General features: G+C 31.8%; 2 protein-coding genes and 1 non-coding gene across 5 annotated transcripts; 1 reads left to right on the plus strand and 2 right to left on the minus strand.

Annotated features, from left to right (window-relative positions):
* The first annotated feature begins 766 nt into the window (after positions 1-766).
* On the plus strand, positions 767-141,850 carry LOC142332822 (inter-alpha-trypsin inhibitor heavy chain H4-like). 3 transcript variants are annotated; one of them, XM_075379437.1, is made up of 18 exons: positions 767-832; positions 85,903-86,085; positions 88,204-88,388; positions 90,250-90,360; positions 95,461-95,599; positions 98,304-98,418; positions 102,049-102,221; positions 104,243-104,443; positions 105,370-105,589; positions 110,337-110,920; positions 112,592-112,741; positions 117,354-117,668; positions 121,390-121,477; positions 121,986-122,051; positions 128,693-128,764; positions 134,948-135,105; positions 138,852-139,000; positions 141,396-141,850. In XM_075379437.1, exons 1-18 carry the CDS (start codon positions 815-817, stop codon positions 141,592-141,594), a joined length of 3,126 nt encoding a protein of 1,041 aa, XP_075235552.1. In that variant the 5' UTR covers positions 767-814; the 3' UTR covers positions 141,595-141,850. The 3 variants fall into 3 exon arrangements, with proteins under 3 accessions (XP_075235552.1, XP_075235554.1, XP_075235553.1); XM_075379439.1 differs by lacking the exon at positions 767-832 and adding an exon at positions 72,257-72,413; XM_075379438.1 differs by lacking the exon at positions 767-832 and adding an exon at positions 78,092-78,109.
* A 4,968-nt stretch (positions 141,851-146,818) lies between these two features.
* LOC142333158 (ribosome biogenesis protein BRX1 homolog) lies at positions 146,819-157,006 on the minus strand. The gene is made up of 7 exons (XM_075380103.1): positions 156,798-157,006; positions 155,775-155,930; positions 153,243-153,363; positions 151,281-151,402; positions 149,951-150,086; positions 147,585-147,679; positions 146,819-147,354 (listed from the first exon to the last, which is right to left on the minus strand). Exons 1-7 carry the CDS (start codon positions 156,927-156,929, stop codon positions 146,986-146,988), a joined length of 1,131 nt encoding a protein of 376 aa, XP_075236218.1. The 5' UTR covers positions 156,930-157,006; the 3' UTR covers positions 146,819-146,985.
* A 38,069-nt stretch (positions 157,007-195,075) lies between these two features.
* On the minus strand, positions 195,076-195,147 carry TRNAE-UUC (transfer RNA glutamic acid (anticodon UUC)). Its single transcript has one exon. It is a non-coding gene; the product is annotated as a tRNA-Glu (tRNA).
* Positions 195,148-235,600: the final 40,453 nt, after the last annotated feature.

Raw genomic sequence — 235,600 nt, forward strand, 5'->3', positions numbered from 1 at the left:
CGACTAGTACTAGATAGGGAATCTTGGAGAGCTGCATCAAACCAGTCAAATGACTGAAGAGAAAAAAAAAAAAAATGTCACTCTTCCGACTTTTGTAACTTGTAGTTTTATTAATTATATAACATATTTTTCAACAAATTTGAAAAAGATTAAGGCTTAGGACGTTCAGGCTCACAATTACCTATAAAATAGTTTTTTTTTTAATTTTATTCTTGAATGTTATTTAAGAAAATTATAATAATAAACATTTATTTAAAATAAGCAATCGAAATTTAATATATTATTTAACTATTTTATGTTTTAATTACTAATTATTAACTTTATTTGATAATAATCTAAGTTCCTTCCAGCAGTTTTATAGCAATCTTATTCAGTATACAATCATTAACGCAGGTTGATGATGTAATTGATAAATAAAATGATTGCAGTAATTAAAAAATAAATGATTGCAGTAATTAAAAAATAAAATATCCTCAGCGATAAGGAAATAATTTTATAAAATAGCTAACAAAATTGTATTATGAACTAACTATAACTATATATAATTAATGCCATTATCAAATAACAACATTGTTGACAATATGTGAGTTTACGTGCGTGCGTGCGTGCATTAAACGGTTGTTAAAAAGCAGTCGCTTGTTACGGTATTTTCGTTCTTTTAAAGCCATCTATGAACGCTGTCTTTTTCTCGTGTTTACTTCGGCAATCTTCGGCTTGGCAGAGAGTAACTCGTCTAGTATTACGTTCATTTTAATTTCAACTCTTGATGAGTGTAGTTCGTTTTTATTAATGTGTTTCTCTTTTATATAAATGTATGTATTCTGGATGTATTGTACGTATCTACTTATTTGGTATTTATTAAAGGAAATTAATTTATTTATTGATACTAGGTTAAATTTACATTGTTATTTATAATCATAAATTTCCGTTTAATTAAAATATATAGAAAAAAGGCAACTAGCTTATTAGATTACTAGCTGCAGAGTTATGCCTTAGGACTCTCTCTCTCTCTCTCTCTCTCTCTCTCTCTCTCTCTCTCTCTCTCTCTCTCTCTCTCTCTCTCTCTCTCTCTCTCTCTCTCTCTCTCTCTCTCACTCTCTCTCTCTCATATATATATATATATATATATGTATATAACCTAAAAAAGGCATTTCTCAATTATTGATACTGGTAGTAATGAAAATATGTTTCTCTACGACGCATATAATGATTAAAACAATGATTAAGCCATCAAAATCATGTTATTAAAAATAAAAAAGGTTGGAGTACAAATTATTAAAAACAGGTAAACGAGTAGGTCAACTAAAATCATCACAAAAAAATATTTATACCAAGAATAGGTTTAAAGATATATTAAAATTTTTTCTTTGTCTTCTCATTTATAATAAATATCCCGATCTTTATTACTTTCCTGTCTAGATAAAACTATAGCTATAAAAGGGAAAGTATTGTAATCGGTCAATTCGGGAACATGCGCATTTTTACCGGATTTTGACGTTTTGACACCTAAGGAACTCAAAAAAACTAAAAAAACCGGATGTAGATTTTTCCGGATTCATATATGTGTTTGTGTGTGTGTGTTTGTGTTTGGTGTTGACCTCTAAATAACCTTACATCTCCAAAACTACTGAACCTATTTTAACCAGACTTGGTCAGATTACTTCTATATATGGGACCATTGATGCCGTTAAATTTTCAACTTAAAATGTGAAGAGGTTCAGGCTGTAGAGCGAGGTAACCCGCAGTATCTCGAGATTTCACCTGTCATATTTTCTTATGCACATTTGTTAACGATTAAAAAATAACTATATTTCAAAAAAAAATATTTTGCAAAACAGCACCTCCATCCCAAAAAATTATTTAATGTACTGTTATGTTGTAACGTTACAGGTGAGCGGTAGAATTAAATAAATGAATAATATTTAAAGTGTAAAAAAGTAATTCGGTCTGGCCGAGTTTTGAATTATCGATCGCCCGGTTGATTCGGTACCTGGTGCGTTTAACCTCACGGCTACACCGGTCTGCCGACCGTACAAGCGAAATTTATTGTATATAGTTGTGAAATTACGTTAGTGCCTAACGTCGCCGCTAGTAACGCCAGACCCGTGCGAATTAAATACGGTATACGCGCGCGCTTTAGTTAGATTCATGGAATTAAATAAACAAAAAAATATTATGTTTAAATAAAATGATAAATATTTCTAATTAAGTTGTGTGTGTATGTAAGCCGTCCATCAGAATCAACTCAAAGTTGTAGGACTTACCCGAAACGGTACTTTAGCCGCGTGACGGTAAGATCCTATAATTATGAGGCCACCTTTTTTTTATATATCATTTTTTACATCTGATTAGTCTTGAGGTTCAAATCCTAATAAAAAATCGTTGCTTTTATACGGATTTGAATACTAGACGGTGGACACCGGTGTACTTTAATGGTAGGGGTTACACACGTCTCAGGAATGGTCGGCCTCTGTATAAGAAAAGAAATGGATTGAACATTTTTTTTTTTTTTTTTTAAATAGAACTAATAAAAATTATATAATATATATTATATTTTACTAATATATTTTATAATATTGCGTAGTTCACTTAAAATTTACAGTTAATTTAAAAATAATCTTAGGCTAAGATCAAGCGGTCTATAAATTGATAAAATTATGAAAAAATTACCACTTACAGTAGGGGTTTTCAATAAATATTCGAAAGATACACATGAGTACGTATTTTTAGGAATAAATTAAAGTTTGTCTTTATAGAACATAATTAAACCCCCACCCGATCTATTTTCCCTTAGTTTGTAATTAGGTTCTCCCCGGTCGTGCCTACCGCACACCCTCTGGGCGGTTGCCCTGGCGGGCAGCGTCCACCCACAGGTGTCCAAAATTATTAGGATTATTTAGGTGTCCAAAATTGATTATCTCATGTGTAAAAATTTTTTTTTTTTTTGAATGATAAAAATTGATATAACGAAAGTTAAATTAGAAATTTAACCCTAGTAATTAATTGATACTAATGAGTCGGGATTTTACGCTAGTGATTGGTACTTTTTGGTTATAGTTCATTACTTTATGAAGAAACACGATCACATAAATAGAAAAATATGATGTGGACACTATATGATTTCCTTGTGCTCCAATTAAATTACATATACACATTTTTTGCTGCACTTCATTTAAACTTATTTCATTTGAAAGTGAGATACGATCCTCCAATTCGTTTATAAGGATTTTTTTTGTTATTTTTAAATTATTATTTATTATACATTTTGTTTTACTGTCACAGTTTAATAATTATTAATAAATTAATATATTTAAATTAAAAAAAAAAGGAAATTAAGTCGGATTCGAACCGATGTGCCTTCCCTTTATAAGTTCCAAATATTTCATTAATTAAAATTTTATTTGGCTATAAATCTGGAACCAATGAAAATAAGTACCGCTTATTATATATCACTGAAAACCTATCAATGAGGGTTTATTACTGCAGTTAAGGAAAAGTCCAAAATCCAAAATTTCAACATTCTATCGTAATAGTTTTTTAGTTATGCGAGATATATACGTACGTACGTACAGACATAACGCCTAATCTAGTCAAAATGGATTTAGGGATGATCAAAATGGATATTTCTGTTGAAATCTGAAAACCGAGATTTTTCGCGATCGCAGTACTTCCTTTATTTTGTACAAGGAAGGAAAAAAGTGTCCTATGCCAGGCTTACTTGTTAAAATAAAATAAGTGAAGTGGTTTCCTCAGTACTTTTTTCACAGATTTGTATATACAATTATATCATCATACCTAAGACACCTTCACTATAAAATTATATATTTTACATGTACACTGCTGAATTATGAAATTATTTGATAAGGGTACTATGTAAATTATGAGGGACATAACTCGGTTGGAATGAGTTTTCGACGAATTATTTTAATTGTAATGAATAACTTAAGTCCTAATTAAGGTATATTCCAAATTTCATCAAAATCAGAGGTGAGTCCATAATTATACATAACTAGCTGTACCCGCCACGCTTCGCTGTGGCACATTGTGGTTGCATGGATGAGAAATAAGAAACAAAACAAAGCATACGTTTCATAGAAGTTTAATTTTGCAATACTTGTGGATATACAATATTTTTTGTTTTTCCACTGTCTGCGTAGATATAAAGGCTATCTGGTTTGCCGACTCGGGAACACGCAACATACAGTTGCCCATGTGAGAAGCAATCCGCATCTAAATCTAAACCACACAATTCTAAAGATTGACCTTGAGCTTTATCGATCGTGATTGCAAATGCCAATCGAATTGGGAATTGCAATCTTTTAAATTGAAATGGTGTATCGGTCGGGATCATGGGTATTAGAGGAATGAGGACATCTTCACCTTTGAAAGGCCCCGTTAAAATCGTCGCTTCCACTATGTTATTCATCAATTTCTTAACTGCAAGTCGCGTGCCGTTGCAGAGTTTTGGCTGATTAATATTCCGCAACAGGATAATTGGCACACCTATTTTCAATTTTAATATGTGTGGTGGCATCCCTGGCAGATCAAGTGAGTTTAAAAATTCCGTTGGATAATTAACTACTTCATCTGCTTCCACAACGGTGTCTATCGACTTATATGTAATTTTCTCACTTTGAATACTGGATTGAATAACATTATTAAGTCGATAGACATCTTTATTCTTTGCGGCAAGGATAGCTCGTTCACCGAGCCGATCGTGATTTCTATGATTAATTTGAATATCAGGAAATACTTTTTCGATCGGTTCTTCTTTCGATGTTACTAAATTACAAAAATGATCAGGAAATGATATTCGTCTAGACGTCTCATCGATTGGCAGCTATCCGTTTCCAATGTCCAGTAACTGTCGTGAGAATACCTCAGCTGATGGATCATTCTGCAACTGGACATGCATATTCGTAGTCAACTGCAATGTACGTACGTGTCGCCACAGTGTTGAATATTTCAGGCAAGCATTTATTTCGTCTGCTGGTGTCGATCGAGAAATTACAGGCAATGTTTGCCTAAAATCTCCTGCGAGCAATGTCAAAGCATTCCCGAACGGTTGAACGTTTCCACTCAAATCTCGTAACGATCGATCAAGAGCTTTAAGCGATTTTTTATGTGCCATCGTGCATTCATCCCAAACAATGAGTTTACATTTTTGTAATACTTTTCCCATATAGGATGCTTTGGAAATATTGCACGTGGGAGTCTCGATGATTTGCATGTTTAATGGCAACTTCAGAGCTGAATGCGCAGTCCTTCCACCTGGTAACAATATCGCAGCTATTCCAGACGAAGCAAGAGCTAAGGGTATGTCATTTTTTAATCGAACCGTTGCTAGAATCAATCTAATGAGGAATGTTTTCCCGGTTCCTCCTGGCGCATCCAAGAAGAAGGTCCCCCCCAACTCCGTCATTTATCATTTGCATTATGCGATCGTAAATGCCTTTCTGTTCACGCGTTAATTTGGGAATGTTTGATCGGACAAATGACTGAAGATCACCAATGTTGTAACTCTGTTCACGGCGTAAATCCACATCAAATGAAGCAATCGCAGCTCGGGTGGGTGCTGGCATTCCCAATTGACTAAGAACTTTATTTGCATTAGCTAAGCACTTGTCTTCAATATTTATCAATGCTTCGTTGTAAATGCCTTCTGTAAATTCAGACAAAAGTGAATATTTAACCTAACAAAGGATTTTTTGGTAATTATGTAGGGATATTATTTTCTGTGTATTTGGTTATTTCGACTTTTTTTGTTTGCATAGTCTTAAGTCTATCTGGGCTATAAGAAAGTTAGGTGTTTTAATTTGTTTACTGTAAGTCATCCTTCTTGGTGGCTTTTCTTTTTGTTTTGGTGTTTTTTGTTGTGTTTTTTTTTTTTAATAAAATACAGATGTTTTAGCTGTTAAATATAATTCAAAGAAATTTGTTACTTAATCAGTTGTGATTTTGTTTACATTGGTAACGGCCATACGGGCTCTTTGTGATTGGTCGTTGTGTTTGACAGCGGCCATCTTGCATTGATCTGATTGGTTTTCCTTTGCTTACATTTCCATTTGATTTATTAGCCTCTTATTTATTAAAAAAACTGTTCAAATTAAAAATAGATAGATAGATTTATTAAAAATAGATGAAAACAATTTTTGATGCGGGTTATATACCGTGCTAAAATTTGAGCTCAATCGGTGCAGAACATTTTGAGTTTTTGAAGCGTACACAAACGAACTAAACATTTTTATATATATAGATTGAACGATGATAAATTATACTCAAAAATAAATGTTTATAACCGGCGATAATCGTAAAAGTCTCCAACGAGGTCGCTTTCAACCATTAAATTATCGCGCGAATGAAACATCAGAAATTCATTATCTGATGATAATAATAGATATATTTACAATCATAAATTTACGCGTGAATCTAATCTCATAAAAACATTGTAAGAAAAATCAATCATTCATATCGAGTCAATGATTTCTAACTTTTACTGGATATTTTTATGTATACATTATTATTTCAAATAAATAAATGAATCTATATTCTGATTTATGAAATTATCTTATATTTGCGCGCGCGTGTTTTAAATAAAGGTAGAAATGATTCCCACCCTTCAGCTTCTTGATAGAAGTAACTTTCATTTTTTTAAATAATAAAATATTTTGTTTGAATAACCCAAAATATTGTCAGTTAAATCCGTTATTTAAGCAACATCAAGATTTCCATGATAAAATATTTTTGATCATAATCTGCAAAACCAATTTTTTTTTTATGAGAATAATTAAATTTTTACTGTTTTAACTAATCATTATTATTTTATATTTTTAAATTGGAGTACAAAATTTCTCCAAAATAAGTTTTATAAAAACTTTTACTTAAAATATAAAACTAAATTACCCATTTCGATTTGGATATCAATGGATGTATCCGTAAGCACTAAAAAAATATATGAATAAATAAGTGAAACAAACGTAATAATATATTAATTGTCGACCTCCTTTTTTTTTCTTTTTTTCGTTTAGCCTCCAGAATCATCGTAAGGTATTACATAAGAAGATTTTTTTGGTTTGCTTGGCATTTCTCCCGCCACTACCCAATTCGGTCGCCCTAAAGCATAAGACCGAATATCTGTGCCACAAACGGCTACTGAGCCTCGAAAAATTTTAGCGACCAGTGTCCTAATTAGCTCCTAGCTAACCTAAAAGCGTGAGCGGAATAAGCGTGGTACCATACACCACTCGCTTCCATGTCCCACCGCCCGCTTGTCATATATCACTAAAATGGGTAGGTGCACCCCGTCAACTACAAAAACATATATGACTATCAATAATTAAATTTATCTCGTCAAAGACAGCAATTCGCTGCCACGCCTAGGCCACTGAATGCCAGCAATTACTTGTCCACCATTAAAGCGCTTGGAGCCTTAATCTGGCCGGTAGCCAGCCATATCTCTCGGTTAGCGTCCTACAGCAACGTGGTAGGAATCTTTTCCCTAAGGTAAACTACTGATGTCGGTTGAACAAAGCAACCGCATCAAGGAACTCCCACACGATCCGACAAAGCGGCTCACGCCACATTGACTCGCCGCTTGTGAATGGCTAATTTTCCGTTTGACCTCTAAGTTTCAGGGTGGCCTGAGTTCTGGCTCCTCCCAAGAGCTGGGCAGTCGAACATCATGAGTTCGTTCGACTGGACCTCCCCGCAGACACACAGCTCATCAGCTGCCAGGCGGAACCGATACAAATATCGGTTTAAATTTACATGGTTGATGAGCAATCGGGCTCCCGTTGCCCTTTAAAACGAAGTAGAGGCATACCATCCCCCCAGATACTGTATAAATCTATACCCTTGTATTCCTTTAGTCGTGGCCTGCCATTCTTGTTGTCATGCTTCCATCGTGAGGCTTAAAACTTCCCCCGCAAGTGCAGATGAGCAACTGTTCGAAATTTAGAACCGGTTCATCGAGATCACCGTTCTGCTCCGGTACAGGCCCGGCTCGAAACCGCATCCCAAATACCTCGGGCTCCCTTCCTCTTCACAATTCAGATGGCCGCCCGAACTTTCATCACTTAATCGATTGGGAGAGCCTTTCTCAATACAGTGGTTGCCTCGAAGGAGATTGTTTTAAAGAACCGATGCGTACAATTAAGGCTGAAGGAGTGCGCTGTTCACTCCTTAAATTCTGAATAAATGCTCAGTTTCTTTCCAACCTATGCGCTCAAACGGATGCCGTGTAAGAGGTCATAGTTTCGAAGACACCTTGGTACAACATGTACTTCAGAGGATGTTATGCATGAATGTAAATGAAGTGTAGCCTTCTACAATCTCAGGTCGACCGTTTTTGAGATGTGTGGTTAATTGAAACCCGACCACCGAAGAACACCGGTATCCACCACGATCTAGTATTCAAATCCGTATAAAAATAACTGCCATTACTAGGATTTCAACCTTAGAACTGTCGACTTAGTAATCAGTGTCTACCTCCGTGGCTAATTTGGTGGTAGCATCTCGGCAATTCGTGCGGAGGTCCGTCCCGGGTTCGAATCCCGGAGAGGCATGTCAAATTTTCATGCGCCGCCAATTTCCACCGAGCTCATGATCATAGCATGTTGATACCGGCTCTTTCATTACAAATATATATATTAATAGATAAATAAATAGTATTCAAGTATTATAATAATAAGTAACAGTAATGTTATAACAAGTACTGCTTTATTTATCAAAAATTGTATATTTCTTATTTTTACATTTTCTTTCTTATTTACTTAATTTTTTATTATCTTCTCCCTCAGTGAAGATGTCGACTGTTTAATAATTGAAATTAAAATCTAGGTTTAGATTTCAAGATTAAAAGTTTTTTTAGAATAATCTTGTTACCTAATTTATACAATAACCACTAAACATAAATTTTACATTCCTGGCTACAGAGATAATATGTTGCTATAACGGAAAAGTATATAGATAGGTAAAAAAAAAAATCTTAAAGAATTGTGTGTTTTTAAGTTTTGAGACGTATAAAAGATTCAATAAAAATAAATAAATTTTAAATAATTGTGAAAAAAATTTATTAACGGAATATCGACATAGGTATCCTGGTCGTGGTGTACAAAATCGTAAAGTATTTATTAGAATTTTTAATAAATAATCTTCGTGAGAACACTTCCCGACGCTCATATTTCATCTGAACGACATGCAAATCATGCTGATGAAGGTGAAAACATTCAGCAGATGGTTCAACGTAGTCCGGCAACGAGCACACGATTAATTGCAACACGGCTCGATATTTCACAAAGTAGAGTATGGAGGACATTAAATAATAATTGATCGCATCCTTTTCATATTCAGAAAGTGTAACATCTCCGGGCTGGTGACTACGCCAGCCGGCTGCAGTTTTGTCGGTGGGTTAATAGGAATCAAAAAAATTTAATTCCATTTATACTATTTTCGGATGAAGCTACTTTCACTCGTAATGGAATAAACAACACACGGAATGCGCATCGGTGGTGTGAAGAAAACCCACGTGCTACAGTGGAAAAAAATTTCTAGCAACGATTTTCAGTGAATGTTTGGTGTGGTATCATAGACGACCAATTAATTTGGTCCTTTCATACTACAACTTCGTGTCACAGGGAGAAATTATATGGATTTTTACGTAATTAATTTATTATATTGCTGGAAAATATCCCCTTAGCAAAACGAATTGAAATGTATTACCAACTTGATGGAGCTCCTACACATTTCACATTTCTTATTTTGTAACATTTTCTTCTAAGTTTTCATCGGTTTTGTTGTTAATAAAAGTCGACATGTTTAAAATTTTATTTCTTTTTTGTTGAAATTATTTACATCAATCTTCTTATAATTAAATTCTCTACAATTTATGTTTAACAAATGTATGATTTATTGCCAATTTAACAACGTTATTGTACGTCAAACGTAAAAAAATGTGTTTTTTGACCCAATTTTTGGCGTTTTACATGGGATATCTTAGAAACTAAATTACTGAATGGTAATTTCCGGAGGTTAAACAGGAAAAAGTAAAAGAAAGGGATGTAGGATGTAGGGGGGAGTATACCGAAATAAAACGACTAGTACTAGATAGAGAATCTTAGAGCGCTGCATCAAACCAGTCAAATTACTGAAGATAAAAAAATATGTTCTTGAATTTAGATATTATTATAATTTTATTATTTTTAAGATCTTAACTGATTAAAATACGGTATATTTCTTGAAATACAAAATTTAACAAAAAAGGATTTCTATACTTAATTTCAGAAGATATTTCTCTGAATATAAACCCGATCACGAGAAAAAGTTATATGATAATACTGCAATTATTATGGAAAAGGAAAAATTTGTATTTAAAATTTTATACAAGGTATAGAGATGACTATTAAAATAAGTAGAGTTAATAAAGAAAGGTTTTCTTGTTAAGAAAACGACAAAACATCATTTCTCAACGATAGAGACGAATTTATTTTTAATTGAATAATATTAGGTAGACAACTCGAGACTTGTATTACTATAGATTGATAGATGTGGAAGGAGGAAGGGATAAGATTGTAAGGTAACGTGAAGAGGGCATCTCACGGAACAGCAAAGAGAACTCTTCTCTCTTGTGTGTATTCGTTTTAAACTAACAACGCTACACGTGGGAGAGACAGCGATTCCCACGCCGTTGTTGATATGCGGGACCCAACATTAACCTACCTGCGTCTCACAGTCAACTTGGATGGACTGAAGCGGGTTTCTGAGTAACGTTCACAGTGTTCACACACTCACCGACGAGACGCAACGGCTCCACCGACAATTGTTGTTATTATTATTGTTCTTCTTCTTCTTCTTCTTCTACTTCTACTGTTTATTGAGAATAATATTTTTTTTTAATTTAAAATAAATTATCACAAATAAAGTCACAAAATTAAAAAAATCATGAGATTTAATGAATTCCTTTTTATAATTAAAAAATAAACTATGCACTTTTTATCGTTAATTTTTATAAAATAAAAATAATAATAATAATAAATGACTAAAATAGTAATAAAAAGACTGATTTAAAGATATTATCAGTAAAATAAAATTATATGGATTTATTTTAAGTTTGTATCAAATTAAAAATGTGAATATGTAATTTACATATATGTAATAGATTTGGTGAAACATGTGATTTTTTTTTTGTCTTCAGTCATTTGACTGATTTGATGCAGCTCTCCAAGATTTTCTACCTAGTGCTAGTCGTTTCATTTCAGTATATCCCCTACATACTACATCCCTAACAATTTGTTTTACATATTCCAAACGTTGCCTGCCTACACAATTTTTTCCTTCTACCTGTCCTTCCAATATTAAAGCGACTATTCCAGGATGCCTTAGTTTGTGGCCTATAAATCTGTCTCTTCTTTTAACTATATTTTTCCAAATGCTTCTTTCTTCATCTATTTGTCGCAATACCTCTTCATCTGTCACTTTATCCACCCATCTGATTTTTAACATTCTCCTATAGCACCGCATTTCAAACGCTTCTAATTTTTTCTTCTCAGATACTCCGATTGTCCAAATTTCATCCATGAACTTCATCTGGATGAACTTTGGATGAACTTCATCCATGCCGTTCATTGTTCCTTCTAAATCCTTTTTATTCTCGGCTAGAATTACTATATCATCAGCAAATCGTAGCATCTTTCACCTTGTACTGTTACTTTGAATCTAAATTGTTCTTTATCATTAACTGCTAGTTCCATGTAAAGATTAAAAAGTAACGGAGATAGGGAACATCCTTGTCGGACTCCATTTCTTATTACGGCTTCTTTCTTATGTTCTTCAATTATTACTGTTCTTGTTTGGTTCCTGTAAATGTTAGCAATTGTTCTTCTGTCTCTGTTACTATATTTTTATAGTTCATCTCATACTCTTAATTAGAAATTTTGATTTCGAAGATCCTTTTTTTAATTTATTTAAAAATAAAGTTCTTTCAGTGTTTTGATAAAATTTTCTTAATAAATAGAAAGTTTTCTTAAACGAAAAATTGCGTTATTATTTAATATTGATTTGAAGGTAGCAATGTAATAATGAATATACTTATTCTATCTGTATTTTGAAAATTAATTAGAAAGCTTAGAGAGAAAAACGTTCATATTATGAAGGAGTTCACGCTTTGTAATTGCTTCATTGCGATGTTTGTTATTGTATTTCTCTCATTATTTTTATCAAAACGCAAATTTCTCATCTTTTTTTTTGTAAACTGATTTCTTTATACGGGTAGAATTTTTTTTCGTTGACTTATCAGTAATTTAAATAAATTTAAATTATTATTTTTTACTATTTAGTAGTTTTCAATATTTTTTAACTATTTTTTTTTTTTTTTAATTTAAAATGATGTATTGTTTCTCCACCGCTAAGTCCTACGTTTCATATCAGAAAAATCTGAAAATATTTCCAATCATAGTTTGAATATAAATTTGTATTATATACATTTATATAATATTTAAATCTTCAAGGTTAACTAAGGAAAAATAAATAATTATAATTCATTGATTTAATTAAATCAAAAGAAAAAAGTACGCGTATATTGTACAACATTTGTTCGTAGAATCACCTGAATTGCAGATTTCTTATTTGATGTCCTTGCCGATTTATAAAAATATGATCATTATCTTTTGTCATGGAATAAGAAATAATTTTTATTTTTTTATTTTTTAATAAAATATCTTTGTATTAAAAATATTAGTTATAACTTTAAAGAAGAAAGAAATACAGAGAAAAAATATATTAAAAAGAAAACAGAAATAAAAATAAATAAACCAGGGTTCCCATGAATGCGTTAAACTTAAACTTCGTCTTGTTATACATTATTTAACTTGATGTGAATACAGAGTAACATCACGATCGTGTTCTTGGAACTGTTTTAGACTCCGAATCGTTCCCAATTTTTAATTTTCAAGGTCACGTCAAATATTTCCTACGTTATTTGTAACTTTTTCCTTTTTTTACTACTATTATTATTCTTTTTTTTAAAAGATCCGTGAGAAAATCCAGTTTTAACATCACGTAAGAACGTAAGATTATTTGTAAAAGATAAATAATACTGGCGTACTTATATATATATATATATATATATATATATATATATATATATATATATATATATATATATTGTTTTGTTTTCATTACGTAATAACTTCTAACCGTAAATCGCACGCGTACATCATCATCTGAATAATTATAATATACAGCAATACAGAATGTCCCACGCAGTGGTTTATTGTTGATTAGTATACGAATTTTATTATCAGCCAATTTAATTTAAATTTGCCATGAATACCGAAACATAAATCGTATAAACCTCTTCAAAGACATTTAAAAATAAAATTCCAAATTTTCAAACACCTAAAAAAATTTGATTTTTTTGCGTGCAAAGACCTTTAAAAATAAAATTCCAATTTCATACATCTAAAATAATCTATACATCTAAAATAACCTATTTTTATTATTTACAAAGACCTTTACAACTTCAATTTTCAAACACCTAAAACAATTTGATTTTTTTTTTGCATGCAAAGACCTTTAAAAATAAAATTCCAATTTCATACATCTAAAATAATCTATACATCTAAAATAACCTATTTTTATTATTTACAAAGACCTTTACAACTTCAATTTTCAAACACCTAAAACAATTTGATTTTTTTTTGCATGCAAAGACCTTTAAAAATAAAATTCCAATATTCATGCATCTGAAATAATCTATTTTTATTGTTTACAAAGACCTTTAAAACTTCAATTTTCATATGCCTAAAACAATTTAATTTTTTTTAAGCATGCGAATACCTTTAAAAATAAAACTTCATACTTTCAAAATAATCATACGTCTATAATAAAATTTAAAATAATACTTTACAAATTTTCATAGGTTTAAATTAATCTATTTTTATTTAATACAAAGACCTTTAATACTCCAATTTTTAAACACCTAAAACAATCTGATTTTTATTTCATGAAAGTCGTTTAAAAATAAAACAACCTTAAATAATCTGATTTTTATTGTTATGTCATTTGATCATTTTTGATCTATATTATTTAATTTGTCTTGTTTTGTGTGTGTGTGTGTGTGTGTGTGTGTGTGTGTGTGTGTGTGTGTGTGTTTAAAGCAATTATTCTATTTAAAAAATAAGGAGCACGAAAAAATGTAGAAAAGGTTATTCAATCAATATTTTTTTAATGTCTCGCAAAAAATCTGAAAAGAATTTTTGGCTTCTGTTTTTTAAATCCCTACTACTGTTTAGCCAAACTGGAAGAAAATAATATCGGTAGAATTTTACGGTACGCATTTTATTCACTATTTTTAGTCTTAAAAGAAGCCAAATAGAAGACTATACCCTATATATTTTCTCCAGATATGTAAAAAAAAACTGAACAGTTAATTATTTTATGAATACATCCAATTTTTCTCTGTTTTATATTTTTATCATTGGTCTTTCTTTTCCCTGTTTAGCCTCCGGTAACTACCGTTTAGATAATTCTTCAGAGGATGATATGTATGAGTGTAAATGAAGTGTAGTCTTGTACATTCTCAGTTCGACCGTTCCTGAGATGTGTGGTTAATTGAAACCCAACCACCAAAGGACACCACGATCGTATCCACGATCGTATCACGCATCCACAACGTATCCACGATCTAGTATTCAAATCCGTGTAAAAATATCTGGCTTTACTAGGACTTGAACGCTGTAATTCTCGACTTCCAAATCAGCTGATTTGGGAAGACGCGTTAACCACTAGACCAACCCGGTGGGTTTTTATCATTGGTCTAAATCAGCGATTCTCAACTTTTTTAGCGCCACGATCCCAAAAAAATTAAAAAAATTATATAATGAATATTCCGTGACCCCCCCCCCAAACCACAACCCAGTGAAACCTAATTAAAAATTATTTAGCTACGGCTGTTTGCTAAACTATGCAATGAAATGAGCGAAAAGAAAAATTTTTTTTCTTTTCCATATAGAAGTCAGATGGTTATCGCGGGGGAAAAGTGTTATAACCCGATTATTAGAATTTTTAAATTAATTAATAATATTTTTCCAGGAAAAACAACTAATCTCAATATTTTTACAGAATAATGAATATATGTTGCTGTTGGCTTACTTAGCTTATGAATTTTTGCACTTAAACGACTGATATGTGAATTTACAAGGACGTGATAAAAACATATTATTAATGATAGACGAAGTTCGTGCTTTCATTAAGAAGCTTGATATATGGATATGCAAAAATTAATGTTTCCACTTAGTTCCGATTACACTGAATAATATTTGGATGAAGATGACATTACTATTCACCAGAGTTTGGAATGAAGATGCATTTTCGTGAACTAAAAATTCAGTCGGCGGAGTATTTTTGGAAGAAAAAAAAATTATTTCTCAAAGTAAGAGTATTGAATTGAATTATTAAAAACGTAGTTGCCGGTGATAAGTTACCACTGGAGATTTACGATCAACTCTTCCAAATGTCTAACGATAAAACGTTATAACAATAATTTTGATTTGAAGATTTAGATACGTTTTGGCTTGCCTGTCGAAGTGAATATGGAAATTTAGTCGCAGAAATAATGAAAATATTAATACCTTTCGCTACACGTCTTACCTCTGTGAAAAGGGTTTTTCGTCTATGGTTGCACTAAAAACTAAATATAGGAATCGTCTTTTATCACTTCAAAACGATTTGTTTTTTTTGTGTTTCTAATAAAGATCCGCATATGGAGGAACTTATAAATCAAAATCTCAGTTTTGTTTTTGTTTAATCTCAGAGTCCACCATTAAAGTATTGCTTCAGAGGATAAGATGAATGATTTGTACCGTGTGTGAAAATGCCATGCCTGACCGGAATTCGAACCCGGGACCTCCGGATGAAAGGCCGAGACGTTACCACTCACTCCATAGAGGCCGGACCATCTCATACTGTATTTTCTTTACATACTTATAAATGTTAATATTAAATGATTTTTACTTTCCCATCTAGAGTTTTAGCAGAGCTATATCTGTTGAAGGGAAAGTGATGTAATCGGTCCAATTTGGGTATATGCGGTTTTTAATGGATCTTAACGTTTTTACACCTAACGAACCCAGAAACCGTTTGAAATTTTTCAGATGTTCGTATTTACGTGTGTGTGTTCGGTATCGAACATAATCTAATTTTATTCATTCTAAATAAATGGGAATAAAATGCAATTCGTAGTTTTCTTATAGTGACTGACAATTTTTAAATTTTAGTTTAAAATTTGTTGTTTGCAATTAATTTTACCTGATTAGTTTAAAATTTGGGACTTAAAATACTTCTTATAATTTTTCTTTCTTTTTTTATAGGTTTTCTGGTCGATTTTTGTTACATAGTCTTAGCGTTTCTGCTAAATGGAGTGCTATTCCGGCTTTATCACAGTTTTATAGTGTTGAAATTCTGAGTTCTATTATACAGACTAATGTATAATGTGTAATGTATAATGTGTGTCTAATGTAATATATGTTTTTCGTTAGTCGGAAAACTATTTGCACTTTATTTTTTTTTTTTTTATCCCTACATCCCTGGGCCGGACATCCAATTAAGTATACTCGGCCCAGAGACGTGTCCTTCCGACTCTAAGGAGGTCTTCCCATCCACCGGCTTAACATCCGGCACAACAGGTCAACCCCCCCGTTTCTGGATCTTTTGTGCCTGCCTCTAATCCCCGGTGGAGGAAACAGGGCCCGGCTATGCCGTGCCCCCCCTCCAGGAACCGGGTCTCGGTCATTATGCCTTGCCTCAAACCAAAGGTGCCAGCACCCCCAGAAAACAAAATACCCTCAGCCGAGTCTCGGTCTTAACTTAACCCCTCGCGAATGCTTTTCTATGGAGTCCCCGTCCTCTCACAGGAAGCCGTACACCTAAGTATACGGGTCCTCCGAGACGGAGCTGTCCATCCTTCCATACACTTAACACTCTAGTAACCCCGGCGTCGATATTCCTCCACCTTCGTACGGAGAACTGTTCTCGCGAAGTTTGCGAACCGTTTCCAGTTATTTTCAGAGGCCAACATCCACTCCACAAGATTTCCCGTCACAATGCGTTCATCTACTAATCGTTGGCGGCATTGCGCCCATCTATGGCACTCGAACAGCGTATGTTCGGCGTCATCTACGCCCTGACAATATTCACAAACAGGCGACTCTTTCTTACCAATTCTATTCAGGTAGGTGCTGAAACAGCCATGGCCAGACATTAATCGGGTAATGTGGTAATCCATATCACCGTAACGCCGGTCCAGCCAGTTATCTAATTCATGTATTAGTCGCCTGGTCCACTCTGCTACTGATGACTCGGTCCAGACCGTCTTCCACTCATTCCTGACCAGCTCTTCTGCTTCAATATTATTATGACCAGCCGCCCTTAGCCTCCTACCTTTGACTTGTAGGTCGATTGGCGGAACCGATGCCAAAACGCATAACGCGCTGTACGACATTGTACGGTAACCTGCCACTACACCTAATAGCGTCGCCCGATGCATACTTGTCAGTTTTTGTCTGTTTCTTTGTATATTTACGGCATCAGCCCATATTGATGCCGCGTATAGTACAGTCGACAACATCGCAGACGTGATGAGCCTCCTTTTTGACGTTTTAGGTACTGTGTGTCCAGCAAACAGCCCCCTGATCGCTTTCACTGTCGACGTAGCCCTCTTGCATACCATTTCTATATGCCTGCCAAACTTTAGATTCTTATCTAGCACAACCCCCAGATATTTTGTGCTTCTAACTTCAGTAATATCCTCTTCACGGATCGCAATATTCACACCGCGAAGTCTCCGTCTACCCGTGAAGAGGATACACCTACTTTTGGTAGGAGACACCTCCATACTATTTGCATTTTATTAGCTCTAACTACCTTAACGCTTTTTTATGTAAATAATCCCAACTGATCCAGAAATTTGAAATTATCCACTTTCTCTAATTTTTATTTATTTTTTTTTTTTTACTGAGGAAATTCGGGCAGTTTTTATCATTAGTATAAATTTTCATTTTCTCAAACGGTATTTTTACAGTTTTAGCAACTTGATTTTCTATTTTTCAGCTTTTTCCAGTTTTTAGCTAATAATGTCGTACCATTAGCAAAAGCTAAACAGTTAATCTTTAGTTTTTTTAGTTCTCAGTCTTATTACATTATTTTTATATAAATGTTTGTTCTATTCTCTAATTACCTTTTCAAGAAAACACTTAGAAAATAGTGAAGAAAGTCCATCTCCTTGTCTTATGCCGGTTTTGATGGGAAAAGAATCAGATATTCCTCCCAAAATTTTTATTTTAGAGTATGCATTAATTATTGTTGCTTCTTTCTTTTTCTTGTTTAGCCTCCGGTAATTACCGTTCAGCTAATACCTCAGAGGATGATTATATATGAATATAAATGAAGTGTAGTCTTGTACATTCTCAGTCGACCATTCCTGAGATGTGTGGTTAATTGAAACCCAACCACCAAAGAACACCGGTATCCACGATCTAGTATTCAAATCCGTAGAAAAATAATTCACTTTACTAGGATTTGAACGCTGGAACTCTCCACTTTCAAATCAGGTGATTTGGGAAGACGCGTTCACCACTTGACCAGCCCTGTGGATTTAATTATTATTGTTCGGTGTAAGTTTACCGTTTTGATATCTAAACTTGTTAATGTTGAAAAAATTATGTTCCAACTATCGTATCGTATGCTTTTTGAAAATCAATAAAAGTTATAATATATGTTCTTTTTTGGTATTTTTATTGAAAGTTAATTTAATTTAATAAAATATCTAATTTACAAAGAAACACCGTCTTTTCATTTTCTGTCAGAAACGGTTTTTTTTCTCTTTTTTTCTATAATATACGTTTGAAATGAATTTGTTTAATGTTCGTTTACTGATAAAAACAGCCGAAAAAATATTTTCCAAACAAAATTACTTACGAAAATATTTTATAAGTTTTTTTTTTTGTTCAAAATTCAAAACAAAATATCCAACCCTTTCGGCTGGAAATAGTTTTTGTAATTTATTTTCCAAAGAATCGTAACATAAATTTTTATAAAAAAAAATAAAAAAAGGAATTTTTCAGAAATATTTTTCTGGAATTTTAACTGAGATTATAATATATATATATATATATATATATCTTTCTTTTAATAGATAAAAACTGGGATCCGGGACACGAGTAATCTGGAAGTACTTTTTAAATTAAATAAAATAATTCATCAGGAAAATAATTTTAAATATAGGATTAATAATAATAAAAACTGAAGAATTAGATTATAGAGGAAATGTAACCGAGCAGTAAAAATGCAAATCCAAACAGGTATAAATGGTGTTGTTCAGCAGTTAGTGTTTTGGTATTTTGCCAGTTGAAATAACTGGTCCTTGTTGACACTTGCCGTAAAGGGATAATATTATTCGAACTGAAATAACAATGTGTGTGCGTGTGTGCGCGTGTGAGTAATTTTACTTTAATTGTTGACGATATTAAGCCGCTACTTGAATGAAAAAAATTTGTTATTTATAGCTAACCAAAGGAATCCTGACTAACGACTATTTGCTAAATGCGATCGGCAAATTTTTGACCTTAAAGAAAACACTGTATGCAGTAGTGTCAATAAACAGCTATTTTATTTATTTATTTTTTTTTTTTTATAACTTTAATAAGTATTTTGGTAGATCTTGCGTCCACAATATTAAGTATTTTTTTATTGAAATATAGCTAAATGTCTTTTTTTTTACTTTTTAAAATAAAATGTTAATTCTAAAAAATAATCATTTAATTTTATATATACTTAAGGATTACATATTGTACAAATATAAAAAAAGAATTATAGAAAAAAGGACTCATTGTATTAAATATTACCGATAATATCAAGTGAAAATAGGGGGTGCTGCAGTTTCACAGTGCCTGTAACCGAGCCGCCACTGTTGAATTTATAAAACGGTAACTTAAAAATTAATCATTTAATTTTGTATATAAATTTAAAAATTAAATTACCGGCTAAAAAAGAAGAACAATTTGTTCTGTTATTACTTTTTTAACTAATATATATATATATATATATATATATATATATATATATATATAAAACGTTTAGTGGCGACTCGTAACTAAAATTAATGGGGGTGCTGCTGCAGAAAATTTTTTTCTGGCACTTTTCAAGGCCATGGTTAATGTTTTCTGTAAGATAAAAGAATCGAAAAAAAGAAAGGAATAAAATAGAATACCTGGAAGCAGGATAATAATCTAATTATACACTTTATCACATTCAAGAATATGGTACACGGTTTTTAAGCACATTGTGCTTAAAAACTGTATTCCGTTTAACCGAATAAATAATAAAATATTAATACCGATAAAATTTTTTTAGGATTATTCGAGTTTTTTTTTAGATATTCGAACCCGGAACCTCCAGCCTTTCATCCGGAGGTTCGAATCCCGGTCAGGCATTGCATTTTTACACGCTATAAAAATTGTCATTCATCTCATCCTCTGAAGCAATACCTATCGGTGGTCCCGGAGGTTAAAAAAAAAAAATAGTATATAATAAGTTAATAAAATCTCTATTTAAAAACACTACAGTCCATCGGTGCTTAATTTAAATTTCTGGAATATGGTAAAAATGAAAATGGGATTAGGGTGAAAATGGGAAAAGGGAAAGGTTAAATTGTGTGAAATTCCGTAATTTTCATTTTATTAATGTTTAATCATTTAATCTATATATATATATATATATATATATATATATATATATATATATATATATATATATATATATATATATATATATAGATTAAATAATAATATATATATATATATATATTATTTATATATATATATATATATTATATATATTATTTATATATATATATATATTATTATATATTATTATTTAATCTATATATATATATATATATTATTATTATTATTATTATGCTTTTACGGCCAACATGGGACCACTTAAGTCAATTTTAGTTGGATCTTTTCTGAGAAAGCGTGTTATTTTACTCTTTCGAGCTGCCCAGTATTTCTTCATCCGTTCAGATCTTGCTTTCTTTTCTTCATCCGTAAACACCCTCTTCGTTGTATTTTGTCGTTTGTCTGTCTTTTGTTTAAGTCTAATGCTTTTATCTTTTAGCTTTGTAATTTTTCCCGTTTTATTCTGTAGGTCAGTCAGGGAAATTCCCAATTCTTTCATATCTTCTCTAATTTCTTTGATCCATCCTACTTCTAGCTTTTGGAACCAGAGCTTTTCAATGATATTTCTTGACAGTCTTGTTTGCGGTGTCCTTATGAGATGACCGAAGAAAGAGATTCTTTTTTTCCGCATAGTATCAGTAACAGGCTCTATTTCTCGATACACCACCTCATTTGGCACAATCCACCATCGGCCTTTTTTTTGGTGTTTTTTATTGATACACGTTCTGACAATTCTCCTCTCTATTATCAGAATTTTTTCAATTCGGTTTTTCTGAGTGATTTTGAAAAGGGTCTCGCTTCCGTAGGTGACTTCTGGCTGTACTACAGTTTTATAATGTTTAAGTTTTGTTTTAGCAGAAAGGCATTTTTTGTTATCTGTTGACCGAGTTAATTTTTGGGATTTAATCATTTTATTTGTCCTGTTTTGCCATGTCACTTTTTCATTTAAATTATAAGTTATTATTTCCCCTAGATATTTAAATTGTTTTACTATTTTAATTTTCCGATTGTTTACCGTAATGTGCTCTATTACCAGAGGATCTATGGCCATTAGTTCAGTTTTTTCTAAAGAGATATGAAGCCCTATCTTTTGTGCTAGGTTTTGAAGGCTCATGATTTGTGTTTTGGCTTCTTGAATATTATTTGCTAAAAGAGCGAGGTCATCTGCAAATCCTAGGCAATTTAGTGTGATGGAGTTTTTCTTAGTACCCATTTTTATATTTTTGGGATTTATTTCATACCATTTTCTCATGACAAATTCAAGGGCGCAGTTAAAAAGGAGTGGTGAGAGGCTGTCTCCTTGCCTCAATCCAGTTTTTATGTAGAAGGGTTGAGAGAGTTCACCTCTGAATTTCACTCTGGACTGGGTATTGGTTAAAGTTAATTTTATCATGTTTACGAGTTTAGGGTGAAGGCCCAGGTTTCTCAGAATATTCAGCATGGATGGTCGGTGTATACAATCATAGGCCCTTTTAAAGTCGACAAAGGTGATTATTAGTTGTTTTTCCGTCTTTTATATAAGTCCATCATAAGTTTTAGGGATATTATTTGCTCCGGGCAACCTCTCCATGGCCTAAATCCCCCTTGGTATTCCCCAAGTTCCAGTTCAAGTTGGTCTTTGCATCGGTTGTATATGATTCTCGACAGGATTTTGTATGTGCAATCCAGGAGAGATATGCCTCTGTAGTTTTCAGGATTAGTTTTATCCCCTTTTTTATGTAATGGATGGATGAGGGCTGTGGTCCAGTGTTCTGGAAGTTTTTCTTCGTTCCATATTTTCACGAGGCATAGATGTAGGGAAGTTTTGACTGAATAAACTGATGAGTGTTTCCAGAGTTCTGCGAAAAGCTGGTCTTCTCCGCTTGCTTTGTACTTTATATATATATATATATATATATATATACATATATATATACTCACATCTAGCAATATCGAAGCATTGCCGGGTCTGCTAGTATTTAATCTATTTTTACAGTACTTGTTCAAATGGAGTTCCCTGCGCAGAGATTCACTTTTGTACTCGATTGATAGACAATATTGAGAGTCACCCCTGACGCAATACGTTGCTATCAATGGCGTCGAGATCAAGTTCGCCTTCATTGAAGGCGAACGCAGATAGTGTGGGGATTCGATTGATAAATTTAATCTTTCAAATAGCCCAAAAGGAAAAAAATGCACTTATATAAGTCTGGGGAACGCGGAGGCCATCGCCCGTTGATGACAGTTTGTTCTTCTGTAAAACCCACATGAACGAGTGCTAATGGATCTCATTTGATATGTGAGAAGTTACTCCGTATTGTTGGAAGAAGCCGTACTCTTTTCCACGATCTGTTAACTGAGAGTAGAATTCTCCGAAAATTGTATGATACCCATTTTATATTGACAGTTTGGTGAGAATATGTTGTTCTTACTATACTATTACCAGAAACAGTTCATCAGACACCGATTTTTACTTCGTGAAGTGGATGTTCAAATATTTTGTGCTGATTTTCAGTCATGCGATACCTGGTTTATTTGCGAATTAACACACCCAGACAAATGAAATCATCCAAAGACATGAATACATGAAGACAAATCATGAGACATGGAATAGAGCATCGGGTCTATCTATCCATCGTGAATTTTTTGAGAACAAGTTGGATTACGATAAAGTATCAAATTTATATATTTTTTTTGTCTTCAGTCATTTGACTGGTTTGATGCAGCTCTCCAAGATTCCCTATCTACTACTAGTCGTTTCATTTCAGTATACCCTCTACTTCCTACATCCCTAACAATTTGTTTTACATATTCCAAACGTGGCCTGCCTACACAATTTTTTCCTTCTACTTGTCCTTCTAATATTAAAGCGACTATTCCAGGATGCCTTAATATGTGGCCTATAAGTCTGTCTCTTCTTTTAACTATATTTTTCCAAATGCTTCTTTCTTCATCTATTTGCCGCAATACCTTTTTATATGTCACTTTATCCAACATCTGATTTTTAACATTCTCCTATAGCACCACATTTCAAAAGGTTCTAATCTTTTCTTCTCAGATACTCCGATCGTCCAAGTTTCACTTCCATATAAAGGGACACTCCAAACATACACTTTCAAAAATCTTTTCCTGACATTTAAATTAATTTTTGATGTAAACAAATTATATTTCTTACTGAAGGTTCGTTTAGCTTGTTCTATTCGGCATTTTATATCGCTCCTGCTTCGTCCATCTTTAGTAATTCTACTTCCCAAATAACAAAATTCTTCTACCTCCATAAGCTTTTCTCTTCCTATTTTCACATTCAGTGGTCCATCTTTGTTATTTCTACTACATTTGATTACTTTTGTTTTCTTCTTGTTTATTTTCACGCGATAGTTCTTGCGTAGGACTTCATCTATGCCGTTCATTGTTTCTTCTAAATCCTTTTTACTCTCGGCTAGAATTACTATATCATCAGCAAATCGTAGCATCTTTATCTTTTCACCTTGTACTGTTACTCCGAATCTAAGTTGTTCTTTAACATCATTAACTGCTAGTTCCATGTAAAGATTAAAAAGTAACGGAGATAGGGAACATCCTTGTCGGACTCCCTTCCTTATTACGGCTTCTTTCTTATGTTCTTCAATTGTTACTGTTGCTGTGTGGTTCCTGTACATGTTAGCAATTGTTCTTCTATCTCTGCACTTGAACCCTAATTTTTTTAAAATGCTGAACATTTTATTCCAGTCTACGTTATCGAATGCCTTTTCTATGTCTATAAACGCCAAGTATGTCGGTTTGTTTTACTTTAATCTTCCTTCTACTATTAATCTGAGGCCTAAAATTGCTTCCCTTGTCCCTATACTTTTCCTGAAACCAAATTGGTCTTCTCCTAACACTTCCTCCACTCTCCTCTTAATTCTTCTGTATAGAATTCTAGTTAAGATTTTAGATGCACGACTAGTTAAACTAATTGTTCTGTATTCTTCACATTTATCTGCCCCTGCTTTCTTTGGTATCATTACTATAACACTTTTTTTGAAGTCTGACGGAAATTCCCCTTTTTCATAAATATTACACACCAGTTTGTATAATCTATCAATCGCTTCCTCACCTGCACTGCGCAGTAATTCTACAGGTATTCCGTCTATTCCAGGAGCCTTTCTGCCATTTAAATCTTTTAATGCTCTCTTAAATTCAGATCTCAGTATTGTTTCTCCCATTTCATCTTCCTCAACTTCCTCTTCTTCCTCTATAACACCATTTTCTAATTCATTTCCTCCGTATAACTCTTCAATATATTCCACCCATCTATCGACTTTACCTTTCGTATTATATATTGGTGTATCATGTTTGTTTATCAAATTTAAATCATGAAAAATTTTACGCTAACGAATATATTTTACACCACTTTGTTGTAATAATTTTCGTATAGATTTTGTGAACCCCCTGAAGGTTTTTTTTGAATATATTTTATAACCTTGGAATCCTAACGAAAGGTTACTCTTTTTCATTTTGTTTGAAACCGGGTCTGTTGTATGCCTTTTATTAACCAAATTGTTTATGATATTTTTTGTTAAAATTTTCGCTAGGATTATCATAATTAATTTTGAGTGTTATTTTCTGCCCTTCCTAGCATTTTTACTATAACATTCGTAGTTGACGCGTTTTGGAGTACTTCAATTCTCAAAACTACTTTTAGGTATTTGGGATCAAAAAATACTAGGCACTTTAGAAACCTAGTGCTAAAAGTAGTTTTGAGAATGGAACTACTCCGAAACGCCTCAACTATGAATGTTGTAATGGCATATTGCCAGTATGAATATTTACTGGAATATTGGCATTCACAAAAATTTTCCGCGTATATTTGATACGTTTTTACTTGAAAGAAAACTCATATAATTTCTACTATAACATCCCTTTCTTCTGTCGTGAGGAAGAACTCGGTAATTGGTTTCGGTCTGATGAGGCACGGTTCATTTTTGATGGATGCGTGAATGCACAAAATTCACGCGTTTAGTGTACGGAAAATTCACATCAGATGCACGAAAAAAGTGGGTTTTAGTGTACAATTTTACATAAGCAAATCTTCATTAAGTCGCTGCAATTCTTCAACAAAGGTTACATGTGTTTAAGATTATGTGAATCGCATAACGGAGGCTACTTTCAACAATTATTGTAACTTATTTTCCCATAAGGTTTTTTTTTGTTCTCTACTCCCTGGGCCGGTCCAACTGTTTGGTATTACGCCACCCGGAGAAGTGTCTGTTTACTCTAACGAGCCTCCCCACCTACCGGATGGAAATCCGGCATGGCAGGTCGGCTCGCCGGTCAGCTCTTTTGAGTTATTTTTTGGTTGCCCTTTTAACACCACGCCCGAACATTTCCGTCGAGACGCGATGTCGGGTCTTTTCTCATTTTTCTTTTAGTGTCCTATCATCCCTGGAGTCTCCAGCGGATCTTTGAAGCCTAAACACCAAGGCAAATCGGCCTTCACCACTGAGGCTATCCGCCCTACAACTCAAAATCCCCTTCGCCGCTCCTCTACGTCCTTTTGCTTGATCACTTGTCTTACATAATCATCCACCCGTTTTCACTGCAATTCATTGCCGAGCATGTAAGTTATCAATACTAACGGCCTTTTCCTTGCGATTCCAGCTTCATATCTCAAGGTATTCCATTTACCGCAATCGAAAAAGGTGTCATCCTCGTTGCAGTACACGTATTTCAGTTCTGATCTTCTTCTGATCCTATAAGGTAATCATTGAAGTTACCATGGCTAGTAAACAGCTGCGACGTATAGTAATTGATCTTGCCAAACCCTCTGCTATGCCAAGCTAGTAAGTCCGATATTAGCACCTTAGTTCATCTAGCAACCCCCTCTTCTCTTTCATTCTATAAGATTGCGTCACTTTTTGAACACTCTACATAAATCCTATTAGAAATACTTCTGTTTTTCTACTTTGTAAATTTTTTTTTTATTAATATCTAAATCTATTTCTTCTTATTTTGTAGACGAATTAATTCATAAAGAAGTTCGTACGTGGGAATATGGAAATGGAAATTTGTAGCGTATAAAAATTCGCATCCCGGTCAGGTATGGTAACCTGACCGGGATGCGAAGCCGGTACCTCCGGATGGTTTTATATATTTTTTATATTTTACTTCAATAGTATTTATTAGTGATAATTGATTAACAATCAAAATGATATTAGATTTTAAGTAAAATGTTTAATATATAAAATAGTTTCGAGGTTTTTCTTGTTTTACTACTGTAAAACAAGAAAAACCTCAATAAACTATATATATTAGTTTTAAATCTGAACTATTTTATATATTATAATTTTATCATAATTAATTAATGTTATCGTAATAAACATCAAATTACGGATTTGTTATGCAGAATAAAAAGAAATATAATTTCTTGAGATCATTTTACTTAAACGTCTATTAGAATTAATCTGATCACTTATTTTGATTATGCTACAAAATCATTTAATTACATTATTATTATTACTTCATGGTTTCGTATTACGTAATATTTTATGTTATAATTATACTGTATAATCTGAATAATAAAAGCCTAGCCCGATGCGAAAGCTGAAAAAACAGTTTCATTTCTTTATAATTCTACAATTGAACTTACTAAAAACAGTATGTATGGTTTTTAAATATAATTTTTTTACGTTTTTACTGTACGGAGTAATTTTTACAAAATTATTGAAAAATGAATTCAATGTTTTTTTTTTTCAAATCGTACAGAAGTCAAAAAAATTTAACAAATGTTCTATTAATTTTTATCGATTATAACATAACATTTTTATCGATTAATTTATTATTTAAACTTAAAACTTCTTAATTTGTTTTTTTCTTCTCCCTCGGGCCGGATCCTGCAGTTAAGTATTACACAGCCCAGGGGAGTGTCCTTCACTCTAACGGGCCTTCAGGTCTCGGTCCGCCGGTCGGATCTCACTTTGCGTCTGCCTCAAACCCCCACAATAGGATCCACCAGCCCGGCTATGCCGTCCCTGGTCCCCACTCCGGGAGCCGGGTCCCGGTCTTTATGCCGATGCCTCTAACCGGGACACTCCGGTAGGGCATCCCCGCCGGGACTCGGTCTTTTTCGCTCGGAATTGCGAGAGTCTCCGTGCCTCATCGTTACCACCCGCTCGTCCAAGCACGTGCGAACGGCAGCTCCGCAGAGCCCCCCGATCCTTCTCCTGAAGAACCCTCGCCACGAACCCTCCAATGGTATCAAAGCTCTTTGGGCTCCCCGACATGATGGCGATGATGTTCTCCACGCTGAGCGGTCCGGTTATCGCCGAGCAAGCTAGACGGTAATCATCCCACTGCGTACACCAGAACGTCACTTGTTCTGTGGTATCCGGGACGCCGCAGTAAGGGCAATAGGAGGTCATCCTCCCTCCTCGTACCGCACAGGTAGGCGCAGAAGACCCCATGACCGGTCAGGAATTGCGTGAGCCAGTAATTCAGCTTACCAAACCTCCGACTGGCCCACGGCTTTATATCTGCGATAAGGCGGTGCGTCCACTTGCCCTTGGTAGACGCATCCCCCACCTCGCTTGCCAATCTCGGAACAGGGCCGCATGTATGCCCCCTTAGGAACTTCCCGATGGCCCAACACTCGGGCCTCCGCCAGCTGCTGAAGAGGTGGTTGCCCCGTGATCACCAGCACCGCCTCTGTCGACACCGAGGCATATGCTGATGCCACCTTGAGGGCCATGCGACGCTGTAACCCCTCTAAGATTCTCCTGTTGTGCCCCACGGCCATGGTCCTCTTCCACGCCGGAACTTCTTTATGTGTTACAACGATGTATCTCAATCTAAGGATTGGCCTCAAACTTTACGTTTAGACAATAATAAAACCATTTTATGAGAAAAGAACATCTATTATTAACATTTCACTTACATTTATAAGTACACTTGTAAAGAAAATAAATTAATGACATGGTTGCGTTTGTTTTCATTTAAAAGTTTCTCCATATGTGGATCTACGTTACAAACAACCGAAAATGAATCGTTTTCAAGTTATAAAAGACGATTCCTGTATTTATTTTTAGAGAAACCGTATACGAAAAAGCCTTTTTACAAAGGTAAGACGTGGCAAAAGGGTCTATTTATACAAAGGGTCTATATATTTCTAATACTTCTGTGACTACATTTCGGTATTAACTTCGACAAGTAAGCCAAAATCTTCAGATGTGAACCCATCGGGTTGGTCTAGTGGTGAACGCGCCTTCCCAAATCAGCTGATTTGGAAGTCGAGAGTTCCAGCGTTCAAGTCCTAGTAAAGTCAGTTATTTTAACTCGGATTTCATTACTCAAGGTATTGCGGCAAATAGATGAAGAAAGAAGCATTTAGAAAAATATAGTTAAAAGAAGAGACAGACTTATAGGCCACATACTAAGGCATCCTCGAATAGTCGCTTTAATATTGGAAGGACAGGTAGAAGGAAAAAATTGTGTAGGCAGGCCACGTTTGGAATATGTAAAACAAATTGTTAGGGATGTAGGATGTAGAGGGTATACTGAAATGAAACGACTAGCACTAGATAGGGAATCTTGGAGAGCTGCAGCAAACCAGTCAAATGAATAAAGACAAAAAAAAAAAAAATCTTTTGTTACAAACATATAACCTCCCGGTTTTGTGAAACTGGAGGGGAGAGGAAGTTCAAAAATGTTATATGTATAGCCTGTTTATAAGCAAAAATTTTTGTTAAACCTAACTTCGATAATTTGATCTGTTTAGTTATATAAAAATTACATTTACTTTTTCAACTAATGTAGTCATCCAACGTTCCCGCTTTTTTTATTTTTTTTATCTTTCTAACTGTTCGCTAAGTTCATTATTATTTCGTAAGCTTGAATGTAATTAACATAACAGATTATTGTATATATTATGTAAATAAAAGATAATTTCAATTTGTAAGCGTTTGTATATGTTTAAATTTGTTAATTTTGTAAAAATAATTCCATATTAATTAACGTATAAATCGATAATTGAAGTTTACGAATTTTAAAATAATACTATTAACTAATAACATGTTTTTATAAACTCACAATTACTATCTAGTTTCTTAGAATATATTAATCAATTTTCTCACGATCTAAGATGGAAAACGATGACTGTTAATATCGATATGTTGTAATTAAAGAACCCATTATCGACTGAAATTTTCTGTTGACTTTTTTTTACGATTAATTTACATAATCTCGATTCTTTCGCGTGGGAATATGTTGTAACATTTTAAAGAGTATATAAAATATTAAGCTTGATTGGGATTCGAACCCGATACCTTTCACAAAAAGCTGAGTGAGATGTTTCCTCTTTGTCATGGAACTCGCAGTATAGATTGTACAATACGTAATTCTTTTCAACGAATATTTATAATTTAAAAACCGACACTTATTTGTTGAAGATGTAATTTAAAAATTAAAGATACCTCAGTAATTTAAATTTGTAGTTCGAAAAATTATTATAATATTCGTCAGAAAGAAAAATCTTACCTTTGACCTCTCTCTCTCTCTCTCTCTCTCTCTCTCATTGTCTCTCTCTCTCTCTCTCTCTCTCTCATTGTCTCTCTCTCTCTCTCTCCCTCACCCCCCTTTCACACTCCCACTCCCCCCTCTCTCCTCTCCCCCACACTCTCTCTCTCTCTCATTCTCTCTCTCTCTCTCTCTCTCTCTCTCTCTCTCTCTCTCTCTCTCTCTCTCTCTCTCTCTCTCTCTCTCTCTCTCATTCTCTCTCTCTCTCTGTCTCTCTCTCTCTCTGTTTGTCCGATGACAGTTTCAGAGGCTCATGACCGAACCTAAGATCACAATTTCCACTTTAAAACCGATCAAACTGCTTTCTTATTGTCAAAATCTAATCCGTCAAGGCAAATAAACCGGTTTAAGGCAGTTTCAGACGTAACTGGCAATCGCATATCAATTTGGAGAAAAAAATGGCTTGTCCCAGTTAATTTTCACGGCGTAATAGATGTAAGTTTTACGTTAAAATATAATAATTTGAAATCGATAAACGTTTGTATCAAAACTATTCTAATTATAAGAACGTATCTTTTGTCGTTTAGAAGAATTATCTCATCCGAATCCACGCGGTGCTAACGCGCAATGCAACGTAGTGAATGGAACGCCGACCCGTACTTGTCTACTGGGATATTTCGGTTCTCCATCGCAAGGGTGCCGGCACGAATCCGAATCGGATTACGATCGCGGCGCATCGCAATTCTGCCAGAATCATCATAGCACCTCCGTTTGTTCTACGGGAGGTTGTGCGACTACAGCCGATTTTGAAGCACGAATTCACCGTGCCGTCTGCACACGCCCTCCTGCGAGTCGATAAATATTATCGAAATTATTTCATAAAGGATTCTAAATACGTCAGCGTCTTATACTAACACCATAGTGTCGGAGACGTAATCATCCCTATTAAAAATACGTATAAAAATTAAAACTCTATGGTTTAATCGTATTAAAGAACTCTTTAAATTTTACATAACCGCATTTAAATGTTTCTTATCGATATAAGACTGGTGAGGACTTTTAATTTTTAAATACCTGCTATTTCTACAACGTCATAATCCATTTATAAATTAAATCTCTGAAAATCGAATTTTTCGATTAATCGAATTAAAGAGCTCTTTAAATTTTAAATAACCGCGTTTAAATGTTTTCTCATCTATATAAGATTGGTGAGGACATTTAATTTTTAAATACCTGCTATTTCTACAACGTCATAATTCATTTAAAAATTAAATCTCTCTCAAAGTTGATTAAATATTTAAATACCGCGTAACTATGTTTTCTTCTTTATTTGAATACCTTCTTTCTTTTTTAATTAATTTTTTTTAGTTGATTTCTTTTAAAAAGATATTTTAATTTGTTTTCCTGTCGTGTTTTTTTAATTTTTACAATTGTTTTTATTATTACAAACATTTATTCTTTATATTATTATAAACTTAATTTATATTATTATATATATATATATATATCGAAATTTGGGAAAAATTTAGTACTTTTTAACAGGATCCGAATTTTTGGAAGAAAATCGCAAATATCTCGAAAACGGTCGGCCCTAGCGCTCTGAAAAATTTTCGCAACCCCATCCGCTCCCAGTGGTTTCCGTCAGATGATAATATTTTCAAGCGCCCCCGGGGCGCCGTTCGGAAATTGGGAGGGGGTGCGACAAGGTGCCACCGTAATATCTCGGCAATCGCTTGTCCGATTTTTACGATTCAAACGGCGTAAGTATCGGTAGGTCGAGCGCTAACCGTTTAACTCATCGGATACGCTCTTGATCGACCGGATCTCGGTCATCCGTAAATTAATTCATTTAGCCCTGCGTTTTGATTACACTAACCCGACATAATACGTACAGATCCGATCTTTCGCTAAACACACTCAAATCTGTGCGCTAGCGATTACCGGTCCACAGGGCCTAGCTGCGGAGGGCGTGCCACAGGCACGCCTCTGCAGCTAGTATATTCGCTAAATTGGGGCGACGGAAGCGAAGAAGAAATATAATGGCCGAAAAAAAAAATCCTTCGTAAAAAAAAAAAAAAACGTGTAAATATATTATAATTCGAAAAAAGCGTGTACGGGCACAAAAAGAAATGGGGTTCACCAAAGTTAAAAAAATCTGCATTACGGTGGTTTTTTAATTTTTTCCGCCATATTAAATCAAACTTAATTTTTTAAATAGGAAGGTTGACGTATGTTACGTGATTTCGGTTAAAAGTTTACCAGAAAAACAACGTTGAACGCCGTTTTTCTGATAAGGCCTTAAGTTTGTAAATTTTAAGCGTGCAAAATTGGAACGATGGAAAAATCGTGTCAGTAATAAAACACTATGCACGATCAGTTTTATTGCATTTTCCATTCATAATGCAGACTATAGCGGTAATAATAAAATAACTAATAATTAACAATGAAACAACAAATTATATCCACTTATATCATTTTCTAAATAAAAATTAAGTTCTACGGCCAATATCGGCTGATACTTGTAAAATGAAACAAATCGGCTGGAAATAATTAAAAAATCTGATGTGGACACCGCATGACTTCCTTGTACGCCTATTAAATTACATATACAATTTTTTTTTTAAATGAAAAGTATATCAAATTTTATTTTATTAATTTTTTTTTTTTGAAGTCTGTTTCGAACCTAGGTGCCTTCCCCTTGTAAGATCCAAATATTTCATTAATTAAAATTTTATTTGGCTATAACTCTGGAATCGATCAAAAATAAGTATTTTTGACTTTTTCTTAATCGCAGTAAGCCCTCGTTGAGAGCTTTTCAACGATATATCATAACCGGTACTTATTTTCATCGGTTCCAGAGTTATAGCTAAATAAAATTTTAATTAATGAAATATTTGGATCTTACAAGAGGAAGGCATATCGGTTCGAATCAGACTTAATCTCCTTTTTTTCAATTTAAATATATTAATTAATACTCTGATTGTAAAAAAATAGTAAAAATAAATAATAATAATTCAATAACAATAATAAAATAAATAAAAAAAACAATGAATAAATAATGAAACAAAATAATATGTAATTTTAAGAATATAAATATGTAATTTAATAGGAAATCCCAGTGGGAAATTCCCTATTCCCTTAGCAGGAGTTTGAAATTCCGCAGGGGCGTCAACTTGGTTATTATTTTCGTTTTAAATATTATTTATAATAATTAACTCAAAGGTTGGTACCGCTGATGAGCAGCTGTTGGTTTGAATTAAATAAAGAAATATTTTTAAAAAAAAATAAAGGTTCAGTAAGATTCGATCTGGATTACGATGAAACGCGGCTGACGGACGCCTTAGACCAATCGGCTACAGCAGCTACATGCCAGAGTTGGTGAAAAATGTTGTATATAAGTTGCGCGAGAGAAAATGAAATATATAAGTATACTTCAACCATCATAACACTGTGCGTGCATATGTGTGTGAATTAAATTTTTTTCTTTAATTATTATAGTCCCACTGTTAGTATGTGAATCCGTGTGATTATTTTTTTGGATATTTTTAAAGGAAAAGATTTTCCTTAAACATCCTCGTACAGAGATGGAACTGATTATCGAGGCTTGCAACAAGATACATCTAGTTATTAAAAACATAGGAGAACGAGTTGAAGCTAGACGTGACGGTGGTTATATTGAACATGAGATAAGCAGAACATAAGGTCATTTTTCGTTTGATATATAATACTATTAAAGAAATGATTTATCTCTTTAATTTTTAAATAGCAAATGTAATAATATCCAGAACACTCGTTGAAAATTCTATTTTGTAATATGTCGACATTAGAATAAAAACAACAAAATATATATGTATATATATGTAACCTTTTACTTCAGGGTTATCTTTTTTCTGTTTAGCCTCCGGAATTACCGTAAGGTACTACTTCACAGGATAAATGAGAATGATATGTAAATGAAGTGTATTCTTGTGCAGTCTCAGGTCGACCGTTGCTTAAATGTGTGGTTAATTGAATCCCAACCACCAAAGAACACCGGTATCCGCTATCTAGTATTGAAATCCGTAAAAAGGTTATTCTTGTCTTTGCTAGGATTTGAACCTTAGAACTCTCGAATTCGATATCAACTGATTTGCGATGTCGAGTTAACCGTTAGCCCAACCCGGTGGGTTTACCGATTAAGCCTGCTACACTTCAAGATATGCGAAATCGAATTGTTACAGCAGTGAATTCAATAACCAGGGACTAGTTACCGATTAAAATAATTAACTGTTATTTATAAATCTCGATTTTTACATCCCGGTACGAAGTATTGTGATCACAAAAAATTTCGGTTTTCAGATTTCAACGGAACTTTCCATTTGACCATCCCCGAATTCATTTTGACAATTTTTTGGCGTGACGTCTGTACTTACGTATGTGCGTATGTATCTCGCATAACTAAAAACCGATTAGGCGTAGAACGATGAAATTTTTGATATAGGACTGTTGTAACATCTAATTGTGCACATCCCCTTTTGATCGCAATCGATTTGACCAAAAGTGTTAAAAAAGCCCAAAACGCAAAACAATTTGCTTTAGGAGATTTTCTTAGCTGCAACAATAAGCCCTCATTGAAAGCTTCTCGACGATATACCATAAGCGGTACTTATTTTCATCGGTTCCAGAGTTACACCAGATAAAATTTTAATTAATGAAATATTTTTCTGTAACAAGAGGAAGGTACATCGGTTCGAATCCTACTTCATTTCCTTTTTTTTTTGTGAAAATTACTTAAAATTTTATTACACTAATAACTTCTGATTATTTTTCATATATTTTTTTAATCGATATAATTTATCGTAAATAAATAATATTCAAAAAAATAATATATTATATAATATAATATATATATATATTATATAATATATTATTTAATATAAATATTATATTATATATAAATAATATATTAGTTTATTTTTACGTTTTTTACGATCAGAGGTTAATAACTATTAATAAATCAACGTAATTAAATTAAAAACAAAAGTTGGAAAAAAAGATTTCACCGGTACTAAGGAAGGAATAAAAACAATTTCCACCTTAATGTTAAGAGGAACTTCAAATTACTACAACGGTTGCGTGTGACAATATTTCTAATGTTTAGCGTACGGCAATTCCCCATCTTACAATTCCAGCAACATTTTGGTCATTCCTTGCCGTAAGATTTGGTTATATCAAATATTGTTTCAGATAAAAGTTTTAGGTTTAGAGGACTAACGACCACTTTAAACCGATTCAATACTGTGCCTATTAAGATAGGTATGTTTTTTTATCTTCAAAACCCTGTTTTTTCCATCCCCTTAGTCCAGTGGTCGGTGATATCAAAAAACTTTACTTACATAAGATTTACACTCCTATCAAAAAAAAACAAAAAAACACAGGAACTTTAAACGAATTCGATATATTACTTAATAAAAAAGTTATAACGATATTTTTTTTCCAAAAAACAACCCCATTTCCACCCCCATTATCCGATTTTGGTCGCTAACGAACTCGACCGACATTTTGGTCGAGTTTTTTTTTGGGGAACAATTTGAAAGTGATTGGTGCAAAATTACGGCAGTTATCGTGTCCACAAGAAAGTGAATATATATATATATATATATATATATATATCAACTTTTGAGTTGATGCTGGTTTTGTGGAGCGGGAGATGTGAAACGCGAAGATATGTTGTAATTTTCGAGAAGTCGAATCACAGTACCCGTTACAATAGGTAGCTTTTTTATGCGATCAACTTAAAACTATTAAGATTTATTTTCAGTATAAAATGATTATGACGTAATAATAACACGCCTAATTTACGTATGCTATGTGTTTTTTTCGTATTTGTGAAAATAAATAATATTAATATCATTATTATACAGGGTTATCATAAAAGAATGGTGCGGTTTCAGTAATTCATAGGAAGATTGTAGGGAAATTTCTAGATGTTATATTAGTATCCCTCAAAAAGCCTCTATCCCAAAAGTTTGTTTAGCAGCAGTTGTAACCACAACGTCAGTTCTTGTATTGCTCTTGCGGTGAGTTTAGCGAGTCACTATGTTCTCGGATAAAGACAAAGAAAAGTGTGTTTTATTGATGGCCGAATTAAAATCCGTAATTTTAGTTAAACGTGCGTTTCGACGTGAATTCGGAAGAGATCCGCCACACAAAAATAACATAACACGTCGGTTTAAACGATTCGAAGAAACCGGATCGGTTAAGAAACAGAAATCAACCGGCAAACCAAGTGTACTAGACGAAACGGTTGAACTAATTAGACAATCAGCAATTAAAAGTCCATCCCCCGTCGAAGCGTCGAAATAGGTACTCCAAAATCAACAGTTCACAAAGTTTTACGTAAAAAAACTGAAATTGCACGCTTATAAAATCAAGATACTGCAGGAATTGAAACCCAATGATGGTGTAATTTTTTTTTTTTATTCTTCAGTCATTTGACTGGTTTGATGCAGCTCTCCAAGATTCCCTATCTAGTGCTAGTCATTTCATTTCAGTATACCCTCTACATCCTACATCCCTAACAATTTGTTTTACATATTCCAAACGTGGCCTGCCTACACAATTTTTTCCTTCTACCTGTCCTTCCAATATTAAAGCGATTATTCCAGGATGCCTTAGTATGTGGCCTATAAGTCTGTCTCTTCTTTTAACTATATTTTTCCAAATGCTTCCTTCTTCATCTATTTCCCGCAATACCTCTTCATTTGTCACTTTATCCACCCGTCTGATTTTTAACATTCTCCTATAGCACCGCATTTCAAAAGCTTCTAATCTTTTCTTCTCAGATACTCCGATCGTCCAAGTTTCACTTCCATATAAAGCGACACTCCAAACATACACTTTCAAAAATCTTTTCCTGACATTTAAATTAATTTTTGATGTAAACAAATTATATTTCTTACTGAAGGCTCGTTTAGCTTGTGCTATTCGGCATTTTATATCGCTCCTGCTTCGTCCATCTTTAGTAATTTTACTTCCCAAATAACAAAATTCTTCTACCTCCGTAATCTTTTCTCCTCCTATTTTCACATTCAGTGGTCCATCTTTGTTATTGCTACTACATTTCATTACTTTTGTTTTGTTCTTGTTTATTTTCACGCGATAGTTCTTGCGTAGGACTTGATCTATGCCGTTCATTGTTTCTTCTAAATCCTTTTTACTCTCGGCTAGAATTACTATATCATCAGCAAATCGTAGCATCTTTAACTTTTCTCCATGTACTTATACTCCGAATCTAAATTGTTCTTAAACATCATTAACTGCTAGTTCCATGTAAATATTAAAAAGTAACGGAGATAGGGAACATCCTTGTCGGACTCCCTTTCTTATTACGGCTTCTATCTTATGTTCTTCAATTGTTACTGTTGCCAGTTATAATTGTTATAACTGTTATAATAATAATTGTTATAATTGTTACTGCCAGTTATAAGTAAATTATAAAATTTAAATTGATTACCTACGTTTTGGGTTATAAGGTTTTTATTTAATATATATATAAATTCCTTTTAAAGTTTGTATAGTATATTTTTTTACGACTGCCCAAAAAAGGATTGTAATATATTTAGAGCGTATGGTCGGACGAACATATGTTTGTTTCACCGTATAGCTCAACGGTCGAATCAATTTAGATTGCATTTTTGACTATATTCGTTTGCTTGGCATTTCTCCGTCACCATCCCAATCGGCCGCCCTGAATCATAAAACCGTATGTCTGCGTCACAAACGGCTACTGAGCCTCGAAACAGTTTAAAGACCAGTGTCCTAAATAGCTTCTAGAAGTTACCTAACAGCGCAAGCGGACTAAGCGCGGTGCCATACACCACCGGCTTACGTGTCCCAACCGCTCACTTGTCATATATTTACTAAAATGGGTAGGCGCACCCCGTCAACTACTAAAAATATATATGACATCCATAAATTAAAATTTACTTTGTCTAGACAGCAATTTGCTATCACTATTGTCGCTGAATGCCAAAAAGTACCTTTCCACCATATTAAACCGCTTGGAGCCCTAATTGGCTGGTGGTCAGCCATATATCTCAAGGTTAGGTTCCCATAGCAGTTCCTTAGGAGTCTTTCCCTTAAGTAAACTACTGCTTTCGGTTGAACATAGCAACCGCATCAAGGAACTTCCACATGGTCCGACAATGCGGCTCTCGCCACTTTGACTCGCCGGTTGTGAGTGACCAATTTTCCCCTTGACCTCTAAGTTTCAGAGTGGCCCGGTCTCTGCCACCCCCCTCCCCTCAAGAGCAGGGCAGTCAAACATCAGATGTTCATTTGACTGGACCTCCCCGCAGATGCACAGTTCATCAGTTGCCAGGCGGAACTGTGAAACAGATATTGGTTCAAATTAACATGGTTGATGAGACCTGGGCACCCGTTGCCCTTAAAAACGAACTCGAGGCATACCATCCCCCCCCCAGATCACGTATAAACTTGTACAGGGATTTTCCCTTAGTCGTGTTGTCCCATTCCAGCTGCCATGCTTCCACCACGAGGCTCTGCAGCCTCTTCAGCAGGCGGGAGATGGGCAACTGAACGAAATTTAGATCCGGTCATTGTGACCACCGTTCCGTTCCGGTACTGATCCGGCCCGAAACCTCATCCCAAACACCTCGGCCTCCCGGCAACTTTGCAATCTCCACATTGCTGCCCGAATTTTCACCACTAAATCGATTGGGAGAGCCTTTCCCAATACTGTGGTAGCCTCGTAGGAGGTTGTTTTAAAAACACCAGTTCATACAATTAAGGCTCTGCTCTGGGCACTCCTTACATTTTGAACTAGTTCTCTATTCATATCTAACCTATGCGCCAAGCGGGCGCCGCGTTAATAGTCATACTTTCAAAGACATCTCGGTACCTCATGTACACTTGACGGCCAGACAACCCACAGCCATTCTGAGCAATCCTCCTAAGTTTGTGCATCACTGAGACGGAGTAAACATCTTAGTAAACATCAAGTAGTATTTAATTAAATAAAATAATGGGTGACCAATCGACTTTCAGATAGTTTTAAATTGTTTAAATATATTTTTCATGTTTTAGAAATAGCAGTACTTAACATTGTATAATGATTAAACTCTCGCCAGGTCTTACATCGATAAGAAAATTTTATGCAACGAAAATATATAAATGCAGTCGGGAGGTCTGAATTATAATTGTCCTACATTAAAGAGACCTGATTAGTAATTATCCTTTATTAAACAAAACATTTTTTGTTTTTAATTTTATACAGGCTACTTTAACACTACTTGAAAATTTTTCATAAACTAATGACTCTTACGGTGGAAGGAAGTGTAAAAATAACATGTCTGATTTTTAGGGAAGGATTCCTCATTCAAAATTGAAAGTTTTTTAATTGTTATTTTCCTTAATTATTATATTTTTTCTAATATGTACGTTGCAATCTGTTCAATTAGTAAACAATAAGCAAACCCACCGGGTTGATCTAGTGGTGAACGCGTCTTTCCAAATCAGCTGATTTGGAAGTTGAGAGTTCCAGCGTTTAAGTCCTAATAAAATCAGTTATTTTTATACGGATTTGAATACTAGATCGTGGATACCGGTGTTCTTTGGTGGTTGGGTTTCAATTAATCACATCTCAGGAATGGTCGAACTGAGACTGTACAAGACTAGACTTCATTTACATTCATACATATCATCCACATTCATGAACGGTCCCGGAGGCTAAACTAGAAAATGAAAATAAAAGTGAACAATAAGCAACCCCCCTCCACATGAACCAATCAGATGAGGATGACATGTAAATGAAGTTAGTCTTGTACAGATTCAGGCTGACCAATCCTAACAGGTGTAGTTAATTGAACCCTAACCACCAACGACTGATTTCAGACAACGAATTAAATTCTAGACGAGCCCGGTTGGGTAATTATTATACCTTGAAATTATTTTCGAGATGTAAATTTTGAACCATTAAACCATAAAAAATAAAAAAATTTGGTTAGGAAAGAAATAGTGACCTTGAAATTTTCAAATATATTTATTGTAATTTTTTTTCAATTTCATTTTATTTAATATTGTTCCTTATTAAAAGTTCCAACATAAAAAACTTCCAAAGATACTGTTCAAATTTTATGAGGCTTACGTTCCTTGAATGTGCATTCAAGGAATGTATCTTGCATAACTCAAAAACGATTACCCGTAGGATGTTGAAATTTTGGATTTAGAACTGTTGTAACATCTAGTTGAGCACCTCCACATTTGATTGCAATTGACTGAACCAAAAGTATCCAAAAAAACCAGAACGAAGGTACAAAACGTCTGTGCGGTTTCTCTCCTACAGTGGAATAAAGAATACGATTTGGTGATTTTTGTCTAATTTATGTATTTTATTTTATATTTATTGTTGTCACTTGTCTACATTTATTACTTATTGTTCCTGTTTATTTTTGTTGTTTTACGTAATACTACATGATAGTGCTATTGTAGTCGCTAATGACTATAATTGTTGAAGCGACTGTAAATAAAAACATTAAACAAAAAGTATCCAAAAAAAGCCCAAAATCAAAAAAAAAAAAAACAGGATTTTGGGATTTTTCTTAACTGTAGTAATAAGCCCTCATTGAGAGCTTTTCAACGATATATCATAAGTGGTACTTATTTTCATTAATTCCACAGTTATAGTCTAATGAAATATTTGGATGTTAGAAGCGGAAGAAGGCATATCGGTTTGAATTAGATTTCATCTCCTTTTTTTTAACTTTTTTTTTAATTTAAATATGTTGATTTATTAATAATTATTAACCTCTGATTCATCTGGAGGTCTCGGGTTCGAACCCCGGCCAGGCATGGCATTTTCACACACTCAACAAATCATTTATCTCATCCTCTGAAGAATGAAAAATCTCTGATCGTAAAAAAAATTACGATAAACAATAATTCAATAATAAAAAAAAATATGAAAAAATATCAGAAGTAATTAATGAAAAAAAATGTTATGTTCTTTTCATTTAAAAAACAAATGTGTATATGGAATATAATAGGTGTACAAGGAAGTCATATGGTGACCACATCAGACTTTTTTATATTATGCATTATAATTTAGTATCGATAAATCAATGTGGTATATATTATTGATGCAATAAAAGGAATCGACTTATAAGTAAATCAAAGCACGATGTATTCGTACAAACCTATTTCAATTTGTCAACTGTAGTTGAGTAACTAACTGTTTTTTGTCTGTTAATATTTTATGTACGTATTATAAAACACCTTTCATGGATTACGTAAGCGATATTTTGGTCTGTTATGCTGTTCCTTTTTACTGCTATGTAACTTACTATAGTAGTTGTCACGAAAGAAAAACATTCTTAGAAAGAGGTATGACGTACGGTGTATAACAGACTATGGAGGGGGGTCAAGATCATCATCTGCAAAAATTCCGACATATAAATTCTGATTCTGTTAGCATACGTTCACGTATAATAATAATATCGTATAACTATATAGGCGAGGAAATAAAAATAAATACTTTCCCAAATCTCAATAAAAAGGCTAAACAAAAAAGAACAGTTACAAAGTAATACCTTTAAACGTATTTATTTTATAAATTTCCTTTATATGCCCAACAAAGATCGAAAAAAATAAGGTTACTTTAGAATATAATAACGGGAAAAATAATATTTTTTATTCTTATTCTTTTGTTTTCTGTTTATTATTCTTTATAATTACATAAAGTGTTCAAAAAATGACATTTATGAAATGATATTTCTTTCTTTTGATACTGGTTTAATAGAGGAAAAATGGGTTACAAATTGCAGAAAAGAATATTCATTGTCTCCTAATGTGTGCCAGTTATGCCCAAACCCAGACAAAATGCCTTTACAGAAAATTATGGTATGGATACACCAAACAAGTCCTCCATCAAACGGCTGTACAAGTTCCAAGAGTCAGGGAATGTGGAAGATACAGCCAAAAGTGGTCGACCGAAAATGCTAACACCAGAAAAGTTGATCGACGTGCAAGTTGTATATTCTGATAGTCCTAAGAAGTCTATACGATGCCTATCTAGCCAGTCAGATTTCTCCGTGCTGTTCACGAGTTATTACTTGCAGACACTGGAAAACGTGTAGCTTTCTATCAGTGTTTCATGTCATCTGTAACGCCAGACGGGGAAGAACTCGATGACTGTTTTTGGTCTGACCAGGCACGGTTCCACCTTGAGAGATACGTTAATGTACAGAACTCACGCATTTGTGTACGGAAAATCCACATCAGTTGTACGGAAAAAAAGTGGGTGTTTGGTGTGTAATATCACATAGGCGAATCTACGTGAATCAACGTCCCGCCTAGTGACGTTCCATTCGCCACCCCCCTCCACCGTTCCTTCCCCTGTTTGGGCTTTAATGGGAGTCGTCTATCGCCCTCTGACTTTTTACATTTCATAGTAATAAGTCAGGACTCGTTGGGATGCCACCGATGCAAATGCCTCGGTAGACATTTGCATCGGTGATTTAATAACTCAGTTTATTGCCTTCGCTGTAGGCCTCTTCTGTAGAGCGCTACATATAGATGGTGCAACAATTTGTAAACACAATACCTGCAAACCGGCTTGAGTAAACGTAGTTTCAGCAGGATAATGCTATAGCTCATACGACCACAACACTATGACTTTCTTGAATCAGTATTTTCATGAAAAGTGATTTCGAATGGGTTGCGGCCCCCTCGGTTTCCTCATTTATCCCCTTTTGATTTTTTCTTGTGGGGATATCTTAAGGATATTGCTTATAAAACTTATTCTCACACCATTCCTGATTGCAGAGCAAAATTGAACGATGTGTCGCTATAGTTCATCAACAAACGTTATAAAATGTGTTTAGCAGCATGCAACGCCGTATTTAATTATGTAAATCGCATAATGGACGCCATTTCAACAACTTACTCAATTTCCCGTAAGGTTGCGTCACTTTTTGAAAACTCGTATTTACTTCTACAGATAATTGATTTATAATAATAATTGAAATGCGCTGTAATATCTGAATACACAAATTAAATTAATTTAATACAATTTTCTAATTCTTCTTTTAATATTGCATTCATTTCTTTATTCCCTATTCCTTGTATAAATTATTATTTTCTTTAGATCTTCGTGGCAGTATGATAGTATCTTTGCCTTTTATCCAGTAGGTTATGAGTTTGAATTCTAGTAAGGTTTGAGATTTTTCAACATTAAAACATTTATCTCTCATCAACGGTTGTAATTAGAGAATGTAACATAGTTAACGTGATCATACATTTATCCAAGATGATAAATGCTCGTGAATCCACAAACACCCAAGATCAACGAAATCGTTACAAAAATCCGCAATGTCATATTAAATGATCGCTTACAGAAAGTACACGAGCTTGCTGATTTTGCAAAGATTTCTATAGATGGTGTCTATTACATTTTATTCGATGTCTTTGGTATAAAAAAGATTTTCGCTCGATGGGTGCCGCATTTGTAAACAGCGACCAAAATTGCATTCGACTGAACACTTCTCAAGGGAATTTGAGTTATTTAACCGCGATTCCGTTGAACTTCTTTGACGTTTTAAAAGTTAATGAAACATGAACTCACCATTACATGCCAGAGTCCAAATAATGGATGGGAACAAGTGAAAGTGCGCCAAAAAAAGCGAAAATGGTTCCGTTTGCAGAAAAATGTCATGGCTACAGGTTTTTTGGAATTCTTGTGTTGCGATGATCATAGACTGAAGGAAAAATCCAGGACCATCACCGGGTTGATGTTTTACACATCACTAATGTTTGCCCATCTTCTGCCTGCGGAAGAAACATTCAGAGCCTCGCGATGGATGCATGGCGGCTGGAATGGCACAGCACGACTAAGGGATAAATTTATACAGGAACTGAGGGATGGTATGCCTCGAGCTTGTCTTTAAGGGCCGGGTGCTCTGGTGCTCACCAACCATGATAATTTAAACCAATATCTGTTTCGGTTCCGCCTGGCAGCTGATGAGCTGTGCGTCTGCGTGGAGGTCCAGTTAAATAAACACCTGATTTTTGACTGCCCTGCCCTTGGGGGAGCCAGAGACCGGGCCACCCTGGAACTTAGAGTTCAAGGGGGAAAATGGCCACTCACAAGCGGTGAGTCAATGTGGCCAAAGCCGCATTGTCGGACCGTGTGGGAGTTCCTTGATGCGGTTGTTTTGTTTAACCGACTCCTACCTTACTGCTGTAGGAAACTAACATGAGATATATGGCTGACCAACAGCCAATTAAGGCTCCAAGCGCTTTAATATGGTGGACAGGCACTTTTTAGCATTCAGCAACCTAGGCGTGGCAGCGAATTGCTGTCTTTTTTTTTTTTTTGTCTTCAGTCATTTGACTGGTTTGATGCAGCTCTCCAAGATTCCCTATCTAGTGCTAGTCGTTTCATTTCAGTATACCCTCTACATCCTACATCCCCCAACAATTTGTTTTACATACTCCAAACGTGGCCTGCCTACACAATTTTTCCCTTCTACCTGTCCTTCCAATATTAAAGCGACTATTCCAGGGTGCCTTAGTATGTGGCCTATAAGTCTGTCTCTTCTTTTAACTATATTTTTCCAAATGCTTCTTTCTTCATCTATTTGCCGCAATACCTCTTCATTTGTCACTTTATCCACCCATCTGATTTTTAACATTCTCCTATAGCACCGCATTTCAAAAGCTTCTAATCTTTTCTTCTCAGATACTCCGATTGTCCAAGTTTCACTTCCATATAAAGCGACACTCCAAACATACACTTTCAAAAATCTTTTCCTGAGATTTAAATTAATTTTTGATGTAAACAAATTATATTTCTTACTGAAGGCTCGTTTAGCTTGTGCTATTGGGCATTTTATATCGCTCCTGCTTCGTCCATCTTTAGTAATTCTACTTCCCAAATAACAAAATTCTTCTACCTCCATAATCTTTTCTCCTCCTATTTTCACATTCAGTGGTCCATCTTTGTTATTTCTACTACATTTCATTACTTTTGTTTTGTTCTTGTTTATTTACAATGCTGTCTAGACAAAGTAAATTTTAATTTATGGATGTCATATATATTTTTAGTAGTTGACGGGGTGCGCCTACCAATTTTAGCAAATATATGACAAGTGAACGGTTTGGACACGTAAGCCGGTGGTGTATGGTATCGCGCTTAGTCCGCTCACGCTGTTAGATAAGCTCTAGGAACTATTTAGGATACTGTTCGAGGCTCAGTAGCCGTTTGTGGCACAGACATTTAATCGAATGCTTTAGAGTGACCAAATGGAGTGGTGGCGGCAGAAATGCCAGGCAAACCAATCAGTAATGTTTTACATATCACTAATAGACCGATTGAAGGGTGCTGTTTACCCGTCAATTGGTCCAAATCTTATCAAAAAAACCACGATAATACACAGTGCATACACTTCTTGGGTTGTTGCTGCAAAACTCCATGCTTTGATATACTTTCATACGAGTTGTATTTTGCTTCTAACGATTATTCTTCACAAACCTGAAGAAATAGCTTGCTGAACGAAAATTCACTTCAAATGATGAGATCAAAGCTGAGATAACCGCTTTCTTTGGAAAGATAATATCGTCATATAATGAAAATATTTAAAAGTCGGAAAGTTGTTTCCAACTTTTAATGTAATTACATTTAGTTTACTGTATAAAATTGTAAGATAAAAGGTAAAAAGAAATTTATTTTAATCCTGTGTTTTCTTTTCCAGGGCAAGAACTTTCCTAACGACCCTCGTATACTGTATATTACACTGATTCATGTATATACTGTATAGTAAAGCGAAAAAGATTCTCATTGAGCGTACTTGATTATTTAGCACCCCATTCTTAATATTTCTGGATCTCAATTTTTTTTAATTTTTTTTTTCAAATATTTAAGGGAGTATTCGTTAAAAATACTGAAAAAAATCTTCATCAAAAGATTTCTTTATTTTTGCTGTACTTTTACTTTCCCATCTAGACAGCGCTGTAGCAGATCTATAGCTCAGAAGGGAAAATATTGTAATCGGTAAAAATTTCGCACATACGGTTTACACCGGATCTTGATGTTTGACACCAAAGCAACCCAAAAAACCGAATTGAAATTTTCTGAATGTTCATATGTACGTGTATGTGTTCGGTATCGGCCTCTAAATCACCTTATATCTCCAGAACTACTGAACAGATTTTAATCAAACTTGGCCAGATTACATCTATATATGGAGCATTGATGACATTAAATTTTCAACTTTAAAAGTCAAGGGGGTGAGACTACAGAGCAAAGCCATCCACAGTATCTCGATATTTTGCCTAATTCAGGTTATATTTTTCTTAACACACATTTGTTAACAATTAAGAAATAACAATATTTACAAAAAAAAATCCCTTTCGGCACGCCGGTAGGGAGAGGTAGATTTCACCGCTGCTAAGTAGGGGATAAAAATATTTTCATCTCAAAATTAAGAAAAACTTCAAATTTACTCAATACGACAATGGTTGCATGTGAAAAACGTTTCACATGTTTAGCACACGACAAGCCCCATCTTCTTACAATTTCACCAACATTTTGGTTATCCCTTGCCGTAAGGGTTGGTTAAATCAAAAATTGTTTAAGATAAAAGTTTTAGATAATTTTTAGATGACTAACGACCAGTTTAAAACGATTCCATACTGTACCCATTAAGGAAGGTATGATTTTTTTGTCTACGAAACTCCATTTTTTCCACCCCCTGGGCCAATGGTTGGTGATATCAAAGAACTTTACTTATATAAATTTTAGGCCCTTATCTAAAGAATAGTAGGAACTTTAAACGAATTCGATATTTTACTTAATAAGAAGGTTATAGCGATATTTTGTTTTTTCTAAAAAGTCCCTCCATTTCCATCCCCATGGTCCGATTTTTCCCATTAACGAACTCAATCGAGATTTTGGGTCGTTATATTTTATGTATCAATTTGAAAGTAATTAGCTCAAAATAACGGTAATTATCGTGTCCACAAAGAAGTGAAATATATATATATAAACTTTTCAAGTGTCTGTGGTTTTGAGGTCTGCGGGATGTGAAACGCGAAGATGTGTCGAAATTTTCCGGAAGTCGAATCATGGTACCCATTACAATAGGTAGCTTTCTTATGAAATCTAGCTTAAAGAGATTTTTGGTAAATCGCACCCTCTCCCCAAAAAATACTGTTGTAGTCGTCTGACATATGTGACGTCATAGGTGAGCGGTAGAATTAAATAAATGAATAATTTTAAAGTGTAAAAAATTAACTCGGTCTGGGTGACTGGGTCTCAACTCGATCACCCTGTTGACTCGGTACCTGTTGCGTTAAGCCTCGTGGCTACATCAGTCTGCCGACCGTATAAGCGAAATTTGTTCTTTGTAAGTTGTGAAATTACATTAATTTAGTTAGTGCCGATCGTGGCCGCTAGTGACGCCACACCTGCGCGAATTAAATACGGTATGCGCGCGCGCGCTTTAGTTAGAATCATTTATTTAAATAAACGAAAAAATTATTATATTTAAATAAAATGATAAATATTTTTAATTAAGTGTATATGTGTGTGTGTGTAAGTCGTGCATCAGGAATAACCCAGAATTGTAGAACTTGTCTGGAATGCGGATTTAGCTGCGTGACTCCGCATATTAATCATAAGTGTTGTAAAAACTTATTATAAAAAATTGTAATAGTTCTAATAATTCAAATAAAAAATATTTTTAAAATACCACTCTTCAATTAAACGCAATAAAAGGTAAAAATATAATTGAGTGAATGGCCACTTTTTAAGCCATTCATCACTCATATGAAAAAATTGGCAAAAACATCAAATTTTTAATTTGAAGATATGATTTTCACATAATCTTACACATCACCATCAAAGCTAGTTTTCAAATCCATTCCGAGATACCGTCCTAAAATCGTTTACCTTTTAGTGCGTTTAATTTAAGAATGGTGTTTTAATTTTTTTTTTACATATTTTTTATTTATTTTTTACTTTTTAGAGCATTTAATATAAGAGTGTTTTTAAAAGGTTTTTTATATATATATATTTTTTTGTCTTCAGTCATTTGACTGGTTTGATGCAGCTCTCCAAGATTCCCTATCTAGTACTAGTCGTTTCATTTCAGTATACCCTCTACATCCTACATCCCTAACAATTTGTTTTACATATTCCAAACGTGGCCTGCCTACACAATTTTTTCCTTCTAACTGTCCTTCCAATATTAAAGCGACTATTCCAGGATACCTTAGTATGTGGCCTATAAGTCTGTCTCTTCTTTTAACTATATTTTTCCAAATCCTTCTTTCTTCATCTATTTGCCGGAATACCTCTTCATTTGTCACTTTATCTACCCATCTGATTTTTAACATTCTCCTATAGCACCGCATTTCAAAAGCTACTAATCTTTTCTTCTCAGATACTCCGATCGTCCAAGTTTCACTTCCATATAAAGCGACACTCCAAAGATATACTTTCAAAAATCTTTTCCTGACATTTAAATTAATTTTTGATGTAAACAAATTATATTTCTTACTGAAGGCTCGTTTCGCTTGTGCTATTCGGCATTTTATATCGCTCCTGTTGCGTCCATCTTTAGTAATTCTACTTCCCAAATAACAAAATTCTTCTACCTCCATAATCTTTTCTCCTCCTATTTTCACATTCAGTGGTCTTTTTATATATTTTGTTTTATTTTCTACTTTTTAGTGTTCATAATTTTATACTTTACAGCTACGCTAGCGCAAAGATTTGAGCGATCTTTCGAAGTTTTCATATCTCCAATTTCCAACACCGGAGACAAGAGTATAGGCAGCTTTAAAAGTTCATACATCTTAAAATATTACTGTATATATTCATATACAATTCAAAAAGCAAAAATCTTAGGTCTTTAGTCACACATATTAAAATTTCTCACGCATTCATGCACTGAACCAGTCAGTAATGTCAATCCATACACCAAAGGAAATTCCGGATTTCCAAACTCCAGCCATAATTTAATAAAAGTTGCGGAAAATGTTTTTTCACCGTGCGGGCGATCCCGTGTTCAAGTCCTGTCGGCAGCAAAATTACTTTTTTGAACCTTTTGATGTATTTTTTTTTTTCAATTTTAAGGTGATTTTGATCTTAGTTTGTAATCTACGCAGGGAAAATGCGTATTTCTCACTTATGATCGAAGAGGAGTAATGACTTTTATTTACAAGTTCATAAGTATCAACCCACCGGGTTGATCTAGTGGTGAACGCGTCTTCCCAAATCAGCTGATTTGGAAGTCAAGAGTTCCAGCATTCAAGTCCTAAGGTAAAGTCAGTTATTTTTACACGGATTTGAATACTAGATCGTGGATACCGGTGTTCTTTGGTCGTTGGGTTTCAATTAACCACATATCTCAGGAATGGTCAACTGAGACTGTACAAGACTACACTTCATTTAGACTCATACATATCATCCTCTGAAGTATTATCTGAAAGGTAATTACCGGAGGCTAAACAGGAAAAAGAAAAATTCATAAGTATCGTGAATCATCAGACGTAAATGCTGAATGTATCTTTTTTCTTTCTTTTTTTTATTTGAATGTAACTAATTCTGTGAGTAAGAAAATATGCATGAAACGAGGTAGCATAAGATCAAGGGACATTTTATTTTTCACTAATTAACGCATCTTTCGCTAAGATATGAACTTTAAAAATATTAATGTTTAAAAAAGTGAACTTTAAAAGTATTTAGTGACTTTATATGTTACTAAAACCTGTTATCATAAGGAGCAAATCTATATACAAAATTTCAGAGCGAATGGATAAGCGTAAGTGCTTCAAAATTCGAATAAAATGTTCCGTACCATGAATCTTACATATTCGTGCATAGTCTAAGAGCGAGTAATATAAGACGTAATAAAAGTAGCTTTTAACGTAATAAATCCCATTTCCTTTATACACTCACTATTATAAAAATTTTCTATTATTTTAAGTCAAACTCTTTATTTGCTTTATATAAAAAAATATATACAACATCCGTCAAGGATGTTCCCTATCTCCGTTACTTTTTAATCTTTAAATGGAACTAGCAGTTAATGATGTTAAAGAACAATTTAGATTCGGAGTAACAGTACAAGGTGAAAAGATAAAGATGCTACGATTTGCTGATGATATAATAATTCTAGCCGAGAGTAAAAAGAATTTAGAAGAAACAATGAACGGCATAGATGAAGTCCTACGCAAGAACTATCGCATGAAAATAAACAAGAACAAAACAAAAGTAATGAAATGTAGTAGGAATAACAAAGATGGACCGCTGAATGTGAAAATAGGAGGAGAAAAGATTATGGAGGTAAAAGAATTTTGTTATTTGGGAAGTAGAATTACTAAAGATGGACGAAGATGGAGCGATATAAAAGGCCGAATAGCACAAGCTAAACGAGCTTTCAGTAAGAAATATAATTTGTTTACATCAAAAATTAATTTAAATGTCAGGAAAAGATTTTTGAAAGTGTATGTTTGGAGTGTTGCTTTATACGGAAGTGAAACTTGGACGATCGGAGTATCTGAGAAGAAAAGATTAGAAGCTTTTGAAATGCGGTGATATAGGAGAATGTTAAAAATCAGATGGGTGGATAAAGTGACAAATGAAGAGGTATTGCGGCAAATAGATGAAGAAAGAAGCATTTGGAAAAATATAGTTAAAAGAAGAGACAGACTTATAGGCCACATACTAAGGCATCCTGGAATAGTCGCTTTAATATTGGAAGGACAGGTAGAAGGGAAAAATTGTGTAGGCAGGCCACGTTTGGAATATGTAAAACAAATTGTTAGGGATGTAGGATGTAGAGGGTATACTGAAATGAAACGACTAGCACGAGATAGGGAATCTTGGAGAGCTGCATCAAACCAGTCAAATGACTGAAGACAAAAAAAAAATACAACACAATATAGAAATTAGAAATATAAAAATTCGTAGCTTATGTTATTTCGTTTTTTTTTATTCAAAATCTTAAAAGTTAAGTAATATAAAAAAAAATTTTGAAATAATTTTTTATCGAAGGCAATGTTTTTATATACGTTGTTATATTATATTTAAGTGGCCTATTGCGAGAAGACGATTTAAGATGTAGTGAAATATTAACACTATATTACTACTTTACTACTTGTACTACAACTAAAAACGGTTCCCCTGTTCATCATTATTAATGATTAGTTCCTTAAATTTGTTTGCATACCTTTATGCGTGTATGCGTTTGAGGATTATATATATATATATATATATATATATATATATATATATATATATATATATATATATATAAACATAAAGGTAATAGTGTTTAATATCTGGTATAGGAGCTGTTATTTACACATCCGATTTGCCAGCGATGTGGGATTCTTTGCTGTATGTTTTCCCACGGTCCGACCTTGCGGTGACGTCACAAGTCACGTGAACTTCTTGACCCCAGATAATCACCTGAGCTTGCCTCCTGTTTAATTATTATTTTAGATAAAATAATAATGACAATTAACAAATACAGAAAATATATATATATATATTTTTTTTAGTATATTAGTTTTATTATCATCTTTGGAATAATATTTATTTATTATTTTATTTATTATTATTATTATTGAAATATTTGTATTAAAAAGTATAACATATTTTATCGGGTTAGTTTTAACAATTTTTTCAACATTTATGATAGATTTTTTTCAAAACAATTATAACTGAAAAGTAAAACTTATAAATTTGAAACAGATTTTTTTCTTTTTAAACTCAGTTGATTCGATTTTTTCTCACGATATATATATATGATGATGAAAAGAAAAGATTAGACTCGTAAAAATATTTTTTTAAATCTTCAAAATACTCGTAAAATCTTCCTTTTCTATCTACCTGCATTTTTTTTTTATTAATTCGTTTCTTTTGTAAATGTGACTAAATAAAATAATACTAATAATCATTATTCCACAAAATATACAGATTAAAAATGAAAATAAAATTATTTACAGTTATAAATTCGTAATACATAAGCTGTAGTAGACATACAACCAAACAATATAAAATAATAAATGTAAACAATTATTACATAATCTTGTGGAACAAGGTATCCCCTGTAGTAATAACTGTATTGGAGTTTACCATCCATTATTTTTCAACGAGCAAAATAATAAACTAACCATTTATTGAATAATGATCAAGCATGGATTTCAAAGTGGATATAAAAAATAATTACAGGATACAAGTCTTGCAGTACTAAAATTTCAACTTCTCTTTTTTTTCCTGTTTAGCCTCCGGTAATTACATTTCAAATAATACTTCAGAGGATGAAATGTATGGGTGTAGTAAATGAAGTGTAGTCTAGTACAGTCTCAGGTCGACCATTCCTGTGATATGTAGTTAATTGAAACCCAACGACCAAAGAACACCGCGCTATCCACGATCTAATATTCAAATCCGTGTAAAAATAACTGACTTTACTAGGACTTGAACGCTGGAACTCTCGACTTCCAAATCAGCTGATTTAGGAAGACGCGTTAACCACTAGACCTACCCGGTAGGTTGACTAAAATTTCAGCTTGTGACAAGATTATATATACATACATACAGATTAAATAAATCAGAACCATAAATACAATACAAGAATACAGTGACAAAATTGAAAATTAAATTAATCCAAAATAAAAAATTGAAAGAAAAATAATGATAAAAATATAATTATGAAAATTTTAATCATCGATTCCACCCACAATCACAGGGCAATCAATTTAAAAAAAACTGTCTACATCTTCGATTGATAACAACAAATCGTAAATTGATAGCGAAAATCTTTTAGAGTCTTCTATGGATTTAAATTGCATTGGTGTATGATTAAATATTTTTGGACTTTTTTTTTGTCATGACTGGTTTGATGCAGCTCTCCAAGATTCCCTATTTAGTGCTAGTCGTTTCATTTCAGTATACCCTCTACATCTTACATCTTTTTCTGTTTAGCCTCCGGAACCACCGTAAGAGGATGATATGTAAATGAAATGTAGTTTTGTGCAGTAATAGGTCGACTGTTCCTGAAATGTGTGGTTAATTGAAACTCAACCATCAAAGAACACCGGTATCCTTGATCTAGTATTCAAATCCGTATTTGATTAGCTGGCATCTCTCCCGCCACCACCCCATTCGGTCGCCCTAGAGCATAGACCAAATGTTCCGTGCCAAATAACGGCTACTGTGCCACAAAAACAGATTTGCGACCTCGTTATTCCTAATGCTCCTAGTGAGCTCCTATCTTGCGTGAGCGGTTAAGCTGGGTGCCGTACAGCACCCGCTTTATGTGTCCCTTCCGCTCACTTGTCACATTAAAACTAGATCGGGGAGGCGCACCCCTTGTTACAATTTAAAACTGAAAAAGTTATAAGTTAAAAAGACGGCAATTTAAGCCGCCACGCCTCGGTCGCTGTTTGCTAGCTAGTGCCTGTCCACCATTTAAAGCGCTTGGAGCTTATTACTGGCTGATGGCAGCCATTATTTCAAGGAAGACTTCCCACAGCCACGCTACAGGAATTAATAAATCCCATTTAAATTAAACAATCTAACGATGACGGTTGAACATCGCAACCTCATCGAGGAACTCCCACACGGTCCGACAATGCGGCTCACGCCACATTGACTCGCCGTTTATGGGCGGCCAGTTTTCCCCCTGACCTCTAAGTTCCAGGTTGGCCCGGATTCTGGCCCCCCAAGAGCAGGGCAGTCGAACATTAGATGTTCGTTCGACTGGACCTCCCCGCAGACACACAACTCATCAGCCGCTAGACGAAACCTGAACAGATATTGCATCAAATTCACATGGTTGGTGAGCGCTTGGGCACCCGCCACCCTTAAAATTGAACTCGAGGCATACCATCCCCCCAGATCCTGTATAAATCTATACAGAGATCTTCCCTTAGTCGTGGTGTGCTATTCGTATAAAAGTAATTGCTTTTTAGTAGGATTTGAACCTTAGAATTCTCGATTTCGAAATCAGCTGATTTGTGATGACGTGTTTGCTACTAGCCCAACCCGGTGGGTTATAGTTTTATATATTAATAAAAATATAAACCTCTTTAATACCAGCGATTCATCATATAATTCGAGCCCATCTAGTGTCTCACCTTTATAATACCCCGAAACATCCTATCGGTCTGCAGAAGACATTTCATGCATATTTCTGCTAAACTAATAAATCTTATTCCTGCTAAATTTATGCATAACAGAATGAACTAAAAACGCCTTAAAGAAATAGATCAGTGGGTAATGACAAATAATCTGTACGAATAACTTTTCTAAATATGTTTTTTCCGTTCTGTCTAAATGATACATAATTAGTTAATTTTCTAATCCGATCTTTGTAACTTTTTTTTTTTTTTTTTATAAAATCCTACAACGGAGCTAATCCAAAGGCAAATTATTAAGGGTAAATTTATAATTATAGTCATAATATTAATAATAAAATTGTTTTGTATTATTTTATGTTATTTCCAAATAGTGTTTACGACGTAACAGATATAAGAATATTCATTTTAGTCTAATTTATACAATGTACTAAGCATAAAAGTGTACAATATAAATATTATTTATATCATCTTATATTCATACATCTTCTTGATATTACTAAATTTAGAATGTTGAATTTTAATGCGTGGGTGAGCGTAATCATTTGTTTTAGTATTATTGTGTTACAGCGTTTAAGTTCTAGAGTAAAGGCAGTTACTTTTATACGGATTTGAATACTAGATCGTGGATACCGGTGTTTTTTGGTGGTTGGGTTTCAATTAACCACACATCTCAGAAATGGTCGACCTGAGACTGTACAAGACTAACCACTTCACTTAACACTCTTATACATTCATCCTCTGAAGTAATACCTGACGGTAATTCCCGGAGGCTAAACAGGAAAAAGGAAGCAAAGTATTATTATGTTCATTTTTTTATTTTTTATTCTTTGGTTGTTTTTCTAAGATAATAATTTTAAACGGTCTCAATCTTTAATAATTAAATGTCTTTTTTGTTATTACTTTTATTTATTTATGTAAGATTTTAATTTAAAAAAAAAATAGTTTTAATTTTTAAATACCTGTTTTAAAAATACTATAAAAGTAGCTCATACCTGCACACAGATTATCCTTTGCAGGTATTATGTTTGCTAATTATATATTTAGATATCTAGAACAATTTAGATTCGGAGTAACAGTACAAGGTGAAAAGATAAAGATGCTACGATTTGCTGATGATATAGTAATTCTAGCCGAGAGTAAAAAGGATTTAGAAGAAACAATGAACGGCATAGATGAAGTCCTACGCAAGAACTATCGCATGAAAATAAACAAGAACAAATCAAAAGTAATGAAATGTAGTAGAAATAACAAAGATGGACTACTGAATGTGAAAATAGGAGGAGAAAAGATTATGGAGGTAGAAGAATTTTGTTATTTGGGAAGTAAAATTACTAAAGATGGACGAAGCAGGAACGATATAAAATGCCGAATAGCACAAGCTAAACGAGCCTTCAGTAAGAAATATAATTTGTTTGCATCAAAAATTAATTTAAATCTCAGGAAAAGATTTTTGAAAGTGTATGTTTGGAGTGTCGCTTTATATGGAAGTGAAACTTGGACGATCGGAGTATCTGAGAAGAAAAGATTAGAAGCTTTTGAAATGTGGTGCTATAGGAGAATGTTAAAAATCAGATGGGTGGATAAAGGGACAAATGAAGAGGTATTGCGGCAAATAGATGAAGAAAGAAGCATTTCGAAAAATATAGTTAAAAGAACAGACAGACTTATAGGCCACATACTAAGGCATCCTGGAATAGTCGCTTTAATATTGGAAGGACAGGTAGAAGGAAAAAATTGTGTAGCAGGCCACGTTTGGAATATGTAAAAAAAATTGTTAGGGATGTAGGATGTAGAGGGTATACTGAAATGAAACGACTAGCACTAGATAGGGAATCTTGGAGAGCTGCATCAAACCAGTCAAATGACTGAAGACAAAAAAAAAAAAATTATATATTTTAATTTTTTTTATGTCATATTTTATTCGAGAGAAACAATGGTTTACTTATTCATTCATGTATTTAAATACAGATGCCAAAAATTCACAATTTATTTCAAATTGTTTATTAATTTGTGTTATTTCAAAAAATCTATCGGAAGAATAATATATTGCATATTCATAGACACACTGATAATTTAAGTTAAAAGTTTCAAGTAACTGAATGTCATTCTATATGATTCATATGTTGTATTACCTCCAAACGATAATACGAGAACCCATTTTATTATCTTTTCAAGTTGTTTTTACATTTTAAGGGAGCCCCAAGAAATAGTATTGTAACTAAGAGATCCAAACGTCGCGCACATCAAACTAATAAAAAAAAATTGATGTGGACACCACATGACTTCCTTGTACGCCTATTAAATTACAAATACACTTTTATAAAATTACGTAAAATTTTATTTCATTAATAACTTCGGATTTTTTTTTTTACTGTTATTATCGAATTATTATTTATCGTAAAACTTTTTTTACAATCAGAAGTTAATAATTAATTATTAATAAATCAATATATTTAAATTAAAAAAAAAGTTAAAAAAAAGGAGATGAAGTTGATTCGAACCGATGTGCCTTATAAGATCCAAATATTTCAGTAATTAAAATTTCATTTTGCTATACCTCTGGAACCAATAAAAATAAGTACGACTTATAATATATTGTTGAAAACTTTCAATGAGGGCTTATTACTACAGTCAAAAAAAGTCCAAAATTCAAATGTTTTTGGATTTTGGGCTTTTTTGGACAATTTTGGTTCAGTCGATTGCAATCAAAAGGAGAGGTGCACAACTAGATGCTACAACAATCTTAAATCCAAAATTTCAACATCCTATGGCTAATCATTTTTGAGTTATGTGCGAGATACAAAGGTACGTACAGACGTCACGCCGAAACTAATCAAAATAGATTCAAGGATGGTGAAAATGGTTATTTCGGTTGAAATCTGAAAATCGAATTTTTTCGCCATCACATTATTTCCTTTACTTCGTACAAAGAAGTAAAAAAAAAAGAAAATCGATTTAAAAACATTATTTATTAAAGAAATATTTTAGTAGCAAACATGAAATTGCATAGCTTTATGAGAAAATTAATTAGAAAATAAAATAATATCACCCTAGATTTTTTACTGTTATTATGAAGCAAACTGTAAAGTTTCAAACATTCTTTTTCCTGTTTAGCATCCGGTAATTACCTTTCAGATAATATTTCAGAGGATGATATGTATGAATGTAAATGAAGTGTAGTCTTGTACAGTCTCAGTTCGACCATTCCTGAGATGTGTGGTTAATTGAAACCCAACCACCAAAGAACACCGGTATCCACGATCTAGTATTCAAATCCGTGTAAAATTAAGTTACTTTACTAGGTAGGACTTGAACATCCATTACTTATTCTAACAGCAAATTTCTCACCTAACCGGGATTCGATGCCAAAACACCTATCTTGGCGAAGTAGTAAGCATCCAGGTGGACCCCTAGCCAGTGGCGTTATTGACTGGGTCGAGGATAGTATGATACATGTGTACTCCCTACGAAATTTCGAGTTTCAGGTGTGTCTTTATATTTTTTGGTATTTTTTTTTACTGGAAATATATAGATCAGATTATGAGAAAAAATCGTGCGAGTGCGTGAAATTTTCTATCGTGTGGTTGTGAAGATACATTGTTTTTTGTGTGTGTTAATTTGTGATAGTTGGATTTAGTTTATATAAGGATCACATAACCTTATAAATTCTAAGTCAGTGGTAAGATAGTGACGTCATACTTGAACAAGTAAACAAGTTTATCAGTCTGCACGTGCAGTTTGTTTCTTATCTAATATTAATATTTAATTTTCCGAGTTATTGATAACTTTATAATTTAGACTATTGATAACTCTTATCTGCTCTTTTAAATTTTGAGAAGGGTTGATAAGTGTGTTTTTATTGTGTTTGTGTTCCATTGTGTTTTTCTATTATTGCTTATATTTTATTATGGGCTAATACTGATTATTATTAATCGTTATAATATCATAGTGCTGATGTACTGTAGTATTGTATTTAATACTTATTGTTGTTATTGATTGACTTTATATAATGAGATTATTGTTATATTGTATTAGTTATATTACTGGTGTTTGATTATCAGGTTTAATTAGGTAATCTGCGGAATGCCTATTAGAAAAAGACAGCGGTGCATTACGCCCTCAGGGTCGGATACGGAAGGGTCAACACAGCACCCGTACTCACATCAAGATGTTATAGACCTTAATATGATTGCGGATACTCTATGGCGACTAGTACAGGAGAGTAAAGCGAGAGATCCGAGAAACAGCTAGCCAACTCATGGCTAGGGTGGCAGCGGTTACCTTTTTGGTTGAGGATCTGGCTCCACCCATTACGGTGGACAAGGAAATGCAGACGGATAAACCGGTTAGGGCTATAGTGACAAATACGGAAATGAAACAGAAATTAGAGCAAGGTGTGGAGCGGGATAGTATCCCCGAGCTAATCTCGCAGAAATGGCCAGAGGAATTTTTTCAACATGTCGAGATCAAGATGGGTACTCCCGAATTGGATAAAGACAGTGAGGTTATAATGGTCCTGGATTTAAACGGTAATAAGAAGGGTCCATTTGCTAGAAAAGTCTGCGATTTTGCCCCGAGAGTGTGCAGAATGCTCAACGAGGGATCGGTAGTACCGGGTAGTGTACTTCATGATGCACCGATGGCGGAGGTGATATTGGGGGCCTCTGCTGCCGAACAAGTGTCGGTAGGTACTTATGTGTTATTCATAGGCACAAAATTAGAAGAATCAGCTGTTAATAGCCTTCTAGTAGAAGTAATTACGAGGATTGAGAGCGTAGCACAGTCTACCCTGCCTGAAGGTGTTGTTCTTGGCAGAACTTCACACAAGCTTAGGCGTATACTAGAATACAATTCAAGGAGGAACGGTGTCAACCGATTCCTCTACCAATTGATGGAAGAAAAGACACCTAGAAGCAGGTCCAAGTTGACAGAACCTATAAAAACAGTAGTTATTAAGAAGGAAGGGCTAAGTTATGCCGAACTCCTGCGCGAAGTAAAGGCAGGAACTGGAGAGACAGCATCTGGTGTGGTTATTGCAGCTAGGAAAGGCAGAGGCGAAGCACTTGAACTTCGCCTTAGAGATGCTGCTGGGAATGCCAAGGCTGTTGTTGACAAGGTGCAGCAGAATGTAGAAGGTGCACAGATCACTACTGGAGGTAGATCAGCTAGGCCTGTAGTAGTTTATATCAGAGGAATGGATGAGGAAACTAAGGAGGCAGACATACTGAGGGCGGTTCGAGAGGCACTTCCGGATGAGGAGAGACACGATATTCGTATCTCCTCTGTTAGACCGGCCTATGGACGGACACAAAACGCTACTGTCATACTGCCAAAGAAAGCTGCGGTAGCTAAGGACAGGATTAATATAGGATGGCTATCTTGTAAGATGGCTATCTTAGGGAAGATGTCCCTCGTTGTTTTAGGTGTTGGGAACCAGGGCACCTTGCTGGAAGTTGCAGGGGACCTGATAGGAGGAACTCCTGTTATAATTGCGGGATGGCTGGGCATTTTAGTCGTAACTGCCGTGAGGCATCCAAATGCGTCAAATGTGGATGGGCATAGATTCGGGAGTCCTACTTGTAGGCAAGGTAAGGAACGTCATAGAGAATGAAGATTCAATATATAAATGCAAACAGGAGTGGACTTGTTCATGATCTCCTGTGGGAGTCTTCTTCCGCAGGGGGCATGGATTATGTTCTCATCAAGGAGCCTAACAGATCTAGGGTTACAGCTGAACATTGGTGGACCGATCTCAGGGGAGACGTTGCTATTAGAGATCTATCTGGGAGATTTGCCCATACAGACCTGAAGAGAGGTGAGGGGTATGTCCGTATTAAAGTCGGAGGACGGCTCCTATATTGCTGTTATATCTCCCCCAACTGTATCTGGGAGGATTATATAGAGTTTCTAGACGGACTGGGTGAAGATGTCAGGCGGTCCAATTGCCCAGTGATAATTTTTGGTGACTTTAACGCTGAGATTGCGGAGGTTGGTGGTGAAGTAACCGATCGCCGAGGCGTAGCTTTGGCTGAAATTACGGCCTAATTACGACTTATTAGTCTAAACGACGGGACACCAAATTTCTGGCGGGGTGACAGGGGATCTGTTATAGATCATGTATATGTTTCCGACTCATCGATGATGCCGACTGAATTTGAGGTCTTGGGCGATGAACTTTGTAGTGATCATCGAGGAATAAGGGTGGCGCTGGAAGGATTTAGACCCTTGGAGAGACCGGTGCGACTGAGAGTTAACCAGAATAGTATGAGGCAGTTTAAAGAAAGGTTATTCTGCAGGTTCAATCAGCTATGTCCTAGGAATGCGGAGGGCCTAGCGTTAGCTATTAATAGAACGTGTCAGGACACGTTGAGAGTGGATAGACAACCTAAGAGGCCTGTATACTGGTGGACTACAGAGATAGGCAATAAAAGGGCTGAAGTACTGAGGTTGAATCGCCAATTACAGCGGCGGCGTGCCAGAGGAAGAGATGGGATGGAAGAGCTCAGTGATAGACTCAAAGTAGCAAAGTCTGATTTGAAAAAGGCTATCAAACGGGAGAAGAAGGAAGCCTGGAATAGATTGTTGACGGAGTTGCAGGATGATCCTTGGGGTCAAGCCTTTAAGATTGTTAACAAGCGGTTAGGCAGGCGACTCCCGGTCATTCCATCAGATAGAATTTCCGGTATTGTAGATCATTTGTTTCCAGGTCAGCCAAATTTCGAGTGGCAGATAGAACCAGTACTGGATGTCAGGGCTATTACTTTGACTGAACTCCGGGGAGCCGTTGCACGTTTAAACGTGAAGAAGAGCCCGGGTCCGGATGAGGTTCCGGGCGAGATTGTACGGCTTGTGGTCCAGACATTTCCGTGGACTGTCTTGGAATGCTTCAATGATGCATTTACGAGGGGTGTTTTTCCAAGATGCTGGAAGGTGGCTAAGTTGGTCTTATTACCGAAACCTGGTAAGAATATTGAAGATCCTGGGTCATACAGACCATTATGTTTGTTGAATACGATGGCCAAAATTATTGAACGCGTAATTGAGCGTAGACTAGAGGAGCAGATCAACAGTCTAGGAGGTCTTTCACCCCAGCAGTACGGGTTTAGGAAGGGCAAATCGGCAATACATGCAGCTCTCAGGGTGATTAATTTTGCAGATAGTGCAGCAATGGGGACGCGGCGGACTAGGAAGATTCCAGTACTTGTAAGCTTGGATGTCAGGAATGCCTTCAATAGTCTCCCGTGGCGAGTTGTCGCGGAGGCTATGGAGGCGTTTGGTGTTGATCCACAATTAAGGAGCATTGTGAGGGACTATTTCAGCGACCGGTATGTTAAAGCGTTTACGGAGATCGAAGAGTTTGTTTTCCGTATGAGAGCGGAGGTTCCTCAGGGCTCTGTCCTGGGTCCCCTTCTCTGGAATATTGCCTATGACGGTATTTTTCGCCTGCGGTTTCCGGAGGGTGTAGAGATAGTTGGCTTTGCTGATGACCTAGCATTATTAATCAAAGGGGTTGATGAAGAGCAGATTGAAGAAAAAGGTAATGAAGCTCTGGCTACGGTTTGTGAGTGGATGTCTGCCCATGGTTTGTCCGTGGCTCCTGAAAAGTCTGCAGTTCTGGTTTTCTCGGGTAGGAGACCTCTTCGTCAAGTTAAGCTCGAATATGGTCTTTCTCCAATTCCTCTTGTGGATAGAATTAAATACTTGGGTGTATGGATGAATAAGAACCGGAGTTTTGGTCCACATATAGAGGAAGCTTGTAATAAGGCTGAGAAGGTACTATCGGCAGTTTCTCGGCTGATGTGCAACACGTTGGGTCCTAAGGAGCGAAAGAGGAAGGCAATTGCAGCAACGGTAGCTTCGGTGCTATTGTATGGTGCACCGGTGTGGAAAAGAGGATTGGATATCCAAAGGTACAACAGTAAGATGGCATCGTTACATGGGAGACTGCTACTGCGTGTATCATGCGCATATAGGACAGTCTCCTATGATGCTGTGTGTGTCATTGCCGGCTCACCGCCTATCGATCTGTTGGCGGAAGAGAGGGTATTGAGATTCAAGGGGACACCTAAAATAGAGGCGAGGGAGAAAATAATGAACGACTGGCAGGAAAGGTGGGCAGCGTCTTTAAAAGGCGGTTGGACGAGGAGACTTATCCCAGATATAGGATGCTGGGTGGGACGGCGCCATGGCGAGATTAGTTACAGTCTCACTCAGTTCTTATCAGGACATGGTGATTTCGGTGAGTACTTACATCGGTTTAAGCTCCGAAGATCTGCTGTTTGCAGGGATTGCCAAGAGACTGATAGTGTTGAACACACTGTGTTTAGATGCCATAAGTGGGATGATATAAGAGACAGGTATACAGCAACAACACCAGAGATTGTAACCAATAGCATGTTGACGAATGAAGATATGTGGATGGAAGTAGCAAATATGGTTGGTGAGATTTTGAAGGAAAAATTTGAACAGGGAACCCCTTAAAAAAAGGGGGTTACGAATTATGGCGGCGTCTAGGGACAGGGAGGCAGCTCCCATGACTAGGATGCCTGGGCATGCTCACCCACAAGAATGGGCATGTCTGTGTATTTACGATGATGTCAGGGGAGACCCTCAAGGTATGAGCAGGAGGGCGCGCTGTGAAGGCCATATGGAATATATGTCCGGAACATCAGGATAGGGCCGGGAAGGGCAGCTCCTACATTGAGGGGTATCTGGGCTTTCCCAAATGGGAGGTTCGGTTATCTCGGAGATATGTGGGAGACCCCGATGGGTGAGTTCCACAGTGGACGAAGACAGGATGGGTGGGGGTAATCATCCGCCATTACATGCGGGGCCGACTAACGAGATGCCTAACGGCGATTCCTGGTTGCCCCTGTATGTTAAAAGATGGAAAAAAAAAAAAAAGGTGGACCCCTAGCCACCCGGCTTGCTTTCAGCATCAGATCCCTTAGCCATCCTCCGCAGGACTAAGAATCTAAGCCAGCAACTACCTTCTATTCCCTTTCGGTGTTCCAATTAACTTGCAGATCAAAACCAGAATTGATCCTAACAAGCTGTCTAGTTATTTGAGTATGTTCAGCTTCGTATCTGGTAAACTACCTTTGAAACTTATTTTTTTGAAATCGGCGTCAAATTTTAAATGAATTACGAGCGCAACTAGATACGGATTACGGTTTCAGGAATGGTCGACTTGTGACTGTACAAGACTACACTTCATTCATACATATCATTCTCTGAAGTAATGCCTTATAGTGGTCCGGAGACTAAATAAAAAAATAAAAAAAACCAAAAAATAAATTTACTTGAATTAAGATTTCAGGTTAATTCTAAAATTTGGCGCCTAATTTAAAAATTAAATTCCAAAGATTTTTTTTGAGAGCGTAGTGGGAAAATTATGTTTTTCTTTTCAGTAGAACTTTTATTCTGTTTGGAGACGTTGCAATTGTTTTCGAACATTTTTTATTGTATCATTTTTAATTTTGTAACTTTTTCGAAGCAGAAAAACGGGTAGGTTTACAAAAACGACAACTTGTAAGAGAAAAGAACGTTTTCTTGAAATAAAACAGGCTTGTTTAAAACGTTTTAAAGCGAAGGCGGAGTTAAGAATCTGATATCGTATATGAAATAGGGACGGATCCAGCAACTGAATTTCTGAGGGGGTATTGGCCGGAAGGAATCACATTTTCCTACTCCGTTCTAATTCGGTTAGATATATGATATTTCATACACTTTTATTAGATAGATACTATATTATGAATTATTTTTAATCACGAAAAATCGTTTAACCAATAATTAGTATTGCTGTGAAAGAGGCAAAAAGGGACGGTGCCCCTTTTTCAGGAAATCAGGACCATGATTGATCTAAGGAAACTGATGCCGACAAAGTCTGGACCCAGAACTCGTGTAAGGAAGCTGTAACATCTGTACTGCTATAATCGGCCACGGCCTGGAGGTCAGTTCAAGAAATTAAGAGGAACTGTGGGCTTTTACAGTGATTCCAGCGTAGACTGGGGATCTTGTCAGCTATGGTATAACCGAACAGTATCCGGGGCAGCGGTCGGAATAATAGCCGGTGTGCCACCGATCAACCTCAGAACTAATTTGATTTGCAGAATTCACGATGGGGTTCTTAAGATGCAGGCAAACCAAATAATGCTGGTAAAATGGCAACGTCCTGGGAAGCCTCAACTAAAGGAGCGTGAACCAGGCGTCTGATTCCCGACTTGAATCCTGGGTCCAGAGTGGGTGTGTAGGAGTGTCATACTTCTTCACGCAGTTCCTCTTGGGCCACCGGGAACCTGGGGCATATCTAAACAGGTTCAAAAGAAGATCCTCATTTGACTGTATGTATTGTGGAGAGAAAGATACTCTGGAACATGTGTTCTTTGTTTGTGACATATGGAATGATTTTAGGGTCTCGCCTGAACTAGCCAGCTTGAAACCCAGAATTTATGTTGAAAGAAACTAGACGATGGGAACTGGTATCAAGTATAGTAGCAAATATTCTTAGTATAAAGGAAATAGAAGAGAGAACTGGAATACTGGCTGACTGAGCCGGATACTCTGTAGGATTTCTACAGTGTCGCCAGCCGAATGATAGTTCTGGGAAAAGTCCTCTGAAAGAGGCAGAAGAACACGACCGGATGACAAAGGAGTGAAGGACAGCTTCCTGCTGAGCTGTCCGTTGGTCCGCGCTTGCGCGGATCGGGGACGGTGATGACGCACGGGGTCTCTGAATCCCCTGAGTCCGAAGGCTCCCGCCGGGTCCGTGGTAATACTTTAATGCCGATCTAGCCCCGGACGGGGGGAGTTGATGAGGGGGTTTAGGTTTAGTCGGTAACGCAGCAACACATCCGCACTTTAATTAACACCTTGCGGAACCTGTGGCGGGTCCTATACTTTCCCTTATGGGGCATACGTAACTGGTTTTAAAAATTTAGGTTTTCAGATTTCAACGGAAATATCCATTTTGACCATCCCTGAATCCATTTTGACTAGTTTCGGCGTACGTACGTACTTATGTATCTTGCATAACTAAAAAACTATTTGCCGTAGGATGTTAAAATTTTAGATTTAAGACTGTTGTAACACCTCCCCTTTTGATTGCAATCGACTGGACCAAAAGTATTCAAAAAAGTCCAAAATTCAATTTTTGTTTGGATTTTGGTTTTTTTCTTAACTGCAGTAATAAGCCTCCATTGAGAGCTTTTCAACGATATATCATAATTGGTACATATTTTCACCGATTCCAGTCTTATAGAAATAAAAATTTAATTAATGAAATATTTGGATCTTACAAGGGGAAGGCCAATCGATTTGAATCTGACTTCATCTCTTTTTTTTAACTTTTTTTTTTTTTTAATTTAAATATATCTATTCTTGATGCCAGGCGTCAAGAATGGATGAAAAAATGAATTTTTTCACCACAAAGCAGAATAATCAAATTCTATGTATTACTCAAAAGCCATCGGGTTTTGACTTGCCACGTAAGACATGGTCAACGTTAATCATAATACAGTCTCAGCACGGTAGATGCGCCTATTTCTTGTGTAAATGTGGTAAAACACCGACGCTCCTTTGCGAGTGTGGCGAAAATCAAATTGTTAAACACATCACAGAAGTTTTCCTTAGGACATCTTATGTTGGGACTCCTGAAGATTTCCTGATGGCGACTTCAGTAGCATATATTAATTTTTTAGATGCTTGTTTGTAATTTTTGACTGTAATTGGTGCTGTATCTTGGTGCCATACGGTAAATAAATAAATATATTTATTAATAATTATTAACCTCTGATTGTAATAAAAAAATACGTTAAATAATAATTTAATAATAAAAATAAAGAAGTTATTAATGAAATAAAATGTTATGTACTTTTCATTTTAAAAAAAATGTATATATGTAATTTAATAGGTGTACAAGGAAGTCATGTGGTGTTCACATCAGATTTTTTTTGTCTTCCTAGTAGTAGTAATTACCCCCAAAAAAAATAATTTGGGGGGAATATTGAGCGTGAGGGAGCCAATCAAAGTTTAAAATATCAATTTTTTGAACATTTAAAACTTTTTTTGGTTTATTTTAACTTTTAATAATGTTATTACAATAAAATTTCATCATAATTGATCCCCCCACCCACCCCACCACACCACCAAAAAATAAATATTAGGTAGCTTTTTATTGGTTTACATTTTTCAGTGGTATCTTTTTTTTTAATTTTTCCATTTAACATAATAAACGTAGAAAAATAAAAAAAAAGTTCGGAAAATGATTTTGGAGGTGGGGGGCAGAAAAATAGGGATTTTATCAATTTTTAAACTTTTTTTGGTTAATTTAAACATAAAATGATAATTTTACAATAAAATTTCATCATAAATTACCCCCGCCTAAAAAAAAGAAATCTTAGGTAACTTTTTTCACGTTTATTTTTCTGTTATATAAGAAATAATCAATGCCTGAAAAGTATTACAAGTTTGTTGTAAGCTTTTTTATTATAGTAAAGTTTTTATTTCATGATTAAATATTTCTTTATATAATGATGTATAATTTAGATTGAAAGTGTGTTTGTTGTGCAATGCAACATGTAGTTTATTATAAATTATTTATTTGTTTACATTATTTCCTTTTATTATTATTATTCCTTTTAAACATTAAAATCGTGCGTTATTTATGTTTTATTATAATGAGTATTCTTAATAATTTTATTTAATTATTTATTTATAAATGTTATGCAATTTAATATTTTATACCAAGAAAAATTTTATGCGCAGTTACAATGTTCTTTCCGATTAACCACTCGTACTTCAAATACTTTGCAGGGCGTTTCATAATGTTCTTTGGAGTTTAGAAATTCATTAACAAAAAACTATTTCACTCATAACAATAAAACAAGTAATGTACGAATGAATACTTCAAATAGTTTTTTTTTTACATATACTAGGCAGTTAGTAAACCATTTGCTCGCTAGGTGTCGACAGTATAGAAAATGGCTGCCACGGGAAGCGAGAAGTCGTTTTGTGTGTTAGAATTTCACTTATCAAAGTTAGTAATTTCTGGCCAAAGTGCGTTTCGGTTGAAATTTCTCAGGAGCCACCAAGCGACAATTCAATTCATGCACGGTATAAACAATTCAGTGAAACCGGTTGCTTATGCAAGCGAAAATCATCCGGTCGTCCGTCAACCTCAGAAGTCAATATCGAACGTGTGCGTGCAAGTTTCATTTGCAGCCTGTCAAAATCGACGGCGGCTCCAGGCAGAGAATTAGGAATTCCGAAAAAAAAAACAGTGTGGAGAGTTCTCCGTAAATGTTTATTATGCAAACCGTACCGTCTTCAATTAATCCGGCGTCTTTCTGATGGAGATAAAACACGTAGGCTCGATTTTTGTTTACAGTTACAGGAAAATATGTTGTTAGATGAAGGTTTTCTAAACAAGATAATTTTCAGTTATGAAGCTACTTTCCATATTAGCGGAAAGTCATAATGTGCGAGTTTAGGGAACTGAAAACCCACTCGCTTACGTGGAACACATTCGGGATTCTCAGAAAGTAAACGTTTTTTGTGCGATCTCTCGTGAGGCAGTGTATGGGCCGTTCTTTTTTATGGAAACGGCAGTAACCGGCATGGTATAACTGGACATGTTACAATTACGGCTTATGTCTCAGCTACTACTCAACGACTTCAGTTTCCAGCAAAATGGTTGTCCTGGTCGTTTTCATAACGAGGTTCGACAGTACCTTAACACAACATTACCTCGGCGCTGGATAGGACGTTCGTCTGAAGAAGACCAACACATTATGCTGTGGCCACCAAGATCACCACACCTCACGCCATGTGATTTCTTTCTCTGAGGTTACGTGAAAGATAAGGTGTTTATCCCACCGATGCCGCACGATATCGCTGAGCTAAAGGATCGCATAATCGATGCGATCAACCTTATCAAAAATATGTTAGAACGAGTTTGGTAAGAGCTAGACTTTCGTGTTGATGTGTGCCGTGTCACCAGAGGAGAACATATTGAACATTTATAAATTTTAACAAAAACTGTTTGAGTCCTTGTATCACCTCGTACAACTTTCATTTAAGTGAAATATTTTTTTTTTACTGAATTTTTGTAACTCCTAAGAACATTATGAAACGCTCTGTATAATTTTACTCAGTTTTTTACAAGTATATTTTATAAGGGTATTAATCAGAATTGATTTCTTTGAAAGTAGTGATGATAATAATACAGCCAGTTCGTGTAGTTAATTGAATGATGATGTCGGTTGTACGACTATCACAGCATTTTAGTCAGTTAGTCATGTTGATTTACAAAACGTTTTCCTTAGGGAATAAAATAACAAAATTTATGGAACTTTTCCTTTATAATTCTGACACGGGAGTTTGTTATTCTCAAAAAATTCTATAAGCTAGTTTTTGGAGCGATTTTTCTCTCGTATCAAGTCGATTACAATCGTCTTAATATCGCAGTTTCAGTAAAAATACAATCGTAAATCTAGAACTTTGATTCTCACATGAAAACACATTTGACGTTTTTCACTACAATCCCGTATTTTTTTGATTCCTCTCCGATTCCTCTGACCCGATTCGCTAGAAAATCAATAAAGCTCTATTCTCAACTTGTTTACATCACACCACTAAGTTCGTCAAAATTTTTTAACATTTGCGTCCGGTAGAACGGATGAAAAAATCTTATACATACCTCGTACATAAACATAACCGAGCGCTGAAACGATTTCCAAATTATTTGGAAATCCGCTAAAAATTATATAAATTTTGAACAAGATAAGAATAGTGATCGCTTATTGAAACGATAAGAAGGCAAGAAATGAATTAGTAACAGTTTTCCTGTTTATCCTCCGGAACTACCGTAAGATATTACTTCAGAGGACGAATGAGGATGATATGTATGAATGTAAATGAAGTGTAGACTTGTACAGTGTATGTTAGTGTGTTTTCTCTAATGTTTTATTCATCAATTTTATAAAACATCCTATACTAAGTAATTTTTATGTGAGAAAAATGCGAAAAAAGTAACCGGCGTAAAACGAAAAAGTACCATATTGCGATTAAATAATTACTTATTGTGTACAATTACTGACTCGGGCTGACAATAGGTCAATTTAATATTTAAGGTTAATTAGATGAGATTAACCAGGCAAACTAGCGTTAGATTATGTTTATTAATGTACGAAGTTCAGAAACTCGTTTAATTTCATTTTTTTTGTATTAATTGCGTTAATGTTCCATTAAAACAATCTATTAATAACTGATCAGTCGACAGAAATCTCAATGAATTATATTTTAGAACCGGTAATAAACATTAGATAAGGATTACACAAAAAATATAAAACAAGAGTATAAATACAAATAGAGGAGAGTGGAGGAAGTGTTAGGAGAAGACCAATTTGGTTTCAGGAAAAGTATAGAGACAAGGGAAGCAATTTTAGGCCTCAGATTAATAGTAGAAGGAAGATTAAAGAAAAACAAACCGACATACTTGGCGTTTATAGACCTAGCAAAGGCATTCGATAACGTAGACCGGAATAAAATGTTAAGCATTTTAACAAAATTAGGGTTCAAATACAGAGATAGAAGAACAATTGCTAACATGTACAGGAACCAAACAGCAACAGTAACAATTGAAGAACATAAGAAAGAAGCCGTAATAAGAAAGGGAGTCCGACAAGGATGTTCCCTATCTCCGTTACTTTTTAATCTTTACATGGAACAAGCGGTTAATGATGTTAAAGAACAATTTAGATTCGGAGTAACAGTACAAGGTGAAAAGATAAAGATGCTACGATTTCCTGATGATATAGTAATTCTAGCCGAGAGTAAAAAGGATTTAGAAGAAATAATGAACGGCATAGATGAAGTCCTACGGAAGAACTATCGCGTGAAAATAATCAAGAACAAAACAAAAGTAATGAAATGTAGTAGAAATAACAAAGATGGACCACTGAATGTGAAAATAGGAGGAGAAAAGATTACGGAGGTAGAAGAATTTTGTTATTTGGGAAGTAAAATTACTAAAGATAGGAGCGATATAAAATGCCGAATAGCACAAGCTAAACGAGCCTTCAGTAAGAAATATAATTTGTTTACATCAAAAATTAATTTAAATGTCAGGAAAAGATTTTTGAAAGTGTATGTTTGGAGTGTCGCTTTATTTGGAAGTGAAACTTGGATGATCGGAGTATCTGAGAAGAAAAGATTAGAAGCTTTTGAAATGCGGTGCTATAGGAGAATGTTAAAAATCAGATGGGTGGATAAAGTGACAAATGAAGAGGTATTGCGGCAAATAGATGAAGAAAGAAGCTTTTGGAAAAATATAGTTAAAAGAAGAGACAGACTTATAGGCCACATACTAAGGCATCCTGGAATAGTCGCTTTAATATTGGAAGGACAGGTAGAAGGGAAAAATTGTGTAGGCAGGCCACGTTTGGAATATGTAAAACAAATTGTTAGGGATGTAGGATGTAGAGGGTATACTGAAATGAAACGACTAGCACTAGATAGGAAATCTTGGAGAGCTGCATCAAACCAGTCAAATGACTGAAGACAAAAAAAAAATGACTTTCACATAATCTTACATATCACCATCAAACCTTGTTGTCAAATCCATTCTGAGATACCGTCTTAAAATTATTTTTTACCTTTTACTGCGTTTAATTTAAGAGTGGTGTTTTAAAAAGATTTTTTACTTTTAAAAATTGCTTTAATTAATTTTTATTTCTTATCTGTGTTACCTTTAGTTATCATGATGTTTATTTTTATGCAAGAAACTTATCAAATATTGTTGTTGTTGTTGTTGTTTTTTTTGTACTTTCTAATGAAATTTACTGAAAGTATTTATCACAAAAAATAGTCTAATTTTAATTGTATTTTGTAAAAAACCATTACATAATAAACTTTAAAAATGAATATAATAATAAATAATAAAGAAAGGCGGTATAATAAAAATAAAATAAATTAAGGAGTTGGGCAGCTATAGGGATTCTAACCCACCGGTTTGGTCTAGTGGTGAACGCGTCTTCCCAAATCAGCTGATTTGGAAGTCGAGAGTTCCAGCGTTCAAGTCCTATTTTACACGGATTTGATTACTAAATCGTGGATATCGGGTGTTCTTTGGTGGTTTGGTTTCAATTAACCACACATCTCAGAAATAGTCGAACTGAGACTGTACAAGACTACATTTTATTTAAACTCATACATATCATCCTTTGAAGTATTATCTGAAAGGTAATTATCGGAGGCTAAACAGGAAAAAAGAGAGCCATGGGGATCTGGAAACTGCAAAAAAAAGTAATATATCTATGTATTTTGCGGAGTAAACGGCAATAAGATAACATTATGAGAGTCAGGAAACTTTTTCTAAATTGGTCAGGAAAAGCCGGTAAAAGTCAGGAAAAAGGAATTTTAAAATTCTGTGGGAATCCTGTTTACAGTAGAGAAAGAAAAAGAATATTAGAATCAAATCAATAAAATGAAATGACTTTAAATGAAAAAAGTATTCCATTTATAAATTCGGAAATTTCTAAAAAAACATTCTATTAAGGACAATGAATGATGCATCCTTTTTCGGGTCATGATGTCTGTGAGATAAATTTAAAATTCAGTAGCCTAATAATAATTACGCTATATGTATTCAATATGATACCATAAAGTAATTTCTGTTACAATACACGACAATGTATCATGTTTTTATGTACTTTTTTGGACTTTAACCAGATATTTTCTTGTACATGATTTTATCTTCGCTTCTTTGAATCCATCAAGAATTTTATTAGTTTCCGGTAGGTTAGGAAAGGGGTATGATGAATGATCCTTGATATTGTAGAAGGGGAAGAAGTAGGAACGGCGGTAAATTTTTTCTTTATGGTATACCGGCTCTGTGAATCAGTTTACTTCAGTATTTAACGTGGACTTGTAGAGTAAGGTCGTTTGTTGCTGACGAACCGTTGTATAGTATACTACGAAGTGGAAAGTCCGGCTTCTTTTTAGTTTTACTACTATTTGTTTGTTTCTTTTTTACATACAAGTTTTTTATTCCTATTATTAGTAAGTGTTTATGTTTTTATTTTTATCATTTTTTTTATTTGTTTTTATATATACTTTTTTTTTTTTTAATATTAAACAAATTATTAACTATAAAGTTATGTACAGTAATATTAGAAAAATTTTGTGTTGTATATTGAAAGTTTTTCTCGTGATTTTGTGTTTTTAGACATTTTTTTCGAAGTAATAAATATTAAATAAAAAAAAAAATTGGATTATATTTATGCATACACTGAACCGATTTAAACAAAACTAATATGTAAAGACCGTATCTTAATATCAAATTTTCTGTTTTGGTTTTTCCTTATTAGAAAATATTTTTTTTCAGTTTGAATTCTAAAAGAAAAATTTAAAAGCCTAAATTAAAGCAATTAAACATTTTAGATTTAAAAAAAAAAAGGTTTTTACTTCCTTGTAAGAAGTAAACGAATTATTGTGATCGCGAAAAATTTCGATTTTCATATTTCAACGGAAATATTAATTTTTATCATCCTTGAATCCATTTTGACTAGTTTTGGCGTGACGTATGTAAGTAGGTATTTATATATCTCGTATAACTCAAAAACGATTAGCTGTAGGATGTTGAAATTCAAAATTTAGGACTGTTGTAACATCTAATTGTGCATCTCTCCTTTTATTTGCAATCGAGTGAACCAAAATTGTACAAAAAAGCCAAAAATCCAAAAAAAATTGGATTTTTAATTTTTTCTTAACTGCATTAATAAGCCCTCATTGAGAGCTTTTCAATAATATATCATAAGTGATACTTTTTTTTCATTGGTTCCAGAGTTATAGCCGAATAAAATTTTAATTAATGAAATATTTGAATCTTACAATGGTAAGGCACATCGGTTCGAATCAGACTTCAGTTCGTTTTCTTAAACATTTTTTGTAATTTAAATATATTGATTAATTAATTGTTATTAACCTTTTTGTTTTAACCTCCGAGACCAGAGAAGATATGAATGACAATTTTTGTAGCGTGTTAAAATGCCATGCCTTATCGTGACTCGAACCTGGGACCTCCGGATGAAAGTTCAAAGCGCTACCACTCGCACCACGGAGGCCGGCTAATAATTATTAACCTGTGATTATTAAAAAAAATACGATAAATAATAATTTAATAAAAAAAATGAAAAAATATTAGAAGTTATTTATGAAATAAAATTTTATGTTCTTTTCATTTTAAAAAAAATGTGTATGTGATTAAATAGATGTACAAGAAAGTCATGTAGTGTCCACATCAGATTTTTTTATTTATATAAACTTATTTTCGAAAACTTTAATTTTTATAAAACTTATTTTTTTTAGTGAGTTTATTTCCTAACAAAAAAAAAAGAGATAACTATTAAAAATTATAAAAACACGACTGCCGAAAAAAACATTGTTGTTTAATATAGGATAATTAATGACCTTGCAGGTGACAGTTTTGTAATCAGTATAATTTTTTTAATTTATTTAAACGTATATTTATTACACAATAACGTAAGGATTCCAACGCGGGGTCATACATCTTTTCTTTTCCTGTTTAGCCTCCGGTAACTACCGTTTAGATAATACTTCAGAGGATGAATGAGGATGATATGTATGAGTGTAAATGAAGTGTAGTCTTGTACATTCTCAGTTCGACCATACCTGAGATGTGTGGTTAATTGAAACCCAACCACCAAAGAAAACCGGTATCCACGATCTAGTATTCAAGTCCGTGTAAAAATAGCTGGCTTTACTAGGACTTGAACGCTGTAACTCTCGACTTCCAAATCAGCTGATTTGGGAAGACGCGTTCACCACTAGACCAACCCGGTGGGTCGGGGTCATACATCTAAATCGGTTCGGCCATTGAGCTGCTACGGTGGAACAAACGAACATACATACATCCTAAATATATTACATTTCTTTTTGGGCAGTCATTTAATAAATTGTTAGTGTATAAACCACACAGTGAGTATTTTTTTTAAAAGTAAAAAGATGTTTTAATTTTTCAAAGGTTTAAATTTATTGTACTAAAATAACTGTTGTTTTTATTATTACAAATTCATACAATTTTTTTGCTACGTTTTTTTTGTTAATAAAAGTAGATTTTTTTTAGTATTTCATAGAATTTAATCAATTTTCTCCGAATAAAAATTTTCTACGTTTTGATAATAAAATTTACGCATTTATAATCATTTAACAAAGTTATTGTATTTCGAACCTAAAAAAAAAAAGTCTTTCGTCACCGCATGTTTCTGTTTTACGTTGGATGTCATAAAAATTCCGGGAAATATAGTTCTGGAAGTTGTTTCATTTGATTTTTCAGATCAAAAACCATACTATCAAGTAAACCATACTATCAAGTTTACCCGTAATATATATATAAATTTTACCGGGGAAACTAGCGAAATTTTTTCGCTACTCGTAACACGATAATAAAGTAAACATACTGATTACAGTCTGTTCTGTAGGATCGGCTTCCGTGGCGCGAGAGGTAGCGTCTCAGCCTTTCATCCGGAGGTCCCGGATTCGAATCCCGGTCAGGTATGGCATTTTCACACACGGTACAAATCATTCATCTCATCCCCTGAAGGAATACCTAACGGTGGTCGCGGAGGTTAAACAAAAAAGTCTTCTGTATGTAAAAACTCCTTATGGATAATCACCCCATTACTATCAAAGAAACAAATTAGCTCATTTTTTTTTTTGCTTTTTAGGGTGTGGTTAGTTTGAATTGTCCCATTCCATGCTCTAGCGTTTTTTTTCTGGGTCGAACTCAAATATCCAAGATTCATCACCAGTAATAACATTTTTTTAGAAAATCAGGATCGGTTTCAATTCGCCCTAGAAGATCGCGATACACTTCCATCCTGTTGTTTTTCTGTTCAATATTGAGGTTTTTTTGGGAAACAAACATTTTTGATACTCAATTCGTTTGCCAAAATTTGATGGACTTTGATCCGGTTAAAATTCAATTGTTCTGCAATCATTCTGACAGTTAATCGCCGGTCGTACCGTTTCTGATTCGCTCAACATTGTTGTCACTTTTTGATGTTAACGGTTTTCCAGAGCGTGGATCGTCCGCAACTGATTCCCGGCTATCTGAAAATACTTTAAACCGCTTAAAAACTTGGGTTTGTGACAGAGCATCATCTCCATACGCCCTTTTCAATTTTGAAAAAGTTTCAGTAGCATTCTCACCGAGTTTAACACAAAATTTGATTGCTCATAATTAGTATCACTCATTTTTGTAACGCACAACAAAAACTCGTTTCATGAAAAGTTTATTTACGTCTCATTTGGCAACAATAGACTAAAAATATAAATCAGCTGTTCATATAATAATATGTTTACTAGTAACTTTACAGTGTTGCCACTTTGACTGCCAAAGAAAAACTAGTCTCATTACTTTATTTACAGACTTCGTACATACGTACACCCTAAATACATTACATTTTTTTTGAACAGTCGTGTAAAAAATCATTAACAGTAAATAATTTTATCTATAATATATATTACGTAAATCGGTTCAACTTCCGTTTGCTTCAACAATTAATCAATAAATTTTAATCGTTAGATAATTCGAAAAATGTAATTTTAGGTAAACCAAATTTTTATTTCTGAAGTACGGAGATAAGTGTGGTTATGCTGTAAGGATACGAAATTTTCAAATTAATTACTTATCAGGTTCGGATGGGTGGATCAATTTGTTTTTATATAAGTTATTCTATAAATGTTGTATTATCTAAAATTCATAAGATTTTTAAAAGTTTTAACTTATTTTTTATAGAAAATATATTTATTGAATCTTTATCATGAATTACTAATTGTAACTAAAATATAACCCACTGGTTTTCTTTACACTTTAATCTGGTTCTCTTCTACACTATCTCTCCCAATCTTCTTAGGATTGTAACGTACAAAAAAACTTGTAATATAAATATTAATTACGGCTTGCATACTTTTTCTGAAAGTAGTGATGTTAATTTAATCCATCCGTAGATAGTATAATGATAAAGAGGTTACTGATATATCAGTTATATTCGGTCGGTTTAGCATGATGATCGGTAAAAATGGCAACGGGAAACCACTTCACTTCTAATTTTTTCTGAGAAACAAGGCATAGAATGTATGTTATTCTTTAGAATGAAGATTCTATCTAGTAGTATTTTTTCCATGCTGCATGATGCAGCTCTCCAAGATTCCCTATCTAAAAAAAAAAAAAAACTAAAAATAACTTAATCCCGTATACCAGATTACTTAACCTTAAACTTTATTAGTTTCTGTTCTTAAGAAATATAAAAAGAAAACAGTGTAATTTTATCATCTTTATCATGGTGTTTTTTTTTTTTATTATTAAAACGTCAACAATAGGCTGACGTACAACAGCAGTTACTGATGGTTTAACTTTCTTTAGATTTTGTCTTTTATAGTAGGCAATATTTCAACGATATTATATTATTTGGAGTTGCTTGTTTTTAGTTTGTATAATTTAATTTTTAGTGTATGTAGTGAAGTGTTTTTTTAATGCTACTTAATTTTTGCATATTTTTGCCTATAAATAAGGTTCTATGTATATAGTTAAATGTTACTTTTATAAATTAAAAAAAAAATTCTGTTATCGTTAATGATTTTCTTTTTAATTTATAGAATTATCTTTATTATCTTCGTAGAATGACTGATTCCACAAAAAAAAAATGATAGAAAAAAGAAAAAAGGTTGTTCCATAATATGGTAATTCAGTAACCATTATTTGACAAGGATGAAATGTTTTGGAAAAAACAACATATTTTAAAAGATCAGATAGTTATAAATAATTACCACCGCGTTTAGTAAAGTACAACGATCCATGTAATAACAGCAAGATCGTAATTGTAGAACACGGTTCATAAAATTAATTTCATAAGTATTGGAAATAATTTTCAATACGTTAATTTTGTAATTAAAATAAAACCCATTCGACTGAAATTACAATTACTGGAAACGTTAAATTTTAATTAGTTAATAATAAAATTTAATAAGGATTTCTTAAATTTTTATCATTTTTATAATAACAAGAACAACCTTTCGATTTCTAAATCTCATTAGGAAAGAAGTTATTAAGCTTCAAACTTATCGATAAAGATATAATGTTAACGAATTATTTCCTTTATTTCTCGCTGGGGATGCTAGTAAGCCGTTAATTAAAAAATAAATAAATAAGTAGTTTCTTCATACTTGTGACAAGCTCAATTAATTAGACTCTTTTTTATTGTAAACAAATTCTGGAAATTTAATTTGAGGAATTATTATTTGTTGAAAATATCGTATTTCAGAAAATCAAATATTTCACATTTATGACAATCGTTGTAGGTTATATTTTCATGATTGACTAACGGTAATTAATTAAAAAGAAGTACAATATTTATACGTTTAAATTTATTTATTCGTTTAGAATTCGATTAATTGATCACGTATCGATTATCTATAAAATCAATGGTTGTCGTGCCGGCGTAGCGTCAGACCGCTGATGGTTATTATGTTAAGTTGCTAAATTTTTTCTTGTATCCTTGAAGCTGCATGCTTAATTCATTACAGCGTCTAAGTTTTTATTGTCACTAATTCGCATAAATTTAAAAGTTACTCATAGAATTGATATGAAAGAAGATAACAACAGAAAGAGTGAATTAATATTTCAATTCCACCATCGAATATGGTGTGCCGAGTTAACTTCCAAAACTTAAATGGTAATTTATCAACCTTAATTATTTATATTATAGGGCTAATTAGTATGATTGTTAATTAATTAGTTAATTGACATTCATTAACACTCAACTAACATTCATATTAGAAATGATAGTATACTTTTGTTAGGTTATTTTCTAGATCAAAATGTTCTGTTAAAACAGTAGTTCTTTTAATTTTTTCATCATGTTATATTTCAGTTTCATATAAAAGGTTTGAAATTCCATTGAATACGGCTGTTCTGTTAAGGGTTCATATTCTACTTTTACATGTTTTTTTAAACATCATTACAATTTTAATACACTTTAGTTGAAAACAGTTTTAGATCTTAAAATTTATTTTTTGTATTGTGGTAACTATATGTGAAAATGTGCACACATTGAGAAATACCACCTTATATATACTTTTTTTAAATTTTCTTAATACTTCTTTTTGTCAATATTATTATGTATCTTTATATAATTTTGCTTCTTTTTATTATGTACGTGATTATAAATCTACACCACTGGCTTGTCCTAGGGCTCTCTTTATTCACATTTTCCAACTAGTTAGGAGGCAAGTCCCTTGACTAGATAGGTAGATTGTATAAAATTTGAATATAAACGTGTTCATTATCATCATGATTGTGAAAATATAAATAACAATTAAAGCCAAAAAACATCTCTTTCATCAGTTTCCCACGACATAGAAGCTTTAATATGCTGCTATGTATATGAACGTATCCCTTTTGTTCCCCAAAACAGTTTTTATCAGTCACCAAGTGTGTTTAGACATTCTCTAAAATGTTGCAGGATCAAAGTTATAAAAGGAGTCTCTGACACCAGTTTTCAGCTCAGCATTTCTTAATTACAAATGGGAGATTTGTACTTTGATTATGCCCCCAAAGCATTGTTACAAGTTGTTAAGTTTGAAGACTCCTATGCAGCCACTGAATTTCGGTGCTTTCACAGATCCATTATTCTTCTTTTTAACATGTGCATCTAAAAAGTTCCTTTATCGACAGTATTATCTTGCTGTAAAATGGTAATTAATTCTATAGCAGACATTATTATATGTGATTTCCTCATAAAATTGGGTATTTTCTTAACACCAAAATTACACATTTTGAGATCTATTAGTCAGGTAAAAAATAGCACACTCATCAAAGGAGATGCCTGATTTCTATGGTTAAACATCAGGTTCTTATAAGAACTTAGCAAAAAGTTCCTCCTAAAGTCATGATCTAGTCAGAAAGATTGTTAACACAGGCTTAAATGGTTTAATCTCTAAATATTTTTCATTGATTTCCAAGTGTTGAACGACTAATATTCAGACCTTCTCATGGTTGACTTAAGAGTAGAACATAAAGAGAATTACATCACAATATCAGAGATCTATTCCATCAACTGGAAGATCATTCAGGTTTTTTAAAACTTTTTTCCCAATTTTGAAATGTTATTACTGATAGAACTTACTTACCAAAATGCTAAGCGAATATGTTTCTAATCTTTACATAGTTTTTTGTATTTATATGCTCATGTGCCCAAAACTAGCAAAAAGTGTATCTTCAGTTAAAGTATAACCCTAGTTAAAATACCCCTTACTTAAAGTATTTTTAAGCTGCTAGTTCTTGTTTTCTGTACACATTATTTAGTAAATATTATCTATATCGTTAATAATGATTTAATTGTGATTTGTTTCTAAGAAGTGTTAGGCAAATTTTGACTTTACTATGAAATACTTTAATCTGTCCAGTGATTCGCAACTTTTTTTAGCTCCATGACCCCCAAAAAATAACAAAAAAACATTATGAATATTTTGCAACCCCCAACTCCACCCCAATGAAACCCAGTTAAAACTATTTAGCTGTATTGATAGCGACAGGTATGAACAAACACGACCATTTTACAGATTCCAACTTCATGTATGCTTGCAAGCTTGCATTATATTCGCTATGAAAGCACCGTGTTTAATATAAAAAAAATTCAGTTGGCAAAGTATATACTTGAAGATAAAAATGATTTCTCTAAGAGGTGGGTAATGAATCCATTTAATGAAAACATTGTTGCAGATCCGTGACCAGCTCATTGAAATGTTTGCCAATAAAACATTACAAATACAATTCATACCTGAAGATTTAATTTTGTTTTGGCTTGCTCATCAAAGTGAATGTGAAAATTTAGTCACAGAAGCATTGAAAATATTAATCCTTTTCGCCACATCTTACCTGTGAAAAGGGTTTTTCATCTGTGGTTGCACTAAAAGCTAAATATACGGATTGTCTTTTATCACTTGAAAATAATTTGCTTTTGTGTGTTTCTAACATAGTTCCACTAATGGAGAAAAACATTTAAATTATAAACAAATTCAACTGTCTTATTAATTTATTTTCTGTCCACATGTATTTATAAATGTTAAGTAAAAAATCTTTATAATAAATGTTTTTTTCCTCACTGAATGATTTCATTATTGTTTATGTATAAAGTTGTAGGTTAAGTTTGCTAACCTACTGAGTTGGTCTAGTGGTGAACATGTCTTCCCAAATCAGCTGATTTGAAAGTCGAAAGTTCCAGCGTTCAAGTCCTAGTAAACTCAGTTATTTTTACACGGATTTAAGTACTAGATCGTGGATACCGGTGTTCTTTGGTGGTTGGTTTCAATTAACCACACATCTCAGGAATGGTCGAACTGAGACTGTAAAGACTACACTTCATTTACACTCATACATATCAGCCTCATTCATCCTTTGAAGTATTATCTTCAAACATTAGTCTTCGGTAACTAATTACCGAAGGTGAAACAGGAAAAAGAAAGAAAGAAAGGTTAATTTCGCTATCCCCTTTCATATCACTCGCAACTCCCAGGTTGAGAAACATTGCTTTAATCTATTATTGGTGTTTGCCCAATGTAATTTTTTTTTGCAGTGGTGGGATTTTAATTTATATATTTCTGGGAGTTGTATCTATTTTTCTGATTGCATCTCATTTTTCTTGTTGTGTCTGTTTTTCTCACTCGCTTGTGTGTCCCAAGTAAAACACACACACATATATATATATATATATATATATATATATATATATATATATATATATGCTGTGTATGTGTATTGGTGATTAGTAGTAGTAGTATTTACCAAGTTTGATTCTTTCTGCACATGTTTAAAATCTCCAAGATCTGTTTTAAACAAAAAATAAATGATAGAAAAGCAAATACCTAAAATTATTATATTAAATGACTTCTAAAATTATTATATTAAATGACTTTTTTTTTTGGTCACTCCCAGAGCGACCAGTACAGCCTTAAAGCATTACCTCAATCGCTCCAGAACGTCATGGCAACAGGTTGCCCCATCCTGATTTGGCCCCCATCAGAGTCTTCTCTGGATCATAGGAACAGCCCAACTTCCGCTTTTGAATAGCCGAGATGCTCCTCCCCATGAGAGCTGCCCTAACCTACTAGGTTCCAGGCATCCATTTCACATGCCCTTCTCCTCAGCACGCCCTCTCATATCATCAGGGTCCTCTGTGACATCGTCGGAAGCACCCCGACTTCCCTGCTTTTGTGTACAGGCAAGGCAAGGAGGCTGCCTACCTGGCTCCAGACGTCGCTACGTTTCGTCCCGACAACTACATCAGATATAAAACAAGACAAAAACAACATAATAACTTAAAAAATTACAATTCAGAATGTATAATTAATGTACTTAATCTAATAATTACACATAAGGCCGGATGCAGATTAAATGACTTGTTTCCAAAATACTAAACTTTATCTTCTAAAAGACCTTTTAGAATTAATTCCTTCTTCACTGATATTATCAGTGGCTGCTACTGGGAAGAGACTTACTTTTAAAATATTGTAATTTCCTTCCATAATTCCTTTCAGAACTTATTAGCACCAAAATTAATGACTGTTGAGCATAATAGATATATGTTGTATTTCCTCAAAATATATATGTTGTGCATAGTATATTTGGTGCATAGTATAGTTATTAACATTGATGTAGTTGTAATTTGATTAGAACAAGTGATAGTGATTGTAAATTTTGACTTTTACTATGAAATGCTGTAATGTATTCATTGGAGTTTGTCCAATGTAACTTTTTTTAGTTTTAGCATTTTAATTTATATATTTCTGGGAGTTGTGTTTGTTTATTTTTATTGTGTTCTGTTGTAAGATGGTAATTTTAGCAAGTATAGTAAAATGTATTCATGAACCATGAAATCTTAGATTTGAAAAAAGTAATATTTTTGCTATAGTTCTTTACATTTATATAGAAGCTATTTTGAAACTAATTTTGTTCTTTCTGCAGTCATATTGGTTAGATTGTCCGTTTCTTCTGTATATGTGATAATTTTTACTGCTAATGATCGCAGTTTTGGATTAGCTAAAAGAAGATGAATATGTCTTTAAAAAGGATGTTCAACTTAACGTCGTATTTTACGTTGTGGTATTTAGTGTACCTCATTATTTGTAAAAATTATACTTAATAAATATTGCAGTTTGTTTCACAGTAAATAGAGCCTTAGTATCGTAACTAATTCTTATGGTCCTTTCTAACTTGATTGCTGCACTTTTCTACATCCATTCATCTGTGCAAGACCATTGCTGGGAAAAGTTACTGTTTATTCTTGTGTTTAGGGTGCAGTACATCTCTCGATGTTATAATACTCATATATTTTTTGGTTAACTGCTTCAGTGTTATGTGGCAGTCTGTGTTACTTAATTGTGTAGATTATGTTGCATTGAATCGGAGATTTAATCTAGGCCGCAGAGTTAGCAATATTGTAGATAATGTCGCTAAAACTGAAAACTTCTTCAAATAAATATTTCAGCTTTTGTTTAAACTTCAAATAATTTTGGTTGTTTTTTTTTTTCATTTTTAGCAGAAGTTCTTTATATCACTTAAATTATTTATAGCTAACGATAATTTACATTTAGAAGCATACATTATTACTTACGATTTAAAAAATGTAATCATTTTTTTCTTGATGAATTAATTCACCATAGAAGCTTTGAAGTTTACAAGCTTCCCACATACATGAGGGATTTTGGAAAGAATTTTTGTAATGTAAGAAAAATGCCATGCCTAACTGGAATTTGAAATCAGGACCCCCGGATGAAAGATCCAGACTCTACCACTCAGCTCTGGAGATCGACAGTGACAAAATTTTAATTTGTATATTTTTGCTTTTTTGCTGAATGTTGGTCTTTAAGTTCATCTTTTAATTTTTTTTAATTTGTGGGGTTCTGTTACAAACCAGACAGTATTGGTATTGGAAATCAGCCAATTTGCAAATATAAATGCTTTGAAAAAGAAATTCTAACTTTTCATCAATAAGTCTTATGAATGATGGAAGTTTTTATTTAAATATATGGTTATTTCTAAAGTTTGGTATTTTTTGTTCACTTAAGAACCCTCTATTCTAATGTAGAGTCAACATTTACCAATCATTTCATAAATGCATATCACAAATCTACCATTAGACTTGATATTCTAAATATTCATAAATTTTTTTCGTACTCTAACAACAAAATATAAAAAAACACAACAATATTATAATATTTTGTATTTTAATGTAGAATAGAAGTAATCAAATCAAACACATTTTTTAATACATTTTTGCTACAGCAAGTGAAAACATTTCACCTTCAAAAATGAAGGTTTGTTAAATTTAGTTCAGTGCATCATTTAAAATGTTTACTGTTTTAAGTAACTTTTATTGTAGATTATCATGCAAAAATGTAGCTAAAGACCTTTGATCACTTAGTGGAGATTTTGATATTTTTAATTTTTTTATTATAAAAAGAAATTAATCCCGTGTTTCTGTGTGTTTTGATAAAATTATTATTAAAAGTGCTTGAGAACTGCTTACAAAAAATATCTAAAATTATTAAAATTCAAGGTTCATGGGAATTAATATAAGTAAAGAAACTAAACTTAAAATGAACTAAACATATATTAACCAATGAATTTAATAAATGAAGAAGAGATAACTATTAAAAATGAAAAAAAACATTGCTATTGTTGTTTGGTTTGGTTCCATTATGATTTTGTATTATTCTAGCAAATACCCTGTTTGAATTTTGAAAATTGAAAAATTGGTTGCGAAGAGTAACAACATTTCTGAATAACCGTGATCTGTTAGTGTTAGTGTACCTGATGCATGCAAAATTTAGCCCACTACCTACTAACAAATACCTCGTTTGAATTTTGAAAAATCAGACGATTTTTTGCTGAGATATTACAAGAACACCTCCATTCCACCTGCCAAAATAGCACCCCAAGGGCAACCTGCTTGTTACCAGTTGATTGGTCTAGCCTCACAAGAGGAGCTTGCATCACCTCAACCCTTTAGCCTAACATGCAATCCCCACGGGAAGCCCATTTATTATTAACAGAAATTTTTAAAAGTTATTTAATGTTATTTTAATTTTTACATAGAACTAGCAGTTAGTGATTTTAAAAAAACAGTTTAGATCCGGAATAACAGTACAAGGTGAAAAGATAAAGATGCTACGATTTGCTGATATAGTAATTCTAGCTGAAGTAAAAAAGATTTAGAAGAAAACAATGAACGACATGGATTAAGTCCTATGCGAGAACTACCGCATGAAAATAAACAAGAACAAAACGAAAGTAATGAAATATACTAGAAATAACAAAGATGGATGACTGAATGTAAAAATAGGAAAAGAAGAGATTACGGAGGTAGAAGAATTTTGTTATTTGGGAAGTAGAATTATTGAAGATGGACAAAGCAGGAGCAATATAAAATGCCGAATAGCACAGGGGAAACGAGCTTTCAGTCAGAAATATAATTTGTTTACATCAAAAATTTAATTTAATTGTCAGGAAAAGATTTTTTTAAAGTATAAATTTGGAGCGTAGCTTTATATGGAAGTGAAACTTGGACGATCCTTAGAAGAACCTTAGAAGAAAAAATTAGAAGCTTTTGAAATGCGGTGCTACAGAAGAATGTTAAAAATCAGATGGGTAGATAAAGTGATAAATGAAGAGGTGTTGCGGCAAATCGATGAAGAAAGAAGCATTTGGAAAAATATAGCTAAAATAAGAGACAAACTTATAGGCCACATATTAAGGCATCTTGGAATAGTCGCTTTATTATTGGAGGGACAGGTAGAAGGGAAAAATTGTCCAGGCTGGTAACGTTTGGAATATGTAAAACAAATTGTTAGGGATGTAGGATGTAGGAGGTATACTGAAATGAAACGACTAGCACTAGAAAGGGAATCTTGGAGAGCTGCATCAAACCAGTCAAATGACTGAAAACAAAAAAAAAAAAATATTTTATTTAATGTAAATGTAATTTAATTATTTTTGTAATGTTATTCATTCGATTGATTTGAATCAATTCAAACCAAGCTCACACAGTGATAAAGGCTCACAGTTCATTAATTTAATTCATTAAAGTTTGTACTTCAATCGGCAAATCTGCACTACTACATACATATATTTATATGCACATACATTTTTATATAGCCTATGACACTACTGGTAACATAAGGATTCCAATGCGGTGTCATAAATCTGAATTGGCTCAGTCATCAAGCTGCTAAGATGGAACATACGATCATACACTCTTATTTGGGCAGTTGTGAAATAATCAATATTTACATGAAACTCTTTTTTATTTATTTACTATTATTTATTCTTGTATATTTATCTTTTGTAAGTTTTGATTGTATGTATTAAGATTTGAAATGAAGTATTAATCTTAAGTTTATGAACTTTTCCCCTTTTACTGTTTTTCTTTTTACACATAAATCTAACTTTATTCTTTTTTTTTTTCAGGAAATGAAGAAATTTTTATCCTTAATTTCAATAATTGTTTCACACATAAATATTTGTGCCTCACATAAATATGGTCAAACGTTTATTATAACTCCGTCACAATTATTTCCAGTTCCAATTAGTGGTAGAAGTTGGCATATCATCCGTGATCCACAATTTTATGATGAAGACGTTACAGAAAAGGTAAATCAATGGCTATTTCTGTATTGTATTGTCTGTATTTCTTTATTGTTTATGTATTATTTATGAGGGAAAGATATAGTTAATTTTATGTAACTTAGAATCTTAATTGTGTAAAAATTTGTGGTTTATTATCGTTGTTGTTTATGGATTACTATGCTTGTAACAGAAATTATTAGGTTATGATCCAATAGTGTAGCAACGAAATGGAAAGAAAAATGCTTTCTTTTCAGATTAATTTGAATGGTTTTTAAATAATTTTTTTAGGAGTTCACTTTAGGTCCATTCTAACAGTTTTTATGCTTAAATTACGCTCACAATTTTAAAAATTATTTTACATAGAAGATTCTTTTACATAATGTTTTAATTGTTTATTTTTTATTTTCATTCTGGCCACTACAGATCACGTTTGGATAGCTTAGATTTATTTTTATTTTCCCAAAAGATTTTTATTCTTGTGCTCTGATATTGTCACCTTTCTTTCATCTATCTATTCAGGTTTATACCATTCTTTTCCTTTTTCTCTGGAAACTTAGATTCTCAAAACACTTTTTAAATTTATCGCAGATCTTTAGAAACTTTTAATGTTTTTAGATCAGTTTCAATTTTTTTAAACCAAGTGGTCTATGTAACTCTGTTTACATAGAAATTAAATATTTGTTTTGACAATCTTTGATTGTTCATTCTTCATAAATGTCCATAAAACTGTTTTACAGATTAATTCCCCAATTTTTTCTGTATGGTCGTAAATTTCTTTTCAGTTTGTAATTTTTCTAAAAATTCTTTTCTCTACTTTGGCTATTTCTTGCACTGAAAAAAAACTGCAGGCATTCTGCACCATACAGTGCTTCTGGTAGGACTATAGTTTTATAGTGCCATTTGGAGTTATGACAAGGATTTTTTATTGTAAATGTTCTTTATGAAATGGTAGGCAGTTTTCATTTTTTGTATTCTATTCTTCATCCCTTTTTTTTATTTTTTTTAGTTATATTTGGCATTGTGATTTCTCCCAAATAATTAAATTTTTGAAACTCTACTTAATTTCTTTGTTGTTGGAAATTTTAAGGTTTGAATTCTGTTCTGTTTGTCATTAGAAAACAAGTTCATTTTTTCATAAAAAATTTGACGATCAATTTTGCTTGCACATTCGCTTAGTCTTTGAATTTTGATTTTAGCCTTTTCTGTATCCCTTGCGAAAATTGCAATATCTGTGAAGGCCAGATATGAATTTAGTTTTACTGGCCCATTTTAATATTTTAGTGTATGTTTAACAAGTTCTTTCTCCCACTTTCTATGCGCTAAACTTTTTATTATACTATTGTATATTTAAAGAAACTTTATTGTTTTCAAATCAGTTCCTTCTTAGATTTGTCAAAGTATCATTGGTTATTATCATTACAGTTCTATGTAACAAATAGTAGTTGATGTGTCTTTCCCAGACTTCATAAAACAAATAATAAATTATAAAAAAGTTCAAATTTTTTTTTTCATAGGACTTAATGAATGTTTGGAGATTTTAATTTTGTGGTCTAGATATACATTTTGAGTAAAAAAAAAATTATTACAAAATTTTAAGATGGTAATAAAACCATTTAAAATAATCACGTGAGGCTTTAATGATTGCTTTAGCTGTTTATTGTTGAGAAATGAGAAATTCATGGATCTATTTTTATACATGTTAAATTTGAGGATTAAACTGAAATTAAGTTCTTTTGGTGAACATAGTAACTATTAATTCAACGTTGTCAGAATTACCATTCAATCAAGTACTTAAATATTTTATTTACTGTATTAAAAATATTCATAATATGTAAAATAGAAGTTTTTCTTACAACAAAATGTATTCTAATAGTAAATTAGAATACATTATTATGTATTTTAATAGCAAATGCATTTCTGAATTTAGTTTTGATGGAATAAGTTTCAACGATCTCAAAAAAGTCTGTGTTACTTAAACCTAGCAAATGTTTAGTAGATAATAAAAAAAAGAATCCGAAACAAGAACTGAATGTGGTACCTATGTTATTTTATCCAGAATGTTAGAAGTTTTTGTTACTTCCGATATATTTTGTTTGTTTTTTAATTACTTTCATTTTTCTACTTTTTATTACAATCTTTCAGCTACAGAAGAAAGAAGAGACATTACCGCCACCAGAAGTATATAGTCTACATGTTGAATCAAGAATAAAATATCGGTACGCACAAACATTAGTTACAAGCAGGGTTGCCAACCCTGCTAATAAATCACAAGAAGTACAATTTACTGTTATTTTACCTGATACTGCTTTTATTTCAAGTTTTAAAATGTGAGTAAATATTATTTATCATAAAAATTTTTGTGATTACTTGTAAAACATAGGTTTTATTTTTATCTCATTTTGTAATTTTAATTTTTAATGGTTTTAATACTGTAGATTAAAAAGTACCAAACTAGTTCATCCCAGGTTATTTTTGATCAATTTAATTATTTTTTTAAATTATTTTTATCCCATTCTCTTGTATTCACCTGTCATCCTTCAAAAATTTTTTAACAAGTTTCATATATTTTAAATCTTTTTGAAAAATGTTGGCAAAATTTAAAGGCCATTTTTCAATTTTTGCAGTTTTCAATGATTAAAAATTTTACATTGACTTTTAATTCATATTTTTATCTTTAAAAATATTATTTAAAAAAATAAAAGCTTTTAAAAGTAGAATATTTGTCAGTTTGTTTTAGAAATTAATATATTTCTGGCTTTTATATTTTTATAATTACGATTTCTGGTTATTTTAACCCAGCTTAGGTGAAACCCAAGTTATCTGAAAGATTATTTTAAAGGTAAAAATATTTACCTTTAAAGTTAACTTTTTTCAAGGAGAAAACATCCCATTTTCCCCTTCACTTTTCCCCTTTTTCCTTTTTCAATTCTCCCTTTCTCTTTTTCCTTGCCTCATTTCCCTTTTCCTTTTTTCCTTCCATGTAAACCAGTCCAGTAGTTTCTTAGTCTATAGCAGACACACATACAAACATTGCCTTTTATATATATATATAGAAGAAAGTCTGTTTGTATATTTGTTTGTTTGTTTCATAAATGTCTCAATATCTGTGCCACCTAGCGGGTATAGTTTTTGCAAAAATTTTTCTTTTCACGTAACTATTATATATTCTGAATATGAGACAAATTGCACCATAAATGCAATCTTTCCAAACGTATCAACCCCAGTACCATCTAGTGGGTCCATTTTTTGCAGAGGTATTTTTTTCCATGTAACTAACACGTGTTCTAAATATGAGCCAAATCGGACTATAAATACAATCTTTCGAAATATCTCAAGCCCGGCGCCACCGAGCAGGTTCAAACTAATTCAGAAACCTTTGTGGGTGTGCCCACAACAACTCACCAAAGTTTCATCGCAATCGGATGAATGGTATAAGAATGCAATCGGGACAAACAAACACATTCATTTTTACATACTATCTGACCTGGCAATGCTTCGCTAGATTTGAGTATATGTTCATATATATAAAGATTAAATTAACACAGTTGGAAGTTTGTTAAAACATTAAAAAACTGAGCATTACGGGACTTCACAAAATTTAACCTTTAACTTTTATCCTGTTTCCTTGTTTCCCTGTTCCCTATTTCTTCCCCTATTTTCCTCTTTCACTTTCCCCTTTACCCCTTCCCTGTTTCTCTTTCCTTCTTTCTCCCTTTCCCATTTTCCCGTGCGTGAATTGGTCCAGTAGGTCTGCAGCAGACCCCAAATATGAACATTGCCTTTTATATATATAGAAGATGAAAGTCGGTTTGTATATTTGTTTGTTTCGTAAATATCTCGACACCAGCGCCATCTACGGGTATAGTTTTTGTAAAAATTTTTCTTTTCACGTAACTAAAATATATTCTGAATATGAGCCAAATTAGAGTGTAAATAAAAAGAGTGTTAATTTTATTATAATCGTATTATTTATTATAATTAAATTATATTTATGAATAATTTAATCTTATTTTATTTTAATTGAACTAATGTTTTTCTAATGAAGTAACATAAATTTTGAAAGTGCTTTATCAAAAAATAGAAAAATTAGTAATTATTTAAAGATATAGTTCTTATTTATTATCAGACTATTTTGTAAATGTATTTTTACTTTATTCCCGTATTTTATTTTTTAATTTTTTTTTTTAGGGAAATAAAAGGAAAAATCTATAAAGCTTACGTTAAAGAAAAAGATGAAGCGAAAAAAATTTATCAAGATGCTTTAGACAGTGGTTCTGCTGCAGCACATGTTGGATTAAGGTAAAATAATAAATAGAACATTTTGAAAATAGTTCCTTTTTATTTTATTTCATGTTATTGCATACAGTAATAAATCTGTGTTAATTTTTTATATAACAGAAAGGTTATAACAGAATTAGAAAGAAAAATTCCTTGTTAATAAAAAACTATTTTTTTTTTAAATATGCCTAAATTTTATAAATATTATTTAAAAAAGCTGACTACACAGTTGTTTCAGATCACAACTTATACACACAACTTAATTTAAAATGTTTATCATTTTATTTAAATAGTATATTTTTTCGTTTAATTCAGTGATTCTAATTAAAGCATGCACATACCATATTTAATTTGTGCAGGTATGGTGGTACTATCGGCGACGGTCAGCACTAAATAAATTAATGTTATTCCATAACTTGCATAGAACAAATTTCGCTTGTATGGCTGGCAGCTGTTGTAACCACAAGGCTTAATGCACCAGGTACTGAGTTAACTGGGCAATTGAGTTTGACACCCAGCAAGACCAAGTTACTTTTTTATACTTTGAATAATATTCATTTATTTAGTTCTGGCACCACTTGTGATGTCACAACATAGCAGTAGTTTAGAGCATTTTTAGGGGGTTGGGATGCGATTTTGATAAAAGTTTTTTTGCAAATATTGTTATTTTTTAATTGATAAAAATATGATCTTAGGCAAAATATCCGACGGATTAAAGATTCAGTGTTGCCATGGGGCTCCTCTTGCAGAAAATCTCGTCGTGAGGAAGTGGTCCTCTGCCGGTTATGGTTCAGACATACGAGTATCACACACGAATACCTAATGTCAGGAGAAGCCCCACCACTATGCACACGATGCAACTGCCGCATGACTGTGCACCACATTCTCGTGGACTGCATATGTTATGCGGCGTCAGTTTAATATACTTAGAAACATCCGTGATATCTTGTGCAATAATAACGGAATTTTGGACCGGATGTTTCTCTTTTTGCATAGTACCAGGTTACTACAAAGAGTTTATATTATCATATATGTTTTTCTGTTAGAAGAGTTTTTTAATAATTTTAACCTTTACTTTCAATTTTGATTTTTTTGGTTCTATGTATTTAATTTTACTATCTGGGGAGGGGACTTTTGCACAACCCATCGGAATTAGGTAAGTTTTATATAGTTTCTTTATTCGATTATTTTAACTTTTATATTTTATCAACTTCATCTTTGATATTGGTTTTGAGTTTTATTTTGCCTTCTTGGCTTGTTTTAATAAATTTTTATTTATTATATGATTAATATTACATTTACACCTTATAAACTTTATTATTTTGGAGTTATTTTACCCTTTTATTAATAAAATTCCGGGCGATGATAACGCCCAGACGTTTTTCGCCCACAAACAATGTGGGATACTGAGGGTAACGTTGCATTACAGCATCACCTTAACCTTTTAAATTAAAAATTTAATGGCATTAGTGCCTCACATATAGAAGTAATCCGACCACGTTTGGTCAAAATCGGTCCAGTAGTTCTAGAGATATAAGGTGATTTTAGAGGCTAACACTGACCACGCGTCACGTACATACGAACAACATATGGAAAATTTCCATCCGGTTTTTTGGGTTCCTTTTAGGTGTCAAAACGTCAAGATCCAGAGAGAAAACCGCATATGCCCAAATTGGACCGATTACAATACTTTCCCTTCTAGAGCTATAGCTCTGCTAACGCGGTAGACTGGAAGTAAAAATATATAAGAAATTTATAAATATTTTTGTTTTAGTATTGAGTTATAGATTTGGCGGTAAGCATTCCCCACCTTCCAAAAGAAAAAAAATATTAAATATTCTTTGAAAAATATTGTATTTTATAGATATATTTAAAAAGAGAGGTGGTCCTTGTGACACACCAGCAATATTAATTGTGTGCATTGAGATCACCAGTGATTTTGCTGTGGTAAAAATGATTCTATTTATTTATCCAGTTGTTCTATTAGTTTAGTTTATTTTCTGTATTTTATATAATTTATTTTTTGTGGTAATTATATTTATATCTTTATAAGACACTTTTTTCTTTTAATTTATTTATTCCTTTTTTTTTATTTATTTTACTGTTTATATTGTTTATGAAAGACTGCATGCACATGATTCTTTTTTACCTATTGTAAATTGTGAACACCAATTTAACAATAATTTTTTAGGCTCCTGTATGATCTTATGCTGAAGCAGCTGTTATGTGGACAGACAGTAAATACATAATTTTTAATTTCTTTTATTGTTTCATGTAACACGTTTAATAATTAAAATTACAGAAATTTGGTAAAAATGAGCCACCCACTTACAAAAAATCATGTGTTATTATTATTATTGGAAAGCAGTAATAGCAGTTTCTGATAGTGATTTAAATGTTTCTGACTCCTAAGAAATGGTGCATGTATACAAATATGTTGGATACTTTTACCAGTGTGCTATAATCCATTATAAGCTGGCCAAGTAGACTTGCAGTGAATAATAATATTTTTGGGTTAGGAACCATAAAATTCTTGCAGATTTTATATGCTTTGAAACTTTTTAGATAATTGACAAAACTATAAATGAATAGCAGCTGAAAAGTAAAAATAAATAAAGGTGAGAAAATATTCATTTCTTTATATAGAATATTTCAGGAGGTCTTGATAAACTTTCTTATATTTCTGTGATTAATTTTTTTTTTAAATTGTATAAATACTTTTCAGAAATAATGTTTTTGAGTTGTTACTACTAAAAATCTTTTCACCATTTATGGCGTCAATGGTAGATCATCAATGTACTTAGATGAATGCAGTTTTTAAAGATAAATCTATAATTTTAAATTTAACTATATATAAGAATTTGAAAATAATGTATTACATAGTCATTCATGAATATTTTTGAAAAATCTTTATGAAATATTACAAAAAAATAGCCTAAATGTATTTTTTCAGATTTTTATAAAAAATAAAAAATAATTGTAAAAGATGTGAAAATATTTTTTTTTTTGAATCTTGTAAAGTATTTAGTACTTAAATTTATATTAAAAGATTAATGGTAAAAATTTTACCAGAAGTGGAAATAGATGCTCTTTTCAATAAAGGTAGTAACGTAGACAAATTAACTGAATATAGAATTTGTGTCAAAATCAGTTACTGATGTTTATCTCATATTAATTTCATAAAAAAAACCACAGTTATTTCATATATAAATTCATAAAATTAGATTTTTACACAAATTGTTCAAATTATCCTGAACATACATTTTAACTCAGTGAGTGACAGATAGCATTCTTTAACGTTCTTAGTTGTTCTTATTTTTTTTTTTTAGAGGTAAAGTGATTCTTTTTAAAAGTTCTTTAATATTCTACAACATTTGGGCATACTTTTCTGCTTTTATATATCTAAATAAAACGAATTTGAATGAATTCATATCAGGTGATCTTGCTGTTCTTGCATATGGATATGTTTATGTGAAACTTTATCATTATTTTTATCGGAGGATTGTTCATATAGGTTATGGAGTTATAGGTCCTTACACAGTTCAGGTGTACATGTATATAATGTTCTGCACACAAAACATTTGCCAAATCTCATCCTCAATTCTTTTGTGATTTTTATTACTGTCAGTAATCTATTCATTCACCTTTTAAAAAAGCTATTCGTCTTTTAGATATTTTGTTTCTTACTTTCTTTATACAATTGGTTCCCAAAGCTGCAAACATACTATCCTTTCTTAATATATCATTTTTTATGGGTGCCAACACTCTGAATCTAAAAATTCTGGATGGTCATCTGCACACGTAATTTTCCCCTTATACTATCGGGTGGGCAGGAAGTCCTTTTACGCTAGTTATGAAATTATTAGATCCTTCTTGTACTCTTTGGATATAAAATATCTGCGTGGATTCCACCATGTTTAAAGCACAGCTGTATGTGCCTCCATCTCTGGTTGTTCATCTGCAACAGCATATCAGGGGTGAGGATTTCAAATGCTGACCATACAGCATCTAGGAGCTGCTCATTGTTGACGTATTTGCATCAGATGTGGTGAGCTCAGGGCTTCTTGCTAGCCTAGGCAATACAGCTGATAACTCTTATGATCCACGTCCAGCCCAGTGATTCAGAAATATTTCATTGAGGTGTCTCTGAACATTCAAAGCAAAATGCACTGAAGCACCATCTTGCTGAAACTTAATGATGTCAGCGATCCATTTTGCCATTCACCTCAGCCCCAAATCATAACTTGAGGTGGATGGTGTTCAATTTCCTCAAAAAAAAAGTAAGGATTGTCTTTTGCCCAGAAAAAAACATTTCAGTTACGAGAACTTCGATAAATTGCACACTCGTCTGAGAACATTATATTCTTCTTATTATTAGCTCTTGAAAAGCATTCAAGCAATAACTGACATGCGTAAACGCGTCGATCAAAGTCAGTGTTATTTAACTCATTAATTTTGGCTGGATGAAAACATTTAATTTTCAAGTCCTTCTGTCTTTGGTCTCACATTGTCGATCTTGGGATGTCTAACTCTGCGGAACATTTGCGTGTTAATTTCATCAGTGATCATCGAATCGATGCCTCCACAGCAGCACATGTTTCAGTTTAAGTACTCAGCCTCCCACTGCATGTCTCATCAAAAACAGTTCCCATTACAAAGGCCTTCTTCTCCCATGTTGGTAACTTTTGTTGTGATAGTGACAATTTACCAAAACACTCGAAGAAGTTAAATGTTCTCCAATGTTTTATCAGTGTGTGGATGTTGGTGGACTCATACACAAGCTAACAAACTCTCTCCAACAGCAAACACACTCGTATCTGCCGTCGTTCTACTCTCAACTATGACTAAGGTAATCCCACCATGAATGAACACACCAGACAATCCCCACCGTGGCTTATCCTCTCCACCTTTTCTAGCAGCAGTGAGAGCAATATCAGCGGTAAGAATTGGCAACAGTATAGCCCGATTAAGCTGGATTAATTACAGTGTAAAGGGACTTCCCGCCCATCCCATAGTAACTGCAGGGTGTTAATTCCTTGATACTAATTTAGTGCATAGGAATTTTTCAAAATAGCTAAATTTTTACCAGCTTTATACTAATTAAAAATAGGTTTTTTTCAGTGCTCGTGATTCAAATCAGTTTACTGTATCTGTTAACGTGGAACCTAACAGTAAGGTTACATTTAACCTTACATATGAAGAATTACTGTCACGAATACTTGGAACCTACACCCATGCTATTAACCTCAATCCTGGCCAGGTGATTTTATATTTTGTGATTTTTTCATTATTTATCTACATTTCTTGTGAGTTTTCATGTCTGTGACCATGCATATATGCTTACATAAATGTTTATTTGCTGGATTTTATATTTATTTATTAAATTTTCAACAGGCATAATTACTCAATTTTAATAAATTTATTGCATGTAAATTTTTCCTTTATTAATTAATTTTTATGGTATTTATAATTATCTTGCCAAAAAAAAAATCATTTAATTTGATCCACGATATCACTAAGTAGTGTAACAGCAGAGCAAACCTGACAATTTAACTGCTAAGTTTTTAAGATTAGTTTATACATACTTGTAAATTATGTGTTACATTAATTAAGACTTTAATAGCCTGAATTTTCAGTAAACCTCAAACTGGTATAGATTTGAGGTTTGGAGAGTAAATAACAGTGTCCCAACAGTTTCCTCCTAACAACTTACTTTGGAGAATAAATAATAAATTGAAATGCAAAAATGATGGTGCACCTTGAGTTTTATGTCAAGATGCATGTATCTAGGCTGTTTCTGTTACCCAGCAACATGATAGGTGATTCTGTTAAATGGAATCTAAAATTATATTGCATTAAGGGTTAATATTGCATTAAGTTCATCAATTACATAAACATGTAAAGGTTAACACTGTTGTTTTAGTTCATCTTATTGAGTTGGGGAATACCGAAAATCTTCCAATGTAACGTCCCTGGTAGAAATAGTAAATTATCCATCTTTTTGTAGGTAAAAAAAAAAAAAAAAAAAAAAAAAAAAAAAAAAACATTAATAAAAACAACTGTACATAGTTTTGCAGTAAACATTAATTAAAAAAAAAAAATAATGTAAAATGTAATTTATAAATTTAACTAATTAAAAAAAAATAAATGGAATTATTAACATATAACATAAGTAACAATAAACAGTTTTACAATTCTTAAATTAATTCATTTTTGTAAAAAGAAATTTTTCTTTGCTTCTTACTATTTAATTTTATTTTTGAAATAAATAAGAACTAGAGAATAGCAGTCTAAATCTGATTTTCCTTCATGTGGTAGAACAGGATCTATAGGCAACAATTTTATGCTTATCTTATGGATCGCTCATAATAATAATATTCCTTTTTTTATGTTGGAGTGGCGCAGGTGGTTAGTACTAACTTCCTGTATATGAGGTCAATTGATTGAAGGCTGTCCAAACCACCCATTTACATTTTAATGGTAATGGATCCTCAACACTGACTTCAATTATGATTCCGTTATTGGGTTCTAAATACAGAAGCCCTTGTTTAATCTGAACTAATAAAAATCTGTGGCTAATCAGATTACAAAAAAATTCAGATTATTAAGTACAGAATAGGAATCGAAGCGAGTTTTGGAATTCGTAGTCGGTGCTGAAACTCTTTCTTTTAGTATACGAACAACGCTTTTATTACTGTATTGATATTTACATTCTAAAACTGGATTTTATTATTATTTCGTTAAAAAGATGGTGATTTTTGTTTGTTTCATTGAAGTTACACTTTTTTTTCTGCTTATTTTCATATTTGAGCAAATAAAAGTAGCTTATGCAGTGGAATATTAGTCTTGTATGCCTACTGAATACAAGTGTTAAAACATTTTACTTTTTTTCATGTTTTATGTTCTTTGTTCCTTCTTCAATTTCATCATCATTTCCAACATTTTCATCTAATCTTTGTCGTACTGCTTCAATATTGTCATCATCAAATTTTAGTTGGAAACATTCTTTCAGATCTATGTTAATCCAGTTCATAATATCTTCGTTTGTTATTTTCGGTTCAAGGTTAACAGTTCTATCACTTCTACCACGCTTTCTATTTCTTTACTTAGATTACTTACATTTTCATTATATTTAATCATAAACGGTAATGATTTTTTCCATGATGCTCGAATTAAAGTCTTATCAATGGAATTCCAAGCAACAAATCACAACATTTTTCAGATTAATTTTTGTAAGCACACTACTATTACATCATGTTGAGAAATGACTTTGAAACGAAGGTCTTTTCTGTATTTAATTTTAATTGAGTGGATCACATGTTGGTCAATCGGTTGTAAATAGTTGTGCAATTTCGTGGCAAGAACATAGTTGTTAGTTTTCCATCATCATCAGTCAACTGTTCTACATCCAGATGTCCTGGACAATTGTCAATTAACAACAGTCCTTTCTCTTCCAAATTTATTGATTTCAAGTAATTAATTTTTCACAGACGACACAAAAATGTTGTGAAACCATTTGTAAAATATATCAACATTCATCCAAACATTTACCTGATTGTTGTGCAGTAAATAAACATGAGTCATCAACAATAAAAAACCTAGTATAAAATCAATTTAGACAGGGACTTACGAACACATGGCAAACTTACGGCTTCTTGTAGATTTGGAAAATACCAAATGTAAAATTGATTTTATTTGCATTTTCTTGTTTTAAGTTCAGATTACTCGGTATTGCAAATTACCCTGGGTTCAAATTATTCAAGGGCTTCTGTAGCAACATCTTACGAATTAATGATCTGGATGTAACAAGTTACAGGTATAGGTCAATGAATGTGATTGCCTATGAGGTACAAATCTGAAAACTACACTAAATAAATGAATACTTCCAGAATGTTAAATAAATCAATTAATATTTATTATACTTATATTTTTATAAAATGAAATACTAATATATTTATTTTCAGTTAGTGCGGGATCTGGCAGTTGATGTATATATAATAGAATCTCAACCTATATCTAAGTTACATGTACCGGAGTTACATTCAGGGAATGAAGTTAATCCAGAAAAAGATGAAAATGGTATATAAAATTAATTATTTTTGTTCATTAGTATAATTATAGGTCATTCTTTGTGTGCTTAAGAAAATAAGGCGTAACTTTTACTCAATAGTTACTGCATTTCCTGATTACAGTTATGTAGGATTCTCCAGATAAAAAACAAAGTTTCTGAACAAGCCCATGCAGTGGGATATTTACTTGATATTTAATCAGAGATTAATGAAATAAAGATTAGAAAGGAAGATGGTGAAATTGATGGCAATTATATTAATAAATTCTCAGATGGTTCTTTGATTCTTTAGGAAAAGCTATTTTTGTTGCAACATTTAGTATACTGTTCAGTGCAAAATCATTGATATATATTGTTGTGCTGCTCCCTTTGTGGGAAAAAATATCCCAATCTCTCAAGAGATTCTGGGTAGGATTAGTCGATTGGTGGCTGCTGTGAGAGGTATCTTAAAACAGTCTTGTAGTATATACAATAAGCTTGCAATGGATAAAATCCCTGTCTACTAAAGCTTGGCCTTCTAACCTCTACTAAATATAACGTTATTACTTTTCACTCTAAATAAGAGTTACTCTGATTTTCTATTAAAAATAATATACCGTATTTATTCGAGTACCACTGCACTTTTTTTCTTGGAATTTGAGAGAAAAAATAAGGTTGCGGGGCTTACTTGAAACATAGCCTTTAGCCAGGATAATTTATGTAAAGTTAATGTTTTCTTAGAAGTACCTAAATTCAATTACATAAATATAATTACATTAAGCTTTCGTTTATCAATACTGGATGCCGCTTATACAGAATACATCCTTAATTATTAACATCATGTTCATATTATTGATAGGAATGAAGTTATGGTATTTTTATAAAACCGATTCATTCTGTATAGGCTACATCCGGTTCTAATGACACTATATTTACAGTATCAGTTACCCATCGTCGTCTTGTCTATTCGCCATAGTCATTGTACTGTTTGTATATGTGGACGGTTATGTGCATTTTATCGGTTTAGTTTACCTTGTAAAGTTTAATACGATGATTTATTTTAATTATGGCATTAAAATGAGTACAAATGACAGCATCTATGATCTTTTACAGTAAATGAAAAACTGCGTGTTACAGAAGAGGCTGAAAAAAATTGGAAATCGGGCGGCAGGAAGAAAATTTGACGTAGATGAAAGCTGCATTCCAGACTGGCGTAAGAAGAAACAACTTCTGGTGAAAGGCACTGGTAATAAAAGGGCTTTTCTTCATGGCTTAAAACCAAAATACATGGACATAGAAAAAAAATTGTATGACTTTGTTATGGAAAAAAGGAAATGCGGTTATGCTGTCACGACAGAAATGTGTCAATTATATGCTCATGAAATCGCTAAACCATTGAATAAAGTTGATTGATTTTAAAGCAAGCCGTAGATGGATAACACGATTTTTTGCACGAAATGATATGTCAATAAGATGAAAGATGACCATTTCTCAATGACTTACAGTCACTTATGAACAAATATTATTACATTTTCACAAATACATAATAAATCTTAGAAAAGACAAAGGCTATTTGCCTTCTCAAATAGGAAACACTGATCAAACCCCTGTATATTTTGAAATGCCATTTAACAAAACCGTAAACAAAAAAGGTGAAAAAAGTGTTACGATTCGCACTGGTGGTAATGAAAAACAAAGGTGTAGTGTTATGCTTTGCATTAGTTCTGATGGATCAAAATTACCTCCATACATTGTTTTTAAAAGAAAAGCTCTTCCTACCGTACAGGTAAATGGAGTTATCAGAGCACAGGAATCAGGTTGGTTGGACGAAACCTTAACTTTAAATTGGATCAGGTGTGTATGGCAAAAGCGATCAGGGGATTTACTTAATAAAAAAAAATACCGGTATGCTAGTAATGGATAGTTATCGGGGGCATACGACTTATAAAGTGAAAGACATTTTAAAAAAGGGTATGACAGACCAAGTAATAATTCCAGGCAGATTCACATCTCTGTTGCAACCACTAGATGTCTACATTAATAAACCGTTCTGCATTAATAAACCGTTGAAATCTACATTAAAACAACTTTACAATAAATGGATAGCTGATGAAAATTTCTTTCTCACCTACAGGAAGAATCAAACGCCCAGATTTTAACCAGATAATATGTCAAATCAGCTGATTTGGAAGTCGAGAGTTCCAGCGATCAAGTCCTAGTAAAATCAGTTATTTTTCTACGGATTTGAATACTAGATCATGGATACTGGTTTTCTTTGGTGGCTGGGTTTCAATTAACCACACATCTCAGGAATGGTCGAACTGAGACTGTACAAGACTACACTTCATTTACACTCATATATATCACCTCATTCATCCTTTAAAGTAATATCTGAACGGTAATTCCTGGAGGCTAAACAGGAAAAGAAAGAAGGCTAATATGGTGGATGCATTAAAACCTCCCAGTCAAGTCTTCTCAATTTCTAACAGGTCATTAAAAATTTATATGATCTGGCATTGTCAGCATGGTATACGACACCCTTTCTGTTGATCAGTACAGGTCTGAATCTTTTGCCTGGAGACAGCAGCTTGTGATGCACGATGCCCTTCCAATGATGTAGTGAAGCTTCTCTGCACCAAACTCTTTTTTGCACATTGTTGTTATAGATTATTTACTTTTCATCACTCGTGATTAACTGATACAGAAATAACTCTATTTCATTACGTTTCAGTGGGGGTTTGCAGAGAGAAATTCAATTGAGTAAATTTTTTCTGAATTAGATCATGTGGCACCCAAACATCGAGCTTCTCTTTGTAGCCACCTTTCTTCAAATGGTTTAACACTGTTTGGTGGTGGATATTTAGGTCATTGGTGATGTCATGACTACTTACATACCTCGACTTTTGCCAGAATATTATTCAGTTTTTTGTGATTGGTTGCTTACTGCGAGCAGCATCTTGGATATCGCGATTTCCAGGTTGAAAGTGACTGAATCATCTTTTGGTTGTTGCTTTTGATAATGTATCTTGCCCATAAACATCACAAATTTCTTCACAGGCCTGCAAAGTATTTGTGCCTTTATCAAAATAAAATTGTAAATTGTAGCGCAGTTTTTCAGATAGTTCATTCATCTTTATGGCGCAATACCTTATGTCTGAGTATAAGAATTCTAACACTTTTTTCATACCTGTTAGTTTCAACTGTCAGATAAATGACGTTCGGCCTGACCCACAGCAATTCATATACCCTGAAATTTGGGATGCAAAAGGCTCACTACTTTTTAGACTGTCTATTATTACCTCATTTCTATAGCAATAAAATATAAATTCTTGCTAGCTGAGTGGAGTGCAGATAAACTCTTTATTGCAGCCTCACTTAATTGATGATTAAATCTTAATCATCATTTAAGTCAGCCAAAGTATTACCACAGATTTATTCAAAAATTGATTTATTTTAATTATAAATAGCACATTCAGATTTATTTAACTTTGAAAAATGTTACTAAGGTCACGGTTTAAGATACTCTAGTCTAGAATTTTAAATAAAAAAAATTAATTTTGAAAAAATTAAGAAATTAAGGTTTGTTTTTAATGAATCCATTGAAACATGAATTTAGTTTTTTATGTATAGGCAATAAAACATAAATATGTTTTCATTTGCAGAAAATCTACTTGCAAAAGTTCAGTGGTTATCAAAAAACAAAGTCCACATTAGATATGCACCATCATTAGAACAACAGCAAGTTATGAGCAAAGAAAAAGATGAGGAATCACTTGGTGGTCAATTTAGAGTACAGTATGATGTAGAAAAGACTAACCCTGGTGGTGAGTTGTTGGTAAGTTTTATAATTGAAAAAGTTGTAAATTAGAATTAGAATATGAATAAAAATTTTGACTGCCAAAATAAAAAGTATATTCTACTAAAATGTTTATTCTGAATTATAAATTTCTAAAACGTACTTTTTCAAATAGAAATTAATTCTATAAAAGAACTTTTTAGTCATACAAAAGTGTGATTTCCAGATTTAATTTTTAGGGATCAATGAATAAAGAGCAATTTTTACAGAATTTTTATCTGATGTTGACTTTAGAATCAAAAACAAATGAAAATTCTTCAAGGTCCATTATTAATATTTATTGCATGTAAGGTTCTTTATTATTTGTTTTATGTTGCCGATCTCCCTGTTTGCTTAAGTAATTCTAAAATTATGTTTTGTTGATTATTCAATAATAAAGGGGTGATAATAAAAAATCATTACTGAAAGATTTTTTTCAACGAAGATTAATTATTTTAGTGAAAATATTATAATTAAATATTAACAAACCAAATTTTATGTAGTTTAAGTATAATAGTACAAATTCAATTTCCAATAGTACAATAACACGAAAACTGAACACGATATCAACAATCTAAAAACATGTGGTTACAGAGGAAGTTATATGGAACACAATGTTGCCATTTTCATATCACTAAATATTTCCATTGATTTGTAATTAAGAATGTTCAGTTATTTTCTGAACAGACCTCGTATATGCCGTCACCAAATGGCTTTAACAGCATGTGGCACCTTAAAAGGGCCATTTTTACGTTAGCTCTGAGAAGTGCTGTTGGGTCTAAAACCTGGTGAAGTCAACTCAGCTATAGTGTGGGAGTTGCGACTCATCCATTGAAATCAGACCGGGCTTCCCGTCAGCGGCAGTTGGGTCCCCACTACAGCATGGTAGTGGTGGCCCCCAATGCCATGCAGTGTCAGGTCAGTGTTGATTGTTTTTCGCCGGTGCAACCAAGGCAGTTCTCCCTGAGCAATCCCATGCTGGGCCAGCTCCTGCTGTTGAATCCGCTGATCAGAGCGATTGAAATCAAGCAAGCTGGAGTGGGAAGGTAGCATCCACCCAGCAGCTTCCTCAGTGGGCCAGCCAGGCCTGGTGTTCTGCTGGGGATGTTGGCATCCACCGGGAGGTCCCATGCTGAGGCGGCCAGGGAACTTCTGTCTTCTTCCATCTTCTTCTTCTTCTTGGTCTTCTCCAGGCAGTGGTCAATGAAGAATTGAAAATTCACTCTCGTTTATGCTCTTTTATTGGAGCCTGTAGTGGTGGGGCCGCAGCGCCGCTATGGTGGTAGATCTGCGTGGTCATCACGTGGTGGGAGTGATGCTTGTGCAAGCATGTACATATACTGTACTTCAGCTGAGATCTGGCTGCTAGTGTTGTGTCTGCCAAAATTACACTAGGCATATATGTGATAACAATACGCTCAGGAAAAAATAAAAATCAACATGAAAGAAGGCAGCAATATTATGTAAAACCATAAATGTTAATTTGTTTTAGTAGTACTGTTTCTGTGACCAGTAACTTTTGAGATCTTTGACCGAAATTCTAAATAACTATTTTTTAATTTTATTTGGAACTATTGAATAATTGACAAAATTTGTTGAAAAATCACAATGAAGAAATTCCAACTGTGGTGTAAAGTAAATTAAACAGCTCTGACCATGGAAATTTCGGCTCCAGGCAATCTCAGTTTACTTCTAAACTGCTCTGTTCTGTAGCAATGTGTAAGTAAAGTTTGACTTTTAGTATTAATATGTGCATTAATAATGATTTCAAATAAGTTTTTGTATTTTAAATTTTGCACTTATTCTTATTTCAATAAACTAAATGATATTTCCTATCTTGACCGCATCAAATCCTATTGATATTGGATGAATTTAATGTATTTTGCTTAAAACTTTTACCATCATTTTTCAGTTACAAAGGTAAGTATGTTTAATTCTCATCTAGAATAGAGAAATGATTTCAGTTAATTGTTCTGTTATTTCCTTTGTTTATAAGAATCCTTTATTATTTATTATTATAGGTAAATGAAGGATATTTTGTTCATTTTTTTGGACCCAGTGATCTTCCACCCTTGCGTAAATTAGCGATATTTGTATTAGATGTCAGTGGATCAATGGAAGGTCGGAAATTAGAACAATTGAAACAAGCCATGAGTACGATACTGGATGATTTACCACCAACTGATTTCTTTAATATCATTGAATTTTCATATTCGGTTACTGTAAGTATGTCAAAAATGTTATTTTAATTTTGGTTTTTGTATTTTTTAAGCAGTAGTATTTGTCACAGTAAAAGTGGATACAATTATACGAAGCATTAGTGATAAAAATGTTCCATTCTCTTAATACTTACTATGCTAGTGCCATAAATAATTGTGCTGCTAAGTAGTTTTATTAATTTTTGTCAAAACTGTAATTGTACAGCTTTGCCTTTACCATCTAATTTTGTGATTATTGCTGTAATGTTATACTCTGTTATTTTCAAGTAGTTGGATTATTTTTGTAATAACATAATGGAGGCCACTTTCAACTATTGCTGTAACTTACTCATTTTCCTAGTTGCGTCATTTTTTGAACACCTGTAGTACCAACTGGGTACTGAAAAAAGAAAGAATGGACAACCTGCTGACAAGGCAATTTCTCACCTTTTTTTATTGGTGTGGTTAGCACAATGAATTCCTTAACAAAGAATTAGGTAAAGAGAATCGCAATGGTAGAATCATCTTCATTAAAAGTAGCTGCTATACAGTCTTTATGAGTAATTATAATATTTAAAAGAATTTAAAAATCTTACTGGAATGTACCCAACAAATGATTGTGATAAACAGTTTGATATGTTATTCATGAATTGATGGTTTGGCATTTCATCACCATGAATATATGTACATGTAGAATTTCCAGTTATTAATCTATTTGATAGTCTTAATTACAGCCAGTACAGTTGCGTATACACTGTTAATATAATTAATAAAATGTTATCCTTTATTCACAGCATCCAGCATTTATATTCTTTTGCATTAAAAAATAAATCGATTGATTATTGTGAACAGAAAGATTTTTTAACAGATTAATTTACTTTTCTTTTTTTTTTTTAATAGGTCTGGGCAGAAAGGTTTATTAACAAATTAATTTACTTCTTTTTTTATAGGTCTGGAATTTAGATACACTTTCCGCTAGTGCTGTTTTCCAACCAGAATCTCCTGCAGATGGTTTATGGTGGTTTACTAAATCTGAAGGAATATCTTCAACAACTACACCATCAACTACTACTCCATTACCAGAAGATTTTAATGTACCAGCTTATCCTGCTACATCTGAATATAAATTAAAAGCAAAAGATGTTATCAATAAAATGAGAGCAGGTGGAGGTATGTAAATTTTTATGCATTTTCTCTTTCATTAATTTCTTTAAATTTGTTGACTGTGATGGTTTCCAAAAGTTCTTTACTTGAATCCTGGTAGAGTTAGTTTTTCCGTATGTTCAGATATTAACTTATTTCAAGAATTTATCATCAAAACATTTGTCAATAATTGAAACCAACATCTTTTCTTTTAGATAAGTAATGCTGTTGTTTCCATTTGTTTGGATAATTGTGTTAGTTTTGGGCTAAAGACTTTCGTCGTGTAGACACATAAAAAAAAGAAAAACCTGTGTTTTATGTTGCACAAAATGCTGTCAAAATAAAAATATTTCATAATTTTTTTGAATTGCTAGAATAATTAGTGTGTTATACTTTGTGCCATTACCGGAATGAAGTGTGATAAATACCTAATAGCCAGTAGAGTACATAAATGTACGTGAAAATGTCAAATGGTCACATCTTTTACATAATAGACTTAGATTTTATATCATAATTGTGATGTATAATTTAAACCAATGTCTATAAAAATCGGCATCACAGATTGTTAGGAAATTATAGACCGATAGCTATACTATCAGTGTTAGAAAAATTATGCGAGAAATACATAGTGAATCGTCTTAATAAATATTTGAATGATAATAATCTTTTAAGTGATTGTCACTTTAGTTTTAAAAAAAGTAAAGGAGATGGTAACTGGCTTGTAAATTTTTGTAAATGCTTGGATGATGAAATCTTGATTTAGCCACTTTTGTTGATTTCAGCAAGGCATTTGACACTCAAAATCACTCTTTCTTAATACAATGTTTGAAAGAGATTGGAATGGAAGGACCCCTATTTAGAAATCTTTGAAAATTATTTAAAAAGCAGAGGATTAATTAATTATTTTAAAAGCAGAAGACTGTATTAAAGATTGGTCCTATTTTGAGTAATCTTATTGAAATTAATGTCGGGGTACTTCAAGGAAGTCATTTAGGGCCGATATGTTCTTGAACAGTTGTGGTTCATTTCAGAACCAGTCACAAGCTTACTAATAAGCTTATGATTGTAATTGTGCTACAAATAATAATGAATGCAGTTGTAAAATTTTGCAGAATGTAGAGGAATTTAAATATTTAGGAATAACTTTAGATAATAAATTAAAATGAAAAGTCATAAAACAAATCTATTAAAAAACTTAATCAAGTTACTAGTAAATTTTACTACCTCACTGTTTCACTGGTATATTACCTTAAAAAATAATTCTTCTGTTATATAAATCAATGTTTGAATCATTAATTAGGTAATGAGTTGAGAAGTATGGGGTTCAACAGCAAATTATTTAATTGAAAAAATTAAGCTCAAAATAAGAATAATTAAAATGATTCTGAGTAAAAGACCATTTAGTGATAAGAAGGAAAAACTATTTTAATGCTTTATCAATGCTATCACTTGTAGGTTTTTATCAGTTACTATTGATATGTATGGAAAAATGAATTTAAATCTAAAAAAAAAAAATTATTCATCAAACCAGGTATAAAGAAAAATGTATTTATTGTTTCCAAATACAATCATTTATATGGTAGAAAGTCATTGTTCCCAGTTTATATAATATGTTACCAAAAAAAATAAAAGATGTGACTAATTATAATTTGTTTAAGAAAGAAGTATTTCGATGGCTAGCTTGTGACGCTGTAAATATCTAGAATATCAGTTAATTTTAAAGCAACAAATAGTTAACTCCTTTATTAATATTTTGTTAAGATTGAATTATACATTTTTTACTACGACCACTTTATGATGCCACTAAATATTTTTCATAATTAATAGTATTTTTATGATAAACTTATTAATACACTGTTTTTAATAATACAAAATTTTGTTTTTTTTCTTTTATAATAAATTTAGTAGTAGATATTATTTGTTTTTTAATTAATTTTGTTATTTGATGTAATTATTAATGTATTTTGTTTTGTATTTGTATTTTTATTGTTAAATGTATTTGTATTGGTTTGAATGGGCACTTACCGATACAGCTTAGATCCTTGGTGAGACTCAAATGTGTAAAATGAGGAATAAAGTCTCTCTGTCTCTGTTTCTGTTTCCAATAAACTTCTCATCTAAGAGTATGGATTTTTGTCCAAAGTAATGTTTGTAATTATCCCTTATCAATTATTTCATGAAACCTCTTACTGTATGTAAGTGGAGTTGTGTAAGACTTGGGTTGCTAATGATTTTCTATTATACTATATAGGCTTCTTTTTTGTTCATTATTTATTCTAAAAATTGCAGGTAATTATTAATATGTTTTATTAAAATGTTCTGTATTTAAGAGGACACTAAGTACAGAATACTTGACTGGATTCAATTTAAGTGTTGACATCTGATTTCATTAGCAATCATTTTCTATACAAGAAGACCACATTCACAATCTGGTTTGATATAGTCAAGAAAATAACAGCTTAGCTGAATTACTTAACTTTAAAATAATACAGAAGTACTTCAGCTACAGTGTTATTTACTTGACTATAACAAACCAGATTGTGAATGTGGTTTTCCTGTATAGAAAATGATTGCTAGTGAAATCAGATGTCAACAAAAGATTATTGCACTTAAATTGAATCCAGTAAAGTATTCTGTACTTAGTGTCCTCTTACAAAGTCAATAAATAACATGATTGACAATGCTTAAATGTTATAGTACAAGAGTATCAAAACGGAAAACAAATAAATGGATGATATTGAAGGAAAAAATACAATCAAAAATTGAAAACTGTGATTATTTGTGGGTATTTTTATTAATTAATATAAAAATCTGCACAAGTGTTTACTGAAGAAAAATGTTATTTTAATATTTTCAGTATTCTGTAGTAATTTACTTTAAATAGAAAAATATTTAATTCTCAGTACGATCTGAGTGTCACAAGATTCTTTGTTATGTAATGTATTTGGTTTCATACAGTTAGTGTTTGTAATTATTAATTCTAAAAAATGACTAATTTAATAAACAATTAACTCTATTGGGGTTTTATTTAATGAATATAGCTATGTAAAGATGTACAATTGATGCAATTGAATATAATATGCATTTCAAATTAATCAGCTGAAGGATGGCTTAACCCTTTGAGGACTAACTTAAAAAATAATCGCATGCTTGTATTGTTGTTTATAAAAAACTTGTACAGTGCCTTATGGTGACTATTTATAAGCTTTTGCTAAAAAATTTATAAAATTTTTGTTACCAATATTTTTTAGCTGTCTTTTTTTAATTTTAGGAAAACCAATGCACTAGAAATCAATAAAAACCAATCAACTATAAATGTTTTTTTTTTTGTTATATCTTATTAGAAAAGTTTTCTGAAGATTAAAGAACGTAAAAACAAAAATAAAAAAAACCAAAAAAATGAGTTTGAAATCACTTAACTCAAAATTAAGAAGCATTCTATTGTGGAAATCATGATTTTTAGAACTGTTGTCCAGTTTTGTGTTAAACCTGAAAATTTCATGATTTTTGACAAGAAATTGATAAAATTTAGTCAAATTTATAAAATTATGTTTTTTTGTAACTGTCAGTACATAAATCATTATCAGGTTGAACATTCCTAAGTTCCCAATCAATTTCAGTGTTTGAAATACACCGCACATTTTGTGTATTATAGCAACTTGCTAATAAATATTGCCAGAAAAGAAAAACAAAATACTTATATGAAATAAGTATAATATTACGATTCAAACATCACAATCAATTAACAACAATAATAAATGCACAATGTTCTCAGCACATCTATGTACAATGCAACACACCAATAAATACAGTATTTTAAAAAATCTGAATAAATTTTTTTTTTGTCTTCAGTCATTTGACTGGTTTGATGCAGCTCTCAAAGATTCCCCACCTAGTGCTAGTCGTTTCATTTCAGTATACCCTCTACATCTTACATCCCTAACAATTTGTTTTACATATTCCAAACGTGGCCTGCCTACACAATTTTTTCCTTCTACCTGTCCTTCCAATATTAAAGCAACTATTCCAGGATGCCTTAGTATGTGACCTATAAGTCTGTCTCTTCTTTTAACTATATTTTTCTGAATAAATAAAATAATATATTTCCTTTTCACTCCGAACATACTATGATTTCACAACCAACTCAAAACAATTACAAACGAATGACATTTATGTATTACGCAACAGACACGATCTGTAATCAGTCATTAAGTTCAAAATAGTAATTATTTTTGTTTATCATCCAAATATTAATTGCAGTGTCGCTTGTGCTTAATTGCAACTTTAAGCAATAACAAGAGTAACTTCTATCAAGCAGAGTCCCATGTCTGCCATGACAACCAAACATGTGATCAGTACAAATACCATTTTGACACTGATGAAATTTTGCCAAATCATTATTTTCGCATGAAATGAGATTGACGGTTTTAAGGTGTTTTAAAATTTACTTCAAGACAATTGTTTTCTAAGTATTTTTAATTTTTTTTTAGATATGTTCTTTTAGGATTTAAAAAATATATAATTTGTTAAACTTTCCCGTAAACATTGATCTACTTAAAATATTTTGTACTGTAATCAATATCACCTTGAATGTTAATGTCATTTACACTTTCCTAGTTAGCTACTGCTTTTAACTTGATGTTTGTGGGAAGCAAATAAGGAGAATGTAAAACAAGATCATATTAAGTCACCAATCTTATATTTTTATATAATCTAAAATAAGGAGAAGCAACTGAAAAGTTACTTATATATTTTTTGTTAATTTTTTTTTTAGGTACAAATATTCATGGTGCTTTAAAAACAGCACTTCTTGTATCAAAAGTTGGTTTTAAAAATTTAGCCGCAAATAATTCTAAACCAGATGATAATACCGGGAAAGATAATGTACAAACAACTATTGTTCCATCAACGATCGATAATAGTACACCAGCTACAGTGACAACGATTTCAGATACAATTGAAACAGATGGTGTAGAATCGGCTACCTCAGGTCCTATTACGACTACCACAATTTCAATGACAACAGTAAAAAATACTGAAGACGATAAACAAATAAAAATGGCACCAGAACCAATTATTATATTTTTAACTGATGGTGATGCGACTGTCGGTTATACAAAACCGAGTAAAATATTATCGATGGTTAAAGAGATAAATTTACCAAAATGTGCAATATTTAGTTTGGCATTTGGTGAAGGTGCTGATTTTTCATTTTTAAGAAGATTATCTCTTGCTAATTCTGGTTTTGCACGTAATATCTATGAAGCAGCTGATGCAGCATTACAATTAAACAGTTTTTATAAACAAGTTGCATCGCCTCTTCTATCAAATATAACATTCAGTTATGTTCCTGGACAGGTAAGCTTACTTTACAAGTTTATAAATTTATAAAATTAACTTTTTTTAATTTGATATAATCTATATAATAATAAAATATATATATATTTATTTATATATATATATATATATATAAGAAAGAAAAGGCTATAGTTATTTACCAATAAATAATCTGGATAGTCTTGAATTTGTACTGTATTTTGTACTTTAATAGTTTACTGTATAAACTTCCAAACTGAAAAAATTTCCAGATGAGTCCCTCCATCAGTTAACAATAAATATTTATTGGATCTAGAAGCCATTATCCTCATTACGGGTTACCAGGATTATACAACCGCCATGAAACTAAAAAGGCATCAATGGTAAAGAAAAATATTGATGACTAGCTCCCAGGCACAGCTTAGCTCGCACTATATGGTTACTTGCGTTTCCTGTGGTGGTCAATCTTTTTATTTTATATTTATTATAAAATAAATCGAAGGCAGGTGCAGTCAGTCACACATACAGTAACGGTGGCATATTGCATTTCTCGTTGCTCAGTTGTTTCAGTCGAACAGGATTGGGCTGTGTGTATTCGTTCGCTTTCCAATCTTGACTGTCTTTCATCTTCAGTCTCTGCCGCACGAACAGTTTTCATCATACGTGCTTTTTTTTGTATTTCTCCCAATTAAAGAATGTCTTTTAGGCATCGTATGATGTTTTGAAAAAAGATCACAGAATTCAAAACATTGCAGTTAAATACTTTACACACTTTAAATTAGTAACACACACATGTTAGACAAAAGCAGCTATTTATTTAAACAGCTGTTTTTAAACTGCTGTAAAAAATTGTAAATGAATTAATCGTAAAAATTTCATATGCATGTGTGCTAAATCAATTGAAACTTAGGAATAACTGTACATTAAAACCTCAGCCCTTTTCAGAATTAATCAATTCAATGTTGAAAAAAAAATTGTTAGCCAAAAATTAAATTTTTCTTGAAACTCATAGTCATTTTAAAAATTAAATAAGCTTTAAGGAAGAAATAAAGTGTTTTAAATTTTGTTATGTCGGAGGTCCAAAAAAATTAGCCAATGTGCACTACAGGGCTTCAAAGTATAGGTGTGCAAAATTTTAGACAAATCTGTCCGGTAGATCTCGAGTTAAGTTGGAACAGATAGACAAACAAACATTTTTATATATATATAAGACAAAAATTTTTATATATATATAAAAATATATTTTTATATATATAGATGAGAAAGGATGATTGATCTACCAAAAGAAGAAACCAGCATAAAACAAAACTTAACCCAGCTAGTCCAAAACTCCTTTAAGGTAGCACGTGCCCATTCTGCCTACAATCCCTAAGATCAGAGTATTTTTACTTGGGATACAAGCATTACTATTTAATGACATTTCAATAATTTGCTTTAATGTACGCTGTAAAAAAAATTGCATAGAGATCTATTCATAACATTAAAACTACAAATGAAGGGTTTTAAGAACAACTTTACTCTGAAATATGTGAAAATATCCAACAACAGTAAACTTTTCAGCCAGACTCCCATGGAAGTGTTTCATTTTTTCAGACTCTAGGATGGTCTTAGCAGAATTGATTTAAGTGTGTATAAATTTTATGTAATGAACCACACTAAAGTAAATTTTTTAAATTATTGATTTTTATACTTTTAATTTTTGTATAATTTCAGGTAGTAAACAATTCAGTTACATTAAAAAATTTCCATACTCTGTTTCTTGGATCTGAGCTTGTTGTTGCTGGAAAGTTGAATAAGCCACAAAAAATTGAAGCACGTGTTTGTGGATTAACTGCTAATGGTACAGCTGAATATGATGTTCAGGTATATTTTATTACTATATTTATAATCTTTGTATGTTGTTGCGATAAAATTTAATCTCTGCAGCTTAATATAATTGATCATCTCAAATTTTTTTATTTTCCTGGAATTTTGGTTCAAAAACACAAAAATCTTGATTACATGATTTGGTATTGGTGTATATTTCCATTTTATGTGTGAAATGATTCTTTTTTTTTTGCTGAGTTTACCTTTTGTAGATTTCAACTGAACATTCTCTATTTTTCTCATTAATCTTTTTATTTTTCTGATAGCTTTTTCTCTTTTTATGTCTGTAAGCATTTTAATCCTTGTTCCACTTACTCTCCTTTGGTGAAAACAATCTATATGTAGGGTATAACCTGAAGATGTTTTCTTTTTCCTTATCTTTTTTAACATATTCCTGTTTCTCTCTCTTATTTTTTGTAATCCTTCCTTATCAATCATTTTGTTCACCATTTCACTTTCTCCATAACTATTTTTCAAAACTATCTAGATACATTCTCTTAATTTATTTTAATCTGCCCATAAAACATTTGGAAAATCTCATTCTCAGTTTATTTGTGACTGTCAGTTATCCATTCACCTTTCAAAAGCTATTTGTTTTTTTAGATATTCTGTTTCCTTACTTTCTTCGTACAACTTTTTCCCAAAGCTGTAAACATACACTATCATTTTTTAATATATTCTTTGTTATAAACTGCCAACACTTCTCTGAGTTTAAGAATACGGAATGGTCATCTGTATTTTCTCCTTTATTCTACCACATGGGCAGGGAATGAACCAAATAGATATATCTATTTAAATCTTTATACTAGTTATGAAATTATTAAAATAGGTGCAGTTTACCTTCTATAGATCTAAAACTTCTTACCCACCAGGCTGGTCTAGTGGGTGAACGTGTCTTCCCAAATCAGATGATTTGGAAGTCAAGAGTTCCGGCATTCAAGTCCCAGTAAAGGCAGTTTCTTTTATATGGATTTGAATACTAGATTGTGGATACCGGTAATTTTTTGTGGTCGGGTTTCAATTAACCACACATCTCAGAAATGGTCGGAATGAGACTGTACAAAACTATACTTCATTTACACTCATACATATCATCCTCATTCATCCTTTGAAGTAATACCTGTACAGTAATTCCTGGAGGATAAACAGGAAAATGAAAGAAAAGGTCTAAAACATCTGTGTGGGTTCCACCATGTTCAAGGCACAACTGCTTGCGCCTCCATGTCCAGTTATTCATCTGCAACAGCATATCAGAGATAATCATTTCAAATGCTGACCGAACAGCGTCTTGGAGCTGTTTGTTGATGTATCTGTATTTTCTAATCTGTTTCGCAAAACCCTAGAGTGCATTGTCAGGTATGGTGAGATCAGAACTTCTTTCTGGCCAAGGCAAGAGCCGGTAATTCTTCTGACCCACATGCAGTCCAGAGATTCAGAAAAATATCAGTGAGGTGTCTGTGGACACATTCAAAGCAAAATGCACTGATGTGCACCATCTTGCTGCAATGTAATGTTGTCAGAGATTGGTTTTGCCGTTTATCCCAACCCAAATCGTGACATGAGGCGGATGGTGTTCAATTTCCTTTCCAGCTTACACCAATGTCTTTCAGAATCATCAATACTCTTTCTAGTCCACACAGTCAAATGTTTTCTCTGTTAATAAAGCAAAGATACATATTCTTATTCACTTCTATCATTTTTTTACAACTGCTCAAAAAAGAGTGTAATTTATTGAGAGTGTATGTATGTTCCATCATAATAGCTCAACAGTTGAACCGATTTAGATGTATGATCCCGTGTTGGAATCCTTATATTACTGGTAGTATCATAGGCTATAAAATATGTGTGTGTGTGTAAATAAATTTTAAAAAATAGAAAAAAAATACTATACAAAATTGTCACCCCCCCCCACATACTATTTAGTTATCCTATATTAAAGAACAATGTTGTTTTTTTTTTTTGCAGTATTGTTATTTAATTTTTAATATTTATCTTTTGTTCTGTCTGCATCTTCTAACAGCTAATTACAACTTGTATTCCCTTTTCTTTCTAAAGCCAAACCATCTACTCTTTTATTTTTTATTCTATTTTATGTAACAATAGCCTTGAAATATAACATATAAAATTAATTGTTCTTTAATTGCTGCAAACCTTTTTTTTCTTTAGTGGGAGACTAGAATGGGCTGAGGTACATTTACCTCAGCCCAGAAAAAGCAATGAACACAATGAAAAGCAATTGATGTGTATAATCAAGAGCAGTGTACACTGAAATAGTCAAATTTCATATAGTAGCTTTTTTATTATAGTAATGTATTCAGATAATTTTGTTTATTATTATTATTATTATTGAAAATTAAGGTAATATCAGATTAAAAGTTATTTCAAAGGTGATTAAAGTATCAATTCAAATATTGCGTTCTTTTAGTTACGTTAAACAGACTGAGTTATAATTGCATTTAAAAATAATAATTTATGGTTGTATTATTTCTATATTAGTTTATTTGTATCCTAATTTATTTACGCATTGATATCTTATTCTTCCACTCAAAAGAATGGTGTGTGGGTTTGTTTGTTGTATATCCTTACATTTTTATTTTAGTTGCTACTGGTGTGGAGCAGACCAATGCTGGTGTGCTGGGCGGCTGCGTGCAGCACACGAATAATTCATTAGTTTAAACAATTTATACTTTTTGATACAGATGATCTATCTAATATTATATTTGTATTTTGGGGATAAAAAAGGAAAACATTTGTGTTAAAGCTGTTTTAAAAATTACAACTCGAGAAACAGCTAAAAATGTTCAGGATTTTGAAGTTTTTTGTTGTAAAAGTTTTTGTAGTTGTTAGTACGCCAAATTCATGAACGTTATTTAGTTACAATTGGCAAAATATTTTTAACAATCATGTGTAATGAAACATAGACCATATAACATTTTCATGGTAGGCCCATATTTCTTTTTTATTGAACATGAAAATATTTTTATTATTTAATTACCACTTTATCAGAGTGTTTAATTATTTTTTTTTTATAAGAGTGATTAATTATTAGTTGTAATAGGGAGTAAGAGATAATTTTTTTTAAATTTATTTCACGTACCAATATATGAAGGTTTGATAATTTATTACTTAAATAAAGAATGGAAAGTATTAAAAAAGGAAACATTTTTGTAATACTTACTGATTAATTGAGTGTAAAATAAATTTACATAGGTGATTATAAAAAAAATTCTATTATCATTAATTTATGATAAAATAATGTAAAAAATAAAACAGTTATGTGATTTTGATGATATATATATATATATTATATGACTACATTGAAAACGGTTTACTTGTCAATAATGAAATTACTTTACATTTCTATTCATATTTTACATTTTCATCTTCTAATTACATTAATATTTGTCTAATCAGCTGTAATACTTATTACACGATTTTACTGATTAAATGATTATACTTTTTATCAAATTCATTTTCCTATAATTTTGTTAATATTCATTGAAATCCTACTGCAACAATCACATCTAATTATTAAATGAACTTTTTTGATTGTTTATATATATATATATATATATATAAATATATTTTAATATAAAGAAATTTTACATAATGAGGTGTGTAACATATGTTTAATTTATGATAAATATGATTGTTCTGATATTTAATAAAAAACTGACAATACAGTTGTAGAACTTTTCTGTCACACGGCCAAAGCCGTGTTCCAGGAAAGTCCTACAACTGTGGGTTGTTTCTGATGCATGGCTTACACTCATAACTTAATTAAAAATATTTATCATTTTATTTAAATATAATATTTTTCTGTTTATTTAATTCAATAATTCTGACTAAAGTGTGTGCCCATACTGTATTTAATTCGTGCTGGTGTGGCGGTACTAACGGTGATGGTTGGCTCTGACTAAACTAATATAATTTCACAACTTGTATAGAACAAGTTGCTAGTACGGTTGGTAGACTGATGTAGTCACAAGGCTTAACGCAACAGGTACCGAGTTAACTGGACGATCGAGTTCGAGACCCAGCAAGACCGAGTTACTTTTTTACATTTTAAATATTATTAATTTATTTAATTCTACCCTCACCTGTGATATCACAACATAGCAGACGACTACAACAGCTTGGTCAATATTGGTCCCGTAGTTCTGAAGACATAAGATGATTTAGAGACTAGCACCGAAGACACACATGTACATATGTACATTAATATCTGGAAAATTTCCATCTGCTTTTTGGGTTCTTTAGGTGTCAAAACATCAAGATACAATGTAAACTGCCTATGCCCAAATTGGACTGATTACAATACTTTCCCTTCTAGAGCTATAGCATTATCTAGACGGGAACGTAAAAGTGTCACTTGTTCACTTTTAATATTTGCTTAACTAATATCAGATCTTTTTTTTAGAGATCATTAGGGATTTTTCAGGATTAAAACTGGAGGAGAGATATAAAGATTAACCTGTAACCTAAATTTATTAAATCGCTTCTGGTAAAGTTTCTTGTACGTTGAGGTAATTCATTTTATAAACAAGTTGATTAAAGGGTTAATTATGTATAAATCATTAACATTTTTATTCATTAATCACTGTTTCAGCTAGTTAATCCTGATTTAGATAATGGTGATGCTGATGAAGATTTTAAAGAAAATGGTTCTATTGAAAGTAATGAAGATACTTTTGAAGACTGTTCTGAATGTTCGGGTCAAAGAGACGGAATAAAGTCGCAAAAGAAAAAGAAGAAACCTCCAAAAGTTCCTACATTAGAAAGACTATGGGCCTATCTTACTATTAAACAATTATTAGATAGAAAACATGTATTAGATAATGATTCTGGATATTTATCTGAACCGACGTTACCAGAAAAAGAAATCATTGATGTTAAAAAGAAAGCTCTTAGATTAGCACTTAAAGTGAGTATGTAGCCGAAAAAATATTAATATTTACTTTAATTTCAATCTTTATTAATTAAACATCCTTTAAAATAAAATAAAATAAATAAAACCCCAAGTTAAACTATTAATTAAATCTTTTTAAAGTAATTATTTTTTTATATATAATTTTTTTTATTAGAAGTCATTAAAAAAGTTTGTATTTCAGAAACTACTAGAGATTATCATCAATTAAGTATTTTTTTCAAAAAATCTCCAACTCGAAATGTTTTTTTACATATTAACATCAAATTAAACCTACAGTACATCCTAAACGTGTTGAATTCACAAGTAAAATGCTTAATAACATTGACGATGATGAAACATTTTTAAAACGTCCTGTGAAACAACAGATGAAGCAACTTTACTTGTGAGTGTTTGTGTAAACTGACATAATTGTAGGATATGGAGATCTCAGCAACCCAATGAAATTATTGAGTGTGTCATAGATTCTCCAAAAATAAATGTGTGGTGCAGTGTGATGTCCGATCGTTTGATTGGCCCATTCTTTTTCAATGAGCTTACTATCACAGGGAATGTTTATTTAAACATGCTACAACTGTACGTTTTCCCACAAGTCGATCAGATTGAACAAGAAAATAATGTTTCAACAAAATGGTGCGCCCCCACACTTTAGCCTAGGCGTTCAACGCATTCCTAATGAAAGATTCCCTAATCATTGAATCGGTAGGGCCAGTCCTGTGCTTTGACCTCTGAGAAGACCAGATTTGACACCCTAGATTGTTTTCTATGGGGATATGTTAAAAACATTGTCTACAATGAAAAAATTAGGGATGTATAACATTTAAGACAATGAATCATTGCTGCTATTGCTATAGTCCGCTGTGAGATGATCCAGCAGATCTGAACAGAAGTCGATTATCGACTGGATGTTTGCAGAGCGACCAACAGAGTTCATATTGAAACACTAAGGTATGTAAAAAAACTTTTTGAGTTGGTGAATTTTTAAAAAATATACTCATCGCATTATCTCTAGTAGTTTCTGAGATAAGATTATTTTAAATTGCTGCAACCTTTTTCGATGGCCATGTATTATATGATATATAAACTACCAAAACTCAGTAATTATATAAATTAAACTTTCCTTATTTATTTCAAATAACTAGATTTTGCGATACCCCGCATCTTCAGTTGTATTAAATTCTATATCTATTGTATTAAAACGTATTCTTTTAATTGTTTTTCATTTTATTTGAAATTATGTTTTATATTTTGAAGTTTTGAATAATAATGAGCGTTTGTGTAAATTTTGCTGTCTGGTACTGGAATAATTTAATTTTTAAAACGCAGTATTTTCCTTTATTCTAATTTCATTATTGCCGACTGTTAAATTGTATTTTTATTATGTTTTTAATTAAATCTTCATTTTTATTTATGCAAATAAAATTTTATATAAATGAAAAATAGAATAAAATGATAAACCACCAGATCACATTCAAAGATGATGATTTAATTAAAAACTAAAAAAAAATGCAATCTAACAGTAGGCAGTAATGTTTAACTTATCTATCTATATATGTTATATTAAGATCTAACTTATATAATTACTTTGTTTTGCGGGTTTATATTTCATACAACACTAAATTTTAGTAACACAGTGATGAATAGGTTAATGAATTATTTGGATGTTCAAAAAGTTTTTTTTTTATAAAACTTTATGTTAAATTACCCTAAAAAAGAGAAAAAAATTAAATTTGAAGTCTTATTAATTTTAATAAGAAGGGTTGTTGGTTGCAGATGATAGTTTTATTTGGAAGAAAAAACAATTCAAAAGTAATTGAAAGAATAGAATTTACAGATTAAGAATTACTATTTTTACCTTGGTGTTTGGTTTAATTTTAATTTTTTCATCTTGATAGTTTTTGGTTAAAATCATAATTGTAGATTACTTTTGGGAACTAGGTGATCAGTCAGTTGTACTGATTCGAGCATACTGGTTTATATAGATCAACTGGTCTTAGATTTGATATCTCACAAAGGTGTGGTTTAATATAAATTTCTTTTGATGTTTGTTTTACATTATGTAATATATTTACTTTTTGTATATGTACATTATTTATACCAGATGAAAGATAAGTTTTATTCAAAAATGTTTTTTAAAATGAAAATATTCAGTCAAAAGCAAAATAAAGCTTCTTTACAAGGTCTGTTCAGAAAATTACCGAACATTTTTAATTAAACTTCAGTGGAGATATATAGTGACATCCAGTTGGCAGCATTGTTTTCCACATACCTCCTCTGTAACCGCATGTTCTTGGATTGTTGATATCTCATTTAGTTTTTGTGGTATTGTTATTTGAATGCAACGGGTTTAAGGGTTAGTAGTGATTCTTGTATGTGCGATTTTCAAGAGCAACAATAAAAGATAAAATTTTGCATGAAACCGGGGAAAACTTTCACAGAAACGTTTCAACTTCTGCGACAATCTTATGGAGATGATACTTTGAGTCATATGCAATGTTATGAATGGTTTTTATGATTTAAAAGTGGTCGTCAGTCAATCGAATATAACCCTCAACCAGGAAGGCCTTGTCTTCAACCGATGACACTCACATTCAGAAAATCAATGATCTGGTATGTGCAAATCACCGATTGAATGTCAGAGAAGTTGCAGAAGAGGTTAGCATCTCATTCAGATCATGCTGTGGCATTTTGACTGAAAAATCGAACATGTATGGAGTCGCAGGAACGTTTATTCCTCGTTCAATAACCAAATAGCAGAAAGATCATCAAGTGGATGTTTGTCGGCAACTTCTTGAACAAGCCGATGATGATGAAACATTCATGCAAAGGATCTAAACTGGAGACAAAAGCCGGGTTTATGGCTATGACATCGAGACGAAAATACAGTCATCACAATGGATTGGCGAAGGATCTCCATGCCTCAAGAAAGTACATCAGTCTCGATCTTATGTCAAAGTGATGTTCTCTGTTTTTTCAATTTTAATGGAATTGTACATTTTGAATTCTTGCCTCAAGGTGAAACAGTGAACCATGCATACTATCAAGATGTTTTACAATGGTAACGTGAAGAAAATCAATAAAAAGAGACCAGAATTGTAGCTAGACAACTCATGGTTACTTCACCTCAACAATGCGTCCGCACACTCAGTTTTGTGCCAAAAATCAGATGACTGCCTTCTCTCAACCCCCGTACTTGCTAGATCTGGCTACTTTGCAATTTTTTCTTATTTCTGAAATTAAAATCAGTGACAAAAAGGATGGTGTTTTGAGACTACTGATGTCATTAATGCAAATTTATCACATACCTTAAAGGCCATTTGAAATGAGCTATTCAGTATTGCACACAAAGTGGAAACAACACTGGGATAAGTGCATGATAGGGGAGGAGAGTACTTTGAAGGGTACAAGAACCAATAATTATGTAAAATTAATAATAAAAATTAAAAAAATAAAGTTCAGTTTTCTGAACAGTTTTTGTATTCGTTAATCTTCATCATTAATGTCTGGTGTGTTAGCTTTTTTTTAATAAACTTAAAGGTTGTGCTTGTCTAAACTGATGATGATAAAAGCTGTCTGAATAAATAATGATTTCTTACCACAATAAGGCTATTTTATTTTAATTAACAGCTTATAATATTGTTCATTAGTAAATGAGTTTATCATATTTTTTATTATTGCGCTGTATAACTAATTCATTTTTTTGTTTCTGTTTTTACAGTATTCATTTGTCACTGCTCTCACATCGCTTGTTGTAGTTAAACCTAATTCGACTACTGAATCGCTTGATACTGAGAAATTAAAATCACGTAAGTTATTATAGTCATATCTGTATGTGTAAATTTTTAATTATTTTAAAGCATAATTATTTGTATTTACATCTTTTCAATGGACCAGAGAAATCTATATTTATGTATCAGGATTAAAATTTTGTCAAAACCTTTTTGGTGACATTTATGACCCAGATTCTATCGAGACAGAAATGCAGCTATAATGCTTAATCTAGAAGTTTTGATTTAGACACATATGTATAATTTCAAAATTTTTGTTTTAAAAAAATTGTGTCAATGCTAGCCAATATGTTGTTATTATTACCTTCTGTTCTTTTTTTTTTTTATAATTTAACTTCAGATATTTCAACCAAAAAAATGTAATATTTGAAACTGAGGGAAAAATCTTCAGAACCCCCAAAAAGTAGACTACGTGCTCACTTGTGTACACTAAAGATAAATACACTAAGTTCTTATTGGTAACTTTTTGTAATATTCTTCTCTTTTTAGGTTTGAGTTAATGTATTAATACTTCTTTTTTTTTCAGAACAACATAAATTTTTTTCACATGCTTTTGCAGCGAGACCAGTTCCTTTAGGATTAGATTCTAGCAGTAAGTTTGTATTTTTTAACAAATTTTTACATAATTTAATGAATTTTAGTTTTTTATCTTATGCCATATTCATTTAAGTTGATTATTTATTTTAATTAAATTATCTTTACTTCTGAACTATATTATTTGTGTGTAGAAATAATACTTAGGGCTGTAGATCTCCCTTAGTTGAATGCTTATAAAAGTAAAATCATCAAGAAAAAGCTATACTTAAAAAAAGTGCTTATAAAAGAACTTTAAAGTTCTAAATACAATTTAACTAGTCTAATTTTGAAATTTTCACACCTTAAAGTTTATTTTTGAAGTTATACAGGGTGATTTTTTAGTCCTGTTACCCAATTCTTAATGTCTGGTAATTTTTTTCTAAGAAAGGGAAATTTTGTTTTGTGACACGAAGTTGGTAGCGCTACTCAACCAGTATAGATACGACAGTGTGAGTTGATTCTCCTTGAGCTGTGTAAACTTTTGTGCCTTTTCCGGTCGTGTTACGAACAGAATGTCTTTTACCATAGAACAATGAGTTTTTCATTCTTGAACAATATTTTGCTAAGAAATCGTACGGGAGTGTAAAAGAATCATTTCAAATTAAATTTGTTGGTGTTCCTCCACCAGAAAAAATGTCAATTTCTAGGCTAGCCAACTAATTTTGAGAGACAAGTAGTTTTTGCGACAGAAAACGTAGCAGTCGACCAACTTGCTTGACAGATGACGTTTTAGAGAATGTGAAAACAAGATTGCTCAATTCTCCACAGAAAAGTTTACAAAAACTTTCCACGCAAGTCGGTTTGTCATATTCGAGTGTTCAGAAGCCGCTAAAAAATTGAAATTGTATCCGTATCACGTATGATTAGTCCAACAGCTTCAGCCTCCAGATTTAAACAGGTGATTGCAATATTGCTGTTGGTTTAGGTCTCTTGTAAACGATAACAGAATCAAATTTTTAAACACAGTGTTCTTTAGTGATGAAGCTTGGATCCATTTTGACAGTTATGTGAACAGTCAAAACTGTCGAATTTGGGCGGTTGAAAATCCTACTGTTTTACAAGACAAATCTTTGCATCCTGAAAAAATTGGTGTGTGGTATGTGATATATCGTCATCGTATAGTCAGACCCATATTTTTCGAATAAACAGTAAATGGTGAATTATACAGGAATATTGTGCGCCAATTTGTGTCCCTCCTGGAACCTCAAGAACGGTATTGCTGGTTTCAGCAAGACGGCGCTATATGCCACACGTCTCGAGAAACCGTGGATTTTCTGCAAGAGTTCTTTGATGATCGAATAATAAACAAGGGCTTATGGCCCCCAAGGTCCCCAGGCTTCACATCTCCTGAATACTTTTTGTCGAGCTATATTAAGTCCAAGGCCTTCAAAAACAATCCTCACACTATTAATGAACTTAATATTACAGACTTAATCGCGAATATTTCCAATGCAACTCTTAAAAAGGTTTCTGCTAATATGCTGAAAAGAGTCTGTGCGTGTATAACTGCAAGGGGTGGGCATTTTGAGCATATTCTTTAACAATTATGTAAGTAATAGCTTTTTATTAAATCTCTTTTGTAAGTAACAAATACATTTTTTTATTCTACCTAAATTTCCCTTTCTTAAATTACATTTAAAATTGGGTAACAGGACTAAAAAATCACTCTGTAGATTTAAGTGCATCCTGTTAATAGACTTGTTGACATCTAGAATATATGATTTTTAATCATGTCCACATTGTATTCTGTATATAAAGATTCCTTTAGACATGCGTGTTACTTGTATTGCAGCTGTAACATGCAGTTGTGTATGTGGTATCTGGTTGGAAATGTATGGTAATATTCTGCATGTTTTGGACAATCTGCCATAACCTTTATTGTAAGTAACTTTGGCGATATTTGCAGATACAACTCATATTTGCCACAGCTATTCTTTGTGTTTAGGATAAGTTCATAAATAAACAAGTTTTGATTAAGTTTGAATTTGAGAAAATCTTTAAATAAAATATTATTTAAAAATATGTTTTTATCGTTAATTTAGAATGGATAAAAAGTAATTCATTCAGAAAATATTAAAGACAAGAAACAACATCTGCAGATTTTTTTATTATTATAATCATAATAATAATAGTACAATTTTTTTATTTATTTATAAAGCAATTTATTATAGAGAAACATTTTTAAAATGGATTCAGTAAAAAAAATTATGAAAGAAAATGTATACAAGGTACAATGTATATAAGGCACTTAATATAAAGTAGAAACCTGTCTAATGTGTAAGTAGAAAGCCTTTCAGTTTTTTGTTTAGAATGTGGACCTTTGTAAACTGGAAATGAAAAGAAATGGTCTACTATAGGGTTACAGTGGTTTAAAATATATATATGTTATATAGATGAGGGATAATGTGATACATATTTTCTAGTGTTAAGAATTCTAAAATTAGTGATAATTTGATACAAATAAAAGCTATTTCCAGCTTTAATCTAGTTCTGGATTACTGTATTAAAATGAAATTTAGTACTTTTAACTAAATTTTAATTTTTCTAATTCTTTTAAAACAGAGATAACTGACCATATAAATTTACAGTGCCAAATAGTTGTTAAAAAATGTTAGTTTGCATACATACTGCTATTAATTAATGGCATAATTTTGTGTATTGTGTTATACTGAGTTATATTACTTAATTAGAGTAGATACTATTTCGATCTACAGTATTATAATATTCTTTGTATTTTCTATTAATTATTTTATTTTAGTTGAATTTTTTAACCGGTCGCTAAATATGATAATTTAAACTATTTTTATACACTGCATGTTCAAAAAAATTCAGGATTGAAGTTATAAAAATGAAACTAGTGTTAGCATATTACTTGTACTAGGGCCATTTGGAAAGTTCTAGGCCTGACACCGGGATGCCACAAGTATGACCAAATGAGTAAGACATTTCAGGAAAAGTCACGGCTACAGTTTTTTTATTTTTTTATTTTCATGTTGTGGTACTTATGGGCTACCTGGAAAAGGCAGGATCATCCTTAGTGAATAATATGCTTCACTACTGGAGGGTGCTCTTAGGCTAAATGTCCACATTAAGCCAGAAAAATACTTTCACCACAATAATGTGCCTGTACTCACATTTGCCGGTTTTGGCTCCTGGTGATTACTTCCTATTCCTGAACTAAAGAAATAACTTACTGAACAAAGATTCACTTCAAATGACAAGAGAAAGCAGATTTATCTATTTATTTTTCAGGTTTGGACAGATAGCATTATACTGACAGTAATAAAAAGTTGAAAGATTTTGATATAAATTTATCAAATTGCTAGGTGACTAAATTGAAAAGTTTTTTAAATTTCTGAAATTTTTTTTTGTTAGGCTTAGAACTTTCCAAATGGCCCTTGTATAAACATAATATACTTAAATACATGTCTTTACACTCTTATAAATTTTTTGCCTTCTTTCGGAACTTCGCTAACCATAAAGTAATACATGAATTCCTAATTTATTTAGGTTTTTCTTTTGTTATGTTTACTGCTCTGTATACTACTAGGATATTAGATCGTTATCATTGATTCACCGCTAACTTGTGACTATTATTCCAGTATTAGTTTATTAGTGATTATTATTCCAGTATTAGTATATTTATTGTCAGATGTTACAGGAAATAAATATATGAGGGTTATTTTTTTTTCAAGGTCCGATCGGTCACAAAATTAAAACCACAGTGAAAGTAAAAAATTTTTTATTTGTAACAAGTACTTACATAGTTACGCTATTTCTCTACATAGTCGCCACTTCGATTTAGACATTTGTCGTAGCGTGGTACCAACTTTCCAATGCCTTCGTCATAGAACGGAGCCGCCTGTGTTTTCAGCCATGTTTCTACGCTGGTCTGTAGCTCAATGTCTGTGCCAAAATGTTGTCCTCCTAGCCAGCATTTCATGTAAGCAAAGAGGTGAAAATCGGATGGAGCCAAGTCCGGGCTGTATGGTGGGTGATCAAACACTTCTCAACGAAAACTCTGCAGGATCTTCTTTGTTACAGCTGCAGTGTGCAGCCGAGCATTGTCATGGAGAAAGACAATGCCTGATGACAGCATTCCTCTTCGCTTATTCTGAATTGCCCTTCGTAGGGGTTGAAGAGTTACGCAGTATGAGGCTGCAGTGATGGTCGTACCACGTTCCATGAATTCCACCAAGAGCTGCAGACCAGCGTAGAAACATGGTTGAAAACACAGGCGGCTCCGTTCTATGATGAGGGCATTGGGAAGTTGGTACCACGCTACAACAAATTTCTAAATCGGAGTGGCAACTATGTAGAGAAATAGCGTAACTATGTAAGTACTTGTTACAAATAAAAAACTTTTTATTTTCACTGCGATTTTAATTTCGTGACCAATCAGATCTTGAAAAAAAAATAACCCTCGAACATTTTAATGATGTAGGCTTATTTTTCAAAAGATTTTCCAAAAACATACAAGTAAAAGTTACATTATATAGACTGAGTCAGAAGTATGGAAACCCCTCAACTACTTTATCTTTTGACGAGAAATAGAATTTCAATCCCATGGGGATGACCCACGGTTTGTAACTCAAATATTTTAAATGTAATACCCTTTGAGGGATTAATCATTTTGAAGGTCCCTGTAAAGCAAAAAAAATTATATAAATAAAAAGTTGGTACAATGTCTGTACTGAAAATGGCGGCGGGTTAAAATTTGGATTTTGAAAAAATTAATTAATTTGATAATTTAAGAAACTGTTATCGCAAAAAAAATAAATGTATAAAAATTTGATCAGATGATTTTTTTTGAATAAATTTATTGTAAAAAAATCATTTATTAAGATAATGTTTGCTTATTTACTTACATCTCATTTTAATAAAAGTTTGAAATGTCTGCTAAAGAAGCAAAGTCTCACATTTCACTCCATTTAAATTTCCATCAATAAATATAGGCTTTACCAATCATCCACCAACAATACCTGTCCATACATTTACTTGACTGGATTCTGTATATGTGCCTCACGATATAAATGTCAACAGTTTATACTGCCATGTAAAAAAAATATTGTTCATTATAATTTCACAGAACTGAAGTTTTCGATTGTAGTCATCTTTATTAGGTTCTTGCACTAGATGAATTTTGAAGGGTTTGAAATTTTCAATTTTGAATCACTGAACTTTGGCTAATGTTATGTTCTCATGCTGTTGTTCAAGTCGAGGAATGAGGATTCTCAATAAATTCTTTTATAATCTTTAACAAATAGTTATTATTTGTTGCAGATTTAGGCTTCCCTGGTTTTCCCCTGTTTCTTCAAATCGTTGCATGGTCTTTGACATTATACCTTTTGAAGTAGGGTTACGATTATTAAATGTTTCATTGAATAGTTTACAAACTTCATTATTTGACCCAGCTCTATCACCAAAGCCTCTCCATTAAAAGTCTGATCCTTTCCTGTTCACTAAGTGAGATGTCGATAGTATTGTTAGCAGGTAGCACAGAAAAAAATTAATTCAGTAAAACATAATTACACAATCGCAATAAATTCTCATAAGAAACTAACAGTGTAGTAATGAAACATTCTAAATGGAATATTATGCAACGAAGAGTAAACTTCATTTTTGTAACAATGGTAAGAGACCATCAACGATCAGTTGATCACCATGATAATGTAATATTTTTATTTATTTACTCATTAAATTAGAACAAAAAATAAACAATTGAAACAATTTTTAATTTGAAAAAAATTTAATTTAACTTTTAAAATAAATGATATTAAATATTAATTTAATTCAGTTTAATTTCTTTTTTTTAATTTTATTATTTCAATTTACAAATTTAGTTTTTTCAAAATCGAAACTTTATCCCATGGCCATTTTGGGTACAAACATCATACCAAGTTTTTATTTATACCAATTTTCTTGTTTTAAAGAGATCTTTAAAACAATCTATCACAAATAGTGTTACTATTTAAAATATTTGAGTTGCAACCCCTAGGCCATCTCCCAAGAAGGAGTTGAAATTCTATGTCTTGTCAAAAGGTAAAGTAGTTGACCGATATCTTATTCTGAAAGTTATATTGTACTATCTTGAACGGTTTTAAAGTTGTTGAAGGATTTCCATACTTTTGACCCTAAATTGATGGAGGATTTATAAATATTTTTTCCTTGGTGAAAATATATCGGTAACCAGAAAAAAACATTGTACTAACGTTTTATTATAAAGAAGACTCTTGTCATAGATTCTTGTAAAATTAAAAATACAATCCTATAGAAACTTTCCATACATTCTATTTCAGAATATACCTGTTTTCGGATACCCTTCTTCCACTATTTGCTGGATAAAGTATAAACTGTAATCACATTTTTCTGTAGTTACTAGTACACATCATTTGTGTCAGAGTTTAAATTTTACTTGTTAAATTTACAAAATGTGCAAAAAAATTAAAACTAATTCTGTGTATATTTTTAATCGGTATAAAAAAATGATAAATACAAATATTCATGGTTATTTTAAATCATATGTCTTGTCAAGTTCTTCATTCGGGTTACAATAAGTTGTAATAAAGTGAAAATTCAACAAGTTAAATTATTTTCAGATATTAATTTTCATCAATTTACCTAACTTTTACTATAAACGTTTTTTTTTCTTTTTAGGTTTTAATCCTAAGATTTCCTCACTACATTTTGTTCCAAATCATAATGTTATTGAAAAAATGGATACATCATGTAAGTAATAATTATTATTAATGAACTATAATTGAATTAAATAAATAAGTAATATTATATTAAAAGAAAAAGTAAGTTATATGTTTGTTTACAATTATTTCATAAGTTGTTGGGGATAAAATAAATGATGGATTGCATTAAAAATATTTCCAAAATTTTAATAAAATTTATCAAGTAGATTCAAAAAAACCTAATATATAACATTTAATAAAGCAATCGTCTAGAATACATTTTGGAATTAATTGTATTTTTACTTTATTTTTGCTAAGCAGTTCTACAATAATTGAAAGATTGTGTGATATTAATTGCGTTGAGTAAAGGTATTAAAGCTCAGGAGAACTTCAAAACAGTTGTAACTGAGCTGTTTGTTCTGTTTTATTAAACACGGTAATATTATAGACAGTTCTTACATAATCCAGCAATTTAGCTTATTTTCCATGACTATTGTAGGTTGAGGTAATATATTTTATTTTATGATTAGAATGTAGACTTCTTACTGAAAAGTTTGATTTGCAAAAAGGATCTGGAATTTGTCTATCATAAAAATTAAATCCTTTTTAATAATCAAATATACTCAAATATAATCAGGATTTCTGATCCTGAGCGTCTATGGTTGTAGGACTGGGATTTCGCATCTAGTATGCTTGGGTGGGGAGAGCCGACCATTCCACATTCCCAACCAATTTGTCAGTAATGCTCCCCTGCAGCTGGTGCACCCCTCCACTGCACAACATTTGAAGGAGTTCAAGCGACGGAAATTTTTCAGAGATTGGCTGTACAGTTCGGGGACCAAACATTATCAAGGACTCGTGTTTTGCCTGGCATAAAGAGTTCAAGGAAGGATAAGAACGAGTGGCAAATCAAGAACACAATTGCCGTCCTCAGACCAGCATTACAGATGAAAACATTCGCACGGTTCGAGACATTCTTGAAGACAGTCGACGGGTGAGAGTATCAAAATTGCAGAACAGGTCAGAATAAGTTATGGGGGCTGTCAAGCGATCATCACAAATGACCTACAGTTCCGTAAAGTGTGTGCCAGATGGGTCCCTCGCCTTTTGACCGCAGATCAGAAGTTGAGACGTCTGGAGGTCTGTTAGAGGCTTACAGCAAGGTTTGTGAAAGAAGATGATGCATTTTTGAGTCTGATTGTTATCTGCGATGAAACATGGGTCCACAATTACACTATCCAGTCGAAAAAAGCCAGTATGTAGTAGTGGAGAAAAGGGGAGGCAGCCCCAGTGAAAGCCAAGACTCTACTGTCAGCTGGCAACGTTCTTTCAACCATTTTTTTCGACTGCTGAGGTTTTTTGCATGAGCGATGCACCATCGATGGTACTTACTACTGCAAGCTGTTGAACGAGGTGAGAGCTGCATATTGCCACAAAAGACGAGTCCAATCAATTCAAGAAGCCATCCTCCTTCACAACTACGCCATGCCTCATGCTGCAGCTCTAACAGTCTTAAAACTAGAAGAAATGCACTGGACTCAACTTTTCATTTGTTTAGGCCTCTTAAAGAAGCTCTAGGAGAGCAATGATATGAAGATGACAAGGGCACGAAGGGATTCATGCACAATTGGATCCTGATGCAACCAGCTTCATTCTACAATGCAGTAAAAAAAAAAAACCTTCCATATTGTTTAATTTAAACAGAAAAATTTATTTCTAAAGCAGGAAACTAGGTAGAAAAATAAATTATAATTTCCTTTTATTTTTCAATAAATAAATTAAAAAATAAAATCCATTTATATTTGATTTACTTGTACGAGGGTCATCCAGAGCACTAGACTAGAAAGTCAAACTTTCTAGTAAAGAATGTTTGACCTTGGCTTGTGTCTGGTTCTGCCAATCACTGTGGTCGTATCATTGAACTCCCTTCATTACAAGGTAAACTGTGATGCTGTACAGATGATTTTAATTTTTTTTGTATGCGTTCTTAATGTACGGCAAAGTAGAACCCCTCCCCCCAATTTAAAGTGTGTAGTAGATTTGGTTTTTGAATGAAAAATTGTTTCTGCACATTGAAATTTCCAGATAAGAAAGTTTATGATAAGTGTGATGAATGAAGCATCAGTTAGGAAACTGCATTCATTCGTTTGTGCCACGAATGTGTATGATGACAATTGTTCTAGTCAACCAACCCTCATTACTATCTTTGTTATAAAAAAATGTGCGTCATCATCATAATGCTCACCTACACTCAGCTGCAGCAACTTGAGATGTGCTTCAATGTTTTGGCAGGGAAGGATTTCAGCATCCACCATTCAGTCCTGATTTTGTGCCTAATGCTATAATTTATTCCCCAATTAGAAAGAGTTTTTAGAAGGCAGGCATTTTTAAGATGATGATAAGCTGAAAGAAGTTGTCAATGAATAATTGAAAAAATTTAGCGGCAAAAGTGTACAATGAAAGTATAGCAAAGATGGTACCACACTATAACAAATATTTGAATATGTGTGGTGACTATGTATGTTCAAATATAATTTAAGGGTTCCTGTATATATAAAATAAAAATTGTTTTATCAATTTTTAACTTGATTTTTCTTTATCAAAATGTTCTTTACCTTCTGGACAACTCTCGTACATGTACGTATATATAAGATTCACAGTTTTTCTATCTTACAGTTTTTAAAGATTGGTGTATGTGTTATAATCAAAGAAAAAAATGTTTACTACTAGATTTGGCTATTACCAAGGATAGAAAATGAAATTAAATAAATAAATATATTAACTGGCCTTCATCCCTCAACTTAAATGAATTTAAAGAGATAAAAAAGGGAAAGTTCCTAAAGCAGGTTCCCAACAATTATGTAGTTTTAAGTTAGTGTTCTACAGTTATAAGTTAGTATAGGCCACAATACTAATTATTGTATTTGAGTTATTGGAATCAATGAATTGCTGTACTGCTTTCTGTTCACTATCTTGCTGTGTCTAAATTAAGATAACAATACCGTCTTTTTTTTAATGTTTGTTTACTTATTTTTCTATTCAAATCTAAATTGAATTGAATTAAAATTGAATCCAATACTACTCCATTTTGTTTTGAATAAATACTCCACTTTTATAGATGTACGATAGTATAGTTAGATGAACATATTTGTTTAATAATAATTATTATATTTTTATTAACCTAATTTCAATTAACACAAAAGCTCCAGATTGTAACCCTTGTGTAGTCTGGTAACAGACTATAATATTGTTTTTAATTGGGATGTTTGCAATATCATGAAAATATTATGGTGACTGTACCAGCGAGTATATAAGTAGTATCGGAAATAATCAGTCTGAAACGTGATCCAAGTTTGATTTTTAACCTTATAATTATAGAATGTTTACTATACTTTTTTTCCTTTGAACAAGTTCAACTGAACTAATTATAAAACAAATGTAAGGAATGCAGTTGTAATGGTGTCAGACTAAGTAATTTGTACATTTCCCACTATTGATTACACAATAATTTATAGACACACTCTAGCCACCCTGTTTTCCAAATTTTTTTTCTAATCTATAATAAGGTTATGGACTGTTATAGTATATAAAAAATGAAAAGTATGTATGCTATAAGGGTATAAATGCTTTATATCAAGAATTCTATCTTTTGAAGATTATTAAAATATTAAAATTTAGATTATGTAATAATTGTGTATGTTATGTAGTAAGAAGAATGTAACTAGCAGAAGGCCCAGTAATTAATTATTGGTTCTATACCTCCTAACCTTTCCATCCTCTCTCCAAAGTATTTAGAATTCATTCCATCTTTTTAAACTATTTTTACTTACAACCATGAATTTACGCTTTTTTTTTATTATTCCTCGAATATAATTTTTATATAATTATAAAACTCTGTTAAAGTCGATCCTGTACCTGCTGTTAACTTTCTCGTTTCATCATATCATCCACAAACTATGTTTTCATATGTTCTTATTCCTAACAAATCCTGCAGCCTTTTTTAATACCTTATCCATTACTTTACATACTGGGAGGAAATTATGAAATACGTATTTTCTTAATTTCACTCCAATCTCTACTTCTAATTCTTCTTAGACACATTTATTTGCTATAAAAATCCCAACTTTTCATAGCAATTACCCCTTTTCTTTGAATTTTTAACGATAATTATAGTTATAAGTTATTCAATCCAGTCTTTAACGTTCATACTACATATCATTGTACTTATGCATAATTCAGTTAGCTTATAGAGTTCAAGTAACCAGACTGCGCATATTGTTCAGGCCTAATGTATATAAAAGAAACTATGCGATGTTGATATTCAGTAACCACGTGCTATAATATTTTACAAAAATTATACATATATTTTAAATTTAAATAAATTAAGATATGTTAAATGATCAATAAATATTTCTTACCTTGTTCAGCACATCTGATAACCATGAATATTTTATTCATTAAAATTGTTTATTATTATGTAGTTTCCTTGAGTTTTTTTTAAGAATTATGAAATTTTCAGTTGTCCACTAACAGTAAACGTTCACTAATATTTTAGATTAAATTTTTTATTATAATAAACAAATAATAAAATCATTTCAGTTTTCGTCTTCTGATTGCAAGAAATCTGTAATGCTGTCAGCATTAAGAGATACAATGGTAAATCTTGTTTTCTATTATATTATCCAATTTCTAATTGGTTCAACAATATCCGTTATGTTTTATACAGTTCTTCCACTCCTGTTGGCCTGTTTTATCAATGGCTTTTAAGCATAAATATTTAACATCGGATATTTTAAAAGTAGTATTTTCTGACATTATGTAAGTTTTGATTTGTCCCCAAATTAACTCAACTGGGTTGAGTAGAGGGAGGTATCAAAGCACAGTTTTACCACTGGATCTTGCTAACTCATTAGTTTTATACACATTAAAATTACTTTTAATACTTGAAACCCTTTGCGATAATTGGACCTTAAGTTCATCCTTTACAAAAATTATTCCTTTTGAACTAAGCCACATTTTGATATCATGTCTTTTTACAAGATATGGTTGGAATTTTTTTCATTTTTACATGAATGTTAAGGGGTGTTATCTAAGACAATAACTGAATTATCTTACAGAAGAGGTAACATGTCACTAAACCTTTTCTCAAAAGACATACTGTTCATCTCATTATGATAATCTCCTGCAGATTTATATTCAAAACTTAGAGACCACCACTGACAAACCCGGTTGTCATTATTAATATTTCTAATTATGAGATGCCTACCTTTATCCAATAGAGCTTTATTACCAGTTGATAATCTGTACAGAAAGGCTTCTCTTGACGAATTCACAGCTTTATTCTTACAAAACTTTTCATGTGACCTTCATTGACCCAAGTTTCATCCATATAATATATTCTATGTCCTCTTGATTAATTTTCTTTATTTCAGTGAGGTAATGGCTTTGCCATATTATGATATCATCCCTGTCAATTAAAGCATTTTCCCAGTCCCATTTTTCTTATTTAAAATTAATACATTTTAACAATTTATAAAAAGTTCTTCGGAAATCTTGTAGATTGTTATCGTCATTTACAGCTTGTAACACTTTGTCTATTACAGGTAGTTAGTTTATTTTGAAAATAAAATTGATGTACTCTTTTACCAATCGCATTTTTATGGAATGGTCAACTTTTTCTTCAATTGATCTGCGAAATTTTGTTTTCTTGGGAGACTGTAATTCATTAATAGATTTTTACTAGCGAATCACATTGTATACTAAAGCAGCACAACTTCCACTTTTGTTAGCAGTTTTATTAACAACATCCGAAATCAATGGTGTTGGATTACTCGGTAATTTGCTTTTGTAAGCGTTTAAAATGATGTGGTTTTTTGCCCGACTTAAGAATTACAAAAATTGAAAATGAGAACAAAGGAGTAATCAAATTAAAAGATCAACAGTTTTAATACAACTGAGAAGACATAATATTACATAAACGTTTATTTATATGACTACTATATGATTAATTATACAGGAACTAATGTTATATATAGATATGGCCACATTTTCATTGGCGCTGATACACAGGACATTACTTAGAATCATGACTAACTCACTTACTCAAACATGTCTGTTTATTCTTCACTCCATAGAGTGAAGAATAAACAGACAATTATACTGTATTCAATTAGCTCATAAGCTAATTGAATACAGTATAATTCATATAATATTGTGGGCAATATTTTTACAGATCTTTCAGATTCACCAGATAATCAAGAAAAACTGCAATTCTTGCCATTAGAAGAAGTAGCGTGGTTAAATGATATTATAAATACAGATAATGAAACCATAACTCTTCCACTTGGAGTTAATGGAACAAAACAACAATATAGAATTGGATTAAATGAGGTAAATAACAATCTGTAATAATTAATTGGCTTCTGTTTTTTATAATATAGTATGATCGCAATATGTATCGCAGACATTCGTTTAATAGAGGTTTATTTATTTTTATTACATATATATATTTTCAATATTCAGTCATATTAAATTGTTTAAAATATTTTTTTATTGCTTAACTGTTACTAGGTTAGACAGTAAACTGCAACCTCTCTTACAACCTGAGATTTGAAACGACACTTACAAATGTTTCAATAAATAACAACCTGGAAACTCTTGGGGTTCCTCAATTTATGATTGTATAGAAATTGATGAACCCCTCCCAGGGCCTGAACTCGTTGCCTTGAAATTATTATATGAATCGTCATGCATCTTCTAACATGTACACACAATATTTTAACAATTTTTTCCTTTTACATAAATATATTCTTAACTGAACAAGCTTCTCATTAAAGAATTTGCTATATCTTTCTTTACATTGTGGATAAAAACTTTTAGAAAGGTTTTCAATTTCTTAAATAAAAATTAGATTTTGAGAAAAAAAGGAAGCTTGCCTTCCTACTTATCAGAATAAAAGTATCTCTGCCACTAGTTTAGCTTTTTTCCTGGACAGGAAACAAAGAATCCTTAGAAAGCTCCTCATACATATTTACAGACGGTCACTGTCCCACCAAGCTGCAATAAAAAAGTGATTGATCACCTCGAAGGTTATCGCATGATTCCACAGAGTGATACAATTCCCATAACACATCTGAGGAAAGGTTAATAAAAACAAAGGAGTTGTTCAACTCAGAAATAAATTGAATCTAATTATTTTTACTATCTTGTCCAGGATCTAATTGGTTACTTTACTTCAGTTATAGTTGGACATTACAAGTAATTATTGCTTGATTTGATATTTTCTGGTATAGTTTAAAAACTGCAAATCTTTTGCAGGCACATCTTACTAAGGTTGCAGAACTGAACCAGACAATTATAAGTATACAAAAAGCTTTTTACATTGAAGTGCATATGACTTAACCTACATTTCTTTAACAAACGTAAGGATAAAGTGCCAGTATCCGAAGCCACATTTAATAAACCAATATCTAGTGATCACAGAAGTTAAACAATGTGCCCCTTTATTTGCATACTAATTACATTTTCTATTGGTTCTGTAATAGTTGATGCCAATTAAAATATTTTAAAAAAATAATAATTTGCCTTTCTTAATAATTTTTGGTGGTTATTGCTCAAACGTAATGACGGTTTTTCATTCTATAAATATGACTTTTTTGTGTTGTTTTACCATTTGTTGATTGAAATCCACTTTTATAGACTTCAAAAAGAAAAGCTTCGTAATTTTCTCCATAATTTTTGTTTCACATATTCAAGTGGTCAATGTGCCAATGTCCCTACAATGTGCCAATTAGTGTGATTTAGGAGTGCTGTAAATATGATGGAGTTACAGTCAGATTTTTTCTTTTGTCCATCTGTCAATGTTTTTGGCATTCAGATGATGCACAGCTTTCTGAAACCTTGTCGAATTTCATACTTAATCAGATAATATGAGTTCTCCTACTAATACTGCTTCAGTATCTTTTTTAACTTGAAGAAGCTTGAAATTCTATATTAGAAATACACATGGAAAAAACACTTTTTACTCAGGTAATTTAGGTTGATCGGCATCCTGTGCATTTTAAACGAAGCTGGAGCAATCTGAAGTTAAAGAAATGACAAATATTGGTCCAAGCAAGTATACACAAACTTTCATGTAGTCTGAAATTAGCAGAGGTGACAAAATTGGTCTTAACTCGTAATAGATGCCATGTGTTAGAATGATTTGAATCAAATTTTTTCCAACATTTATTAATAACATTGTTATACTGTAACACAAAAACTTTACATATCCAAGCAGCCCAGTTATTTCCAAATAAGAGTATAACATACTCTGAAATCACTTCCGGCTGATCGGTCAAGTATGGTCAAAGTCCTTTGTGTTTTCGATTGAAAATAATGATGATGATGCGGGTTACTTGGTCGATTACATTTTTTCTATAGGGATCCCATTTTAATATGAGACATATTGTTTTTATCCTACAACAAATTCTACAGGATGAATTTAGTAAGATACGAAACACTATTAAGAATACTATTTAAAAATAAGTTGCGACACATTTTTTTCATCACATTTCTTCCATTGGGACTAGTGTATAAATTGTTTGCAAAATACATTAGCTCAATGTAAATATGTTTAGGCATAGAGTTATATGTAGAAAATAATGTCATTCATTGAAATTTAAAAGAAATTTCTTGTTGTAGGAAAATGATGTAATAAAGTTTAAGCTTGACAGAGCGTGTTTTTGATTTCATTTTTGCATAGAGTTGAAGATAGAATTGTCCGTAGTTCCATGAAAATTAATAAAAATGTCTTATACTGAAATGAAAAAGAAACTCTATTTAGTAGGCCACATTATCAAATGAAAGTTTAATCCAGAAAGCAGTGTGAACCGTAAATTCATATTGCTCATAAATAATTTTTTTTTTTTTTTAAAAAAAGAATGTTCAGTTATTTTGAAAATAGCTTTGGAGACAAATTTCTGTTTTGAAAAAAACGTGATTGCATGCGTGAACAGTGTTCAATATAAATTTTAAATTAATCACTAAAAATACTTAACAGTATGTGTTTTATATAAATCTCCAAACTACTACATCAGCTTTAGATATGCTGTTAAAATGTTTAAAAAAATGTTATGCATATTAAAAAAAAAAAATTTAATGAAAATCAGTGGTTTTTCCTGACTGATCAGGATCAACTGATCTCAGTCAGACCTCTTCCGAAGTCTGAACATTTTTATAGTAGTTACTGTGGGACTGATGTGTTCCAATAGAAAAACAAAAATGCTCATCAAAAGTCTGTTTTGCGCGTAAGATTACATTTTTATTCAGGATTATTAAACATAATTCATATAACCGAAATCATTCTTATCTATTTAATGAAATGAATTTTAAGGTATGGAAGGTGTCGAAAAACACTATTTTAAAGATTAGTAGTGTCACACCTCTCTGTCAAGTTGTCATTCTTGCCAGAGCGAGCTCTAGCGACTGCCCTTGATATTGACAATTTATGCTGCTGTCTCAAAACAAATGACAGTTTTAGAACTTTATATATATATATATATATATATATATATAATATTTGGTCACAATTTCTTTGTAAATTCCCAAATCTCTCACTTTTCGACTATTTGTTTTAGTACTTATTTCAGTTAGGGTACCCATGGTAGCTACAAATGCAATGTGACTATTTTTGTGCACAGATGACCACTGTTACAAATAAACATACTACGCAAGTGCTATTTGTTTCCATAGCATAAACCAAGAGCAACCTTAAAACGATCCTTTTGTAAAAATCATCCTCCATACTTAGTTTATAATAATTTTTGTGTACTTATCATTAATTTTTCATTTTTATATTTTTACTTTTTAATTATTTCTTTATCTTTTGATGTACTGTTTTCTCAGTATCTATTGATAATAATTGTTTAAGTCGAATTGTCATCTAGTTTTAAGATTTTTGTAACAATCTTGTTCAAGTAGATTTTGAGTTTTCTTCTTTGCAGTTGTCTATGTTTCTTTGTTTTTAAGCTGCAAAAGGTGCTTTCCACCTTGATAGTTGATATTTTGTGTTATTCTCTTTCATGTTAAGTAATTTTGCTTTTATATTTGCTAACCCAAAAGTTTATATTAATTTTTGTTCTAAATTTCTTTTTCAGACTAATACTGAATTTCAAGAATGTTTTAGTCCAGCAACAAATCTTAATGAATTAAAAAGCCATTGTAGGCATTTAGTACACTGTATTATACCTGAAATCGTTCCTAGTGTCTCCGAGTATATTAGATATTTTTGTCCTATTCAAGGAGGGTAAGTAATTCAACATTTTTGTTGTATAATTCTTATCATATTCAAAAGATATATTGCATTATTTTTTTCATGCAACCTGGGAGAGTTTTTTCCAAAATACAAAAAATATGAAAATTTTCTTAATGTAGAACTGTATATATCTATAATACGAGAAGTTTTTTCTCTTTTTTTAATCAAAAGTGGTGTTATTTATATCTCCTATAATAGCCGAAATTTATATGAATGACTTTGAAAATTCACCATTACCGAACATTTTCAACAATCAAATTCTTTTTCTATAAAAGATAAGTTGATGACATTATAGTTATTTTTAACCAGAATATTAATGATGAAAAAAATATAATTTTTAATAAAATTAATTCACCAAACCCTAACAGTAATTTTACAATAAATTATTTAAACATAATAGTATTAATTATTTAGATATAACTGTTGGAAAAAATTTTAATAATAATATTTTTGAAATCGACATATATAGAAAAAAAAACAGCTCAGCATAACACTATAATAAATGTTAATTTGTCAAATCCATGGAATCAAAAAATGACAGCTTCTAATAATTCTTTGATTTATAGAGTTATTAAATATCTCAAACATAACAATTTAAACATCTCAATTCATAACTAAACTATGAGTTTAAATATTATAAAGAACATAGCAATATTAAATGGTTACAATAAAAAACCGATTAATAAATTATATTTTAAAATCAAAAATAAAATATATTCATGTTAAAGATAATATAAAATTATTACATAGTGATTCAGAAAAATCTTACGTCAAAATAGAATTCAACACATTTTACAGATACGTTGATAAAATGTATTTTATAATCTAAAAACAAGATGGACCACTAACAGTACAACAATAAATTTTATAAACAACATAGATCCTACTAAAATAATAAATTGTAAATATTATAAAGAAAGGCTATTTAGATAAATCCAATTATGGTAAATACATTTTACAAAATAAACATAATTACGACCCTGATAATTTTATTGAAATATTAGATTTTTGTGACGATTTTTATAAAACCAGCATTCTTGAAAAATTTCATGTTTATTATTATAATAATGAATTAATTAAGATACAAACCAAATTTGAAGATGATGTTCTATTTAAACAAATAATTAATAATTATCAAGTTACCTAACTTGATTATCTCCTTCCAACTATTACTATTCATAACAACTGAGATACGCTTTTGTAATAACCAACCGCCTACTTTTATACAATGACAACCAGTTAGTTGTTATGATTTTAATATTTTATAATCTTTTAATTTTAATGTTTTAAATTAGAAAAAAAATTCTCTCCTGAGGATGGTCAAATGACCAAACGTAATAGATATAATATAAATTGTTGGTAAGGTTGATTTTTATTTTTATATTTTAACTAATTTTATATACCAACGGTGCCATGTTTAAAAAATTTAACTTACAATAGCAGGTAAAATTTCACAACTTTTGAAAATTAAAAAATAAAAATTGCAATTCAGAAAATTAAAAAATTGTTAGTTTATTATAATGTGCTTTCTAGAAACAAGATATGAACCAAAAATCATTGAAATCTGGGAAAAATAAATCTTTTATTCTGATTGATTACATACTAATACATTATATAGATCATATCAGCAATAGGTTCCATGGATAAATAAAATATGTCGTTTCATGGAAAAAAAAGTTACTGCCTCAGGACCTACATGGATGAATCAAGGAAAACCATGGTAAAGTTTGTTTGATTAGAGCAGTAATTACTTAAATTTAAGTCTTTGTAAAGTCAGTTATTTTTACACAGATTTGAATACTAGATCGTGGACACTGGTGGTTCTTTGGTGGCTGGGCTTCAATTAACCACACATCTCAGAAATGGTCGAACTGAGACTGTACAAGACTACACTTCATTTACATATCATCCTCATTCATACTCTGAAGTATTATCTGAATGGTAATTACCGGAGGCTAAACAGGAAAAATAGAGCAATTACATAAAAATATACAATTAATTTTAAAGTAAAAGGTAGTAGCAGTTAAATCCATGTTATTTATCTAAAATATATGTATAATTACAAAATATTTAAATTTTATTAAATAAACCACTAGTACAGAATACTGAGATGACATATTTTATTTTCATTTTTCATAAAAGTACTTTTACCGGATCTTGCATTCAGTCATGATTGAAATAATTGTTATTGCAAAATAAAAATAAAAATAGCGTAATAATTTAAACAATGTGCAGTTTTTATAAGACCGTCTCCCTCAAAAAAGGTGCATAACTATATACAATGCATAAAATTTATTCTGTCTAGGAAAATTCAGCAGATTTTCTTCCATGAAGGATTCAGCAGTGTTTCATGTTTAATAATAGAATTTATTAATGATTTTTTTAGATACGCTGGTGTTTGTTGCCCATATGAGGGAAATAATAAGGAAACAACAGATGACATTACGACAATAATGACTGAACAACTAACAGAAAATTCATCTGATTATACAACACCATTATCAACATCTGAAGAAGAAAATTCAAGCGCATCAACAACAGTTTTAAGTAAAGAAACAACAACAGTGGGTACGACTCAAGTTTAAAAAGAAAGAAAAAAAAATTGTATCGAAATATAAACCAAAAAATGATAATAATTACTGAAGTATTATTTAAAAATGTAGTTGTAAAATTAATTTTTTATTATGTTTTTATTGACTGTTAATTTCAGTGCCTGTTGTCGGCAGTAAAAAGTATGGATAATATTAATTAAATGGATATATTAATTAAGGTCCTTATAGCTTTAAGTTGAAAGTTAATTTATACTATTCAAATGTAAAAATAAATATTTTACTTTTTTTACATCTTTTTTCTGTTGTGATTCCTGCTTAAAAATATCTTGAATGATATTGCCAGTTTTTACCATTCTTCGTCTGATTTTGTTTCAGAATTTCTCATTGCGTTGCTGTTTTGAATGCAGAATTCCGGAATTTAACTACTTGATCGTACTTTTATCTTTCATTCTTTAATTGATTTCCTTTTATCTTTTTACAGATGTGTAGCTCCTGAAATTTGTTTACATAATTTACAATGTAACTTTTGTTATGTTAACAGATGCTTTATCCGTACACTACAGATGCTTTAACTCAGAAGTGAAAAGGATTATGTTTTACGACACTTATTCTTTTTCTGCCATAAAACATATTTTATCTAAAAAAATAGTTTATTAAATAAAAATATTTGAATTTTTTTTACTTAACAGAAGCTTTCTATTTTCTGCTACAAACATGTGGTATGTTCAAAATCTATCACTGGTAGAAAATACAATAATTTAATAATTTTAAATAAATTAAAACAACATTTAAATAAAATAATCAGATAAAGTAATTGAACGGAACTCGCAAACCAAGATAAATTTTAATCCTTAGATCATCTTCAGTGTTTGAATTAAATTGTAATATAAATACTGTACTTTTTTGTTGTGTCAAGAAATCTGACTTCTTTATTTATGGGTTATTTTTGTTCATAACAAAATTGTAGTTTATGACCATAAGTTAGTTCTTACTTTTCAATAATTTTTGCCAAATGAAACTCACCTATCATTCAGCTGGCCAGAAAATAGCAATATCTTGCAAAATCTTAATAAATAAATCATGCTCACAATTATGCTGATGCCAAGTGAACTCTATCAGGTATGAATTGATAATTTGCCTGTGGGTGCCGAACTGCTTCTTACTTGTATTTTAATTCTTCACCAATCTCCACATGCGTAGATTGTTTGGGTGTGCCCGTGTTTGATGATCAACAAAATTTTCTGATTGATTCACAATTAGAAACGTAATTTCCCAGGTTATGAATCTTATGATATGATGTCCATTCATCTGAAATAATAGTACAGTACCAACTATACCAATGAGTTACCACTTATATCCAGTACCAGAACCATGAACCACTCCTTCGTTTTTCTACAAAACCCACCTGCTGAGTTAGTATACGGCTGATGTGATTTTTCCGTTTTGAAAGCAAACTTTCATCTATATCAAGAGTCATGCCAGGCCCACTGGTTTGTACCAGATTGTTCAGTAAGTTATGAGTGAACACCTCCCATATGTAGCTGCATCCTCGACTACCATATTGTGGTTTATTTCTAATTAATTCTTCCTCACAAATTATAACCAAGACCCAACAATAAATGAAAAAAAAAAAATTAATTTTGCAGAAAAGCAATTTTGAACCAATGATAAATATTTCTTTTCATAGCAGTTTCAACTACCTACAGCCATCCCTCAAACATGTCAACTGATCCTGCAAAAAATCCATTCGTAAATTCATGTGATGACCATGTTGCCATTTACACAGATTATGTAGAATGTCATATTCCTGTAACAATGCGACTGGAATGTTGCCTGTTTTGTTTTAATTTTCATTTGTAACTTGTTCAAACAAGGTGAACAAGATACATGTTGACTGATTAAACTATCAAACACAATTTAAAAATTCTACATAACTATGGGCGATATGCAGAATTCAAGTGCAGTAATCTAATCATTTGCTGAGCATGAATGAACATGTAAATGTGTATAAACTTGCTGGATAAATGGAATCGGAAATGTCCAAGATAAATATTTGTAAATATTTTTTGACCCGTTTTGAATAAGTTTAAGTAGTAGGCAAAAGAAACAAGCTTTAAATCTAGTATACAATTTTTTTTAACACCATGTGGTTCCATAAAATATGAGTTTTTTTATATGCAGGGATTTCCTTTCACAACATAGGTCACAGTATGGTGTAATAATTTAAATGATGAACTACAGGAAACAGAGCTATTTCCATCAAGATACAGTACTATAATTTGTGATAAATGAATATTATGAGCAAACTAAACAAAAAAGAACTTTTTCAATTCTACTTAAACTGCAACATTCAGAAAACTGTACCAAATTAAAGTATACCTCAGATTAATTTAGTGCAACTTAAAAAAGGTAGAAAGATATTATTTTTAGGTGGTTTTTTAAATTCTTATTTAAAATGACAACCTCTGTGATATCATTTCTGCCTTTCATTTGGTTGATCCTGGGTTTAAATCCCAATCAGGCTTGGCATTTTTCACATGCTACAGAAATGTATTTCTTGTCAGCAGCTGTTATTTGAACAGTTACCCTATAATTGCTTAAATATGAAAATAAATAATATAGACTACTTACTAAAAAAAACTGTTTGCAAAACACAAGAGCAATGAAATTGCATATTTGTAAAAATTAAGAAAAGAAAAATTGCTACCATATTTGTGCAAAACGCTCTTTGGAATGTGTTATGTATTATTCATGTCTACACTACAACTATCTAATCCAATGTATTTTATGCCAATGATGATGGCAAAAGAATTTTAATTACCATCAAAATGTCTCAGAAGACAGTAATAACTTTTTGTTTAAAACATTTTTCACTGAATTTCAGGAAAACTTATAAAATGAAAATTTCATTTACAAAATACAAATAGAATTGTCAAAAACCAATCCATTTGGTGAATAAAAGCATTTCAAGCCATTTAGTTCAATATACATAAATATATTGAATATATATTTTACATATATGTGGGTAGAATTCAAAAGCTCCTCAATTTTTAAGGTTGGCAAAAAACATATTACGCATTTTAACTAACAAATGCCTTGTTTAATGTAATATTATTTTTTGGAAAGTAATATTATTGAGACATGAAACAAGGTACAGGTGGTACACATAAGTTGACATATTTAAAAAGTTTATTATAAATAAATGTTTTTTACTTGATGTTTCATACTGTGCATGTCTAATCCCTATTTGGTGGAAATAGGAAATACCAGTAGATGTTGCATAGACTTTATATTCCCTTCTGGTTCTGCAACACATCAGTTATTGTTTAGCTACAGCCAATCACAGATATTTGTCTACTTCACAGCACTCTAAAGTTGTGCATCTTTATGTTGAATCAAAAAGTGTTAGTGACTCTGCAACAATTTCATGCTCATTTTAACACTTTATGGACTCCAGCAAGAAACACATTTATACTGTAAAGCAAGAAACATTCTCCATTTATACTGTAAATCTGAAGAAGAAGAAGAAGAAGAAGAGGCTACATAAAAGAAGAGAAACAACCTAAAGCAGCTCGTTTGTTCTCTGGAAAATATCAAAGCACTTCCGAGTTGCCATGCAACGTAGTCCGGGAAAGAACACACAGCAAGCTTCAAGAGAATGGGAATATCTTGTCATACAGTACACAGTGATTTCAAGTTGTTTCCACATAAATTGAGTATTCTGCAAAGTTAACACAACTTGACAAAGTAAAAAAAAATATTAGAGTTTACACAGTGGTTGGAAGGGAAAGATGATGTTCTATTCAACACTTGATATATTGTGGGATTGTTAACAAAATGTCTGCTTTTGGGCAGCAATAGCACTGTAAATCATGCATGAAAAACAGCAACATTGGCCTAAACTAATCGTTTGGGCAGCTTTATCCTACTATGGATTGATAGGACCAGGATTTTCAACGATACAGTTAATTATCAACACTATTTGGTTATGTTAAGGAATGATTTCCTACCCAAACTGCTTGCGACTTGAGTTCCCTATTGATACTCAATAGTTTATGCAAAACGGTGCAACCCTCATACTTCTGATGTATTGTATTTTTTAAATTCAGTTTTCGGTAATTGCATAATTTCAAACTGCTATCCAGCCTGTCACAATGAAAGTTTTTTTGACCACCTTTGAGCTCCTTGTGTCTTTTCTTGCAGGGATATTTAAAAGAGAAATGTTTCCCATTAAGACCTGCGTGCGCAGCTAGTTCAGTTATGTGAAGAGATTCAAGAGGACGTGTCCTATTTCTTTTTCCTGTTTAGCTTCTGGGAATTACCATTCAAATGATATGTATGAGTGTAAATGAAGTATAGTATTGTACGTACAGTCTCATTTCGACCATTCCTGAAATGTGCAGTTAATTGAAACCCAACCACCAAAGAACACTGTATCCACGATAGCATTCAAATCCGTGTAAAAAATAACTGACTTTACTAGGACTTGAACGCTGGAACTCTCGACTTCCAAATCAGCTGATTTCGGAAGACGTGTTCACCATTAGACCATCCCGGTGGGTTTGTGTCCCAGAACTGTACACACTCATCTTCGAGATGTAATGGCAGTCATATTGAACATGTCAAGCAGTAAAAGAACTTTCCACAAACACTGTATTTGGTATGTAAAATTAAAAATAATTATATTATCCAAAATTCAAATGTGTCAACTTATCATGTGCCACCTTTAGATAACCCTGTCAGAAAAGATGAAAAGTTAAGTTCCATTACAACTTAAATAAAAGATATTAATTAACTGCTGAAATGTAGACTGGTTTTAATAGTGTTATATTAGTAGTTAGTTATATTTACATAAAAATGGGATAATTAAAATACCAACTAGAAAAGGATTATTTTAGTATTTTGCTGCTGGTATATTTAAATAACTCAACAGGCTGTATTATTTATTTATTTTAATCTTCAATGACAAAGCCTGCTTTTAGAGTAATATTTAACTTGTTTTTAATGTTACAAACAATATTTTCAGAAAAGTTTATATTATTAAAATTAATTGAGATGCATGGTCATCAAAATAAAACATGATGTTATAACGAAACAGCATAAAAAGTATGATTTTAAACAATTATTTATTTATTAAATCACCTTTTTCATAGTATAGCGCTTGTTATGAGTGCACTAATAACACTCGTACATTCATAACAAGCAGTAAAGGAAATGTGATTAAAAGAATAAAAAGATTAGGTAAAATAAATATTTTAAATATATATGAATAAATCATTTTTATTTTTGATAAAACTTTTCAGGAAATAAAATGTTTCTTATTTAAAACAAAAAAACTGGGTTCAATGTTACATCATAATTAATGGAATTATAATTAATGTTGAAATATTATTTTACATAAAAACATAATCACATCGACATAAATCATTTTTTGTTTCCTTTGCCAGATTTTTTCAATCTGTTGCTTACTTTATTAACTTTATTTTTCTTCTTCTTCCCCTTCATTTTCTTTAATTTACTTGCTTTAACTTTAGGTATACTTGATTTTTTTGAATGTGGTTTAAAAAGTTTATGAGGTTTCCATTCATTATTAGCATTAATTTCTTGTGCTGTTTCTTCCAATTCTTTTTCTTTAACAATTTTCTCCGCTACTTCCATCGGATCACCGTGAAACATTTCATCTTCTGGTTTTGAAGGAACTATTTTATCTGGTTTATTTAATTTATACTGTTCTTTTTGTTGTTTTCTATTCAAATATTTACCAGCAGCAGCAAGCTTTAATTGTCTTCGATACTGTAAATAAGATTAAAAAAAATTATAAAAAATTTAATTAGCATTTAAATTTTTCTTTAAATATAGTAAAAAGCTATTAGATATTTGTTAGGTCATATGTACACTGTTTTTAATAAATATAATTTATTGATTTTTAAATTTTACTATTAATATTAATATTACGTCTCTTTTCTCATCAATTTTTTTTTTATCAACTTATATATAAAATAATAATGAAATTAACTACTTACAGAAGATGGTGTGACATAATGAGGATTTTCCCAAAGAGTTGCACCACAGAAACTCCCCTCGAATATTTTTATGGGATTTAAAACAAATCGTGGTCCTAAAACATAAACAAAATTCTTTGCATATATTTTTGTTGCACACAAATATATAAAACAGGTTTTATGAATAAAATTCAAATTTGAATACAGTGAGATTTAGCATATATTCAAAAAAGCATTTTAGGATCACATTTCTACAAAATAAATGAGAGCTATTTTTTTTAAGTAAGGTCCAATTGGCTGTAGCTATGTAAACCCAATTCTTGGCATGCCTTGCACAAATGCAAACGCTACTTGCAATCATAGCATCACTGTGTAAAATTTATATTGTGAAGTTGAAATGTTTCAAAATTGAGCAGCCAGCCAATTGTGAAATATGATCTGCGATTCAATTTTTGACTGGAAGGAACGTGTCAGCAGTGGACATGTACCAGATATACAGTATCAGATAAATGAGGTTTACAGGCCTAATTACAGCAAAGTACATAAACGGGTAAGATTGTTCAAGGACAGGCAGGACAATGTCTATGATGAACCACGATCAGGTCGACCTGTAATCACAGACAATTTGGTACGTGAAGTTAATACAAAAATTCATGAAGACCGGCTATTCATGATTTCCACTTTGTCACTTATATTCCCACAAGTTTCAAGGTCAGTGCTATATAGAATAGTTTAACATTTTTGACCCGATATAGGGAGGAAGGAGATGAACTTTATATAAGTTTAATGCAATATGTAAATCTATATTTTTGTATTGCTTAAATGTCATGTGTACATAACAGCCACTAAAGAGCCCTTTTAGTTTACTGTCATATGAACAATTTTCGAGTGGAATACTATAGTCAGATTAATATGACTAGAACAGTTATTAAGCGTAGTGTACTCTATCGGCTTTAAAACCGACTACTACTGTTAATGATATAATAAATTTACAGTACTGTTTGCAGACCCATTGCAATCTTGTTCTATTTTTATTTCTATGAATGCAAGTAGTAAAATTAAACATTCTGGAAACATCTTCCTTAAGAATTCTACTGACACCCTAGCTATGAGAGCAGTTGCCCTATCCTGTTGAAATCACAGCTTAGCTTAGTTTATGTGAAGTTTTGCAGATTTAAATGTATCATTCTGCTTTCACTGTAACTGTCTGACCACCTTTTTCAAAGAAATATGGGCTAATCAACCCAAAATTTGCCATCCAACAAAACACTGTGTGATTCTCTTTAGATATGAAATGAAACTTCCCTGGAGTTGTATTGGACCAGTACCCGAAGTTCTATTTATTAACACAACCCAACAGGATGAAATGCACTTCATTCATGGAGCTTACTGTGTTTTTGCATTGTTCTCGATCATAAATTCTTGAAAAATCATCACTTTTGTATGAGTGGAAATTTAAGTCCCGCTACAGTATTCTTCTGACAATTTGATTGGAAATGCTTAGAGTATAGGATTGTTGACGTGTTGAATGCTGAGGGCTAGCTTCAATTGCCCGTTTTACTTCTCCAACCTTCTCTGGTGTTTGTACGGATCTTAGCTTTCCGAATGGTTTTTTTATGCTTATGCTGTGCTGAAATTCTTCATTTACTACACATCATGTTACAAGACATAAGACCATAGCAGCAAACAATGAAATGTTGATAGAAACTTCTCTTCATGAGCACAATGGAATAGTTGTTTTTTGAAAAAAACATTTCCACAGCAAAAGTAAAGTGCACATGCATTCGAAAACCCCATGGTGACTCAAATGACAGAGTGGAGTCCCCACAATCCCTAACATAACACAAACAATATCCGATCAAAAATCATCCATTTTTTTCTTAATAAGATCTGTTGTACAGGGTGAAACATTGATGACAGCAAACTGTGCAGTAGATAGTTACAGGTTGGTAATATCAACCTGTTCATATCACAAACATACATATATACATATACATACATATATATATATATATATAAAATGTAAACATGGCTGATGCTTGTTGAATTTAACTTTTAGTGTGCTGAAGAAAGCATAAAGTGTTCAAGGTGAATATTGGCCAATCATTACTTGAAACTCACAATAATTTTTAATTCTTTGAATAGCATGATGAAGAAACATTTTTTTTAAATTAATAAAAATTATTAACTACAAACTGTCAAATTATGTGGAAATCAAATACAACTGTACCTTCTCTGAACCTGCAGAATTAACTGCAAAATCTCTTCTGTAACAATTTAAAATTTTAATTAATGTGAAAGTCAGTAAATTAGTTTTAATGATTTTAAAATCTCAAAATTATAAATTTTTGTTTGTTTTATAATTAACATTTTTTAAATAAACATACCTATTTCTGCTAACCCTCCTTCTTCTGAAACAATCTGATAATTACGATACCAAATTCTGTTATCATGAACCGAAAATGTTATAACTCGATCTACAAATGGTTGACTTTTTGGATGATGATTTGGAGTTCCAAAAACCTAAAATATTAAAAACTTATTATTATATAAAATTTAATAATAATCATTTTGATCAAACTCTTCATCCTAGTACATTTAATAAATTTTTTTTAAATGTTTTGTAATTTTCATTAGATTGGATTATATTATGATAATGTTGTATCAGGTGTATGTAAACCTGAATTATAAATTATAATTAAAAATAGTTATACACCAATGCTGGTGTAACTGTTCAAACTTTGTACTAGGATAACTCATTCAATAGAATTTAAAAAATTTTTAATTATCAATCTTATTTCGCAATAATTGATAATACAAGGCTCAGTTGATAAATTTTCCATATTTATGCACAGCATGGGAATTAAAAGAGATATTGGAATGAAATAAAAATTGAATAAAAGTACAATACCGTAACTACAAAATGCAGTATTTATTTTTCAATATAATCCCCATTTACACTAATACACTTTTCCCAAAGTATGAACAGGTTTTTGCATTAAGTCACTGAAAAATTCTGGTGGTCTTTCTCATCCTCCTTCACCTCATCGAATTATCTTCTGAGATCTCTCGTGAGATAAGGGAAGAAGTGGAAGATGCATGGAGCCAAATCCGGCAAGTATAGTGGATGCAGAATAAGCTCACACAAACTTCAGCTTGTGGAGAGCAATCAGAGAGTTTGCGTGGTACCAATCATGCACAGATTTTAGGGTAATCCAATTGCTCGAGAATACGGCCTACCCGTTTTTTAGATATGCCTGACTGAATAGCGATGCATTGCTGGGTGATTCACCAGTCACTTCAAAGCAAATCATCCACCTCCTTTCGATGTTTCGCATCAATATGTCAACTGTGTTGACATATTGGACGTATTCAACTCCATTTAGGTCTTCCGGAATAGAATGCCAAAAACCAGTCATACTTCATATATTAATTCCAGTAGATCACCAAACTTAAACAGAATTCTAGGTTCAGATTCAATAACTGTTTTTAAATCTCTATACCTAATGACTATAGTTGATGTCACTAAAAATAAAGGTCATAATAATGTTAACTGAATTAATATATTCTAAGAATGAAAACTAGAATGTTTATGACAAATCATATATGTTTTAAAATGTCATTAAAATTTTTTTCCTGTTTAAAAGAAAATGCATATTACATTAATCTATTAAAAAAAAAAAATACTTTTAATTAAAATCAACAGAAATACTTTACCTGGGTAAAAAGCTCTTTTAATAAAGCATAATGTGGTTCATTAAAATTTTTATCAAATGATAATAAAGGACGAGATCCTTTTAAACAATTTCCAGTTAATTTCAATTCGCCCATTGTATACACTGTAAAGAAAAGATTTAAAAAATACAGTGAAATTTTAATTGTCATTTATATACTGTTACTTTATGAAAAACATATCATAGATTGAACATAATTTGAATACTGATATAAATAAACATAGTTAATATAATAATGTATACTACTTCATTGCAGGGTTTTTATTTGTACAAGAAATTATTCTTTCAAACAAAAAATTAAAATTAAAAATACTGAATTTAAAACATGCAATATCAACTTTCTGGTGGGAAATACAATGATAAATCAATTCAGCATTCATCACAAAGGCTTGTCTGTAAATTATTAAATGTTATACTCTACAAAACACAAAAAAAAAATAATTACATTAAACTCTCAATATCCCCTAAATAACTTCATAATTAAAACCATAATTTTTTTTTGTATACCAGATATATATATATCTACTGTATTTTTATAATCAAAAACCAAGTACAGAATTACAAAGTATATGAAATGACACTTACCTTACTTTTTTTTTATTCCAAAAGCATATATATATATATATATATATAGTTATTTTATGCACATATATTTTATGCGTCATTATTGCTTTATAATGTTATAAGTGCTTTTGGAATAAAAAAAAAGAAAAGTTAAGTGTAATTTCATTTACTTTGTAATTCTGTACTTGGGTTGTTCAAGTTGGTTTTTGATTATAAAAATACAATATATTGGTATAGAGGATTATGGTCTTTATATATTGACTTTAGAAAAAAAAATTATATAAGTATATATATATATATATATAATAAAAAAATTGCAATCAATCTAAAAACTGACTAGATTACGATTAAGATAAACTGTTAAAAAATTGCTGTTTTATATATATATATATATATATATATATATCATAAAATATTATTATTATTATTATTATTATCTTTTATGACTGCAAAGGATCACTTTAGTCAGTCCATTAACCAAGTCTCTTCAATGGGACTGTTTGGGCGTTATGGTCCTCCTAGTACTTTTTCATATGTTCTGATTTTTAATGAACCCTTTCTAATGTTGAAAATGCTCATGTTGTGAGTGTGAAGCGAGTATTTATGTTCTTGATTTTCTTGTTTAATTTTATCTTATCTGTGGTTTCTCCTAATGTAAGGCCAATTTTCTTCAGGTCCTCTCTTATTTCTCTGATCCACCTGCATCCAGTTTTGGTATTTTACAAGTCAATATATTGTACTGTACTAGCTGTTTCCGAAGTCTTGAATTTTGCACCCTCATGATATGTCCAAAGAATCTTAGTCTCCTCATACGTACAATACCAGTGATTGTTTCTAATTCTTTGTACACGACTTTGTCGGACACAAATCCACCAGTGCCCATCTTTCTGATACTTTTTATTGATGCAGGTTCTTCCAATTCTTCTTTTGATTTTCTGGAGTCTGTTCTTGAAATTTTTAATGGTGCTGTAACCATTCATTTTCATAGTTGTCAACTTAACCAATATGACTGGAATTTCCCATTGTGTAACATCATCCTTAAGAAATTTTATCTCGCATGGGCTTAATAGAATCCAAAAATTGTAATTTCAAAGGTTGTTTATAACATCTATGATTCACAAAGATAAACAAATTGTAGGTACACTGACCATTGAACTAGAGTTAAAAAATTCATTATCATTTTCTGAGAAATTTTTCTCAGAAATGTTCAGAAGTGTTTCTCAACACTTCTGAGAAGTGTTGGAACATAAAATAGTTATGTAGGCGTTCAAATTTAAATTAAAATGATAACTGTTTTTAACTTAACATGGACAGAACAAATCATGCAAATAATTTTTTTTATAAAAATATTAAAATTAAAAAAAAAACAGGATTCACAAACCACTTTCAACTAGAAACTTCGCAGATGGGCCACTAGGAGTGTTAGCAACCCACATGTATAAATCTCTTTTCAGTCGACCCTCCAATAAAATACATTTATTACAGTTTTTCATTTGACACATCTGTAAAATATAACAATAATAATAAATTATATTTTAATAATTAAAAAAAGAAATGAAGTTAAAGTTATAAAATATATTAAAAAATCATGACCTACCATCAGCTACTTTTAAATAGTTTACTGTTTAAAATACAATTCACTACCAATTTCAGCCATCTGTAAAATTAATGTAAATCTTCCCTTGCTTAATATTCAACAGCTGCCTTTTTTTAATTTCAGGAAACCTCTCAATTACATGATTGTTCTTAGAACTAGAATAAAGTAAGATTCATATGAGATCTGTTTAAGCCATTCTATGCTTATAATAAGCGATAATACTCTTTTCTAACAGATGGTTAAGATTACTACCCATTTTAATAGAAAATTCTTTTCTTCACATTAAATCATGATTCATGTGTCTATTTGCACAGTTAATAATATTGCTAAAATTCTACTACTTTAAACGGTATTAAACTATTCATATAAATATTCTAGTTGAATTACTTAAATTCTAGTTGATACATTTATTGCTTTCATTATTGTTGTTTTAATTTTATAAGTATGTTTACAACAGCAACAAAGGAAATTATTTTAGTTTAGAAGTAATTTATATGTATGATGTAAATGAATTAAAACTTGGTCTTTATTATAAGAGGGTCGTTCAATAATTAGAGAGACAAATGGCAACAGAGGAAAAAATAAGTTTCAGTTTAATAGAATAAACTGAAACTGAAACGTTTAAGTTGGCATCCCTAACATACAAAATACCGGCTATTTAAAAAATATTTCCATTATTATAACCTATTTTCTTTATTTCAAATTTCAGCTCTGCTTGAAATGTGAATTCGAAAGAAGTGAGCTTTAGTAAGATTTTATTTATTTTATGTAGATGTAAAACCGATCAAAATTCACTTACGGATGTTAAACAGTATTATAAAAATTTGTACAATTAATACGTTTTTACAAGTGGATAAAACAGTTTAATTCTGGCAGAACAAGTGCCATAAATTTTCATCAAAGTAGAAGACTAGTGGAAGTTTTGACTAATACACATTAATGAACATATTTGTAAGGAAAGACAGATAAAAATATAGAAAAATTGTTGAAATTTGTACTTCTAGTATGTACCACTGTACATTCCATTATCCATAAGCTGAATTATGCAAAACATTAGGTCCCAGACAGTCTATTCAGAATCACAAAGATATCCAAATGTACAATTTTACAGAAACTTAACAATGGTTTTTAGCAGTGGTCTATAGATGTTTTTTAGATCACGTAACATGAATAACTTGTAAAGAAACTTGGATTCATCATTTTGAGTTAAAATCCAAACGTCATAGTATGTAATGGAATATCAGAGTTTGCCCACCAAGAAAAAATTCAACTGGTCAATAATCACATTTCAGATGGTATCAATGTTTGCATACAGGTATGCCTTAAAAACACCCATGACTGTTAAGGAACTGAGTCAACTCGTACCCCAGTTTCCCTCATTTTCAGTATGACTCTCTGAAGGTCAGAGATCAGTCTGCAAGTCCATCTTCCTTTCGTCAACTGCTCCCATCTCTCCTGCCACTTGCAGACAGGCTATGCTTCCGTATCTGCCTTACCTGCTTCCCTGTACATTTACTCCCTCTTCTAAAGAAGGAGATCCAGGGTGCATGTCCAGCTACTACTTGTCAAATTGCCCAAGATGGTCCTGTACTGTAGCATACCCGAAGAGAAACAGCTTTTTGCACTCAGTTAAGAACTGCACAGGCTCTCTCCCTCTCTAATGGAAAGGACCAGACTGGTGCTATGTACAAAAAATTTTAAAGCACTGTCTGGGAAACGGCCCTCCGCTTCATTGTGCAAAGTGTTGATGCTAACAGTGTTTGGGGACTATAAAAGCCCAATTTACTGCCATTACTTCGAAGAACAATGTACTACATACAGCAAGTACTATAGTGGCATGTTAGAAAATATAAGGTGAAACACAGTGGTACTCTTTCAAAAGGTGTAATTTTTCTACATGTTAACACCTGCTGCCATACCACTCAAAAGACACAGGAAGCTATTTAAAAGTTGGATCAAAGGATGTTGCCACATCCGCCTTTACAGTCCTGATCTCACATCATTTTTTTTGTTTTATGTGGCATTCAGTAAAATATACAGCTCAAGATTGGCTTAGACACTGAGGTGAATAATTCTTTCTTAATTAGAGTTAGGTTCATTGTTGTTGAATAAATAACCCTTTTTCTACAGTCACTTGTTTCCTAATAATTAAGCAAATGTTGTGTAAAAATATAAACTCAAGTAAAAAAATAGAGACAGGAACTAACAAATGAACAGTTAGGTTAGCTAATGTTACTTCATAACCAAATAATGACAAGCAAACTACACATTTATCAATCTTTTAATAGAATAAAAATTCCCTTTTTTAATTAATACCTCATTAACAATAGTTAAATTTTCTTTTCTTTCCATTTTATTTTCATCTTTTGAATGCGGCATAATAGAGCGAAGATCCTTCATAAGATGTCTATCTCTATGTGAAACTCCACGAGATGAAAACACTAGAACTCTTGTTTTATTAATCCATTTTGCCTGAAATAAATATATATATTTTTTTAATACAAAAAGCTTATTTTAAAATTAAATTTGAAAATAAATACAATTCTTAAATTAAATTTTGCAAATTACTAGTAACAAAATTATATTTTGATTTAGATTTATTGCAAGTTATGTTTCAGCATTAAAATTAATGTAACATTTCTGATATACCATAAAACTGAACCTGAACAATTTTATAAATAACCATGATTATGCTCTGATACAGAATCAAACTGCACAGATCATAATCAAAGTTATACATCTTTTCTATTCATTGATCAGCACAAAAAATTTAATAACTCTTAAAATTATTAAAAAAGTTTAATCACGTTTTAAAATTCCATGCTAATTATTCTTTGAACTAATTAGTTTATTGTCATATTCCAAAACGTTTTACTTTACTAATCATGGTTGCAGGCATAATTACTTTAAAAGCCCACAATACAACGCATTGATAAAAATAAACAATAATGTGGTAATATACACATTGGCACTAAGAAAATAAGGCTATGCATTAGCATATTTAGGGTTTGAGGTATTTTTTAAAATTAAATTTTATACATCACTCGCTTAATAAAAAGTAAATCACCATATATATATTACATAATTGTACTTGCTCATTATAACTTTGTAAACAGTGCACAACCAAATGATGTAGTGCAGATAATAATGCAAATAACAAAGTAAAATCAAAATATATATTTAACCTCATGTAAATAACATTTCAGCATTTGTTTACCTGCAAGCAGCACAGCACTTATTACTAAACATCGTTATATTCAAGCGAGAGCTACTGATTTCCAAATGATAATAATCATTAAAAAATGTACACATTTGTTCATTATTAATCTATAAACAAACCTTTTTTTCCACAGGTTCATCAGAATGTTTTACTGGAGGTGGCAGAGCATTTTCCTTTTCCACGTTAGAATTTTTTGTAGTACCTTTACTAACATCTTTATGTTTTCTTTTAATTCCTCTCTTCTTAGACATGATTATATATTAAAATTGTTTGCTAACCAACACGTGTTAAATAACATGTATTTCAGGTTATGTTGTTTTGTAATGGTCGTTTTGTGGTCGAATTTATCGATTAGTGTTAAGTACATTTTTCGATATGTTGAATTTAATCGAATTTAGAATGTTTATATCAAAATGTATATCGATTGCAGTGGACGATCGTTCAGAATGACATTCTTCGGTTTAAATATTTTAACGTGTAATCAGGTTTCCTTAATAGTTATAAAAACTTAAATTTTTTAACTGATAAAAATGTAATTTAATTTTTAGCAATTATTCGTCATATTTACTTTTCAGGTAGAAAATGGCTATTTTATCTTTCTAAGCAATATATCATTTTATGGTTACAGGTAATAACAGTATACAGCTTTTATAAATCTCGTTTATCGTTACAATTTATTATGTCAGTTTAGTTTTCCTGTGATCTGTATATATAAATTCTATTATATTAATTGTGGTGTTGGTCACTGTTATTTTAAAAAAAATACTACATTGAATAATAACTTAACGAATTGTTAGCATAATAACAAATAATATTTTATGAGCACTTATTTTATTTTTTGTAAGTTTTTTTTACAACTTAATTATTGAAGTAGCTATTGAAGTATTGCAATAAGTATAACATTGTGATCTGAATTTGTACAGATGTGACTTTTGATTACTTAAATGGTATAAAAATCTATTAGATATACAACACTTAAAGCAATAGCTACTGAATAAGGAAATGTTGCTGTAGTGTTTGTTTTTAAAATGATAAAAAATGGAGTAAAACTAAACAAAAAAATAAAATAATAAAGAACTAATCATGGTAGAATCAAATTGTACACAAACATGTTATAAGCTTTGTACAAAAACAATATTCTAGATCAGTGATGGTGAACCTTTTTGAAGAGTGGGTCAAATATTGTTCATTATTTTTTTTAGTACCAGCCTGTGGGTCAGTAAGTCAGTGGAGTCACTTGCCTCTGACAATGATGGGAAAGGTGTGGTAAAAAGGGTACCAATAGTTTGCAAACAGACAAACTTGACAGTTGACCCTTTTTTTTGTTTTCACTTTTAAAGTTCTCTGAAATGGTTTACTTTTCCTTTTTACAAGTGAAGAGTAAAGGTTGATGTTAAAAAATTGATATCAATGAGATGATACCATGAATCAGGCAACACCATGCCTACTGGCACCTCTGCACTGAATATTTGAATGAACAAGGAATAAAGAAAATCACATATATATATATATATATATATATATATATATATATATATATATATATATATATAAGCTGTTAAAAATATATTTAATGTGAAATCTGTTGTTGCTTATTTTCAGATAGTTTCTTAATATTAGGTTCATATTCTATTTTCATTAATTTAGTGCATTTCACAGTTAATTCATTTCCAAATTTATTTCTGTTGGTGGATTTTACAAAATTCATTGAGGAAAACAATTTTTCACACAAATATGTGGACTCAAACATAGTTAAAAGAGTATTCGCAAGTTTCTTCGATATAAAATTGTTTGGTAAAGAATCCATATGTTTAATATAATATTTCCAATTTTTATTGTGGGAACATTATTATCCGCACTACTTTCAGAAATCTTTCCTTCTACTTCAGAAATAAATTTTTCCACACTATGCTGCTCTGAAGTTCAACTAATTCCATTTCTTTTAAATCATGGATACGTCGTTACATAAATTCAGTTAACTCCATTATTTTGAATTCTGTTTTGTATGAATATAAAATAAAGTTAAATGTACTTTCCAAACTTTTTAATTGATTTAATCTCTCCTGAAAAACTTGTTTTATTTCCTGTATAATGATTAAATATTGTTTAATTGCATTTTCTTGAATGTCAAGTGTATTTTCAAAAATTATTGTGGTGTGAAAATGTTTTTGTAATTGAGGAAAATATTTCATGATTTTTATTTCCAAATCTTTAGTGAAGATTTCAAGTTTCATCATAGATATTTTAATATTTTCAGACATCACTAATACAATTTGTCCATTTCCCTGAAGTTTTTTATTCACTTCATTGAAATGCTGAGTGAGTGATGTCACATAAGAACATTAAATCATTTAACTAATCTATATTTGAAAATTCGTCATAACTATTGTTTTTTCATTCAAAAAGAGCTTTATTTCTTCTAATAAATTGACTAACCGATTAAGAACTCGACCGCAACTGAGCCATTGAACATTGTTGTATGTCAGAATCCCAGAATATTGGTATTCCATTTCCTCTTATAGTTATACAAATTCTCATTTATTAAGACCTCTTGCATTTATAAAGTTGATAACTTTTATTACAACTGGCATTACATCGGAAAATTTTTTTAAACCTTACTTCACACATGAGCTTGCTGCTGGTGTATTATACAATGAAATTCAATCAGAGAATGTCTAATATTTTGCTTAAGCTGCTGAGTAATATTGATGTTTTTTCCCACCATACTGGGTGTACCGTCTGTTGTTACAGAAACAATTTTCGGTAGGTCAATTTCCATTTCTTTAAATGCATTATAAAATTCTATAAAAAAAATCAAGACCGGTACATTTCCCTTTCAACATTATTAGTTTCATTAGTTCTTCCTTCATTATATTACCTGATTTATATCGAGCAAAAACTGCTGGTTGTGCATAACCATTTACATCATTCTATTTAAAGCAATTTAATATATTTCTGCATACTTTAAGTCACTATGTGTTTGAAGAAATATTTTTTATAATTCTATTAATTGTTTTTTTCTCAATCTCTAATTGATTTCGATTTATTTGGTAACTCATTTATATGCTTTATAATCAAGCCTTTTCTTTAAAATCTGCAAAGTAGCAATATATTCTAAAAACGCTTCTTTTGTAAACTCTCCTGTAAGAGATTTCCCACGAAAAGCAATGCAATGGCTACTTGAAAACTAGCAGCTATAATGTTATTTTTTGGAATTGAAAATATTTTTAAAACTCTGATTTGTGAATGATTCTGTTTGCCGAGATTTAAATACAACTTTTCAAAATGTCTTTTTACATTATATGTACTTTTTCGTTACAAATTACACACACAGTCATTTTATTCTTTTCAATCACACCATAATCATCAAACCATTCTGTTTCATATGGTCTGGAACTTGTATCATTTGTTTTTATTTTTTTAACTGCCGACATAATAAAAAAAGAATACAACTAAAAATATTTATATATAGAATACAATAATTTTAAAAGAAATTTCTAATTAATGTACTTGATATAAACACATATGTAGATGAAAAAATTGAACAATAAAAAATAATAAAGTTGAATTATTAAACACTTTTAGACGCATACATCAAAGCTACCAATTAGTTCAACACTGTGAACTCGTACAGCCCTGTTCTACAATGCAACGAATATGTGCACCAAGTTTATGACCGACTGTCATGAGTCACACACAGGTGCACTTCATTTACATTCATACCTATCATCCTCTGATTTAATACCTCAATGGTAAATTCCCAAACGATAAACAGATAAAAGAAAGAAAAAGTAATTATAAAACAAGAGCAATGTTTTTAAACTACACATTTCTATGTCTATTATTTATTTTCAGAGTGTGCTCTTTTTTTTTGCAATATTTTTTCCACTTCATTGCACTCCAGAGTTATTCATAGCATTTCTGCCTTTCATCTAGAAGGTTCTGGGCTCTAATCCTTATCTTTTTACATGCTGAAAAATCTGTCGTGCAAAAGGTTGGCCAAGTACTATATGTCTGTACCATACTGGCTGAATACCTTACACAGCTTTTTCATTGGTCAGTTTGTAATTGGTTGATTGCAAAATCTGTTTCAGTTCAAACATTAAGGATATGACCATTATTTTTATAATACAATCATTTCATTTTTCTTATAAAATAACACAATAAATTATAAATCTAGTAACACAATTAGAAAGCATTTTTGGTAACCAAATTCTATAATGTTATTAACACAACATAATATTAAATGTAAATTTAAAAATTTACACTTATCACTGAAATAAAGTACACTTTTCAAAGCGTTAAAATAAAACAATTTAATATGTTGTATGATTATTGCTAACTTTTGAAAATTGATAAGTATCTTGTAGTACAATAATAAAGATTAATTATTTTATTACAGCATAGGGCAAAATCATATAATTATAAATGGTTTTAAGATTTTTTTAAACATTTCATGATTGAATTAGAAAACGTTTTATAATTTATGAAACCAGCCGAATCTACCGGCGACCCTTCCCCATTGTAAAAAAAAACTCCCACTCTGTGTAACATGTACATGTACAATTGATAGATGGGTATCTGGATCTCTTCTCCATTTGTGTAAGTGGCAGTTCAATATGGTGAATGGCTGTGGTATTGTTTTTAAGACTTATTAACCTCCGGAACCACTGTAAGATACTGCTTCAGAGGATGAGATGGACGTCAGTGTATCATGGGAAAATGGCATGCCTGATTAGGATTTGATCCCAGGATCTCCAGATGAAAGGCCTAGACACTACCGCTTGTGTCACAGAGGCCGACGATATCTAGTCAGGGTTTGCATTAGTTCCCTAAAATCATGTTTAACCTTTAACAGACTTCTGTTTTCAAATTACATAATTAACAGCGTATGTTTGAGAGATACTGTTATGTAATATGGGTATAATTGAAGTCCATATTAATTATTTCTTTTTTTTTTTTAAAAAGAACATAAAATTCTATTTCATTAATAACTTAATTATATACTGTACTTTTTTTTAAATCAGAGGTTAATGATTATTAATAAATCAATTTATTTAAGACACCGTTGTGTCTTAAAGTTTTAACTTTAAGACACCATTCAACCATTACTTTTGCAAACATCCTGCCATATGGGGGTAAATTAAGGGGGCGGGTGTAAAAAATTTCAAAATTGAAAGCAAGTATTTAATAATTTTTTTTAAATATAATTAATATCCAATTCTACATCATGTTGATTACACTTGTTGATTATTATGTTAGGTTTAAAAAGGGAAAATTAAAAAATGTTTTTAACTGGAAAGTGACGAATTATAAACAGATATTCTATATATAATAAAGACATATACATGCTATTTATTTCTTGATCTAATACCGATTGGAGCTAGAATTGTCTATTAAATAATTTCAATAAAATTTGAATATATATTAGGGCTTCCTAGTTAATTAAAAAGATGAAACTGAATAAACGTGGATTATTAAATCTGTGGTTATATTTAACATGTTGAATAAAAAATACCTACACAGATTCTACTTTCATAATTCTGAGAAAATATATCTTGAGTGGCATGTTTAAAGTAAACATCAAGGAAGGAAAACGGATATCTAGTTTATTTATCAAAAGTGTTAAATCATTTAACAAAAGGAAAACCTTAATACCAGATAGTCATTTATGCAGTTCCATTCACAGATCGAATTCCAAATTCACAAAGTACATATTGATTTGCAGGGATGATATGTTTTCTCGAGCTCCAAAGAGAAAAACATACACGGGGTGAGCTTAAGAAGTCAATATTTTACCCATTCTGTGATCTGGAACTTACGTATGATTGTCAATTAATTTCATTAACACCAGCAGGTGTAGCCTGCTGATTTTAGGGTTGTTAGATGAATTGAATTGTTAGCGATCAAAAATTTTTATAATTAATTTTCCTGTAATTTAAGACTAATTTTTTTAATATGACCACGCATAATAAAGTGGTTCATCTTTCCATGTAAAATATATGGGTATCGTACATAATACTTCCTACAGATTGTTATTCGAGTGGAGCGGTTTTGAATTTTACATTTTGTATCAGATTATTTACAGTTTTAAAAAATTACTACCCTTCATTTTACTAGTTTGAAAACATTCGGCTCGATAAATAGATCATCCTGTGTATTTGTGCCATCATGTTTATTCCTCATACACAGGATGATCTATTTATCGTATTCTTCTGATTACATTTATTTTCTGTTTATACAAAAAGTAGAGTCCCCCAAACTATCTTCTAGTCATGACAATTGCTAGTGGTGGAGGGAAACTTTTGCCGATAATAGTTACTGATAATACTACTTAAATATAATGGTAGTGAGCAGGTGTGATACAAAAGATGATATAGATACAAATGGACATAAATTATAGTGTGTGAAGGATTCACCTATCTTGGAAGGAGAATTACGTTAGATGGGTTTATCTTGAATTACAAAATTAGCATTCAATAAGAAAATTAAAAAACCTCAAACAATATAATAAACAAAAAAATTAAGAAAACAACTGATGTTACCATTCATATGCAGTGTTTTCTTATGTTTTCAGAATTTGAAAATAACCGATGAAGAAGTGTTACAAAGAATTGACGAGGTGCCCTGATTATGAAGCTTATCAAAGAAAAGGCAAGATACGCAGATAGATATGCCATGTACTATGGCATAACAGTTTCTTGCACACTATAATAGAGAGCATAGTTGAAGGAAAAAATATAAGAGGAAGACCAAGACTAGGGAATATTGAACAAACCATACAGTATGTTGGGTGTAAAATGTGTATGGAAACAAAGAGATTAACACATGATAGAATCGGCTGGAAGAGGAAGACTACTGCAGACATATCCTAGGATTTTCTTCATAAGGCCACGTTATGGAGGTGGTTTATCCTTGGCGGTATAGTGCCAGCTAAACTGTGCAGTATTAATTTGTGTTAATATACTATTAATTGTTGTAATTGTTTTGCTCGTTTCATACCTAACCAGTATATATTTATTTATTCTTTAAGCAACAACAGAATTACATGTTTTATTCATTAAAATTGTCCAAGTTTGTATCAAATTATAAAGTATCAATATCATATAGCTACTAACCGTTCCAAATGAATTGTCATTTTTAGATACCGTTTTCTTTCTGCTAAATGTAAAGAAACGTGTCAGCGATACAGGACTTGCTCGTTATTGAAGGATATGTCCAAGCAATAGGTGTGTCTTTTGTCACACACCATTAAAGGAAGTATCTTTATTAAGAGAAGATAACAATGAATACTTAATGTTTAAATAAATAACACCAGAATGTAATTCTGGCACCCCAGAAGTGAATCAATCCCTGGCAATTAGCAGATAGTCGGTACAATCTTGAAATTGTGATTTCAAGTAAGAAGACTAATGAATGAAAAGGAGTAATGTTAGAAAAACAGAATTAATGAAATATCCTCTTAAAATAAGGAACAATTTAACAAATAAAAGAGTATGGAAGTTTGGAGGTGTAAAAACCAATCAAAAAAGGTAGTATTATTTAATAAAAACTAACAGTTATACTTACTAAGATTGAACCTTCTAGATCTTTATGTCTATGTTGAGTGAACTTCTTTGTGTTATTTATGGTGTAACAATAATATTAAGAAATATATTAATTAATATTATAATAAATAATAAAAAAAACAATGTGAATGTGAGCATGTGTGTATTTTTTTATAAATATATAACAATTTTTTTTTTTTTTTTGTTATGTATGTAACAATTTCAATATAAAGTAGCTGGTTCAAGCGCGAAATACAAGATGGCGTACCCACAGTTATGCAAACTTTTGAAATATTTGTTTACTAGATAATATTTTTAAATTTTCTTTGTAAAATGTTAATATGATGAAGTAGTAGGCAGCAATTGTTTTTATGTATTTTTTTTTTTTTTAATGTAAAGATTTCTTTTGACGGTAGTATTTTTTTAGTTTTTTTTTTTTCTTTTGATGGTAGCATTTCTTGTAATTTTTTTTTTAATGTAAAGATTTCTTTTGACGGTAGTATTTTTTTAGTTTTTTTTTTTTCTTTTGATGGTAGCATTTCTTGTAATTTTTTTTTAATGTAAAGATTTCTTTTGACGGTAGTATTTTTTTTTTTTTCTTTTGATGGTAGCTTTTTCTTGTAATTTTTTTTTTTTATGTAGATTTCTTTTGACAGTAGTATTTCTTTTTCATTTTTTTTTTTTTTTTGTTACATTCAACTGTAAGATTTATTTTTTTTTTTATTTTTTTTTTACATAAAGATTTCTTGTAATTTTTTTTTTTTAATGTAAAGATTTCTTTTGACGGTAGTTTTTTTTCTTTTGTTACATTCGGCTGTAGTGTTTCTTTAAATATTTTATCATCATTTATGCAAATTTTCTTTGTAACTAACTATTTCAATATGACTAGTAGGCAGCAATTTTTTTTTTTTTTTACGTAAAGATTTCTTTTGATGGTAGTTTTTTCTTTTTTAATTTTTTTGAATGAATTATGTTTTGTACAATTTCAATATGATGAAAGAAGTAGGCAGCAATTTCTTTTTGTAATGATTTTATTTTTATGTAAAAATTTCTTGGTAGTATTTTCTTTTTCAATTTCTTTAATGAATTATGTAAATTTTCTTTATAACTATTTCAATATGATGAAAGTAGTAAAGAGCAATTTTTTTTTTTGACTTATCTTTTTCAATTTTTTGTAATCATTTATGTCAATTTTCTTTAACTATTTCATTATTATGTATGTTGTAGGCAGCAATTTTTTTTTTTGTAATTTTTTTTTTTTGTAATTTCTTTTGACTGTAGTTTTATCTTTTTAAAGTTTTTCAAATCATTTAATTTAAACGTTATTTGTAACTATTTGAATATGATGACAGCAGTAGGCAGTAATTTTGTTTTAATACATTTTTTTTTACATAAAAACTTTTTTGATGGTAGTATTTCCTATTTCAATTTCTTTAATGAATTATGTCAATTTTTTTTATAACTATTTCAATATTATAAAAGTAGTAAAAAGCAATTTTTTTTTGTTAATTTTTTTTATGTAACGATTTCTTTTGTCTGTAGTTTCTCTTTTTCAACTTTTTGTAATCATTTTTATGTAAACTTTCTTTGTAACTGTTTGAATATGATAGCAATTTTATTTTTGTGTAACGGTTTTCTTTGAATATAGTTATTTCTTTTGACTGTAGTTTTATCTTTTTAAATTTTTTTTTAATTTATTTTTTTTTTATTTTTTTTTTTATTTTTTTTTTGCAATGAATTTTTTTTTGTTGACTATATATATATTTTTTTTTCTTTTTCAATTTTTTGTAATCATTTATGTCAATTTTCTTTGTAACTATTTCAATATGATGTGTAGGCAGGAATTTTTGTTTGGAAGATAATTTTTTTTTTTTTAGTTTTTTTTTTGTAACAATTTCTTTTGACTGTAGATTCTCTTTTTCAAATTTTTGTAATCATTTAATATAAACTTTCTTTGTAACTATTTGACGATTTATTTTGAATATAGTTATTTCTTTTTCAATTTTAGGTAATCATTTATGTCAATTTTATTTGTAATTATTTCAATATGATGTAAGTTGTAGGCAGCAATTTTTTTTTTGTTATATAATTTTTTTTTCTTATGTAACGATTTCTTTTTTTTAACAATGTAATCTTTTTTTTTAATATGTAACAATTTACAAAAATTTTTTTTTAAACATTTCAAGATGAAGTAGTTGGTTCAAGGGCGAAATAGAAGATTGTGTTCCCTGAGTTTTTCAAACTTTCCAGATATTCGTTAAATAGATAATATTTATAACATGAAAAAATAAACTAGATTGGTATAACATTTAGCATTTTAAAAAAATTAGTTTGGTGACACTAGCTCTGTGTTGGGTTGGAATCAACCTAGGTGTAGACATCAGTGTTATGGCCGGGTAACCCCTGATGCTGAAAAACATCACTTATTGTGATGTTATTTATCTTGATACTGTATTTTTTATGTTTTTACTGTTATTTGGATGATGTGTATCAAAGATGTTCTATTTCTGTATTCAATTTGTAACCGTTTATAACTGTATTAATTATAATGGACTACAGACAAATAGTTACCTAACAAAATTGAATTCTTCAATTTTAGATCAATCAGATACAAAGAGATATTACTATTAAAATTCTGTAACAAATAAAATATTTCTGGAGTATGACTTATTTTTTGAGTGATTATTTTTTTGTATAATTCTTGTTTTTGATATATAATTGATATAGATAATATATAATACACATTCGGATAATGGTAAACAGTGATATTTCCTGTGTACTTCAGTATATTACTAGACTGTTGGTATGTGAAACTATCAATGTGTGTACAAAAATAGAGAACTGTATAAAGAGTATAGCGGATGATAATTGTTCAGAGTCAAGAAAGTAGATGTAAGTGAAATATGAGAGAATATTGTCAGCTTTGACCAAAAGGGAATGCATATTGATGAGCAATTATTAGACCTAGTTTGTTACATTTTTATTCTATAAAAATTAAGACTTGAAGCAATCTGATAAAACAAATAAATGTGAAATTAGGACATACAGAGCTGTAATCAAAGCAACCGGCGCTGATTTAATACCGACGGGTCAGTTGAAAAGCAGCAAATGCTGCAAATACATTAACTACATCAAAAACTTGTTTACATAACACTGATTACAACTTTGTTTTACATACTTTATCTCCTACTACTCCTTAACACCTATTAGCTAACTCACACCAAAATCCTATATATCCTTATGCTGATCAAATGTTCAATTCACCCCTACCTCTACCCAAGTTACCCATAATAAAACCCACCATACCTAAGTTAATGTTGGGTCAGAACCTGAACCTGGTCCTAGTCATGATAGGACAGGTCAGGACTAGACAGGACAGGTCAGGGTGTTTATGTTACACAAATCCCTGATGCAGTTAATGTTTTACAGGATCTACTACTTTTCTCCTTAACCATCGGCATTAACCGTCCATAATCTTGACTCTGAACTCATGAACTAGGCTTTTGTGTGTTGTAGCATTTGTTGTAAGAATGCAAGAGTGTTATTTGCCCTTTTTTTACATGTTCTTTGTGAATGGGAAATATCATCGTATGATCTTTTTTTTTCATCGTATGAGTTTTTCTTCATAGGTAATTGTAGTTTTCTGTAGTCCATCGTAACTATTACAGTATGACAAATGTTAATGATTAAATAATATAAAATATTATAATATGAATATTAAGTAAGAATATTTGTCAGCATCAGGGGTCTGAAACAAAAGATGAATCAGGAAAAATATATTAGTATAGAGTCTATTGTTTATCAGCAATGAATTTTATATGTATTAAGTGTACCCTGCATACTGCTGCTAGTGTCTTCATCTAGTTTGTTCCTAACCTACCGAGGCACTAGTGCTGCGTTAACATAACCTCAAGAACACAGGTACTGCATACACAGTGTCGGCCACCTTGGAATTTCTGTTTTCACTGTGGGAAACTCCCTTCGGTCTCAGTGTTTTCAATTAACGAATATTTTAAAGGTTGGCAAAACTGAGGATTCGTCATCTATTTCTCATCTACTACTGCCTACTATTGATGAATGAAGCTTTTTTATTGTTGTCTCACAGTGTTGTCAGTTAAATGTTTCAAATATTATTTGTTATCTTTTATTTCCTGCCTACTACCTACTTAACTGCTGCCTACTATTGATGAATGATCTTTTTTTAGTGTTGTCAATTAACAAATATTTTATGTTCATCTTCTATTTCCTGCCTACGACATCACTTACACCACATATCTATTTTACTGCTTACTACCAACTTTTGATGAATGAAGCTTTTTTATTTTATTGTTGTCTCACAGTGTTGTCAATTAAATATTTCCTGCCTACTACTGCCTACTGCCTACTTAACTGTTGCCTACTATTGATGAATGAAGTTTTTTTTAGTGTTGTCAATTAACAAATATTTTATGTTCATCTATTTCCTGCCTACTACCTCACATCACATATCTACTTTACTGCTTATTACCTGCTTAAGTGCTGCCTACTTTTGATGAATGAAGCCTTTTTATTGTTGACTCAGAGTGTTGTCAATTAACAAATATTTTATATCATCTTCTATTTTCCTCCTACTACTGTCTGCTAGCTACTTAACTGCTGCCTACTATTGATGAATGAAACTTTTTTATTGTTGTCTTACAGTGTTTTCAATAAACAAATATTTCAAACGTTGGCAAAACTGAGGATCGTCATCTTCTATTTCCCGCCTTCTACCAACCTCCTAACTACACATACTGCTTATGAATGAAAATTTCTTATTGATTTTTATCGGAACCGTATTCATTTACCATCAAATACATAACATTTTGTTGGTAGAATTAAACTCAATCCAAATCGATTTGTCTTATTCCATCTTAACATTTCTGAAAGAAAAAATATATCAGAAAAAAAATTATTAGTACATAATAGTTTTTTTATGAACTATGAATGTTATATAAAATAGAAAAAGAAAAATTTTAAATGGTCATCGCTTTTATAAAACTGTCACACTTCATCTCGTTCTGAAGCATTACTTCAGCATTAGAAGACTATTCCAATCAACTTTCTCCATGGTTTTATTGTTCAAATTCGATGACAAATATTGTTAATTTGTTGCTCAACTAATATTTCAGACCATGTAAATACTGTGACCATCGTTTTTCAATTCTTATGATTATACTATGTATAATTCTGTATTCCATAAACAATTGCAATCTTTTTTAATAAAGAATATATATGATTCATCAATCATAAATCTAACTGCTTACCTCACTCAATTTTGAACACTACGTTGTTTTTATTATGTTTGTACTGTCTGAAACAGGAATGAACATGTTTCTTTATCTTTCAAATTTTTTTTTTTTTTAATTTATTCCGTATACAAAACCAGTGCATGTACGTATAAATAATTCTGTCAGTAATTTAAAAAAAATAACATTATAATAATTATATTATATTTATTAAGTATAATCCTAGAATGTGATAGTATTTTTTTCATTTATGGTTTATATCGGAGTGAGACCTGAAATAAAAAATTTGATTTTCTCTTCACTTCGGTTTATATACAGAACTAGGTTTGTAGTTATTTTACACAGCTAAATTATGAAAGAATATTAAAAAACCAACTATTTACATTCAGGTAGATTTCATATAAAGCTACCTCTTGTAAACCATAATTTGACTTCTGGAAAATGTCGACATGTCTTCACATTTCACATCCTCCAGATCCCAAAACCACCCTCAGTTCAAAAGTTTATATATACATTTATATATATGTATTATCTATACATTTCACTTTCTTTTGAACACAATAATACCGTAAATTTGCGCCAATCAAAAAATAAAATATCACTACAACTTTCTTATTAAGTAAAATAAAGAATTCATTTAAAGTTATCTAAGTAAAGGTTTTTATATCACCAACCACTGGCCCAGGAGGTAGAAAAAATAGGGTTTCAAAATCAAAAAAATCGTATACCTCCCTTAATAGGCACAGTATTGAATCGGTTTAAAGTGATCATTATCTAAACTTTTGTTTGTCTAAAACTTTTGACTGAAACAACTTTTTATATGACCAACCCTTATGGCAAGGGATGACCAAAATATTGCTGGAATTGTAAGAAGATGGGGCTTTGTCGTATGCTAAACAAGTGAAACTTTTTCCACATGCAACCATTGTCATATTGAGTAAAGTTGAAGTTTTTTTTTTAACTTTAAGGTGGAAATCTTTTTATTTCTTACTTAGCACCGGTGAAATCTACCAGTGAAAAGGGAACGTGACATATTTTACTTGTTCCTAGAAATATGAATATTGTTAGAAAATTTGGCAAATATTTAATCATAATTTTTAGAAAAAGACAATGTACATATATAAAGAAAGATAATATCTGGAAAAATTGCATTTTCCAATATTTTTTAAACAATATTAAAAAATTGTTATATAATATTTTGTAGTGAAAATAATTCATTATTCGCAAAATGTTTTGTCAAAAATTTCTACCGAGTATTGTAACTAACATGAATTTTATATTTACTTCAAGTTGAAAAACCAATAAACAAAAATACATTATGACTACTGAAAACTGTTATGATTACTTTCCCAATCTTTTTCTGACAACGCTAAAATGTTGTTTAACACAAAGTACAGTTAAAGCTGTACAAAAGACATATCATCCATTTAACTTTTTAAAGTAATAAACATATTAGATAAATAAATCTAAAAAGATTACATTTTTTATTACACTCAAAGATAGGATTTCAGACCAGTTTATCATTTAAACATTGCTCTAATAGTGCCGCTTTTACCTATTTGTCAGTCACAGTATTAAGTGCATTACCAGTCACAGTATTAAGTGCGCATTGCACGTTGTATTAAATGCAATCGAAGCAGCCTAACAAAATATTTTGTTACTTTTAAAACAATCTAAGTTCTGTTTGTTGATTACCTTTGATAGTTATGACTACCATCTCTGGTCTACAGTAACTATCTTCAATTAATTAAAGATATATCAATATAATATATTATAATCGGTTTATAATAATGTATTTAAATGATGTATTAATTGCAAATATTTTCCTGTTATTTGAGATTACTTCTAAAAGATTACAATATACTCTAAATTTTTATTACTATTACGAGGGATGACTGAAATGTATGCATACAGGAATCATATCAGGAAAATAAAATATCGCATAAAGCGACAGGTTCTGCTGTGTTGTAGTTTTTCCCCTACCGCTAACATTTCAAAACTTGTGGTGATCTCATGACCACTCATTTTCTGTCGGTTGCTATTACGACAGCAAAATAATTGCTATTAATCGTCAAAATTAATAGATTCAAAATTACCCCTGCATTAGGCAGCAAGCATCTACACATCGATAGGCACATTGAAAGAGCGAATAGGACACATTACTCCACAACTAGGCAACCTTATCACAGTACATGTCACGCAAACTCACAGTAAAGAACAAACTTGCAGAAAAACACTGATCAGTTTCTGAAACTTATTGTGACAAGGCAGCTTACCTTTTGTACAGGTGTTCAAACAATACAAACATACTCCTTTAAAGAAGCAAATATTGTTTAATGTATCTTGTTTTTTCTTGTATTAATTTTAATCCGATTTAGTAGTTAGCTAAAAGAGGTTAATTTGAAAGTACTATCCCAATGAGTGTCAAACTTCGCAAGAGTTACAAAGCATTAATGGCTATCATTATAGGCTCATTGCATAATGTAATGTTACAAAAAATTTCCTTTCCATTTGCCAGTTATGATTGACAGTGCATTACGTTTTCAACCTCCTTTGTAATTTTTTTCTTTTGGAATTATTTTGATATTTACCTTGTCTATCTAATCTTTTCTATCTATATCTAATAATCAAGTACACTAAAAAGGTATCTATAATTTGAATATAGTCCAGTACCTGCTGAAATGTATTGGTCTTGCTTACCTTTTATTCTAACATGGTAGTTTTAACATCCATAGCATATCGTTGTCATTAATGTGACTAATATTGGTTAACATTTGCCATAAAATCTGAAAAGTAAAATATATATATAATATGATTTACAAAATTGAAATTAATTTGATTTATATATTAATTTTGTAAAGCGATTTAAAATATGTATACCATAAAAATGTAATAAATATTTTTTTTATTACATGAACCTGATGTATAATGCATTGTTGCATAATCATATTATTCTTTTGCTTCTTTGAAAAGGGTATCTCCATTTCTTTCATTCCTACATTTCCCTTATTCTTCTTAAATTCTACTTCTATGTTAATTGATTAATTTTATTAGTTTAATATGTAATAAATTTTTACCTTCCAATGTATCTTTTTTTCAAATATTTTCTTTGGTAAGATTAAATTATCTTTTTTTTTTTTACTGTAACTTTCGTTTTTCCACTTAACCGCAATGAATGATCCTTCAATAATACATCAATTCCATCTGCAAATATTATGATAGCTTAAGTTATTCAATGTAAATATCATACTATGAAATTAAAAATATAAAATAAATAAAACTCAAATTTCAAAAAATTACAGTTACAATTCAGTTCAATTTTCCTATTATAAAATAATTTGTGTTTTAATAATGTATAGTTCAATTAAGAAAAAAAATCCAGTAATAGTAAAATGTAAAAAAAACACTTATGCTCTTTCAAAAATATTACAAACTACTTTGTTGACAGAAGACAGAAAAAGTGTAAAGTAAATGTATGGACAAAACAAGTCTTCTAATAGAATTGGATATTATTACTGATTAATTGGTTAGCCTGTGGTAACCATTTTTAATCCCAATTCTAAAACCATCCCGCTTAATGAAATGTATTTGGTGAAGGGGTTTTAAAATATTTCTGTTAATTTAATATATCATTAAGAGCAAATTGTAGAAGGGGCAGTTTTACAATCTTATTTACTTCTCGAACTCTAGAATAATAATTGATATTCTATTTGTAAAAATAAACTTAAAACTAAACTGAAACTTTTAAAAAAAGATTTAATTTCTTAAATTAAATTAAACAATTTGAATTAGTTAAATTAAATCCATTTCAAGATGTAATTTTGAACGTTATTTACATTAGATTTACGAAGAACCTTAAGATTTACGCTTTTTTTTAATAGTAGAAATGATTTTGTAAATTTAAAAAATAATATAATGTTTTTATAGATATATTTTAATTATAATTTGAAGCAATATGCCCTATTGGTTTATTTTTATTGTTTCTTCATATTTGATTCACAGTATTGTATGTAGTACAAAAATGAGCAATGCATTATTATCGTTTCAAATTGTTTTTTTAACTCAAGACGTCGAGAAAAACAGTTAAAGCAGGAGGGATTAGATTCGGTTAGTTTGTATATAGTTGGCGTCTATTTTAATTATTAACTCGGGTCTTACTAGACTGAGTGACTTTTACATGTAGGAAACTGATGCTATTGGAATTTTAAGTCGTAACTACCATGAGAAGGGAATCTAATTTTAATTGATTTCAGATATTGAAAATTTTACTATTACGAGTTTTGAACTCTTAAAAAGAAGATTTTTTCAATTTTCTTATCTCAAAATGGTTCATTTTAGAAACTGCAAGGGGACAAAGGGGAAAGTTTGGGACAAAATTGGATGGAAACAGCTATAACACTAGGGACGTGCCACCAAGCATGATGACATTTAGAAAAATTAATTTTAGTCAAACATTTCATATTCTTCCAGATACGTTGTGTTGAACCTTAGCGGGTATGCACAGATGTACAACTTACAAGCAGATATTTTTGCTGCTATTCAATTTTTGACTTTGGATCTAAAAATAATAAATATTTGAACGGGTTTAATCTACATAATATTCATATTTCTATATTTACAATTCATTTAAATTGTGGTTCCTTATTATGTGTTTTTTTGTAAACTTGTGTGTAAAATTCTATTGCTTGAAAACCTCCAAAACTACTAAATCACTTTTATTGAAAACTATGCATGCTTAGCACTATATCAAAAGCATTTGAAAATTTGATAATTGGTTGAGGCCTTATTGATTTACTCTAAATGTAAAGTCAAAAAGTATATACGGGGCAAGTAAGAATCGTGGTTCGTTATGATTCTGCAAGTTGGAACAATGATGTTTCTTTATCTGCGGTATCTATTGTTAGCAGTGTTGTTCGGCATATTCAGGTAGCATTACGTACTTTGAGGATCATAATGATTGTATGTATTTGAGCGGAGAAAAAGGAACCAAAATAAAATAACGATCATTCTTCTTACACAGAATTATACAAGAATTATTTTCTTCATTCTTCCAATGATGTTAAATTATAAACAATATATGCTACAATTTAATTAAAAATATAAGCAAAAGAAATATGGAAAAAGAATAAATACATAATAATAAAAAATAAAAATAAACTGAAATACTGAAAACAGTAAAAAAAAAAAAAACAGTCTAATGGAACAAACCTCTATAGCAATGCAATCAAGAATCTCTTAAGTACCAGCAACTGCTTGGGCTGAGTCATCTTTTCCACATGTTTGTTATAATCCCGCTAGGTGGCGCTAACTACTCTACGTAGCTTGATAAATGTGTCAACCATTTCGTTGTAATTGAGTGATGTATCAAGCTGATCATCAATTCGATAAACATTCAGTGTACTGTTGTGAAATGTGTGTAGCACTAAGGCTGGTTGTAAAATACTCTTGATTTCTCCAGAACTTTAAGTTGATGAATTTCCCACAGTTCGGTGACGGTATAATGCTGTAGGAAGCAATAGGATATACTGTGGCCAAGGAACGAAAGTATTTTGTAGAGATTGAACAGTGTATTTCGGAGAGATTTTACCAGATTTTTACTATATCTGGTTCCAAAAATGTATCCACTGTTGGTGCACAATTCCATTAAAGAAATTGATTATTCTGCTTTGGCCCTGGTCTAGTGAGGAATCGATACTGGCCATCATTTTCTTACCTAAATCACAAGATATTCTTTTCTTTTTTCAATAGATTGTTTCTCTCTACGGACTAACAGCGACAGCATGATTTACTGTAGACTGATCCTATAACAGAAAATTATAAAATAGCTGTTATAAAAGACTTGCTTTGTACGGCTCAGTAAGCATGCCTAGAACAGGTACAGTACAAAAATTAACTAAAGAAAAATCTTAGCTTATAATTTAACTACGTTTCTAATGTAGTCAAAGAAAAAAACATACTCTATAAGTAAGACGTAATAATTACAGTAGCTGTTTCATTTTTCAAAATCAATAAAAAAATAATTAAATATTGGATTAGTCTGTAATGCTGAGATTGGATTAGTTGAGCCAAGGAAGAAGTACAATCATTTTCATTATCAGCTTAATAGCCCAGTTACATTCTGCTGGTACACTATAATAATGTTTATAAAATTAAATATCTATCCTATTGGAATTTAACTAGTATAATCAAATTATTAGAACTATTAATAATAATTAAACGATTAATACTTTACAGTAAATAAATTCAGTATCTACGACTCGCATTCCCAGTATATTTGGTCAGCCTAATTTAACACATCACAATTAAACTAAGCACTTATCATGAAAATAATCCTTATTAAATACCTGTATCATCAGGAACGCTTGATGTAGTTGATCGATAAGCTACAGTTTTCTTATAATTGTAGTTTCCTCATAATACAAATTTTTGTGTTGTTTAGTTGCACCAAAACCAGTTATTTTAGTCAGTTATTTCTTATGGTATTTTATTCAGTTGTCTCTAATATTTACCCACTTCTTCCACAAACAGTTTCCTGGAAAAATTTATTTATTTATTCATTATTTCTCCTCGTTAATTGTACTTAAAAACTAGTAAAAGTTTCTTATTATTAGAGTTTCTATATCTAGGTCCGACACAATTTGTTGTTACAGTTTCTTTTAAAGAGGAAGAGACATTAGGTACTACCGAAAAAAAAATAAGTGTGGGAGTTACAATCACATTATTTTAATTGCAATAAATGAATAAAAAAGTTTATATAATATAAAGGCACTGTGCTGTCTATGACAAAATAAGTGAAATAATACTTTATTATTTACTCAAGAATCGTAATTATTGATATTTCGAACAAGTAGCAAATATTAATCTGGATTAGACATGTGGACGGTATATTGATCATATACAATCCAATGAAAAATGACAACATATGACTATTTTAAATATACTTAACTATAACAGACTTAAAATTAAAGTTTGAAGTGGAAATTAACAGGAAAATACACTTTTTGGGCACTGAAATTGAAACAAAGAAAAAGCCATTTATAGGAAACCAACCATAAATCACACCAATACACACGTGGAATCTAATCATCCATGATCACAAAAAATTGGCTTGTATAAAAATTTAATTCTTAGACTGTTGCAATACACAAACAATAATAACCCAGAAAAACTCAAAAACGAAACAAATATGATAAAACAAATAGCAGTTTCCAATGGCTTTACAACATTACAGCAGAATAATAATAAATAAGTTACTAATATATTTCAGAAGAGAGGCAATTCTAATACAGCTGACCATCTTTTTTTCTTTTTCCTGTTTAGCCTCCGTGAATTGGCCGACAGGTATTACTTCGGAGGATGAATGGGGATGATATGTATGATGAGTGTCAATGAAGTGTAGTCTTGTACCGTCTCAGTACAATTCCTGAATGTTATGGTTAATTGATTCCCAACCACCAGAGATGACCGGTATCCACTATCTACCTGCCTTTACAAGAACTTGAATGCTGGAACTCTCGAATTCCAAATCAGCTGATTTGAGAAAGACGTTCACTACTAGATCAACCCGGTGGAATAAAGCCGTCCCTCTTTTTTTTTTTTGTTTAACCTCCGGGTCCACCGCTATATAGCTGACCATCTGCTACAACAATCATACTATACAGACTTAGAAATTTTAGAAACATGCGGTAACAAAAAAATTAACTTCTTAGAAAAATACTACTACATTTATAAATTCAACGCATAAAATGATCATCGAAAAAGTAGCTTTTGAAGATGATATTTTGATTAAAGCCCCAGTAAATTACAACTATTCACATAACTCATATGCAGCTGATTTTATTACTAAAAAAATTATATATATTTTCATTTGTTCATTTAATCATAACATCGCCATAATGTCATTAACTGATGATACGAGTGGTTTGCAAAAGTACCTTTGAAGGTTTAATAAATTGATTCTTCAACTGTGTTGTGGTGTTAATTTAATTTATTCAACTTATAATATTATATCAATTAACACAGCGGTTAATGAGTTCAAAAAGTATTAGGATTTTTAAAAAATAAAAAAGAATATATATCTATAGAAAAGACATAATGTCAGCTTAAAGAAATAAACATTCGAGATTATCTTTTCCTAAAAGCTATCTTTTAATAATCGATTTAATTTTGTAAAAGTAACATTCTTTATTCCATTAGGTATAGTGTTGTAATGTCAAGGAGCTATGTAAAGATAAAACCTACAAATATCTCTTTACTTGGACTTGGGTAGGTTGTAAACCCGCCAACAGTAATTTTGTTGTTTTTTCCAATTTTGTTAAAAAAGATTTTTAAGACCTTATAAAATATAAGTATATCTTCGACACGCATATACAATTTCTTTCTTTAATTTTTGTCGACGGGTATTCCCAAATATTTCATGTGGTCAGTTTCAATGAACCAATTACAAGCTTTACAACTATTTGTAGAGCCAATGGTTCCTCCAAATTAGTTCACTTTTATCGTTTGCCCTGTAGCTTAAAGCTGTGTCATCGGCAAATGTGTGATAGCACCTCCACATAAGGTTTAGAACCATGGAGGTTTAGAACACCTCCACATAAATCTTTAATGTATACTAAAAAGAGCTCTGCTGAAAGCATAGAGGTCTGAGGAACATCACAGATGATGCGGTTTTGTTACACAAAATATTGCTACCTCTATCTTGCTGGGTCCTACCTGACAAAAGCTAGCAAACCAGTCTCCACAGATTCCTCTGAAACTAGCATTTCTCAGTTTTTTAGAAGGAGTCTGTGATCGATAGAATCGAAAGCGTTTCTTATATCTAGAAATAATGCAGAGTATTTTGGAAAAAATCTATACTATTTGTAGCCCCCTCTTATAAGTAATTGTCAAAAGCCTTATAAACTAACTCAATTTAACTGAAAAATAAATAAACCTATTTCAGATTTAACCTTTTCATCCGCTTGGAGTAGATTAAACAAACTAATTTAATCAAAATTATTTATTATCAATTCAGGAATAATAATAATAAACATTTGTAAATGTTGAAGTGTTAAAAAATAGCACTCATATTAAAGATTCACTTATTTTGATTACATAAATATTCAGAACATTTTTATATTACGGTTTGTCATTAATTAGTGTGCCTTTTGTAATTTGTATTTAAATGAGTATTTTTTCAGTATAAACAATTACTTTCGATTAGGTTTTGGTGAAATTTAATCTATTAATTTACATTTTAATTCCATTATAGGTTTAGAGCAGTTAATGCTAAAAAAAATTATGAAATTAATTTCAGAACGTATAAAAATGTTTTTTTCTATTAAACGAGGTATGTAAATCTAAAAATTATAATTTTACTTTAATTTTAATTAATACCAGTACTTTTACTTACTTTTTATTAGCATCCTTACACATCCAAATAAAATAAGATGTAAACAGACTATATTTTTGACCACTTTTAACACAGTATGGATAGAAAACAGACTTCACCAGCTGAAGTATCAGAAACTGTCAGTCATCTTTCCAAACATGATAAATGAACTAGACCTTGTGTACGACGACATCTACATGGTGACACTAAAAAGTCTGATGATTCTTGACATATTCAAAACTGCCTTTCACTGGAAAATATTTTTATATGTATTAATTTGATTATTATAAATAAAAATGTTAAATTTCATATACCACAACACAATTTATAACTGCTTATAAATATTTTAGTTGGTATTTCAACCGGTTAAGAATAAGTATTAATAATATTTTATTAACAAAATGTTAAAACTAAATTATTTTGATTTAACAAAAGTGCTTTTTACACAAAAAAAGTGCTACCAAATGATTGAAGCTAAAGTACCTTATATTTTTTTACATATATACATAGTTGTTAGGTTTTTCTTTGCAATACATAGTTCATTATCTTTGTTTACATAATAAAATTTAACTATCAATGAATCCAAATTAATTACTGTAACTATTATTTTTAGTTTTGGTTAGAAATAGATATTACAACATGTCTTTATTTGTAAACAAAGATTTAATTATTTTTTATAATTTATATCATGTAGTAACTTCAATAAAATGTTGCGGGGAAATAATTTCCAATAATTTATACTTAGGTTTTTTTTTCATATCGTTTTATTTATATATATATATATATATATATATATGATATGCCTGGAGTTAGTTGAATTTATTTTACTTGTTAAGTTACAGAATTTGTAAATTATTTACACAGATTTTCTAATCCGGTTTATGTGTTGAAAGTGTGTTCCATTATGTAATCTTTGTTTCTAAAGTAAGTCAGACTAAGAAATCCATCAAAATTGAGCCATAAGGCAAATCTGAAACGATTTTGAAACTAAATGAAAGGTAAATTAATATTTTACATTATTCTTTAGTTTTGAACCGAAAGTAAAATTAACTGTCTTCATTAAATCAATTATGATGTATGATATTTTATATAGCTTGTATTTAATAACTTTTGTGGCTCTTCCTAACAGATGAATTAAAAAGTCTATAAGTAACATACATACCATATATTTCTTAAATGGATGTAGAAAAATGAAATTCATAAAAGATGATGACCGAAAATTAAGAGATCGCATACAAAAAGTTTTAATTTTCCAAAAAAAAATATATATGATACCTTTTAGAGAGTAGTTTATTGAATGTAGATTAATTCCTGTTAATATTTGATTGTGGTTGTCAGCCTGAACGATTAAGAACTGGATTTAAAAAAAAAATTGAACAGGTTACATTCAAACTGTGCTTAGCCCTTTTCAAAACAGATTATTGCTATGTGCAAATTCTTTGTTATTAGAATTTGCAGGACACATTTCATCACAAACAAAACTGTTCCTAATATGTTTTCCTTTAAATTGTGTGTTTTGAGCAAAGGTTACATTGGTTTATCTTCTGAAAGTGTGTTAACTGAAATAAAAGTATTTGACATGAATGATGCAGATGGAACTTTACTTGTTGGTGATTGCATTGCTGATAGTGGTTTTTCTTAGCAAGGCAGAAAAGATTTTACAGAAAAAAACAATCATGACCATAGAAGAGTATTTTGAATGCTACAGAACAATTGGACAAGTAAAGTAACTTGATAAGGATTAAGTCTTTCTAAAACTAAAGTATTAAATATTATCACTAAATTATTGATTATCAGTAAGGGTAAAAGAACTGTAAAAGGAAAAGAGATTAATAAGTAACAAAGTCAGTTAAAATCAAAAATTTATTATTATCGAAGGATGATGGACTATCGAGTTGAAGAAAAACAATGTTTTATTAAGGGATAAGAAAACATTTTAATAAAATTCTGTTAGAAAATGTCTCTATTGGTCATGCAACCAATAGTGAGAAGAAAAATCACGTCGACAATCTTCCTATATAACTATTTGATGAAAATTGGGATGGTGAACAACTTGCTGATAAATGATTACAGTGGTACAAGGAAACCCACCGGGTTGGTCTAGTGGTTAACACGTCTTCCCAAATCAACTGATTTGGAAGTCGAGAGTTACAGCGTTCAAGTCCTATTAAAGCCAGTTATTTTTACACGGATTTGAATACTAGATTGAGGATACCGGTGTTCTTTGGTGGTTGGGTTTCAATTAACCACACATCTCAGGAACAGTCGAACTGAGACTGTACAAGACTACACTCATACATATCATCCTCATTCATCCTCTGAAGAATTATCTAACGGTAGTTACCAGAGGCTAAACAGGAAAAAGAATTAAAGTGGTACAAGGAAATAATTTTTGGTCATTCAACATCTGATGAAAAAGAGTGATGAAGAGTGTAACTGTCAAACATACGAAAGATGTGATATGCACATTTAAACCAAAGACTGAGGAATTTTTTTGCCTGTTACTCTAAAACTGAGAATTTTTTATTACCCTTCATTATTTTTTTTTATTAAGCAAATATTACGAAAATTTTTTCATAAGCCTGTTTAAAATAATTTGTTTACAGAATTTTTTGATTACTATTAAACACGTACTACCTAATAAACAACTTGTTCACTGAGCTTTTATATCTCAGTTTGAAATAAAATAAATTTGTTAAAAATAAACAGATAATAATAAATTGCTGATAGTTTGTTTTTATATTTTATATGAACTAGAAATAGACAATTAGACAAGGTGAGGTTGACCAAATATGTGTGTCTAACACACATCTAACTAAAACACCTAAGTTTTTTATTAAACCTTATCTTAATAAGGTATTTAAATTTTTTAGCAGTTCACATAGAGCACAATACAGTTTTGCAAATTCTAAGATTATTACAATATTTATTTGAAAATTTATCTCAGGCATATTAATGAAAAACTTATTCTAATTAACTAATAATTTGATTTTCTAAAAAAAGATTTATACGTTTAAAAATTCAACATTGACTTACCTCTTGATGTTAAGAGTATTAAAAATTTCACCATAAGAAATTATTGAAATAAATAATGTAACAAATACTGTCTTATTTCGTTATGAAAATTATGTCTTTACTAAATATTTGAATAATGAATAATGTTTTCCATATTATTATATTAATTTCAACAATATGTTTAATTTTAATGATTACTATGGTAATTTTAACAATTTAAAGAAAATTTTTAACAAAAAAAATTTTAAGTTATTTAATTAATTAAAAACTGCAACAAAATCATTATAAGAACCTTCTTTTAAACTGAATTATTGTTTAGTTTTACAAAAACAGTTTCTTTGTCTGGTTTTGTAGTAATGGACATTGTTTTCAGTATAGACTGTTTGCTTCTCTTCCATTAGAACTGATACGTGAAGTAACACCAAACAGTTCAGTTTGTTCTTCACTATGATTAGTACTAGATCACGGATACCGGTGTTCTTTGGTGGTTGGGTTTCAATTAACCACACAACTCAGGAATAGTAAAACTGAGACTGTACAATACTACACTTCATTTACACTCATACATAATCTTATTCATCCTCTGAAGTAATACCTGAATGATAATTTCCTGAAGCTAAACAAGAAAAGAAAGAAAGGCTATATTCAGAGCACTTGAACAGGATAATGCAGCGAGCCGAGCCTGTGATTGGTAAGTTGAGGAGGCTCATAACCATTCACAGGGGGTCCATGTTCATCAAAAAGGAGACTGATTTTGTCACTTGCAATGACAATTATTTTATACACGGTCACGGAGTGGGCTGAGGGCTTTGATAAGAAGAAGAACTTAAATAAGGTATCTGCCCTGCAGAGGAGAGCTACGATAAGAATTAGGTCTGCATATAAAATGGTATCAAAAAACGCAGAAGAGAAGTCATAGTGGGTATAATTCCTGTCAGGCTTTTGTTCTGATACTCCGACAAGTTAACTGTAGGATACCTAGAAGTGAAGCTAAAAGACAGATGCTTGAACAATGGCAGGCACAGTGGGAAACATCAGACACTGGAGGTTGGATCAGAAGGATAATTCCCCAAGTCAGCATATCGATAAACAGAAGGTACGGAGAGGTGAACTTCCATCTCACACAACTGTTAGCTGGATATGGTGTGTCTGGGACCAACCTCCATGTTCTGGTAGGCAGATGACCCCAGACTGCCGATACTGTAACAAAATTGACTCAGTAGAGCACTCGAGCAATCTTGTCTCATATATTTATGAGACAAGATTAGGCACCCATTTGGGATAAGTAATTGCATCTGGAAAACACGCTGCAGTACATGCTAAAAGGAAAACATGAATGGAATACTGTAGCCTGTATGGTAACCAGAATAATAACAAATCAAGAAGAGAGATTCTAGGGAGCGGAATGGGGACTGATACTGGAGGTAGGGAAATACTTGTATTTCCCAACAAAAAAATTGTTTGTTTTTTTGAGCAGGGCAGCCCTGCTCAAAACCACCCTCTGCATGAGAGGGTGGTTCACACTGAAGTGGGACACTCATGATGAGTGACCGGAGACCCGTTCAGTGGAAAAATGAAAAGACCGGAGACCCAGCTAAATCCCTTTCTTGGAGGGGAACTGGTTTGAGACATGGCACAAAGAAAAGACACAGTCCCGACCTACTGGGTGAGTGATCCCCACAGGGCACCACATTTCCGGATCCTGTGGGGTCTCAGGAGGTTACAGGCCAGGCAAGCACTGAGGAAGCACAATCCATATTCTAGATCATGGATACTGGTGCTCTTTGTAGATTTTTTCTTTTTTTTCTTTTTCCTGTTTAGCCTCCGGTAACTACCGTTTAGATAATTCTTCAGAGGATGAATGAGGATGATATGTATGAGTGTAAATGAAGTGTAGTCTTGTACATTCTAAGTTCGACCATTCCTGAGATGTGTGGTTAATTGAAACCCAACCACCAAAGAACACCGGTATCCACGATCTAGTATTCAAGTCCGTGTAAAAATAACTGGCTTTACTAGGACTTGAACGCAGGAACTCTCAGCTTCCAAATCAGCTGATTTGGGAAGATGCGTTCACCACTAGACCAACCCGGTGGGTCTATTTGATGGTTTGGTTTCTATTAACCACACAGCTCAAGAGTGATCAATCTGAGACTGTACAAGACTACACTTCATTTTTATTCATACATATTATCCTCATTCATCCTCTCAAGTAATATGTTAGGATGGTTCCGGATGCTAAACATAAAAAGAGAGAGATTTTTCTTCCTCTCAAAAAAACAAAATTTTTTGTAATATAAATAAAACTGATTTTAACAAAATGATACTTATATCAAAAAAGGTAAAACACTACATTTATACTATAAAAATTTGTTATTAATTTAGAGTTTTCTTTAAAAAAAAGTATATGTTATATATATGTAATAGACAGTAGATATGAGTATACAATAATAAATAAACAATTTTATGCGCTCCATATAATAAGCAAAAAATAGAAAAATTTATTACAAAACTCTTACCGGCTTGATTTCATTGTTTAATAAATAAATTATTTAACCACAACATAATTGTGACAAAATACATGCTCAATTCTGTTTTAAAAGTTCATTTGTCTTCCCTTTATAAATTCCATTTTCTACATGCTCTTTCAATAGCAAGCCAAACAAATTTTGATATCATTGTATGACTGTTGTTGGATTTGAGATTTAGGCTAATTTTGTTTGAGAATAAAAAGATTTTAAACGGTACTTTAAATTTTATTCAAATGGTCTAATAAAGAAATCAATGAGATAACAGCTGACATAGTACAACTGTAAAAAGATTCTTATAATTACATGTAATTTATATAAACCTTTGTTGATCTGAATCAAGAACAATTCCAAAAAGTCTGATTACCGGGTTTCAACTGTGTCTGAACTTGACTAGACAGAAAAGGTAAAAAAAAATGTAAAAGATGTGTGATTTTTCAACATTTACACTCACAACTCCATGAAAGCTCTTCTGTCATCAATATTTGAAATTTTCAGTTTTTCTAAATCCCATTTTGTTTTATTTAATGTGGCTTAAACAATAGTATCATTAGTAATCAGCTAGTAATAATACAGCTGCTGATGCTGCGGCATTCCGGTTCAAACATACAGAGTAAAATTTCTTTAAATTGTCCTCTGAAAAACGTCAACTGACAACCTTTAAATAAAGCAGAATTCTTTTTAATGTGAAAGGGGAAGTCTTTTTTCTCTTGAGTTTCAGTGATTTGAATTTATATTTTGTTGATGGGATATGATTCTTTTTTAGACTAGAGATAATTTGACACCAAAACAATAAATTTTAGTATGGATTCAGTTCATTAAATTTTTTCTGACACAATATATAATTTAAAATTGAATCTCAACTCATTATAAATTAGGTTGTTTCTGGCCTATAATGATGCTGGAATAGTTCTTGAAAGGAAATTATATGGTAAAACTCTTTGAAAAAAAATTAAAACGATTATAAAATATACTGTGCATTCTGCATTTTTGAGTTTACTTTGACATAATTGGAGAAGCTGAACGTACCAGAGTTGTTAGGGAGCTCGAGAGAGTGAATTCCTTTCTTGATCTGTGAGTCAACTGGATGACTCCCAGAGAATGGACTATCATGGCTGGCTTCCTCCATTTCCTCGCCCTGAGCAGAATGGCTGAAGGGATATAGTAGAGTAGCAGCACCCTGGATGGCTAGGAGCAGCCTGGGCAGTTGATTGGCCGGAAACCACCGGGTTGGTCTAGTAGTAAATGCGTCTTCCCAAATCAGCTGATTTGGAAGTCGAGAGTTCCTGCGTTCAAGTCCTAGTAAAGTCAGTTATTTTTACATGGATTTGAATACTAGATTGAGGATACCGGTGTTCTTTGGTGGTTGGGTTTCAATTAACCACACATCTCAGGAACAGTCGAACTGAGACTGTACAAGACTACACTTCATTTACACTCATACATATCATCCTCATTCATCCTCTGAAGTGTTATCTGAACGGTAATTACCAGAGGCTAAACAGGAAAAAGAAAATTGATTGGCCGGAGGTAGGTGTATTGGCATCGAGCCATGGTTAGTTAGTAAAAGTAATGGTGATTATTGTTAATGTTAGTCGTTGGCGGAATGACGACTGCACTGCTGAGGGCATGGGTTCCTGAGGCAGCCATGAGGTGTAGTGTCGTTTTGACAAGGACAATTTTTGAATGAGCAACCATCACTGTCAGCGGGATGGTGACTGCACTGCCGAGGACATGGATTCTCATGCAGCTGTGAGGTGTATGTAGCGGCATCTCGATGATAGTCAATACTAGCGGCTCGATATAAGTGTTTTAATACAATACTAACCAATTATTGCAATAAAAATAGAAAATATAAAAAATAAATAGTAAACTATAAGAATTAATAAATCTTTCATGTAACATAGGTAGAAAATATCTACCTTTTTATAATAATATTAACAATTGCAAAAATTCGAAATAGATATAAAAAAATTCACTATTAATTATTCAGACCAGATGCTTGGGGGTCTTCTAGGCCCATCCCACCTGGCAACTTTGACTGTACATATTAATTACTCTTACTTAGACAAAGTATTTGGCAAACTTGTTTTGTTTCTTAGCAACAGATTTTGTAATACCTTATTATTGAAGAAAAAAGGCCCCCCCTCCATGAGCATGAGCAGATTGGCTTCACTTCAGCCAGAAGATATACTTCCATCGAAGCGCATTAATACAGGGGATTGCCATTTTAATTTCATCTGTACAATTATTTATTATCTTTTTTAAAATTGTAATGTCAAAGGTTACATTATTAAATGTATTTAAAAGTAAACTGTTTAGCTGACCCTCATTTCCACCAGCAGCGCTATTACTTAACTTTTCTGCAAAAGTCATCCACCAGTATCAAAATAATTACAGTATAACTGATAAACATAAAACTTATTTAGAATTATTTACAAAAAATTAGTTACTTCTTATAAATCTTCTTCTTATCTTCTTGTAAAAAAAATATATATATATTACATCTATATTGTTAAACTATAACAGTATTAAATTGTTAAAAGTATAAAACCATTGGTAAAAAATGAATGTGGACCTATTTTAAACTGTTATAAAAGACCTTACTTACTTATAAGAGAATAACACATGTTACTTATTCAAATGCTTAATATAAACTCCATTATACTATTTGTTCTTTATGACTTGTTTAAATATTTAATTCTTATGATTTATGTAAGATGGCAAATGTTTTTTTGATTCTCCAACTGTGAAAGCATACTTTTTTAATAATAATGATTTTACCCTAATATTATTATTTCAGATTTATACTTTCAATAAAATGCCTAGAAATAGGTTAAAAACAAACTTTAAAGAAAAATTAGTTTGCAATAATTATGGATGTACAATATTCTAAGATTAATAAAAATCAAATTACTTGAATTTTTTAACATGACTACAGAAAAATGCAAACATAAATCTATTTAAACATAAAATATTTAATAAAAAAAAAACTTCACTTTTCGTGAAGGTACTTTTCTTTTTTGTTGCTTAATTACTTAATTTTTATTTATTAATTCTAAGATCTAAATTTTGTATATTTATACAGCCTGAAATAATTTTTATAGTTGTACAAATATTATAAATAAAAAACCTGACTTCATAAATAGACTCTAAAAAAGAAAAAGATCTTTCTGTTTAATCTTCTATTTAATAAGTCTATTTAAATCTTACCAAATACTAAATTTAATCTTGCCAAATTGTAGATCAATAAGAATGAATTCATAAAAATGGATTATTTGTACAGTGTTCTATACAACAAGTATTAGACCATAAATAAAGAACTGAATCAAAATTGAAATTAATTTTTATGTTAAAAAAAGTCCATCTATTTTTTCTTCAATTTTTTTTCTTTATATCCATTTTTTTCTTTAAGTATCAGGAATTGGCATTAATATCTAATTTAATGGTACACCTGTATTTAAACTATTCTGGTGAAAGACCACTATTGAAGAATTAAACATTTTTTTATTAATAATATTTATTTGTATCTTCCAATATCCTATGTCCTAATGATTCTGACATTTTAATGTGTCTTAAGCTAAAATTTATGGTAACTTGTTCATTTTACATTCGCCACTTCATTTTATTTTCTATCTATAAGCATAATAAGAGTTCATAATAAAGTACTAAATCATCTGTTTTGGGAAAACAACAGCGCTCAAAAATATTGTTAATGATAATACATTATATATTTATTTTTCGTAAAAAATGCACACTTTGTATATGTGATTTTACTTTCTACATATAATAAAATAAAGAAACAAGATTCCAAAAAAAAAAGATAAATAAATAAATAGATGAAAATGTAATAACATGGGATTATCATAATTAATTGTATGTTGACCTTTATGACTGGTTGTCTCCATCTTCCAACTGGAAGGTGCTGAGTTTGGATCCCAGTCATACATGGCGTTTTTCATTAGCTATAAAATCATTTCTTTAAAGAAAACAAGGGTGATACCTGCAATTGGACATTAGTTGCTTGATTGGTCAAGAAAATCTATATACAACAACATGTTTGTGGCAGATTTAATGTCACGAGACAGATTTTTAATTCTCTAGTGCTTCATACACTTTTGTGATGAAAGTCTTGACAATAACAGTACAAACGATAAATTGTACAAAATTTGTCCATTGCTTGAAAAATTATTGTACAATTTTCAGTTGTATCTTACTCCAGGGGAGAATGTGGTAATCGATGAAATGATGGTTTCATGGTGTGGATGATTATCCTTTAAACAATATATAAAAAATAAGACACAAATCTGGCGTAAAAATTTTATAAACTGTAATATTCAGGATTATGTCCATAAGTTGTCGTGTGTTTGTGGTCGACAGGGATTTTGAGAGATAGTAACAAAAAATTCTTACAAATTTATTTACTCTTAAATAATTTATAATCTATAAGATAGCTAGGTAAATTATAAATAGCAAAATACAATTCCAATTTTACTCTGCACCTTACAACAGCTAACACAAATTAATACAAAATTAACAACAGATTATAACAGTAAGATAGATAACAATTACAAAATCAACCATACACTTTACACAAGAGTTATTTACTTACTTTTAATGTTTACAAAGGGAAACTAACTTATACTTTTATAAGTGAATAATGTTGTCCCCTGCTTACAAGAAACTCACCAAACAGCTTGTTGACTTATCCGTAGACAATAACATTATCCTAAAATGGAATACTCCTGATGCACTCTTCGTTCTTTTGTTATTGCACACTGAATCGAAATGCTCCTGTATACTGTCCTCTCATTTATCGCACACTGAACTGAACTATAAACTTCGCCGGTCCTCGACAGTGTTTATATCTCTGGGCCTAGGAATGACATGTAGTACTAGTAGCCAACCTGCCCTCTTGTTTGTTCAAGCATAACGATTTCTACTGTCCACACCTTGTAAGCTTTTCTATAAATGCTTTTTAGAAAGAATTTCTTTGTTGTCTCTTCTAGATTTTTTATTCACTCTCTCTCTTTCTTTCGGCTTTTCTACTCGTTACAGTATTATTATATATTGTGTTATGAGGTTTAATAGAAGACATTTTTTAATTAGAAATTTTTGTTCATTTAAGTTATTTCATGCTAAGATCGGATTATAGCTGTTCATAAGGATGAATGTTTTTAGCATGTGAAACATGTCATGCATGACCGATTCAAATCCTGGAACCTTCACTGTAAAGCCACTTATTTAATAAGAGTGCTTTAATAAGTGATATTTTGTTCAATTATTAAAACACCATAAATTAAATTTATTACTCTTTACTAATTACATGAACACCTAACGTAATTATGATAATGATTGGAATTTGGCACCGTGAAATAATAGGTTTTTTATTTCTTTGACGGTGTGGTGATGCCGAAATTTAAATAGAAATAACTCAGGGTGTTGTTAAAACTGAGCTAATATCCTTTCCTTTACTGAAAACTTTCTCGACTACTATATTTTCAGTCGATGTTCACAAGGCTACAAAAAACTCAAATTCTATCTTCTTTATTGAATTCAAATAGTGCAAGAACTTGGAGAACCTGACTTTAATAGATGACTTTAGTACTGTAAGTTCAAACTTTTTGTTTAAAGTGAGTATGTATTTTGGGAAAAATATTTTATTCAAATGAAAAATTTTTTTTTTACATTAACAACCAAAATAGAATTCTGAGAATCTTCCTGTTTATCATGAATTGTTACTGCATTCTGAAAAAATTTATGTTAGGTGTAAGATTTCATGAAGAAGAATGGTTGGATGCAATTTTTTTACAGAAACATTAACTGCAGAACCTTATTCAGAAATTAATATTACAAATTAATTATTATTATAAATTTTGTAGTCCTCATGTTAGTCATTCTGCAGAAAACATCGCCATCGTGAGTGATATTGTTCTGTAACTCCAGTAAAATCTATTCGCCGACATTCACAATTGAATATTTCCAGAACCAGCATGTAATGAATTCTGAATGAAGATCTGCAATAAATTTGTATATTATGCATTAAAAAATTGCGTTCTTTATGCAACATCTTTACATTAAATTTATCAAGATAAATATAACACTTTTTATTTTAAAGATTAAAATTTTTTAAAAATATAAATTATAGAAATTAAAAATTGCATATATAAAACATGATGTCAAATTTAGTAAAAATTAAAATAAATAACTAGGATGAAATGCACCATGCAATTTGGCCAGCCAATTTTACAGTACTGTGTGGATTTGAATTAAATTAAATTGAATTATACATTACCATTATTTGAAAAGGTGCTGCTATCTATTGCAGCCTTTATAAGTGTGTCATCTTCATATTCTGTTTGTAGGTTGATCAATTTGAATTTTCTTTTATATATATATATATATATATATATATATATATATATATATATATATATATATATATGTGATTTCTCCAAAATGTTTAAACTTTATTTTTATTATATTATTCATATTATATTTCTTGATTTGCAATATTTCCAGATTGATTTGAATATCAGAAATGAGTGTTTATTGTTAATAAGGTGGTCAGAAACATTAGATAAACCCAATTTTCCATTTTTATAATGTCTTAACATTTTTAAGAAATTTGGTTTTAAAAGATATATGAGTTTTACTATATAAATGAGGTCACAGTCATTGCCTTTTATTTTATAAATTCTACACAAATCGTATAAATTATACGAATCAGTATGATTACTGTTTTTTAAATGTTTTATTAAATGGTTATTTGTCTTGTATACAGGTTTAAATTTATTTTTATCATAAACCTTAGTTATGTTATAACTATCGTAAATCTTCAATTATGTTATCAATAAATAAATATTTTAAATGTATATTGTCAATTTTTTGTGTGTCATTTATTGGTATTAAAGATGTAGTATTGTTCATTTTTGAAATTTGTTTTTTGTATATATGTATTACCAATTAAAGAAACATTATAACCATTATGTTTAGCAATTTGTTTTATAATAGCTATTTCTTTGTTTAATTTATTTTTATTATATTGTGTGTAATTAATTGCTCTATTAATCGTGTTTGTATATGTATTAATTTGGTTTTATACCTACATAAAAGCTTTTATATAGAAAAGTAATCTGCTGCGCATACAATATATGAATCTAAGACAGAACGATATAAATATTTGTATGGAATGTAGATGCGCTTTACGGTAGAAAACATGATCGATAGGAAAAGCAAACGGGAAAAAATTAAGGTCTTTGAAATACGGTGTGTTACAAGAGAATTATGAAAATTAGATGGAATGATAAATTTTGAAAAAAATCTTAAATAAAGAAAAAAGAATGCGGCAGAATTCTGTAAACAAACTAAGCTGGTAAACTGTACATTAAGATAACAAAGATGTTGATTATTTGATACTCAGAGTAGAGGGATAAATTGGAAAACAAGAAAATGTTCAAAAACCGTTTAAAAAAATTTATTCAAATTATTTAAATTTGTTTTTAACCATATTTTATGCTTTTTTTAGGATTTCCTAAACAATATTTTAAAAAACTACCAAAATTAATAAAAAGACTTTTATAGTAAATAATTTTCCTTACTACTTCAAAAGACACGTAAAGTAGTTCATCATGTGTATGTAGTATCTTTTTAACTGTACATAGTATTTTTTCAAAATAGTAACATGTGTTAAATTTTGTAACACGTTTTACTCGATCGCTTTTAAAAGTAATGCTCCATCACTTTTTCAATTTCCAACATTAAGTAATCAGAGTTATATGTTACGGTTTCAATAGAACCGCTTGTAAACCCCCTTTTATTTATTAATTTAAACATTCAGATCTTTAGTTATCTATATAATTTTGATATTTATACTTCGTTCCTTCAAAATTTTATATTTTCCAACTACCATCAAACCGGAAATAAAAATACTTTTAATCGCTTTCTATTTAAATAAAAGTCGGGTCTACAGAAAAAGCCTTCATCACAATATCACAGTTTAAATTAGCCATCTTTTCAGCAGAATATAAAAAGCAAATTACAGTAGCGATACTATATGATTTTGTATAAGCAGTGCTTTGGGTAAAAAATGTGTTGTGTGCTAAATCCTACCCAACTAAACAGAATTTGTATGTGTGTGTGTGTGTGTGTGTGTGTGTGTGTGTGTGTGTGTGTGTGTGCGCGCGCGCTTGTGGGCGCTCGCTCGCGCACATCCTTCCTAGCTTAGCACCGGTATGTGCCGATCACTAGCGGAAAATTCAAATTCGTTAGTACATGTCTTCTGGTGGTCAGGTGTATACCGGTTATATTATTATACATCGATATACCGTATACATAGATCGATATATATACAAAATATACATCGACATATATCGAAGTTTTGGGAAAATTTACTACTTTTTAAACGGATCCGAATTTTCGAACGAAAATTACAAATATCTGGAAAACGGTCCGTCCTAGCGTTCTGAAAACTTTTTCGACCCTCCCAGACAGTTACCCCATCCGCCCACAGTGATATACGGCAGATGATAATATTTTAAAATGTCCCCGTAGCGTCGTTCGGAAATTGGTGAGGGTTTGTGAGGGGGGGGGTGCCACCGTAATATCTCGGCAACCGCTCGTCCGATTTTCACGATTCAAACAGCTTATGTATCAGCAGGTCGAGCGCTAACTGTTTAACGCATCGGGTACACTCTTGATCGACCGGATCTTGGTTATCCAGAAATTAAATCGTTTAGCCCTATTTTTTTATTGCATTCACCCACCGTAAAACGTACCGACCCGATCTTTCGCTAAATATACTCAAACCTGTGCGTTAGCGCCGCTGTTTAGTATAAAATTATGAAGACTAAAAAATAGAAAATATAAAATATATAAAAAAACCTTTTATAAACCACTCGTATTAATGCACTAATTAATAAAAAATAAATATATAAAAACAATTTAAAAAACCACTCCAAAGTTAAACGCACTAAAATGTAAAAAATAATTTTATGACGGATCTCAGAATGGATTTGACAACAAGCTTTGATGGTTATACGTAAGATTATGTGAAAGTAATAGCTTCAAATTTAAAATTAGATAATATTACCGATTTTTTCTTATGCGTGATGAATGGCCTAAAAAGTGGGGTGCAAACACGTATAAGAAAAAATTGGCTAAAAAATCAAATTTTTAATTTGAAGCTATGACTTTCACTCATAATCTTAGATATCATCATCAAAGCTTGTTGTAAAAACCATTCTGAGATACCGTCCTAAAATTATTTTTTACCTTTTAGTGCGTTCAATTTAACAGTAGTGTTTTAAACATTTTTTTAAATATATTTTTTATTTATTTATGCGATTGTTTTTCTTCATAAAATAATGAACTATAAACCGTAATGTAGGCACACAATGGTAGGCACCGGAATGTACCGATACGTACAGAAATTCCCGATTCGCTAGTATCAATTTTAGAGTTAAATTTCCAATTTAACTTTCTTTATGTTAATTTTCATCATTCAAAAAAAATATTTTTACACAAGAGGTAATCAATTTTGGACACCTAATTCCGAGACGCCGCCCGCAACCCGTTCGGAGGGCCTAGCTGCGTAGGCGTGACCTGTAGCTAGTATAAATTAATTAATAAATAGGTCTAAAATATGGATATACTGATAATTCAAAATGTTGTCTGCTAGATTTATTTGGATTGGATTTTATCTGCATCGGATTGGTTGGAGGTAGGTGCACTGGCATCGTGTTACGGTTATATTGGTATTGTTTGCGATTCGATTTGGGGTTCCCGCCGGTGGGGATGGTTGCGCTGCCATGGTATGGTACCCGTGCGACCGGGGGTGTGGCTTCCCTCCGCCGGTGGCGGTCCTGATCGTGTCTTGGTAATGCCATGCGAGACATCATGATTGGATCGGTTGGGGGTGCGTGGTTTGTTCCCGACGCGGAGCGGAATGAGGTTGCGTTCCCCTTGTTAGGTGACCTGAATTGGTCGACTAAATCGGGTGTAGGTCTGAATTTCTATGTTGCATAAAACATAGAATTTTCTGTAGGGTTGTTGCATTCTTTTATTCTTGTTTTTTATCCTGTCTTGTGAACAGATTGAATCAGTTTTTTTTACATTTGCCTGCACCTGTTTTTTTTCTGATATAACAAGAAGACTTACGAAAGTCTGCCTCCATTTTAATTAGTTATTTCTTTCTATCAAATGTTTCCTGTCATTATGATTCATTGTTATTATGTTTTTTTATTTCCTTTTTAAACTTTTGAAATATTCTATTAAGATCCTTCCTAATTACCGTACTGATTTATGTGTTCAGTTATTCCTTTTATGTAGATACTAATTGATTTATTGTCTGTTCTTAATTATTTTGTTTTATTAACTTTTCTTTTCATATTACATTTTGTCATAATGTCTTCTCACTTTGAAGTTTAGGAGACATTCTGTATCAGATTTCCTACAAATGCCATCAAGAATTCTATACAATTATTTTAATAAATTAAAGATTAACTTAGTAATAAAAACCTTGTATCTTAGTTCAAGAACATGTGTATTATTATAAATTATAGAAAATTAATTTTTAATTATTTCCACCAAATATGTGAAAGAAATTTAATATAATTTTTGTAGAGAATGAAAACTTTTTAAAAATAAATCTAAAACGCAAAAAAAAAAATTTCCCATGCCGGGAATCGAACCCGGGCCTTCTGGGTGAAAGCCAGATATCCTAGCCACTAGACCACATGGGAGACCTGAGATATGTCGGTGAAAAACCATTATATTAACCAATTTGTGTAATATAAAAATTACAATTCGAATGAAATCAAAAATTGTTTATTGTGTCAACTATAAAAGTGTCGCATTTCAAATGACAAATTTTCCATCCTCATGTTAAATTTATTACCGCAAATAAATCTTTCAGGATTATTTAATTCGTTACCTGGGGTTCGAATCGGATTCGAATAATTATAAAACTTGTTTGTTTTTTAAGTTATAACTTATTTTTCTCTAAACGTTTTGTTTCTTGTTTTTTTTTTATATTAAAACAACGAACAAAGCCGAAAGATTTATAAAATACACCTAAAAAGTTAATAACTTTTAGTTTATTCGTGTATCTTATTACCATATATTTTATGTCCATTATACTTTTATGTTTTGTATATATTACTTTTTTATACATTTAAATTTATTAATGTTTTGTATCTTATTATTGTCTTAAACTCTTAACACAGTGAAATAATTTTGTATTCCAGATTGATTTTTTGTAAAATATGAAGCTGATTTAAATTAGGATGTTTTAATCGTTTTATTACTAATAACAATTCGTTCAACTCAGCCTACGTAGTATAACACTAAGAAAACATGCAAGTACAGAACGTTCGAAAAGTTGCTGTGAACTGGAATCATGGAAGAAAGGGTAATGACGAAACTTTCTTAATTATTACTTTGTATTTTTATTTCAGTATTTTATAGAAATGGATATTACAATAACTGTAATAGTTTATAAAATAACCTACACCAATATCAATGCAACACTGCACACGTTTCAATTTCTTTTTTCAAATACTTTAATCAGCTGCGCTGTACTGGAATGTCTCGTACATATGCCGTTATTGCGATTTTAGTTCGTCAATCGTGCGTGGTCTGTTGCGATACTCTGCTTGTTTCGCTGCCTACCATAGAAAGTAATCTGGGGGAATGAGATAGGCGATCGTGCAGGCCAAAAACACCTCGAAATGATTCTTTTGAATCCACCGTGATTGATTTCCACTTATGTTAAATGATTAATAAAGTTTGTTAAAAACAGTACATTAAGGATCACTATTAACTGTATTTTTAAAAAGATGCACGTTCTACTTACAGCGACCCAGATTCCAATTTTTGCTTCGTGTAAAGATTATTCTTGTAATTCATGGAGGTTATCTGTCGACCAGATTCGAGTAATTTTTTAATTATATACCCTATTTTCATCTGTAAAAAATACGTAATGTCGAGGATACCTACAGAATCATGGACAATAAACCACTGACAATAATTTATTCTTTTGGTATGATCTGTAGGTTTCAGTTCTTAAACACACATTACTTTGAAGGGGGAAAAGTTTCAGTTTTTTCTTACAGCTTTATGTGCGGTAGCAAGTACCATATCTTGTTGCTGTGCTAACTTACGCATCGACTTTGATGGACTTAAGGTCATATATCAAGCAGTTCGTTTGAGTTTAGGTGGTCTTCCACTTCGATCAGCGTCTTTAACGGTGCCTGTTGCCCGAAATATTTCGAGTTTGAATTGTACTGCGGTGAGAAACAAAAGTATCTGGAAACGTTTCGCAAAACTTGTGCTTTACTAAGCCAGTATACTTGTCACTTTCACAATAGACATATTGAACGAGAAAAATACTTTCTTCTACCGAAAGAATCATTACGTTTCTCTATTGATTCCGATAAAAGAAACAACACAAACGGAGCACGTTCATTCGCAACTGAATAATTGACTTATTGGTTTTTTACTGAGCAACGCCCAACGAAACCAAAGGGCAACCAAACTAACGCCGAAAAAAGAGAATGCATCACATAATTCTAAAGCATACTGCACAACAACTTTTCGAACGATCTGTTTAATATCTTAACCAGTTTTCAGTAGTTAATATTAGGAAGGACAAATTTTGTACTATAATTAATTTTTTTTTTCTTCCGTCATTTGACTGGTTTGATGCAGCTCTCCAAGATTCTCTATCTAGTGCTAGTCGTTTCATTTCAGTACAGATTCTACATCCTACATCCCTAACAATTTGCTTTACATATTCCAAACGTGGCCTGCCTGCACAATTTTTTACTTCTTCCTGTCCCTCCAATATTAAAACGACTATTCCAGGATGCCTTAATATGTGGCCTGTAAGTCTGTCTTTTCTTTTAACTATATTTTTCAAAATACTTCTTTCTTCATCGATTTGCCGCAATACCTCTTCATTTGTCACTTTATCCACCCGTCTGATTTTTAACATTCTCCTACAGCACCGCATTTCAAAAGCTTCTAATCTTTTCTTCTCAGGTACTCCGATCATCCAAGTTTCACTTCCATATAAAGTAGAATTTTCTTATTTGGGAAATAAAATTACTAAAGATGGATGAAGCAGGAGTAGAATTTTCTTATTTGGGAAATAAAATTACTAAAGATGGATGAAGCAGGAGTGATATAAAATGCCGAATAGCACAGGAGAAACGAGCCTTCAGTCAGAAATATAATTTGTTACATCAAAAATTAATTTAAATGTCAGGAAAAGATTTTTGAAAGTATATGTTTGGAGCGTAGCTTTATATAGAAGTAAAACTTGGACGATCGGAGTATCTGAGAAGAAAAGATTAGAAGCTTTTGAAATGCGGTGTTATAGGAGAATGTTAAAAATAAGACGGGTGGATAAAATGACAAATGAAGAGGTGTTGCGGCAAATAGATGAAGAAAGAAGCGTTTGTAAAAATATAGCAAAAAGAAGAGACAGACTTATAGGCCACATATTAAGGCATCCTGAAATAGTCGCTTTAATATTGGAGGAACAGGTAGAAAGAAAAAATTGTGTAGGCAGGCCACGTTTGGAATATGTAAAGCAAATTGTTAGGGATGTAGGATGTAGAATCTGTACTGAAATGAAACGACTAGCACTAGATAGGGAATCTTGGAGAGCTGCATCAAACCAGTCAAATGACTGAAGACAAAAAAAACAAGGGAAGGCACATCGGTTCGAATCAGACTTCATCTCCTTTTTTTTAACTTTTTTTTAAAATTTTAATATATTGATTTATCAATAATTATTAACCCGTGATTGTAAAAAAAATATTTACAATAAATAATTCAATAATAAATTTAAAAAAAAAAAATGAAAATAATCAGTAGTTATTAATGAAATAAAATTTTATGTACTTTTAAAAATGTATATACGTAATTTGAAAAGCATTATTACATAAGAACATATGTAACAGATTTGGTGAAACATCTGATTATTTAATATTAATTGAAAAATATAAATTAGTGACGTACTATTTTTAGATTTTCTAGTTTAATTTTACTTAATTATCCTTGAATTTCTATTTAATTTTATCTACATCAAAGTTAACTACAGAGTGACTGAAAAATAGACCCTCACAACCACAACATATACACTGAGGCATACATGCCCGATCTTTAATAAATTGTAAAAAAATCTTCATTACTACTCAATTACTTCAATAGTTCATTACTACTCTGATATTATCGGACAATATTCTCCCTAAGTCAGAATTGATCATAATTTCCTTTGTTTTTTGTTGCCAGTCATTTAATCGCTCTTTGGTTTGATATAATTCTAATCTTAATTTGTGTACACGTTCTCTAGTTTCAGTAATTGTGTAACTTCCACTTTATTAAAGAATTGGTGGATTAAAGAATGAAATTTGTTTAAATGACGCAGCAAAAAATGTGTATATGCAATTTAATAAGCGTACAAGGAAGTCATGTGTTATCTACATCAGTTTTTTCTTATAGAGATCCCATTTCAATATGAGACGTTTTTATTCTACAATGAATTCAGTAAGATAAGAAGCAGAGTATTATTTAAAGAATATTAACATATCCTTTAATAATATTATTTAAAAATAAGTTGTGGTGCATTTTGTGCATCACATTTATTTCGCTGAGATTTAGTATATAAATAGTTTGCAAAAAAAAAAACATTAGGTAAACAAAAATATGTTTAGGCCTAGAGTTGTATGTAGAAAAAATATATTAAAATTCAAAAGATATTTCATGTAGTATGAAAATTATCCAATGAAAGTTTAAGCTGAAAATATGTTTTAATTTCATTTTTTGCATAAATTTTAAGATGGAATTGTCCATAGAGTTAACTGAAAAACATTTTATTGTTTCTGAGACACTTCTGATAGTCTTTCAGAATCAGTAAAATGTATTATTATTGTTTGTTTTGAGTATTGTTTTGAGATATAGTCCAAACGTTTTACATAATTGAATGACGATATTCCATGAAACACAATTTCAATTTTAAGATGGAATTGTCCATAGAGTTAACTGAAAAACATTTTATTGTTTCTGAGACACTTCTGATAGTCTTTCAGAATCAGTAAAATGTATTATTATTGTTTGTTTTGAGTATTGTTTTGAGATATAGTCCAAACGTTTTACATAATTGAATGACGATATTCCATGAAACACAATTTCATTAAAATTAACAGAGGAATAAAAGTTGTTAATGTATTACATTTTTGTGTTTATGGAACAGCTGTTAAAGAAATAACCTTTCATTGTTAAAATAGATTTTTATGTTTTTTTCTTTTTTTAAATGAAGTTTTAATTTTTATTGGTTGAATTTCGTTTATATATTATAGAAAAGACTGGAATTTAATAATTATGTTTTTATGTGGGTTGTTTTGGTTCCTGTGTGAAATATTGAGCAGATTAAAATTTATATAAAATACCGGGTGAACAATTTAAAACTGAACCGCTATAAATTATACATAGTTAAGTCATGTAAATGTTTTGAATGAAATGAAAAAAAATTATTTTTTTCATTTTTATGAAAAAATAATAAAAAATAGCATAAATTAAATTCTGAATTTACATTAGCAATTTACCATATTTTTACAAAACAATTTCGAAATGAGCGCCCTGCGCGATTCTGAGCAATGTACTAACTAAGCAATGCTCGCGGGATATGTTGTGTCACGCGACGTTATTGTCAATATCTTTTTGAATCTTCACGTTTAGTCCATTTCATTCATAAATTTTGTTATTCAAACAGAAGGAAAAAATCATAAACTAAACAAATCTGGTGAACGATAGCGCTACCGCTATCTATTGTCAGTTTATTCAATTGTAAAAACATGCTCTAAGTTACGTAGTCGCAAGCTGTTCATTCATTCAAAAAACGAACACGTACTAGTGACTGGTTTGATGTGCGACATACAGCTCCGTCTTGTTGTTGGAAGAAGCCGTACACTTTTTTACGGTCTGTTAACCCAGTATAGAAAATTGTACCGTACCCTTCTCTACTGACAGTCCGTTCAAAAAATACGATACCAGAAACACAATTTTATCATCGTGAAGTGGACACTCAAATATATGGTGAGTAATATATGTGACGCTATATACGTCAGTAAGTGTGTGCCGAAAAGCGCCATGCCCCAAAACAAATTCCGTTACATACTTTGTTCGGGTAAGTACCCGAACAAAGTAATATTTGCTTAATAAAAAAAAATAATGAAGGGTAATAAAAAATTCTCAGTTTTAGAGTAACAGGCAAAAAAATTCCTCAGTCTTTGGTTTAAATGTGCATATCACATCTTTCGTATGTTTGACAGTTACACTCTTCATCACTCTTTTTCATCAGATGTTGAATGACCAAAAATTATTTCCTTGTACCACTTTAATTCCTTTTTCCTGTTTAGCCTCCGGTAACTACCGTTAGATAATTCTTCAGAGGATGAATGAGGATGATATGTATGAGTGTGAATGAAGTGTAGACTTGTACATTCTCAGTTCGACCATTCCTGAGATGTGTAATTAATTGAAACCCAACCACCAAAGAACACCGGTATCCACGACCTAGTATTCAAATCCGTGTAAAAATAACTGGCTTTAATAGGACTTGAACGCTGTAACTCTCGACTTCCAAATCAGTTGATTTGGGAAGACGTGTTAACCACTAGACCAACCCGGTGGGTTTCCTTGTACCACTGTAATCATTTATCAGCAAGTTGTTCACCATCCCAATTTTCATCAAATAGTTATATAGGAAGATTGTCGACATGATTTTTCTTCTCACTATTGGTTGCATGACCAATAGAGACATTTTCTAACAGAATTTTATTAAAATGTTTTCTTATCCCTTAATAAAACATTGTTTTTCTTCAACCCGATAGTCCATTTTCCTTTGATAATAATAAATGTTTGATTTATAACTGACTTTGTTACTTATTAATCTTTTTTCCTTTTACAGTTCTTTTACCCTTACTGATAATCAATAATTTAGTGATAATATTTAATACTTTAGTTTTAGAAAGACTTAATCCTTATCAAGTTACTTTACTTGTCCAATTGTTCTGTAGCATTCAAAATACTCTTCTATGGTCATGATTGTTTTTTTCTGTAAAATCTTTTCTGCCTTGCTAAGAAAAACCACTATCAGCAATGCAATCACCAACAAGTAAAGTTCCATCTGCATCATTCATGTCAAATACTTTTATTTCAGTTAACACACTTTTAGAAGATAAACCAATGTAACCTTAGCTCAAAACACACAATTTAAAGGAAAACATATTAGGAACAGTTTTGTTTGTGATGAAATGTGTCCTGCAAATTCTAATAACAAAGAAGAATCTGCACATAGCAATAATCTGTTTTGAAAAGAAGGGCTAAGCACAGTTTGAATCTAACCTGTTCAATTTTTTTTTTAAATCCAGTTCTTAATCGTTCAGGCTGACAACCACAATCAAATATTAACAGGAATTAATCTACATTCAATAAACTACTCTCTAAAAGGTATCATATATATTTTTTTTGGAAAATTAAAACTTTTTGTATGCAATCTCTTAATTTTCGGTCATCATCTTATATGAATTTCATTTTTCTACATCCATTTAAGAAATATATGGTATGTATGTTACTTATAGACTTTTTAATTCATCTGTTAGGAAGAGCCACAAAAGTTATTAAATACAAGCTATATAAAATATCATACATCATAATTGATTTAATGAAGACAGTTAATTTTACTTTCGGTTCAAAACTAAAGAATAATGTAAAATATTAATTTACCTTTCATTTAGTTTCAAAATCGTTTCAGATTTGCCTTATGGCTCAATTTTGATGGATTTCTTAGTCTGACTTACTTTAGAAACAAAGATTACATAATGGAACACACTTTCAACACATAAACCGGATTAGAAAATCTGTGTAAATAATTTACAAATTCTGTAACTTAACAAGTAAAATAAATTCAACTAACTCCAGGCATATCATATATATATATATATATAAATAAAACGATATGAAAAAAAAACCTAAGTATAAATTATTGGAAATTATTTCCCCGCAACATTTTATTGAAGTTACTACATGATATAAATTATAAAAAATAATTAAATCTTTGTTTAGAAATAAAGACATGTTGTAATATCTATTTCTAACCAAAACCAAAAATAATAGTTACAGTAATTAATTTGGATTCATTGATAGTTAAATTTTGTTATGTAAACAAAGATAATGAACTATGTATTGCAAAGAAAAACCTAACAACTATGTATATATGTAAAAAAATATAAGGTACTTTAGCTTCAAACATTTGGTAGCACTTTTTTTGTGTAAAAAGCACGTTTGTTAACTCAAAATAATTTAGTGTTAACATTTTGTTAATAAAATATTATTAATACATTAGCAACAACATAAAAAGTCATGTATAAACCTAAAAAAATGTTTAGAACTGAGGGTAGAATGTTTAAAAAAATTTAGCAGCTTGCATGAAAAAATACTTAACCGGTTGAAATACCAACTAAAATATTTATAAGCAGTTATAAATTGTGTTGTGGTATATGAAATTTAACATTTTTATTTATAATAATCAAATTAATACATATAAAAATATTTTCCAGTGAAAGGCAGTTTTGAATATGTCAAGAATCATCAGACTTTTTAGTGTCACCATGTAGATGTCGTCGTACACAAGGTCTAGTTCATTTATCATGTTTGGAAAGATGACTGACAGTTTCTGATACTTCAGCTGGTGAAATCTGTTTTCTATCCATACTGTGTTAAAAGTGGTCAAAAATATAGTCTGTTTACATCTTATTTTATTTGGATGTGTAAGGATGCTAATAAAAAGTAAGTAAAAGTACTGGTATTAATTAAAATTAAAGTAAAATTATAATTTTTAGATTTGCATACCTCGTTTAATAGAAAAAACATTTTTATACGTTCTGAAATTAATTTCATAATTTTTTTTAGCATTAACTGCTCTAAACCTATAATGGAATTAAAATGTAAATTAATAGATTAAATTTCACAAAAACCTAATCGAAAGTAATTGTTTATACTGAAAAAATACTCATTTAAATACAAATTACAAAAGGCACACTAATTAATGACAAACCGTAATATAAAAATGTTCTGAATATTTATGTAATCAAAATAAGTGAATCTTTAATATGAGTGCTATTTTTTAACACTTCAACATTTACAAATGTTTATTATTATTATTCCTGAATTGATAATAAATAATTCTGATTAAATTAGTTTGTTTAATCTACTCCAAGCGGATGAAAAGGTTAAATCTGAAATAGGTTTATTTATTTTTCAGTTAAATTGAGTTAGTTTATAAGGCTTTTGACAATTACTTATAAGAGGGGGCTACAAATAGTATAGATTTTTTCCAAAATACTCTGCATTATTTCTAGATATAAGAAACGCTTTCGATTCTATCGATCACAGACTCCTTCTAAAAAACTGAGAAATGCTAGTTTCAGAGGAATCTGTGGAGACTGGTTTGCTAGCTTTTGTCAGGTAGGACCCAGCAAGATAGAGGTAGCAATTTTTCGGGTAAGAGGCGTCCCGCAAATCAACATGATTAGTGAAAAGATCATGCGTATAATGCCCACACTGTCTCATCCCACCTGGCCTGCCACAGGGCGACACCATGTTATTCTATCTCCTTTATTTTCTCTGAAGTCAATTCACCTGACTTCTTAGCAACATAACGTTGTTATCTCTCAGACGCAATCAAGTCTATTGGTTTCACGTCTGCGATCACCAAGATTGCCTCCGATGAAACTGTACGGTAACCACCCGTTTCCGTTAACAACGTAAGGCGTTGAGCCCGTAACAAAATATCCCGATAGCTTTTAAATTTCAGCCTATCTGGCCACAAACAGGCGCCGAATATAGCATAATTGCCCCGCAGAAGCCCTTATACAAGATACTTATAGTCTTCAAATTAAGACCCGATTAGGATTGACGTCGAATTCCGAAGAAGGCATCACATGTCTTCCCCGCCGCGTATTTAAGGTGCTTCTTAAACTGCAATTTCTCATCAAGAAACACTCCGAGGTACTTTTGAACCTGAACGTATCTAATACGTTGACCTGATATCGATACGCGGACTCGTCGCCTTACAGTCAAACGACCTTCCAGGAACATCATTGTGGTCTTCTCCCGGCTAAAGTCATGTTGATGAACCCATAGCTCGAGAATTCTGCATGCTTGAGTGGCTCGGAATTCAAACCCCCTCCACGAACTTCCTTCGATGGTGAGCCCATCATCAGCATAAGCCACGATGCGACATCCACTGGACAATCTCAGCCGCAGAAGTGAATCAAACTCCACCATCCACAAATAAGGGACCGAACACACTGTCCTGTGGACAACCCTTGGACAGTGTCTTCCTCATTTCATAACTGCCTTCGCGAAGCAGCACATCCCGATAACCGAAGTAACTTTGCATAACCTGCAACTCACTCGCAGTAAAATCTCTCTTCTGTAATTTGTGTATACAGAAAGCCACCATAAGTTATTAAATGCCCCAGAAATGTCCAGGAAAATTCCCAGGACATATTCCTCCCGACTGGAGATTACTACAATCATCACATGAAGTATGGCGTTCTCAGTACCTTTTCTGGGACGAAACCCGTACTGATTATCCATTAGTAAACCGCGAGAAGTCAACTTTCAATTTATAGGAAGATACAGAACCTTTTCAAAGACTTTACCAATAACCGGCAGCAACGTCAAGGGCCTAACAGCGGGATCCTTGTCACCCGCTGTTTTTCGTACCATACCAACCCCGTAGGGGGGAAGACACTCACCTTGTGACGCGATTCCGGTCGAAACATCCCCCCCCCCCGTTCATAATCCTGATGGACTTTAACGGGAGGTTTTTCGGACCAGCAGAAATTTTTTTAATGTAGTCTCTGGAGCCACAACAGAAGGTCGCCAATTTCGTTTTACGTTTGAATCCGTCCTCGTAATCGGAATGTGTATGCTTCTCTTTGCTAGTATATTGGAATTCAGAAATTTTTCTTCGAATACTTGACGCGTTTCTTGAAAGGGTCCAGAATGAACATAAGCTTTTACTATAGTAATTAACGTATTTTATAACTGGAAAAAATAAACTATGTTGCACAGAAGTTGGTCGACGAGTTTATGAATACAAAACCAGTAGTGAAGTTAGTAACAGAACGCAAGGATACCGTGGAATTTATGTATCTCCCTATTAATCACAGAACCTTGACAAAAGCCTTTTGCTGCTGTATCTTTCTTTTATCAGACGGGTAATTATTTATTTAATGGCAGTTGTATTTATTTTGTTTTATTTATGGACGGAATTATTTGCTACGTTCCGATCCGAGACTGTGTGTGTTATAGTGGGAGTCAAACCAATAGATATCTTGGCCGATGAACGTAAGGAACCCTAGATTTCCAAGGTAAATAACCTATTGAGTCAGAACGAAAGCAGGAGATTGAAGACCGGGGCCTTGCGTCTTGGCAGGTCAGGTGGGACGAATCCCTCACAGGTGTACACGCATGGTATATTTCCTATAGCGTCTGATTTAGGTGCGATTGGATGGGTCTCCCCCAATCGGTATATCACACAGTTTCTCTCCGGGCATGGTGCCTTTCGGGCGAATTTGGCCAGGTTTCGTTTGGTGGATTCCAGTCAATTTCCGGATTGTGGGAATGATGATACAGTGGACACGTCCTCTACGTCTATCCCCGATACGAGGTCGAACGTTCACGAGCTGTTAGGGAACTTTAGAGAATACATTACTTTCTGGATCTCCTTATTAACTGGATGATCCGTGAGGAGTGGTCTATTATAGTGGATGGTTTTCTTCGCGCCCTTGCGGTGTGTAGGTCTGCAAAGGGAGTTTAATCGAGGTATTCGATCGTGGTAGGATTCCGGGTGGCCTAGGGTTCCGTCTTAGGCATCGGATTGGTTGGAGGTAGGCGCATTGGCATCGTGCGCGGTTATATTGGTATTGTTTGTGATTCGATTTGGGGCTTCTGCTGGTGGGGGTGGCTGCGCCGCCGGGATATAGTACCCGTGCGACCGGGGTTGTAGTTTTCCTCCGCTGGTGGCGGTCATGATCTTGACTTGATAATGCCACGCGAGACACCATGATGGAACCGGGTAGGGGTACGGGGTTTGTCCCCGGCTCCTGCGCGGACCGGAATGAGGTTGCGTTCCCTTTTATAGGTGACCTAAATTGGTCGACTTAATCGGGTGTAGGTCTGAATCTCTATGTTGCGTAAGACATAATTTTGGTCGGTATGAGTGTAGCACTGATTTAACGTTAAACTCGTTCGTTCACAGTCATTCACAGTCACGAACGGTGCTGTCAAATCTGTACTAGGCATGGGGTTCGCGCTTCCGCGGTTTCGGTCAGTTAGTTTGAGGGAATCGTGTTAGGTTGGATGTGAAGATTTCCGTTTGGGGCCTACGTGAAAGCGAAATTTGATTTGTATTTTACTGATGCAAATGTCTGCCGAGGCATTTACGCCGGTGGCATCCCGACCGAGGCCTGGCTGATGACTGTGAGATGTAATCAAGTTAGAAGGTGTAAAGACGACCGCCGGTAAAGCCCCTCAGGGCTTGGATCGTTGGGGGTGGTGTGGCGACCGGTAACATCACAAGATCTTCTTCCTAACGGGGTTGGGATGCGTTCCGATCCTTTAGACCGGGAAGAAATTATTTGACCGGGGCTGACCTTGAAAGATTAGCCGCGTATGAGCTTCGTTCTACTGGAGTCACCTTTAGTATTTTTGCTGCTACAGCCTTCCGACCCGGCAGGAATGCGCCTTTTGAGAGCCCTATTGATTGGATGATGCAATGCGCTCCCCTTTCCGGAGGGAGTCACATGTGCTCTTGGAACACATAATTGTAAGATTTATGAAAGGAGGAAAAATGTTTGGTGAGACAATGTCAGGAAACTTTCTTCAGTCTCTTTGTCTGCATCACTGCATCTCGGCTGGATTCATATCGGGTCGGATTCCAGTCCGTGGTTGCGGTTCGATCTTCTTGTCTTCTTTTGCCTGCCTTTCCGTAGAACCGGCTGTAAATAATTTACAAACCGTAAAAAAGTAGTAGTAGTAGCAACATCAAAGCTAACCTCAAATTATATATTATAAATTATATTTTCGAGCCGGTTCGGTTTTAAGCTTGCTCCCTTGGTATCTGTAACCTATCAAAGCCCGTAAACTTCTTTGTGAGGATCTTCTATATGTGGGCGGAAACATTTTTGACTAATTAAATGAATAGTTTCCCTCTTACGGAATTTATTTTATTATATAGGGATTAAACAATGAGTTTTTGAAATAAAATGAACAATAATCGGAAGGAAAATGTTTCATAGTCTTCGACTGAATGTTTATTCGGATTTATGTAAATTGAAAAAAAATGTTATATTTTATTTTTAACTTTTTTTTTGTTGTAGTGCGTATATATAAATTCTTCTCGTTATAATTTAAATCCTACAACGGTCGGTAAAAATAAACTTTTTTATTTTTATTTTTTAATAATAATCATTAAACGGGTTAAATTAAATTAAGCCGTATAAACAGTAAAACAGTTTGTTTCTAGTTTTTAAAAAAAGAGAGCAGGCAGATGATATTTGTCAATTGATACAAGTTAGAATCTAAATATATATATTTAAAAAGATTTTATTTTTTGCTTCGCTAAGACAAGTCAAGACAATGGTTAGCCTAAAGAAAAAAATAAACATGTATAGAGGAACTGATCCGTTAGAGAGGAAATTTTAATGATGAAATTAAGGAGAAGAAATAATAATAGTAGGAGAAGAAGTGGGGGAGTGACGGTAAAGAAGAGAAGTTTGCGGGATAATGTGATGGTTGGAGGGAGGGAATGTAAAACGAAAGGTAGTTAAAAGTTAAAAAGGAGCATGGAAGGGGGTTGTTAGAGAGGGAATATGTGTTGTGTATACTTTGGAGAAGTGTTCTATACTAACACCGCCCCTAGGTCGTCCAAAAAAAATAAAAAAAGTCGAAGATTATGAGATCAGTAAGTAAGTGTCGTTTGGTCGTACGTTAACACCGGCGTTAGTTCCGTCTGGCGGCCTTCGACAAAAATAGCTTGTGACATCTCCCCCTCTTTATGACATATATATATATATATATATATATATATATATATCAGGTCTAATAGGAGTTAGGATTCATTCAGTTTTAACGTAACAAAAAGAAAAAAAAAGATTACTTCATTTTTACAAATATATCCTACTACTGCTGTAATGTTAAATAGTTTTCAACTAACTGCTTGTCTTTTAACTGTTAAAAATGTTTATTTGACACTTCATAAAATTACTTATGTGTTTACATAATGTACATAATATACTGTTATTATTACTTTTTATATGTTTATTACAGATTTGTTTTTTTTTTCAGATAACCAACATGTCTTTTTTATATAAATTATGATTACATTGTTTAATATATAGGTGTGGGAAATTCAGAATAATCCATTAATACACTATAGGTTTTCTAATGCAAGGAGTAGTATTGTGTAAAAAACGGCAAAACTGGTTTATACTCATCATTTTATTTTAAACAACAACTAAATATATTTATTAAATTCATTATAAAACTAGTAGGATAAAAAATATTCACTTAAGACAGATAAAATATTCACTTATAAGACATAGATGGTGGAATCTTCGGCACAGAACAAATGGAAGTTTGGCCTAGATTTAATGAATTTAATCTTGGGAAACTGGGATCAAAGGTATAAAAAAGCTGACAATACAGTTGTAGGACTTTCACGGAACGCGTCTTTAGCAGCGTGACTTGTTTCTGTGCACAGGTTACACACACACTACTAAATTAAAAATATTTATAATTTTACTTAAATAAAATATTTTTTCGTTTGTTTAATTGAGTGATTCTAACCAAATTGTGCACGCATACTGTATTTAATTTGCGCGGATGTGGCGTTACTAGCGGTGACGATCGGCACTAACTAAACTAATGTAATTTCACAACTTATATAGAACAAATTTCGCTTGTATAGTCGGCAGACTGGTGTAGCCGCGTAGTTTAACGTACCAAGTACTGAATCGAGGTATTTGTTTACTTTAGTTGGACTAACGGTATGATTATATTCTGAACCTTTCCTAGATCACTGATCTATAACCCACCTGGTTGTTGTGGTGAACGCTTCTTCCCAAATCAGCTGATTTGGAAATTGAGAGTTCCAGCGTTCAAGTCCTAATAAAGTCAGTTATTTTTACACGAATTTGAATACTAGATTGTGGATACCGGTGTTTGGGTTTCAATTAACCACACATCTCAGGAATGGTCGCACTGAGATTGTACAAGACTACTTCATTTATACTCATACCATCCTCATTAATCGTCTGAAGTATTATCTGAACGGTAATTACCGGAGGCTAAACAGGAAAAGGAAAGATCGTTGATGTATAAAATTAATACAGTAGAATAGATGAGTCCTTGGGAGGGTTGCAACAGCTGTTTCATTTTCCCAACATCCTTTTTTTTTATTATTTTTTTAACTATTAAAAAAACAATACTTATTAATTAATATTTTCATAAAATCCATCCACTTTCAAGCTGCATCTTATTACCGCTTAATGTTTTTTTACTCTTTCATCTTAGTTTGTAAGTTTCTAATAATATATTTTTACTGTAAAAAGTATAGCTATACTATACTACATAAGAGAAAGTGTGCTAATGGAATGAAAGTTTCCATTTTTGGAGGATTTCACAGATTTTTATTTTCATGACCCTTCTAATCAAAAATTACAATTTTACTATTGAAAAATTACAGAAGAATGCGTGTATGAATGTTGAATTATTTTTATATGTCTCTAGAATGACTGTTTTGGATGAAATTTGCCATGACAATTTCTGTATATGGTGCATTGATAGATTTACTTTTGGTCAATGTCAATCAAGGGGGCATGAAGATGAAAAAAAAAAAAAAAAAAAAAAAAAAAAAGATTGTAGCAGAAAAACATAGCCTATCCTTTTTTTTTTTTTTTTTGAATTACCGTTTTCCATATCTGAAAATTTTACTCGAAGGTAGGTTCATGTTTTTGAATAATTTAATGCTCTTTAGGTAGTTACGGCATCTATAATAGAACAGGCTAGGAAGCAATTTACTGGCATGAAGCAACTCTTCTTAAGATCAGATCTTAGTCTGCAACGTAGAATCCAAATGATTCATTGTTACTTGTTCTCCATTTTTTTCTACAGATGCGATAGCTGGACCCTTGATCAAAGTGTGGAGAAGAGAACTGATGCTTTTGAAATGTATCTGTATCACTGCGCATGCCTTAGGTGCTGAAAATTTCAAACGATGAAGTTCTTCATCGAATGAGGAAGCGAGAAGAACTGCTACTCACTATAAAGGATAGAAACACTATCTAGGGCACATTATGAGAGACGAGAGAGGTATAGTTATTACAACTCATAATTGAAGGGAAGATACAAGGTAAAAGATCTGTTGGGAAATAGAAAAATTTGTGGCTGAAGAATATTCAAAGATTGTACAACTGCACATTGGAGGAAGCTTTCCATGCTGCAGCAGTGCATTCGAAGCTGGCTACGTGGCCCTTCGCTAAGGAGAGGGCACTTAAAAGAAGAGGAAGGTGGTTAGGAAACTTTTTGATAATGTTTGGTCTTATTCAAGTTCCTTAAAAGGGGGGACAAAAAATTATTTTTTCTCTTTTGTAGTTCCTGGTCTCAAAATCACATTCTTTAACTAATTAGATAAATCCATTATAGTATGCGAATTTGGTTCTTATTTGGGGAATTTCATTTAGGAGTAAGAGATACATTTTTTGCTATCTTTGTCATTTATCATTTTGCTTGATATGTTAAGCTGAATTAACTTCTTTTTTTTCTGTTTAGCCTCCAGGAATTACTATTCAGGTATCACTTCAGAGGATAAGTGAGGATGATATGTATGAATGTAAATGAAGTGTAGTCTTGTAGTTCAACCATTCCTGAGATGTGTAGTTAATTGAAACCCAACCACCAAAGAACACCAGTATCCACGATCTAGTATTCAAATCCGTAGCACAGGATGAAATAAATAGCCCTACCCATAGACTAGCTTCATAATCTATCCTGGTAGTAAGAAACTACTTCCTCAGCGATAGATACAGACTTTTTTGTTTATGGTGAAAGAAATTCTTTACGTTAACAAGCTAAACTTTAGTTTGATTTTATCCAGAAACTGAGGAGTCTCCAGAAAGTAGGTTCAAAATTCCTAAATGAATACCCTCATCTAATTTTTACTGTAAGAAATTGACCTCTGTACTTTTCCATGTTCAACTACAAGTACTTTTTGTTGATTATCCGATAATTAATTTAATCTATAACAAAACGGGTTCAATTCTTCCTATTGTAATTTATCAATCCTATTGAGAGATCTTTTTTTAAGCCCTCTTACCATTGTTATTTTACAAAGCAATCGATTGTTTGACTTGTTATTCTAATATTTTAAAGTTGTAATTACTGCATTCTTCAGTGATTTATTATCTAAATACCAATCTTTGTTTTCTACATACCCAGTTAATAAAACATGGATTTCTGAGTATATGACTCACCACTTTACAAGATTCTACAACAGATTTCTTCCTCTTCACTTTGTATTTTATCAATCTACCTAAATTTTCAACATATATCTTTAATTCCACATTTCAAAGACCTTTATTCTTTCCCTTTTTGTTTTTCTTATTGTCCATGTTTCATTACCATAAGTTGCTATTTTCAAGAATTAGTTCCTAACTGTTAGATTTATATTTCATACTAACAAATTTCTTTTCTACATAAAACTTGCCTTCCTTGCACCAATCTGTTTCCATTACTTATTCAACCTTTACAATTTTACTATTTTATAGCAAAATTTGTTTTAACTTCTGGTATGTTACATTCTCTATCTATTTTGATCCAAATTAAAAGGAGCATAATAGTAGCTCTGAAAGCAATTATAATTTCACGAAATCGATTCCTTCTAAACCTGTTTTATAGGGAGATCTAGACATTGGTGTTTTTATGAAGAATTATGATCCCCTTTACTAAGAATGGGATCGTTATATTCAGCACTACAGTATGATTATCTTACTACTTAATTAAAGAGTATTAAAATTAATTTTCAGTTTTTTTGAGAGATAATAGGAACAGAATAGAATGAGGTCAAAAATCATTTAGGGATTGAGTGTCTATACCAACCTGCCGGGTTGGTCTAGTGGTAAAACTCATCATCATAAATCAGCTGGTTTCGAAGCCAAGAGTTCTTGAGTTCAAATCTGAATAAAGTTGCTTTTATTTGGTTTTGAATCCTATTATAGATCTGAATATTTTATTAGATCGTAATCTACCAGTGTTCTTTGGTGGTTGTGTTTCAATTAACCACATGTCTTAGGCATGGTTCACCTGAGTCTGTACAAGACTACATCTCACTTGTCACAAACAAGGGATAAGGCTGCCTATAGGCACCAAATCCAGAAAACTGCTTGGGATATCTAGAGATTTCTGGATGTTCATATGAGAATAGTAATAATAATAATTAAGTATCTACAGAGGTTAATATAATGGTCTAGTGGTGACCTCATCGTCACAAATCAGCTGATTTCAAAGTTGAGAGTTCTAAGGTTCAAATCCTACTAAAGTCAGTTACTTTTAATACGGATTTGAACATTAGATCGTGGTGCTTTTTGGTGGTTGGGTTTCAATTTACCACACACCTCAGGAATGGGTTGACCCATTGATTCTACAAAATTACATTTCATTTACGTTCATACATATCTTCCTCTGAAGTAATACCTTACAGCGGTACTGGAGGCTAAACAGAAAAAAAAAATTAAATAATAATGATTGAATCAATCTTATTGAAAACAAATTTTGTTGTACATTTTTAAGACAATTAAAATCTTATCCATTGACATAATCTTAAGGATCCATTTTCTCTTTGGCAAATTTGTTGTGCAAGTTCTTTTTACTTTCTTTTTCCTGTTTAGCCTCCAGGAATTACCATTCAGATAATACTTAAGAGGATGAATGAGGATGATATGTATGAGTGTAAATGAAGTATAGTCTTTTACAGTCTCAGTTCGACCATTCCTGAGATGTGTGGTTAATTTAAATCCAACCACCAAAGAACACCGGTATCATCGATCTAGTATTCAAATCCACGTAAAAATAACTGACTTTACTACAACTTGTACGCTGGAACTTTTGACTTCCAAATCAGCTGATTTGGGAAGACGTGTTCACCACTAGACCAACCCGGTGGGTTAAGTTCTTTTTACCTGCTTGTAATGAACTGTCTTATTATAATAACATTAATAATAGTAATATTAATAAAAATCCTTCACAAATTTTTTCACTGCTCATAAAATTTAAAAAAAATGTTATTTTAATAATTTTTAAAAATTTTAAACTGGCTTTTTTGATTCCCGTTTGCTAGATGACTACGTCCTTGTTCATTTTTTCTGTTTTATTTTATCCTGATGGTTTCATTACAAATATTTTTAGCTACAATTTTTTTTTTTAATTACTACTGCTCAAAAATAATTCTAGTAAAACAATTTAATTAATAAAAATGAAAAATCTACTTTTTTAAACTTCTCAATAAAGGATAAATATATTTTTAATTTTATACAAATTCTTTTTTCAACTATTTCTCCCTTTTTTTTGGGTATAGTATTTTTTATGATTTATTTGCTAGGTACCCATTTTAGTTGTTAAATATTAAAACAATTATATAAAATTAAAAAAGAAAAAGGTGGAAAATAATTCTTAGAATTTTGACTAAAATTCCTCTTTATGTTAACAAAATAAGAACTAGAAGAAAAACAGAACATCTGAATAGACTATTGGAAATTTGTAATATTATGAAGACTACAACGTTTTTATGGAATCTAACCCATATTTTTTCTGTTTATTGATGAATTAAACTAGTGTAAGCTACTTTTAAATCGGCTTTATTTTATTATGGTTTACCTCTTTGTAAATAAAATAATCGCCCACTGTCCCTTTCACTCTCTCTTATGTCTACTTGCGCGCGCGCAAACAAAAAATTCCGTGAACAAAGTGAGAAAAAAACTTCGATTTCTTTTTAAGAAAGATGAAACAGTCAGAGTGACGCAAATTAATGATGAAATACTGGGAGAATCCCTCCACCTCCCTCGTCCGGTGTTTATCCTTATGTTTACTAATTATTCGCGTATATATCCCATCTTTATCTTTGAAAGATATACGAGTGTGTTGTAATATCGTTGCCAACAAATACTACATTACCATTATCTCTCTCCCTCTCTCTCTCTCTCCCCTGTGGGTGTGTGTGTGTGTGTGTGTGTGTGTGTGTGTGTGTGTGTGTGTGTGTGTGTGTGTGTGTGTGTGTGTGTTTTAATATTTAAGTAATTTAACTACAGTTATTTATATCTAAGTGTTATATAAAACGCATTTATCTTTGCTGATGAGTCTTGAAGCTTTATAACTCGTTTCATACTTAATAGTAAAGCATTGAGGGTGATATTGTATTATTCTAATAATCTGTAGTTTTACTTTCCCGTCTATATAGCGCTATAGCACAGCTACAGTTCTAGAAGAGAAAATATTGTAGTCGGTCCAGTTTGAGCATATGCGGATTTCCCCGGATGGATGACGTGTTTATACCTAGAGTAACCCAAAAAACCGGATGGAAATTTTCCGGATGTTAATGTACGCGCGCGTGTTCGATATTGGTCTCTAAATCACCTTTTATCTTCCGAACTACTGGACCGATTTGAACTAAACTTGGTCAGATTACTTTTACATATGGGGCATTGATGCCATTAAATTTTCAACTTAAAAGGTCAATGGAATGAGGCTGTACAACAAGGTCACCTTCAGTCTCGAAATTTATTTTAACCCACCTGGTTAGTTTAGTGGTGAACGCGTCTTCCAAAATCAGCTGATTTGAAAGTCTAGAGTTCCAGCGTTCAAGTCCTAGTAAAGTCAAATATTTTTACACGGATTTGAATATTAGATGCTGGATACCGGTGTTCTTTGGTGGTTGGATTTCAATCAACGACACATCTCAGGAATGGTCAAACTGAGACTGTACAAGACTACACTTCATTTACACTCATACATATCATCCTCTGAAGTACAGGGTCATTCACGGGAACCGGATGTTTTTAAAATAATCATAAAAAATTGAATATTTACTTTAAAAAAGTTTTATTGGTACTGAAACACTTGTTAAATCAAAGCATTTGTTACTTACTCATGAACGAAAAATTATGTCCGGCAAGTGATGTCCATTTTGGGCAATACATTGTTGTAGCCTTTCACGGTAACTGGCATCAATTCTTTGCAGCATGTCTACATCAATCCGGGTGACGTGATGACGAATTGCGATCTTTAGGTCCTCCAATTTACGCGGTTTATTGCGGTACACACGCTATTTCAGAAACCCCCACAGAAAAAAATCACAACTACTCGAGTCGGGGGACAGAGGGGACCAAGGAATGTCGCCGAATCTGGAAACGATCCGTCCCGGAAACAAGTTACGGAGAACAGCCATCGTTACCCTCGCTGTGTGCGCTGTAGCTCCATCCTGCTGGAATAACGCATTTTGAAAATCGATTCCCCGGTTTCGTAACTCAGGGATGATAAACGTATTCAACATCGCAACGTAACGATCAGCTGTTACAGTTACGGCAGCGTCATTTTCTTCAAAAAAATATGATCCAATAACACCAACCTTTCCTATTGCACACCAGACAGTCAGTCACCTTTGGGCTATGAAGTGGTCTTTCGTGAAGCCGATGTGGGTTTCTTTCTGCCCGATACCGGCAATTCTGTTTGTTGACGAAGCCATTCAGATGAAAACGGGCTTCGTCACTCATTAACAATAACAAATTTTCATTTTCTTCAAAAACGATAAGCATTTGTCGACAAAATTGTAATCGCTGCGTGAAATCTTGCTCGTTTAACTGCTGCACGACGGCTATCTTGTAAGGATGGAAATGCAGGTCTGTATGCAGAATTCGTCTTACCGTACTTGTGCTCATTTGAAGCGCTACTGAATGCCTCTGAATAGAGCGGCGTGGGCTTCTGACAATGGTTTCCCTTACTCGTTCGATGTTCTCCGGAGCGCTAGCAGTTCGTCGGGGACCCGGAGGTTTTTTCTTCAATATTGAACCGCTTGTTCGAAAGTTGTTTACCCGTCGCAATATTGTGTTACGAGAAGGGACGCTTGCATTACGATGGATATTAAACTGACGGCGGAAATCTCCCTGAGCAGCAGTTACGGATTCGTCATTTCGCACAAAACTGTCATACGCGTACAGGCGTTGGTCTAGCGTCCACGGCTCCATCTCAACGACTAAAATGTAAATGCTATGAACAAAGGAAACGTCAGACACCAGCCACGTGCCCTTCCACCACGAACGCCCGAGTACAACCCACTTCAAAATCATCCGGTTCCCGTGAATGACCCTTTATTATCTGAACGGTAATTACCGGAGGCTAAACAGGAAAAAGAAAGTTTCTATCTCGAGCTTTCACGTAATTAAGGACATATTTTGCTTAAGCGGATTTGTTAACGATTAAAAAATAACAATATTTACAAAAAAAGTTTTGCAAAATCGCACCTCCACCCCAAAAGATGCTGTTGTAGTCGTTCTGCTATGTTGTGACGTTACAGGTGAGTTGTAGGATTAAATAAATGAAGAATATTTAATCAATTTCCCGGTCGACTCGGTACCTGGTGCGTTAAGTCTCGCGACTTGTACGACCGTACAAGTGAAATTTGTTAATGTAAATTGTGAAATTACATTAGTTAGCGCCGACGGTCGCCGCTAGTACCGTCACACCCGCGCGAATTAAAAGCGGTATGCGCGCGCCCGCGTTTTAGTTAGAATCATTGAATTAAATAAACGAAAAAAAAAAAAATTAAATAAAATGATAAATATTTTAGGTTAAGTTGTGCATATAACAACGTAGCACCGCATTTCTACGTGCATCAGAAACAACGTACACAGACGAAAAAGTTCCACAACTGTCCTGCACTTTTTTTTTTCAGTTCACATTAAATTTTAATTAAGTCAATCATTGAATAAAATATATACAATCGATTAAACACGAAACAGTTTGTAGTACACTGTTTATTATACTACGTACTGATTGTCATTATAAATTGGTTTTGAAGCACAGAAGAGAGTTATTTGTTGTTCCGTTTCAGTTTTGTCTAATTGCTGTAAACAATCAATTTACTTCCTTATTAAGCGTTGCAATTAATGTAATTGTCGTAGTACATCGGGTTCTGGTTACCATGGTTACTTTTAATTAAATAATTAGCGTTTACCATTACCTTCGTGAAGTGGACTGAATCTCTGCTCCCTTTTCTCGTTTCCTCTCTCTGTAGGAAACTGTTCAATTTGATATTATTATTATTGTCAGTGACAACGAATAGATTTTTATTTTCAATTATATTTTTTTGAAATTAATTCAGGGATTATTGAATTTTCTTTTTTTCTTTAGGCTTTTTAGACCTACAAAAAAAAAATTATGAATTTATTTTTGTACTTTTTAACATAAGCAATGATTTATGAATAAAAGTAATAGCAAAGAAGAAATATATCGATTATACGTCAAATAATGTAAAGACGAGTTAGGTGCTGAGTTTTATTAAATTAGTTTTTTTTTAATATATATATGTATGTATTTATGTCTTCAGTCATTTGACTGGTTTGATGTAGCTCTCCAAGATTCCCTATCTAGTGCTAGTCGTTTCATTTCAGTATACCCCCTACATCCTACATCCCTAACAATTTGTTTGTACATATTCCAAACGTTGCCTGCCTACACAATTTTTTCCTTCTACCTGTCCTTCCAATATTAAAGCGACTATTCCAGGATGCTTTAATATGTGGCCAATAAGTCTGTTTCTTCTTTTAACTATATCTTTCCAAATGCTTCTTTCTTCATCGAATTGCCGCAACACCTTTTCATTTGTCACTTTATCCACCCATCTGATTTTTAACATTTTCCTATAGCATCGCATTTCAAAAACTTCTAATCTTTTCTTCTCAGATACTCCGATCGTCCAAGTTTCACTTCCATATAAAACTACGCTCCAAACATATTATACTTTCAAAAATCTTTCCCTGACGTTTAAATTAATTTTTGATGTAAGCAAATTATATTTCTGACTGAAGACTCGTTTCGCTTGTGCTATTCGGCATTTATATATATATATATATATATATATATATATATAAAATTACAGATTGTAAATTCCAAGATTTCAGTAAAAGAAAAAAGAATGATCAGTAAGACAAAGAAAGTAAACTAAGACAACATTTGTCCCAGTTTTGGGAATTATTTATTTTTATTCATCAAAATAGTGTAATTAGAAACGAATGGAAAAGAAGTCTTTTTTTATGTAAGTTAAATACAGAGTGTTCAAAAAGTGATGCAACCTTATGGGAAAATGAGTAAGTTACAATAGTAGTTGAAAGTGTTCTACATTATTCGATTTAAATGATTGAATACAACATTGCATGCTCATTTAAACACATTTCGTAACGTTTGTTGAGGAATTACAGCGACAAATCGTTCAATTTCGCTCTGCAATTCGGGTATGGTGTAAGGATGAATTTTATTAATCGGTATCCTTAAGGTATTCCTACAAAAAAAAGTCAGGAGGGGATAAATCAGGAGATCGAGGGGGGCCACGACCCCTTTCAAATCACTTGTCCATGAAAACACTGATCAAGAAAATCATACTGTTGTCGGCTGTATGAGTAGTAGCATCGTCCTGCTGAAACCCCGTGTACACTATCCGGTCTGCAGGTATAGTGTTTACAAATTGTTGCTGTTGCATCATCTGTATGTAGCGCTCACTGCTCACTGTGCCTTGAATGAATGTAATGAAAATTCATTTCTGTGACATTGCAGACCGAACACCCACTTTTTGTCCGTGTAGTTGATGTGGATTTTCCCTACACCAAACGCGTGAATTCTGTGCATTTCCGTATCCATCAAGCTAGAATTATGCCTCGTCAGATCAAAACTAGTCATCTAGTTTTTTCCCATCTGGGGTGAACCGCTGACGGAAAGTTATAGGTTTTCTATTGTCTACAGGTAACAACTTGTGAACAACACGAATTATGTACGGATGCGTTTTTAAACACTCACGCGATACCGTGTAAGCACTATCAATACTGGCTAGATAGGTGTCGCACAGACGTTTTTTGGACTAACAGAATATGCATCTTGCTTTTCAGTCAACGTTTCTGGTGTTAGCACTTTCGGTCGACCACTTTTGGCTGCATCTGCCACATTCCCTGTCTCTTGGAAATTCTCATGCAGCCACTTGATGGAGGACTTGTTTGGTGTATCCATACCGTATTTTTCTGCGAAGACATTCTCGGTGTGGGTATAACTGGCACATCTGTTGTATTGGGAGACAATGAATATTCTCTGCTGCATTGCGTAACCCATTTTTCCTTAGTTTTCCACATTGTAACCACCAACAAAAGAAGGAAAAATGTTCCATTAGATTGCCTCACTTTTTGAACACTTTATATAAATAAAGGAAGGGAATTCTTTTATGGAATTTTACCGAAAATTATTTTTCAACTCCATGTAAAAACCAGTATTGTATTTTTACTTTATTCGTTCCTCCAAAGGACATTATTTTTTTTTAAATCAACAGCTAAGAAAACTTGATACTTGACACTGTCCAACACTTGAGATAAATTATAGTTGGATAGTTCTCCTCATTTCAATCAGACCAGCTTACAATAAGCGGCCTTTTAGGTAGATTTCACAAGAAAGCTACCTATTGTAATGGGTACCATGATTCGACTTCCGGAAAATTTCGACATATCTTCGCGTTTCACATCCTCTAGATCCCAAGACCACCGTCAGTTCAAATTTTGGACTAATCTCTTTCAACATAAAATATAACGACCCAAAGTCTCGGTTGATGGGTCAAATCGGACCTTTTATAGAAGATACCCCATTCTATAGGATGAATTCAGTAAGATACGAAACACCACTACTCAGAATACTATTTAAAAATAAGTTGACACATTTTGTTCATCACATCTCTTTCGTTGAAATCCAGTACATGTGGTTTGCAAAAAAATATTAGCTCAACATAAATATGAGAGTTGTATGTAGAAGAAACCATTAATATACTTTTTCTATCAAAAGTAAAAGATAAAAATTTCCTCTAACGGATTATAAGGGGCTGATGGGAATTCAATCCTTGAAGAGGAACTTGATTTTCTTTATGATGTGATTGTTTCTTACCTCCCCTCTTTCTTTCTCTTCCTTGATCCCTTCTTCCCTTTTATTGTTAGTGCAAAGAGTTCAATAATTCCCAAAGATCTTTCTAGATCCATGAAATTACCAAATCCTGTAGAAACTTCCTGGATGCGTCTGGCGAGGAGGAGGCTGTTTATAAATAAATTGGGAACTCTGTTTCTTACTCGGAGGCTACCCAGTGTTCATTAAATAAAACCGTTCTCCAATTCCTATAGAAATGCAAATAAGTAAAGCTTATTTGTATATTCAAATCTTCAGAGCTCTAAGATTTCTCTTTTATTAGTTACGAAAATCATCAGGATCGAAATTAAATATTGAAGTTTTTATTACACTCCCTGACAGATTAATTATGAATTTAAATTACTTAAATAACTGTTTTTTTTTCTTCTTTCTCTTTCTCTCTTGAAGAAAGAAATAAAGGTAACTTATATATATATATATATATATATATATATATGTATATATTACTAGGTGATTCCCAAGTAGCGGGTGTATGAACGTTTCACCATGACGTTAGAATTAAAAGAAGGGGGAATTGAGGGAGTTTATAGGTGATACCGTTGGCAACCCTGCCAAAACTATTTCTGGTTATTTCTTTCTTAGCTTCTTCTTAAATCTTACTGTATCCACTGACTTGAACAGATGCTGGCAAAAAAAGAAAAAAATATATACTTAACTATATTTACTTTATAAATACAGGCTACGTAAATTAAGATTATGTGGGGATATCCCAAGACAGGATATATATATATATATATATATATATATATAAATTTTGTTGATACCATTGGCTAAAGTTCCTTCTGTATTACTATTATGAAAATTTTTCATCCGTAATTGTTTTTTTATTTAAATTTTAAATGTAAAACTTAAAAATATTAAAGAAATCAAATTTCTTTTATTTTTTTCCTAAAGAAATAATCGTAATTTAACGTAATATTTATCAGAATTTTCAAAAGTAAACAAATAATTAAATCTTAAAAGAATAAAGAACATTTTACTAAAAAATACCTAACTTCCCTCAATCTAATATGTACCTACGTACAGACGTCACGCCGAAACTAGTCAAAATGGATTCAGGATTGGTCAAAATGGATATTTCCGTTGAAATTTGAAAACCTAAATTTTTCGCGATCACAATATTCCTTTACTTCATACAAGGAAGTAAAAAGTTGTTGGTTTGTATAATTAAACAAATATTATTTATTGTAAAATAATTGTTCAGTAAAAATACTAAACACAACAAAAAATAAATAAAAATAAAAACATTTTTATATTTTTAAGGTTGTATTTTATAAAATAAAATTCTTCTGAATAAAAACTTAATTTTACTTTTTTATGAGAAATAGCCAGGTAAAAAAGGAAGTCCATCATATATTATTGTTAAAATAACATTTAATAGAATACGCCAGGCAAGAAAATAACTTTTCGTATAAAAAAAATTATTAAAAACAATTATAAAAATTAAAAAACACTACTGCTAAAAAATACATAAATGGAACTAAAAATTCTGATGTGGACACCACATGACTTCCTTGTACGCCTATTAAATTACATATACACATTTTTTTAAATGAAAATTACATAAAATTTTATTTCATTAATAATTTCTACCTCCTCTATGAATCATGAGACCTTGCCGTTGGTGAGGGGGCTTGAGTGCTCAGGGATACAGAGTAGCTGGACCGAAGGTGCAACCATATCGGAGAGGTATCTGTTGAGAGCCAGACTAAGGAATGATTCCTGAAAGAGGGCAGCAGCTCGTTCAGTAGTTGTTAGGGGCGTAAGTCACAATGACTTAAACGGCCATATCAACATCACTCAGTCCTCTGAGTACTGCGCAGCTGAAAGCAATGGAAAACTACAGCTGTTTTTTTTTCCAAGAAAATGTGGCTCTGCATTTTCAAAAGCAATAATGGAGGCGCCTTCCTTGGTAAAATATTCCGGAGGTAAAATAGTCCCCCGTTCGGATCTCCGGGTGGGGACTACTAAGGAAGGGGTCACCAGAAAAGTAAAAAATAACATTCTACGAGTCGGAGCGTGGAATGTTAGAAGCTTAAAAAAGGTTGGTAGGCTAGAGAATTTAAAAATATGTAAAACAAATTGTTAGGGATGTAGGATGTAGAGGGTATACTGAAATGAAACGACTAGCACTAGATAGGGAATCTTGGAGAGCTGCATCAAATCAGTCAAATGACTGAAGACAAAAAAATAAAATAATTTCTGATATTTTTTCTTTTTTTTATTGTTATTATTGAATTATTTTGTATAATTTTTTTACAATCAGAGGTTAATAATTATTAATAAATCAATATATTTAAATTAAAAAAAAAAAAAGTTAAAAACAAAAAAGAGATGAAATCGAATTTGAACCGATGTGCTTTCCCCTTGTAAGACCCAAATATTTCATTAATTAAAAGTTTATTTGGTTATAACTCTGGAACCAATGAAAATAAGCACCACTTACGATACATCTTTGAAAAGCTCTCAACGAGGTCTTATTACTGCAGGTTAAGAAAAAGTCCAAAATCCAAATGTTTTCGATTTGGACTTTTTTGGATACTTTTGGTCCAGTAGATTGCAATCATAAGAGGAGGTGCACAACTAAATGTTACAACAGTCCTAAATCCAAAATTTCAACATCCTACGGCTAATCGTTTTTTAGTTATGTGAGATACATACGTACGTTTGTACAGACATCACGCCGAAACAAGTCAAAATGGATTCAGGGATGATCAAAATGGATATTTCCCTTAAAATCTGAAAACCGAAATTTTTCGCGATCACAATATTTCCTTTACTTCGTACAAGGAAGTAAAAACAGAAAACAAAGTATGGAAATAAAGGACTAAACATCATTGTATGCAGTATGTAATTAAATAATGGGTGACTTTCAGACAGTTTTAAATAATCGACTTTCAGACAGTTTTAATTTGTTTAAATACAGGGTTATCATAAAAGAATGGTGCGGTTTTGAACATGGTTTAAATTAAAACAGAATTACTTACAGTTTGTTTTTTATTTTTTAAATTTGTCGTCTCAAACCTTTTTTTACATAATTAATAAATTTCAATATGTGCGCCCTTAGTAGCTCGACAAATGTCCAAACGATACTCAACTTCTCTCCAAACATTAGTTAACATTTCTTCGTTAATGGTTGTCATTGCTTCATTAATCCTGTTTTTTAAGAGATTTAGGTTTGTGTATAAACAACGCTTTTGATGTACCCCCACAAGAAAAAATTGCAAGGTGTCAGGTCTGGACTCCTTGGAGGCCAAAGTACGGGTCCTTGCCGGCCTATCCATCGATCTCTAAATTTTTCGTTCAAAGCGTCCGTGACCAATGCATTGTAGTGCGTGGGAGCACCATCTTGTTGGAAATGAAGTCGATGAATATTTTCGAGTTCATCCGGCTGAGGAAAGCAATAATCGGTTAACATGTCAAGATACTCGACTCCATTAATTGTTTTTTCAGCAAAGATGAAAGACCCTATTACACGATTTTCCGTCACACCACACCAAACATTAACTTTAGGCGAATCGCGTTGTTTCTCGATAATTGCGTGTGGGTTTTCAGAGCCCCATATTCGTGAATTGTGTCTGTTAACACATCCATTCACATGGAATGATCTTCGTCTGTAAAAATTATATCATCTAAAAATGATTCGTTTTCACTTATTCTGTCCGACATTTGAACAGCGAAATTGTAACGTTTTACACCACCATCGGGTTTCAATTCCTCCAGTATGTGGATTTTATAAGCGTGTAATTTCAGTTTTTTATGTAAAACTTTGTGAACTGTTGATTTTGGAATACCTAATTCGACGCTTCGACGGGGGTTGGACTTCCCAGGACTTCTAATTGCCGATCGTCTAATTAGTTCAACCGTTTCGTCTGGTACACTTGGTCTGCCGGTTGATTTCTGTTTCTTAACCGATCCAGTTTCTTCGAATCGTTTGAACCGACGTGTTATGTTATTTTTGTGTGGTGGATCTCTTCCGAATTCACGTCGAAACGCACGTTGAACTAAAATTACGGATTTTAATTCAGCCATCAATAAAATACACTTTGCTTTGTCTTTATCCGAGAACATAGTAACTCGCTAAACTCACCGCAACAACAATACAAGAACTGACGTTGTGGTTACAACTGCTGATAAACAAACTTTTGGGTTGGAGGCTTTCAGAGATTCCAATATATCATCTAGAAATTTCCCTACAATCTTCCTATGAATTACTGAAACCGCACCATTCTTTTATGATAACTCTGTATATTTTTCATGTTGCAGAAATAGAAGGTATTTTTCTTAACCTCCAGAACCACCGTTAGGTATTACTTCAGAGGATGAAATTAATGATTTGTAGCGTGTGTGAAAATGCCATGCTTCACCGGGATTCGAACCCGGGACTTCCGGATGAAAGGCCGAGACGCTACCAGTCAAATAGATTTAAGATTGTCAAGTTTTCACCTGGTCTTACAACGATAAGAACATTTTGTCCTTCAACGAAAATATTTGAATGCAGTCGGGGGGGGGGGGGGGGGGTTTCTTTTTAATACAGGATAATTATTATTCAGAGCTGTTTAATACAGTACAATTACTATTCAGAGCCCACCCGACTGCATTCAAATAATTTCGTTGAAGGACAAAATTTTCTTATCTATGTAAAACATGGTGAGAATCATTAGACAACCTTAAATGTCTGCTATTTCTATAATATGAAATATATATTTAAACAAATCAAAACTGTCTGAGAGTTGATTGGAAACCCTTTATTTTATTTAAAAACTCCATAACGATGTTTTTTTAACCTCCGGGTACACTGTTAGGCATTGCTTCAGAGGATGAGATGAATGATTTTTAGCGTGTGTGAAAGTGCCTTGTTTGATCGGAATTCAAACCCGGGACCTCCGAATGAAAAGCATAACGATGTTTAGACTTTTATTTCAATACCTTGTTTTCTTTTTATTATTTTTTTTTTTTTGTTCGATTGCCGTTTTTTTAGTTATTTATGTTTTTAATTTTTATAATTGGTATTATTATTTAATACTTTTTAGTAATCATCGAGAAAAATTCACAATTTGGAAACTTATGAATATAACGTAATTAAATTACCGAACCAAAAAAGGAAACATTTCAATTTATTTATTTAATTAGCATATACAAATCTAAACTTACAGATTTCTCAAGCGATTGAGTTCTTCGACAGACTTTTTATCATGCGGATTGTAGAGCAATTTTCTGGGATCCAATCAACTAATGACTAAACTTGCTAACTGTCTCACGTGACTCCGTGATACGTAGACCTCTGGCCCTTGGCAAAGATGTGAGTGCTCAGATCTACAACAGCTGATTAAGAGATTTATTAAAGAAATTTATTAGATTTTGTATTAAACCGTGATCATCTAGGGTAGTCCCTTGAAATTTACGCATCGGCACAACCTAACCCAATATTAGTGGCCGCATACGCCGTTCTCCCTAATGAATTACGGTCTCCAAAGAAAACAAAACCCCGCAGGTCAATTGAGAAAAAGGTGAGATTTTGATAAAAACGCGATTCGTAAAAAAATTACACCAATTTGAATTATTTAGAAATAGTTTAGCGGTGTATTATGTCCTTTGGAAGAGAATTCGGTTGTTGTCTTCGACAACGCTTCTTATCATTAAACGGAAAGAATTCCAGCCGTGTTATAGAAAAACAATGATATCAAAATGCGGCTTAGTTCAAAAATAATAATTTTTGAAGAGGTTTAAGTTAATGTTCAATCATTGCAAAGGGTTTCGCGTATTAAAAGTAATTATAGTCCGTATAAAATTGGTTTGACACACGACGCCATATTGGTAAATCGTGTTTTTATTCGGCTCCTAACGAATATGTTTGCCGGCCTCCGTGGCGCGAGTGGTAACGTCTCGGACTTTAATCCGGTGGTTCCGAGTTAGAATCCCCGTCAGGCATGGCATTTTCATACGCTATAAATTATTCATATCATCATCTGAAGCAATGCATAACGATGGTTTCGGAGGTTAGAAAAAACAAAAAAAAAAAACGAATACTTAGTTGTGCGGTTTCAGTGTTACTATTTGTGAATTTTGTTCTTTGCTTTTACATAGCAAAGAACGCTAAATGACCAAAAAACGATTGTTTGGTCATATATATGTAAAAAAATAACCTAACAAAGGATTTTTTGGTCATTATGTAGGGATATTATTTTCTGTGTATTTGGTTATTTTGACTTTTTTTGTTTGCATAGTCTTAAGTCTATCTGGGCTATAAGAAAGTTGGGTGTTTTAATTTATTTACTGTAAGTCATCCTTCTTGTTGGCTTTTCTTTTTGTTTTGGTGTTTTTTTTTGTTTTTTTTTTAATAAATACAGATGTTTTAGCTGTTAAATATAATTCAAAGAAATTTGTTACTTAATCAGTTGTGATTTTGTTTACATTGGCAATGGCCATACGGGCTCTTTGTGATTGGTCGTTGTGTTTGATAGCGGCCATCTTGCATTGATCTGATTGGTTTTCCTTTGTTTACATTTCCATCTGATTTATTAGCCTCTTATTTATTAAAAAACTGTACAAATTAAAAATAGATAGATAAATTTATTAAAAATAGATGAAAACAATCTGATGCGGGTTATATATCGTGCTAAATTTTTTTTTATCGTGTTTTTTTTTTAATAAAATACTGATGTTTTAGCTGTTAAATATAATTCAAAGAAATTTGGTCGTTGTGTTTGACAGCGGCCATCTTGCATTGATCTGATTGGTTTTCCTTTGTTTACATTTCCAAATTAAAAATGTACAAATTAAAAATAGATAGATAGATTTATTAAAAATAGATGAAAACAATCTTTGATGCGGGTTATATATCGTGCTAAAATTTGAGCTCAATCGGTGAACTTAACATTTTTATATATATAGATATTTATAGCCTATGCCACTCCCGGAAATGTAAGGATTCCAACGCGGGATCGTACATCTCGTTAAGCTGCTACGGTGGAACAAACACTCATACACCCTAAATATATTACATCCCTTTTTTGGCAATCTGTAATAAATTCGATTCGAAATTTAAAAACAATTGTTTTAGATATAATTTGTTACGTATTATATGAAAATTCAACTTTTCCTCTGAATTTTTTTATAAAATGTAAACATAAACATATGATAAAAAATCAATCTTTACTAAGAAAGAGAGTTTTATAACAGAAGTTTTTACAAAAAAAGTTAAGATTTTTTTTTTTGGCGCACAACGAAGTATCGTGATCAGCGCCCGGGCACGATATTTATATAGAAAATAAATAAACATTAAAAATTAACAATTAAAAGGTAACAAAACCCAGTAATATAAAAATAAATGGAAAACGCCTGCGAAGTGTGCTAAAAGCGAAATAAAACCAAAATGGAATATTGCATTGATTATGTAAATTAAAACAATAAAATTACCATCTGTCATACGCCAAATGGCATAAATAGCTGAAATATACTATAGTAAAAATCAACTATTTGGATATAAACGGACGACCTTGAGAAATTGTAAAACATTCGATGACATCGTCTCATTGTTTCCTTAAATATATAGGAAGGAAGTTAATTCCAAGTTTAAACTTCCGACGCAATGCCGCATAACAGACACAATTCACAAGAATACAGTTACTTGGCAGTCGCAGCGAATACAAACTGGTACATCTTATTCGTGAGATATTCATGAGTGACGTACATGTCGATATATTGGGCTATTTATACTTAAGGTCGGAGAGCTGCCGACCTCCCTGGCGCGAGTGGTAGCGTCTCGACCTTTCATTCGGAGGTCCCGGATTCGAATCCCGGTCTTGTTCTCATCTCATCCTCTAAAGCAATACCTAAAAGTGATCCCGGAGGTTAAAAAAAATTACATTTAAGATCTTATTAATAACATACAGCTCCGCAATGAAAACACTGACAATCTGGGAAGGCCAAAAGCCAAGATTTATAAGAATTGTAAATTTTTTCTCGTAATTTAACCGTATTTGGCTATTCTTACGATAGCGACAAAGATTAAAGCAGTAATTGACGAGAGAAGGCCGCCAACGAGGTAATAACATGAAGCAACAGTATGAACTTGAGGTAATTGTATATTTTGAGCTAAGAAAAGGCGCTAAGCAGTGGCGGCTGGCGTATAGGCACTGTAGAACTGCAGCACTCAATATTTCCACTTGATGTTACCGATAAAATTTAATATAATGAGTCCTTTTTTTTTAATTCTTTCTTTATACTTGTACAATATATAATCCTTAAGCTTAATGTCAGTAGCCATCCCCCAGTTTATGAAAAATACACAGAAATCTTTGTATGGAACTGTGCACTTCACAGTTCCACTAGCGTGATGTTTGACTGTTGTGCGTATACGCACATAGGAAGCTGTACGTGAGGAAAAGAGAGCACTGTAGCTTCCGCAGTGCCGATCCTGGTGTGGTGGTGGAAGGTAGTTGTTTTTACTCCGCGTGTATATGGAACGTTCCTTGTTTGTTCTCTTTTCTAGTTTAGTTGGAGGAAGGAATGCGAAACTGGTTTAGTTGTGTTTTCTGTAGCGATCAGAAGATGGCAGAAATCTACGGGTTTTTGATTGCCGTGATTGGGTTTCACTTCCATATAAAGAAGAACTTTCTTATTTGGGAAATAAAATTACTAAAGATGGATGAAGCAGGAGCGATATAAAATGCCGAATAGCACAGGGGAAACGAGCCTTCAGTCAGAAATATAATTTGTTTACATCAAAAATTAATTTAAATGTCAGGAAAAGATTTTTTAAAGTATATGTTTGGACCGTAGCTTTATATAGAAGTGAAATTTGGACGATCGCAGTACCTGAGAAGAAAAGATTAGAAGCTTTTGAAATGCGGTGCTGTAGGAGAATGTTAAAAATCAGACGGCTGGATAAAGTGAAGAGGTGTTGCGGCAAATAGATGAAGAAAGAAGCATTTGGAAAGATATAGTTAAAAGAAGAAACAGACTTATTGGCCACATATTAAAGCATCCTGGAATAGTCGCTTTAATATTGGAGGGACAGGTAAAAGGAAAAACTTGTGCAGGCAGGCAACATTTGGATTATGTAAAACAAATTGTTAGGGATGTAGGATGTAGGGGATATACAGAAATGAAACGACTAGCAATAGATAGGGAATCTTGGAGAGCTGCATCAAACCAGTCAAATGACTGAAGACAAAAAAAAACAAGCTAAGACCGTTTGGGTCGTTCTTTCATTTTATGTATAATTAATAAATATGTACGTGAAACTCGAGAAATATTACGTAGCTTTAAAACTCCGATATTCAATTTGAAATACATGTAAATATGGATATTTATCCTGTTATACTTTCTGATTATTACATTAGTTCAATTGAAATCACAGTGGTTTTTAATTTTTTTAAAATTATTATTAAGAAATAATTTTACCCGTATTTGAACTAGAAAAATGCGATTGATAAAATGTGATATATCCTTGCAGAGAATCAAACTCGTGACCAGTTGATTTAGAAGGAAGTCTGGAAATTATTACACCAATCGGGTGGCCAAGTTATTAGTGTTACAAACAAAGAGAAAAAACAAATTTAAATAATAGAAATCATCACTTTGTGATATATATTTTAGAGAAAAATTTAAAAATACTTTAATTTTATTAACAGATATTCTGTAGTAGTAATAATTAAATTAAGCTATTAGCCTATCATATATATATATAAATGAATGTTTGTTTGCCCCGCGTATGCGTTCCTATATCATTCATCCGACTGCGATGAAACTTAGTGAGTTGTGCGCATTGCCGCAAAGGTTTCTGAATTAGTTTGTACCAGCTAGGTGGCGCTGGTGTCGAGATATTTACGAAACAAATATACACACAGACTTTCTTCTTCTATATGTATAAACGGCAATATTCGTATGCGTGTCCGCTATAGACTAAAAAACTACTGGACCGATTTACGCGTGGAGAAATGGGAGAAAAATAAAGGGAAAAAAAAAGAAAATAGGAAGAAAGGGAAAAAATAAAAAAATTAAAAACGGTAAAATTTAGGAAAAAATTAAAAACGGAAAAATGGAAAAGGGCAAGATAAAAAAGGAAAAAGGAGTAGGGGAATGGGGAAAATTTGGAGGGAGAAATAGGGGGAAGAATTTGGGAAAAGGGGGAAGGGAAATGGGATGAAGTGAAAGGTTAAATTTTGTGAATTCCGTAATGTTCAGTTTTTTAATGTTTTATCAAACTTTCAATTTATATATATATATATATATATATATATATATATATTCTGAAATCTAGTGAAAGCGAAGCATTGTCGAGTCTGCTAGTAATTTACATATTTGATAATTTTCTATGCATATTTCTTTGCATATGGAATGTTGCTATGGAATGCAAACTGAAATTTATAAATTTATTTTGTTTAACTGGAATATTTTACGAAAAGAAAAAGAAAATTTTATTATTTGATTTTATTCTATTCGTTTAATTTTAATATATATATAAAAAATATAATTTTTTTTTAAATAAAATAATAAAAGAAAGATTCGCGTTGATTATATATAAGTTTATTATTTCTTTGTGTGTGTGTGTGTGTGTTTCAGAATTGTTGATGAGCAATGCTTTGAGAAGATTTTCACAGTGACTCATTGGGATCCCGGATTTGTTTATCCCCATCTGGGTGTATATACATATTACTTAACAAAGCTAACTGTTTAACAAAACGAGAATGAAGGTTTATTTATGTTTTCATTGTGTTAGACAGAGAATTAAACTCGTATAGAGTGGTACAGTCTATTTTAATGCGTATTTATGATTACATTATTTCTTAATCGTTATCATATATCACCTTAAAATTTTTTACGGGTCTGTATCTCAAAATTTTTTTATAGGTAAATTTTTTTTTAAATAATTTAATGTACTTTAGGTAGTTAAGATACTTTCTCTTTGTATTTTGTATATTCAAACCCCATAAATGGGAGAAAATAAAAAAAACAAATTTTTTTTCTTCTTTTTAGATGCTTCTGGAATCAAAATCATATCCTTGTACTAATTTTTTTTTTCTTCAGTCATTTGACTGGTTTGATGCAGCTCTCCAAGATTCCCTCTCTAGTGCTAGTCGTTTCATTTCAGTATACCCTCTACATCCTACATCCCTAACAATTTGTTTTACATATTCCAAACGTGGCCTGCCTACACAATTTTTTCCTTCTACCTGTCCTTCCAATATTAAAGCGACTATTCCAGGATGCCTTAGTATGTGGCCTATAAGTCTATCTCTTCTTTTAACTATATTTTTCCAAATGCTTCTTTCTTCATCTATTTACCGCAATACCTCTTCATTTGTCGCTTTATCCACCCATCTGATTTTTAACATTCTCCTATAGCACCGCATTTCAAAAGCTTCTAATCTTTTCTTCTCAGATACTCCGATTGTCCAAGTTTCACTTCCATATAAAGCGATGCTCCAAACATATACTTTCAAAAATCTTTTCCTGACATTTAAATTAATTTTTGATGTAAACAAATTATATTTCTTACTGAAGGCTCGTTTCGCTTGTGCTATTCGGAATTTTATATCGCTCCTGCTTCGTCCATCTTTAGTAATTCCACTTCCCAAATAACAAAATTCTTCTACCTCCATAATCTTTTCTCCTCCTATTTTCACATTCAGCGGTCCATCTTTGTTATTTCTAGTACATTTCATTACTTTTGTTTTGTTCTTGTTTATTTTCATGCGATAGTTCTTGCGTAGGACTTCATCTATGCCGTTCATTGTTTCTTCTAAATCCTTTTTATTCTCTATAGAATTACTATATCATCAGCAAATCGTAGCATCTTTATTTTTTCACCTTGTACTGTTACTCCGAATCTAAATTGTTCTTTAACATCATTAACTGCTAGATCCATGTAAAGATTACTAATTATAGGAACTAAGTAGTTATAAGTTATAAGTACTAATTATATGAGTCTATTACATTATTATGTGACTTTGATTATTTACTTGGATAGTTTCATTCAGGGGTAGTGGATATAAGCCTAATTTGTTTTACTTTTCAATCTAGATAGCGCTATAGCTCTAGAAGGGAAATTATTGTAATCGGTCCAGTTTGGGCATATGCGGTTTTCACCGGATCTTGTTTTAACATGTAAGGAACCCATAAAACCGAATGGAAATTTTCCAGTTCGTATGTACGCGTGTGTGTTCGGTGTTGGCCTCTAATCACCTTATATTTCCAAAACTACTGGATCGATTTTGACCAAACTCGGTCAGATTACCTCTATATATAGGCATTGATACCATTAAATTTTCAACTTAAAAGGTCAAGGCTGTAGAACAAGTTCATCCTCAGTATCTCGAGATTTCGCTTAATTAAGGATATATCTTTCTTAGGCATATTTGTTAACCATTAAAAATTAACAAATATTTGCAAAAAGTTTTCAAAATCGCACCCACACCCCAAAAAATGTACTAAACTACTTTCTTTTTCCTGTTTAGCCTCCGGGAATTACCGTTCAGTTACTTCAGAAGATATGTATGAGTGTAAATGAAGTATATAGTCTTGTACAGTCTCAGTTCGACCATTCCTGAGATGTGTAATTAATTGAAACCCAACCACCAAACAACACCGGTATCCACGATCTAAATTTAACTACTGCTATATTGTGACGTCACAGGTGAGCGGTAAAACTAAATAAATGAATAATATTTGAAGTGTAAAAAAGTCGGTCTCGAACTTCGCTCGCTCGTTTGACTCGGTATCTGGTGCGTTAAGCCTAGCGACTACACCAGTTTTCCGACCATACAAGCGAAATTTGTTCTGTGTACGTGGTTAAATTACATTAGTATAGTTAGTGCCGACCGTAGTCGCTAGTACCGCCACAGCGAATTAAATACGGTGTGCGCGCGTTTTGGTTAGAATCATTGAATTAAATAAACGAAGAAATATTATTTTCGTATAAAATGATAAATATTTTTTTTAAATTAAGCTGTATGTGTATGTAAGCTGTGCATCAGAAACAACCCACTGTTAATCACGCAGCTAAAGCCGCGTTCTGGAAAAGTTCTACAACTGTGTTGTCAGTTTTTTAAAAGATTTCTTACATTAAAGTGCCCTAAATACTCACTGTCTCTGATGTAAGGCTTCTGGGCAAATCACTGTTTTGGTACGTTACTGTTTTATAATTCAAAGATTATTTCTTCCACGCAGTTCTTACGTTATAAACTCTGTCTTTTCACGGGAAATTTCTAAACTTATCTTTCTGCTACTTTCTGCCAATAGATGTAGTTTTAATTTTGCTTCTTCTATATTTGTTGTAAGGATAACTACGTCATCTCCAAAGGCTAAATGATTAATAGCTAATTATATAGTATTAAAAACAGATTTGTATAAAGTTCCATTTACCAACAATTTTAAAAGTATATATCCGAGTACTTTCGGAGACGTTACTCCATCATCAGGGATTTCCTGAAAGACGTTTATTCAAATTCAAATGTATAATTGTATTTAAATTAAAATTGTTACGTTCATAATAGTCGGTCGTCAAGAAATAAAATTAAATTGTATATCATAAGACCGTAACGTCATTTTGGTAAGATGTTTGCGACTATTATTAGTAATATCATATCTGATGATGGAGTAACGGCTCCGAAAGTACTCGGATATATACTTTTAAAATTGTTGGTAAGTGGAAATTTATTTTATACAACTGTATTAACGGTCCGATTGTGACTTGGTAGTGCCGCACGAGACTACATGATGTGACCGGGTGGGGTGCGGGGTTTGTCCCCGGCTCTTGCGCGGACCGTAATGAGGTTTTGTTCCCCTTGTTAGGTGACCTAATTTGGTCGACTTAATTGAATGTAGGTCTGAATAGCGTAAAACATAATTTTGATCGGTTTAAATGTAGCACTGATTTAACTTACAACTCGTTCGTTTTCTGAAGCATTCACAGTCACGAACAGTGTTGTCAAATCTTTACTAGGCGAGGGGTTCGCGCTTTCGATTAGTTAGTTTGAGGGAATCATGTAAGGTTGGATGTGAAGATGTCCGTTTGAGGTCTACGAGAATGCAAAATTTGATTTGTATTTTACTGATGCAAATGTCTGTCGAGGTATTTACATCGATGGCATCCCGACCGAGATCTGGCTGATGGCTGTGAGATTTAATCAGTTAGAGGGTCTAAAGACGACCTTCGGTAAAGCCCCTCAGGGCTCAGAACGGAGGGGGTGGTGTGGCGACCGGTAACGTCACAAGGTGGCTGTCTTCATCCTACGGGGTTGGGATGTCAAATGCTTAGTAAAATAAAAACAGATTTATCAGCAATGTAAATATATGTATGTTAATGAGAATTATTTAATTTTAAGAAAGGTTTGTTAGAAAACTTATTTCTAATTAGTCCCGTAATCGATTAAAAAACGTTTTTAAATAAAGTTTTAGAAACATTTTACTAATATAAGGATTTTGTGTTATAAAAATTTTTTCTGCTGTATTATATCGTTTGAATTTCGGGCTCGAACCTGTATCAAAATGAGGGGCATTATGAAACAGATTTTCATCTCATCCTCTGAAGCAATACCTAACGGTGATACCCCGGAGGATAAAAAAGAAGTTGTTAGGAAGCAAAACTGTTCATGTGAAAGTACATTAGTAGGTTACTAAGTTTCTATATTACGCGATTTATAGTTTTGTTTATTATGTCGGATTTTGAAAAAGAAATGTCTTTAACACCGATTGATGTTAAAAAAAAAGCGGAACGTATGATATCGTTTCCGTTTCCGTTTTGGCTCCTTTTGTAATAAGATCAAAGACATCGTCACGGAAACGATATCTTTGATCTTATTACAAAAGTAGTCGATCTGATAATCCCTCTAA

This window comes from Lycorma delicatula, chromosome 12 (assembly GCF_047948215.1).
Source record: "Lycorma delicatula isolate Av1 chromosome 12, ASM4794821v1, whole genome shotgun sequence".
In the NCBI taxonomy this organism is placed as follows: Eukaryota; Metazoa; Arthropoda; class Insecta; order Hemiptera; family Fulgoridae; genus Lycorma; species Lycorma delicatula.

What these genes read in the sequence shown, in the direction of transcription:
- LOC142332822 (XM_075379437.1), top strand. An exon ending in TTAACCTCAATCCTGGCCAG is followed by an intron (nt 95,600 to 98,303) that starts GTGATTTTATAT and finishes ATTTATTTTCAG; the next exon opens with TTAGTGCGGGATCTGGCAGT. An exon ending in TCAGTTATGTTCCTGGACAG is followed by an intron (nt 110,921 to 112,591) that starts GTAAGCTTACTT and finishes GTATAATTTCAG; the next exon opens with GTAGTAAACAATTCAGTTAC.
- LOC142333158 (XM_075380103.1), bottom strand. Translation starts at nt 156,929, where the DNA reads ATGTCTAAGAAGAGAGGAATTAAAAGAAAACATAAAGATGTTAGTAAA. An exon ending in ATTTAACTATTGTTAATGAG is followed by an intron (nt 153,364 to 155,774) that starts GTATTAATTAAA and finishes TATATTTTACAG; the next exon opens with ATGTGTCAAATGAAAAACTG. An exon ending in GAAGTTTCTAGTTGAAAGTG is followed by an intron (nt 151,403 to 153,242) that starts GTTTGTGAATCC and finishes TTTTCTTTACAG; the next exon opens with TGTATACAATGGGCGAATTG.